Source organism: Heterocephalus glaber, unplaced genomic scaffold (genome assembly GCF_053883595.1).
Source record: "Heterocephalus glaber isolate CG9 unplaced genomic scaffold, H.glaber_assembly_v1.0 deba00001472, whole genome shotgun sequence".
Taxonomy (NCBI): Eukaryota; Metazoa; Chordata; class Mammalia; order Rodentia; family Bathyergidae; genus Heterocephalus; species Heterocephalus glaber.
Window position 1 is genome coordinate 49,433,682 of NW_028258315.1, and position 288,358 is coordinate 49,722,039.

General features: G+C 35.6%; 1 protein-coding gene across 1 annotated transcript; it reads right to left on the minus strand.

Annotated features, from left to right (window-relative positions):
- Positions 1-7,581: 7,581 nt before the first annotated feature.
- Positions 7,582-142,278, minus strand: Mdfic2 (MyoD family inhibitor domain containing 2). Its single transcript, XM_004854270.2, has 4 exons — positions 142,165-142,278; positions 141,504-141,591; positions 19,172-19,393; positions 7,582-10,135 (listed from the first exon to the last, which is right to left on the minus strand). Exons 2-4 carry the CDS (start codon positions 141,589-141,591, stop codon positions 9,876-9,878), a joined length of 570 nt encoding a protein of 189 aa, XP_004854327.2. The 5' UTR covers positions 142,165-142,278; the 3' UTR covers positions 7,582-9,875.
- Positions 142,279-288,358: the final 146,080 nt, after the last annotated feature.

Genomic DNA, 288,358 nt, shown 5'->3' on the forward strand with positions numbered 1-288,358 from the left:
GAGAGCAGGAGGCAGCTCTAGGACCATCTCTCACCCAGGCACCTCACTGCATGCAGTCTATCAGAAGCACCCCACAACAGTTCCTTCCTGCATCCACTCTGAACTATGGTAAGTGTCTGAGCAAAGACAACCCTTTCTCTTTCATTCAAATAACTTAACCCCCTGCTTTCCTGGGTAAAAGTGATTACAGTCCACTTCATTCCCATAAAATGAAGTCTCTCTTACCTACTCTCTAATGTTCCTGAGGACATCCAGGGAAACCTGCTTCACAAGCTCATTTCTATGTGTTTCTCATTGCCTCCTTTAAAAAAAATCCTGAAATGCCAAATTGACCAAATTGGACTTCAACTTTGGTTGTCCTACAACTTTCTTTATTTACTTTAGTACAGTGGTTAAGAATATGGACTTTGGACTCTCACAAACTAACTCCAACATACAAATATCTGCCCAGCCATTGTCTTACCTTGCTGTTTAGGTTACTTAAATTCCCCAAGGCCTTGTCAGTAAAATGGGGTTCACAATACCTTTGCCAGAAGTTGTTGAGGTTATTCAATGAGGTTATGCATTTATAGACATCCGTGCCATGCTTAGGATGTAGTAAGAATTCAGAAAACTTAACTATTAAGGCTTGTATCTAGATGTTCCCCCAAAGCCTCATGCAGTCATAGGTGGAGCTTTTAGGAGGTGGCTGGATCTAGAGTGTGTGATGCTGGGATTATTCATGGTGTGATGATAGGATTAAGGGGCCCCACCCTGGGTGCGAGTGCTATCCACTCTAGGGCAGGTAGCCTAAATAGAATATAAGGGACAGAAAGAGCTGCTGTGGTCACTGCTCCTTGCTTGCTGCTTGCTGCTTGTCCTGTCCTCTGTCTGCCATGAACTGTTTCTCCTCTGTGATGCCCCTCTTCCATGCCACCTGGCCTTGAAGCCAGCTGACTATGGACTGAAACCTCAAAAAGCTGTGAGCTAAAAGTAAACCTTTCCTCTTTTAACTTTGAGTGTTGGGTATTTTGTATTAGCAAGGAGAAAAGTAACTTACCTACTTTAGTAAATATTATTCTTATCTTGGGAAAAAAGTATACATTACCAGGAAAAATAGAGATATGGGAATTAGAAGTGCTAATTTCATGGAGGAGTAACTAAAAGTAATGAAAAGGGTAATGCACGAAAGAAGTCTCAAAGGTTTATATGAGAGAAGATATTGCTGAAATAAAGCATAGATACCTCTCGTATATTAAGGAAACCAATGAACTAGGTTGTAAGTAACACCACTTACAGCCAAAATTTAGTGAGTGCAGTGTATGTACTAAGGCTACAGTAAGGGATTTGCTGATTTATTTCTCTTACTTCTCATAGTGTTCCCATGGAGTAGAATCAAATTAACTACATTTTATCAATGAGGAACCTCATGAAGGGTTAATTACTAACCCAATACATTTAGTCAGTAAATGGTGGTGCCAGAATTTGAATCCCTGTCTTTATGTAGACTTAAGGCTTTCTATTTACTGTTACATGGCTGACACAAAACCTTTTTATGGAACATATTTACATTATAAAGGACATTTTAGAGTAACTCAGACACCCCCAAAGACCAGAAGAGAGGGCACTTGAGCTGTGAACCTGTGTGATTTTCTTCTGATTCAGGGTGTCTAGGTAGTATTCTGCTCCAACCTGTAGGGAAGTGTAGCCTCTTCTAAAATGGCTTTAATCTGAATTATTCCTCCTGCTTCCTCCAGACTTCTAGGAGAAATTTTGAATTACTAATAATTGTCATGTTTACAGTGGATAAAACCAGAAGAATTGACAATGCTTTTCTATATAAGTAGTATCAGCTATAAGGTTTCTACTCATTCTGGAGCTTCACAGAGTACCCTGGTCATGGCATAGCTGACTCCCTAATTCAGAAAGCCAAGCAAGGGTAGAATGGTGTAAATTTCAGGCCTGACCAATAATATATACCTTGGGTTACAAGCTGATATAAATGTACTGAAAGTTCATCAGATGAATTTCCTCTGATTATTATGGCAGAACCAATCCACCTATTGAGAAGTCCATTTCCATTATTTTTCTCCTTGTGGCAGAACTTGCCAGGGCCCTGGAATACAATTTAGAGTATAGTCAGATGGGATTTGCACTTCTTCTAGCCCAGAAAAGTCACTCCTTGACTATTATTTTTCACTCTATTGAAAATAGCAAGAGGCAGATGAAAAGGTAAAAAATATGTTTGTTGGAAGGTACTTATTCTCTCCTACCTAGGGTAATCACAGAGAGACATCAGCTCCAGATTTGGTAAGCGATAACTCACATTTGACTTTAATACACCAAGATAAACTTTGAGGAATATATCTTTTAAAGCATAAAATGCTTTACCTCTGATTTAAAGTTTGGAGGATTAGTCTTGCACCATAGGCAGGTTAGATTTAACATCTCTGGAAATTCCAGAGCAATTTTAAAATACACTTTTTGATCACTTGCTGCAGCTCTAGCTTTCAAAGAGAATGAGATGTTTTGGGAATGAATTGTGATGGACTTATATGAAAATTTATATGACCAAGAATTGGATTTGTTCCCCTGGAATATTATAGATTATGTTTTATGTTGGAATTACATCAGTGTGCTGAGCAGCAGAAGGCTGGCTTAATGTAGCTAAAAGTATACCTTGACTTTCCACTTGGAATAGAACTCTCCCCTCCCCAACCCGTTTCTTCCCTAATGAAATTAATGGCTTCATGACTCATATATGTGATAGACAGTAGGGAATATTTGAGTCTTAAAATAAAAAGAGTTTGAAAGAGGACTAATGGTCCTTTTCTGATTTCTTTCCCATCCATCTCTTTCCGCCTGTTTTCCCTGTCACCATCTTATTTCAAGCCTTCAGCACCTCATGGCTTATTGCAATTGCTCCTTTCTCAGACTTTAGATCCCCTTGCTTTAATTTGTCCCCTACACAGCTGCTCAGCCAATCTTCCTGCTCCACCACTTTATTCACAGAATCCTTTGCCATCCTGTATTGGCTTTTCATCTGCTGCTAAACAAGTTGCAAACTCACTTCACAACCAATATCTTATTCCAGACCTCTACTAGGTCTTACCTGGAGTTGGGCAGTAGCCTCCCATCTGATCATCTGACTTCTCACACTCTTGCTTTGATTTAACCTAATGTTTCCCAAAATATTAGGCAAGTGCTATTGTTAGAGTACAAAATCATTTTTGGTGCTGCATGGACATTTTATATTCAAAATTATTTCTAATATATTTCTAAGACATTATAAAATTATAATTAATACATCAAAAGTTTGAGTTTATACATGTTACTATTTAGAATGAAAGTTACAAAAATGAGTTGAGATAACTTCATGAAATATATGGATCGCAGTTGGGGCCTCTCTGTAACATTAGAACCATATTTTGACCTAGTTGTACAATCTGGGGATTGTTCCACAAACTCAGTTTTTGAGCCTAGTGAGTTATTACTGTAGCCACATCAGCAATTATGTAATCATAATGATGGCAGAGTGGTGACCCAGGTACCGGGCTGGCTTTTTGCCTTCCTGCCCATTGCAGGAACCTGTGACTTGTATTGCACAGCTGTACAGCCATTTGAAATCTTAATGTTGCTTTCTGAAGAGACTAAATGACAAATGATGAGTCGCTTAGGTACTGAATGTGGCTCTGTATTATTAATTTATTTTGATTTTTAAAAAAAATTTATGGGAAGTTGCTATTAAGTGAGGAACTGCAGGCAGAAAGTGCTGAAAGAGGGAACAAAGAGGATGTTAGGGAGTGCTGAACCTAATGAAGTCTCTGTATCCACTAAATAAGTTGTGGCTTTGTAAATTCACTCTAAGTACATTTGAGGAACAATAAACCATAAATATGTTACCATGACCTTAGATTCTACACAGCTTTTGAGATAAAAGGTCTAAGTATCTGAATACATTTAGTTGACCATAGTGTTGTTGACTGATTAAAAACCATTCATGCTCCTAGTATCTGCTGGTGGAATGCTGATGAGGAGCTGGCCTGTGTGCTGGGCATATGCAATGGATTCTCTTCAAGCAGAGATCAAAGTTGCCTTGTTAAAATGGAACACTAAAAGGTAAGTCTTTGTAGCCATAGATGAGTGAGGCAAAGCTACTAACATAAGGATTAAATTGCAATACATTGATTTTGCATTTATTACTTATTGGGTACATATCTTAAAAGCATTTTGAGGATGTTTCAAATTCTAATCATTGCATAAGATCACAACTTGTACAACATTTACTATCAGTGAATGAATTTTCTTTGAATACATAATCATAATTTTATGATTGCTTTGGAAGTGAATAGTTGAACTTTATATAGATTTGATCCTTTTTCACAGATATAACTTTTAGGCTAAGTAATTACAAGCATGGACTTTGGAATTAACAGTCCTGGCTGTGTGCTATGTGATCATGCACAAGTTGCTAATCACTTTAAGATTCTGTTTAACCAAGAAAAATGGAGATAATAATAGAACCTATTTTACAAAGGTAGAGTATAAAATAATATCTATAAGTATCTTAAGTATTTCCTACATGATATTTTTTCACAACTAAAGAATAAGTAAAATAATGGGAAAGTGTAAGCCCTTCTGGTCCACCTCTAACTATATACTAGGAGGGAATGGTAATGTTTGGGTGTTAGTAGATGGTATTCCAATCCATGACCAAGAAATGCCTGGAACTCACCTTCCCACTCATACCTCTTGACAGAAAGAGATATATGGAAAGGCAAATAGCTACAGAGGAGAAAATATTCTCATAGAATGCAAAAACCTTTTAACATGGATCTTTCTGAACAATGATTTAATCAGAAAGCAGGACTGAGAACTTAATGCTTAAGTGAAGATTTCTTCTGTGCTAGTCAGATCTCATCACTGTAATAAATACCTGGAATAATCAAATTATAAAAAGTTTTATTTTGGCTCACAATTTTCTAGGTTCCAGTAATTATTGGTTGGCCCATTGCTTTGGGCCTAGGGGAGTACATTGCAGAATAAAACTGCGCAGCTCATGGCTGGTAAGTAAATGGGAGAGGAGCAGACCAAGGTCCCGCTATCCCTTTTGAGGACACACCCCTAATGACCCAAGGAGCTCTCAGTAGGCTCCACTCCTCAAATTCCACCACCTCCTCAGAGTGCAAGATTGGAACAAGTCTTTAATACATGAGCCTTTAGAAGATACTTATGATCCAAACTCTTCCAAGTTCTTACCTCTTGACTAGAGATAGTCTTTGACAGAGGACCTAAGGTGCTAATGGAGATGTGAAGCAGAAGACAGAAATTTGGCTGGCCTAGTTCAAGACAATAGCCCAGTGTGAGCTGGGACAGGAAGGAAAATGCTCCAGAGCTTATCTTTAGACCAAAATTCACTGCTGTGCAGTGTCATCTAGCAAAAAGCCAGCCACATAAAAACATTACTGTGTCCTCATTGACTTTATCCACTGGATCTGGTACCTACAGCTCCTGGCTCTTCCACAAAGTCACAATGATGACAAACAATAGACATTTTGAATCAATTCAAGACATGGAGGCAGCCATGACAATGCAACTAAAGACAGGAAAGAGATCTTCCAGAAAGTCTCAAGAATGATGGGATGAGTGCGTTTAAAGCACAAGTGGGTATTTTGTGGGGTATTAATGATAATGTCTTTTATTGTAATGAATTAAAAAAATTTAAACATCTCTCTCTCTCTCTCTCTCTCTCTCTATATATATATATATATATATATATATATTTTTTGGTACTGGGGATCAAACACGGGACCTTGAGCTTGCAAGGCAGGTGGCGGAAACACTGAGCTAAATCCCTGGCCCCATCCACATATTTTTCAATCATACCTCATACTTACACTAAGATATTATTTGTTGTTTTCCTAAATTCAAGGTTGACTGGGCATCCTATATTTTAATCTGACCACTTTGTTTTCAATAGTTTTAAAGGCAAATTTGGTGATGAAAAGGCTTCTGAGTTGGGTCTTTTCAATTTTACATGATTGATATTTGGATATTTCTCTATTGTGGTATGTTGTTCTGTTCATGGTAGGATATTGAGAAACATCTGTGGCTTCTATTTAATTATAACCATCTCCTCTTCATTGTGATAACCAATTGTGTTTCCAGGTTTTGCAGAATGGGGAAAGGGACCAACATCAGTTGAGAACCACTGATATAGAAGTAGTGGCAAAGGCAAAGCTGTACAACATATTAAGATAGTAGATGAGAAGGGATCACTTTCATCCAAATAATGACGCAAGTTCTGCTCCGCACCCCCCACCCCCAGCCTCCATCCTAGCTCCTTCCCTGTACTGTGAGAAGCTCTCTAGTACTCTCTTCAAGGAGCCCGATAATACCATTCTAGGCCCCTGCTCTTTTTATTTCCTAGAAAATCATCTAATTCCCTATTCCCTGGCCTTTCCACACAGTAAACATGAAACTACATATGGCTAATATATGGCTTTTACTCAGATCTCTTCAGAGAAAATCCAACAGTTAAACCAAATGTTTACATTTCATCTGAAGCCATTAATTCCTATGGCCTGAATAAATTTAGCATTTGATGGGCAAAACACTCGTAGTCAAAATACCTTATTTAACTGTGAGTTGCATTTCTTTGGATTTTGAATGTCCTTCAAGGGCCATGTGTTAAAGGCTTGGTCTCCAGCGTGGTGCTATTGAGAGGTGTTTGTACCTTTAAAAGGTGGAGCCATAGGGGAGGTCTCCTCACTGAGGGTGTTCCCTTGAAAGGGACTGTGAGACCCGGGTTCCATCTTCATTCCTTACTTTAGTTCTCATCTGTGAAGTGACTTTATTCCACCCTGTGCTCTCTGCCATGATGCACTGCCTTTCCATAGGTCCAAAAAGCAACGGGGCAAACAGATGATGAACTACAAACCTCCAAAACTTGAGCCAAGATAATTGTTTTCCTCTTATAAGTTGACTATCTCAGGTATTTGCTATACTGTAGTGACAGGAAGCTGACCATCACAGTACATATTATTCTTTTCCTCCATTTTATAGGGCAAGAAACGCATTGGGCAATGAAATCTGCCCTTCAGCCGTTTTCCACCTACATATTTATCCTTGAAGAAAAATGATGAAACGCGCTCATATAATGTTTCCTGTTTGTAAAGTTTCCTTGCGTGAATATATGTTCTTACTCCCTTGGGGGAGGGGGACTGTGGTGATTTCCCAAGCGCTATTAACTTTGATTGTCCACCATTGGTAATTAATTTGGTAATCCTTTCAGCTCATGTAGTGGGAAGATTTCATTGGCAAGTTAAATGTAACTTTGTTTCTACATCACTTTACCTATTTTGTTGGCTTTGAGAGATAAAATGGTTTTGTAAAAATCCATTGAGCAAAGACAGTGTAACTATATGGGTATATTGCTCTGAGGAAAAAATGTCTGCCCTCCATTCTTTATAAAGCTTGTATGTTCTCAACTTTCTTTTATTCTAGCAGGTTTTTTAAATCAGAGTGCTCCATTCACCAAGCAGCCCCACCTTAAAGTACAACATTATCTTTATTTGTAATCACAGGCCTTCATCACTGCATAAAACACCCGAGCCTTCTCAGATCATGATATTTGTATTTAATCAATAACCACATCCTTTTTTGATCTGTCTTTCCCATGTGATTGTATGTTCCCAGCTGTGTATGTTTTATTGTGTAAGAATTCAATTGAAACGGCCATTCAGTTTGCAAAAAGGATGATGTTTTATTATTGGTTATAAAGAAAAGAAATTTCACACTTTATATAACCGACCCTTTCTGCTATAGCATGGTGAATTCTGAAAGTGAGGAGCAAGTTAACAAACCATGGAAAGCAAGGCCACAGAAAGATCTTGGAGTATTCTGACCACAGTATGAAATGAGACCTGGTGATTTTTATGTCTGTAATTGACGAGCATTCAATTCAAATTTGAAATGCACAGTTTTTGCTCAATTTGATAGCATATGTAAATTAGAAGGAATAGGGGGCTGATCATCAAAATATTCACTACATATATGGCCTGGTCTGATCAATGACAGCAGGTATCATATTTTTGGGATAGGGTCTTGGGCAGGTCACTGACTGGGGCCTCCTTTTCCTCTTGTGAAGTAAGAGGACACTGGATAAGAATGGCCTTAGCTTCCTTTCCTGTTCAACAGATTTTTTTTTTTTTTTTTTTTAGTCTGTAAGTTCTTTGCGCAGAATATAGAGCTTGAGCATCCAAAAGGCAGAGAGGATACAGTGTTTCAGGAGAGGTGGGAGGCACAACATGATAGTCAAAAGGAACGAAGCTGGCATTAACCATGGTTGCACTAGGCTGTCAGTAACAAGTCAAGAGCAGCTAAATACCTGCTAGAGGCAGCATTAAAACTTTCAAGATTTATAGTTTTCAATGTTAGGGGAATTTCTTGCAGATTAGAAAAATGTCCCAGTTTACTACAGAAATAAAACACATGTTTTGGCCTGAAATTACCCAAGGTAGGATAAAACTGGTATTTTGGAGTTTGTTGTTATTGTTTTTACTAAATCACAAAAATCTGTCTCAACTCTCCCTTTTCTTTTCTGTTCTAGGTTTGGTTAATGATACATGCTGCTGTTTATATTTAGTTAATATACAAGTTATCTCTGTGGGAAGACATAAACACAAATTAATGAGCATATTTCCCTTGTAGCTATAGAATCATGCCTATAGAAAATAAAATTCCAAAGTAGCTTCAGCCTAGATATGTTTTCTATGTGAGCTGTTGTTTTAATTTGTTCAAATTGAAAATCATTTTACAGCTCATATCACATCTTTTTAAAAAAGATATCATAAGTACAGAGAAGTGCTTAATGTTAATTATTAATTACTTTTTATTAGAAAAAAATTAAGAATGTGATTTCCGAAGAACATTCTGTATTAGAAAATTTGGAACTGAATAAGAACCTGTGTATGTATTTATTTTAGATGTCTACACAAATAATAGTTTAGTAAAATGAACTGATTCCTGTTTTAATATCCTGTTGCTTAATGTACCTGACAAATAGAAATGAGGAAAATGAAGAATTGTCAGAGATCATTTTCTTGAAACTTGCACATTATTCCCGTTTATGCTTATTAGAATAAAGAGCCTTTCTGTAAGAGATTAAGAATATGTATAACCTGTTATGACATAGTCATAGACATATAATAATACAGTTGAGAATTATAGTAATCTTTTAAAGTATACCAGTATTCACTGGAGATGTTTTCGAGACATCTGTTGTATACCAGTACTCGACATCTGTTGTAATTACAGGAACATGGTTTCTAATTCATCCTATTCCCTTTCCTACCCAAACTGTACATTTAAGTGAATTTTAAGAGACTGTCTAAATAAAATTTTAATTACAAAATGATGTTATACAATACATTATTAATAGTAATCAACAATGCATAATGTTTATTCATGAGTCCATTAGAAAGATGAGCTAATATATGTCAATTCTAAAACAAAGCATTAATTTGGCCTGAATTTGTGAATGAGGTTGAATCCTTGATGCAAGCTGATGAATTCAAGAATACAGAGTGGTTTAGCATGCTGTTTTATAGTCAAGAAACATCTTGTACCTATGGCATTTAAGAGGTATTTAAGATTTGTTCATCATGTGTGATCAAGAATCTTATTTTTCAGTGAGCCATGCGGTTGTGAGATTTGGAGTGAAATCACTGAGTTGACAATGCTAACTTTCCCAGACAGGTGCAGAATACAATGGCCTAGAGCATCCAAGAAGTATGTACAGTCCTTGCATTTTGGCACATGGAAATCTCGGTCTTGTTGTAGTGGAATTTCCCACTGTGGCTAAAAGGACTGTGAGGAGTGGTTCCTTCATCATGCTAGTGGTAACAGATTTCTGAAATCTCCATGGCCAGCTCCAGGCACTCACTGGTCTCATGGCATGATTCAAAAAGACTGCAGTCCATGTCACAGTTGCAGCTGCAGTCATTGCGCGAGTGGCTCTCATCCGAGGTGTGGTGGTACCTGTGAGAGGGGCAGCACAGGTTGACACACATGGCTTCACATGTGTCAGGGAGCATCAGGAGACAGTCCCAAAACTGGCAGAACAGACAAGTGAGGATCAAGGATGCACATTCCTCTGCATAAAGAAGAAGAAGCAATTATGATGTGTTAACCAGTTAAAAAAAATGTTTAAAGAAGTGGAATTGTTAACTGCCCTGATCTGACCATTATACATTTCATACGTGTATGGAATTATCACATATTGCCCCATGAAATGCATACAATTAAAAATAATTATTCATGAGCAAAAATATAGTAAAATGAAGAAGAAAGAATATTAATAGTAACATATGAGGGGCCATCCATGGGAGCATGCAGGTGTGGAGCTGTACTGATGACTTTATAGCCAGTTCTTAATTATTTATCCACATTAGGGGTAATGTACTCTGTTAGTCTTTCAAGCTTCCCTACCCCATGCCACCACTATCTCCCCTTAAGTAATTGCTTTATTAACTTCCTTAGTATTTCCTATCGATTCCATGTAATCTAGTTACTTAAAGTGCTGACACTTTTCTAAACCCTTTTATTTACTTTGCTCATAGAGGTGCAGGGAAGACACACAATTATCTGCCTATCTGAAAACCTAGCAACTGTCTGAAAAATAGCAAGGCCTCCCCAAGTGCAGGGTCTGCAGGAGCAATTAGAGTTGGGGACAAGGAGAGACTACAGATGTCCTTGTTACCAGGCTTTGTTATTTGACTGATTCTCACAAAACTACCACACCCATGTTCAAATGTAAGCGAAAAGTACATTTGAAAACTTAATATAAGTGCTTTTTAAAATAATCACAGCTTTTTGGGTTGTTTTATTTTTAATTCCTGTCTCCATTTTCCTCTAGTTATGCAAAGCCTTGATTTTATATTCAAGTTGTTTAAGTGAAATACGTCATCATATGCCTAAAAGGTTTTAAATCTTATCAGTCCTCTTTAAGAAAATTGGTTTAAAACTTTACTATGCAGACTTATAAAAAGCTGGAAAGTATCTCAAAGGCATTGAAGGTAATTGGTAATTCTAGCCAAACAGCTGTGATGGGTTATAGATTATTATATATTTTTGCTTCTATAAAGGGAATTAGTTAGAAGATGTAGCAGTTCTCCTATTAAAATTATAACTTATTTTCAAGTTTAAAAAGTCTCAAAGCTATATGAGTGTTTTTGTAAAAGTATAGGTAAGTGTTCAACCTTATTGATTATGCCCAGTGATGTGTCATCCAATTAATTAAAATTAGTGATCTGAAAGATTGTTGATGGTTGAAAGTAACATTCTATCATGAATTGGAAGAAAATTTCCCCTCCAGATGGGCTTATCAATTGATCAAAGTTTGCCTTTCATAAGGATCTATTTTTTCCCAATAAGGATGCTAATTATTTTAGTTTTCAGTCTTCAGTCAATGCAGACTGTGCAAGGATACAGAGTTTTCCCCTTTACATCATATGCTACAGTCTGAGTGATCTTCTAGCCCCATTCACTTTCTTCCAACAATATTTTCCAGAAAATATTTTTTCTTTCATTGTTCACATGCTTGATAATCTTTAAAAGAAAGGAAAATCTCAAAATGTACCCAGGGGAAAAAATAGTTTTAAAGAAAACTTTTAATTTATCAAAAAACACTATAAAGTTCTGAAGTGAATCCTGAATTTAGGTAAAGAAAAATCTTCTTTTCTTTTCCCTTCCCCGTGTGTCTCCCTCTCTTTCTTCCCGCTAAGATCATGGTTAAAAAATATATGCCATGACTTTATGACTACATTAATTGCCATATATTGTTGCAGGTGCTGTGGTCATTGCTCAGTATTTATAGTTTAGGCAGCATGCTTCATAATGCCTCTGTGGGGTACATACTCATCTCTTTGCCAGACTGGTTGTATTTTTACTCACTTAACGCCAGCTTCCAGCATATGGCCAACTCACTCATATCTCCTAAGTCACCACAAACCACCCACAAAAATTCAGGAGTAAGTTAGTAATAGTACATAGACTGTATTTTTGCCTAGCCTTTTCTGAAGAGGGCATGTTGGTGGTCAAAAACGTGGGGCATACAACCTCATCGAGTTTTACCAGTGCCAAGACTGCTACTATAGCAGCCCTTGGCAAAGAGAAGTTCTCAGTAGACAATAATTCCAAACCAATACTCTGTGATTCCTTAGGCTAGGGGCTCAAGAAACTGAGGCTTATGACCATATAAAAATGAACCTACTGGGTCCTGTCCTTTATACATGCAAGGCTGAAAGTTTCATTTGGAGATAAGTAGGATAGGGTGCAGGGTGAGTATAGGGATAGGAGCTGGTATTTCTCACTAGAGTGTGAAGAGCCTTTTTGTAAAATGGTCTTATAATTTCCTTAGGGCACATAACCTTTTAATTCAATTGCACTTGCCAGCATCTCAAGTTGGCAGACTCTGGAGGTCTCTGCTTCGGATGTATACTGCAGATTTTATTTACAAGGAAGAAAAAGATTTTGGCCTAATCCTTTGGCCAAATTGGCATTTGCTACCCTGCACCTCTCTATTTTGCACTTAAGAATAGAGGCCCCACCTCTTTTCTGTTTCTAAGTCAGTCCTTTTTATTTGGTTATAAAAGGCAGAGCCTCTTGCCCAAAAGAACATGGTCACATTAATGAATTGAAAACAGATTTTTCCAAACTTTCAAGTGTGTTCCATACTTTTCTTAAAAGGTGTATTAAATAAATCTACGTGAGCAGGCAAAATTGTTTTGTATATGGCTAATTTTTGTTTGCTCAAAAGTAACAGAAGCAGTTCAGAGGAAAATCTGTAACTATTTGAAAAGAGCATTGGACTTCCCCTCCTCCTGACTGAATACGTTTGCCTGAACTGATTCCCAGGGCTATAATGTTTAATAAACATGATGTTCCACGATTAGCATCCCTTCTCTTGACCCATCCCAAAGGGTACTGCGTGCATCCAGTTACCTACTTCATGTCTCTTCTGCACTACCTTCAAAGCATCTCACCAAGGCTAAATTGGACTTGACACCTTCTCCTTTTTCCCACACACTTGTCAGTCCTCTAGTTTTCCCTTATGAGTGGCTCCTGGACACACAAATTCGTTCACTGGACACCTGAGAATCAGTTTTTGTCCCTTTCCTTTTTCTCATCACCCTCCCCATCTAGTTCATCAGTGTGTCCTGTAGATTCTACCTCAAGCTTGGATCCACCTGCAGAGCCACCTTGGTTCTGATTCCCATTGGCTGATGTCAGGACCACAGCAAGAGCCTCCTGTTGAGGACGTTCTGAGACCACATGAGCCTACTTCCATTTCACTGGTTCTTGTGATATTTTTAATCTTAAATTAGAATGATTGATTTTCCCCTCTAGTCTTGATTCCTTGGTCTAGCCTACTGCCCCCTTTATGCCTTGGCTCTTGCCTCTTTTTCTGACTTCTGGACCCACTTTGTTCCTTGTTGTACTACAGTTGCACTGGCTGAATTTCAGTATTTGGAATAACTCTGTCTCACAACCTATGCATATATTGCACCTTCTGCTTGTATTGCACATCTCCCCAGCTTCACCCAACTCCTATTGAAACATTTTGGTCTTTTGTTTAAAACACCTTCCCTCTGAATCATATCATTGCTGAAATTCTCACAGCACCCTGCTTTATTTTTCTTCTTCATAACATGGACCACAGGATGGCATTAACTTACCTAGTTTGCTAGTTTCTCCTCCATTATAATCTAAGTTACAGGAGGTAGAAAGCCATATCTCTTGCTGAATGAATAAATCAGTGATTGCCTCTAAGAGGTGAATATGTATTGTGATCCCCATTTTTAGATGAAATACTAGGGTTCAGAGCCTGTCACCAAGTGTCCCAAGTCCTCCCAACCATAAAGTGGTAGAGCAGTAATTCACATCTAATTCTTTCTGGATCCAAAGCCTGGTTCCAAACACCCTCTGTTCTACTGATCTCTGTGTTCTAACTAACCCAAAGCCATCATGCAGTCCCCTATACCATGTGCCTCTCATACAAGCCTCAAAATGATGCTCAGTGATACTGATCATTCCTATTTATAGATGAGACTGCAGCTCAGAGTTGAAGAGGCATACCCCAAGAAACACAGCAAGTGGTAGAACTGTAACTTGGACCCAGACTGTCTCATCCAGACCTTTGAATAAGGAAGCTGGCCTGCGGCAACACACTTATACTCTCTTCTTGTCAGTTTTGAGTATGGTACAAGACCTTCCCTGCTCTGGCCCTGCACTGCTCTGGATTCTGGAGGATGACAGTCTTCAGATTCCCTTAGTGGTTTTTGGCTGGATTGATCCAGTAGGAGCTAGCAACAGGAACCAGGAGGCTGGGAAGCTCAGGCTGCTTCTCCTAATGTCTTCCTCCTCTTACGCAGTGTCCAGGATCTTCTCCTATTTATATGCCTGGACAGCCCTTTCCCTATGGCTCTGAATAATGACAGTACCTGGTGATCTGTCTAGATCTGTTTACTGGCTAGTGGTTTAAAGCCAGTACCAGTAGCAGCAGTCTATTTGTGCTCTGGAAGAATATGGGGAAGCAGGATAGACTCTTCTTATGGTTGCGAAGTTCTAGGTTGCCTCACTGTTAAGGGTAGTTTGGCTTTTCAGCTCTTCTAGCACCTTTATGACAAATTCCTTACACAGGAAGTGCCCTCTGTTGGGTACCTGGCACCCTGGAATTGGCTCTAATCTCTGATGTCAGAGTGTACATCTGGCTTTTCCACTTATTATACCTGGCATAAAGGTGGTTTAAGATGGATTGGAGATCTGGATCCCACTGAACCCAAAGTGATATTTGCCTATGATCAAGAGGCTAGGACAAAATTCCCTAGGGTTGCTTCATTTTCTTTTTATACTCCTGGGGTACTTTTAGGATACTAAAATGGTAATGTGCTAAGTGATGCTACCCTAATGACACTGAAGAATCAATGCAGCTTCCAGAGGTGCTAAATAACATCTAATTGGCTAATTAACAGGGAGAATCTGTCTAATGAGAAAGAATCATGTTTAATTATGATAGAATAGATTACAATGCAAGAAAATTCCACAAATGTACCTGAGGTTAGCCTCATGGTCACAATTCTGTATTCCTTGAGCATCTCCAATCCTCCAGTTTTTTGGGGTTATTACCATGATGCCTACTCATGATTAGGAGGAAGAGAGACAAGAGGTGTCTATAGCTGCCAAATGTAGCTCCTGAAACATCATTCAACTTTAGAAACATACTCTCTGGTACCTTTGGGATCATTATCTAAAGTAGTACATATGGTTCTTGCAGCAGTAATCCTAGATAGCTAACAATTTCCCCCTGAAACAAAATAAGATAAACATTAAATAAAAAGAAGTCAGAGCTGAATGTGGTGGTATAGGCCTCTGAGAGGCTGAGGCAGGAAGATCACAAGTTTGACCCCCACCTGGGCAACTTATCAACTTTGTGAAACGCTGTCTTAAAATAAAAAGCACTGGGAATGTAGCTCAGTGCAAAGGTCCTGGATTCTTTCTCTAGTACTGCAAACCAAACAAACCAAGGAAACAAAAGTCCAGATGAACCTGGCCCAAACCCAGTCTTCTAAGGCATTCATGTGCTGTCTGGAGAAGTTAACATCATCATGAGCTTCATGACTCAATGACTGACTGATTACTAAAAGTTTTTGGTTCACAAGTATAAAAATTGTTTCCCACTTCCCAAACATTAAATTCTTAAAAATATGTCTGTGATGTAGAATGGGAATAAATAAAGTGTGACTGAATGCCTTTCTCTAGATGAAGTATCATCCCTGATGTTATCAATTTTAATAGCTGTTTAAATATGTCAAAATCTATTTAAGTTCAGACAAGCACAACTAACATCCAAGTCAGTTCTTTAAAACCAGAATGACTAGATTTGGGTGATACTTAGTAAATTTGTGCTTATGTTTTTTTCTGAGCAAATGAACTGAAATAATTATAAAATTGAAACATTTTATAAGGTGACACCACTGCATTTAATTGTATGAAATTTACAGTGTAGAAAATGTAATCATTTTATTCAGTAGTCCATGGTGTAATTAAGACTATTCTTTTGAGGTATCGTGTATTTATGATTTTCCTTTTCCACCTGGATGAGATGTCTCAAATTCAAAATTATACATCAATTAGGCATATTCTCAGGGTTATTTTTAAGGAATTTATTTTGTGATATCATGTGTATCTTGATTTTTTTAAATCCCCAGGAATGCTTTTGCAATCAGAAGAGCATAGAAACAGAAGCAAGTGGAGACGGTTCTTTGGACTTTTTCCATTTTAGTGGGAACGGGATCACACATGATGAACCACAATTTAATAATAATGTTGCAGCACATAGTGTGTGATGTGCAGTAAAGATCCTTTTAAATTCCCATCAGAGCACACACCATGAACTGTGCTAATGGATGCAACACATTTTACAAAATCTGCATGTGTGAGGCTTTTCTATCCTGTTTTAAGTGGGGCAATGTATATAAATAATAGATATTAGCAATTAAGCATCCACTCCTATGCACTCATTTATACATTTGAAGATAAATTAACCACAAACTACATGAAAGTGGATATAGTCTTCTCTTTTCCCTTCTGTTTTCCCTGCTGTTCCTGAAAGATATTTCTGTATTTATCTCAGTATGAACAATGACCCTAGTTCTCAATTTCTGCATCCTTAAATTAATTACTATCAAAAATTCTCTAAAATGGAGCAAGGCTGATTTAACTCTTGATTTCCTCTATCTTTGCTGTTTAGTATAGATAATGAGAATTTTGTATCACTATTTGTGGTTCTTACTTGGGTTTTCTACTCTGTCTTTTTCTCAGGTACCAAAAGCTCTTCCCTCACTGGGGATATTGTCATGAAGGGAGCAAGGAATGTTGGTTTCTTACCTATGCCATCAGTTTAAAACCTGAACTTCCTGAGTTATACTGGCCTCAGTCCCGCCCTTTAGAAAACAACCTAATTTTACTGTTTGCTCCTTTGTGCTTTTTAACTGAGTAATGTGTTATTTTTTTTGGCATGAGTCTCTTGAGTATTTTAATGGAGTAGTCATTTTGACCCTTCCCTGAGAACACAAAGGTTTAGATATCATGCTAGTTGGCCTGCCCTTCTTCTTCTCCGAGAATCCCTGATAGGATAGATTGGAGCAATTCTTGGGCACATTGTGTTTTTCTCTATGGATACATACAACAGAAATTCCCAATTCTGGGGTCATTAACCGATACACAAGATGAGCAACAGCTCTGCATCACTAGCATCGTCTAATGAAATGCTATAGTGTCAGAATACTTTTGCAGAGAACTCTTCTTCATTACTTGTTTTTGGCATTAATCTGTACAAAAGCTAGTAATTTGAGAATCATCCTTCATCAGGGCTGTCGTGTACAGGCCAATGGTAGCCCAAAGATACATTCATTGTTGGGAGTGTCTTGGGCTCGATACAAAAAATAGAATGAGTTATCAACCATGAAAATTTTAGAAATTTCATATTACAATCCTAACCTCTGGCTATTCTTGGAAAACTTCAAGAGGCAACCCTGAGCCTGTATTTCCTCTGGCAACAGTCTGGTGGAGCTAGGTAAAAGCAGTGACCCTAAGAAACACACTCTTCAGTCCTCACCAGTCTCTGTTGTTCATTTCCAGTTTACTTCATTATTCACATTCTCTACCAGAAACTGTAGGCAATCAAGTCTGTAGTTTCTAATCTACAACAACCATGGAAAGATTTGCACATGAAACACTTACAGCATGTTAGAAGACTTCACTCTCCTTCCTTTCTAAGATTTTAGTCACAGAATAACCTAAAATTTAGTTTCTACTATGTGCCAATTGATTTCTGTACTAGGTGCTTTATACTTGTTATTTCATTTGATTCTCAGAATGCCCCATGGTGTGTTATTAGCCCTAGTATATAACTGAGAGATTGAGATTCTAAAATGGCTAAAATGCCACTGACAAAAATGAAACTTGTACAGTTATTGTTATAAAACTTAACTTCAGAGGCAATAGCCAAACTAATATGACCACAAAGGTGCTTTTATATAAAGTTTATTTAATTTTTTCTCTTATTTTCAAAATCAAATGTGAATTGAAATTCAGATCAGGAACAATAATATCCTGTTACATTTTCCTTTCACAAACTCCAGGATTTCTTTAAATGCAAATGTGTATATTGAATGTTACAAAACTCTTGAGTGGCTTATATTTCCCATAAAGGTCATTGCACAGTTACTGAGTTACATTTTATATGGCATAGTGTGTAGTCCACAGTTTTAAGCTTGATTATGATTGTTTAGCACCAAGTCAATTTGAAATTGGCTTTGCAAATGGAGTGTCTCTCTCTCTCTCTTTTTTGTTTAAATTCTTTTATTGGCACATTTTAGGTATACAATACATTTACATTTATCATTGGGTTTTTGTACCTGTACATAACGTATCTTGGTTCCTATTTTTTCCCTATTCCCTGTCCTTCCTTCACCACCTCCACCCTTCCCTATTTACAAAGACTTTGTTACCATTTTTTCCTTTTCCCATAAGTTTTCCTTTCCCTTCTTTCCTTTCCCCTTTCCCTCCCACTTCCCCTATCCCCTTTGGAGTGTCTCTTTATGTCATATACAGCATAGTTTGGTCTTGATTTGCACTCATCAGAATGCCTAGAAAGTGATACTACCTAGAGAAACCAACCCTTTTTCAGAGATTACTGATGAAAGAATCTTGATATTTTAGATAGTCTCTATTCCTGTAGTCCAGTATTTTAATACAGTTCTACTCTTTCTTCTTCTGTCTTCCTAGAGCCACAAGCTGAATAGTTCCATATCTAAGAAGAGTAGGAAGTTTGTCACATTTCTTTATCTGCTTCACAGCTCCATACAAGAATGATTATGCCCTCCCTACTCAAGCTATTTAAAACACATTGCTTCTGATTCCCTGTTTTGAGAGCAAACAATCTGCCAAGCACCTCATAACTGCAAAGTGACCTTGACATGTGTCATTCACCAGGGTTTTCAAATGGAAGTCATCCTGTTTAATATTCATAAAGTCTTTTTTTTCCTAACAGCATATGTGGTGATTTTACAGGGGCTGGGGGTTGGGGAGCTTTATTTAGAGATGGGTTGTATTCTGAGAAACATACCATCAGTGTCTCTCTGATGAACTGAAGTATCAGTTTGGAGGTAGGAAAATTTCATTTGGCATTCTTCAAGGGAGGACAGTGATGTGCTGGATTCTGACAGTTTTTTCTCATTGGGGGTTTCCTTGGCTGGTCCATCTGTGATATTGAATTCAGATACTGAATTTATAATGATAGCATTAATGGGTTTGTCGTCTGCATGCTTTTCATTTGTGAGTTGCATATCTAGATAAAAAAGGAAAACACACATACACAAATACAATATAGTTTATCTAGTGATCTAAGAATGTAAATTCACAGAAAAATTCACATTCTAGATTTGATAAAAAATAAAATCTTATTAAAAAGAATGAAGCGCTATTGAGCAGAATAATTATGAAGAAATATAAGAAGAGTTTAATTTTCATGTTACAAGTTTTGTCTATAATATTAATCTGTAATATACATTTTTACTAGTTTTTTTGATGATGGGTGGGGAGAATCAAGGAATTCATTCACTTGGATCAAAAATATCTCATAGTATGTTGTCCACGTTCTGTCCTAGTGTAGCATGGATCTGAGAAGCAGGAAAGAGGTCTTATTACTGGGCTGTACTGCTGAGTAATTTACATATCAATCAAATCACTTTTTTTTTGTTTCTACAAAAATCATTTTCCTTCACTTTATGAGAAAAAGTAGATATAGATGAATAGTCTATAAACTCATTCCAACTTCTGCCACAATGATACTTAGTTGCTACCTGTTTCTCAGGCTCAGGTAGCTGCCTATTTGGCATTGGGGATGTACTTCTTAGGAACATGCTTTATTCTATGTAATCATGTGGCACAATTGTTAGAGTTGTTCAGAAAACTTCTGGCAAAGTCCCTGGCCATAACTGGTTTGAAGAGGCATAGGGAATGCTGAGGAGAACCACGTAATTCATGTATTTTGAGCTCCTATATTCATTCCTGCATGCCACATAATATTTGGCTGTCTGTTAGTAATAGGCACTGGGCATTGGGGTGCAGTGGTGACTGAAACAGGAATGGTTCCTGACCTTCTTAAGCATCAAACAAGTTAGCAAAGAAGTCACTGCATAAGTTGCAGTACTTAGGAGTGTATGAGAGAAGCATCCCATGAAATCTTGTTAGGGAGAGGACCAGACTAAATGGGGTTGTACTTATTTTATGACTTATCCAATAAGTAGAGTCTTAAAATGAGGAAAAGAGGAAAGTGAAGAAGGTATTCTCAAAAATGTGGGTAGGCTGATTCCCAGGGACATTTTAAGAGGTACATAGGCAACAGTCCTGGTGATTTGGCAGCATTATTGGGTGGAGGTAAAGATGTGTTCTGGGGAATTGTATTCCCATAGCTACCCACTGGTTGGCTGATTCAATAATCCTCATTGAATGAAATAAATAATATGATTGACAACCTGGTTTGGTTTTACCATGTTTATACAGCTCTGTATAAGAAATGTATTTTGCTAAGTCCACTTTCCTTGTCTATTCTAGAGTTGCTTCTGCATTTGGGCCAAGTGAATATCTCTGTTTGATCATAGGGCAATGGTTCTCAGACTTTTCTAGAGAGTAGAATCACCTGAAAAATTAAAAAATTTGGAATTTTAAGGGTTCAGGCACTTTCTTCCCCAGCAGACTAATTAAAAATCACAGTTCTTAGAGGATTTTTGAAGGACCCCAGGTGACTTCAAAATGCAGACAAGTTTAGGAACCCTAGGTGCCTCCTACTCATGAGAGTGGTGGAAAGGCGAGAATGTCCTGCAGACTTGTGAGTCAGTGATTCTCAGAAACTAGTCATGGGAAGGTTGCTCTCTGAAGGTTCTGAACTGGCACCAGACTTAGCAATCTGCTACACATAGACATCTCAGGCCATTTATTATTTCTTTCTAATTTTCCAAACAGCCTTGGTTTTCAGCAGTGTTTAATTTTATCCCTTTCCCGTATGCTTCTGGCTTTAAGTCTCTTGGTTAGGGTTTAATCTACCCTAAAAGAGGTTGGCAAAAATAGCAGTTCAAGAAAACATCCATTGTTGATAGTGATTAATGTACTATTGGATATTGAATAGAATTTGCTCAATAGATTGAGAAAATGCTTTTTTTTTAACCTAAGAGAGATTCACCAAATTAATGATACAGTGATGATAATGAATATAGTAGCTACTTTTCTTTACTTGAATATCAAAGCATCCAGTAATCAGCTAATATCACAAAGAGTGAAAAAAATGCCTTAGACCACTTAGAGCAGTATTTTGGCCAGGTAATTTTTTCTTGTTGTGGTCCTGGGGAAACTGTAGGATGTTTAGCTGTATCCCTGTCCTTTACCCACTGGACACCAAGAGCACCTGTCCCCATACATTGTGACATCTGTAGGCATTGTTATATTTCTCCTGTGGGACATAATCACAAAGTAGACATAAACCACTACTTTACACACACACACACACACACACACACTCACAAAACACACACACTGCATGTACTTTAATCCCAGTTCTACTGCCACTTATATACTTTGTTGAACATAAGCATCCCAAAGACTATAGGATGTACATACCATTCACTTCCTTAAACAGAAAGGAAAAGTTAGAATTGGTATATCTCCAGTTAACAGATGAATGAGACTAATCAAAGCCTAGAGCACTAATCTAGATAAGTTTCCCAAAGATTCTTCTTTGGTCAATGTTAGAACTGATATTCAAACCTAGGGCTAGTGCATCCCATCAGCTTAGTTGTTATCTTTCATAGTATTTAATATATTTCTTGCTTATTCTTAGTTTCCTAACCGCTGAGACTACATCACCAAAACCTTCTGCACCCTAAATCCTGAGATGTGTCCCCAAATCCCATCTTACAAATAACTTAGACAGGCCTATACTTTCCTGAGTGGTATTTGCAAAGTAGAACAGCTTCTTGCACACTCAGAAAATCCTGCCTGTTCAGCTGCAGCTGCTTTGTTCCATGCGTTAAACAGCAGCTCGGAATGAGTTGATAGAAATGAAACCTTGATGAGCATAGAGATTGCAGCAGCTATTTACTTAACAGATTAATTAACAATCAGTTCAAATGATCACACTTAGGCTGCATGTAATTTAAATTGCTTTTGCACAAAGTAATTCAGTAACAAAAAAGTTGGATAGAGGTTACTGGAATGTAAGAACATGCAGAGAATATAGTATACAGCCAAGTGATGTATGATTCTCTTTTTAATTTTGTATCAATTTTAAGTATAGCATTTTGAATGTAAGTGGTGTGCTACATTAAGCAACCATTTGGAGCACACTAGGCTTGTACAGAGAATTTTATGGAGAAGTTGAGCTGCCATTCATAAAGTTATTTTAATTCTGTATCTCTGTTTATATTTTTATTTTTTTTTTCATTCCCCAGTGTCAGCTATCTGTTGCTCATTAAAAAATCATCTGACATACACACATTTCAGAACCAGTCTGTTCAACCCAGAATTCTGACATCTGAAGTGAATCACAATTCTTGGTGAATGTTACTGAAATCTTCCCTTTTTTATAGATCGGGTACTAACAATAATTTCCTTAGATTCTTGCTTGCTATGGTATTGCTTGACATTGTATCCAAAGTATTATAAAGTAGCATAAGCTAAAAAGAGAAGCACATGAAAAGTGGTATCACATCTTCTGCAGAGAAAACTATTTTGGAATTAAGTAAGGAACTTGTGAAACTATATTTGGGTTGTTATACATAGTTCTTGACATTAACTCAGAGAAAATAATTTTTTAACAGAAATTAGGACAAAAATCAGGATCTCATCTGTAGTTCTTAGAAAAGAATTAAAGTATATCTTGAAAATCAGTGAAATAGAAAATTTGTGTTTGGGTTAGAAGTAATTGCAAGAACGAGTGGGCATAAACGAAGTAACAGAAAGATAGTTAATTAATTTTTTATTACTGCTGTGCAAATGTTATTAATTTAATTCAATTAACATTTATTGAGTACCCAGATGCAATAGATGAATCACTGTGACAGGAGCTATTCATTTATTTACTTTAACTTATTAAGGAACCATTTTAATGCTTTTCATTTTTGGTCACTAAATGTGACTTTGTAATTTCTTTATCCATATATTCTCTATTTGAATTTTTACAGATATGACATTAGAATTATGAATAAGTTGCATGGCTCTTCTGAGTCTATTCTTGTTTATGGTTTTCTTTTCTCTTTCCCATTTCTTTTCCCTTTCCCCTCCCCCTTTCTCCACCCCTTCTCTTCCTTTATCTTCCCTTCTTCCCCTCATCTTTTTGCTTTAGTTCTCTTAGTGACTTTACCTGTCTCTTTTATCTGCTTCATTTTTCCTCTTGCTTCTTCAGTATTTTATTCTTTAAGTCTTGGTTTTCATAATTCTTTCTTTTTACCCTACCCTCAAAGATCACATTTGTTTACGTTCCTGGTTGTCTTCTTTGTGAAGTTGTTCCCTAAATCTCAAAGAAACCAGCCAACCAGCTGCCAGCCAGACAACATTTACTAAGCATAAACTCCCTGTCTGGCCCCCCTGCTAACCATTGAGGAACTTAAAGAATAATAATGACTAGTCATGATTAAGAGGCCTCCAGTCCACACAATTTGCAATCTCACACTTTTTCCTGACTATTGGGTATTTTATAGGGGTTGCCAGCCAACTCTTTTTAGTTTACATCTTTTCTACTAAACCCTTTATTCTTCTACCAAACTGGGTAAGTCTGGCTATCCCTGGAAAATCCAAAATTCAATTTCTCTTGATTGTATTGTCATTTTTCCAGTTCCCTAGTCTTTTCTTTTTCTTTTTCCTTTCTTTTGGTGCTGGGGATCGAACTCGGGTCCTTGCACTTGCACAGCAGGCCGCAAAACCACTGAGCTAAATCCCCGGTCCTCCCTAGTCTTAAAAACTATTGTTTGACTTGCCCTATCCCTCCACTGAGGCAATTAAGAGTTCTTTTTTATTTTTCCTTTTAAGTCTCTTTTAAGCCCTTGTCTGTTTTATCATCTCCATCCTCTGCATCCTCAAATCTGGATTCTGTGGGCAGTCATCAGAATCCACGTGGTGACAACTCTCTTTAAGATGTTTTGTACACTACAATCAAGATGATAATTTGAACTATATTCTTCTGATCATATTACTCATAAAACAAAAGCAAAGCAAAACATGTACAAACCATCATGCACACACATCATTTATGTTAATGGCTCACTATTACCTGGATATTTTCTCATGCTCTTGTTCTCAATTAATATACAAATTCTATTCCCCTTCAAAACATGTAGCTTGTTGCTAACATTTTCTTGGGAGTGGTAAACTCCAGGAACATATATGGATATTTTTAGCTAAACCTAAGTCAAAGTGATTTTAATTTTAGTTAAAGATCAAAACTTTTAAAGTGAGTGTGTATTTCAAATATATGGGCCATTTTAAAAACTGTATGGGTGAATTATATTTTCCCATGCATTTAAACTATACTGTGGTGCATAATTTAGTGCTGTAATTATCTTTGGTTCATATCAGATCAAGGCAGACAAGTGACATTTCAAGGTATAAGCCATGAAACCATTAACAAATGATTATGGTTAGTAAAAGTAGTTAATGGAAGTGACACTATACAGAAAAGTTATTTTAAAATATGATAATTTTATAAATTTTAGAAATGATATTTTGTTGTTGTTAGAATATATGACTATATTCTGCACAACTTCATAGATAATACAAGTATAGGAAATTATCTAACAAGATTAAGCATGGTAAAACTTATTAGAAAGGGTCAGATCAACCTTTCTAAATGTGTATATCATTATTGTACTTATATTTGGAAAATTGATTACTGTAGCTGAAGACAGCACAAAATTAGGAAGGTAAGGATTCCTGAGCATTGATAAAAGCAAAATAAAAGGTAACTGATAACTCAGAGAAGCTATATTTTCAAGAAAACCATATTTTCTTTTGTGAAAGCTGTGCTAAAGCTGAGTAGGTAATTTTTATTAGCTGATGTAGGCTTCTTAAAATATTGTCACCTTTTTGAACTGAATGAGAGTAAGTAATCACAATATTCAATTGCTATGGCATGTTAAATTGGGTAAAACAAAACTTTGGGTTCATTAAATGTAACTCTTTTGGAGAATAAATAAATATATCTGACATGTTTTTCTGTAATTTTCAAATGTCAGCTCTGGCTGGAAGATGTCCTTTAAAGACTTTCAAGTTAAAGTAGCAGTTTTAATGTCATTGTTTTGATTTGTCTTCTGTAGCCCTTCGGTTGAGACTTAACTTCAAAAATGTTAGATGAAATGTTTATTGAGGACTATGGCGGGACGACATTTTTAAGCCTTTTCAATCAACCTTAGTAAATCTATTCTAAAAAGTATGACAAAGCAAAGGTTTATTATTTCTCCAGAAATAATAGCAGCGAGTGTTCAAGGTGAAAAGGACTAAAGAGAAAGAACTGAGTGTGAAAGGTTGACAAAGCCCCCTTCCCAGGCTTCTAGACACCCAAAAACAACTTCAATCTTTTGGGGATGAAGTGTTTTGTTGTGATTTTGCTTTGTTTTTGTTTGGGTTTTTTTGCCTAACTCTTCCATGTAATCACCTCAGTTTTTTGTGTGTCATTAGACTTTGTGCCTTCAGACAGATATTAGCTAAGTTATATACTTTTACAGCCAGATCATAAACTGGTAACAAGGAGCATTTAACTCCTGAGAGATGCTTGGATCTTCTTCAGACATGAAAACAGTTTGCAATTATGAGTCTCCACTTCATTTTTGTATAGTTACCTTCAATTTAATGTTTGTACAAAGTGTCTCAGGAAATAAAGATTATGTTACTCAAGGAAAAAAAATTGGTTAGAAGTTTTTATAGTTTGATGCACTTGGATTAGTAAGAGTTTAGGGCTCTGAAATAATGAAGCCAGTCAGGCTATAAACTCATGCAGCATTGATATTACATGTACAGTTGGTTTTTTTTTTTTTTACTGCCAACGTTTAAATGTAAAGTTAAAATTTACCCACTAATTACTTAAAATAGTCTCTGTTATGTTAAAACTCCTACAATTTATTCATTCCAACTATTGGAATGTCACTTAAAGTCTTTTAAGTATTAACACATCTGAAGTTCACAGATGCTTTGCAAAACACTTACAGTGTTACTTGAGTGAGGCAGTGGATGAATGTTACAGTGTTTTCCCAAGATGACCCAACTGGTAAGAGGCAGTGCTTGAACCTTATTGATATCTTCTCATCCCTGTGACCATCAAACTTTGCATCTCAACAGCCTTAGAAACCAGGAGCTTGGCTGTGAGGTTTAGATCACTTTCTGTAGATTAACTGTTGTCCCACTTGACTGTCCTCCTCTTGGTTAACTGATTCTGCTCCATTTGGAGACACTGATAGGTATGTTCATGGCAGAACTCCTATTTGATAAATAATGATTAACTTCCTACGCCATCCCTCAAGTCCAATGCAAGAATCTTCCTACAATAGTCCCCCTCTCTGACCCCAGTAGAAATTAACAGGCCAGTCACCGAGGTCAGTGTTGATATCCTCATTGTAGCCCTTCCTTCTGTTTCTGTACCATGATGAACTGTGGAGGATTTTTCTTCCCTTTTCTGTGGTATATTCCGCCAGGGAATACATGCTCCATTCATCTTCAGTTTCTCAACACCTTGTATGGTGTCTGGCAGAAAGAAAATGTTAAATAGTTTTCAGTCGACTGATGGACTGACAGATTCAAGCTGCTGTGTCTCAGCTGTCAGGTGACAATGGACTCATCCCTAGGAGACGTTTGCTAAGCACCTCTTATTGGCCCTTCTCTTCCACTCCCAGTGTGCCAGTTGATCCTGCTGAGAGTCTACAAATTTCTCTCTCTAAAATACATACTGATTTTCATTTTTATTTGAAAGCCATATTTGCATTTGCATGTAAAACTGTAGAAAAAGATAAAAAGATACAAATTAAAATCTTCTGTAATTCTTAGCATTTTACATACTTTGTGTTCTTTTTACAAAATAGAAACATCTGGAAATATATATATATGCTAATTAGAATTAAAATACATGTATATTCTAATTTACATGAAAATTAGATTCTATAGTATATTCTAATTAGCAAATATTATAATGAGTTAGGGTATAGTAGAATATAATCAGAATATTAAAGTATCAGTATGCTTGAATGCCTAATTAATATTATATATTCTGATTTCAAATAATATATAAATTTAAAATAAAAATATATAATAGTTCTCAGCTGTATCACTCAGTCTTCTAAGAGCTTTTCATATATAAACCATTTAATACTTTTCTCAGCCCTATGTGATGTATGCTGCTAGTGTCATCCTCATTTTTTCTGTGATTGCACAGGAGCACAGGGCTATAAAATATTTAGCCATGGTCACAAAATTAGTGTGTAGTGGAACTGGGATTTTAACTAGGGCAGCCCAAATCCAAGTCCATGCTCCTAACCAATACGCTATACTGTCTGTCTACACAGAATTTTAAAAACCTGATATTGGGATCTTACTCAATATATTATTTATTTTGTCATTATATCATAAACATTTCCCTACATTCTAGAAATTATTAAAAACGTACTCAAGTCTTAAGTAAAATGTTATCTTCTCTGAGAAGACTTCCCTTTCACAACTTAAAGCAATGTTTTTCAGCTGGGGCAGATTCTGACTCTCAAAGGGACATTTTTCATTGTCATAAATGGAGTGGGCGCTATTAGCATCATGTGGGTAAAGGCTGGTGCAGCTGCTAAACATTATACTGTGCACAGGAACTCCCTTCCCTGACTGCCAAAACCTATAAAGAACACAGTTTCAAATATCTGTAGTGCCAAAGTTGAGAGATCCTTAAAAAGTAATTACGCACCCCTCAACATCAACTATTTCTGTCTTGTCACTTAGCTTCATTTTCTTCACAGTGCTTTTCAGTATCCCAAAAATATTTTATTTGCTTACCTGCTTATGGTTTATATGTCTTTCCCTTCCTTGACTAAGATCCCACCTTTATTAGAGTTTTGTCTGTGTTTATTAATTGCTATATCCTAGAAGAGTCCCTAACGTACAGTAGGTACTCAATATAGAGGGATTAAAGAATGTATTACATGTATAGTATGTCATAAATCATTAATTCCCATTCAATAAAAAGTGCAGATTGTTTCTAGTTTTTGCTATCGTAAATACTCTCAAAATAAACATTATTTTTGTGAATCTCTTTTCTATAAGTTGACTCCATAGGCCTATAGAATTAATGGCCAGATCTCTAAAATTCTTAATATAATTTGCTATATTTGACATAATCTGCCTTCCAGAGAGATTGTGTCAAAATTTTTACTAATAGTGACAGTGATTGGAAAGAGTTTACATACTGTTCTGTGGCTAATTCTAGGTTTTACCATTAAAATAATTTATTTTTAATCAATTGGGAAGGAACATGGATACAAGTGTCCAATTTCCTACAGCTGAATAAACAATCTGTCACCCAGAAATGTAGGTTTTTCCATATGCACATTCTTAGCTTTTCTGTGGAATTTTTTTCCACAACTAGATTCTGGGTAATTCTGAGAACTCTTGTGTTATGTAGAATTGGGCACTTAAAATATTCTGTATTTTTAGATCAATAAATTATTGTTGGAAAATGTTTATTGAGTTACCAATGATTTGGTTTATTTAGCTGGTACTTGTCTTTGAGTAATGAAGTTTGGGAGGTGATATTAGTTGATGGACCTAGGAGGCTCCCCATAGGTCCCTAGCCCTTGACTGGTTAGTATCCATCTTGATGTACCTATTAAACTATAGGCTAGAAATAAGATCAATTCAGATTCCTAGAGAGGCCAGAAGTCAAGCCACACTGGAGAAAGGTCAAGAGATAATGGGAGAGAGGGAATGGAAAAGCAAACCACATGCTTGTTCATAATTCTTTTCCCCGCTCTGTGCCCAATTGTATTATGGAATCTGTCAAAGGCCTAATTGAAGGTCCAAGATTTATTTTCTTGGTGGCCCTTCTGGTAGAGTGTTAGCCCAGTGATTTCCAAGGTGGCATATGTGTACCTGAAAGGAGGCATCAGTCTATTCAGAACAGTTCTGTTTTTACTGTTAAATCTTAATGTAATAGATCCTTTTGCTTGTTTTATAATTTGTATATGACAGTTAATATGGTAGGTAGCATATGTGTCCATTATGTGTGTGGGTATGTGTGCATATATATGTATATATTATGTGAGCTTGCTGTTTTCCCTCTTTGTTACTGTGAAGGTTTTCAAAAAACGGCTGGAGGTTGTCGCTCTAAGTAATACACTGAGGTTAGCACTCTGTATCCCTTTTCTACTGAGGAATTCAGTTTTCTGGTGCTCATTTTGGTACCCAGGGTGTGGTTGCTGGAAGGTTTACAGCCACAGCAGCTGCAGTAGTGGCCTGAGTAGACTTTTCCTCTGAGTTTCTATAGTGGTAACAGGATTAACAGACTCTATTCTGGAAGTACTTGGGTGGCATAACACCTCCCAGCAGAACTATTCCTGACAAGGATGTGCAGATGGAAATGCATATTTATGTCACTTAAAGCCTACAAGAGACACAAGGATTTGAGCTATAACAATAAATAGAAAAAAAATTCTTCAGCATTTTTGGTAACCCATACTCAACTGCATTGACTGTGCTTGGCGAAAGACCTACAGTTTGCTCTTTGTCCAAGCATAAAATATTCAGCATTCAAGCATGTCGAGGTGAACTACTCTGAATATATTTTAGAGTGTTAAAATAAGATACCACAAAGTTAGTCTAAGATTTCAGGTCTTAAAAATAACGGGACAATTTTATGAAGCGTTTGGGCCATTACGAGGGAAAAAAAAACTTCACAAAAGAGTGTTCATTTGTTCCCTTTATTAATAATGACAGTTTTGAAAAAAATAATTACTAAAGGCCAAATAATCATTGTAGTGAAGACTTCCAGGTCTAAAATATCATCATATAATGAAGAGTCCTTCATGTAGCCTCTCCCACTTTTCTACTAAAACACCACCAAAAATACAGAAAAAGAAGAGAGTACACATCATAAAATTTGGGATTGATACTCCTGGGGAAGATTTACATAAAATATTAGCCCATTTGAACTGAACAAAAAATGCAGTCAATCTAGCACTGATGCTGGCATAGCTGAAAAGTAAAATGAACCATGTTTGTTTTCCACTTGCTTATGCTGTGGTGACCATATTTGGGACAATAAGAAAGCTGGGCTGCCATCTATTAGGAAGACCTGTTTCTTTGTGATGTGGCCAAGAGTTCTCTAGCCATTTATCATCTTAACCAAATGCAGAAATGATTTGCTACAACAAATAGAAATAGATTTGCAAAAATTATAGAAGATTCTCATTGAGTTGTAGAAGAATTTTGTAAAGAGGGGAGGAATAGTCTTAAGGAGCAAATAGATTGAGTTAAAAAGTCAGGAGAATTGACCCAAGGCATGTGTAGAATATGAAAGAGATGAAGACGTCAAACTATAATTATAGGATTAAAATCTGCTTTAGAAGCAGTAAACTACCCAGCAGAAAATATCATTAGTAATATAAAACGAAAACAGAAAAAATTCTCACAATGTTCAAATGTTAAGGAGAAAGAATTAAAGTTATGCTGGTAAAAATGATGCTAGATACAAAGGTCTAGATCTTGTCTATGGAATAGAGTTTTCTGAAGAAGAAACTAAAACAATTTAAATATAAGCTTTGTGCAAAGATGACCCTGAAGTATGTGTCCTGAAATAATTTTTGAGTGTGTACTCCACTGCTTAAATATTAGTAAAAAGAAACCCACAATTCTAGCAAATATTTTGAATTACAAAAATAAAGATTTTTCAGATAAAAACCATGCGGTCATCTCAATAGATGCAGGAAAAGCATTTGACAAAGTCTAACACCAATTCATGATTAAAAAGTAATCCCTACAGAAAATTGGAATAGAAGGTCTATTTCAATCTGATAAAAGCCATCTATAACAAACCAACAGTCAACATCATAAAATGGTCAAAAACTGAAAGCTTTCACTCTAAAATCAGGAAGAAAACAAGGATTGCCACTATCAACACTCTTGTTCAATATAGTTCTGGAAACATTAGCCAGGGAAATTAGGTAAGAAAAAGAAATAAAAGGAATATGGATAGGAAAGGAAGAAGTTAAATTATTATTATTTTCTGATGTCACAATATTCTACATAGAAGACTCCAAAAACTCAGCCAAAAAAATCCCAGAATTAATAACCAAATTTGGCAGCATAGCAGGTACAAAGTCAACACTCAAAAATCAATAGCATTCCTGTACATGAATCACAAATTTACTGAGAGAAATTAGGGAAACAACATCTTTCACAATAGCATCAAGAAAAATAAAATACTTAGGGATCAGTCTAATGAAGGAAGTGAAAAACCTATACATTGAAAACTGCAACATTCTGAAAAGGAGATTGAGGAAGATATCAGAAAATTGAAAGATATCCCCTCTTCTTGGATAGGTAGACCCAATGTGATCAAAATGGCCATATGCCCAAAACCATTATACAGATTTAATGCAATCCCAATCAAAATATCAATAGTATAACTCACAGAACTAGAGAAAACAACTCTAAACTTCATATAGAATCAGAAGAGACTTGGAATAGCAAAAGCAATTATGGGCAACAAGGGCAAGGCAGGGGGCATCACAATTGTGATTTGAAATTATATGACAAAGCTTCTGTGATAACAGCACCATGGTACTGCCCAAAAACCAAAACAAAATAAAGCAAAAACCAACCTAAGGATCAGTGGAACAGAATAAAAGATCCAGAAACAACAACTCAGACACCTTATCTTTGACAAAGAGGCCAAACACTTTCACTGGAAGAAAAATAGTCTCTTTAATAAATAATGCTGTGAAAACTGGCTTTCCATATGCCAAAAATTGAACCTAGACCCATATCTCTTACCATGGACTAAAATAAAATTGATATGGATCAAAGATCTAAATATAAAAAGAGAAACAATTTGCTGGAGGATAGAATAGGTAAAACTCTAGAAGACATAGGTATAGGCAAAGACTTTATGAACAAAACCCTGACTGCATAGGAAATATTACAAAGAATCAACAACTGGGAAGACATCAAATTAAAAAGGTTTTGCACAGCAAAAGAAACCACCAACAGAATGAAGAGACAACACACAAAATGGGAAAAAATTTTTAGCAGCTACTCCTCAGACAAAGGAATAACATCTAGAATATATTAAAAACTCAAAAAAATCAGAGCCCCCTCAAATTTAAAGACCCAATCCAAAAATGGGCATCTGAAATCAGTAGACATTTCTCATATTAAGAAGTACACAAACAGCAAATAAATATATGAAAAAATCCTCAACATCACTGGTCATTTGAGAAATGCAAATTGTTTTAACTCTGAAATTTTATCTCCAGAAAGAATTGCTACCATCAATAAATCAACCTATAACAAATACTGGCAAGGTTGTAGGGAAAGATGGATCCCCCCCCCCCCCCGCTTTGCTGGTGAGAGTGTAAACTGATACAACCACTATGGAAACCAGTATGGAGATTCCTCAAAAAACTAAAGCTTGAGGTTCCATTTAACCTAGCTATTCCCCTTCTAGGCATCACAGTGATATATGCATACCCATATTTATAGTGGCACAATTTATAATAGTTAAATCCTGGAAACAGCCCATATGCCCATCAAAAGAAAATGTGGTATATATACAATGGAGTACTACTCTGCCATAAAGTAGCATAAACAAATCATTTCTAAGTAAATGGATGCACCCTGAGACCATAATCTTAAGTGAAATAAATCAAATATACAAGTTTAAATATCGAATTGTTTCTCTTGTGTGAGAAACCCAAAGGGTAAATAAGGATCATAATGGAGGATAGATATCAGAAAGTAGAAAGAACATGTTCAGATGGTAAGAGAAACAAGCTAGGGGGCAGGGGTAAGGGAAGAAAGGGAAAAGGAAGAAAAGAGAATGGAAGTAAAAATGGAAACAAAGCTTTTGTAAATGAGGAGGGGAAGAAGTGTTGAAGGGAGGAGAGAGGAATGGGAAAATAAAGAATTAAGATACAGTATCTATAGGTATAAATCCCCTATGATGAATTGATCAATATGTATGACAAATTCGTATTACTAAAAAAGTTTTAAAAAAAGATTTTTTGAGGGCCCAGGCAAGAAAAACTAGATCATGTAAGAAACAGCTATCCCAAATTTGGCCTCAAATTGTTCTTGTACCAAACTGTCAGCAAACAGTTATGTAACAAATAAAAAAATTTGAAAGTATATGATTATATTTTAACAATTTTATCCTCAATCAACTTGTCTTTTCTGCATGAGAGTACATAAAATAGTGTCATATATTATCAGAAGAAAATATACTACTTTAAAATTTTTTCTTGAAATAATTAAAGCCATAGTTTTTGTAATTGAGAGAGCAAAAATTAAGAAATCAAACTTTAAGGAGACATGGCAAGAAAAAAACTATCATTTGACCCAAAACTGAACTTACTGAAGAAGCACTGAAATGAATTTAAACTTACAGTTAACCCTGTTGGACCCTACATAGGAACCAAGAAGTACGTGGGAGTCTTTGGCTTCCTTTTGGATAATATCTGGGTGTAACAAAAATAATTTGATTTTTATTCTTCATTATGACAGTAAGATGGAAATTACACTTAAGAAAAATTTTCTGATGCAATCTCCACCCATGAAATTATTTTGTGCATTTTCTAAATGTTCTTACTTGGCATGTTTCCACATTTTTCTGAATTTTTCAATTTTTCTGAGTTGTTCAAATCTTCTTAATGAGCACTTCAGTGCAAAAGGTTTTACACTAAAAAGCTAGGAAAACGTATTTCCTCACTGAGGAAGTATTCCTTTGCAAAATGATATTCCAGATAGAAATATTTATTTCCTGCTGCTGTGCTTGAAAACTGCCAGGTGGAATCTTTAAGATGAATGCTATAAAGTCCTAGTGTAACGATGCAGATTAGAAACCTAGGCAAACAGTAATCCTAGAGGGTCGAGTGGTCAGTGTGCACACATGGATAGCTTCTTTAGAAAGTTTTATCAGTATTCTCTGTTTAATAAAAACAATGACAAAGACAAGCATTATATATCTTTATTCTTTAATGATTCCTTAAAATACTTTCAAAAACAAAGAAAGAACACAAAATTAAGGCCTTTTGGAGAAGATTTAGGAGCTAGTGAATGATTAGATGGAGAGCCAACTTTAGGACCCTGTGAGATGGCAAAGGAGTGGGAACAAGGGACACTGCATCGCATTTTCATGGGCTTTTGGAGCCACCATCTCATTTCACCCACAGATCTTCCTGACAGTCCCCCCGCACACATTTGTGTCTCTTGTATTGTCAATGTCCTTTACATTCTTCCTGCTTAGACTTGGCTCTTCATGTCTCACTGGCCTCATCTCCTAATCATCACTAAAGACTCAGTGGAAATGATACACTTTTAGCCAACAAATGTTTGTTGGATGTTGCTGTGCTTGGAGACTCTGCCAGGAGTTGGGAATATGGGGATGAACAATCCTCTTCTCCCCCATGGAGATCTTAGCCTCTCTGAGCCTTCTTTGAGTTGTGTAAAAGAAGGTAATTTCCTTTTCTGGGGTTCTTTGACATGGTGATAAATGTTTCTGTCCCACCAGAGGGGGAAAAAAACTATCCCTTGATATTGCTGAGTTTAACGCAGTACTTGGCAAAAAGGCTGATTGATTGTAGATATGTGTTAGCCTGCTCAGTAATGAAATGTTTTAAATTCTAGTTCCTGGGCTTCTAGTCCTGTATTTTCCCTGGTATCATGTTATATTCAAAGTAGGCACAATAATAGCCAGAACAGGTGAAATAATTTCAGATAAGAAGCTTAAACTGGGTGTGGTGACACATTCCAGTAGTCCCACCAGTCTGGGAGGCTGAGATAGAAGGACACTAAATTAAGCCCACCCTGGGGAATTTAGCATCACCTTTTCTCAAAATAGAAAGAAGGATGGAAAGAAGGAAGGAAGGAAGGAAGGAAGGAAGGAAGGAAGGAGGCAAGCAAACTCAGTGAGAAGGCCTTGGGTTCAATCTTTAGTACTGAAAAATAAGAAGTTTTTAGATATGAAACTATTTGGAAATTGAACAGAATTGTAGAATTTTAGATGTGAAATAAACCACAGTTACTTTCATCTCCCACACACCCATCCATTCATACATCCATTCATTCTTTAGTTCTTGCTACAATAATAAAAATAATGATAGCTAACACTCACTTCACACTGTGAGAAGCTTTGGCTAAGTGCTTTAAATGATTTCTCATTTAATCCTCACAATAACCTAATGTGGAAGTTATTATAAGCTCAATTTGCCTAGTGAGGAAAATACATCTTAGAGAGGAAGAGGGCTGTGCCTTGTTCATTGTGGTCTTCCTACACTAGTAGTGATTTGAGTAAGAATTTTAATTTAGGCATTTGGAAGCTATAGTCCTTCCTCTTTTCTATTTTGATATATGTAAGAGATACAAAGATGAATGAAGTGTGATTGTGTCTTTGAGGACCTTATGATCACTTAAAGCCAGCAGACATGTCGACATATTGCTCACCCACATCTCTTCTAAGCCATCTCTAACCTGATTTTTGTGAACCAATACAATTCCCCTTCATGACTAATGACTGGTCAGAATTCCCCAAAGAGGCCCAGGTTTAAATGAAGGGGTAGAAATGACCATGAAATAGATGGGAGTTAAGGCAATTTGGCTGTTGTCCCATTCCTTATGACTCTGATGCATATGATTCTGCCAAGCTATCATTGTTAAGGCAGTTTTGCAGAGTTAGAGGGCATTGCTAAATTAAATGATGAGTGTTGGTCTCCCTCCTATGATTTGGGCAGATTAATCACCCAGTTCCCATTTTACCAACTTCAGTCAATTAGGTCCTCCTAGTCAAGAACAGCTGAACCTCACTGAAACCCCAAGTGCCTTAGTAAATAACAACAATAAAGATAATATGACCACACCCACCCTTTAGGCTTTAGATTTCTCCAGGTGCTTTTATGTTTCACATGCCCCACCCTTGATCTCCCACAGACTTACAGGTTGATTTTTCTGAAAATCTAAGGTAGGGGAGTAAAGTCCTGAGAATTTTGCATAGGTTTAAGGAAACCTCTGGTTTGTTCTTGGCAAACTAGAGATGAAGATGTATCAGGAATTGTTTGTTATGGTATACATTAAACTAGTCATTTTAGTTCATTGTTAAGAGGTTACTGGCATTTTAATTTTTGTGAAATAAGTTATATGGAACTATGCATTTTAAATTAATTTAAGTAATTGATACTTATGGATTTGTTTGTGTTTGTGCACTTAGAATTTAGTACTTGGGATGAATGGCCTTTGAGCAAGGCAATTCCTTACTACCACTCAATCTGCCTTGGACTAATCTCCCTTTAATTAAATGCCAGATACCTTTACAGAGCTGAAAATGTTGAAAACAGTAATAAAATCTCTAATGGTCTAATAGTTTAATAGTATTTAAGATGGAACTGTAGGGCCTCCTTAGGTTACACTAACTTCCTTATCATTTAGCTAATGGAACATATAAATGAGCCAACCATACTTTTGTTGAAGTTGTCCCTTGGTGATACAAGCAACTACAAATATACAGGTGACTTCAATTCAATAATTCAATAATTGTGGTAGATTGGAAAGAGTAGTGATATTCTCTCTCTCTCTCTCTCTCTCTCTCTCTCTCTCTCTCTCTCTCTCTCTCTCCTGTAAGTCATCACAAGACACTGCTGATCTTTTCGAAAAATTACTTTTGTGAGCCAGGGATTTAGCTTAGTGATTCCGCCACCTGCCTCAAAAACACAAGGTCCCAAGTTCGATCTCCAGTACCAAAAAAAAAAAATTACGTTTGCTGTTGTCAAAGTCACTTGGTGAGGTAAGCCTTCATAAGTGATCAAGCTGCTGAATCCATCTGATATGGTATAGGACATGGTTTATATATAGTGTTGGCAAGATCCACTTGGATCTTCTTCTCTCATGCCTAGGACAATATTCCTCCAACTTTAGAACTCACCAGAAGCACCTGGAATGCTTGCTGAATCATAGCTTACTGTTGTGTACCTTCACAAATTTTCATTCTGTGAGTCTGAGTTAGGGGCAGTCTTGAAAGTTCTAATATGGAGAACGAAGGAAAATGGAGCAACTCTTACAACCAACCTTCTGCCACCTGCTTCAGGTGACTCACTCAATCTTACTTTTTTAGTCTGTTTGCAACAAAACATTAATATTTGAAAATTACACCCACCCTCAAAAAAGTTTTCATTCGTTGTGTATTTGGAGCTATGAGGCAACTGAAACTCAGAGATATGAAACAACTTGCTCAGAGCTATACATCCAAGACTTAAATGCAGTTTAACGTTGTATCTCTTACCACCACTTGGCTTTGCCCAAACCCCTTAAAATCAAGGGAGTTAAGTGCAGAGCACTGAGATAAGCACTTGTACAGTACTTTGGGCCACATATATTTCAGATGATTGAGTTAAAATTATGGTTCCATCTTTTCCTTTCCGAAAACAAGTTACTCTTATAGAATTCAAGGAAACATAGAGTAGAGCCTCAATTTGGAAAGGGTGACATTCTCTTTCCCTTGAAAATGAGAAATCTGTTGATAAGTTATTGTATTTGGGCTCTCAGGATCTTGCAGGCTGGTTCCTGGTTCCCTGTTCTAGGCTTATCTCCAAAATTTAAGGCTGAGAATTTTTTTTTTTTTCTAGCATGCCACCTAATTTTTACTGTAGCCCAGAATAGTACCATATGAACTCCAATGGTGCTTAGAGTCAGTTCAGTTCACACATCAATGGAGGCTAGGCTGCTTTGGGGCTCTTTTAATGGTTTTTCCAGGAACAAATTTTTTTCTAGTCATTCTTTTAGGCTTAGTCTTTACTCCTCCCTTACTGTTTTCTTTCTCTGATCCTGACTTCCATACCCTTCCTTCCTCCTACCCTTGTGGTTTCCATATGCTATCTCTAGGTAAGTGTGCTCTATCTGTAGTCGTTATATATTTCCCTGTGTCTTAATCTTTGTTCTTTATCACACCAGACACTGTAGAAAACACCAGATCAATGTAAAAACTAATACCCTGTGTGTATCTTTATCACTGACAAGCAGGGGGAAAATAATTGGATGTAGGAGAAACTTGGTTAGTAAACTTCAGTAGTCAAAATATATTTTCTCCTATGTAGTCTGATTCAAAGTCCCAGCTAAGGTCTCTACAGGAAATGGACACGTCACATTCTTTCCTGATCTTTTAGACACATGATCATAGTGTATAAATAACCCCAGTGTGTTTGTAAAGATGATTCTTGGCTGCAGCTGATGTTTCTATACACATGGCTGAGCTGTTTTACTTCACTATCCTGCCTATTCTAGAAACCATTTGGATGGACTCCAATTGTTCCATAAAAGGGGAAGAAAAGAAAAAAACAACGAAGACCCTTTATCCTCTTGTTGGCACCTAATGAGTGTGTTCTCTGAACATAGGAAAGCTCCCCACAGTGGGTCCATTTAACACAACACTATAATTTTCACAGGACTCTCTCAGTGTCTCCTTTACAACTGCCCCTTAGCCTTCTCAAATGCCAGGGGCGGTAATGGGGTCAGTGAGAGAGCTTCTTTCAACACTTGGGAGTCCACCTTCTGAGGCTGGTGAAGTTAAACATGAGGAGAGGATGCTCCTGTGTTTTCTCATTCATTTAGACATTCACCTGGCAAAATGATATTTCCAATTTTGTTCTTATTAAAACACTGCAGTTGGTAACATCACTGAAATTTTTGCAGTTTTTCCCCCCTTAACCATCCAACAAAGAGAGGAGATAGCTGAAAATGTATGTGAAATGAAAACATAATATTATATCTTCTTTTACTTTTCCAAAGGGAGGGAAAACAGATTCATTAGTTTTGACTAAATACAAGGTTTCCACAAGGATTTTCAGTAGGTGACATGACAGTGTTGATTGGTACTCTCAAGACAATTGAGGTTAAAGCTGTTTGGAAAATACATTTCATTAATATAGCTTGGATGTTGGAAAAGTTACAGAATAAATACAAGGTAGATATTTTTCTATGTAAGAAAAGAATTTTCAAAGCAGCGATGTCTTTTTCATGATACACCTTTTGTACTGTGATGAGCTAGCCCACAAAAGAAAGTTTTTATCTTTGGTTTAATGGGAGAAAGTAATTTATAATACTGATATGTCAATATGTTTTTCAATAAACTTTTCCCTAGATTTTCTTGAATTCTCGTCAGTGTAAGAATTATAATTATATGTCTTCCTCCCACTTTGAAAGTGGCACAAGGTGCTCATTTGCGGAGTTCTGCCGTTCAAGTCGTCACGAGAATAGAAATGTCATGACTCAGTTAACAATGCTTTATTATTCACATTGATCTTTTTTTATAGTGTTCTTTATCTCAAAAACATTGTAAATCAGATGTCTACCTCCCACTCTTTTGTTCATTTGCAAATTTTTATTATTCTAGTTTAAGAAAGCAATGGTGTGTCAAGAGTCAGTGTATACTGTTTGTGTTCTCCCTCCCTGCTGCAAAATCCTTTTTTCTGTAGATGGAAAGATGCAAGAAGCACACCTAATTCTTAAGTTTTCTATACAATATTTTTTTCTCTATAGAATATTTTAAAAAATCTTTTCTCTTCTGCATCAAAAGAGGCTTAAAGTTTCTTGAACCCCCAAAGATGAAACAATGATGTGAAAATATATTTCAATGATAAGTTCACAAGCACTTTAGATTTATCTTATTTAGAAATACTGTTCTTAAATTTAAGATGTAAGATAGTGGCATTATTTAAATAAATTTTAATGCACTGCATTTAGACAAATTTGCTAGTGGAAAGAGTGCTGGCCTCCTAAGACTTAAAAATCATGGTATCAAATCTGTTCCATCATCTTCTACCAATTTGTTTTTGGATATGATATTTACATGATTAAAAACAATGTAGAGGAGGTGAAACATGTTGCCTGATTAATTTATTTCCATATTGGAGAGTAAGCTGGGTATGTTTTGGGATGGATTAATTAACATGCATTTTAAAAAGGATAATTACAATTAATTACATCCCTCAGGAAACATCTCCCCTCAAAATCCTCCCCGATGAATTTGAAGCAAGAGAGCACTCATTCTGGAAACATTTATGGACTCAAACTGTATGTACACTCATTCTTTAACTACTATTTAAGAGCCTGAAACAGGTTTTAAGAGGAATATAACAAGATCATAGTTTTGTCTTAGAAATGCCATTGTGAAAGAGGAAGAGAGAGCAAAGAAGACTGGGCACTGGCCATTTTTATTTGACTTCTCCAAATTAACCTGTAAACCAATCACAGCTCTCTCCTTACACTATTCTTTCTGAGCTGTAATGACACCAATCTCTCTATTACTTTGTTTTTTCCATGCCTCTTTTCCTTACCAAAAGACCCGAGACTATTTCAAGAAAAGGAATATGACTAAAAGGACCAAATGCTGCAAAAAAGGCAAGGGTACTTAGGATAGAAGACAAACCTTTGACTGGTGATGTGGAGGTCAGCAGTGACCTTTACTGGAATGATTCCAATAGGGTACAGGCTAAAACACAGTTGTAGTGGACTGAATGATCGAAACATATAAGGAAGTGGAAATGTTGAAGACCATTATTCTTTCAATAGGTAATGTTAGCTAAGAGGCTTTTGATATGCCACATAGTGTTGTAAGGCTTTTAATGTGCAAGCTTCTATAATCCTCACAAAATTCCATGGGCTAAGCACTGTTATGGTCCCATTTTACAAATGAAAAAGCTGAAACACAGAAAGAAAATATAAGTTGTAATATAAGTTGATAATATTAGAGTAGTTAGTAGTGATATAAGTAATATAAACACTATACAACAGAGTAATTTTAATGTTTTCAGATTTGAACAGGTCACACTAATAGTAAAATAATATATTCTAACTATTTCAATTTTGAGATCTGAATCAGGGGAGAAGAGTCATCTTTATTACCTTTATTTTAGATAGTTTAAAATCAAGAAAAGTATTTTCAAGTTGAATATCTATAATAAGATCTGAGAGATTATAATAATGCCACAATACTGAAGAAAGCATAACACTATACTTTTTCTTTCATTGTGAGTGGAAAATCTTGGAAAGACAAAATGAAAGTAACTTTTTTCTAATCAAAGTTTAATTTGAAGTGGAACTCATCTTCAGTATCACTATTCTTTCCCAACTTTCAGAAGTAATTGTTTATCTTGTAATTGACATTAAGCTACCAAAAAAATAATGCTTCACTGATAGAGATTCATAAACAGATTTTCTTTTTAAATGTAGCACAAAAGTTTTGGGAGAAGGATACTTGATATGATCATTCTAAGTAATTTTTCCCTTATCTGCTTTCTCAATTATGTAGATGAAAGGAAAATGTCCCCAGATCTATTTACTGAAACCTGATGAAATACTTAAGATGGTTGAATTTTACATTTTTAGTATGGTGCTTAATATTGACAATTGAAAACAAATCGAAGTTGTATATAAAGGAAAACATACATCTATCTGTTCATCAATTTTTTAATGAATTTTTTATTTTTTTGACTGACAGCAGTCTAGGTTTATTTATGTTTCTGTTTTTCTAACTACTAAAATGTAGAAGCTGGACTGTACCTCGAAAAATCTTAATTCCTTCAGTAAATGGAGTACTGAGTCTCTACTACTTGGCAGACACTGAATCATGTAAGGAGAAACAGATAAAAAATATGTCAACTTTCAATGAGCTTTTAATCCAGCAGCAGGACCAGTGAAGAGACACTGAGAAGACCATGTAATAAATGCAATGACAAGGTTACAGGGCACTTGTGTAGAGCACCCAGCTAAACCTGCATAAGCAAAGCGTCTTTTCACAGAAGGTGAACCAAAAGCTGACTCTTAGATCAGTAGAAAGTATACACTTTTTGTTTTGTAAAAAGTATAAAACCTTCTGTGAATGTAATTTTAAAAAATTATCAACATCCTGGTACACATGAAAGAGAAGGAAATAGATCTGAGGTAGAATGGTCAGAAAATAGAAGAAAAACCCAGAGTCATCCTATGAAGTTAAGTATGTAAAATAATTTAGTGGTCAATAGTGTCAGTACATATATTAGGAACATTACATGTAGAAATATCCTTATTGCATATATTTGTATATTTAGATATAGCTAAATAAGAACTCGTAATAATACTGTCTTTTATTCCTAAAGATGGAAGTAACAGAGGCTGGCCAGATGTGTATCTAGCTGAACCTTCTTACTCCTCCTGGGCACACAGTTAACTACATTTTTTGGCCTTGTTGCATGTAGGTAAAAATATAAATAGTCTGGCCAAAATATTGTGAGCAAAAATGATGTGCCTTGTTTCCACATTTGACCATATGCCACAGGATTCTCCACATTTTATTGTGTACTTATTGGCCAGCAGAAGGCAGAGAATATGGTAGAAATATGGGGATGCCAGAGCCACAAAATGGAAAAAGCTTGGATCTCTGAGTTACCACATGGTGGAGAGCAGCCCAGGAGTATCTAAATGCATCAAGATTTCTGTGGCCAAGAAGTAGCTCTTATTAAATTGGGGGTTATTATTTATTGCAGCTACAATCACTCAATCTAGCTAATTAGATGTTTATTTGGAAGACAAATCATACATGAATCAATGAAGAAAGATCTCTCAATATTTGCTATAGAATTATAATGAAAGAAATATTTAATGTTCTTAAATTCTAGAACTTATAGATGGTACAGCATATTTATCTGAAATTACCCCCTAAGAAATGCTATGTGGTGGATTCTGTTGCTGCCATCCATATTATAATGGTTAAGAAATTGGAGCTCTGAGAGTAGGAGACATTGACTTAAGATTATAGAATTAAATCTTGTGAGGTCAAGATTTGAATTCATGCTGTTAGACACAAAAGCTATTTCCTTAACTGTACATTATCTCTCATTGGTAGGTACCATAGGATGTGTTGGACAACTAATATATTATTCTTTTCAAGAAAGTAAACCTAGTTTGACAACACTTCTTATACACTTCCCTTCATTCCGTAGACTAATAGTGGAGATCCATTTCATTCTTAGCATAGCAAGGAAAATACTTTGAACTTGTATGTCTTTTCATAAAAATCTATTTATTTGTAGACTGGCATCACATCTTTTCCTTCCTTTTGATCACAAGAACTATTATTTGCTTCCTCAAACTTCTACCAACTTATGGTTACTATTTGGCAAATAATAGATTACACACAGTTTTAAAATCCTAGTCAAAGAGATGTTGGAATGAAAGAAATCTCTCTTGAAACTGGCTATTTTTTATCTTATGAAAAAATAAAACAAAATTTCATAAATAAGAGAATAATAAGTTATTATACTGTGTATCATTATCTTCAAAGTAGTTACTCAGAGCACAAGACATAAAACAAAAAAGAAACAACTTATTGTTTATTATTTAATATCTAGCTTCATTTAACAACAAAAATGTTTGAGCTGTGATGAGAGCAAGATGTAATTTATTAGTTCAGAATTCTAGTTTTGTGGGGTGGAGACTTTTTTTACATGGTGCTTTGTCTGTAGAACACTTTATCCCATTGCTTTATTCTCCCTGAGTTTTGAAGGCAGTGCTACATGGAGAGACCAAGAGCCAAATATATATTGGGTAGAAAGATTTTGCAAACCTTGCCCCTCTGCTAGTTCCATCTTCTCCTGGGTCAGGGAAGAGGGCTGAAAAAAAAATACACTTCTTTATTGAAGAAGAGAACTTCAACCTTCATTAAAAGACCACCACTTGAGCTGGGCAGGGTGTGCACATCTGTAATCCCAGCACTCTGGGAGGCTAAGGCAAGAGGACCACAAGTTTGAGAGTCTTGCCTGGGCAAGTTAGCGACCTAATGAGAGCCTGTCTCAAAATAAAAAATAAAACAAGAGCTGGAGATACAGCTCAAGTCTATGTTCATGCCATAGTATCTCACACACACACACACAAACACACACACACACACCATGAGACCATAACCTGATTATATTTTGCTCTGTTTCCTTGCTTCAGGGGGTAGACTGATCCTCCTGTGGGCTTTGCAGCCACAGGGCACATTAGCCTAGAGCATTGTGTCTTGCCGTTGCTCTACATTTGTATGAAATACTTTTCTACCTTTCCAGACAAAAGAGACCTATTGTTATCTACTGTAAATGTATTAAAAACACACCAGGGCATTTTAGTATGTGTATCATGCGTGAAAAATATTACTTCCTGACAGGCTCCAATTGGCAAGTGAAAAGTGGTTTCATTGAAGGAAGCAGCATTGGCAGACAGGGAGCAGAGCACAAGGAAGGTGACTGTTCCTTTAACAAGGGTGGGTGGCCCATGTTTGCCTAAGACAGTACTCTGCCCTGGCTGCATCCCCACCCAGAGGACCAGCAAGACAAGCAGCCAGCCATCTCTCTCTGGGATCAAGCTGTCAATGGCAACTTGCACTCTTTCCTTTTCTCTGAGCTAGGTCTACCCCCAGAGCTACTGCTTGCCTGAAGGAAAGCTCTGAAAGAGCTCCCTTCTAAATTGTATTGCACATGCTGCTGCGCTTTTCAGGCTGACAGAACAAAAGAACCAAATGCCACAAGTCTGGTCTGAGTGACTTGTTAGCTGCCCTGCATGATTACCTCCTCGTGGGCTCCGGGAGCTGGCTGCGCTAGTGTTGATGCTGCTGAACTAAACCATATAAACTTCTTGCCTGGTTAGTTACTAATTAAGGTTGTTTTGCTTAGTGAAATACACACTCACATGAGAGCAAGAAGGAAGATAGTGGAGTAGAGCGAGGGAGGAGAAAAGGGATAAAAGGAAGTCCAACTACTTTCCCCTACTCTTTCCAATTAATGGCCATGAAATTACTTAGACCAGAAGTCACAAAAAATATTCATATCTACAAAGCCTAAACAGGCCTAGTGTGTGTGTGTGTGTGTGTGTGTGTGTGTGTGTGTGTGTATTTGTTTGTCCCTTTCCCTTCCAGGACTGATGTCACACCAAGTAACAGTCATGTTTTCTTGATGGCTATTTAGTATTATCATCCCCCAAAGCATTATTGTCTGCTACTTCTGCCTTTCTCCCACCAACCACTAGTGAATATGTTTAACTGGCAAGGGTCACTTTATTATTATGGCATAATGAACTGTGAGATGTGATTGCCCAGTTCTGAGACTGACATGGTGACACTGGTGGAGTGATATCTTCACTTTGAGGTGCCCTAACTGTATACTCAACACTCTTGGAAGAATAAATATTGATCTCTTCTGGGAGGTTGTGTGACATGTGAAATGTTAATGCTTGTAAACGGCTTGGGACATACAAAGTAGCTATTATTGTAACTGTGATTATAAAGTATAAAATTGCAGAGATTGTCTCATCTTTACCTTGTCCTCATGATTAGTGCATATGTTGAGTACCACTGTAGTCACACAACAGTCAAGTGATAATATACTATGCAGGAGTTCTAAGCTGAAAACATTGATTCTGATATAACTGACATCATGATTGGCTTTAGGATCTGCCTGGGTGATTGGTGGAGCACAGTTCTGGGTATGTCTAACTGGGGTGTGGAGGCATGACTTTGGGTGATATATATGGTGCCTGTACCCATTCCTGGCTGGCACTGTCCCAGCAGTTGTGAACTAAGCAGCTTGCTCCACTATGCCCTTCCACCATGGAGTTTCTGCCTGGGAACCAGCTGACCATAGACTGGATCCCCTGAAACTATGAGCCAAATTAAACTTTAGAAGGATCCTTCGTGATCTCTCCATAGGTCAGCATTTCTATTTTCTCTCTCCATGGGCCAGGGATTTAGCTCAGTGGTTTCGATGCCTGCTGTGCAAACACAAGAACCTGAGTTCGATTCCCGGTACCAAAAAAAAAAAAAAAAGACAGGGTCTATTTTCTCTCTCCATTTCTCCTTGCTTCTTTTGCTTTGGCAAGTTAATTTATTGGCTAGTAGTGTTTCAGATTTTGCTTAAGTTGTGACATTGTGGAATGTCTACCCTTCTCACCATTTCCTTATATCTCACCAGCTCATTTTTATAGGCATCTTGGATATCCTCAGCCTGAAAAAACCTCAAGGTTAATGATTTATTGGGCCTGGAGTGTAGTGTGGACTTTACAATTTGTAGCAACTGCAAAGATGATTCTAATGTACATCCAGGGCTGAAAATCACTGCCCCAAAGGGATTTTATTGGCAGTTTCCTATGATGGTACTTCACTACCCAATTTCTCTCTTCCTTTACATTTTCCTTCATGCCCCATGACAGGAGAAGCAGCCTCCTTCTTTAAAGGTGTTCTTTTGCATCAAGATTACTTCTTGTCATCTTTTTCACCCTCTGTAAGATGTGTTCTTATTATCAGCTATCATCCTCTTTCCTAATGCTTTCAGTCACTCTGTTGACTTTTTTCTCCCTCTGGTGCAGACCTATGTGTGCCAGAGTTTAAAAATTCTTCTTGCACTAATTTTCACTATCACTTCAGAGAAGTCCTTAACATGTACTATTGCATCATCTACTTTTTTAGTCATCATTTATTTATTCTTATTTAATTGGTATATATTAATGATTCAGAATAATGACATTCATTTTGGTATAATGGTGCTGGCACATAACATATTTGGAATAAATTTATCCCTGTTATTTCTCTCTCCCTTTCCTCTCCCTCCCCCTGACCTCTTCCCTCATCCAAAAGTCTACCTTTTAATTTCCTGCCATTGTTTATTTACTTATTTATTCATAAATTGTTTATACAAGAGACAATGTGCAATATTTAAATTTTCAGGACTGGCTTACTTTGCTTAACATGATGGTCTCCAGTTCCATCCATTTTCCTAAAAATGACATGATTTCTTTCTTCTTTATGGCTGAATAATACTTCATTGTCTATATATGTCTATTTTTTATCTGATCATCTATTTTTGGGCATCTAGGCCATTTTCACAGCTTAACAGTATTGTTTTAACAGTATTAGTTCTGCCCATTCATAAATAAGAGGTCTTTCCATTTTCTAATGTCTTCTTCAGTTTAGTTTTTCAGTCTTCCATAATTTTCATTGTAGAGATCTTTCATCTTTTTGATTAGGTTGACTCCTGAGTATTTTTTGAAGCTATTTTGAATGTAATTTTTTCTGATTTCTTTCTCAGTGGGTTCACTATTATTGTATAAGAATGCTATTGATTTTTGAGTCTTGATTTTATATCTTTATCCACTTACTTTTTAATCCCTTACAATTGGCTTTCATTCCCACACGAGTGAAACATCTTTCAAAGCTAAAGCAGTAATACATTCTAGATACATATTTAACAAATATGTGGTGAATGAATATATCAATACATGTCTCTAATCACCAAATCAGTAATCTTTCATCAGTTTCCATCCTCCTTGATACATAATCAGACCCATGACTCTGCCCTCATCTGTAAAGTAGAATCTTAGTTTTCTCCTGTTCTGGATGCTTCTCTGTGACCTCCTTTTCTGGCCACTTTTCAGAGGTTGCATTGTGCATTGTTTAAGAATTGTGGTAGCAGATAAATTTGGTATTCAAATAAAGTCCTTGACACTTCATAGTTGACTTGGAACAAATGGGCCTACTCCACTAAGCCTCATTTCTTTATCTGTAAAAAAGAAAGTTGTTTTAAAGCTTCATGGAATACTTATATGTCATTGCAAGAACAATTAATGCTGAGTAAGTGTTAGTGGGTATAGCATTTTAGTGGTTGTATATATGCTCCCTATAGGTAGTTTCCTGCACTTTTCATTTAAACATTTCTGATTCTGTCCTCAAACCTAGTGTATTTGGCACAAGATGCTCGAAAAATATTAGCAGTGAATGAATGAGCAAATGGATCATTACCTTTCTCTTAATGGACAATATTTTTCCAAGGCTTTGGCTTCAGCTCTCTTTGCTCTTTTCCTTGCTGACCTCATTTATTCCCTGATGATCACTTGACTTGATTCTCTCTTCAACTGTTTCCTCCATGGCAGTGACTGCCAAATCTATACTAGAATAAGACACAACTCTTGTGATCACTAGGTTTAGATTTGTTGTCTTTTAGAGATTTCGCAAAAGAATACCCTTAAAATCATTGCTTAGATAACTTAAACTTACTATACTTAAAAAAACTATATTCTCCTTAATCCTTAGTCTTTTATACATATTCATTGGCTATATATTTTTGTTTATTATGCACATATATTTGGATAACTTCCAAGCAATTTTATGTGCCTATTTGTTTATTTAGTCTAAGATAATCACATTTGCAAAATGTTTTTCTGCCTAATATGTATCTTAATGTATTAACTGTCACCACATTGATAACCAAAAATAGTAATGATTTTGATATTGAAAAATATATCCCTTATCTTACGAGTAATTTAATGCTTATTGTAATAGAAAAATCTTACATAAAAATATTTATTAAATAGCCAGCATGTAGATACATTTTTACTATGAAAAATAATCTCTTGGGCAATACAGGAGTGGGAAAGTAAAGGCAAAATCTCGACTTGACTACCGCTGCATGACTCTATTTGAGAAATTTGATTCCTGTTATCATTTTAGAATAACATTTTTCTAGACCTTATACATGTGTTCATGAACATACACATCTTTGATTTTTACTTAATGTATGTAGGGTCATGTTGTATTTAAAGGATTTTCCTTGTCTTAATTATATCTTGGAGGTAGGCTTATTTAGATCTGCCTGATCTTTTAGCAGTACTACTCATAGTATTCTGTAGTGCAGAAACATCATAATATATAAGCTAGACCTTTATTGATGAATACTAAAAATTAACTGTGCTTTGTTTATTCACTTTCTTTCTATTATGAGGAATGCTTTCTCCAAATTAGAAAGCACATTTCAAGCTTTTCTACCATGGCCTCTTTGTGCATGGCATTCTTTTTCTGTTTTTTACTGTGAAACTTCCACATATCATCCCAAACCTAGCTCAAATGTTAGCTTATATGTGGAGTCCTCTGCTATGCTAAAGGTGATTTCTTACTCTTTCTCCTTTCCCCATCCTTAGAGAAGAGATTAAAAAAAAAAAATCCCTACAGAACTAACTTACTCTCCTATACATAATAGACTCTGAATCAATATATTGCTCAAATTAGTAAGCAATTTTACCCTTTTGTTTTAAAAATGTATTTTTAATAACATGAATGGTGATCAATTATATGTTGGTGCTACTGTAGACATTTTGTGGACAGGGGCAGAAGCAGAGTTCTTACCATGTTGCACCAAAATTTTTTAAAAATCCCTCTCAGCTAATATAGAAAGGAAGATGAACTTACTAGGATCTCCAAGAGCATTTAGAATGCAGCTAGATAATCCTAAAAGACAGGAAAATAAAGGAATTAAGTGGACGTCTGTTGTTTTATTGTGTTTTTTGCTTTTCCAGCATTCCTTTTCCCCTTGTTTCAGAAAAGAAACTCTTCTGGTGGAGAACTTTTCCAACTGCCTTGACTTGGAATGGTTGTCCACCCTGGCTTTTCATGCAGGCATATGGTAACCAGAGTCCTCTACCTTCTACCCACAATAGTTTATTCAGAGATAGTTATGAAACTTCCTTGGTACCAATGAGGTGTTTCCTGAGACTTGACATAGGCATACACACCTGGGAGTGAGAGTTCTAACCTCTTAAGAGAAGTGTAGTATGTTTGGGATTGGAAAAGGCAGGAGTCAACCCTGACAGATATAAAAAGTCTGAAAATAAAGGGAAAAATAAAAGTCAAACTGCCAAGAAAAGAAGATAAAGGCAGGACCCTGAATCCATTGTTTGGGTCTCTAGATTTAGTTGTTCCTGGCCTAAAATGGAAGGTTGCCTATTAGTGAATGTCCTAGATTGATCTAAACTGATTAAGTTTCTATGACCAATAATGGAAAAAGACCCAAAGAATTGTACAGAAGATTTAATTAATTGTAACTATTTCTTCTGAGTCTATTTTCCTCCGATTTCCTTTCAAAGGATGTATGCTGATTAAAGTCTATAAATCTAATAGTTTAGTCTTTGGTTTCTAACTCTCAAAGCACTCAGTGTTTAATTTTGTGAAGATATGCTAAAAAGTAATTTACAAAAATGGCTTAAGATTGGAGGCTAAATTCTATGCTAAAATTAACAGAAAGAAAGGAATGTGGAAACTAAGATTTCTTTTTTTTTTTTTTTTTTTGGCTGACCTGATCTTTTTTTTTTAAAATCAATTCTATTCAGTTTACAGAAGTAAGCAGGCACGGGAATTTATGTATGTTGAGTACCTACTTGATTGAACTATGTCATGAAATTTATCCATATTATACAGCTATCGTTATTATAATTTGAAAAATTCTTTTAAAAACCAAGTAATTTTCACAGTTCCATTCTTGCACCTGGTCATATAGGTATTAGGTAGAGTAGATGCAAGATTAGAATCCCTAGCAAACCTCCTCTCTACCATCCAGCATACCATGTCATGAAGTTTATTTAAGTAGCAGAGATGGGTTTAGAACCAAGGCTTTCCTCATTCCAATAGCCTTGTGCTTTATACTTCCATTCTAAACTTCATGGCAACATTTATTTAGGGCTTTAGAATTTAATATTGATAATGCAAATTAGGTTAAAAATGGACTCTGTTCCCTGTTCTCAAAGTATATTCCCAGCTTCAGTCAAGTGTTTTGAAGTTAATGGTTGATCATTATTGTTTAGGGGAAAAGAAAACTGATCATTTTCTACAGAGAATATGGAGAGAACAAGATCTGCATATAGAGACATGAATTCTAGTCGTGTTATTTTCCATTAATGAGCACTATAAACTTAACTTTTCAAGACGTTTCCTTCTTGGTCAAACAAAAGACAAGAAAGATAATCATCTCTGAAACCTAGATGAGACTTGAGATTCAAGTCTCAAATAGAAGAACCTTCTTCAACTGGCAAGTGCTTCTTTAGCTTTATGTACTTCCCTTATTAAAGATCATGTCACCTTGTAGTGTGATTATATTCGATACACTAGTATCTTGTTCAACTTAGTGGCCCCCAACAACAAGGTCCGTGTCAGTAAACAGTATATCATCAACAAGTATTTGTTGGATAAATAAATGAAGCAGTGAAGTCAGTTTACTCTTGTATACATAACAGTACTTATGTTGTTTGTGCTTTTTCCTTTTTCTTTAACTGAGCAAAGGCGCAGTCTTTGAAGTGGTAGAAAATACCTCTAATTTTGCAATTAAATTATAAAAATAAGTGAATGATAGATTTGAGTACTTCAGTGTCCTAGAGATCAGTATGGATTTTAAAGAGAACTTTTCTTTAATTAGAAGCTCAAGATAAGCAAAGGGTTAATGCAAAATTTTAAAATAAGAAATGTAGGGCCGGGGATTTAGCTCAATGGTTTCACCACCTGCTGTGTAAGCGGAAGGACCCAAGTTCGATCCCTGGTACCAAAAAAACAAACAAATAAAAAAATGTATTTTAAACTGTACAATAGTCATTATAGATAGCCATTTAATTCAACTTTTAAGGCTTGGTGACTGAACCATCCTGTTGAATCTTCTGTGTGAATGAAGCCTTCTTTAATCCACTTTTCCTATATTATTTCATCCTGGGAAAGAAAAGCAGTAGCTAAGCCGGAAGCAAATAGGATAACAACAACAACAAAAAAGTCTGTGGCCAAAGCAACAGAATTACTTTTTAAGAAATTCACTTGTGCTTGTGAAGAAGTAAGCAACGTGGTTTTTATCTTTGTTTAGACATTGGACAATAAAAATCATAAGAGAACATATACTATTTTTTGGTGTTCTTTGGAATTTGGACCCTAATTAAAAATATGTGTTTCCTAGCCCTTCTTACTGTGAAAATCCTTGGCAATATAAACAGATGCACTGGTTGGCTTTTAATTCTGACACCAGACTGTCTGAAATAATAGCTCAAAGAAAGTGTGAATTCTTTCATTCCTCAAGCTTCAATTATAAGTACTTAATTTGTTTCTCTTTCTACTGCTGACTACAGTACCAATCTGGTTTATTTTTCATCTGGCTAAACATGGTACACTTTAGAAGCCCCTCATTTTGAAGTTTGTTCTGCATAGAAAGACAGAAATAAGCGACAAGTTTGAATTATTTTCATACACCAGAAAATATCATTGTAATTTGACAATTAGGATATTAAGTGGTGTTCTGAAATTTTCAGTAATATACGCCTGTAAGCTGGCAGAATTAGGATTCTTGATAAGCCATTTTCACTGAATATTTTTCATAAAAGTTGATTCATTGTCGGATAAATGAGCCAATTTAATAGCTTACTAACTCATCTTGACCTTTCACAGTCAAAGATATTCTTCTTCTTTGTGTCCACTGTGTTTTATACCTTATAACCCATTGGCTGTCATGATGTTTTTAGCCTGTGATATGTTTCTGGTGATAGTGACTTCTGTACTTGGATGAAGTACCACAATGATACATGAGCCAAAAATGTCATCAGTTCCTGGGACTATGGATATTTTGGAAGAACTTTTAGGTGTGATCTTCATAAATATTGTCATATTTCTATTTTTAAAACTTTACTGTGTAGAAATTTGTATTTTCTAGTGGCGAAAATGAATGAAAAGCAAATTATTACTAGCACTTACAATAATTATAATGAATACTCTATCGTGCTTCTCCAATTATTTTCTAAGCACATCTCTATATATGCATTTAAATTGAGATGTTTTCTCCTGTTACTTTGGTACCTATTAGTAAAGAAGGTTGTGTTTCATGTCTATGAATGATGGAAAGAAAAATGAGGGCTAGAATGTAATGGTAGCAAATGTTAGGCTCTTAAATTTTATTCTCTCACTTTAATCCTCATAATAATCCTAAACATATTGTTGTTAGTATTATCCCCATTTTAGAGATGAAGAAACTGAAATTTAGTCATGCTAAATCAAGTTTACATAATCAAAAAGTGATAGATGCATGTGATGCTTTTTTAGTTAATCTTTCCAAAAATCCATTAATGTTGGGAATAGTATGGCCCTTTTACTGATGGAAAAAGTAAAACTGTGACAAAATAATTTTTCTCCAGCTCACCACCTTCATGAGTAGTGGCAAAAGGCTTAGAACCAAGGCTTTTCTCATTCCAATAGCCTGGTGCTTTATACTTTTATTCTAAACTGCATGGCAACATTTATTTAGGGCTTTAGAATTTAATATCGAAACCAAGCAGATAGTAACAACACAGTTCTTTGTTGTGCAGTGGCTGAATATTCTCTTTGATTCTGGAAAGACTTTAGATAATTTCTTGGTAAGGATAAGGGCCAATGATACATGTTGCTATTGTTTGTCATATGTATAACAATAATGAAAAGGATTCTTGGAGGATATATGTTTCCAGTAGTAAAACAGAGGCAGGAATTGGGTTCTTGGAGCATCTTTCTCACCTCTTTTTATATGACATATTATTCAATTTATTTGCTTCCAATTAATCTCCTTTAAAATCAACTTCAGAAACAGTGGAGAAATACACAGTGATACTATTAATCATTTTGCAAAAATGCATCTATGAGTTTGTACATCTTTCAACCTTTTTTCCCATTTGCAGAAAATTTGTTTTTGTGGAATGAGAATTTGGGAAATATGAGATCTCAGTGACTCTGGGGTTCACTGGCCAGACTCTGGGGCAATAGCTTGGACAAGAATGCCAGCTTCTCAGTTGTTTCCTGTTTTTCTTGGCCTCGTTGCAATCCTTGCCAAAACTTCCCTCCTTCTCTGCTGCATTAGTAATGCAAAATGAAATTCATTGTGCCCATTATATCTGTTAAATGGTTTCCATTTTAACTTGAGAAAAATGTATTGACGTTCATGTGTTTGGCATGGAATATGTGTATATCTATCGAAGATAGCAACTTGTCTGTTGGAATTACAGTGCATTATGTATAATGCTGCTTTTAGCTGTGCATGTACATTTCCTGGAATCTTATTGTGTCAGAGCTTGGAAAGTTTACACAAGCATTGGTAATCTAATTTTTGTCTGGTGGGTGGCTGTGGAAATATGGAGTATTTGACAAAGCAAATGTCTTGGCCATCTGTGCCAGGGAAAGGTTTGGTGGCAGGGTGGCTAGTCAGGTGGGTAAAAAGCATCTGTAAAAGCAGGTTTTAAAAACATTGCCCCAGGCCTCACCTAAATATTAATTTCCTGAAAGCAGAAAGATAAAATAGTTATTGTGACATGGTTTTTTAGCACATTTCTGGTTATTCTTTTCAGGAGTTCTAATTTTAAGGTTGAAGAATCTGTTTTATCTTTATCTTACCTCTCAGTGATAATCCTTCTGTAGACTATATTGATTCCTGTGTCTTTTGTCTTCTGCAGACATGAGTCTTTGGCTCATGAACATCTTGTTCAGGTATGTTGAGGATTAGGGACTGTAACAGTTTTCTTGTTGAGTCATTTTACTGGGAATATTTCAGCTGGTTTATCTTGGAGATCTTTGAAATGTCTTCTATCAAGCAATGGTTTTCATTTTTCTTTTCTCTCTTCAAAATTGGGACTGAATTTGGCTCAACTATTCCTGTGGTCTAGGTAATGAATTGTGTTACCTATTGGGCAAGTGTAGGATTGTGTGTGCAGTAACCCTGCTTCTATCTGTCTCTCAGAGTTGATTAAATTCTATTCACCATGTGGCTGCTGAACTGTGATGTAGGTTTTGGATTTAAGCTCTAAGTATATTCCAGCCATCTATCTAAAGCAGGATTTCTTAATGTAGCCATTATAGTCTTTTGAGGTTAGAATGTTCTTTGTTGTAGGGGGCTATGCTTTGGATGGAGGGTTGAGTAGCAATGTCCCTGGTCTCTACCAGTGAGATGCCAGCAGCATCTCCCCCAATGTCCCTAATTATTTCTGATGTCCACCCCCAGTAGGAAATCACTGACCTAAAGCCAGGTTGAAAGACAAGGCTATACAAGAATTTCCATAAAAGGCACTGAACTCAAGTAATACAGTGACAATGTGGAGAGAGCTTTGTGTCTTGGAGGATACATGGAGGCACTGTATCACACATCCCTGGAGAAAACACTGTAATAATTGTCTATAGTTTCTTAGACTGAGTAACAGAGGAGGTAAGGGTCACCTTTTAAGTGCTTTGCTTTTGATCTGCTAATTATCTCTTCACCCTCTGATTCCTTTTATCTCCGCTCTACACAACTTGACTCACATAGGGAAGATTCTAATTCTTCTCAGACTTTTTACCTTAACTACTTTCCAACCCTAACCTTCCTGCTCTTCTTTTCCCTCCGCTGGTTTTCTCAGGCTCAAATGGGAAAAGGGTGCCCATTTATTTCTTCAATCTGCTTCACCACCTAATAATAATGCATTCTGTTCTACAACCAATTTTAACAAGATGCTTTCTTACTCTGTAATGTAAAGAACTAAAGTTTACTGTGATGAGTATTTTTTGTTTCTCCTGAAATACCCAGATGCTGCCAACCACTGCAGTGTAGATTCTTTCATGTTTAACTGTTTCAATGCTTCTTTGAGTGAGTTACATTTATTATATTTAATGGCAGTCTTATGGGCCTGTCAAAGGGCATTGTATTTGCTACTGAAATAGCAATTAAAATAACATGCAAATGAATGAAATAATCAAATGCATTTGATAATATCAAGAATATTATTTTTAATGCTATGAAAGCTTGGAGGTATGCTAACAAATCTATCTGATCAATATATGGGATGTAAAAAGAAGAGAAGACAAGATTGACTGATGAATAAAATGAAACTGACACAAACAGGCTGACAGCCAGCTGTAAGTCTCTTTAGGGCAAATGCAATTAACTTAGAATAATAGACTAAAATTTGATGGTTAGAAATGCATTTTTATTAACAATCACAGCCTGAGTCATTATGCTCTTATGAATAAAATGGTACTTATATTTTGTGCATGTGTGTGCATGCATATATAAATACATACACTTATGTCTCTGTACGTATATATCCATGGTCTCACATTCCTATGTGCTCTGCTTACAATTTGGGTGGAAAAGTTCATTTTTAGAATAATACACATTAAAAAGGAAATTCATTCATAAATTATTTCCAGTACTATAAATTCTGAATATTCTCCTAAATTACATATATAAAAATCATGCTACTTATCTGGTGCTATTAGACATAAAGCCCGTGAGCCCTGGTCCCAGAACTGCTGGTCCTTTGGGGATTTGGAATTGCAATCAGGGATTTACAGATTTCATTTTGAAGAGGAGAAGTCATTACCAGAAACCTAAGCTCATTTCCTATCCTTTAATAGCTATTTTAAATCATTCATTTAGAAAATACATTAACTATTTAGGGTACGTGCGATGAGTTTCTCTTGGCATTAAGTGTACATTTTTAAGAGTTTTTTTCCTAAATGATTTCAAAAGAAATGAAAATTAGGGGGAAAAATCAAATGAAATATTGGTGATATAAAATTACTTTTGGATGACATTTTTCTCTCTCATTGCTTAAGAGAAAATAGCTTAAACATTAAATAATAAAATATTTGTATACTAGCAAATTCTTTTAGTGCTATGTAGATGAAAAAATGTATGACACTTGGAAAACTATAAATTGGACTTTGACTATGATTAAGAAATATATAATCAGTGACTTCTTTAATTTATTAATAATTTAAATAGAAATAGTTTTAATTCTGTACTACTCAACATTAATGCCAGTCTTAAGTAGTAAATGGGTAATGAAAGGAGAAAAGATGCCAGTTAAAAATAAGTAACTAATTTCTAAAAAGAATTCAGAATATGGAGTCTTGCATAATACTTCGCAAATTGCTTTATATATTTTTTTCAAATGTGAAATAAAACTCCCTGAGTTATGTAATTGCTGTTGTTCAAAAGGACATCATAAAGGTTGATAGACTAAAATGTACACTTCCTGTCACCATCCTATGTTTTTGAATGTCTACTGATGGTGTTAAAAACAATCCCTGTAAAAGAGGTTGCCATTGACAGTTTAGGACACTGGCTTTGTTATTAGTATAGGCATATTAGATCATCTTCTTGCTCTTCCTGCCTACTTTGTTCTTTTGATATGCTGGGGAACTGAAATTGACAACAGCCTACATTTATATAACAATAACTTGCATTGTTAAATATATATGTGTAGATAGACAGCCAAGAGAGTTCTTTTATTCCCCAGAGATCAAAGTTCACTACTCACCCTGAAAAAAAACCCCATGTATATATGCAGATGCTTCTGGGATGAAACCTAGCAACTATTTAAAAGCATAAAATATTGACAGCTTCAGGATTCTTGCAACAGTTCATCATTTTAAATTTTTGGTATTTTTATCCCTTTAGAAAATTCTGTTTTCTTCATGAGGTGGAAAGGATAAAGGTCACAGCTTTGTTACTTGTTCAGTAAACCAGAAGCAGTGTAGTAAAATGAGCCAGGAAGAAAGTATCTACATAGTTGAAAACCATTGCTGTTATACACAGAAGGAAAGTAGTCGACGTGGTGTCTTAGTCACTGGTCAATTTGCTGCATACAGGTGAGGACTCTGATGATTGGTTGGGTGCCACAATAAAGAGAAGGATCAGTTTATGGCAAATAAGAATATGGCATACTTAGTTGAATTTGAATTTCCACCAAATGAGACATAAGTTTTTAGTGTAAGGATGTACCATGTAGTATGTAGGTCATAAAATTGAAGTTCATAACAATCTATATTTATGTAATAATATATAGGACATACTTAATACTAAGAAAGTATGGATCATTTATCTGAAATTTCACTCAACATTCTCTGTTTAATCTGACAATAGTAACTATAAAAGTAAAGTTTTGTATATGCTAGAAAAATAGATTATATTGAGGTAAAGAAAATTTTTAGGGAAAAACAATAGAATGCTTTTTGGTTATCTTTAAAATAAACTTATGATCTTAAAATTTTGAGTGTCTATTTTTCTTCTCACAGAAGAGAAAATGACAATATTATATTTAGACAGGACTATTTTTTCACAATAACTCATAATTATATGTCCTAGAAGGAATATCATATTCTTGGACAACACAAAGATCAGATCAGAGTGCAATAATCAGTGAGTCCATCTCAAAGGAGTGAGATTTTTATTTTTTATTTTCCTGGGTTCTAGACATGGAACCAAGCACGTGGTGCCAGATGAATCCATATTGCTTGAATGAATGCATTCTCTGGTCATTGAATTTGCTTTCCTTCCTTTTAATTCTCATCATTCTTTCCTCTTGCAGACATAATAATAATGTTCCATCTATGATTTCATTTCTATTTTTGACATATTCTTCAGCATACACAGGGTGAAATTTGAATCCATCTCATCAGTATTGTATAGGTACTATGATGGGAACAGAAGTGTTCTGGAGAGTTGAAGATGAATTTCCACAAGAGATTTTCCTGGGGAGAATTAGTAAAGTATTTTTGAAGCCCAGCAAGAGAGTTATACCTTGAAATTTAACTGTACTCTTGAACACTTTATATATGTTCTTTGTTATATTATATATATTACTTGCTATATGTTTAAATTGTACATTTTCTAGACTTTTATATACAGCATTTAAATCTTGGTATTGTGCCAACTTTAGAATTACAAACCAAAACTACAACTTATTGCATTAGGGGTTTAATATATATCTCTAAATCTCTTTAAAGTTAAGAATTTATGACTCCATCATAAATGCACAAATACAATTGTAGTGGGGGACCTCAATACCCCACTGTCACAAATAGATAGATGAACAAGACAAAAAATAAGTAGTGAAATACTAGAACTCAATTGAACTCTTAAACAAATGAACTTAAGAGATGTTTACAGAGTGTTCCACCCAACAAAATCAGAATACATATTCTTTTCAGCTGAACATGGGTCATTCTCCAAAATAGACCACATACTCACACATAGAACATGTTTAAGTAAATGCAAAGGAATTGAAGTTATGCCCTATATATTATCAGACCATAGTGTGAAGAAATTGAAGATCAATAGCAAAAGAAACTGCAAAAATTTCATAAACACGTGGAAATTGAACAACACACTTCTGAATAACCAATGGGTCACAGAGGAAATTAAAGAAGAAATCAGACAGTTCCTTCAATTCAATGACAATGACAATACAACATATCGGAATCTATGGGACACAATGAAAGCAGTCTTATGAGGGAAATTCATAGCAGTGAATGCCCATATTAGTAAAACAGAGTGAGCCCAATTAAACAACCTGATGCTGAACCTCAAGCTTCTAGAAAAAGAACATCAGAGCAAACCCAAAGCTCATACAAGGGAGGAAATTATAAAGATCAGAGCAGAAATCAATGCAATGAAGACTAAGAGAATAATACAAAAAATTAATGAAGCTAAGAGTTGGTTCTTCGAGAGTATAAAAAAAAAATTGACAAACCCTTAGCAAAACCTATCAGAAAAAGGAAAGAAAAGGCCCAAATCCATGCAATTAGGAATGGAAGGAGTGAAATTACAACAGACCCATCAGAAGTCCAGAAGATCATCAATACCTACTTTCAGGACCTATACACCAATAAGATGGAAAACACAGAAGAAATGGACAGATTCCTAGATACGTATGAATAACCAAAGTTGAATGAAAAAGACCTAAAAATTCTAAACAACCCAATATAAATCAATGAAATTGAAAACATAATCAAAAACTTAGCAACTAAGAAAAGCCCAGGTCCTGATGGCTTCACTGCTGAATTCTACAAGACATTTAGAGAGGAACTACTGTCACTACTGTTTAAACTCTTCAATGAAATTGAAAGGGGAGCAATACTCCCAAATTCATTCCTAGAAGCAAAAGGCACCTTGATCCCCAAAACAGAGAAAGACCCAACCTAATAAGAGAACTATAGGATAATCTCACTAATGAAAATAGATGCAAAAATCCTTAATAAGATACTGGCAAATAAAATGCAGAAGATTATCAAGAAGATCATATACCCTGATCAAGTGGGATGAATCCCAGGGATGCAGGGATGGTTCAGCTTTTTCAAATCAATCAATGTAATACACTATATCAATAGAGCCAAGGACAAAAACCATATGATCATCTCAAAAGATACAGAAAAAGCATTCAACAAAATCCAACATGCATTTATGATAAAAACCCAACAAAAAATTGGAATAGATGGTTTCTACCTCAATCTGATAAAAGCCATCTATGAAAAAGAACAGCCAATACCATACTAAATGGTCAAAAACTGAACCCTTTCACACTAAAATCAGGAACAAGACAAGGATGTCCACTATCACCACTCCTGTTCAATATAGTTTTGGAAAAATTAGCCACAGCAATTAAACAACAGAAGAAAATAAAAGGAATAAAGATAAGAAATGAAGAAGTTAAATTGTCATTATTTGCAGATGATGTGATACTTTATATGGAAGACCCCAAGAACTCCACCAAAAGTCTTCTAGACTTAATAACCAAATTCAGTCAAGTAGCTGGGAACAAGGTCAACACACAAGAATCAATAGCTTTCCTCTGCACAAACAGCAGACTCACGGAGTCAGAAATAGGGCAAATAATTCCTTTCACAATAGCATCTAAAAAACTGAAATACCTAGGAATCAACCTAACAAAAGAAATCAAAGAACTCTTCTCTGAAAACTATAGCACTCTGAAAAGAGAGATTGAATAGGATATCAGAAAATGGAAAGGCATCCCTTGCTCCTGGGTAGGAAGGATCTATGTAGTGAAAATGGCCATACTTCCAAAACTGCTATATAAATTCAATGCAATCCCAATTGAAATTCCAGTAGCATACTTCACAGACCTTGAGAAAACAATCCAAAAATTCATTTGGAACAAGAAGAGACCCAGAATTGCAAAAGCAATTCTAGGTAACAGAGACACGGCAGTGGGTAGCACAATCCCCAACTTGAAATTATACTACAAAGCTACTGTGATAAAAACAGTATGGTACAGGCAAAGAAACAGACCTGACAGTGGAACAGATTAGAAGATGCAGAAACAACTCCAGACACACTCAGCCACCTCATCTTCCACAAAGGAGCCAAACACCCTCACTGGAGGAAAGATAGCCTCTTTCATAAATGGTGCTGGAGAAATTGGGTTTCAATTTGCTAAAGATTAAAACTAGACCTATATCTTTCACAATGCACTAAACTAATTTCAAAATGGATTAAAGATCCAAATCTTTAAAAAGAAATGCTGAACCGGCTGGAACAGAGGTTAGGTAGAACTCTTGAAGATAGCAGTGTAGGAAAAGATTTTATGAACAAAACCTCAGTTGCCCATGAAGTACCACAAACAATCAACAAGTGGGATCTCTTCTTATTAAAAAGCTTCTGCACAGCAAGAGAAACCACCAACAGTGTGAAGAGACAACCCACAATGTGGGAAAAAATCTTCACCTGCTCTTCCTCAGACAAAGGTCTACTATCTTGAATCTATAAAGAACTTAAAAAGGTCAGACTTCCCCAATTTAAAGACCCAATCTGAAAATGGGCTACTGAACTGAACAGACATTTCTCAGACAAAGAAGTAGAAATAGCAAATAAACATATGAAAAAATGTTCAACATCACTGGTCATTCGAGAGATGCAAATGAAAACAATGCTGAGATTCCACCTCACTCCAGAAAAAATGGCTGCTATCATAAAATCAACCAATAATGAATACTGGCAGGGCTGTGGGAAGAGAGGAACCTTGCTCCACTGCTGGATGGAGCATAAACTGGTGCAACCACTGTGGAAATCAGTATGGAGATATCTCAAAGAACTAGGACTAGGAGTCCCATTTGACCCAGCTATTCCTCTGCTGGGCATGTTCCCAAAAGAATTAAAAGAATCATACCACAGTGATAGATGTGCACCCATGTTCATAGCAGCACTATTTGTAATAGCTAAAACTTGGAAACAGCCCAAAGGCCCATCAACTGGAGAGTGGATAAAGAAAATGTGGTTTTTTTTATGAGATGGAGTACTACTCAGCCATAAAAAATGAGAAATTAGAGACATTTATTGCTAAATGGATGCACATTGAGGCAGTACTCTTAAGTGAAATAAATAAGACACACATGTATAAATACCAAATAGTTTCTCTGGTGTGAGAAACTGAAAGTGTAAATAAGGGCTAAAAGTTATAATAGATAATGTGAAATAGGAAGAAAAGGGGCAAAGGGGAAGGGGAAATGGGAGGGGTGGGGGAAAGGAAAGGATGGAGTGGAATTAATACGAGAAAATGAAAAAATGGAAACAAAGTCTTTGTAAATAGGGAGGGATGGAGAGGTTGAAGGGAGAGCATTGGAAGTAGGAAAGATAAGAACCAAGAGAGATTATGTAAAGGTGCAAATTTCCAATGATGAATGTCATTATATTGTATACCTAAAATGTACCAATGATTAAAATGAATACTTGATAATGTGAAATATTAAGAAAAGGTGCAAATGGGTAGGGGAAGTGGGAGGGGTAGGGGAAAGGAAAGAAGGGAAAGGAAAAATTATGATAAATGGAAAAAATGGAAACAAACACTTTGTAAATATTGAAAGGTGGAGAGGTGAAGGGAGTGCAGGGAATGGGGAAAAAAATAAGAACCAAGATACATCATGTAAAGGTACAATTTCCCAACGAGAAATGTAAATGTATTGTGTACCTAAAATGTACCAATAAAACAATTTAAAAAAATAAGATTTTATGGCTCCTTAATAGCACATGGTAAGTCTTTTTATCCCAGTTATCATTATAATGAGTTTTGTTCTAACTTTTACATCCTATGGGCACTTACCTATGCTGTGTAATGTAAAGCAAGAGGAGTGTAGGCTGAAGATTGAGGTCTTAGAATGAGAGGGCCTAAAGGAGAGTTCAGAGTCACAAACACACAAAATGAAATTATGATCATCAGAGCATAAAAACTAAAAGTAGTCACCAAGAACAAAATAATACCATAAGTTATTTTTTCTTCTAAGTTTCTGTTTTGAGTAATAAAGAGGCATATTCTTTTAGATTAGATTAGACATTAACAAGGTAGAAGTTTCAGTAAAGATGATAAAAATAAAGTCTAAACAAGTCAACTTGATATATGTTTTTATTATTTGAAGGGTAGCAAGGTGAGAGGTAGAAGAGAGCATTTATTGAGCACCTAATAAACTCAGGCACTAGGCAAAGAGAATAATAAGCTATAGTTTCTTGTTTAAAGTCTCCAACTCCCTGACTTATGTGGGGGGCCTTGCCCCCCCGCTAGAACTCTTGAGTGCCTTTTACGGACATATCCGGGCCTGCTGCAAATCTACCCGGCAACAAGGAAGTAGCCCCAGTACGCTCCTCTTGCTCCTCCCCTCTAGCCCTACGGTATATATGTTGTAGCAGCTTCCGCAATAAACGAGACTTGATCAGAAACCTGTCTTGTCTCCATCTCTCGTGTCCCCTGTCCTTTGTCATTCTCACCCCCCCTCTAGGGTCTCCGTTGACTTACCCGCGGGCCGGGACAGACTTATAGTCTAACAGGTCAGTTACACAAGCAAGTTGGAAATGATTGCACTGCATTGTGATAAAGACGTAGTATAATGCTATAGTATAAAGACATAGCATAATGTATTATATAATCTATATAGGATGTTACTGACATGAATCTGAAGAGATTGCAAGAATGCTTTCACTAGAGAAATAATGTTTGAATTAAGTTACTAAGGAGTTTATCAGACAGACCAAAAGGTACAACAGTTGCCAAAGTGCTGAATCATAAAGCAGCATCTGAAATAGGCTGATTTGACTGGTGTATGATTTAAGGTAGAAAAAATTTTCAGGAAATAGAACTTGAGATTTAGGTAGACTTTAGATTTGGGGGCCCTATATATCATTGAAAGAATATAAAGCAGGAAAATACATAGTTAAGAAAATAACAGCAGTAGATTGGGAAGGACAAGTTTAATTAGAAAAATAATGTTTGGGCTCTTGCAATAAAAACTTCAGGCAAGAGGTAGTGAGGGCTTTAATTTGCAGTTGGAAATATGATGTAACATATTCAAGACTTAATGAACCAAACAACTCAACATATTGGTCTGTGGTGATAAACTGGGTTTATCTTGAACTGAGTGAGCTGCCCTATGCGGTGTATTTGCCTAGAATGGCCTGTTTGGCTCACTGAAAAGAAGTCAAGAGAACAGAAGTAGGTTGACTTACTAGGCAGTGATCTAGGCAGCTTTACAGGTATTACTCCATTCCACAACTTCACCATCACCTTTTTTTCCCAAGAGAGTTTTCTCACACTTGCCTGAAGAAGAACTGGGAGCTTAGAGATGGTAAATGTAGAATTGAAATTGTACAGAGCTAGAAAATGACAGAGTGGAGGTATCTATCAAGTTCCTCTCACCACAGAGTCCTCAATCTTTCCTTTAAATTGCAGTACGTGACTTTGACTTTCTACAATGTAAATGTTTTTAAAAGATTTAATTCTACACTAGGGATGCTTCAAGTGATCTATTCACCAACATCATATGGTTCAAGAGGTTTGAGTCATTAATATTTTCTAATGAATTTGTGGAGACAGAACTGTATTGATTTATTCAGTCAGTCAAAAGTTATTCAGTGCCTTCTTTCTTACTGTAGTCATCATTTAGAACTACTTCAGCCTTCAGTATCTTAGGGATGGAATTTATCATACCGTACAAGTATAAGCAACAGTTTGGATGCAATTTAGAAGACAACTAGCAGATATCACAATTGTAACTTCTGCATTGCAGGAGAAAAGAGAGCAGAAAAGGATTTAATTTCAATTTTTCCAAATGTCTTCCTTGTTTGATCAGTCATTCTTCTCTTTCTCTCCATTATGCTTGCCCCTTTTCACGTAAGTGAATTTTTTTTCTTGGAATATATCATTGCAGGTGCCCCTGCTGTGAAAATGGAAAGAAATGTAATGTTTTGGGTCACAGGAAAGCTGCCAACTCCACAGTACCAGCACGATGAGAATTATCCTCCATTTATTTCCCCCTTTCCCTTATTTGGATGTTGATGAGACATTAGTATGGTGTGAAGCCTGTTTGCTCCTTGTTGTATTTATTTTATTAAGATTAGAGTTGCTAAGATACTGTGGTTATTTCAAATCGTAACCACTGATGCCAGGGGTCATAAAATAAAGTACTAAAATTCCTTTATTTGCTAACTCTAATAAAAAAATTCTTGAGGGGATGAGAGAGTTTTCTGGCAAAAAAGTGAACCATACTCCAAGTGGCCTATGTTATAGCAAGCAAGTAGATCTACCAGTAAAGCTGATGTCAAACTATTTTGGTTTAAAATCTACGGAGAAGTTCTGACTTTGGAATGTTTATTAAATTATTATTTTTAAACAAAGGGAGTGGTCAAGCTGTGTAAATTTTATGTCTCCGATTACTAATTTAAGTCAGAAATTTTTTTATTATTCTCTGTTCAAGAAACATCTTGAGCAATTTGAACTTTTTAACACTTTTGCACAATTTCTTGAACTGGGCCTCTTAATTCTTCTCATCTTGTGTAGCTAAAGTGCTAAATCTCTCTACATCTACTTATTAATCCTGCCCCCTTATTACATAATTTGTAAATTAATTATAACTTTGTTGTCCTCAATGACATTATTTAGGTAATTGAAAAGAAGCCACACCTTAAATTCTAGCCTATATTGATACTGACAACAGCATTTTTAAATTTTATTTTTCTTTGTAATGAATCTTCTGAAAAAAAAAACTCAAGTCTGTTTTTCAACCAAATTTTTAATAAACTCCAGAATATTCCTTTGAGGTTCTAGGTAAATATTTTCAACTAATGCTTAAAAAGAAAAACCATTAAACTATTTGGGCAGGAAAATAGCCCTTGAGCAGCCAGTTTGGCAGAGGTTTGTTCAGTGAATGTGTGTAATTTCAAATTACTGTATGTTTTTATTTCACAAAAATTTCCAGCTTCCCCAGAACACTTCAAATAGTAATATCCAGAGTTTCCACTGGCAATTCCTTTGTTTATGCTGGAATCATCTTGCAATTTGGGACCAAGAAAATATTGTGTTTCCTTTGGATTTATAGACATAAACATATGTATTTCTTCTTCAGCACATAGTTCTTTTCAGGGGAAGCCAGGTTTAATGGGCAGATTGTCAAACACTAAGAAGGCTTCATCAAAACTAGATAGTACATTTGACTGAAAAAAGTGATCTTCAATAAAACTTAATTTATGTAGAGAAAGACAAACTATTAAATAACGACATCCTGATGTGAGTTGACTAAAAGTAATATTTTGTGAACTCACCATTTTAAATGCCTTTCCAGAGAGACTTAGAGAATGTGATGTACATCACTGAATTGTATTCATTAAGCCAAACTTGCAATACCCAGTGGAACCTTATTCCACAACAAGCCTGTGGTAAATTGTAATTCCATTAGAAAAATTGCATAAAGGTGGTTTCTGCCCATATCTTTGGAGACAAAGTGACTCCTCAAGTTATGTTATTATTACTGCCTCAAAATTTTGAGATGTCAGTGCTTTGTGGAGTTTCTAATATCAGACTTCTCAGAACTCAATGTCCAGAGGGTAAAGTGATTGGCTATAGTGTTCAGCATTCATAGTCTATGTTCAGTGTTCATCTATGACATAATAAGGGCATTATTTCAATTTTATTTTATCTGAGGTTATATATCGAGGTCTAAAGTTATACCAGATCTCTACATGCATAATAATGTATATTGCATTGATTTATTGGCCTAAAATTTCCAATCTCCTATATAATATTTTACATACATGCCCTTGCTTTGGCCTAGTAATGAAAAAGCTGGCTTTCCTGCTCCTTTTTGGATGTTTTAGTGGCTTGATTTGGCCAAGATAGAGAATATGATGAGAGTGGCATATTTGCAAATTTGTTCTTCTGCCTCTTGCAATGAGAATAATCTAAGTAGTTGCTGGTCCAGTGAAGGTGAGGAACACTTAGAAGCAACTGAGACACACCTGTAACATTAAGCCAAACCCTACTGCACCCTGCCCAGATCAGCCAAACTGTAGCTAACTTACAGAATTTTTTGCAAGCAAAAAATATATGCATACTGTATTTACCATTTGCCTGTGAAATCTGGGATGTTTTGTTACACAGTGTTACTGTGGAAATATAGAACTGATACAGAGAGCCTAATTTTAGTTTTTTCACCAGTGTCTTCAGACAACATTGTGTTTAGGTGAGAAGGTAAAGGGAGTTGTTGCCTCTCTTACTCTTTTAACAGCTCATATAGATTGGTAAGCTTCAATATAGTGAGACATCATGTATAATTGTCAGTGCTCCAAAACTATTACTGGGGGAAACCAAACAAAATGGAAGGCTTTCGCAAACCTTTAGTTTCAGGAAAATCTTATACAAAGATGGCTGTAAGTTTTCCATTGGGTATGATGTGCCATAACAGTGCAACCTTTCCATATTACCTCATTTGCAGCAGTGTATGACCTTTTTTGATGGTTGAGGGTTGTAGAGGGAATCTCAATTGAGGATATAAGCTACAAATATTTTATTAACTGTTGATGAACTATTGAGCTAAGTACTTCAAACAAGATAAGTTTGAGAGAATAAACAGTAGGTTGAAACATGCAGGGATTACACTCTCAAAACCTAAGTAAGTCCAGGGCAAAAATATAAATCAATAAAGTAGGGCAGGTAATAGGATCGGGAATCCATGGTAAATTGGAGAATATGTACCCCAGTTATAGATACAGCATTTTGGTTCGAACTGGTTCTGTCATGCAGAATTGTACTGGCTTACACACAGTTGCTAAAAAATGTGAACCCTCTATTATGTGCTAGGATCGGTTCTAGGTGCTGTGGATCCAATAGTAAACAAAGTAAACTAAACTATAAACCAAACAGAAACTAAATATGTTAAACAAAAAGTATTTTAGATTGTACTAAATGCAAAGAAGGACAAAATTAGAATATTAAGTGAGACATGACATGGTAGAAAGATTGGCAAGGTCAATCCTCACTGAGAGGATGCATTTTCAGTGAAGTCCTGAATGCAGTCACAGGAGTAAGCCATATGGATAAGGGAAGACCATTTCATTCATAAGGAATGACAAATGCAGACATTCACAGCACGGAGCATGTGTGGTGTCCAGTGAGGGTCAATGTGGAAGAGACTGGTACAATAAGAGGAGAGGCATGAAGAATTTAGAATGCCCAGATCCTTCGCTACTTTGTTTCCACGTAGAAAATATTTACTTTTGACCTTGAACTCTGAGCATAAAGCAAGCCGGCAGCCAGACTATGCCTTAACCAATTTAGAAACATTTGAAAATCTTTTGTCAAATAAACATAAGTTTAAAAAATCAGTTTCAGATGATAAAAATATTTAAATATTTAAAATATGCAATCTTCTGAAAACAAAATCCAGAAGGTTTTCTGTTATGGTAAATGGCATAATATAGCTGGGTCAGCAGAATTAAAAAAGGGTTACCAAATGCAGAGATAAGATTAATTATTAGTCTGTATAGTTTGGTTCAAATAATAGTTATTTAGTATACATATTTATATTTTCAATATTTTTCCAGCACATTAAAACTTTGGGATGATTGTACATAAAAAAACTCAGTTCCAGTTACAGTACAAAAAAATATTGTGTGCTAACTAGTAATGATAAACCATTAGTGTCAATTGTATGATTTTAACAGCTATAAATCTATATTTTGATTCTGTTGAATTTAATGGATAAATTAAAGTCATATTTTAAGACTACTTAAAAGAATCTTTTTTGAAAAAAGCTCAACCCCAAACTTTCCAAAATTGCTTATTTTTATTCAATCTGCACAATTATTGTCAATTATTATTTTGTTTTGTGCAGGTTTTACATTATTATAAGCAAATGTGAGGGTGAACTGAAATAATATAATCTATTTTAAATATAAAGGATATGAAAGCAAAACTACACATTCTTTGGGACGTTCCTTTTCTTGACTTTGGAGAAAATTAATTTTTACTTAAAAAGCTTTTGCAACAATGAATATGAAACTATTTTCCCTAATGATGAAGTGGCAAGAGGTAATCACACTTCAGAAACACAAAATAAAAAACAATTTCCCTCTTTGAAATCAAGGATTATTGAAAAATATATTACTTAAGTTTATCAGAGTGATATGAAAAGATAATCTTTTCTTCAAGATTATAAAATGAAAAGGAGTCCTACAATGACACAATTATACCTCATTAGTTCATTACCTCCCGGTGGTGGTTCAACTATTGGCAGTCTCTTGTATATTCTTCTGTGCAAGAGATATACATGTATAGCCTACTTCATTTCTATTTAAAAAGGGGGCTCATTATATGTAATAATTCTTATTTGTCATGTTTTCACCTTTATTTTTCTTTTTAATGGTGTCATAATATTCTTGCTACGAATACAGAGCAATGTATTTAACCTGTAATTGATTGATATCTAGATTGTCTCCTATAATTTTGTAATAACATTTTTTAAAATGAGTGGGAAACCAGCTTAAATAAGAGAGATATGCAATCATAGGGATGATGAAAATATATGGTGAATGTTGAATTTTTTAGAAAATGTATTACAGTAAAAGATATCTTGCCATTAACCTCCCTCAATCTACTCACTTCACATGAACACACTTATCCCAACATTCTCGCCACTTTTTGAAGCAAAGTTCTCTTTTGTGAGTGTCTTTCTGAGGTGTGATTTAAAAAAATACAGTGAATGCCTCTGCTAAGTGTCATCCAAGGGAAAGGCAGACTTGTATAAACATTACAGTGTTGAGGCCTGCCATTCCATCGGTAAGTGCACACAGATCCTGGGGAGCAGCTGTGAGGCCCAAACTGGCGCGGCTGCAGGCAGATCCCAGCCAGGGCTCTGCCTGACCCCAGTAGCTCCTGCACATGTGCCCAAGACAAAAGCCCACCCAGAAAAGAGCTGCACAGGTGCACAAGCTTCAGCCAGAGGCTCACCATACCATTGGCCACAGCCAAGGACCCTCCTGGAAAAGAGCAAAAAGGCAAACAAAAAAAAACAGAGGCTCACCCCAATACCACTGATAAGTGTGTGAAGACCCTAGCCAAAGCCTGTACAGAACAGGAAGTGTGGTGCACAGCCCCCAGACAAAGGCCCTCCCAGACAACAGCAACATAGGGGCCCGAGCAAGAGGCACACCTAGATAGCAAACCAAATGTGCCCAGGCCCCAGCCAGAAGCCCGCCCAGATAACAGGTCAGCACAGGGATCCAGAAGGCCACCAATCTGAACCCAGGAATTGATGTACTGGTAAGCAGCACAGTAAAGGCTGCTCGGGGGCTTCCTAAGAATTCTAGACCACTGGGTGAGCAAAAAGTTGCCTCAACAAAGGCAGAGCAGGCTTCATCTGTTGAAATGATAAGGCATGTAAATAAGTCTCAAAACCACATTCCCAGAGCACCTAAGGAAACCCCAAAGAGCAATGAGATGGAACAACCTGATACTCCTAAAGCAACTCTAAATGGAAACAAGATGGAAAAATCTGATACTGAACCACTTGGACTCCCTGAAATGGCAATGAAGGAGAACCTGGAAAAATGAAATTAAAAATAATTTCTCAGATAACAGCAGAGATTGTGCCCATAATACAAAACATGGTTGATAAATCTAGAGCAGACACAAATAAAAAAATACAGGAGCTGAGGAACATGGTGGAAGCCCAACATAGAAAACAAATGGAATCTGTAGAACAGTTAAAAGCATATTTCCAGGAGATTAAAAACTCCACTGAAAGTTTACACAGGAGAATGAGCCAATGTGAGGAAAGACTTTCAGATATACAAGATAGGATGGCAATCAGTGAACAGGAAAAGAAGACTTTCTTAAAAATAGTAAGGAACCACAAGAAATCAATCCAGGAGCTGCTAAATGATGCAAAGAAGAATGACATCAGACTGATTGGAGTCAATGAATAAACAGGAGAGAGTGCAGATGACATAAAAAAAAACTGTTCATGGAGGTAATGGCAGAAAACTTCCCAAATAGGGGGAAAGAACTTGGCATAGAGATAAATGAGGCATATAGGACTCCAACTAGCAGTGATCAAAAAAAATCTATACATACGCATATAATAGTTAAGATTTCAAAAACCCAACAGAAGAACAAAATTCTACAAGCAGTTAGAGAAAAGAGACAAATCACATACAAGGGAAAGCCAATCAGAATCACAGCAGACTTCTCAACACAAACCCACAAGGCAAGAAGAGCATGGATTGATGTATTTCAAGCCCCAAAGGAAAACAACCTCCAATACAGATTGATGTATCCTGCAAAACTATCTTTCAAAATTGATAGAGAAATAAGATACTTCATGACAAAGAGCACATTAGGAACTTCATGAATATGAAACCAGCACTCCAAAAAATTTTAAACAATATCTTAGGAAAAGACAATGAGGATTCCAAACCCAGGAAGCCCTGCAGAATGAATCCACCAGGCACAACAAGAAATTAAAGACAAAGGGGGAGAATGCAACAAAAAGCAAAAGTCATGACAAGGATAAGTTGATAAATCAATACATATCAGTTATAACCATCAATGTTAATGGTCTCAATTCACCAATTAAAAGAAACAGAATGGTAGAATGGGTCAAGAAGCAAGATCCAACAATATGCTGCATACAAGAAACACACTTAATTCAAAAAGGAACTCAGAGCCTGAAAGTTAAAGGGTAGAAAACAATACTCCAAGTAACAGGAACCAAAAAAAGCAGGAGTAGCTATGCTCTTTGCAGATCAAATGGATTTCAAACCAACATTGATTAAGAGAGACAAAAGACACTGCATCCTTGTAAAGGGAACAATCCAAGAGGAAGAGATGACAATCATTAATATATATGCACCAAACACTAGTGCACCCAACTATATAAAACAAATACTAACAGACATGAAAAATTGTATAAACACTAATACAATAGTAGTGGGGGACCACAATAACCACTGTCACAAACAGATCAACCACACAAAAAACTGAACAAGAAAATACTAGAACTCAAACTCTTGAACAAATGAACACAAAATCAGAATACACATTCTTTTCAGTTGCATGGGTAATTCTCTAAAATGGACGATATAATCACTCATAGAACATTTTTAAGTAAGTGCAAAGGAATTGAAGTTATCCCATGTATATTATCAGACCACAGTGTAATGAAATTGGAGATCAACAGCAAAAGAAACCACAGAAATTTCATAAGCACATGGAAATTGAACAACACACTTCTGAAAAACCAATGGCTCACGGAGCAAATTAAAGAAGAAATCAGACAGTTCCTACAATTAAATGACAATGTTAATACAACATATCGGGATCTATGGGGCACAGTGAAAGCAGTCTTAGGAGGGAAATTCATAGCAGTGAATGCTAACATCAGGAAAACAGAGCTAGCTCAGTTATTCAGCCTGATGTTAAACCTCCAGCTTCTAGAAAAAGAAGAGCAGGACAACCCAAAGCTCATACAAGGGAGGAAATTATAAAGATCAGAGCAGAAATCAATGCAATGAAAACTAAGAGAACAACACAAAAAATCAACGAAGCCAAGAGTTGGTTCTTTGAAAGAATAAACAAAATTGACAAACCGTTAGCCAATCTTGTCAGAAAAAGGAAATAAAAGGCCCAAATCCATGCAATTAGGAATGAAAAGGATGAAATGACAATGGACCCAGCAGAAATCCAGAGGATCCTCAATACCTACTTCCAGAACCTACACACCAACAAGATGGAAAACAGAAGAAATGGACATACTCCTAGATACATGTGAATTACCAAAGTTGAATGAAGATGACTTAAAAATTCTAAATGCCCCAATATTAATCAATGAAATTAAAAACATAATTAAAAACTTACCAACTAAGAAAAGCCCGGGTCCTGATGGCTTCATTGCTGAATTCTGCAACACATTCAGAGAGGAACTACTGCCACTACTGTTTAAACTCATCAATGAAATTGAAAGGGAAGCAATACTCCCAAATTCATTCCTGGAAGCAAAAGTCACCTTGATCCTCAAAGCAGAGAAAGACCCAAATGAAAAAGACAACTATAGGCCAATCTCACTAATGAACATAGATGCAAAAATCCTTAATAAGATACTGGCAAATAGAATGCAGAAGATCATCAAGAAGATCATACACCCTGACCAAGTGGGATTCAGCCCAGAGATGGTTCAACATATGCAAATCAATAAATGTTATACACTATATCAATGGAGCCAAGGACAAAAACCATATGATCATCTCAAGAGATGCACAAAAAGCATTTGACAAATCCAACATGCATTTATGATTAAAAAAAGTCTCCAACAAATTGGAATAGACAGTCTCTACCTCAATCTGATAAAATCTATCTATGGAAAACCAACAGCCAATATCACACTAAATGATCAAAACTGAAATCCTTCACACCAAAATCAGAAACAAGACAAGGGTGTCCACTATCACTCCTCCTGTTCAATATAGTCTTGGAAACATTAGCCACAGCAATTAAACAACAGAAGGAAATAAAATGAATAAAGATAGGAAACGAAGAAGTCAAATTGTCATTATTTGTGGATGACATGATACTCTATATAGAAGACCCTAAGAACTCCAACAAAAGTCTTCTAGACTTAACCAAATTCAGTAAAGTAGCTGGATACAAGGTCAACACAAAAAAATCAATAGCTTTCCTGTACATGAACAACAGACTCACTGAGAGAGAAATGGGGCAATCAGTTTCTGTTATAATAGCATCCAAAAAATTTAAATACCTAGGAACCAACCTAAGAAAAGAAAGCAAAGACCTCTACTCTGGAAACTATAGCACTCTCAAAAAAGATTAAAGAAGATATCAGAAAATGGAAAGACATCCTTGCTCCTGGGTAGGAAGAATCAACATGGTGAAAATGGCCATACTTCCAAAACTGCTATATAGATTCAATGCAATCCCAATTGAAATCCCAGCAGCACTCTTCACAGACCTGGAGAAAACAATCCAAAAATTCATTTGGAACAAGAAGAGACCCAGAATTGCAAAAGCAATTCTAGGTAACAGAGACATGGCAGGGCGTATTACAACCTACAATAGCAAAAGGAATAGTGGGCAATAAAGACATGGTAGGGGGTATCACAATCCCCAACTTGAAACTACACTACAAAGCTACTGTGATACAAACAGCATATTACTGGCAAAGAAACAGACCTGAGGAACAGTGGAACAGATTAGAAGATGCAGAAACAACTCCAGACATACTTAGCCACCTCATCTTAGACAAAGGAGCCAAACACCCTCACTGAAGGAAAGATAGCCTCTTTAATAAATGGTGCAGGAAAAATTGGGTTTCAACTTGCCAGAGATTAAAACTAGATCTATATCTCTCACCATGCAGTAAAATAAAATCAAAATGGATCAAAAATCTAAATATTAAAACAGAAATGCTGAACCAGCTGGAACAGAGGTTAGGTAGAATTCTTGAAGACACTGGTGTAGGAAAAGATTTTATGAACAAAACCTCAGTTGCCCATGAACTAGCACAATCAATAAGTGGAATCTCTTCTTTCTAAAAAGCTTCTGCACAGCATGAGAAACCACCAATAGTGTGAAGAGACAACCCACAGTGTGGGAAACAATTTCACCAGCTATTCCCCACACAAAGTTCTGCTATCTAGAATCTATAAAGAACTTAAAAAAAAGTCAGACCTCCCAAATTTAAAGACCCAACCCAAAAATGGGTATCTGAATTAAGCAGACATTTCTCAGAAAAAGAAGTAGGAAGAGCAAATAAACATATTAAAAATGTTAAACATCCCTGGTATTTGAGAGAGGCAAATGAAAACAACACTGAGATTCCATTTCACCCCAGGAAAAATGGCTGCTATCAAGAAATCAACCAATAACAAATCCTGGAGTGGCTGTTGGGAAAGAGAGACCCTATTTCCCTGCTGGTGGGAGTGTAAACTGGTGCAACCACTGTGGAAATCAGTATGGACATACCTCAAAGAACTAGGACTGAAAGTCCCATTTGACCCTGCTATTCCACTGCTGGGTATCTTCCCCAAAAGATCAAAAGAATCATACCAAAGTGATATATGTGCAACCATGTTCATAGTAGCCCAATTCCTGATAGCTAAAACTTGGAAGCAATCCAATTGCCCATCAAGTGGAGGCTGGAGAAAGAAAATGTGGTTTTTTAATAAAACGGAGTATTACTCAGACATAAAGAATGAGAAACTAGAGACATTTATACCTAAATGGATGGACATAGAGGCCATAGTCTTACATGAAATAAATAGGACACATATGTGTAAATACTGAATAGTTTCTGTAGTGTGAGAAACTAAAAGTGTAAATAAGGACTAAAAGGTATAATAGATAATGTGAAATAGGAAGTAAGGGGAAAAGGGGAAGGGGAAGTGGGAGGAGTAGGGGAAAAGAAAGAAGGGAATGAAATTAATATGAGAAAAAGAAAAAATGAAAGCTAAGTCTTTGTAGATAGGGAGGGGTGAAGGGGTTGAAGGGAGAACAGGTGAATGGGAAAAAAATTAAAACCAAGATGGATTATATAAAGGTGCAAATTTCCAATGATGAATGTTTTTATATTATATACTCTAAATGTACCAATAAAATTAATTTTTAAAATATTACAGTGTTTCTGCGTACACCTTATTTACTGGATCTGGTATAGTGCAACTTCTGTCTCTTCCTCAAAGTCAAAGTGACTGTGAAATGTAAATGTTTTGAATCAATTCAGGACACTGAGTCAGGAACGACAGTGCAAGCAAAGATACTCATAGTCTTCAAAACTTTAGCTAGAGCAATTAGACAAGAGAAAGAAATAAAAGGGATATGTATAGGAAAGGATGAAGTCAAAGTATCATTCATTGCAGATGGCATGATCTTCTACATAAAAGAGGCAAAAAGTTTCAGCAAAGAACTCCTAGAATTAATAGCCAAATTCAGCAATGTATCATGATACAAAATAAAAACATAAAAATCAACAGCGTTCCTTTACACAAATAATGAACTCACTGAAAAAGAAATAAGGAAAACAATAGCATTCCTTATAGCATCAAGTAAAATTAAATACTTAAGAGTTAGCCTAACTGAGGAAGTGAAAACTCTCTAAAAATTATATCACTCTGCAAAAGGATACAGAGAAAGACATCAGAAAATGGAAAGATATTGCTTGTTCCTGGACAGACAGACCCAATGTAATCAAAATGGCCATAGTTCCAGAACTGATACATTGATTTAACACAATCCAGTCAAACTACCAACAGCATTTCTCACAGATCGAGAGAAAGCAATTCTAAAATTCATATGGAACCAGAAGAGAGCCAGAATAGTAAAAGCAATCCTGGGTAACAAAAGCACAACAGGAGGCATCACAATTCCAGATTTGAAGTTATAATACAAAGCTATTGTAAGTAAAACAGCATGGTACTGGCACAAAAACAGGCCTGTGGCTCAATGGAACAGAATTGAGAAAGAAGTAAGAAACCCAGATACATTCAGCTACTTGATCTTTGACAAAAGGGCCAAAAACATATGCTAGAGGAAAGATAGGCTCTTTAATAAATGGTCCTAAGGGACTTGGATATCCATATGCAGGAGATTGAGTCTAGACTCATTTATCTCACCACATACTAAAGTAAAAATATATGAAAGATCTAAATGTGAAAACAGAAATAAGTAATCTACTGTAAGATGAAATGGATAAAATTATTTGATAAAATAGATTAAACTTTTAGGCATAATCAAGGACCTTCTGCACAGAACACCAGTGGCACAAGGAATAATATCTAGAATGAACAAATGGGATCACATGAAATTGAAAATCTTCTGCACTGCAAAGGAAATAACCAACAGAACGAAGAGACAACCTACAGAACGGGAAAAAAAAATTTTTAACCAGGTATTCCTCATACAGAGGACTAACATCTTGAATATAAAGAACTCAAGAAATGGAGCACTCCCTCTATTTTTCTATTATACCTTGTAAAAGCTATAGTTCAATCAACTGATAAAATTGCTGAACAAGTGAAGTTCTAAAATTCCAGTGATCCTTTGATATCAAGGAACTTATTTTGAAATATGTTGTTTAAAAAGTAAAAGTAACTTAACATGTCAGTGAACCATAAAATAAAAAATACATTGGAGTAATGACAGATAATTTTTTTGTAAAACAAAACTGCTATGAAAAAATGTTTTGGAATTTTATAGGCATTACAAACATACAAGTCAAAGGATCAAAAATAAGTGTGGGTTGTATTTGACATTTGGCTCATAATAAGCACGTATAGAATGAGCATGTTTGAGCATATTGGCTCTTTGATTCAGAGGTATCTAAGAAGGCTTATTTCTCAGCTGTGGCTGTGTCCTCTCTGAACACTGAGAATTGGTGAGTGTCAATGCACACAAACTGATGGCGCCGTTGGTACATGCAACAGTTTTTGAACACCTTGATAATGTGCAAGTTCAGGATCCTAAGCATTTTATGAAAAAAAATTACATGGAGAATTTGTAAAAATTTTACAACATGTAATTTAAGATCAAAATCTTCCCCTTCCTCTCCTCCTTTTCATATCATCCAATTTATAGGTGTAATGCCACTACCTGAAATATTTTTAGGACAATTAGTACCAATACGTACAGTAGCAAGTTCAAAGTTCTAGGTAATAGAGCAAAAACCAAGAAGGTAAAATTGTTTTATGTTAATATCCTCATGGTTAGGAATGCCTTTTTAATTCAGGTGGGAATGCTAAAAACTTAACTATATTTAAAATGTTTGTTGCCAGTAAAATTAAAACCACTTTCTGGGAATCATGAAAGCACATATCTACACTGTATGTGTGTTGTTTTTTTTCAGTACTGGAGATCGAACTCGGGACCTTGTGCTTGCGAGGCAGGCACCAGAACCACTGAGCTAAATAAATCCCCAGCCCTCTACACTGTAGATTTTCTAAGTTGTATACAGAAAAGTTTAGTCATTATTTGAGAGATACAGTCTGGCCTTTTAACCTAGTCTTCCCTAAGAAGATCCATTACAAAAACTAATCTCAGTCTTTTTTAAAAAAGGAATACTGACTATAAACTGCAATTAATAAAACCTTATGCACTTAATTCCAGTCTAAGGAGGTATATTAACTCTTTGAAAATCTGAGGACTCAATTATTCAATTAGTTCTTCTGAGATTGCTTAAGAGTTCATTAAGGAACCCTGGAGACTTTAAAGATATAATTGTAATATGGAAAACCTATACAACTTTCTGCTTTATCAGTAAAATAAATAATGCAGGAAAGCCTAAAGCTATTTGCCTCTTTCCTAGTAGCATGGAAAAACAATGAAAAGGGTCAAACACCAGTACTCATCTTCTAATTTATTCTGTGATGAATTCCTCCATTAATCATTTACAAGTTAGGAGCCTTCTAAACATGTTTAACATACAAATATTTAATTCAAAGTAGATGAGCTATTTCTCTGTCTGCTACTAGAAAACTTAAACTTCTTTAGATTATAAACTTGCAATTTCAGCATATGCTTTCTTTTCCCTAGGAAATGGAATATACAGAAATTCCACCTCCCCCCTTATGCCTAAGGAAAAGCCAGATTTTGAGCTAAGTGAATGAAAGAAGGGCGAGGCCAAAGGTGGAGGGACTATCTGAGAGGTATTATAAAGAATCAGAAATTTGATGGTGAAAATCTGTATTAGATCATAGACTATAAAAAAGGAAAGAGAATATTTACACACTGTTCTTGGATGGGTAAACCAGTGCAAGTTTTCTAGAAAGTAATTTGATAATATGCTGCGTGATGTTTCAGGAAACTTGGTTAACTATGCTTTTGGTCTTCCCAAAGCGTATCAGTACTGGAAAGGAATTGCTTTGGTAAATTCTTTCTAGTTCTTCAAAACCTATTACACTGGGCCACTCAGGGAAGCTCAAAACTAGACTCCTTTGGGTATTTTTTTTTTCATGGAGCTAACAGGGAAAAATGTATCCTTTGGATTATGAACTTTTAGTTCTGAAGTTTAGGAAGGTCAGTGGCCATTACTCCTCTTGGAGAGAACCTGTTTGTGGCAGGAAAGAAGGTAGCTAAGAGGCAAAAAAGAATCATAGATGAAAAGAGAAGAGAAAGAGACAGAGGGAAAGAAGGAGGGAAGGAGGGAGAGAGAGGAAGGAGGAGGAGAAGGAAAGGAGGAAGATGGAGTGAATATTAGAAAATAAATTAGGAGAAAAATGAAAACCTAATGCATCAAACACCATGAATTACTTAGATTTAAGGAAATATGTTTGAGACCTATGCACTGCAGTCTACAAAATAATACTAGGAGAAATTCATGACTGTCTAAATGAATGAAGATATATACCTGTGTTCATTGATTGGTAGGTTCAATATTGTCAGGATGATAATTCTCTGCAAATTGAAGTGTAGATTCAATGAGATCCAGATCCCAGTCCAAGGAGGAGACACTTGTAATCATCCAATGGACCTAGACAGCCCAAACCTTTTTTCTAAATTAATTAAGTTTATTGGTACATTTTAGGTATAAAATATATTGACATTTATTATTGGGAATTTGTACTTTTACATAATATATCTTGGTTTTTATTTTTTTCCCCATTCCCCTCCCATCCTGTCAACCCCTCCATCCCTCCCTATTTATAAAGACTTTGTTTCCATATTTTCATTTTCTCCTATTTATTTCTTACCCTTCTTTCCTTTACCCTACACCTACTACTTCCCCTTCCCCTTTGCCCCTTTTCTTTCTATTTCACATTATCAATTATACATTTTGATCCTTATTTACACTTTCAGCTTCTCACACCAGAGAAATTATTTGGTATTTACACATGTGTGTCCTATTAATTTCACTTAAGAATATTGCCCCAGTGTGCATCCATTTAGCTATAAATGTCTCTAGTTTCTCATTGTTTATGGCTGAGTAGCACTCCATTTTATTTTTTAAAAAATACATTTTCTTTATCCAGTCTCCAGTTGATGAGCAATTGTGTTGTTTCCAAGTTTTAGCTATTACAAACTGTGCCACTATTTACGTGGGTGCACATATATTGCTGTGATATGATTCTTTTAATTCTTTTGGGAAGATACCAAGCAGGGGAATAGCTGGGTCAAATGGGAACTCTAATCCTAGTTTTTTGAGGTATCTCCATACTGATTTCCACAGTGGTTGCACCAGTCTACACTCCCACCAAAAGTGGAGAAAGGATTCCTTTTTCTCCACAGACCTACCAGCATTTGCTATTGGTTGATTTCTGGATAGCAGCCATTCTTTCTGGGGAAAGGTGGAATCTCAGTGTTGTTTTCATTTGCCTCTCTTGAATAACCAGTGATGCTGAACATTTTTTCATGTGTTTATTTGCACTTTCTACTTCTTTGAGAAATGTCTGTTCATTTCAGATGCTGATTTTTGGATTGGGTCTTTAAATTTGGGAGGTATTTTTTTTAAGTTCTTTATAGATTGGAGATAGTAGACCATTGTCTGAGCAAGTGCTGGTAAACCTTTTTTCCCACATTGTAGGTTGTCTCTTCACACTGTTGGTGGTTTCTCCTGCTATGCAGAAGTCTTTTAATAAGATGAGATCCCACTTTTTGATACTTTGTAGTAGTTCACATGGACCTGAGGTTTATTTCATGAAGTCTTTTCCTATGCCAATGTCTTTAAGAGTTCTACTTAACCTCTATTACAGCAGTTCAGCATTTCTGTTTTAATATTTAAATCTTTGATCCATTTGATTTTAGTTGAGTGAATGATGAGAGATATAGTTCTAGTTTTAGTCTTTGGCAAGTTGAAACCCAATTTTTCCAGCACCATTTATTAAAGTGGCTATCTTTCCTTCAGTGAGGGTGTTTGGCTCCTTTGACTAAAATGAGGTGGCTAAGTGTGTCTGGAGTTGTTTCTGCATCTTCTAATCTGTTCCATCAATCTTCAGATCTATTTCTTGCCAGTACCATGCTGTTTTTATCATAGTAGTTTTGTAGTATAGTTTCAAATTGGGGATTGTGCCATATTTCTGTTGCCTAGAATTGCTTTTGCTGTTCTATGTCTCTTCTTGTTCCAAATGAATTTTTGGATTGTTTTTTCTCAAGTTCTGTGAGATATGCTGCTGGAAACTCATTTGGGATTGTATTGAATCTATAAAGCAGTTTTGGAAGTATGGCCATGTTCACTATCTTGGTTTTACCTACCAGTTAGCAAGGGATGTCTTTCCATTTTCTGATACCCTCTTTAAACTTTTTTTGAGAGTGCTATAATTTTCAGAGTAGAGCTCTTGATTTCTTTTGTTAGGTTGATTCCTAGGCATTTCATTATTTTGGATGCTATTGTGCAAGGAGTTGTTTTTCTAGTTTCTCTCTCAGTGAGTCTGTTGTTCGTGTACAGGAAGGCTATGAATTTTTGTGTGTTGACCTTGTATCCAGCTAAACTCTACTGAATTTGGTTATTAAGTCTAGAAGACTTTTGGTGGAGTTCTTGAGGTCTTCCATATAAAGTATCACATCATCTGCAAATAATGACAATTTAACTTCTTCATTTCCTATCTGTACTCCTTTTATTTCTTTCTCTTGTCTAAATGCTGTGGCTAATGATTCCAAAACTATATTGAACAGGAATGATGATAGTGGACATCCTTGTTTTGTTCCTGATTTTAGCATGAAGGATTTCAGTTTTTGACCATTTAGTATGATATTGGCTGTTGGTTTTTCATAGATAGATTTTATCAGGTTGAGATAGAGACCATCTATTCTAATTTTCTGTAGGGTTTTTGTCATGAATGGGTGTTGGATTTTGTCAAATGTTTTTTCTGCATCTATTGAGATGATCATATGGTTTTTGTCCTCGGGTCTGTTAATATAGTGTATTATATTTATTGATTTGCATGGGTTGATCCATCCCTGCAACCCTGGGCTGAATCCCACTTGGTCAGGTTGTATGATCTTCTTGATGATCCTTTGCATTCTCTTTGCCTGTATTTTATTAAGGAATTTTGCATCTCTGTTCATCAGGGAGATTGGCTTATAGTTGTCTTTTTCAGTTGGGTCTTTCTCTGCTTTTGGGATCAAGGTGACATTTGCTTCCAGGAAAGAATTCGGGAGTATTGCTTTCCTTTCAATTTCATTGAAGAGCTTAAACTGTAGTGGTTGTAGTTTCTCTCTAAATGTGTTGTAGAATTCTGCAGTGAAGCCATCAGGACCAGGGATCTGTTTAATTGGTAAGCTTTTAATCATATTTTCAATTTCGTTGATTGATATTGGGTTGTTTAGAATTTTTAGGTCTCCCTCATTCAACTTTGGTAATTCAAAATGTATCTAGAAATCTGTCCATTTCTTCTGTGTTCCATCTTATTTGTGTATAGGTTCTCAAAGTAGGTATAGATTTCTGCTGAGTCTGTTGTAATTTCACCCTTTTCAATCCTAATTGCATGGATTTGGGCCTTTTCTTTCCTTTTTTTTTGATAAGGTTGGCTAATGTTTTGTCAATTTTGTTTTTTCTTTCGAAGAACCAACTTTTGGCTTCATTGATTTTTGGTATCATTCTCTTCGTCTCCATTCCATTGATTTCTGCTCTTATCTTTATAATTTCATCTCCTGTGTGATCTTTGGGTTTGTCCTGCTCTTCTTTTTCTAGAAGCTTGAGGTTTATCGTCAGGTTGTATAATTGAGCTAGCTCTGTTTTCCTAATCTGAGCATTCACTGCTATGAATTTCCCTCCTAAGACTGCTTTCATTGTGTCCCATAGATCCTGATATGTTGTATTGGCATTGTCATTTAATTGTAGGAACTGTCCGATTTCTTCTTTAATTTGCTCTGTGAGCCATTGGTTTTTCAGAAGTGTGTTGTTCAATTTCCATGTGTTTACGAAATTTCTGTGGTGTCTTTTGCTATTGATCTCCAATTTCATCTCACTACGGTCTGATAATATACATGGGATAACTTCAATTCCTTTGCACTTACGTAAACATGTTCTATGAGTGAGCATGTGATCCATTTTAGAGAACTACCCATGTCTAGCTGAAAAGAATATGTAATCTTATTTTGTGGGGTGGAACACTCTGTAAACATCTGTTAAGTTCATTTGTTCAAGAGTTTGAGTTCTAGTATTTTCTTCTTTAGTTTTTTGTGTAGTTCATCTATCTATTTGTGACAGTGGGATATTGAGGTCTCCCACTACTATTGTATTAATGCTTATATGATTTTTCATGTCTGTTAGTGTTTGTTTTATATAATTGGGTGCACTACTGTTTGGTGCATATATATTAATGATTGTCATCTCTTCCTCTTGGATTGTTCCCTTTACAAGAATGTAGTGTCCTTCTTTGTCTCTCTTAATTAGTGTTGGTTTGAAATCCATTTTATCTGCAAGGAGCTTAGCTACTCCTTTTTGTGGGGTTCCTGTCACATGGAGTATTGTTTGCACCCTTTCACTTTCAATGTATGAGGTTTTTTTTAATTAAGTGTGTTTCTTGTATGCAGCATATTGTTGGATCTTGCTTCTTGACCCATTCTGCCAGTCCATTTCTTTTGATTGATTTGAGACCATTGACATTGATGGCTATAACTGATATGTATTGACTTATCCTTGTCATGACATTTTGCTGTTGCTGGATTCACCCCCTTTGCATTTAATTTCCTGCCTTGCCTGATTGGATTCATTCTGCTAGTCTTCCTGGGGTTGTGATCCTCATTGTCTTTTCCTAGGATATTATTTAAAATTTGTTAAGAGTGTTGTTTTGGTATTCATGAATTTCCTGAGATGTTCTTTGTCATGAAAGTGTCTTATTTCTTGGTCAATTTCAAAAGATAGTTTTGCAGGGTACATCAATCTGGGTTGGAGGGGTTATTTTTAGGGCTTGAAATACTTCACTCCAGGCTCTTCTGAATTGAGGGTTTGTATTGAGAAATATGCTGTCATTCTGATGGACTTTCCTTTGTATGTGATTTTTTTCTTTTCTCTAACTGCTTGTAGTATTTTTTTTCTGTTGTGTTTCTTGAATATTACCTATTATATTCCTAGGTGTAGATTTTTTGATAACAGCTAGATGGAGTCCTATATGCCTCACTTATCTGTATGTTGAATTCTTTTCTCCTGCTTGGAAAGTTTTCTGCCATTACTTCTGTGAACAGTTTTTTTTTATGTTATTTGCACTATGCCCTGTTTCTTCATTGACTCTAATCAGTCTTATGCTATTCTTCTTTGCATCATCTAGCAGCTGCTGGATTGACTTCTTGTGGTCCCTTCCTATTTATACGAAATTTTTCTTTTCCTTATCTCTAATTGCAGTCCTCTTTTATATCTCATATTCTGTCCTCATGTTGGCTCATTCTGCTGTGTGAACTTTCAGTGGAGTTTTTAATCACCTGGATATCTGTTTGCATCCATTTTATGGATTCTATTTGTTTCCTGTGCTGGGATTCCATCATTTTCCTGTGCTCTACTGTTTTTGGGGTTTTTTTTTTTTCTGTATCTTCTCTAAATTTATCAATCATGTCTTTCCACTATGGTCACTATCTCTGCTGTTAATTGAGCAATTATTTTTTATTTCATTTTTTCCAAATCCTCTTTTATTGTCAGTTCATAGAGTCCAGGTGAATGAGTACCAGATTTTTCCACCTTGTTGCCCCTTGGAGTTACTTTAGGTGATCTGGAAGGCTGATTTTGTGTCTTGTTTATGTGTTTTCTCATTTCAACAGATGCAGCCTACTGTGCCTTTGTTGAGTTGACTCTTTGCTCACCCAGTGGCTTCATTTCTCAGCAAGCCTCAGAGAGTCCTTCTCTCTGTTGCTCACCACGGCACCAATTTCTGGGTTCAGAATGGTGGCCTTCTGGATCCCTGTGCTGTGCTGTTGGCCAGGCAAGGTTCTGCCTGGGGCCTGTGCACACTTAGAAAAGTATCTGGATGTGTGTCTGGCTTGGGCCTGCCCACCTGTGTAGCTATTGTCTGTGAGGGGCTTTGGCTGGGTGCTGTGCACTGGAGTCATTGATGTTTGAGGAGACTTCTTCCTGGGGCAACATGCACTTACTGATGGTATCTTGGCAGGCCTGTGGTTGTGGCTTATGCACCCCATGCAGCTGTTTTCCAGGTGAGCCTTTGGCTGGGGCTTGTGCCCCCAAGCTGCTGGTGTCTGGGCAGGGCTCAGGCTCTGGCCCCAAACCATTTTTAAACAGAGCAAAATTGGAAGACTTTAACTATAGGATTTCAAGATTTATAATAAATCCATAGCAATCATGGTAGTATGATATTGGTGTAAGCAAATACATCTAGGTCAATGGAATACAATTAGGAGTCCAGAAAAAAACCTACATATATAAAGTCAATTGATTTTTGACAAAAGTGCCAAGATAATCAGATCGGGGAAGTGGAGTATTTTTAACAATGCTGCTAAAACATTTGAATGTTTATAATGAAAAATTACATAAATTCCAACTTTCCTTTCATCTCATATGCAAAATTTTAGCTTGAAATGGGTCATAGACCTAATTGTAAATGCAAAACCTTTCATTTTCTAGAATAAAAATAGAAGAACATCTATGTAATCTTGAACCTTTAGGTTTCCAGTGAATTCTTAGTAGGACACCAAAAGCATGAATCATAAGAAAACTAATAAATTGGTCTTCATCAAAGTTAATTCTGTTCACTGAAAAATACCACTAAGAAAAAAAAGTAAACTAAATTTGAGGAAAATATTTATGGTTGTCACACAAAGAATGGGGAACACATATAAAACCACTGAACATGGATTATTAGACAATCTAGTATTACAATACAAGCCAGTAGATTCTTACTGGTACTTTTAACTTAGTGTTATCTGAATGCCTAACAGTTGCAAATGAAGAATACTCATTGGCACAGTCTTTGGAAATATTCTTATATTCTTTTTAAAATTAATTTTATATTCTAACCCAGTTCCACTGGAATTTTTTAAAAAGTAAAAAAAAAGTTACTGTGCTGTCAAATCTTTATGCTTATAAATGTGAACTGAAATATATTTTTACATAGTGAAAACTATATAAGAAACAAAAGGGAAATTGAATAGTACAAAAAAAGTCATTTAGCCAATAAAGTATAAAACTAGAAAGAAGTATACAAAAATGATGACTGCATGTGAAGGTCCTATGATCATTATTATTTTTTTAATTTTAATTTTCTTTAATTTAATTTTGCTGCATAATCCAGCAGTGAAGCTTGTGTTTCTATAATTAAAAGTTAAATATATTTTGAAAATCAACTAACAATGAAAAGAAATATACAAGAGATATAATAGAGAAAAATACTGAAGTTCATGTACACTAACTAGCTCAAGATAATGTGCTTATCAGGACAGTTCTCCACCTAAAATCATGCAGTGACTCTCATTCCTCCTCAGTTCCTATTGTGAATGCTTAGCATGGCAGACAAGACTCTTTATTTTGGTCTTTTTTCCTAGATCTGTAGCCTCAACTCCAGTCATTTCCCAGAATCTATAGTCTATGACAAAAACCCAAACATGAGGCAAGAGGTAAAATTTACCATTCTCTTAAAAACAAAACAAAACAAAAAAAACCTGAAAGACATTTTTCTAAAGATGTAACCATTCAGGGTTATACTCTGGTCTGATTTGTGTTAGACACTTTTTGCAAGCACTTGAATGTTAGGGGTCCTTTCTCCATGACTGTCTCAGAAGTCAGAGCTACACAGGGCTTTCTGGATAGCTTGTCTGCTAGATTTTTTTATTTACTGCTTCAGATTCACTTTCTACTCTCTTTCATCCCTATACCTTGAAAGTTTGGCATTCAGGGAGTACATGAGCAGACACCATTATAATCTTCTTGTGGCTGGCATAATAAAATATCACAAAGTAGTTGGTGCCAACATAACAGACCTTTATTTATTACTATTTAGAATGCCAGAAGTCTGAGATCAAGCTATCTGCTGAGGTGTTCTCCCTCTGAGACCTGCAGGGAAACTACCCTTCCTAACTTCTAGTGGTTTGCCAGCAATCTTCAGCATCCTTGGGTTGTAACTGCAAAACTATAGTCCTTGTCTTTGCATCAGATGACATTTTCCCTCTCGGTCTTCAAACTGTCATCTTCTTATAAGGACATCAGTTATATTGAACTGACTGCATTCCTCTATGTGACCTCACTTTAAATAATTACATGTGCAACAACCCTATTTCCAAATGAAGTCATCATTCTGAGGGACTGGGGATTAGGACCTCAATGTATCTTGCGGAGGAAACACAATTCAACTCATAAAAGCTTTGTTACAATATTTTCTGATAGTGTTGTGTCAAGGCAAAAAGTACCATGTGTCATGGGATCAGAAGGTAAGAGGGGAGAGGATCTGGACATTTTATTTCTTAATCTTTCCCTCTAGGTTCACCATGGCTCCTCTGTCTCTACATGAAGAGCCATAGCTTCTGCCTGATTCTCTTTCCATACAACTGTTCTCTGCAGAATTAGCATCTGGAATGCCTATAACTGATCCCTCCCCTTTATCTTTTAGATGTAGTTGTGATAATGAATCTACATCCCTTCTGCTTGCTCCTAGATTCAATGTACGAACCTTGCTCTCATTGTTGTCCTTGACATCTGTCTACCTATACTTTAAGCATAATATCTTTATGAAATTCTTCAGTTAAAGAATGTGCCATCTGGGCCCGGGGATTTAGCTCAGTGGTTCTGCTGCCTCCCTTGCAAGGGCAAGGTCCTGAGTTTGATCCCTGGTACCAAAAAAAAAAAGAGAGAGAGAGAATGTGCCATCTGTCTCCTGCTGGGATCCAGATTGATATATCTCCAGCTGATAGAGAAACTGAGTCAGGAGAAAAGAAATGATTCTCTCAAGGTTGTTAAGAGTTGCAGAACTTGTGAATCCAGATGCCTTGAAAAATTCCCTTTGGCACTAAACAGACCTTGTGGAAGTTACTCACACAGTAAGAATATAAGCACTTCAAAATTTCATTTAAAGTTCATTTCCATTAATTTTGGATAAAAGCACCAAAGACAGATGTACATTAGCAGAAAACACTGTATTTCAGTTTAGCTCTCACATGTAGAGCTTGAAATTGACTCAGATATAGGGTGGTCAAAGCTTTGAATCATTCACAAGTGTCAGTCTTAAATTCTTAAAATCAAAAACATGACTACTTTTTTTAAAATTAAGAGATCAGTACACTTTAGCTTTCTCCTTACTGCTTTTTTGCATTGTACTTTCTTCATTGTACTTCCACAGCTATGTTTTAGAAAAGTGCTTATGGAGGGGATGAAAAATAAGAATTAAGATGTGTTATGTACAGGTAACAATTCCCCACAAGGAATGTAAACATTATGAACTACAAACATACACTAATAAAAAATAAATAGTTAAAAAGAAATAATAAATGAAAGAAAGGTGCATATAAACGTGCATATGCTGGGTCTGCAAGTTCAGCAGTTTTGCTCACAGTGAGCTTTCAGCTACTCCAATTTCCCAGGCAACTTCCCTCTAAGGTTGTTATATTAGCTGTTTTCCCATTGTGGGGACAAAATACCTGAGTCTTGCGTCTTAAAGAGGAGAAATTTTATTTATCTTTTAAAAGAGTTCAGTGGGTTTGGTCCATTGTGAGCTGGCTCCAAGGCAGAAATGACATGGGAGAACAGCATAGCAGAGGAAAACTGATCAACCAATAGCAGCCAAGAAGCAGAGGGTAGAGAGAAGCTCTCTACCTTTAAGGTTATGAACCCAGTGGTCCACTTCCTCCAACAAGGCCTTAACAGCACATTTAACAATGAACCTATCAATGGATAAGTCCACAGATGATTAGCAATCACCTTATAAAAGCTCCATCTCAACACATGAAACTTGTGAGGGATATTTCAGACCTAAACAATAACGTTATGATTGGATTTTTCTTGCTTCATTCATTATATCTTGATTGATAATCTAGATTTCAGTTCTCTTTCTATTTTATTTTTTATAATGATGCCATCATCAACCCTAATGGTTTTTTTGTTTTGCTTTGCTTTGCTTTTTTGGTGGTGGTGGAGTACCAGGGATCAAACTCGGGACCTTGCGCTTGCGAGGCAGGCAGCAGAACCACTGAGCTAAATCCCCGGCCCTCCCTAATGTTTTTAAATTGTTTAGATTCAGATACTTGGGAATGCAATGAGACTGGACCGAACTGTTATTAAATGTTTTGGAGTCAAACAGACATATATTTGAGCCCCTGTGATGCTAAAATTATTTAACCTCTCTAAGGCTTACTTCACCAAATCTGGCAGCAAAGAACTGCTGCTACATAGAGTGTAGCTGAGAATTAATGAGATACTGCATAAGGGCTGGGAGTATAACATAGGGGTACGAGTGTTTGCCTAACACGAACAAGCCCCAGGGTTTGGTCCTCAGCACTGCAAAATAAATACATAAATAGAAAAGCAATGTTGCATGAAACATTTTTAGCATAATTTTTGGTGCAGCAGAGGAATTCAGTAGATAAAAGTTGTTTGCAGAAGGTGGTCTTGAATGTCAGACAGTGAGCTTTTTCAAAAGAGAGAGTATGAATTCTTTTTGATTGTTTTTAAACCAAAAGTCTATTAAACAGAAGTCTCTTAAATTATGTTAGTAGTTTTATCTTTGCCTTCAGTTTAGTAGCCTTGAAAAATGTCACTTTATTATAAAACATTTCTGTTCCTTTCACTAAAGATGGAATTTTCTTAGCTATACATTTTGTCATTTGAGTCAGTCTGTGATTACTGAAATTATAGTTTTTAAATTATTTTAAATTGAATGCTATATTGATTAAACTAATTATTTAATGTAAATATTTTATGGCAACTGCTTGGCTTCCTATTTACTTGGTGATATGTAATTTTTCTTTTAAAGTGTATTTACTTAATTTTTGAAGAATAAATCAAGTTTGAAGCCACTTGGTAAATATCAGTATAGATGGTACATGGATATGGCAAAAACAACTAAGGTAGACACTTGGGAACACTGATCTGATGTATCCATTGCCAAGAGATGCACTGCCTAGGGGTGGGATAAGATTGTTAGAGCTGTGCTGACTGAAGACCCTACATCTCTGGGCATGTGTGGGTGGACTCTGCCAACATTTGTCTCTCCTGTCTAACCTCTCATGAATAACCAGTAGCTTCTTCCTTCTGACATATCAATGACATAACAATGAATTAAGTTGGAGTATTCCCCAAAATTGCTGGCTGTGGGGTGGAGAGGAGAGCAGGGATTGTCAAGTTCCTTTTTAAAATAAATTTCTCTGATTAATTATACAAGCATTTTTATACTTTATTTTATTTTATACTTTATTCTCCCTTATTTCTTAGCTTCATTTTTACCAAGGGCAAAAGGAAAATCAAGAATTGATGCATAAGTATTAGCATTGTGAGGTTATTTGTCAAATAATGTAGTGTAGGTATAACGTTTTCCATAATGCCTAACTGTATAGGATTGTGGACACTACTCTCTAATACAGATTTTTTAAAAATAGTATTTTCATGGCAGCTGCACAGCATATAATTTAAGATAAAGGCCTTTCACCAAGTGAAAGCTAAGTTGCTTTTAAGAAACAAATTCTGGTGAGTGAAAATGGGAATTTAATGTGAGTAATAATGTATTCAGAGGACTACATTACCCTCCGAAAAGTAAACTTCAGAATTTGAGCTAAAGTTCAAATTTCCTAGCCTTTTCTTCATTTTTTCAAGAAGAGTTTTAGATTCACAGTAAAAATAAGAGAAAGGCATGGCGATTTCCCATTATTCCCCTCTCCTCCCACACATGCATGCCTTTCCCACTATCAGCAACACCACCAGAGTATTGGGTTCATTATAATCGAGGAGCCTCACTGGCATAAGAATACCAGCCTAAGTCCACAGTTTAAATTAGGCTTCATTCTTGGTGTTGGTACAGTCTATGGGTTTGGACAAATGTGTAATGATTTTTCAAACCATTAAATTTTCAATATTGCATGTTTTTGGCAGCTGATTTTAAAAATGCTTTTCTTAAAAACGTATTGATTTTGGCAGCTCCTTCAGAGAAGTACTTCAATGAAGTATCAACTTTATACATAATTTGCCTCAAATATTGTTTATTTACAAAAATTTAAACTATTTTTATAAATTTTTAGTATCAAGATATTTATATAATATCAGTATATGAGAATTATTTTTTCTGCATCACATATATATTCCCACTACTAGTGATTAATAATGAAATCAATTAAAACATAGTACTCCCCTTTGATCCACAAAATGTCTTCAGCTTAGTATATATTCCTAAGGTTGAATATAAACAGAAATTGAGAAAATGTTATTATAGAGGAAGACCTTAATATCCTCTATCAATCTCAAAAGTTTAAAAATTTGTACATAAAAAGGATAATGGTTAGAATAATATAATTTAAAAGATTGAATTATATCAGAATTACATATTATTTAAAAAATTAGTGGAATATTTCTTTGGATTATCTACATTAAGTATACATAAAAATTAATAATTAATCACCTGTTACATACTAGGTAAAAAGAAAATAAATTCCAAAAAGCTGAAGATGTACTGGCCATACCATACGACAGAGGTTTAAACTAAAAATAAATGATAACAATTTTAAAATGCATCTCTCGAATGCCAGTGATGTTGTACATTTTTTCATATGTTCATTTGCCATGTCTACTTCTTTGTGTGAGAAATGTCTGTTCATTTCAGATACCCATTTTTGGATTAGGTCTTTAAATTTGGAAGGTCTGATTTTTTTAAGTTCTTTATAGATTCAAGATAGTAGACTTCTGCCTGAGGGACCACTGATGAAAATTTTTTCCCACATTGTGGGTTGTCTCTTCACACTGCTGGTGGTTTATCTTGCTGTGTTTGTGTTTATCTTGCTTGCTTTTCAGTAAGAAGAGATCCCACTTGTTGATTGTTTGTGCTAGTTCATGGGCAACTGAGGTTTTGTTCATAAAATCTTTTCCTACACCAATGTCTTCAAGAGTTCTACCTAACCTCTGTTACAGCCAGCTCAGCATTTCTGTTTTAATATTTAGATCTTTAATCCATTTCGATTTTAGTTGAGTGAATGGTGAGAGATAGAGGTCTACTTTTAGTCTTTGGCAAGTTGAAACCCAATTTCTCCAGCACCATTTATTAAAGAGGCTATCTTTCCTCCAGTGAGGGTGTTTGGCTCCTTTGTCAAAGATGAGGTGGCTGAGTGTGTCTGGAGTTGTTTCTGCATCTTCTGATCTGTTCCACTGGTCTTCAGGTCTGTTTCTTTGCCAGTACTGTGCTGTTTTTGTCACAGTAGCTTGGTAGTATAATTTCAAGTTGGGGATTGTGCTACCCCCTGCCATGTCTCTGTTACCTAGAATTGCTTTTGCTATTCTGGGTCTCTTCTTGTTCCAAATGAATTTTTGGATTGTTTTCTCAATGTCCATGAAGTATGCTGCTGAGACTTCAACTGGGATTGCATTGAATCTATATAGCAGTTTTCGAAGTATGGCCATTTTCACTATGTTGATCCTTCCTACCCAGGAGCAAGGGTTGTCTTTCCATTTTCTGATATACTCTTCAATCTCTCTTTTCAAAGTGCTATATTTTTCAGAGAAGAGGTTTTTGATTTCTTTTGTTAGGTTGGTTCCTAGGTATTTCAGTTTTTTGAATGCTATTGTGAAAGGAATTTTTTGCCCTATTTCTCTCTCAGTGAGTCAGCTGGGGATCTTCCCCAAAGAATTACAAGAATCATACCACAGTGATTTATGTGCACCCATGTTCATAGCAGCACAGTTTGTAATAGCTAAAACTTGGAAACAGCCCAAAGGCCCATCAACTGGAGACTGGATAAAGGAAGTGTGGTGTTTTTTTTTATAAAATGGAGCACTACTCAGCCATAAAAAATGAGAAATTAGAGACGTTTATTGCTAAATGGATGCACATTGAGGCAATTCTCTTAAGTGAAATAAACAGGACACACATGTGTAAATACCAAATAGTTTCTCTAGTGTGAGAAACTGAAAGTGTAAATAACGACTAAAAGGTATAACAGATAATGTGAAATAGGAAGAAAAGGGGCAAAGGGGAAGGGGAAGTGTGAGGGGAAGGGGAAAGGAAAGAAGGGAATGGAATTAATATGAGAAAATGATAACAAGGAAACAAAGTCTTTGTAAATAGGGAGGGATGGAGGTGTTGAAGGGAAGGCAGGGGAAGGGGGAAAAAATAAGAACCAAGAGAGTATGTAAGGGTGCAAACTTCCATTGATGAATGTCATTATATTGTATACTTAAAATGTACCAATAAAAGGATATACAGTTAAAAAAAATTTTAAATGACCTAGTCAATGGGGAGTTTAAATGTTAATTTCCCAATTGCTATTACAACACAGAACTCAACACAAAATTATTACTTAGAAAACAAAATCAATGCTAGTACTAAATAAGCTTAAGGCATGAACAAAATGTAAATTTAGAAAAATACCATTCTTAATGACAATAACTGAGAGAAGTGTGTAACATAAGAAAAATGAAAAAGGAAGTGGCCCTAGGAAAAAGGAAAGGAAGGAAATTCATGCTAAAGTAAAAATTTAAAAATTGGATAGAGACACAATGAAAGATAAATTCATAAGTTTGTTTTCTGAGACAGAGTCTCACTGTGTAGCCCAGGCTGGCCTCGAACTCACAGAGTCTCCTGCCTCAGGCTCCCAACCTGCCCCCAGGGCCTGGATTATAGGGATGCACCACCTTGCTGGGCATAGTTTTCTTACAAGGAAGGAATGAAGAACATCAAGAATAAAGAAAAGTTTTGAGAAAACTCATAATGTGAATCACAGAATTAGACAAATAAATTAGAAATTTTAGATTATTTTAAAATTTGGAATATTTGGACAAGTGGATAGACTAGCAACTTTGGAAAAAGTGATCGACATCTCAATGACCAGTTGATTTAACAAGTGAGTTTTTGCAAACTTCTAAAGTACAGCTAACTTGAGCTCATTTGGAAACATTTGATAGCATGGAAAATAAGAACAGTTTCTAGAATAAGTTCCTAAGTTGAAAGGGAAAGAAATGAAACAGACCAAACTTGTATAAAAACAGAATTTGTTTCTAGTTTTGATTTTCATTCACTTGCTAATCAATGGCTGACTGTCATATTGTAAATCCTGTAATACCTTAATGATTGTAACTTTCTCTAGTACATATGTGGCTGTTTCCTTCATTGTAGTCCAGTGTTTGTTGAAGGCAAGCTGGAATTGCACAGCTTAAATGTGCTTTCTCTGTGCATACACGTGAGTGTGTGACTTCAAGGGATTGATTTTTAATACATGAAAAATTTCTTTCTAAACTTACATCATAGATTATTTGTGAAAGCTGAGAAGCTGTTTATATCTTCAGGACCCAGTTATTCATCCTTCATCTAGCTTAGGGTTTGCATGCTCAGAGGTAAGGCAGATAGACAAATGGTGAAAAAATCTGGCAGGAACCAGACAAAGGAGAATATTATGCATGGATAAACCGAGCTGTGGCTGCTCACTTTTAGCTTAGTGGCCTAATTTGGGATGCAGATACAGTATCATAAGATATTTGTTTCTCAAAGGAAGCAGAAGTTTGGAATGTGCAAAAATTTCTGATTTGTAAAATAATAATTGGTTCAAATATTTAACAAACATTGCACTAACCTTGCAAATGTTGACCAAATGTGACCCAGGGGCTTCCAGTTTGTAAATTCTGGCCTGCTCTATGACCACTTTCTTATAGCTGAGAATACTGAGATTCAGGTAATCTATTGACCCATCCAAGATCTCAGATTTAGGGACAGATGTGTCAGCATTTTGACTGAGTTGCCAAGACTATGCTAGGCTGAAAATCCTTTGAAAAGGTACAGAAAAGTGACAAGGCAGCCCTGTGTCACAGTGCCAGAATTGTGATGATTCTAAAACTTTTAAAAAGGAATAATGACAATCTCCATTTCAAGCCAGAAGCTACTCTGTACATGTATTTTGTCTCACTTCACTTAAGTATAATTTACATAAGATAAAATGTATGCATTGTTAGTATACATTGAGGTCTTGGCGAATGTCAACACCACCACAGTCATGGTACAGAACATTCTCACCTTCCCATAAAGTTCCTTCATGCTTCCTTGCAATCACTGTGTCCCCATGAGGCAGCCTCAGGCAGCTTTTTTTGTTTCTGTAGAATAACTGTTGTTCTTTAGGATTTTATACAGCATGTACACATGTGCCTGGCTTCATTTGCTCAGCATTGTGTTTTTGCGATTCATCCATGTTGTTGAGTTTATTCACTTATAATGCTGGGGCATAGTGCATTGTATGATAAACCACACATTGTTTATCCATTCTCCTCAGATAGATGTTTCCCATTTGTAGATAACATGAGTAAAGCTGCTATAAACATTCCCGTACAGCTCTTTATGTGGACATACATCTTCATTTCTCTTGGGTAAATACCCAAGAATGGAATTGTCAGGTTGAATGGTAAATATATGTTTGACTTTATAAAAGACTGCCTGGAAAATTTTGAGTTTTCAATGTAGGAAGAATACATAGCATTGCTAGAATGGACAAACTCTGTTATCCTTCCTCTAAATTTTCCCATGCTTTCCTCCAGCTCCCCACTGAAAAGCATACATAAATATTTCCTGTGTCACTCAGTTAGATTTTTCTTCCAGTAATATTTTGAGAAAGGAAGTGGAGAAGAGAGCAGAAGAAATTATTGAAAGAAAAAAATAAGGGGAAAACTACTCATTAACATTCTGCAAAAACTCCCCTGAGAGTCCTCTTGGCCCTGCGCTTTGTAATTAGCACCATTATGGCATCAGTTCAGGTCACATAGTATTTTCCTCTCAGCTTCACCTCAAGATGCTCTTCTCATACCCCTGCCTACCTGTTGCAAAGAAAGACCCACCAGAGACCCAAGTTTTGTCTGAGAAAGGTTGTCTGTACAGGAATATGAATACAATCTGGAGAGGGCTGCCAAATGTCAGATTTACCCTAGTGATCAGAGAGGCTTGAAAGATATGCATGAGATTTCACGAAGAGGTGAATGTTTGTCCCGAGAGGTGGAATAACAAGTGCACTAAGCCCAGTTAGTTCATTAACACTTACTTGACTCAACAAATTCTCTGCAGATTACTCTAAAGAAAATATGTGTTTATATGGTACTTATCACCTCTTTCTTCTTCTTAAAAATGAGATGCTAAGACCTTTAATCCAAAGAAAAGTCTTAAAAGCGTCAGGATGAGATCACAGATTTGCTTCTCTCCAGGAGTATTTTGGGATCACTGCCATCACCCAAGAGATGGTCCAGAAAAATCCTCCTTCAAACAGTAAACTCCAGATAATGCAGTAATATCACCTAATTGGGAAAAGGTCAATCCTGGTGAAAGTCTGAGTTATGAGGACATTTAAGAAAAAAGAAATGCAGGACTTGTTTTTGGCTGATAAGAGTATTTTGAAAGTGTTAGACGAGAAAAAGGCAAGGTGCAGACATGCTTGGCACACAGATGCTGCCAGTCCTTAGGTGCTATGCTAGGGGCAGGCATCACTAACCAATCACAGTTTTTGCCTGGTAGCTCTTTCAGATTTGTTTAGTAGTTAAAGGCACAATGAGGTTAAAAATTTGCTTTTTGATATCAAACTTTGTTGTCCTTCAAAAAAAAAAGGTGGTGTTATAAACGTTAATGAAAAAGTGTTCTCAGTGTGTGTGTGTATGTTTGTGTACATATACACATGCACATATGTGATAAACCACTTGAAGAGAGAATATGGAGTTCTATCATGTCTGTGTTTATGTGTACACATGCACATATATGTGTCAGAGATAGAGAGAGAGAGCGCTGGTATTTTTAACAATCTCAAGCAGTTCAACTAGGAAACTCACAATATAATATTTTGGTGCTTTTGAATGCAGATAAGTGATCACTTATGAAAATGAAACAAGGTTTGGAGTTATCATATTCAATGAAATAAACTCCTTTGAAACATGAAGTAAGTAACTGACAGAAAGGAGCACTGATATGTAATTTTTAATGACATTGTTCATCAACTCAGTATTGCAAGGTATTTTTGAAAAGTACTTTTCTCTAAATAATTAATGTTACACTGACTGAAGAACTTAGTAAGGAGCCTCCAAATTGAATATGCATTAAGGAATGTTACAAAAAGTATTAGATACCGTTAGCAATGTATGTTTAAAACTCAGATGTTCTACTACCCTTTCTGTTAACTCTGTGTTACTTCAATTAAAGATTTTTACCAGTTCTGTCAAATAAGTTCTATAAAATGGGATAATGAAATCTATTGATCAAATTTATCTGCAAGAATTAAGATTCTCAGTATTGTGCCTCTCCCAATAAATGACAGCAATAATCCCTTTATTTGAGGTGATGAAAATCTGCGGCTATGATCTGTGACTTCCAGACAGAAATCCCTGTGGTTGTCAGAAATGCCTCATTGTTCTTCTAACCCACTCCATGCCTCAGCTTCCCCTTCTGTTATTTGGGGATAGTAATACTTGCCTTATAAGATCATTGCACAAATTAAGTAAACTGATACTTGCAAAGTAACATAGAGTAGCATCTAGCATACAATAAGTGCTATTTGAGGAGCTGATAAATTTCATTTGAAATAAGGATTTTTTTTTTGCAAAAAATTCTGAAATTTACATTTTACCTGGTGAGTATTTAATTAGGTGATTATTGCTTAAAATCAGACTGTTCATTATTGATGAAATCATGATAACTAATCAGCTTTGATTAATATTCTTAATCAAAATGAAGATATAATTATCCATGATTTTATTCCCCTACAATGAACTTTAAAAAATATTTGGATGAAGAATATTTAAAACTTAAAAATGAATATATTTATACACATACACACACCCTCTCTCTTACAAAAATACACTCATACTTAATTAAGATCCTATAATAATGTAAGCTTTATATGAACAGGATTTTTTGCAAATTTTGTTCTGCTTTATTCCAGTGTCTAGAATAGTTCTTGGTATATGGTAGATATTCAATAAACATTTGTTCCATGAAAACTACTTGCTTCCAATGAATTTTTTCACTTAATATAATTGAAAATATTTTAAAGACATTGGATATTATTTTTCAAATATTATATGTTATTATTTTAAATGATTGACTAACACTCCATTGAACTTCATCCATTCTCCAATTGCTAGATGTTTATGTTACTCCTGTTGTCTTACTACGTATTAAAACAAAGTACTGTGAGAAGTACCCATTCCAAATTCTTTGCACACACTTTGGATTACTTTCTTAGGATAATGTCTAGAAGAACCTGGCCAATTAATTATATGGAATTTTAAGGATTATAATTCATTCAATATTTATTTGGTGAATAACTAAACAAATACTGTATTTCTGTGCTAGACACCTACCTGAGAATATAGGTATGAATAAAACAGATACAAATCTGTCCTTGTGGATCTTGTAATAGTAAGTACAGAGACTGGTAAAGTATGGGTCATTAGCCATGTGTAGCCTATTGCTTAGTTTTTATAAAGTCGGTTTTATTGAAGCACAGTCATGCTCATTATTTTATGATTATCTGTGTTCTCATAGTATGGTGGTAGAATTGAACGGCTGTAACAGAGACTATGGCCTACAAAGCCAAAAATATTTACTACCTAGCCCATTCCAGAAAAAGAAATTGCCAATCTCTTGGTCTGATAGTTTATAATTTTCCAAATTTTACTCCAGAAAGTTTATCTTCTCAACTGTCATCAATGAAAAATCTCCACATTAACATGGAATACTTGTCTTCATTTTCAATGGATTTTATGTACCTATTTTTAAGAAATGCTTATCAACAAGTCATTTTAGCATGATATGTGTGAAAAGTCACCAAATTTAAAAGTGGCGAGATCAGAATTATTGAGATTTACTTCCAACGAGACATTAGAATTATTGGCTAAGCCTGTGTAGATGACTGAGCCCTCATCAATTTCATCAAGCTTTCCTTTTATGCTCCAAAGAACTGAGGAAGCTGGAACAACTAAAGTAGCCTATATCTTCAGCTGTGTGGAAATGAAATAGCAAAACTGCTGGAATTATTGAAAGTGATAGTATATCATTTTACATATGAAATCCACCTTTTTTATTCTGAAACTATCCAACATTACCTTAATGACTTATGTAAACGGAAATATCTGTTATTTGACTTTTTCTCCCCACCAGTGGCCTCACACAGGCATGCTAATGATTATTTGTCAAAGTCACACTGTTTGCTTACAAGGTATGAAGGCTTTTTAGACACTATAATGACGGCTCTTGATTCACTTGATAATATTTAGAATAAGCCATAAAAGCTGATCTCTGAACGAACAGACCGCTTTTATTGGCTTTTAGTGCTATTACTGCTGTCATAAGTGGAAAATTGGCCTAATGCAAGCAATACTGCTGTGTCATACCACAAATCTGCTGCTTGGTTTTATGGCTTATTTCTTCTGATGAAAGTATGGCCAGGTGTGGGAAGGGTCCCAGCATCTCCTAAGGTGCAGGGCATGATGCCACCATAGCCTAAAGTTCACCTAAAAGGTTGGGAAGTATGTGCTTGAAAATGTAAAAGAACTTGTTTAAAGTCATAGGCAAGGTATGCACTTATTACATAAATGCTTGTGGAGACCTACTGTGTGCCAGGTGCAGGAGATGAAAGGGCAAGACAGATGAGATTAAGCTGGAATTCAGTATTAATCAGATGTTTATGATTGAGAGCCTACTAAAAAGATTTCAGTAGCTCCCTCAATGTTTTCAATGAAATTTTTATTTATTGAGATGTAACCAACTTGATTAATTCCTTTGCCCTTCTTACCCCATCTTCCCCCATTCTGGGGCCTGAACACAAAGAGTGCTAAGCTACATCCCCAACCATTTTATTTCATTTTATTTTATTTTGACAGAGTCTCTCTCTCTCTGTTTTCTAGGCCTTGAATTGAATGCTTGATCCTTGATCCTCCTGTCTCAGACTCCTATGTAGCTGGGATTATATGCCAGAGCCACTATCCCTGGCAACTTGATATGTATAATCACTATATATATATGATATCACCAAATCTATATCACTATATATATAATCACCACCCATAAGATGCCAAACCTTTTCAGTATTTTTACACAGTTCTTTCATGCCCCTCCCAGTCAGCACCTTTGACCCAAGAATAACTTGTAACTTCTATCACTGGATTACTTTTCCCTACTGTTTCTATAAATAGAATCATACTGTGTATATTCTTTTATATTAAATTTTTTTGTGTATGAATGTGGTACTAGAGATTGAACCCATGGCATTTTCATTGAGCTACACAACCCCAGCCTTTTTATGTTTTTTATTTTGACCTAAAGGTCTCTCTCAGTTGCTAAATTGTCCAGGCTAGGCCTAAACTTGAGATCCTCCTGCCTCAGCCTTCCAGAGTACTAGGATTACATGTGTGTACCAGCACACCTGGCTTCTTATATCAATTTTATTAGCTCAACATCATGTCTGAATATAAGATTAACTTTTATTTGAGCATGTGCTAGCATTTCATTCTTTGAATTGCTTTGCAGTCTTCCATTGCAGGACCACACCACAATTTATTACCCATTGCACTGTTGGAGGACATGTAGGCAGTCCGCAGCAATTGGCTATTATAAATCAAGTTGATTTGAACATTCCTGTATGTGTTTTGGTGGATATAAACACCCATTTTGGTTGAGTGCAAACCCAAGAGTAGAATTGATGTACTGTAAATGACAGGTTTTTAGCTTTAGGTAGATCATTTCTAGGAGTTTTCCAAAATAGTACTAATTTATATATCCACTCACAGTGTGTGAGAATTCCAATTACACTTTGTTGTTATTAGCACTTAGTATTGCCAATTGCAATATAATTCTGATAGACTTGAATGCTTTTACATACTGTATGCACAGAAAATCCAAGAAAATATACTTGGCCTTAGAATATGTTTTCTATGCATAATAAAATCTGTGTGTTGAATTTGTTGGACCATTAGGAAGTGGTACGAACCTTGGCTTTGAAATCAGAGAGATCTAAATTGGTGTCTTTAGCTCTACCAATTAATAATTGGGTGGCTATAGAAAAATCACTGTGTTCCCCATGCCTGTAATTCTTTTTCTGTAAAGCATAGCATAACACCTCAAATCAAAGGATTTTTGTGAAGACAAATTTTTAAAAATGTAAAATAGAGAGCTAGTGTTTAATACAGGGCCAGGGCTCAAAAAATTATTTCTTTTCTTCATAATGCCTTGAGTGGTCAAATAAGAGCAATGGAGCCTTCTCTGAGATCATCTCTATCTAGCTGCCTGTAAGCACCTGTTTCACCTTCATCAAACTTTCTTCTTTCTCTAATATCCTCAGTCGCCTATTCCAGACTCCTGGATGCCATTCTAGATTCTTTCCTCTGCTTCATTCACTGTGTGGAATAATGCCATGTATCATTTTATTTATTTATTTTTAAAATTATTTTTCCCCATTAACTTTATTGGTACATTTTAGGTATAAAATACAGTTACATTCATCATTGGGATCTTGTACCATTACATGAGTATCTTGGTTCTTTTTTTTCCCCTTCCCTTGCCCTCCCTTCACCCCCTCCACCCTTCCCTATTTGCAAAGACCTTGTTTCCATTTTTTTCCTCTTCTCATATTTTTTCCTTTCCCTTTTTTCCCTTCCCCTACCCCTCCCAATTCCCCTGCTCTTTTAGACCTTTCCTTCCTGTTACACCATATCAGTTATACATTTTTTAAATTACAATATTAAGATCTAGGAGACATTACCACAGATTTTACAGAATTTAAAAGGATATAGAAAGCATATTACAAAAATCTTTTTTGAAATAAATTTGACAACTTCTAAGAAGTAACTTGGAAGACAAATTAATGAAACTAACTCTGGAGGAAATATAAAATTTGAATAGCACCTATTAAAGAAAGTATATTCCTAGCTTAAAAACCTACCTATATGACAACAGAAGGCTCATAAACATTTTAACTGATAATTTATATGAAATAATTAAAGCAGAAAAAAGAAGGAAAACTTCTCCCCTCATTTTAGGAACTCAACATTGTGCTAATCCTAAAACTGGATAAAGATAATAGAAGAAAAAAGTATGAACATAGATAGAAATTTGTTTAACAAAACAAACTATTAGAAGTCAGATCTGGCAGGCAGGATGTAGAAAGTGGTTTTGTTATAGGGATGGCAGTGTTGGTTCAGCACTGGAAGATCCACCCCCAAAAGTCATTATTTTAACAGAGGAAAGGAAAAAGCCATATGATCCTGTCACTAGTTGGAGAAAAAGTATTGGACCAAATTCTACAGCTGTTCATGGTAAAAGCTATCAGGAGACTAGTAGAACAGAAACTTCTCAACAAATTAAAGACATGTACTCCATACTTCCAGCAAGAACGCCTTGTACGAATGGAGAAGATACAATGCTTTCTCCTTAAGGTGGGGAACAAGGGCAGATATGCTTACTCTTTATCTGCCCATTAAACTTTGAAACCTAGGCCCCACCAAAATAGTCTGGCCATAAAAATACACAACTAGGATAGGATTGACATGGCAGAAGCAAAATCTTTATAGGTAGATGAAATGATCATCTACAGAGAAAATACTAAGAAATCTCTAGGAGCTCCTAGAACTTGTACTTGAATTTAGCAGGATTAGAAAGCACAAGGCATATATAAATATTCAGGTCTGTGTATATTTGCTATAAATGAAGAACTGGATATTGAAATTTAAAAGTTATGTAGGAGTAAAAAGGACCTAGAAAAGCCAAAAAGAAAAACAAAAACAAAAACAGTGTTGGAAGACATTTAGTACCTAATTTTAAGACTTCTTCTAAAGCTACAGTAATCAAGGCAGTGTTGGTGTAAGGAAAGACATATAGATCACTGGAATAAAACAGAGAATCTAGAAATAGAACCACACATATATGGTCCACTGAGTTTTGAAAGATTGTTTAACATTAGCATTTTATAGAATATAAACTCAATTCAAGAGCCAAGGAAGAGAGAGTGTCTTCAGCAAACAGCACTAGAACACCTGGTATCCATATATAAAAAATTAACCTCAACCCTTTTTTTCCATACATGAAAATAACTTGAAGGGATCTATGAACCTAAATAAGAAAGCCTAAAAGTATAAAACTTTAAGAAGAAATTATAAGGGAAAATATTTATGAATTCAGGGTAGGCAAGAACTACCTAGGATACAAAAAACATGATGTATAAAAGAAAAAAATTGATAAATGAGATTCCATCAAAATTTAGAACTTTAAATGACATCATTAAAATGAAAAGTAGTCCTTAAACAGACCATATTTACAATGCATATAACCTATGACCAGAATATATAAAGAATTCTTAGAGCTCATTAGTAGACAACCCAATTAAAATGTAGACATAAGAAGATGATAAAGACCCAGTATAGCACAAGGAAAAGTGTGCAACTCTAGAATCAGAAAGATACTAATCAGTACAATAATAAGATTGAATTATACACTCCTTAGGGAGATGAAGTCAAAAGTTTTAAAAGCCTTGTCATGACTTTTTCTTATTGTTGGATTCTACCCCTTTGCATTTAATTTGTCACACCCAATGGATTCATTCTGCTGGGTTTTCTGGGGTTGTGATCCTCATTGTCTTTTCCTACCTAGGGTATTGTCTAAAATTTTTTGGAGTGCAAGTTTGATATTCATGAAGTTCCTGAGGTGCTCTTTATCATGAAAGTATCTTATTTCTCCATCAATTTTGAAAGATAGTTTTGCAGGGTACATCAATCTGGGTTGGAGGCTGTTTTCTTTTAGGGCTTGAAATACATCACTCCCAGCTCTTCTTGCCTTGAGGGTTTGTATTGAGAAGTCTGCTGTGATTCTGATGGGCTTTCCTTTGCATGTGATTTGTTTCTTTTCTCTCACTGCTTGGAGAATTTTGTTCTTCTATTGGATTTCTGGAATCCTAACTGTTATATGCCTATGTGTAGATTTTGTTTTTTTGATTAAGTCTAGCTGGAGTCCTATATGCCTCACTTATCTGTATGTCAAGTTATTTTCCCCTCCTTGGGAAGTTTTCTGCCATCACTTCTGTGAACAGTTTTTTTATGTCATCTGCACTCTCTCCTGTTTCTTCATTGACTCCAATCCGTCTTATGTTATTCTTCTTTGCATCGTCTAGCAGCTGCTGGATTGATTTCTCATGGTTCCTTAAAATTTTAAAGCAATTTTTCTTTTCCTCCTCACTAATTGCAATCTTATCTTCTATATCTGAAATTCTATCCTCACATTGGTTCATTCTGCTGCACAGACTTTCGATGGAGGTTTTAATCTCTTGGAAATCTGTTTGCATCTGTTTTATGGATTCCATTTGTTTCCTATGTTGGGATTCCATCATGTTCCTCAGATCCTTTAATTTTTTATCTGTGCCCTTTCTAGATTTATTAATCATGTCTTGCACCATGAGCACAATCTTTGCTCTTATCTGAGTAATTATTTCTGATTTCATTTTTCCCAGATCCTCTTTTGTTGCCAGTTCAGAGAGTCCAGGTGATTGAGCATCAGAGTGTTCCATCTCATTTCCCTTTGGAGTTTCTGTAGGTGATCTAGAAGTCTATTTTTGAGGCTTGTTTATGTGTCTTCTCATTTCCACGGGGGGCGGGGGTGCTTCTTGTGCCCATGCAGCTCAACTTCTCTACCCTAGGAGCTTGAAATGGCAGCGGGGGAGCTTCCTTTTGGGTGCTGGGACCGGCTCACCCTCTCTGCCCTAGGAGCCTGGGATGGCTGCAGGGGAGCTTCCTTCTGGGTGCTAGAACCAGCTGAGCCTCTCTGCCCTAGGAGACATGGTGTGGCTGGAGGGTCTCTCAGGGTCCTTCCAGTGCAGCCTGCAGCCAGGAGAAATCCTAAAGCAAGGCGGTATAGCCAGCTGCAGTGGCTCTTTCTTATCAATGTGCTCTATCATTTTATTTTTTAATTTGGTAAGTGCTGTGTATCAAACACTGTGATATATGCTTTATGTATAATTGTATGTGAAATCTGTAAGGGTCATATTTTTGCCTTACAGATGGGAAGAAACCAAGACTCTGATAAATCAAATAAATTATTTTTGATCACATATAGACTAGGCAGCAGAACTAAGATTTAAAATAAAATTTGTCCTACTCTAATGCTTATTTTGATTAACTAAAATTTTGTACATCAAACTAGTCAATAAGTCCTCTGGACATTATCTCCTACATATCCCAGAGTCATTTCATGTTCATCCTCTGTATCACACACCAACCTTCTGTACTTTTTCAGTTTCTGTGTTCCTCTTGACAAATATGTCTCCTACCATCACCTTTGCTGGCACCTTTGGCAAGCTCCCAACACAGAAGGAATCTGAATTGAATGTTCAGATTTGTATGGACCTGTTGCTGCATCTTTTTTACACTAAGTAGTTCCTCCATTTCTATATTTATATGAAATGAATACCATGAGGTGTAGAGCCTGCTTCTTGTATACTTTCAAAGGGCTAGTGAGGTAATCCTTCACAGAAACTCCACCCTATTCCTTTCCAGGACTACTCTGTGGTCCTATTTCTCCTTGTATTTCTTCTCAAGAAGTCCCTTGGGCCATGCAGTAACATCTGCCAACCTGCTTGGAGTGTTACACCCTGTTTCATTGTAAAGTGGTGGCCAGCACGGTAAGACATCCTTCCTTTCCCTCCCTTACCATATTTGTTTCTTAGGCTTGCTGTAATAAAATACAACTTTGGTCATTAATTTAGCTTCGGCCATCACTATTTTTTTGCTTATATTCAAGATATGAGAAAGATTATACTAAAACCTACATCAGATCATGTCACGCTTACATAAATTTCTTCAGAGCATCCCCTCGTGGGTTTGTGTCAACATTCTAAGTCCTTGGCTTATAGGAAAGCATTCAAAAACCTTCTAGTCTAATTCATCTATTCTTTTTATACTTCATTACTTGAATCTTCTCATCCAAATGGTTACAGCCATAAGCTTTAGATTGGCATTGGCTCAAATTCTGCTTTTACCATTTACTAGCCTAGAATCCTTGGACAGACCACTTAGGTCTTTGATTCCCTGGACCACATTTCCTTTAAAATCTTTTTCCTGGTAATTGAGATGATAGATTGAGATCACATATACATGCCTGGCACAAGATCAGAGCTCAAAAGAAACAAACAAAAAAACTTTGCTCCAATATATCAGATCACACACAAGTGTGTTTTATATTTCTGGTATTTATCTAAGAGGGATTTCTGTCTAGAAAGATCAAAGCTATTGTTGCTCTCAGCCTTTACCCTACAAATTAAGTCTTTCTCATTTTTGGAACTCTGTTCAGAATTTCTTTCTCTGCAAAGCTTTCTCTGATTCTAGTTTTTCTTCAAAATTCGTGCATACATAAGTGACAAGGCCAACTTGTTTAAAATACAGATTTTTTAAAAAACCTCAACCACAGAAATTCTAATTCATCATATTTTGAGTGAGGTCCAGGAAATCTTCTGTTTAATAGGCATAGGCATCTTGGGTGAGTCTAATGTGGTGACCTTTTGACTATGCTTTAATACCCCATGTCACTGGACATGACCAGTCCTGGGAATGAAGCTTTCCTGTATAGACCCACTACTCGTGATGTGTTCACCCACATGGAAGCTGATATGTTCTCCTTTCACGTTCCCAAATTCTCCTATGTCTTATCCCTACAACCTAAGTTGTGTAAATTAGATAATGTTATTTACATATACTAATGACTTCCTATTCCTCTTGAATTAAAATTAAAGTTATAGCATGACCTGCAAGGTTTTCTGTGATCAGGTCTTGGACTTCTCTGGCCTTAGCATTCAGCCTAGATCACGCTATTTCATTGGCCTTAAACATACAAAGCGTTCTCCTAATTCAGGGACTTTGCATTTTCTATGCTGGAAATGCTTTCCTGCCAGTTATTTACATTATTCTTCTTCTTAATTCATTCTGCCCTTATGGTTTGGATCTAAAATGTTCCCCAAAAGTCTTATGTGCTCACAGGTGGGGCTTTTGGAAGCTGATTAGATCATGGGGGTGCTATACTTATTAGTAGATTAATCCATTGATGAGTTCATGGTTTAATGTGCTAGTAGGAGGTGGAAGTTGGTTGGAGAAACCAGGTTACTGGGACTGTGACCTGAGAGGTGTATTCTTTTGTCCAGCTCCTCCTTTCTTGCTCTACTTCCTGGCTGCCATAAGGTGAGTAGATTTCCTCTGCCATGCCCTTTTACCATGATGTTTCTGCATTGGAGTTAGCTGACCGTGGAGTGAATTCCTTGAGAACATGAGCCAAGTTAAACTTCTCCTTTAAGTTGTGCGTGTCAAGTAGTTTGTCCAGCAAGAGGTTCAACTGACTACATGGCCCCTGCCCAGATGTTTCCCAGAATTCTTGTTTGACTCCCCTATTTCTATCTTTTCTGTTTCTATTCCTTAGTAATTATTGTCCCTGGACATACTAAATACTTATTTGATAACTTAATGCCTATTGTTCTCCACTAAAATATAAATATTATGACTATTTTGTTTATTCTTTGCAGAGTATGCCTAGAACAGTGTCTGGTAAAGGGAAGAACTAAGTAGTTGTAAAATAAATGAATTGGCCAACATTCTTTCACCAATATGAAATAGAAAAAGAGGAATAAAAGGTGATTTTTTTTTTTGGACTGGGGATTGAACCTTGTGCTTGTGAGGTAGGCGGCAGAACCACTGAGCTAAATCCCCAGCCCCTAAAAGATGAATTTTAAAACCACTGGGTGTTCACACGGAACAGTCATCTAGTCTAACTCTGGTAATAAAAGAGAATGGAACAGGCAACTGAAGGCACATTTGAATGTGCCTCTACCATCAAGGCTTGAGGCTGGTAGCTTCAGAATTTTGGTCTGACTCTCTCTCTCTCAATTGGTCTTCAAGGTGGTTAATAATCAAATAGAATGCATTTATCTAGGAACCACCAGCACCACTAGGTGGTTGGGTACCTAAGCAGTATTGAGGCAGGAGATACCTGTAAATCCCTTCTTTATTAGACAGGAAGACATAGAATTGATTTGCAGGAGCCTTGTAAAATCATCTGATGTTCTGATTGATTGCTTTTCGTTGTTCTGGGTTTTGAATGCACTGTGCCTAGAAGATGGAAGATAATAATAGCTGAATAAATGGAGACTGAATTGCCAGAAGCCAAAACTAGATGGTCGTTGTTTAGACTCATGGATATTGTCATTCTTCTGGATAGTACAGACTGATACAAAGAACAAAGACCTAGAAGATAGGATTTGAATGTTTCATGCAGCATTTGCTATACAATCAGTCTCAGACCCAGGCAGATTTAGATTCAAATCCCATCTGTCCCAGCATCTCCCAGTTTCTCATCTCTATAGTGGGCTTCCTGATGCTTGGGCACATACTTGGGTCAGATTCTTTGTAGCTATTATCATAATAAGAGTTACGTTTGGATGTCTGTATTTCAAGAGGTTTCATGTTAGACTCTTGTTTGACTTTCTACTGAATAAGAGAGATAAAGTTTATGCAATTTTTATTTCAAAAAAAAAAAAGGAAGGCAAATATGGCCAAATGTTAACATCTGTTAAATCTGGATGGTGAGTACATAATATATTTTTAACTGTGTAAAATGTCAAAAGTTAAAATAATTAATATATATCTTACAAGATTATTAACTCCACTTCTGATCCTCAATGTCTAATTTTCCTCACATCATTATCATACAAAAGAGTTTTCCAGACTCTGTGGCAGAGATATTGGCTATTGGCTTTTTAAAACCCTAGAAAGAATGTGTTTTTGAAGCCTCATTAAACTGTTTTTTATAAATGCAGATTGTAACAACTGTTACCTTATTCTCAATTCTCATGAAAGCAAGGGTCATGTTACATTTTATTGATAGGTCTTATCTCATAAAAGACAATTAATAGGCATTAACTAACAGAAAAAGTGTTAATTGCAATTTTGAGAAGGCCAGGATATTTGTATTCCTAAGGTTTATTTCTGTAATTCTGCCCTGCAATTCTATAAAGTTAGTCCCATTCCAAATTCTTAACTAGGAAAATTTGCATTTGAGACTTCATATATTTGCAGTGAAACTCTATTAACCTTTATGAAAACAAAAGGAAAAATAAAAATAGAACAACCTCTGTCTTTGAAGAATGACAAACGTCAAGAGTAAATGGGATTTGTATAGCTAATACATATCTTTGTGATGTTTCATTGCTAATGTTATATGGGTTAAACTGAAATCAATATAGCTTCAAATCACTTGCTTCTTACTAAGGAAAAAAATATTCTTGAAGCAATTTTATCATTAAAAACATTTATCACATTTTTTAAAGATTAATACCAAAGGCTCTGGAACCAGAACATCTAGGATTTAAAACCAGCTCCTCCACCTACCAGGTATTGATCTTGGGCAAGTTACATTATTCAGAGGTCAGTTTTCTGATCTGTAAAATGGGGATAATAATAGCACCCATCACATATGACTTTTCAGACAATGCACATAAATGCTTATTAATACGCATAAATACTTAGACAGGTTTTGACCATTTAGTATGACATTGGCTGTTGGTTTTTCATAGATGGCTTTTATCAGATTGAAGTAGAGTTCATCTAGTCCATTTTTTGTAGGGTTTTTATCATAAATGCATTTTGGATTTTCTCAAATGCTTTTTCTGCATCTATTGAAATGATCATATGGTTTTTGTCCTTGGTTCTATTAATATAGTGTATTACATTTATTGATTTGTGGATGTTGAACCATCCCTGCATCCCTGGGATGAATCCCACTTGATCAGGGTGTATGATATTCTTGATGATCTTCTGCATTCTATCTGACTGTATCTTATTAAGGGTTTTTGCATCTATGTTCATTAGTGAGATTGGCCTAGAGCTCTCTTTTTCGATTGGGTCTTTCTCTGCTTTGGGGATCAAGGTGATGCTTGCTTCCAGGAATGAATTTGGGAGTATTGCTTCCCTTTCAATTTTATTGAAGAGTTTAAACAGTAGTGGCAGTAGTTCCCCTCTAAATGTCTTGTAGAATTCAGCAGTGAAACCCATCAGGACCCAGGCTTTTCTTAGTTGGTAAGCTTTTAATTATATTTTCAATTTCATTGATTGATATTGGGTCATTTAGAATTTTTAGGTCATCTTTGTTCAACTTTGGTAATTCACACGTATCTAGGAATCTGTCCATTTCTTCTGTGTTTTCCATCTTATTGGCATATAGGTTCTGGAAGTAGGTATTGATGATCCTCTGGATTTCCGCTGGGTCCGTTGTAATTTCATCATATTTATTCCTAATTGCATGGATTTTTGGCCTTCTCTTTCCTTTTTCTGAGAAGGTTGGCTAAGCGTTTCTCAATTTTATTTATTCATTTGAAGAACCAACTCTTGGCTTATTGATTTTTTGTATTGTTCTCTATAGTCGAAAACTGAAATCCTTCACACTAAAATCAGGAACAAGACAAGGATGTCCACTATCACCACTCTTGTTCAATATGGTTTTGGAAACATTAGCCAAGTCAATTAGACAAGAGAAAGAAATTAAAGGAATAAAGATAGGAAACGAAGAAGTCAAATTGTCATTATTGTCAAATGACATGATACTGTATATAGAAGACCCCAAGAACTCCACCAAAAGTCTTCTAGACTTAATAACCAAATTCAGTAAATTAGCTGGATACAAGGTCAACACACAAAACTAAATAGCTTTCCTCTACACAAACAACACACTCACTGAGAGAGAAATGGGGCAATCAATTCCTGTCACAATAGCATCCAAAAAATTGAAATACCTAGAAATCAACCTAACAAAAGAAATCAAAGACCTCTACTATGAAAACTATAGTACTCTCAAAAAAGATTAAAGAGGATATCAGAAAATAGAAAGACATCCCTTGCTCCTGGGTAGGAAGAATCAGCATAGCGAATATGGCCATACTTCCAAAACTGCTATATAGATTCAATGCAGTCCCAATTGAAATCCCAGCAGCATACTTCACAGACCTGGAGAAAAAATATCCAAAAATTCATTTGGAACAAGAAGAGACCCAGAATAGCTAAAGCAATTCTAGGCAATAAAGACAAGGTAAGGGGTATCACAATCCCCAACTTGAAACTATATTACAAAGCTACTGTGATAAAAACAGCATATTACTAGCAAAGAAAGAGACCTGAGGACCAGTGGAACAGATTAGAAGATGCAGAAACAACTCTAGACATACTTAGCCACCTCATCTTAGACAAAGGAGCCAAACACCCTCACTGAAGGAAAGATAGCCTCTTTAATAAATGGTGCAGGAAAAATTGGGTTTCAACTTGCCAAAGATTAAAACTAGACCTATATCTCTCACCATGCACTAAACTAAAATCAAAATGGATGAAATATCTAAATATTAAAACAGAAATGCTGAACCAGCTGGAACAGAGGTTAGGTAGAACTCTTGAAGACACTGGTGTTGGAAAAGATTTTATGAACAAAACCTCAATTGCCCATGAATTACCACAAACAATCAACAAGTGAGATCTCTTCTTATTAAAAAGCTTCTGCACAGCAAGAGAAACCACCAACAGTGTGAAGAGACAACCCACAATGTAGGAAATATTTTCACCAGCTGTCCTTCAGAAAGGTCTACTCTCTAGAATATATAAAAAAGTTTAGAAATTCAGACCTCCCAAATTTAAAGACCCAATCCAAAAAATGGTTATCTGAAAAGAACAGACGTTTCTCAGACAAAAAAGTAGAAATAGCAAATAAGCATATGAAAAATGTTCAACATCACTGGTCATTCAAGAGACACAAAGGAAAACAACACTGAGATTCCACCTCACCCCAGAAAAAATGGCTGCTGTCATGAAATCCACCAATAACAAATGCTGGAGGGGCTGTAGGGAAAGAGGAACCCTACTCCACTGCTGGTGGGAGTGCAGACTGGTGCAACCACTGTGGAAATCAGTATGGAGATACCTCAAAGAACTAGGACTGTAAGTCCTATTTGACCCAGCTAGTTCCCTGTTGGGCATCTTCCCCAAAGAATTAAAAGAATCATACCACAGTGATATATGTGCACCCATGTTCATAACAGTACAATTCATGATAGCTAAAACTTGGAAACAACCCAATTCCCCATCAATTGGATAAAGACTGGATAAAGAAAATGTTGTTTTCTCTTATAAATGGAGCATTACTCAGCCATAAACAATGAGAAACTAGAAACATTTATAGATAACTGCATGCACATTGAGACCATACTCTTAACTGAAATAAATAGGTCACACGTGTAAATACCAAATAGTTTCTCTAGTGTGAGAAACGGAAAGTGTAAATAAGGACTAAAAGCTATAATAGATAATGTGAAATAGGAAGAAAAGGTGCAAAGGGGAAGGGGAAATGGGAGGGGTAGGGGAAAAGAAAGAAGGGAATGGAATTAATATGAGAAAAAGAAAAATGGAAACAAAGTCTTTGTAGATAGGGAGGGGTGGAGAGGTTGAAGGGAGGGCAGGGGAATGGGGAAAAGGTAAGAACCAAGATGGGCTGTGTAAAGGTGCAAATTTCCAATGATGAATGTCCTTATATTGTATACCTTAAATGTACCAATATAATTAATTTTTTAAAATCCTTAGGTTAGTGATGGCCAAATTGTAGGTACTCAAAATATGTACAGTGATACTGTAATAACTAATAAAATTACTAAATTCTCTTAGTAGAATTACTTGCTTCTTTTTCTGGACTGACCTAGTGTCTTGCACGTAGCTTTGCTCTTGTACTTTTCACAGTGCTATACTTTTTCTGTGTCTTTGAACTTAATCCCAGATATTCCCCTAGGTTATCCTGCGAAAGGGACACTCTTTTTAACAAAATGCTATTATGAACATCAGTGACTAGGAATAGCAAATCCTTTGCAAGTGTGCTGTAACTTTCCCCTCTAGTAATTGGTACAGATATGCTGCCTTCAATACTTTTCAGAATCTCCTTCAACACAGAGCTTCTGAGAGTCACTGACAACAGATTAGAACCAGTTTAAGATGAAATGCATTTGCTACTTATGTAGTAGATGCTCACTAAATATTGAGTAATACAGTATCTTTATAATACAGGTGTATGGTCTGCAGAACTTGTCTTTGGCTTCCTGGAGGAATGTAGGAGTCTAATACTTTCTGGTGTCTCATCCTTCAGCTCTTGCTTAAGTTCTGTCTAATCATTTGCAATGGCCTTGCTTTCTTTCTAAGATTTCATTCATTCATTAAGCTTTACCTGTCATGTATAAGGCACAACTTTTTCACAGCTAAATAGTCTCTTCTTTCCATAAGGTTAATATTACCATGGTGTATTATTTTATTATTAGTTTTATGTATTTTTCAGCTCTGCTTTTCCGGTTTCTAATAATGAGACACCCAGGCAAGTTACTCCCTGTCTCTTCATTCAGCCTTTCCTTTAGGAATTGGAAATGAATTTTTGTAAAGATTAAATGAGATAATATACTATTACAATTAAGTTTGTCAGCTTGATTGGCTTGGGAGCCACCTAAGGTATTAGTAAATCACACTTCTCGGTGTATCTGTGTGGATGATAGAGGTATTACCTTTGAGTCTATATCTGGCCCTCTCTGCTACTGTCCCCCTGCTCTGCTTCCCCAGCCACCATGAGCCAAGAAGCTTTGCTGTACCATACCCTTCCACCTTGATGTTGCTGCCTTAGAGCCAGCCAGCCCTGCACTGAAACCTCTGAAATCCTGAACCAAATTAATACATGCCTCCTTAGAGTTTGGGACATTGAGTAGTTTGTCTTAGCAAGAACAAAACTGATCAATACATACATATCAGTTGTGATTTTCATTCATAATACTGACAGCATGCATTTGTATTTAACTGATTATGTAATAACTTCCTATTAGACTGGAATCTCTTAGAGCTGTCATTGTACAAGTCTTCTTGGCTTTTAAAGTTCTGGCTTCAACCACTATGTCTGAGATATGGAAAATCTAATCACTGTTACTTAGTATTATTAAGTGTGATGATTAGGCAGCAGGAAGCTTCTGGGTAGGCGTGTCACAGCTCCAAGCCCAGAGGAGACCTCCATATTGGTGTACCACGGCTTCCAGGCAGCAGGAGGCTTCTGGGTAGGCGTGCCATGGCACCAAGCCCAGAGGAGACCTCCATATTGGTGCACCAAAGCTCCCAGGCAGCAGGAGGCTTCTGGGTAGGTGTGTCACAGCTCCAAGCCCAGAGGAGATGAGCCGCGTGAGAGCCAAGAACACAACCCCCACTCCCACCCCTACCCCCGCCATGTCACAATGAGAAGACAGGTAAACAAACCACAGAACCAGACTTCCAGATCACCTACAGCAACCCCAAAGGGAAATGAGATGGAACACTCTGATACTCAATGACCTGGACTCTCTGAACTGGCAACAAAGGAAGATCTGGGAAAAATGAAATCAGAAATAATTTCTCACATAACAGCAAAGATTGTGCCCATAGTGCAAGACATGATTAACAAATTTAGAGAGGACACAGATAAAAAAATAGAGGAGCTGAGGAACATGATGGAATGCCAACATAGGAAACAAATTGAATCCATAAAACAGATGCAAACAGATTTCCAGGAAATTAAAAACTCCATTGAAAGTCTATGCAGCAGAATGAGCCAATGTGAAGACAGAATTTCAGATATAGAAGATAAGATTGCAATTAGTGACCAGGAAAAGAAAAAAATCTTTAAAATTTTAAGGGACCACGAGAAATCAATCCAGGAGCTGCTAGACGATGCAAAGAAGAATAACATAAGACGGATTGGAGTCAATGAAGAAACAGGAGAGAGTGCAGATGACATAAAAAAACTGTTTACAGAAGTGATGGCAGAAAACTTCCCAAACAGGGGAAAAGAATTTGACATACAGATAAGAGAAGCATATAGGACTCCAACTAGCCTTGATCAAAAAAAATCTACACATAGGCATATGATTGTTCCAGAAACCCAACAGAAGAACAAAATTCTACAAGTAGTTAGAGAAAAGAAAAAAATCACATACAAAGGAAAGCTCATCAGAATAACAGTAAACTTCTCAGTGCAAACCCTCAAAGCAAGAAGAGCTTGGAGTGATGTGTCTCAAGCCCTACAGGAAAACAACCTCCAACCCAGATTGATGTACCCTGCAAAACTATCTTTCAAAATTGATGGTGAAATAAGATACTTTCATGACAAAGAGCACCTTAGGAACTTCGTGAATACTAAACCAGCACTCCAAAAAATTTTAGACAAAATCCTAGGAAAAGACAACAAGGATCTCAACCCCAGGAAGCCCAGCAGAATGAATCCACCAGGCAGGACAAGAAATTAAAAGCAAATGGGGAGGATCAAACAAAAAGAAAAAGTCATGACAATGATAACTCAATACATTTCAGTTATAACCATGAACGTTAATGGTCTCAACTCACCAATCAAAAGAAATAGACTGGCAGAATGGGTCAAGAAGCAAGATCCAACAGTATGTTGCATACAAGAAACACACTTAATGAAAAAAGAAACTCATAGACTGAAAGTTAAAGGGTGGAAAACAATACTCCATGTGACAGGAACCAAAAAAAAAAAAGCAAGAGTAGCTATCCTCTTTGCAGACCAAGTGGATTTCAAACAAACACTGATTAAGAGAGACAAAGAAGGACACTATACTCTTGTAAAGGGAAAAATCCAAGAGGAAGAGATGATAATCATAAATATCTATGCACCAAACACTAGTGCACCCAACTATATAAAACAAATACTAATAGACATGAAAAACCATATAAGCACTAATACAGTAGTAGTGGGGGACATCAATACCCCATTGTCACAAGCAGAAAGATCAACTAGACAAAAAAAAGCAATGAAATACTAGAACTAAATCAAACTATTGAACATATGAACCTAACAGATATTTACAGAGTGTTCCACCCCAAAAATCAGAATACACATTCTTTTCAGCTGTACATGGATCATTCTCCAAAATAGACCACATACTCACTCATAGAACATATTTAGGTAAGTGCAAAGGAATTGAGGTTATCCCCTGTATATTATCAGACCATAGTGTGATGAAATTGGAGATCAACAGCAAAAGACTTCATAAACACATGGAAATTGAACAACACACTTCTGAATAACCAATGGGTCACAGAAGAAATTAAAGAAGAAATCAGACAATTCCTTCAAATAAATGACAGTGACACTACAACATATTGGAATCTATGGGTCACAATGAAAGTGGTCTTATGAGGGAAATTCATAGCAGTGAATAATAATATTAGGAAAACAGAGCATGCCTAATTAAACAACCTGATGCTGAACCTCAAGCTTCTAGAAAGAGAAGAGCAGGACAAACCCAAAGCTCATACAAGGGAGGAAATTATAAAGATCAGGGAAGAAATCAATGCAACGGAGACTAAGAAAACAAGACAAAACATCAATGAAGCCAAGAGTTGGTTCTTCAAAAGAATCAATAAAATTGACAAACCCTTAGCCAACCTTATCAGAAAAAGGAAAGAAAATGCCCAAATCCATTCAATTAGGAATGAAAAGGATTAAATTACCACAGACCCAGCAGAAATCCAGAGAATCATCAATACCTACTTCCAGAACCTATCCGCCAATAATATGGAAAACACAGAAGAAATGGACAGATTCCTAGACACATATGAATCACCAAAGTTGAATGAAGAAAGCCTAAAAATTCTAAACAACCCAATATCAATTAAGGAAATTGAAAATGCAATTAAAAACTTACCAACCAAGAAAAGCCCAGGTCCTGATGGCTTCACTGCTGAATTCTATAAGACATTTAGAGAGGAACTGTTGCCACTGGTGTTTAAACTCTTCAATGAAATTGAAAGGGAAGAAATACTACCAAAATCATTCCTAGAACCAAGCATCACCTTGATCCCCAAAGCAGAGAAAGACCCAACTGAAAAAGAGAACTATAGGCCAATCTCACTAATGAACATAGATGCAAAAATTGTCAATAAGATACTGGCAAACAGAACACAGAAGATCATCAAGAAGATCATATACCCTGACTAAGTGGGATTCATCCCAGGGATGGAGGGATGGTTCAACATATGCAAATCAATCAATGTACTAGACTATATCAGTAGAGTCAGGGACAAAAACCATATGATCATCTCAATAGATGAAGAAAAAGCATTTGACAAAATCCAAAATGCATTTATGATAAAAACCCTACAAAAAATCAGAATAGATGGTCTCTAATTCAATCTGATAAAAGCTATCTATGAAAAACCAACAGCCAATATCATACTAAATGGTCAAAAGCTGAAATCCTTCACACTCAAATCAGGAACAAGACAAGGGTGACAACTATCACCACTCCTGTTCAATACAGTTTTGGAAACATTAGCCACAGCAATTACCCAAGAGAAAGAAATTAAAGGAATAAAGATAGGAATGAAGAAGTCAAATTGTCATTATTTGCAGATGGCATGATACTCTATATAGAAGACCCCAGGAACTCCACCAGAAGTCTTCTAGACTTAATAACCAAATTCAGTAAATTAGCTGGATACAAAGTCAACACACAAAAATCAATAGCTTTCCTCTACAGAAATAACAGACTCATTGAGAGAGAAATAGAGCAAATAATTCCTTTCACAATAGCATCCAAAAAACTGAAATACCTAGGAATCAACCTAACAAAACAAATCAAAGACCTCTTCTCTGAAAAATACAGCACTTTGAAAAAAATATTGAAGAGGATATCAGAAAATGGAAAGACATCCCTTGCTCCTGGGTAGGAAGGATCAACACAGTGTAAATGGCTATACTTGCAAAATTGCTATATCGATTCAATGCAATCCCAATTGAAATCCCAGCAGCATACTTCATAGACCTTGAGAAAACAATCCAAAAATTTGTTTGGAACAAGAAGAGACCGAGAATTGCAAAAGCAATTCTAGGTAACAGAGACATGGCAGGGCGTATTACAACCCCCCAACTTGAAACTATACTACAAAGCTATTGTGATAAAAACAGCATAGTACTGGCAAAGAAAGAGATCTGAAGACCAGTGGAACAGATTAGAAGATGCAGAAACAACTCCAGACACACTCAGCCACCTCATCTTTGACAAAGGAGCCAAACACCCTCGCTGGAGGAAAGATAGTCTCTTTAATAAATGGTGCTGGAGAAATTAGGTTTCAACTTGCCAAAGACTGAAACTAGACCTATATCTCTCACCATGCACTAATCTAAAATTGAAATGGATTAAAGATCTAAATATAAAAAGAGAAACACTGAACCGGCTGGAACAGAGGTTAGGTAGAACTCTTCAAGACATTGGGGTAGGAAAAGACTTTATGAACAAAGCCTCAGTTGCCCATGAAGTAGCACAAACAATCAACAAGTGGGATCTCTTTTTACTGAAAAGCTTCTGCACAACAAGAGAAACCACCAGCAGTGTGAAGAGGCAACCCACAATGTGGGAAAAAATTTTCATCAGCGGTCCCTCCAAACAAAGGTCTACTATCTCGAATCTATAAAGAACTTAAAAAAAAATCAGACCTTCCAAATTTAAAGACCCAATTCAAAAATGGGCATCTGAAATGAACAGTCGTTTCTCACACAAAGAAGTAGACATGGCAAATAAACATATGAAAAAAGGTTCAACATCACTGGTCATTCGAGAGATGCAAATGAAAACAATGTTGAGATTTTTCACTCCAGAAAGAATGCCTCCTATCATGAAATCAACCAACAACAAATGCTGGTGGGACTGTGGGGAAAGAGGGACACTGCTCCACTGCTGGTGGGAGTGTAGATTGGTGCAAGCACTGTGGAAATCAGTATGGAGATACCTCAAAGAACTAGGACTGGAAGTCCCATTTTACCCAGCTATTCCCCTGCTGGGGATCTTCCCCAAAGAATTAAAAGAATCATACCACAGTGATATATGTGCACCCATGTTCATAGCAGCACAGTTTGTAATAGCTAAAACTTGGAAACAGCCCAAATGCCCATCAACTGGAGACTGGAGAAAGAGAATGTGGGTTTTTTTAAAAAAATAAAATGGAGTACTACTCAGCCATCAAAAATGAGAAATTAGAGACATTTATTGCTAAATGGATGCACATTGAGGCGATACTCTTAAGTGAAGTAAACAGGGCACACATGTGTAAATATCAAATAGTTTCTCTAGTGTGAGAAACTGAAAGTGTAAATAGGACTAAAAAGTATAATAGATGATATGAAATAGGAAGAAAAGGGGCAAAGGGGAAGGAGAAGTGGAAGGGGTAGGGGAAAGGAAAGAGGAGAATGGAATTAATATGATAGAATGAAAAAATGGAAACAAAGTCTTTGTAGTTAGGGAGGGATGGAGTAATTGAAGGGAGGGGAGGGGAAGGGGGAAAAATAAGAACCAAGAGAGTATGTAAAGGTGCACATTTCCAATGATGAATGTCATTATGTTGTACACCTAAAATGTATCAATAAAAGTATATACAAAAAAAATTGTGATGATTAAGTGTCCTCTTCACCTTAACAGAGTGAATCTGCAAGGAACTGTATAGAAAGACCCACAGGTAGAGCCGTGTGTCTCCCTCCTTTGATTTGAGATCTGTTCATGGGGAATGATAATTTTTTGTTGACTTGGGATCCATTTTGGATACAAGTGCAACTTCCTCATAACAGAAGCAGGAATCTGTCACTCTGCACCCCATTTCCAATTCTATACCAAGCCTACATGGCTCAAGCTCTAGCCAGAGGTAGGAATTTAGAGATATCTCTTTATGTAGCATATTGAACTCCCCAGGTTTCTGTCACTTCCTTATAATGGACAATTCAGTCATTGCCTATACATTTACAGAGAGCTTCACTCTGTTCTGCTATATACAGTGCTAACTGCATTCTTCTGCCTGTATCTGAGGATTTCTCTCATGATTTATTAGGCCACTTTGCTAAGGTAAAATCTGTAAACTTGTTCTGCTGTTGTACATTTAATTTGCACCTTTCCTGTGAAGAACACCAAGCTGCCCCAGGCTAAGAGGAGTACAGGGTTGTACTACTGAACCACAGCCATGGTCAGGCAGCAGAAAATGGGCTTATGTCACATGAGAGGTGCAAGGGTGTCTGCTAGTGTGCACAAGTTTCCCATGGAGGGACTCTGGTCATCCCTGGACACCTAGATAAAAGATGAGTTCTGTAAAAGGCACATGATAACACCATGGCCAGCTCCCTTCACCTCTCTACAGCAGGCTAACTCATCTCTCTGGTACTGGAGCCCAATTTAGTGGGGACTCTGAAAATAAGCACTAATAAAAAAAAGTTTTTAAACTTGTGATTATTTTTAATTTCAGAATGTTTTGTATTCATTTTGCATTGAGATCAATTTTCCTTCTTAAGAAATAGCCCATTAACTGATGGTTTGATAAAGAGCAACTCCTTTTCAAATGATTTCTGTTATGATATACAAATATTGAAAACTCTCTTTGATTGCTCACAGAAACACACATACACACACATGTACACACACACACAAACACACACACACACACACGGTTTCCAAATAAAGAAAGAAGTATTTTCTTTCCATTTGATACACAAGGAATTGGTAATAAAAACATAGTCTTGGTTGAATGTCTCACTTTCAAAGTAGAGCCACTTTGATAGAAATCATACATAATCAATTTTTTAAACATTAAACTTAGAATATTTATAACACAAAATTATCTAACAAGAGAAATACACATATAACCAAATACTTAAAATTTAAAGCTTTTCATTGTTTTGAAAGAAGTAAAGATTATTTCTAGGTAGTACAGTGACAGAACTTTGAATTTTGTCGTTGGAAACCAAAAACATAAGAAATGTAGGAAGGTGTTAGTTATGCCCCACCCCCACCAGTTTTTTAGATTTCTTCTACTGTTCAGCTCACTTTTGTTCCTTTAGTTCAAGGGTTTCTCAATATTGTTTGAAACATGGAAATTTAAAGAAGTTATGGGGCCCTTTCAGAAGAATGCTCTTAAAAGTATATAGTAAAAGACATAGTATTACAAAGGAAAATAATTGCAAACAGTTATCAAAACATTTTAAAAATGATAATATAGTAATGTGTGTGCATACTTATCAATACATTAAATAATAAGACCTAAAATGTGAATGATTAATGTTGGGCTAGAATGAATGATATTTTATGATATCAACAAGAAATTATATGAAATTGATACGGAAATATCTTTGATTTTTGTTGGTGACAAACTTACATATATTGCTCTTCTTATGTTGTGATGTTGACTATAAGTCTGAGTGAAATTCTAAATTTTAGTTACACACTGTAAAAAATATTTCATGTATCTATATCTCTATCTATCTATCTCTCTATCTTTCTATCTATCTATCTGTGCTTTAGTTGGCTCCTGTAGAGATAAATGATGTTTGTTTTTTGCTAGAAAGGCAGACCTTTTTTTTGCAGACATCTCCCTTTCTTTCCCTTTTTATCTTTCTAATACAACATTGTATTTCACTAAAGTAATAGGATTTGTAAAAATTACATTAATGTTTATTCGGACAGTCTTAAGGAAAAAATAATGAGTGCCTGAAACTTACTGGAAAGAAAAAAATCAGAGAGAGAACTTCTTTTGTGTCAGTCATATTTACTAATTGGTAAAATTAACTGCACCATTTTCTATTTTATCACTTTGTTTTTGTGATACACCTTGAGACTCAAAGAGACTCTTGGAACAAGAAAAATGAACAGCTATTTGATAAAAGAAGAATCATACTAATATAAGTACAAGCAATCACTTAAGAATGTGCATATAAGATCAAAGATGTACTTTGAGAAACAGTGGATTGAATTTTTAATATTTACCAATTTTCATTAACAATACAGCTTGGTTTTACAAAAACATTGTCAAGTATTCAGTTTTCCCATCTTACTTTCTTTTTTCCAGTGCTTTAGAAATGTTAGGTGTTCAAAATCATACTGCTCTAGCATTTAAAAATTAGTTTATAGAAATTTATATTTTTCTTTAGAATGAAGATTACATTCATTAAATTAATTTTCTACCATCATACTCTATAAAATATTATCTGTTTTTGATAATGAAATTTGTGCACTATAGCTCATGAACAGACCTTGTAGTACAAGGTGTGAATGTACTTAGGTTCTGTTCACTTTCATTTGACAATATTCATAAGCATTGACTGTTGGCAGATGCTGATTGTGACAGTTAAACTTGATCACGTCAACTTGATTGGCTTTGAAGCCACCTGTGGGATTCATAGAGCATACTTTTGAGTATATTTGGGTGGGTAAGAGAAGCATGAACTTAGATAGTATATATGGTCACGTACTCCTCAGATTGGTCCCCTGCTCTGCTTTTTGGCTACAATAAACTTACTAGCTTTGCTCCACCACACCTTTCTGTCATGATGTTCCTGCTTTGGACCATGAATTGAATCACCTGAAATCATGAGCTAAATTAAATCTCTCCTCTTTTTGTTTTTTTTGTTTTTGGTACTGAAGATCGAACTTCTGACCTTGCACTTATGAGGCAGGCGGCAGCACCACTGAGCTAAATCCCTGGCACCTCTCCTCTTTTTTTAAAGTAAATTGTAGGTTTCAGGGATTGTGGCCCAGCAGCAGGAAAACAGACTAATACAGAAAATTTGATACTGAAGAAGTGGGGTCATTCGTGTAAATTGTGCCTGACCATGTGGACCAGAAAGCCTTTGGAACTGATTTGTTGGAGTTGTTTGGAAATGTTTGAAGAGGTAGGCTGGAGAATGTTGTAAACAGAGCTTGATAGGTGATTCTAGTCAGACCTCAGAGGATCAGTGCACTGATAGGAATTTGAAGAGTAAGGACCAGGCTTGGGAAGTTTCAGATTCTACTGGCAGTTGGGCTATAGGTCATATGTGTTCCACTCTGTAGGAAAGTTTGACTAAATTTTGTCCATATCCTGAGACTTTTTGCAAGACAGAGATTAAGGACAGTAGACTAATTAATCTGGTGGACGAAATATCAAGAAAGCCCAACATTCAGGCTCTGACATGGTATTTCTGGCTCCTTTTAGCCAAATTTATAGTGAGAATCAGGGACAAAGGCAGAGCAGAAAAAAATTAAAAACCTACAATTTTGACTCAAAAGGAACCATTTATAAAGTTGGTATGGCTGCTGAAGAGATTAGCATCATTACAAAGAAACCAAGTATTTTTTACAGGATCAAGTTGAAAGATACATTAAGGGAATCTCAGAAATAAACAAGGCCACACTCATCAAGAATGAAAAAGTGTAAACCTTTCATTTGTGAAGAGAATCCCTGGTCCACTTCTCAAGAACAGCCTTTTGGGGAATTGGTTCCCTAGAATTCATTTCATTGTGCTCAGCCTTCCAGATATGCAAAGGCCACTGCAGCTACGGCCCAAGGTGATCTGGCTGCTGCTTCTGCTGAGAACAGACCTTGACATCATTCATGAGATGCTGGTTTTACCAGCAGGCAGAATGCAAGTGTTGTGGGGTCAGGAAACCTTCCACCCAGATTTAAAAGGAAGGCCTGGCATGCCGGAAAAAGAGCCCCCAGTAGAGTAGTGTATGAAGCTATGGGAATGAAGTCAAAAATGCAGTGGAAACTCCAGGAAGTTGAAGATACCAGGAGCATGGAACCTCTGCCAGGGAAAGCTGCAGGCTGTGAGCAGAACCAACCCAAGCAAGAAGCGATATGGGTTGCAACCAGCAAGGCCATAAGCCTTGGGGCTGCCCAAGCCTCTGGAACTCATATCACCACCATGTACCCCAGATTCTGGACATGAAGCTATAGGATTTAATGTTTGCTCTGCTGGGCTTTACTTTGCTTCTTTTTTGGTTCTGGGGATCGAACTTGGGTCCTTCCGCTTTCGAGGCAGGTGGTGGAACCACTGAGATAAATCCCCGGCCCTGGGCTTTACTTCTGTTTTGTTCTTATTTTTTATATTTTCCTATCCCTCCGTTTTGTAATGAGAATGTTTACCCTGTGCCATTGTACCTTGGAATTATATAACTTGTTGTTTTTTTTTATTTTTATAGATAGTCACAGCTGAGAGTTTACTCTTGAGTCTCATAAGAGTCTTTGACTTTAAAAAAATGCTGGAGCTATTGAGATTTTGAGGAAGAGATTTTGTTTCCAGTTGTACACAAGATAGTTATATTATGTTAGATGGAATCATAACCATCCATTTATTTGGAGATTAAATATGGCTTAAAGAATTGTGTTTGGGTGTCAAGTTGACAAAGGGTGGGATATGACAACTACGCTTGATTATGTCAACTTGTTTGTCTTTGAGCCACTCAGGTTTGATGAAACACACTTCTGGGTGTGTCTGAATGGGTCATGGAGCTGTGACCTTGGGCAGTATATGTGGTACCTTGCCCTCTTTGCTTGGGTACTATTCCCTGGCTGTGCCTCTGGACCACTATGAACTAAGCAGCTTTGTTTTACCCTGACTTTCTGCCATGATGTTTGTGCCTTGGAGCCACCCAAGCCTTAATTGAATCCCCTGAAACTGAGAGTTAAATTAAACCTCTCCTCTTTTAAATTGTGAGTTTTTAGATATTGTGTCCCAGCAATGGGAAAGCTACAATGTTGTAGGTTTGTAGGTGAATATAGAAAGAACTAAGAAACTACACATTTCTTTATGGCAAGAGGAGAAATAGACTGAAATTAACTGTGATAAAAAAGGTAAAACAATTTTGGTTATTACTGGGTGCTAAGTGCTCTTCATCATTGCTCCTTTTGTAAGGTAGCTGGTCACTATACATTAGAAATAACAGATGATTTTAACTCAAAGTAACTTAAAAATAAGGAAATTTGTTACTTGCTTATCAATTTTAGCAGTAGGGTGGCTCAAGGGTTGATGAAATCAATGGCTCAACAACACTTTTAAGAATTCACATACTTTTCCTTTTTTAAAATGGCATTATAGGTTAGGTGTGTGACTGTGTTCAGTCTGACTTTTCTTATAAGATGACTTTCCTGCTCTTAATCACTGTCTAAAGACTTGAAAGCATCCATAACAAGAGACTCATTTCTTTTGAACTTTCTTAAGAGTCAAAAAAATAAGAACAAACAAAAACAAACACAAAGCAAAATAAAAGAACCAACCAGCCTCCTTTCCCCCAACAAAATAGAACAAAATCCATTTACATGAAGCCTCCAAAAGGCTGTACTTCATGTCACATTGTCCCAAGTTATTTCATACACTATTGCTTCATACCATCATTGACAGAAGCAGTGGCAGCACCATAATTGGGCTGCACTGATCAGAATCCACCTTGTTTCTGAGATTGTCAATGGGGCTTGCTTCCTGGGCACTAAGATCAGTAGACTCCTGAACACAAATGAAATTTCTTTAAAAGAATGGGAGAATAGATATTTGGGAAGGCAGCTGTGTCTGCTGTAGTAGCTATTATTATTTTTGATTTATAGCTTTTGAAATTGAGGTTCAGTGGTGTAAAGTGATTTGACCAAAATCAACATCCAACTAGTAGTAGAACGAGGTTTCAAATACAGGTATGAGTAATTCTGAAGTCTCAGCTAATGGACTGTGTAATTCCCAATGACATAAATATTACAATGGATATATATTAAAGTGCTATATCTTTTGACCTATGATATTTTTGGATTCATGTTGAATATATAAGGCAAAGATGTTATATTTTGGTGTCAATGTATATATGGTTTTGTTTATTTTCTGCTTGTTACCCATGCCTAATCATTATATGTGTAATCTTTATGTAAACATGAAAACAATTCTGACTTACAGATATCAGTGCATCTTTATATATATGATAAAGGCTGTGCCTAATGTGCATATCAACTTATCGAGGACATTAACAGAATTCTTTTTTTTTGGTACCAGGGATCAAGCTCAGGTCCTTGCGCTTGCGCAGCAGGTGGTGAAACCACTGAGCTAAATCCCCAGCGCCTATTAAGAGAATTCTTAATGTTTTATTTTATATAATTAATTCCAGTTAGCAGCATTTTTACTGGTAAGGAAAGCGTTAAACCTGTGTTTATCAGAATATTTTTTCCTTTCTCATAAGAGAAAAGTAAAAGGAATGTCTTTTACACCTATAAGCAGCCATATATATATTTCCTTTTCATTTATGCCCTCAAATAAATTATAGCTTAAAACATGAAAGGTTGTGAAATTTAATTTAAACTCATTTCCAGATCTTTAGCTAATTGTCTCTGCATTAAGTGACTGAAACAGATTCCAAACATATTTCCTTATTATTAACTTCTGATGCCAAAGCCAGCCAGAAAGATGATACACTTAAATTTAGGTAACTTGAATTTAAGAATACTGAACCCCAAATTTTAGAACTCATCATTTCTAACATTTTAATATTGGGTAAAATACTTTTGCAAATATGGTAACTTAAAAAATTAATCATACTTTGATTCATATCAGGTAGAATGTACTCTACATCTCTTCCTACACTTTTACTGTATGATAAGCATGGTCATTTACCTAGCAACTTGGACACTGTAATTTCTTTTTCTGCCTAATCATTATAACCAATTTCCCAGGAAGCTCTTACATTTTTAATTTTCAGTTCTCAGGGTTTATCTTGCCCTAATTCACATTGTCATTGTTTTAACCCCTCTTGGGCTATTACAAGCCCTCTCCCTCACTTTCCACCAATCCACTATTTCTCTTCTGCAATCCACAGTCCAGGCAGAGTGGTCATTTTAAAAGGCAAATGTAATAATGTAATGGTCTCTCTGTGCTTAATGCCCTTTAATGTTTTCCCATTGCCCTTAGAGTAAACTTCTTTTACATGGGTAATAAATCCCCTGAGATCTGCCTCCCTCATCTCCTCTCTTGCCAGTATATGATCCAATACCCCCAGTGTATAGAGGTTTAACCAATGTGCGTTGATAGATGAATTAGGAAATACATTATTCCCTCCACTGTTTCTTCTACAGTGATAGGAGCCTATATCTCTCTGAACCCTGCCTACTGCAAGACCAAACTAAATTTATATTTAAGCACAGTACTTGGCTTGTCAAATTTGATGCTGGGCAGTTTTAATAATTGTACAAATTATTTTCCCTTGTTCTTTGTAACTAATAAAATGAGTTCTTACAAAAATAAATGAAAAAGTCAAAGAGCCTACCTGTTTACCTATATGTACTAGGGAAAGTTGGGAAAGATATTGAAAGATGCTTGCCTAGGACCACAAAAAGACAGAATATCTTGTTGGAAATTAAGAGTAGATATTTGGGTCATCCAAGAACTACAATTAGATTTCTGTTTGCCCCCACCTTCAGCAAGTTGTTAATCTAGTTTCTCTTGTTATTAATGACAAAATCATACAATCTCAGTGATACTTTTTATTGCATTTGTCCAGGTGCCTTGTGAAGCAATACCTGTATTTGTGTAATCAGAATTCTTTGAGTTACATTAAATTCCATCTTAAAAGATGTAAAAATATTTGACTTCATTTTTCCCTTATGTAAAATGAGGAGTTACAAATACCTCCTTCCTTTGTATTTTGTTACTTTTTTGTGGGGAATACACTGAGAAATCAAGTATTTTTAGAGTCTATTTGACTACCTTAAATACAGTTTTGACTAAAAAGAATTACTATTCACTCACAGGTTTTTGGCCACCAAAGTATATTTGAATTTAACTCAGAATTGAAAAGTACTGTGGAAGCAGTGGACACCATGATAGTTAACCTTGACTTTCAACTTGATTGGCTTGAGAGACTATTAGGAGATTAGTAAAGCACACTTCTGGGAGTTTCTAGGTATGTCATGCGAAGCACCCCACCTTGGGGCTGATATCGGTTCCTGGCTCCATTTTCTTGGACTTTTGTCCTGCTTTCTGCTTCCTGAATTCCATGAGTTGAGCAGATTTCCTCTGCTATGTCCTTGTGCCACAATGTTTCTGCCAGAGCCAGCTGACCATGTACTGAAACCTCTGAAATCATGAGCTAAATTAACCTCTCCTCCTCTAAGATGTGCATGTCAAGGGTTTTTGTCCCAGCAATGGAAAATGTGGTTGATACAGACCCCTGATGACTATGTTATGTTTGACTCTGGTTTCAAGCTTTTACAGAGTAGTGTCTCTTATTTTTTTTTTTTTTTTTTACGAATCCCTAGTGTTTAAGATTGTAAAGGAACAAATTTTTTTAATTTTCAAAAATACAAAGGAAAATCATGGTCATGTCTAAGGTTGATGATGGGTACTACTTGCTGAATGTTAGGAACTAGGAGTGTATGTAATATAAGTTTTATTGCTGGAGCAATGGTGTTACCAGATAAGAATCTTTGAAAAATAAAGTTATATTTGGCATCCAAATATCCTTAGGTTTGCAGGGCTTTGATCTGTTTATTAGCCATGCAAAAGTATATTTCTCGTTCTTATTCTTATCATAGTTGATTCTGCCACTGGAGTTATTTTTCCCCACAATTTGATGTGATATGTTTTATTTTCAAGTACGTATATTACAAAGATAAGCAAACAAAATAAGATTTCCACTTTCCTCTTCCCTCAGCCATGTTTTTGTTTAGTTAGCCAACATCAAGGAGAAGATATTAAAATGATTAATCTATATAATTCATTTGTCTTAAATGACTGGATATTATGGCAGCTGAACTCCAACTTTTATCTCAGATATGAATGCAGCAATATTATGTGGTTATAATTCATTCTGCAATATTTAATCACTATAATCTACAGATAAGTCAGCTACTGAATCTTTTCCTAATTTCATAAGTTCTCTTACCATGACTATGTTCAAAATAGATGTTTGGAGAATCCAACTACATGAATAATAAGTTTAAAGATGTATCATCTTTAGTGACTTCCTCAAAATTTTCCAGTCTACTTTTAGCTGTTGAAGTGAATATAAATAAGGGGCTATTTGTTATGTATCTTAGGATATATTTCACAGCAGATTCTAGGATGGAAAACAGTAGATTTGGGACTAGAATACATGACTTGTGACCTGGTCCTGTTATTTCTTGCTTATGTGACTTCAAACTAAATTATTTAAAATGTTCTTCCCTTTACTTTTCTCACTTGTAGAAAAAAGTATGACAAGACTGTCTCTGTATGGCTTTTATGCAACTAAATTGAGATCTCGATGTGCAACAGATTATAAATAGCCATTGGAAATCCAAAGGTAAGATGATAATTAATTTGGTAAAGACTTATAAAATAAATAAATGAATCTGATGTTGACAAAAATATGGGCATAGAAAGGAAGGGAAAAAAAGAATTGAGATGTAGCATATACATGTACCAATTCCCCACAATGACTATAATCATTGTCCTACAAAATGTACTAATGAAAGTAAAAAAAAAATTTAAAAATATGTGAGGAGTTCACAAAGTTTTTTTGTTTTTTTTTTGATACTGTGGATCAAACTCAGGACCTGGCTCTTGTGAGCCAGGTGCAGCACCACTGAGCTAAATCCCCAGCCCACAAGTGCTTTCGTTTAGCCAGTTTATAAGGAAATTTCAAAACTCACTGTAAAGTTTAAGATTTACAAGAAAAAATATTGAAACAACTTGAATTTCTAAAAATGAGTGGTTGGTTATATATATTTTGTTATCTCATGGAATATTACATGTACAACCATTGAAATCATGCTGTAAATTTGTGTTCACAGAACTGGAAAGTATTCATATTAATTTAAGACTCAGAACAGCATGTTGTTAAATATTTTGCATATCATATTTTTATTAAAATTACAAATTCATGTGTAGATCTGTACCACTTGTCATTTGCATTTTCTAATTTTTCTAAAATAAACAGATAATTTACTTGAAGTCACGCACACAAACCTATGCTGTAAATTTCATTTATATACAGAGGGTTCTATAATCTCTGAAAACTCCTGGCTGTCTTATTCCTTATCACATAGTCCATGACGAAGATATTTTGGTCAGTACTCTTTTACGGTCTAGCCTCTGTTTCCATTGCCCTGAAAACCAATATCCCATTCAGAAGTCATTCCTTCTTGTATGTGGATGTATCTTGCTTCTGAGTAGAAACATTTTCCAGTCTCTTACAATCCATATTCATAAAGATCATCAAATCACAAATCTTTTCACATCAGCACAAAGCTAATCCTGTTTTCCTTAGGTTCTCTGCCTGCCTGACCTTAACCTCAGGCATATATGCTGGCTTCACTTTGTATTTTAGTATTAGTTTATATGCTTCAGCCTGGTATTGGAAACCCTTCATGATATAGCAAGGTCTATTTCATACTCTTCTTCACAGTCCCTTTATCCAGTCACACATAACTACTGAACAGAACACAACACAGAATTTGACATGTTCACAGTTTAAGCCATTGTATTCCACCAGCTGGTAGCATTACTGCCTATTTAAACTCTACTCATGACTTATATCCCAGCTAAATTCCCAGTGTTTCTGATTTTGAAAGGTAGTTTATCCAAATTTGAATCCTATATCTTCTTTTAATTTTCTTGATTTATCCTTTCATGTATTCATATTTGTGAGCATCTACTATGCTCAGGGGCTATTTAATGTCTCCAATAGAGAGTGAAGATCTCTGGTAATTAACAATATTTTGCGTTACATTTCTCTTACTTAAATCTATTGACTTAGGTGAACTTTCCTTACCCACTGTCTCCCCCTGAAACACCACACCTACACTGATTGTTGGCACTTTGCATGTTAGTTATATTTGAGTTTTTCATAGAAGCTGACATGTTTTCTTACAGATAGAAGATATTCAATAATTTCAATAATTTCGTTGGAAGGCGAAAGTGAGAGATGGAATAAATTATTTGGTTCCAGCAACATAATCATATACATTTTATTCTTTAATCGTGTAACTTTTCCCTGTTGATTATTTTTTAAAAATTAAATTTGATCCCTAATTAGCATTATCATCTGCTTTCTAAAATCATGAGAATTAGTTATTTCTCCTTGTTTATCTAGGAAAGTTGAAGACTAGATTGATTTCCTTAAGTAAATTGGAGGTAAAATAAGATTCTTCCATCACAGAATAAGTTATGTCACAAAACTCATATTTTTTCTTCATTTTTTTGTTTGTTTTTTGGCTGGTCTGGGTCTTGAACTCAGAACCTTGTGCATGCTAGGCAAGTGTCTGCTTCTGAGCTATGTATTCAAAGTTTGTTGTTTTGATTTTTTTTTGAGACAAGGCTGCACCAATTTGCCTAGGCTGGCTTCAAACTTGCTAAGGACCTGCCTCAATTTCCTAGGTAGTTGGAATTACAGACATGAACTATCACATCCAGCACATACTTAGTTATTTGGCCTTGAATTCAGATAGTTGCTTTTTAATATATGACTGTTGGCCTATATAATTTAGAAGCTTAACAATATGCTGAATTTGAACACTCTGATGTATTCATTCTATAGGACTAAAAGTTGTATTATTCTTTTAAAGTACCATTCCTAGTGCAACTTCCTGTATTTTCTCATTACTAAATAAATGTTTCACTTAGGAATTTCCCTTGGAAAAGTGGGCTCCTTTTAGTACTAAATATCTCTATCTTTATATTTTATCTCTAATTTTTCTCATTCAAAAAAAGGATGTTAGTTGTTTGAGTGGTGATATATATATATATATATATATATATATTATATATATTAGCAGACATATGTAAGAAATCTAACTTAGGATTTTACACTTAATTTTACTGTTTATAAGTGACTTTAGCATAGTTGCTCTAGCCCAATTCTGCTAAGTCCATTAAAAGAAAACAAACACACACATTCTATTTCAATTTAAGAGAAATATGCATCTATCAAAGGAATTGAATTTGGTGTTTGTGAGAATTGCTACTGAAAAATTCTATCCAAATTGTTTTTGCATATCCTACTGTATTTCAAATACAGCAGTAAAGCTAGTACTTGTCTGAATCCTATGGCAAACAGGATGTGTTGCTGGCCTTTTGCTTCCCAACTGAATCGTAAGTTCCTTGAACATAAGAATCATTTTATATTACTTGTGTAAGTCTCTGTATTGCAGGAAATGAAAATATTTCTTGATTTAGTTTACTTCATTTTATAAAACAAATGCTTCTTTTAGTATGAATGGTTTGTCTCATCAATCTGGATTTGCACATATTGGCCTAAGATATTAGTTTGGAGATACATGTGAAGAGCAGTACATTTTCTTTTTTAGTAATATGAGTTCTGAATATAGAATTTGCTATACTCTTCATTCTCCAAAAGAGTTTACTTATACAGACTTTTCACATTTTTATGAAATTTACACTCCAGATGTTTTACATAATCTTTTAGTACTGCTAGAAGAAATTTGGTTTCCTCTCTGTAATGCTGAATTTAAAAAAACAATTTGGTAAGTGAAACAGGAGTTGACATGTAGATTTTCTTCTTCTGTTGCCTGGTTTTGGCAATTAGAAGTCTGACCCTCTGCAACATAGCTGCTTTGGTTGAGAATCCTACAAAGGCAGCTCAAGAGGACGAATAGCCTGATGTCTTAATATCATGCCCTTGTGAGTTGTCCTCTATACTATTTCATGAAGTTATACACTGGTAAAACTACTGTCATTGCCCTTGCTTTCTGTCTTTGCTTGCACATTTGCTTTTCGACAGGCTTAAATAATGACTAAAACGGTTGAAATGATTTATGCCTGTAGAGTGATGTCTTCATTTGCTCTATTCACATTTCTTTCTTTTCTTTTCTTTTCTTTTCTTTTCTTTTCTTTTCTTTTTTTTTTTTACTAATGGTCTGGTAAAGACCTCATGTAGGTACATTTTATAAGAGAGTATATTCCCTCTAAATGTGGTTCCTAAGTTGAAAGAAATGGGCCATAATCATATAAAGTATCTCTTGGTAGAATTTATAAGAAATAGAATGTCCTTATTCCTGAGGCATAGAATGTAAGTGACTTTTTCCTCTCACTATAAGATTATGCTTTATATTAATGTTGATTAAATGCATCACATCAATGGCTGTTGTGACATAGAAGAAAATGAATGATCCTACTGAAAATCTTTGTTGAAAGGTATAAATCTCTCCAAGTTTCTAGTTAGCTGAAATTTTCTTCTTTCTGTTGAGATAAGAGGAATTGGTTTCCAGTCTGTATGGATTGTTTCACTCCTAGTTCATAAAATTGCAATTAATAATGGTGAGCTAAGATCATTCTGGATTTGATGTACTACCCTATCATCATTGAAAGAGAGTCTTTAAATCTGCTGTTTAACAACTTATAGGGACTTTGCACTGATTAATTCATCTGGTCATAGACTCAAGGCTGACATGGCATCTTCTAGCCCTTCCATTCCATGGGGATCAACATCATCATTTTATGCAAAGTGAACTTACTACTTTATAGGCTTGATTGGAAAGAAATTTCAACCGTCAGCTGGAGGATGTGCCACTGGAATTTAATTTGTTGACCTATGAGAACACAGAAGATCTCATCTTTTCCTGAACTTTCTAAACATAAAATAAGGTTATCAAGGAATCAAAATGATTCTGACATTTGCACTTTAGTAGAAGACCAATACATTTAAAGTAAGTACTCTCCTTCTTGAAATGTTTAGCGCTTCATCAGCAGCATGTCAGGTTCTTAAGAAAATATTATCCCTCATGGAGAAAAGCACTGGAAGTCAGGTCATTACTAAGCTGGCTTTTAGAGTAGATACTATTTTGGGTAACACAGCATCCGTTCGCCTTTATGCTTGTACTAGAACACATATCTTCTGAAGAAGCATCTACCTCTCACTGTGTACAGCCTTGTAGGATTCAAGGTCCCCTGCTTTGCTTAGCCAGGAGGTGGACCCATGGCCAAAGCTATTACCTTTTCTTCCTGACACTTGGAGTCTTGAGGAAGGGGATAAAAGAACATAAAATTATATGCAATTCATACACTCCAGGAGTGGTGACATAAATATATTGTCTTCTTCCAGAGCCACCAGAGCTGGATTTGTTATCTCACATCTTTCAGTAAATTCCCTTTGCATTAACTTAGCCAGAATCAGTGTCTGTAATTTTCCCTTCAAGAGCTAATGAAATTATAATTTAATTTTGCTAAATCTTAAAAGTAATATTTTATCCATTGATAGGTCTTTACCTTCCATTCTTTTTTTTTTTTAACCAGGAATCAAACTCAGGACCTCGAACTTGCGAGGCAGATGGCAGAAACACTGAGCTAAATCCCCAGCCCCTTTACCTTCCATTCTTTAAAAAGAAAATACAGAGAGAGAGATTTTACTACAATACAAATACAATAATATCTTTCATAGGCATTTCCAGTGTAAAGAGTTTAATGGAATCTAAAATGCTGACCAGGTACTGGGAAAAGGCACCAGGCTTGTTCCAGTGTGAACTCTCTCTCTACACTCTTGGAGCACTGATTTTTCTCTTGGGTCAATATGTTTGGGTCACCTTTGTTGTCTCTCCATTTTTTGGAGCACGACACATTTTTTTCCTGTCCCAATTCATTTAAACTTGCCTTCTAAAATGGAAATTTTATTTCATTTCCATTACTTCCCCTATAAATAGACACTTCCTTATCCTTTAAGTCTAACAAAAATCTCAAGAAGACTTTCCTTGTCTACGTTACTCAACATGCATCAACTGATCTCATATATCCTGTTTTTCAAGTCATAATTTTCATGGAGAATTTACTGAGCCATTTCATACCTAATTTGCTCTACCCATATTTTCTGGTTCTAATCAGTTTCTTTCTCATTCTTCTCTACCAAGTGTGGCCATCATACAGGATCTTAAGATGAGAGTCAGCCTGGGACTCCTTTGTTTTGTTGCCGCACACCAAGGCACCAGTCAGCTCTGTGAGCTCTAATTCCAAATTGTCTCTCTTCAACTTCATAGTTACTTCTAGCCCTGTTATCATCTTTTGCTCTATCAGCGTCAATCATCTGTATTGTTTCTACTTCTCTTTACCTTATCCTACCATTCCTTATCTTCCCCTGCTTAGACTATCCAGAGGCTGCTAATTCCAATTAGGAAAAAAATATCCAAATAATCTTGCATTATTTCCAAATTAAGCACTTTTCTTTCCCTTCTTTTCTCCTTCCCTTATACTTTTTTGCAACTTTCCTTCCCCTCCAGTCATTCTGAGCCATAAGGTATTAGCAGGCACCCTTCTCCCTATTGGAGTGTTCTTTAGACGTTTGGCACAGCTCCCTTAGAGTCAAAATCCTTAATTGCTGAGTCTAAGAGATAGTCCCCACACCCATATCTATCACATCTTGTCTCAAAGCTTCAAATCAATTTGCTTTGTGAAATTGTTTTCTTAATTCCTGCTGAGTTTGAACATATCCTCAAAAATCCTGTGTTGAAATGGGGTGACAAAACAGGGGCCTCACCAGATGTGGCCCTTCTTCCCTGCCTCCAAAACTATAAGGTAAGGGCTAGGGATGTAGCTCAGGGGCACAGTGCCTGCCTGGCAATTGTGAAGTCCTGAGTTCAATCCCTAGTACCAACAAAATTTAAAAATTTAAAAATAAACCAAACTACAAGGTATACATAATCATTTCTTTATAAATTACCTAATCTTTTGCATTGTGTTATAGCATCACAAATAAGGCAACATCCTTGTCTTATTTATACAACTTCTAAAGGAAGGTTTTACTATCTAATTTCTCCTATTAGCTATGCTTAAAAACAAAACAACTATTTGGCTGTTACCTTTTCCTCACCCTTATTTTGATTATTGTGTGACACATTTTCATAAGTCAATGAAAAGTAAAGAAATCAGAGAGAATGATTCCATTTCTTGCGTTTATATAGTAAAAGGAATCTCAAGATATGTTATTCATGGAAATTACCAATTTAAAATAGGCATTAGTGTGGCTTAATTTTTAAGCTAGACCCCCCAAAAATAGCCCTCTTAGAAATGTGAATTATCTGTGTGACAGAATTAGCATGGATTAATATTTAGGCATTATAATAGAGCACTTAGATATATGAGTTCCTTGAGAGCAGGAACTGTGATATTTTCAATTTTTGGCATCTTTGTTTCTTCGCCTAGCACGTTGTCTGTGAGTTCAGGAGGAGCCTCATCAAATGGTTACTAAATTGAATTAAATGAATATTTTGGAAGCATTTTAATGTTCATGATCTGAAATTAATTTCTGAGCAAGTGAATAAATTGCCTTTATTTAGAATTAAAGGGAAGTCCAATGAATTTATGAATGCCAATAAGTGGAAGACTCACTTCCTCTACCTCATCTGCAAACAAACATGGAGGTCAGGAATAAGATAGGATTATATAAAAAAGAGAAATTTGGGTACATGTATTTTTGGACCTCCAGGGTATTTTTCAGTGTTTTGGATTATTAGTCTCTAATGTTTAATAATTTTGATTAAATAATAGCCAGTATAGTCAAGATGCCAAATTATTGCTTTAGACACTTGTCATTTGAAATGATTTTCTTCCCCTGCTTGTTACAGCCCGAAAGAGATTACCCCATTAAAATAGTAACAGATAGGTAATCTTTTGAAAGAAAAGTCTTATTTTGATACTTTTAATTTCACATTGTGTTGTTGTTGTTTTTGTTTTGTTTTGTTTTGGGTACCAGGGATCAAACTCGGGATCCTGTGCTTGTGAGACCGGCACCGGAACCACTGAGCTAAATTCCTGGCCCTTAATTTCACGTTTTTAGGTTAAATGATTATTATCTTCATTTTGCTTATACATATAATTATGTAGATGTATGTACATATATATATAAATAGATGGATAAAGGGATGTATATCTGTGCTGGCAATGATGTTTATGAAGGACCAGGTTTCAGATAACTATGTGAGATTATGTTTAGAGATACAAAGTCCTGGAACATGACTTACAGATTGGCAACCTATGGACTGAAACAGAACAATGAACCCTCATTTCCTTTGTCTTGTATTGTATTGTATTGTTTTGTTATTATTTGTATTATTATTACTTTAGCAATCAAGAGATTTCACATAGAAATCCACACTTCCAGTTTTCCCTGAAAAGTCAGGAGACTGTTTAAGAAATTGTATACAGTTCAAACACTGGTGATGCTGTGATTTTAAACTGCAAATGGTAACAATTTAAGAGCTTCTATTCCTTCATCTTGATGTTTCTCCTCTGTGTCAAATGTTGTAAGGTACAAGAACTGAAATGTTTTCCCAGAATGCTACCTGGCTTAATGGACTATTACATCCCATCCTATTCCACTTGTAATCCCCCTCCCAAATTTCTGTGTTATATCAACTTTTTCGCCATATAGTTTTTCACATTGCAGCCTATTTTCTTGAGTTCTATCCAAGTCCTATGTTTCTCATATTGGGGCTGAGGAAAGTATTGGCATCTTAGCCATCATTCTCCTTCTTCCCTCTCCTCTGCCTGCCTTGCCCTGTTCTGTACACCAGTTAACAGATGTAGATGCACAAGTCACATTTCAATACTGTATGAGTCCCTGCTCTCAGACCTGCAGTGACAACATAGAACCACTGTCTAACTTCTTAATATAGAGTTGGAACTCAGTCTTTCCCCCATCATTTTGTGTTTATTCACACACAAATAAGTACCCAACAAGCTTATTTCCCTAGCACCAAAATAGGCATCATCCAGACTTTCTGATGGCTTTGTTCCCAGGATTACCCCCACTTCTCCACTTGCAAAAATAGATGGTTCCAACCTTTTTGGACTACCTTGGTCCATAGTAGCACGATGCAGTTCATCTTTCCTTGTATTGTTTCAAAATCATATCTCATTTGTCTGATTATCTTAAAATACAGTTTGTAAGGTCCCTGGATGTCTTATTTCAGAATCAGCTGTCTTACTTGTTAGTACCTATTTCCATGGCTCCACCTATATCCTTCTGAATTCCTCCCATTAGAATCCAGTAATCTCAACAATCTAAGCTTGAAGAAGTCTAGAAGTTCAAGGTAACATGACTTATTGCCGGATGGTTTGAGAGAGAGAGAAATAGGATCCAATTCATTTTAAAATTAGTGCATTTTCAGATCTGCTGGTTGTGTTTTTCAAACACTGTTTGCCATAATTGTTGGTGATAGCTTCTAAAACAAAATTTATCCTAATTATTAATCATAGCTCTGGGTGTGGCTTTCACCAGTTCTAGATATCACCCTGGAGGCTGTTTGGCCCATGATCCTTGTGACAGCAAATAGAAGGCAAATAAGAATTTTTTGTCTTTTAGGCAAAAGCAAGATGATTAACCAATAAGTTCCTTGAATGTAAATGTGATTCTTTTTGTATATTCTTCTCCACCATGTTCATTCCTTATCTGTAGTGAAACCACAATTAATAAACACTGAATTGGATTGCATAAATTGCATGAATATTTAAAGATATGACATTAGAAATACTATCAGCACTCAAAATGGTGGTGATGGTAATAACTCTCAGCGGGCTACTTGCTCACCCAGACTTCACAGGCTGTGCTTGGTGCTTTGTGTACTCTTGTAAGTAGATCCTGCAGCCCTAATTAGGCTTTGCTCTGATTTCTTCCACTTTAACAATGGGGAGTGTTCAGCTGGAGGCCCAGAGGGAGGCAAGGAAGGCAATGCCATGAGAAGATGCAACTACTATTTTTGAACTTTTAAAAAAACAACTTTTCTGAATAACTTAAAGCATCTGTTCCAATTTTTTTGAGCAAGGTAGCAGGGATGAGGAGGATGAACCTAATTTTTTTTTTTTTTTTTTTTGGTACCAGGGATGGAACTCCGGTCCTTGCGCTTGCACAGCAGGTGGCGAAACCACTGAGCTAAATCCCTGGCCCAGAACCTAAAATTTTGATTGATAACTCTTAGGGGATGTAACCATAATAAAGTGATTTAATGAAAAGAGCAGAATTTAAAACTGGGAGACTTGAATTTGAGATTCAGTTTGCCATTTACCAGTTCTGCAAGTTTGGCAAGATCAAACACCTCTTCTAACATCAGTCCCCCAACTGCCGAAATGGAGACAGTTCTACTACACACCAGGTTGTTGTGGGATCAAATAAAGCAATGGATAAAAATATTGTGAAACTATACCGTGGTGTTGCTAGTACAGCTTGTTCAAGGTGTAAGTCAAGGTCTCACACACATACAACTTTCTATTTTTATTCATAATTTAAAGAGGGAAACACAGATTTAATGGACTCTCATTCCCATAATCAAACAAAGCAAATAGTCTATTTCTTGGGCAAGAAAACTTGGGCCTAGGGAGGTGAAGTAACATGTTACAGTCTCAAAGCTAGTGAGTAGCTGAGCTGAGATTTAAAACCAGGCCCAATTTCAAATCCACCACTCTTTCCATTATACCGTTTTGTCTTTTTTTAAAAAATAAGCCAACCCATATACTTTTTCTTAACAGGAAAAGACATTTATGTTTGAAAACTAACTCATTCTGATAATTCCCAATTAAGATGTTGTCATCTAGCATCTGGCTTAATTTCCTTTTATGAAATACTGTAAACATAATTTGAGTATAGCTTAAATGAAGAGACCAAATGGGATAAAAACAGGTCAGCTAGGAAATCAGATTTTATAGATTACAAGAATTCAGTGCCTAAATTGTGCTTAATGGATATAATTTTTTAAAAAGAAAATTCTTCAGGAAACAATTGGTGAAAAATCAATTTCATCATTATTTCTGAGATATCTATAGTATGGATCCATTCAAGAAAATAAATAACATATACTTCAACATAAGTAATAGTGAAGACTACCTTTCTTTATGAATTTGGGAATCACAAGAAGAACATGGGACATATTTGATCCAAATTAATTTTTTCTCTATTTTTTTTTTTTTGGTACCAGGGATCAAACTCAGGACCTTGAGCTTGCAAGGCAAGAACTGGAACCACTGAGCTAAATCCTCTGTCCCTCTTCCTAATTTCTTTTAAAGGACTCTATTTAAAAGGTCTTTTGCTACAAAGAAGTTAGAGAATTTTATAGCCCTGTGGCTTCTGAAAGAAGTCATTCTGAGAATATTTCTGTACCTCTTTTACCATGAAATAAAGTCTTTCTGGTCTGTTGGACTGGGTTGCTGGGTACTTGAGAAGAAGAAAATTTTTTTTCTTAAGTGATTAATTTTTAAAAGTAAGGATAGAGGTAGGGTGTGATTAAGGATAAGAATGAACATGATGATGTGATGAAGTTGGAGATGCTGATTTTATGCTGTAGGGAAGCAATTTTTTTGTTTGTTTGTTTGTTTAGTATAGATCATAGCTAACAAGTAACCATCTTTCTCTGAGGAACACTGTAAGGAGTTGGTTAAATTTATATACTATAGAGTTATATAATCTGGGATTCAAACCGAGCTCTGACACTTCCTAATTTTGAAATTTTATTCAAGTTACTTGAACTCTTTTAGGCTTCATTTTCTCATTGGCAAATTAAGGACAGTAACAGCATCATGGTGTTGTCATGATGATTCAGCAAAACCATAAATACGTTCCAATAAACATTGTAGATTTTGGTGTTGTTATTCATGTTTGAGAATTATATAACTTTCTTGACATGTATTAGATTCTCTTATAAACTTATACAACAATTCTGTAAGGATTTCTACTACATAAAACCTGTCCTTTTACAATTTAATAGATTAAGAAAGTGGTGGAAAAGACGCTGCATTCCTTTTAAATAAAATATCAAATCCAGTGCAAGAGACATTTAAAGGTGTTCCTATAACCAAAAGATAATAAAAACCAAGCCTTCTAGTAAATATTCACGAGTTTAGAAATATTTTCAAAAGTGCACATTGTAGGAGAACATATTGATTTGTGTGTATATTTCAAGCAACTGTTTTATGCATGCTGTGCTGGTGGCCGACAGCCTTTTACCTAGGGGAAGATGGCTTCTCTAATTGCAGTGAATAGTGATTCTATTTATAGGTATTATTTCCTATAACATGCATTCCTTTCTGTGATTATTATTTAAAAACTCCTCAAATTGCTTAGTCTTCTTGGCTATAAGAAAGAAAAATCTACACAACTGGAACACCCTGAAAGAGAACATACATCTGAGATGGAAATGCGTAATAAATCTTACCAACAAAGTAGTAACCTACTTCTTGCAACACAGAATCTGCAAGAGGGATTTCAAAAAAGATCCTCAGACCAGTACTTAGGCCACATGTGTATAAAAAAGAAAATCAGAAGTATTAATATCATTTGAACACCTCATGCAAAATTCCTCCTTCTCTCTATACTACCTCTTGCTTTTCAATTAAAAAATGCAATTTTTACACCAGTAGAAAATCCAGAGCAAAAAGACTTACCTTCCTTCAACCAAGAAACTTTATTTTTATCATTTTCAAAATGCTCGACTGTTCTTACTTTTATCTTTTCCAGCTCAGTTCCTGACATCTAAATGGAAACAGAATTTGGGGTATAAAAAATCATTAAGAACCCAAATTTATAACATTTAGGTTTTATATTTAGAGACTACTGCTATGTTATGGGTAAATTTTATCTCTAAAGCATTTTGGTTTATTGTCTTGTGTTAAGTTTTACACTTTATCCATTTGTGTTATTTTTCAACATTGACACTGAGGAGTAAATTTTGTATAATATAGTACTCCATTGTTCAGCAACAAGGACTGCTATAAAATCAAACAGTTTCTGAACATGAAAGAATAACAGGTTAATAATAGCCATGGATTTGTAGTAAAAAGCAAGTAAACATCCAGATGCTGTTTTAGTGTTTTTCATACCCGATAGGAAAGCAAGCTACAAAGTAATATACATACAGACAAATATCAGTAATACACAAAAGGACCTCTTCAGAAATTTATTGGGTGAAGAACCTTGGGACCTAAGCCAGCCCACCTGAGCTCCCGGAAGGTGTGGAGAAGACAGGCACCTTCAGTGCAGTGCACTTGACTTTGCAGGCCTGCTCACAATGAACATGCCACTAGCATCAGCACCTGACATGCTTACCTGTGTGTTCCAGAGCAAAAACGCCCAAGGTGTGGGTCTGGTGAGCACCGTGCTGCAGCCTCCCTTGTCTCTCAGTGTCCAGCATTCCTCTACCCTGACAGAAGTGAGCAAGGAAGCAAACACACTCCCTCCCTGGGTGGTGCTAGATTTGTCTTGCTGCCAGAAGCATCCAACTTGTGGCTGAGAGGTGGTTTTTTTTTTCCTAAGGTAATATAAAGCCTGCGGTTCAAAACAGTTAAAACCTTCTTCAGGCTACCACTTACTTCAAATGACATGCTACGAAATTAGGTAAAAATGATGAACTTGGTTTAAATGGACAAAGTTTCTTCCATCCCCTTGCTTGCACATCCTCCATTCATTACTCAGGTTTAATATTTTAAAAAAATTGAAAAGTATATAGATATTATTAATGGAGATCTTTAAAGCTACACCTTCTGGAAGTTCAACCTGAAGCTCATATTTTGGAAAGCATTTTTTTTCCTAACATAAGCAACGAGAAAACATTTCAGTTTCTTTTGATCATTTGAGGATATTCCAAAAGGGATTTGGAATAATATTCCAAAGAGGATTTATCAGTAGATACTTAGGGAAGGATAGTACTGTTTTTCATGGAAGATTAAAAATAAAAAGAATACCAATTGGCTAAGCATGATAGTTTCCCATTCCTGAAAGTTGTCATTTTTATTACAAAAAATGATTTATTTTTGTCCCCAGGTGGCTTGCCTCTTTCAGTGTCTTTGCCCAGACAGTGATGTTATCTGATTGCCTTGTATCCATTTTCTCTCCTTTCTTGACTTCATTTCTTCTTATACTTAGCTCCCAGTATCATCATCTTTAAAACCTACCTCGATCCCCAATTTTTATAGAAAAACAACTGTCACTTCTTCCCATTATCATTAAGTTCCAGATTCCTTAGACAGCTAGGAAAACCATGAATGATTAGGTTTCCAGACATAATTTTCCACATAAAGTTCCACAAAGTTAAGATTTCAGGGAGGTTCCTACACTTTCACTGTAACCTAATTGCATGGCTGTTGTTCTAATATTAACATACTTAGAAATGTTTCCTCAAAATTCCATCTCACCCCTACCTTCAAGGCCATTGGATCTCTCTCATCTGGAAGTGACCTTTCCTTTCCCTCATCTCAGCTGGGACTGTTGATGTGATTGTGATCAGTCTCAGTTTTAGTATTTCAGTCAGTCTGTCCTAGTCTCCTCATGAGACTATATCCATAAGGGCTCAGCTTCTAGCTCAGTGTTTTGTGCAGGTTGCTTAGTGTGTGACCTGATTGCTACTAATTAATAATTGCTAGATAAATAAAAAGCAGTGCATAAAATTGATGATAATATTTTCTCTTTTTCTAAAGTCATGAAATATATGTGATTACCAAGTTTTTTTTTAATTTGTCCCTTTTCTGTAGTTGCAGTGTTTTATGTGGCCACCTTATACATTTAGAGACATAATCTAATTCCCTTAATGGTTTAATTTTTGTCATTTGGAAAAGCAAGTTATTTAAATTTTACATATGTGTGATGCCAGAAAGACATTTGATAAATACTAATTTCAGTTATTTTAAAGTGATAAGCAGAGACAGCATAGATACTCACAGAGGTACCTGGGGAGAATGAATGAACCATGAACATAGCTGAACATAATATTCTTCTTATTTATGTTCAATTTGATTTTAATATTAGATCATTTTGTTATTAATATCATTTCTCAATAAAAATGATATCTGTATGTTTCAATTTCAAAATGGAATTGGATCTCTGAGACAAGTAATCTCATTTCTACGGCAGACAATCCATTCTAACCCAGGAGCATGTGATGCCTCCAGATCCATCCACAAAGACTTTGTAAGATGCTAGGATCATTCTTACTTACATTCAACCAAACATTTCTATTTTTGTCTCAGTCCATTCTCCAAATCTTTGTCCACATTTTTCCACCTGGGAGTTTATGGATTACATTCAATATAATTGATTATTCTTGACCTACACATATTTTCCACTTGTTTTGGTTTTGTAATTACTAGAATATAATTATCTGAGACTGTTAAGTAAATTTCAGGCCTTGAGATTTTTATGCAAGATTTTGTCTAAGAACAATTTTTCATGAGAGAAATTTTATGAATAATTTGGAAATAAAGACTCATTTTGGCTGATGTATTTTAAACGTGTGGTCGCTTCTAAAACTTGGGAGTTTTTCTGTTATTTTATTAGTTCTTTTCTCTGCTTGACTTCTCATTGTCCTTTGAGTTTGCTTTTGCCCTTTGAATTACCTTTTATTCTTGAGAGTATATGATGTTACTTGAATTTTCTATGTGGACTTTCTTTTGATTCAGAAAAGCACTATTTTTCAAAGTTAGACAATTACTTTGAATTCTATTGCTGTCTGTGACTATTTGCAGACATTTATTATGAACACTATAGATTTAATAACCATAGAATTCATTTTTTCTCCCCCTCTTTAGTAAATATAAGACTAGGTATGGGATACTTTTTCCTGAATCATTTGTGTATCACTAGTGTCCTTGTTGGACACTATGCTTTGGTGGAGTATTCCATACTGACACCAACTTCTAAACCATGTACTCATCACCTAGTGACATCTATGGACCATAGAATTCACAATCTGGGCACCAGGGTATGATTTGGATGGGAATTTTAGTCTCTTGAGCTGAGCAGAGCCTTGGAATAAATTAGGTGAGCCCAGACCTAATGGCTGGGAGTGAAAAGGAACCCAAGTCTGATGAAGCCCAGGCAGCATAAACTAGAAAAAAATAGGTCAAGACAGAGTCCAAAGGTGACAGGCCAGCCTCAGAAGTCAGGCCCCTCTGATCAGATGCCAAGACGAGTAAATATATTTTTTAAAAACCCTCTGTCCAATAACGTTCATTTTGCCCATTTTAGATAATTAGCTGCAGAATTCATACCAAGGGATGTAAATCAAGTCTCAAATTCTCTTGTTAAACTCAGTATTCTTTTACTTTTAAAAATTATTATTTTAGTTTATTAATACATGGGTATAGTACATGATGTTTACATTCTTTGTGGGATCTTGGTACATGTACATAACACATCTTAATTCCTATTTTCATCCCCTTTGCCCCTTCCGCCCCATTCCATCCCATCACTTCATCTCCTTCCTTTCTTTCTTTTGAAAATGAAGATAGTGTGAATGTACCTTTTATAATTCTATTCTTTTTATTTTGACTCGTACCTCAGTATTGCTACTTTCTGATCAAAATCTGATCCAAAAAACTGCTTAACTTGTTGAAATTATTTTTAAACATTATAGTTATTTTTATCAACTAGACCTTTGTTGACAATGGAAATGATGTAAAAATAAACAAATAAATGACCCTTGCCATTGAGTTTATTATGAAAGTTCTTCTGAGAATTACAATATGCATCCTGAATATAATCCATTTAGGTTAAGTGTTTTCCTACTTTAAGTCATTTATACTAACATTATAACTGCATAATTTTATTTGGGCATTCTCTCTTTTATACTGTTTTCATATTTACAAATATCCTAATTTCATAAGCAATGTATGTGTATACATATATATTTTTGTCTTATAAAGAAATTCAGAGAAGAAAAAATGTTATTTTATTTGTTTATATTTACATTTACAGATACCATTTCTGATTCTCTTTATTCCTTCTGATAGAACTGAATTTTCAACTGATATCATTCCTCTTCTGCTTACAGAACTTTCTTCAGCATCTCTTAAAGTTCAAGTCTGCTGGTGACAAACTCTCTGTTTTTGTGTATCTAAAAATGTCTTCAGTTCACTCTCATTTGTTAAAGATGTTTACCCTGGATATTTAATTCTTAATTGCTAGACATTTAACAAATTTTTCTCTTTCTTCCTTTTTTCATGTTTTCTTCTTTTGTTCTGGACATCATTCCAATCATTTTTCCTATATACCTAACATGTCATTTTCCTTCTCTACTCATTTTACATTTTTTTCTTTTTTCTCTGACTTTTTTAACAGCTCACCTATGTTGTAGTTAATGGTAGTGTTTTGGAATTTTTATTCTGCTTACGTTTTGCTTAGATTTTGTACTTTGTATATTCTATTGATGCTTTTCACCAAATGTAGGTCATTTGGCTCATTATTTCTTCAAATATTGCTTTTCTATTGCAGTGTATGTCTCCTCTCCCTCTAGGATTACCAATTATACATACGTTAAACCACTTGATTTTCACACAGGTCAGAGAGGCTCTGCTCATTTTTTTTTAACCTCTTCTCTCTGTCCTTCACAAATAAATAAAAATTTCTGTAAATCTGCCTCTAGTGTCATTAACCCTTTATTCACTAGACCCCAGTATAATGTTACAATTATCTGGCATTTTATTTTTCATTTTCGATATACTTTTAGCTCTAGAATTTCCACATGGGTTTTTTGTGTGTGTAGTTCCTACTTTATTGCTGATATTTTCTAAGCTCATTTATTACCACCATCTTTTCTTTTAATATCTTCCTCATGTATTAGAGCTAGTTTAACATCATTATCTGACATTTCCAACATCTAGGTCTTCTATTGGCTGTTTTTATTGTTGTTGTTATAGGTTATAATTTTTGATTTTTGAAATGTCTATTTTTAAAAATTGTATACTGAATATTGTGATTGACACATTGTAGAGTCTAGACTATGCTGTCTTCTTTTAAAGAGTGTTGAGTTTAGTACTAGCAAATAGTTAAATTACTTCTATAAATTTCTGATTCTAATGGGCTTGGTTGTATTTTCTCTTGTGATGGGTCAAGTTCAGTTCTTTGTCTTCAGTATAGTTTAGGAGATGTTTGTACTCTAGGTGATGCAGAATATTTTCTAGCCCTGGATTAAATGTAGTATCTCTATTCAGTGTTAATTTTCACAAACATGTTTTGCATAATTTTCTTTTCAGTTCTCATCTTTGCACAGACAGCCCACTGCTGGGCCAAACATATATATCTATGATGAAATTTGCCTCTTCCTTGTCTTCTCCATAAATCTCTCTTCTCCATAATCCTGCACTGAAAATTCTAATCAAATCAGCAGATTCCACTACAGTCTCTGTGCCCTTAGCGCATCAATTCTCCCCCACTATTTGTGCTCCACCTCTTACACTAAAGTGGGGAAGGGCTGCCAAGTCAAGACTTGGAACAGACAACAGACATGTAGCACTTTTATTTCTATAGTCTCAAAACTACAGTTCTCTTTTGCCTGTTATCTAGTGCTTGAAAACAGTTTCTTCGCGTATTCTCTCTGGTCTTATAAGTATGTATGAATAGAAGCAAATCCAGTACCATCATAACCAATAGCAGGAGAACTTTTTTAATTAAATGGAATCTCGAACAAAGAGATTCAAGTTTTTCTTTAAATTCTTAGAAGAGTCAATAGTTTTGACAGCAAGTTCTTCTAATGATAAGTACTGAAAAGTTGAAATCCCATTTAAACCACAAATTATATATTAGATAAGAATACTGACTTGGTTGAAAGTAGTATTTAAGCTAACTATCCCACCAAATTAAATTATGACAAAGAAGTAGAAATGGAATTTGAAAATCAGTATAACTGGTTTTGAAACTGGAAGCTCATTAGAAAGGGAGTTGGTATATTACTGTCTTACATAATCCTGGAAAAACTGGGGCAATGGGATCACTATTTGCCCAGTTCTCTAGAAAGTCTTTTGTGAATTTCAAGACTTACATTGCGTCCCTACCTCCCTCGCTTTCTCCCTCCTTGTCTCCTTCCCTCCCTTCCTTCTTTTCTTTTTCCTTCCTTCCTGCCCTCCTTTCGTTTTTTCTTTCTTTCTTTCTTTCTTTCTTTCTTTCTTTCTTTCTTTCTTTCTCTTTCTTTCTTTCTTTCTTTCTTTCTTTCTTTCTTTCTTTCTTTCTTTCTCATGAAGATCAAACCTAGAACCTCATACATGATAAGCTCTACCACTGGCCTACACACCCACTGGATAAAACAGAAAATCTCTGCATCCCACCTGGTATCAGAGTCTCAATGACAGGTAGAAGCATGAGGTCAATGCATTATAAGGATATGTGGGGAGAATTACAGAACTTTCTAAGTTTAAGAGAGGTACTCAGAGTCACAAACAGGAACAAGGCTTTTGATCACAATAAGAAGTGTCATTAATGGATGCATAGAGGGTACAAGTACAGGCAATTAGACATTAGGAGAAGCAATGGTGGGGAAATAGATCACCCTCAAAACAGGAAATGCTCCACCTAAGTGAAGACCAGAAATGACTGGAGATTGTTACATACTAGATGCATGACCCAGGGGCAAAGCCAGGGGCAATTATATTGACATTGAAAGACTCTCTTTAAGGTGAAAAAGATTGACTTAACTTAAATTTGAAAATTTGTTTTCTACCATAAGGAGAAATGTGGGCTCAGATGCTAGGTGAATAACGGTTTCGAGAAATTAAAGATACATATATTTTGTTGAGGCAAACACATACCCTTGTTCTGCACAATCTCTTTACTCCTTCACTATGTTTATGGATATTTGAATGTTTTCTAATTATGGCTGTGACAAATAATACTTTATGAACATTTGCATACAAGTCTGGTTTTACTTTTTATGGTTTATACACTTTTCAAATTAAAAATTTTAGAGTCAGAAATGAGAAAAGCTAAAATAAATAAAACTGCCAATAGAAAATGAAACTTTAAAAATAGTTTCCATTAGCCTAAAAATTTAATTTTATCTTAGTGTTTACAACTCTGCCTTCAAAAGGTTAATTGATAGGTAAGCAGACAGGGTTTCTTAGTATTTGGCTACTATGAGTGAGGTCTTTGCTTAACTAAAATATTCTGGAAAACTCACTAAGGGGTAAATGGATAGCATATAAAATTTAAGACAATAAAATCAGAAATACTATTCCTTAACCTCTCAAAACTGTATCATAAATATGACAAGATATATTGTCTTCTTGTAAAAGTAGAATTCAAAGTTATTGAATTTTAGTACATTTACAAGCTTAATTCATTTTATTTTTTAAATAAATTATGGACATAGTAGCACTGTTTTCTCACTCAAAATCTAGATATTTTGAAATATTTGGGTGTTTATGATTTTAGCAATACAAAATGTTATCTACCCCTTAAAATGTGGTTGAGTTTGATATTATAAATCACTTTTAAATTTTTTATTGATATAAAGGTATTGATTTATAAGATTCTTACAGTACAGAGTCTTTTGCTAAATTCTCAGTAATTAAGATCATTATAAAATAATAGATACTAGCGACTGAGGTATGATGATATTTAAATCAAAGTCCTACTTAATACGACATGTCAGTAAAATTCACTCTCAATTTGAATATTTGGAAATGTCTCTCTTTGGAGGACAAGAATCTCTTATATACATGTAGTTGTTTACCGTACATTTTAGTCTTCTGTCTTTTCCTGACTGTTGTTGCTTTTTTTGTTCTAAGATCTCCTCTACCTGCAAAACCGACAAGTACCTTTTTTTTTAAAAACCAGGAAGTGAAAAAACAAAACAAAAAAAAACATATTATCTTGATCGGTCTTTCTTTAACCACATCTCATGGGTTGCTCATAGCACAGGACATTTAAATAAACTGAAGTTCAAATACAATCTCAGTTTAACAGGACTCTTGGATCTAAAAGGAAATTCTAACATTTGATCAGCTATTCACAAATGATGTCTTTGTGTCTTTTAAAGAACTATAAAGCAAATAAAAATTGTAAGCAGTTTTATTTGATGTTATCTAAGATAAAATAATTCTTTGAAGAGCCATAGAGACTAATTGGAAAAAATATCAGTATGTCTCTAAATTATGAATTTAACAAAGCTAACCACATAGGGCCTATATGGGTAATGTTGCAGTGTTCTAAGAATACACAACTGTTAATATTATACTAATTCTAAGAGAAAAATATGACTTCATTAGGTGAGAAAATTTTAGTGGGAAAATATAAAAAACAACCACAATGGTTGAATATGGGGAATTGAATAAAATAAAGATCATAAAAGAGGAACACGTCTCTTCCACAAATTAGATTAAAAATGGCATTTTTGCCTTCTCTGATAAATAAAAAGTACAAGGTTCTTTTGTTAAATTGTGAATTCCCTCTAAGATTCATAGGACAGAAGAAGAAAAAGAAAAGCTGTCCTTTTTCTCATATATTTTGTTTGACGTTAAGAAAAATGTAAGATCTAATGTCATTGTGAAGATGAAATTAAATGTTTCAATTTTCTACTAATAAATGGTAAGATTGAGATTCCCAGGCAGGATTTAAGTGTACTAAGTTAATACCTTAAAAGAATAAATTCCTACCTTTACAGCTTGTTTCTCTCAAATGCCAACTGCTCTGAATAAACTTGGCACCACTAGGATAGTCTCTTACTTTGCCATGCACCTCCTCTCCATGGCTCCTATCTAAATGGAAATGTTGCAGTGATTGCTTGATTAATGTCTTCAGGCTGATGATGCAGGGTGTACAGTACAGGACTCCAGGATGCACACGGTGTCTTTATAATGTGGGAATTTGGCTGGGCAGAACCATGTTTGCCCAATTTCCTTCTTTGTATGTTTTTGGTTGGGGGAGGCAGAGAAGATATTTTTGTGGGAGATGTGAAAGACATAAGCATAGCACAAGAAGGGTAAGGTATAGCCACTTTTGAAGCTCCTCAGTGTGCCTTCTTGTCTTGTCTGTTGGCTCACCTCATTAGTGCAGCCCTCTCCTGGTGCTTCTCCATCTCCTGGGCTGTCCTCAGGTTAGTTCGATGACAAAGAGCACCCACCTCTCCTGCAGGACAATGAGGTCATCAGATTCAAAGGTGAGGAGAAGGGAAGGCCCAGAGCAAGCTCATGGGTTCCAGCTCATGCCCCAGGGTGATAGCTTTCCCAGACCATCTCCTCTTTACATCCATCTTCTCTTCCTCACTACCTGCTCTGCCAACCCAAAACTCAGTGTCAGAAAGAAAGAGAAAAGTTTTATGGAGATTGATTAACCATTTCCCCCAATTGTGTAAAGTTGAATCTGTGTAATAGATCCCTTAATATATTTACCTGCTGGTGGTTCCACTTCTCTCAAGGTGTCTTCACCTTGGCCAACAGCACAAACCATCCACATTGCAATTTGTAAAATGGTACCTTTCCCTTGAAAGTATATATTTGTATAGCTTAAGTAGCATGAATACAAATCTTTATATCTTATTTATAGTTCTAGTAATAGATTAGAAGTTTGAATCCATGATAAGAAATATTTGAGAAGCATTGGAATCATCCCCCACCCTGTGGTGAGACACCTGTCCACACAGTAAAAGCCTTGTAAAGCTAGGCACTAAAATGGTTTCCTTAGTCTTGCCTTCTCTAAACTTACTTGACTATGGAATCATCTATTAGGCAGTGCTTATTAACAGGATAGTGCCCTGGAACTAATGACCTACAAAACACACTTTGAGAAACCCTAAATACATTCTGATAAACTCAGTCATTTAACATTTTTTTTTAATTGAAGAAGCAACAGAATTTATCAAAAAGAACATTGTGATATCCAGTGGATTTGTCGGAGGGTTTCTGCCCGGCCTTCATCTTTTTTTTTTGCATTAAATTCTTTCATTGGTACGTTGTAGGTATACAACACAATTACATTTCTCACTGGGAATTGTACCTTTATATATATATATTGTATATTGTATATATATTGTATATGGTATATTGTATATTGTATATATATTGTATATTGTATATATATATTGTATATTGTACCTTTATATATATATATATATTTATATATATGCACCTTTATATATGCATCTTGGTTCTTATTTTTTCCCCATTCCTAGCCCTCCCTTCACCCCCTCCACCCTTCCCTATTTACAAAGACTTTATTTCCAGTTTTTCCATTTCTCATCATTTTTTCCTTTCCCTTCTTTCCTTTCCCCTGCCGCTCCCACTACACCTACCCCTTTGGACCTTTTCTTCCTATTTTACATTATCGATTATTCATTCTAATCATTGGTACATTTTAGGTATACAATAGAATGACATTCATCATTGGAAATTTGCACCTTTACATAGTCTCTCTTGGTTCTTATTTTTCATCTTTGCCCAGCCCTCCCTTCAACCCCTCCATTCCTCCCTATTTACAAAGATTTTGTTCCTATTTTTCCATTTTCTCATATTAATCCCATTCTCTTCTATCCTTTCCCCTAGCCCTCCCACTTCCTTCCCCTTGGCCCCTTTTCTTCCTATTTCACATGACCTATTATACATTTAGTCCTTATTTACGCTTTCAGTTTCTCACACCAGAGAAACTATTCTGTATTTACACATGTGTGTCCTATTTATTTCACTTAAGAGTATTGCCTCAATGTGCATCCACTTAGCTATAAATGTCTCTAGTTTTTCATTTTTTATGGCTGAGTAGTACTCCATTTTATAAAAAAAACACATTTTCTTTATCCAGTCTCCAGTTGATGGGCCTTTGGGCTGTTTCCAAGTTTTAGCTATTACAAACTGTGCTGCTATGAACATGGGTGCACATATATCACTGTGGTATGATTCTTTTAATTCTTTGGGGAAGATCCCCAGCAGTGGAATAGTGGGGTCAAATGGGACTTCCAGTCCTAGTTCTTTGAGGTATCTCCATACTGATTTCCACAGTGGTTGCACCAGTCTACACTCCCACCAGCAGTGGAGCAGGGTTCCTCTTTTCCCACAGCCCCCCCAGCATTTGTTATTGGTTGATTTCATGATAGCAGCCATTCTTTCTGGAGTGAAGTAGAATCTCAGTGTTGTTTTCATTTGCATCTCTCGAATGACCAGTGATGTTGAACATTTTTTCATGTATTTATTTGCTATTTCTACTTCTTTGTCTGAGAAATGTCTGTTCATTTCAGATGCCCATTTTTGGATTGAGTCTTTAAATTTGGGAGGTCTGATCTTTTTAAGTTCTTTATAGATTTGAGATAGTAGACCTTTGTCTGAGGAAGAGCAGGTGAAGACTTTTTCCCACATTGTGGGTTGTCTCTTCACACTGCTGGTGGTTTCTCTTGCTGTGCAGAAGCTTTTTAATAAGAAGAGATCCCACTTGTTGATTGTTTGTGCTAGTTCATGGGCAACTGAGGTTTTGTTCATAAAATCTTTTCCTACACCGATGTCTTCAAGGGTTCTACCTAACCACTGTTCCAACTGGTTCAGAGTTTCTATTTTAATATTTAGATCTTTAATCCATTTTGATTTTAGTTTAGTGCATGGTGAGAGATATAGGTCTAGTTTTAATCTTTGGCAAGTTGAAACCCAGTTTTTCCATCACCATTTATTAAAGAGGCTATCTTTCCTCCAGTGAGGGTGTTTGGCTCCTTTGTTGAAGATGAGATGGCTGAGTGTGTCTGGCATTGTTTCTGCATCTTCTAATCTGTTCCACTGTTCCTCAAGTCTGTTTCTTTGCCAGTACCATCCTGTTTTTATCACAGTAGCTTTGTAGTAGAGTTGCAGGTTGGGGATTGTGATACCCCCTGCCATGTCTCTGTTACCTAGAATTGCTTTTGCTATTCTGGGTCTCTTCTTATTCCAAATGAATTTTTGGATTGTTTTCTCTAGGTCTATGAAGTGTGCTGCTGGGATCTCAATTGGAATTGCATTAAATCTATATAGCAGTTTTGGAAGTATGGCCATTTTCACTATATTAATCCTTCCTACTCCGGAGCAGGGGATATCTGTCCATTTTCTGATATCATCTTCAATCTCTCTTTTCAGAGTGCCATAGTTTTCAGAGAAGAGGTCTTTGATTTCTTTCCTTAGGATGATTCCTAGGTATTTCAGTTTTTTGGATGCTATTGTGAAAGGAATTATTTGCCCTATTTCTCTTTCAGTGAGTCTGTCATTCGTGTAGAGGAAAGCTATTGATTTTTGTGTGTTGACCTTGTAACCAGCTACTTGCCTGACTTTGGTTATTAAGTCTAGAAGACTTTTGGTGGAGTTCTTGGGGTTTTCTATATAGAGTATCATGTCATCTGCAAATAATGACAATTTGACTTCTTCATTACCTATCTTTATTCCTTTTATTTCTTTCTCTTGTCTAATTGCCGTGGCTAATGTTTCCAGAACTATATTGAACAAGAGTGGTGATAGTGGACATCCTTGTCTTGTTCCTGATTTTAGTGTGAAGGATTTCAGTTTTGGACCATTTAGTATGATATTGGCTGTTGGATTTTCATAGATGGCTTCTATGAGTTTGAGGTAGAGACCATCTATTCCAATTTTTTGTAGGGTTTTTATCATAAATGCATGTTGGATTTTGTCAAATGCTTTTTCTGTGTCTATGGAGATAATCATATGGTTTTTGTCCTTGGCTCTATTGATATAGTGTATTACATTAATTGATTTTCATATATTGAACCCTTCCTGCATCCCTGGGATGAATCCCACTTGATCAGGGTGTATGATCTTCTTGATGATCTTCTGCATTCTGTTTGCCATTATCTTATTAAGGATTTTTGCAACTATGTTCATTAGTGAGATTGGCCTATAGTTCTCTTTTTCAGTTGGGTCTTTCTCTGCTTTGGGGATCAAGGTGATGCTTGCGTCCAGGAATGAATTTGAGAGTATTGCTTCCCTTTCAATTTCATTGTTTAAACAGTAGTGGCAGCAGTTCCCTCTAAATGTCTTGTAGAATTCAGCAGTGAAGCCATCAGGGCCCGGGCTTTTCTTAGTTGATAAGTTTTTAATTCCATTTTCAATTTCATTGGTTGATATATGGGTTGTTCAGAATTTTTAGGTCTTCTTCGTTCAACTTTGGTAATTGATACGTATCTAGGAATCTGTCCATTTCTTCTGTGTTGTCCATCTTATTGGCATTTAGGTTCTGGAAGTAGGTATTAATGATCCTCTGGATTTCTGCTGGGTCTGTTGTAATTTCACCCTTTTCATTCCTAATTGCATGAGTTTGGGCCTTTTCTTTCCTTTTTCTGACAAAATTGGCTAAAGGTTTGTCAATTTTGTTGATTCTTTCGAAGAACCAACTCTTGGCTTCATTGATTTTTTGTATCGTTCTCTTTGTCTCCATTGCATTGATTTCTCCTCTGATCTTTATAATTTCCTCCCTTGTATGAGCTTTGGGGTTGTCCTGCTCTTCTTTTTCTAGAAGCTTGAGGTTCAGCATCAGGTTGTTTAATTGGGCTCATTCTGTTTTCCTAATATGCATATTCACTGCTATGAATTTCCCTCATAGGACTGCTTTCACTGTGTCCCATAGATTCCGATATTTTGTATTGTCATTGTCATTTAATTGAAGGAACTGTCTGATTTCTTCTTTAATTTCCTCTGTGACCCATTGGTTATTCAGAAGTGTGTTGTTCAATTTCCATGTGTTTATGAAATTTTTTGAGTTCCTTTTGCTATAGATCTCCAATTTCATTGCACTATGGTCTGATAATATACAGGGGATAACTTCAATTCCTTTGCACTTCCTTAAACATGTTCTATGTGTGAGTATGTGGTCTATTTTGGAGAATGACCCACGTGCAGCTGAGAAGAATGTGTATTCCGATTTTGTGGGGTAGAACACTCTGTAAACATCTGTTAAGTTCATTTGTTCAAGAGTTCGATTGAGTTCTAGTATTTCATTACTTATTTTTAGTCTAGTTGATCTATCTATTTGTGACAGTGGGGTGTTGAGGTCCCCCACTACATTTGTATTAGTGCATATATTACTTTTCCTGTCTGTTAGTATTTGTTTTATATAGTTGGGTGCACTAGTGTTTGGTGCATAGATATTTATGATTGTCATCTCTTCTTCTTGGATTCTTCCCTTTATAAGGATGCAGTGTCCTTCTTCATCCCTCTTAATCAGTGTTGGTTTGAAATCCACTTGATCTGCAAAGAGGATAGCTACTCTTGCTTTTTTTCTGGCTCCTGTCACATGGAGTATTGTTTTCTACCCTTTAATTTTCAGTCCATGAGCTTCTTTTTGAATTAAGTATTTCTTGTATGCAGCATATTATTTGGTCTTGCTTCTTGACCCATTCTTCCAGTCTATTTCTTTTGATTGGTGAATTGAGACCATTAACGTTGATGGTTATAACTGAAATGTATTGACTTGTCATTGCCATGACTTTTTCTTTTTGTTGGGTTCTCCCCCTTTACATTTAATTTCTTGTCATGCCAGACGGGTTCATTCTGCTTTGCTTCCTGGGGTTGTGATCCTCAATGTCTGTTCCTAGGATATTGTGTAAAATTCTTTGGAGTGCTGCTTTGGTATTCACAAAGTTCCTAAGGTGCTCTTTGTCATGAACATATCTTATTTCTCCATCCATTTTGAAAGATAGTTTTGTAGGGTCCATCAATCTGGGTTGGAGGCTGTTTTCTTTTAGGGCTTGGAATATGTCACTCCAAGTTCTTCTTGCCTTGATGGTTTGTGTTGAGAAGTCTGCTGTGATTCTGATGGGCTTTCCTTTGTATGTGATTTGTTTCTTTTCTCTGACTGCTTGGAGAACTTTGTTCTTCTGTTGTGTTTCTGGAATCTTAATAATTATAAGCCTATGTGTAGATTTTTTTTTGATCAAGGCTATTTGGAGTCCTATATGCCTCACTTATCTGTATGTCAAGCTCTTTTCCGCTGCTTGGGAAGTTTTCTGCCATTATTTCTGTGAAGAGATTTTTTATGTCATCTGCACTCTCTCCTGTTTCTTCATTGAGCCCAATCAGTCTTATGTTATTCTTTTTTCCATCATCTAGCAGTTGCTGGATTGATTTCTCATGTTCCCTTATAATTTTGAAGCAATTTTTCTTTTCCTGGTCACTAATTGCAATCTTATCTTCTATATCTGAAATTTGGTCCTCACATTGGCTCATTCTGCTGTGTAGACTTTCAATGGAGTTTTTCATGTCCTGGAAATCTCTTTGCATCTGTTTTATGGATTCCATTTGTTTCCTATGTTGGGATTCCATCATGTTCCTCAGCTCCTCTCTAGATTTATTAATCATGTCTTGCACTAGGGGCACAATTTCTCCTGTTATCTGAGAAATTATTTCTGATTTCATTTTTTCCAGATCCCCTTTTGTTGCCAGTTCAATGGGTCCAGGTGGTTAAGCATCAGAGTGTTCCATCTCATTTCCCTTTGGGGTTGCTGTAGCTGATCTGGAAGTCTGGTTTTGAGACTTATTTACGTGTTTTCTCATTTCGACTGGGGCGGGGGGCTATTAGCGCCTGCCCGGATTACCTCCTCTGGGCTGGGTGAAGTGGGACAGCGGTGGAGAGCAGCAGTAGGGATGGTGACCCAAAAGCCCTTTCCTGTGGGCTGGGAGCAGCCGGAGGGATGGTGGCCAGGAAACCCCTTCCTCTGAGCCAGGAGCAGCTGAACAGAAGGTGGCCCAAAAGCCCTTTCCTCTGGGCTGGGAGCAGCGGGAGGGATGTTGACCCCGAAGCCCCGTCCTCTGGACCAGGAGCAATAGTATGATGGCTCAGAAGCTCCTATCTCTGGGCTAGGAACAGTGGGACTCAGTACCTTGGTCTGCTGGTCTGGTGTCCTCTGCGTCTTTGTAGTGTGGAATCAGGTGGCTGCCTGTCTGCAGCGGGGTGATTCAGTGTCTTCCATGTGACTCAGGACCTCGGTAGGGCGTGCACAGACCTGCCTGTCTGCAGCGGGCTGATTTGGCGTGTGTTTAGCGCAACTGGGGACCTCGGTAGGGTGAGGGCAGACCTGCCTGTCTGCAGCGGGGTGATTCGGCATCTTCCGCACGACTCAGGACCTCAGTAGCATTTAACATTTGACTGTCATCATTTCTGATTTCCATTTAAATACAGACAATGTAACTTAAATCTCATTTAGCCAGGCAACATTAAATGCAACCGGAGCATGTGTCAATAAGAATGCAGTGAGGAACAATGCTTGTTGATATGTGGTATCATTTATTCAAACACTTTTTAGAAGATCGTGAACCACCCAAGAAAGGCTAGTGGCCCAAGATGGATCCTGATGTAGAGAAGGCACAGTACATTGCCCAATAATGATTTGAGGAAGTGATAGAGGTGATATTTCTCTTCCTCTACCCATTCCTTTTCCTTCTTGGTGAGAAATTGAAAGATGAATATGTGAATGGCAAGAAAAAAAGCCAGTGAGATCAGGAAGAATAGGCATTGTATATTAAAAGCTGGAGCTCTGCTAACATTAAATGAAACGGGGAAAATCTAGGTTTAGAGCAGTGTCCACACTACACTATTACCTTAACTTTGGCACTTACAAGAAATTAGATATTTCTGGGACACATTAGTTATTGCAAAGCTAACTCAGGCAAATATTTAAACTAGACAAGGGTAAGTTTTGATGCATTTTGGTAAAGTGGACTGTGGTTCTCAGTATTTTGTATGCCATAATGACTGGGAAACATTTCTGTATTCCCTTCCCCCATTTGCAATTTTACTTTCTATGTTTACTTTCCCATGGCTTCAATTACCCACAGTCTGAAAATATTAAACAGAAAATTTCAGAAATAATTCATATGTTTTGGATTGTGTACTATTCTGGGTAGTGTGATAAAACCTGACACCATCTTGGATCCTTTCATCCAGAACATTAATCGTTCCTTTGTCCACAACTGTCATGAGGTGGCAGTGCTTGTGTTCAAGTGACCCTTCCATAATAGCCTTATGTTCTATCACAGTAACTATGCTGTTAACCCCACTTCATCTCACCATGCAGGTGTTGTATTGTCTCACAGTACTGTAAGAATAGTGAGTGAGGACAGTACAGCAACATATGTGGAGGAAGAGACCGTATTCATATAATTCAGAATTGTTCTAGTTTATTGTTAGTTGTTGTTAATGTCTTAAGTGTGTCTAACTGATAAGTTAATAGGTATGTATGTATGTATGTATTTATAGTATATATGGAGTTTGGTAGTACTAAAAGCTTCTGCAACCTACTAGGGATCTTGAAATATATTCCCTGTGATTAAGGGGTCACTACTTACTGATATATTGAAGACAGGAGCCTGGGATATTAAACATCCTGTTATGCAAGGAAGATACTGCAGAATAAAGAACAGACCTGCCCAAAACTAGTCGATTCTCTATTGAGACACACTGAAAGTACTCTGTCAGGTTCCATGTATTTGCTCTTTCCTTTGAATCACCTCGTTTCTCTGTCTGTGTGTGTGTGTGAGTGTGTGTGTGTGTGTGTCTCAACTAGGTATGGATTTGATTAGTTCATAAAAGTTATTGCTGAAAGATTGAATAAGGCTCAACGTTCAAGTATTCATTTACATTTCAAAAGGTAGAATGATCAACTCAAAAGAGTCTAACTAATTGATGCTATGAAAGGGGAAATATATTAAAATATTACATTGGAATAATAATGTAGTCTCCTTTTATGGAGAGAATTTTTGAGACATTTCCTTCATTTGAAATTTGTTCCTTTCAAATTCTACCATCTCCTTATCTGTCCTTCTACTCACAGTGCCAGAAAGAAAGAAAGAAAGAAAGAAAGAAAGAAAGACTAATGTTGCACTTGCCCTTCATCAGACTTTACCTTTTATAAACAGATGTTTGTAAAAACAAAGGGCCAGTGCTTGAGGAGAACTTGTAGGTACACCAAATTGTAAATCACATCTCTCAAATTAGAGGAACTCCTGTAGGAACTATCAAACCGACATTGCCACCTTGGCCCTACTTGGATGGGCCCAGAATTCTGATAATTTTTTTCTCATTCTTCTAGACCTATATAGATACTTTTCTTGGTGTTTGATTGTTTTCATGTTCATGTTCAGACTGGCTTATTGTTAAAATTTTTTAATGTCATTTTTCACTCTTCCTTTCCTGGTATCATCTTCCAAATCCTAGCAAAACTGATTCGATTTCCCTGATATTACTGGAATCAGCACAGTGCAGAACATTTCTGAATTCTGAGAGTTTCTAATCTCATTTTTCATTATGCTCTCTCTCCTTCCTCCTTCCCTACCTTCCTCTCTCCCAAGCCTGCCTGCTTGCCTTCCTCCATACCTCCCTTACTCACTTCTTCCCTTGGTCCCTCCCTCCCTCCTACCTTCCCTCATTTACTCTCAAGAGTATAACAGTTGAAAACTGCTGTGTATTCTTCACGTAATCTCCAAATGAAAAATATGACATCCTAACTATACTACTTTGTAGTTATCTGATGGGGCACTTTAAATCAACTGCTATCTGTAGTGCTTTCTTCCTCTGTTAAATGAAAATGAGCAGTAGTATGCATTTCAGAGTGTTGTTGTTGAATTAAATGATTACTAAATGTTAAATGCTTAGAAAAATTCCCAGAACATAGTAAAACACACAATAAAGTTTGGTGGCTCTTGATGTTATGTAAACTTCTTTGCCTTTCTGTGAGACCACATACTTGTTCTCTGACTTGACGTTAGAGACCTGAGTGGCACCTAGGCTTGGTTACTGTGTAGTGGCTGCTTCTTATATTCTGATCAGACACTTGGGAGTTCTACAGTGTATACCTAGAGTTTTATCTTTTGGGGTCTTCCTCTTCCTCTTTTACAAAATGTAAACATTTTTCTGTCTCATATATTACAGTGGACCCTTTGACTTATGAACTCAATTTGTTTGCAAGGGCCAGTTGCAATTTAAGTTGGTCAATTGAAGGCCCAGGCTCCTCTACACAGCCTTCAAAGTCTCTCCTGCATGCAGGCAGATCTCAGTGTTCTTAGAGAGACATTGCCCCAGGATTTCTCAGGAAAGGACGTTGTAATATTCCTTCCAGAACTCTTTAAGGGTTCAAACTATATCTGAGACCATCTGGAAGCACAAGTGGCCAGCATAACTCAAGACTTTGGCCATAAGTAAAACTAAAATTCCACTTGTAACCCAAGTTGTTCATATGTCAGTCCTCAGTTATAACTCAAGGGTCCACTGTATTACCTTTCCTTCATTCTTGGTGTTCAGTTGCCTCGTAAGTTACACAGGTGCTCCTCTATTTATGATGGGGTCACATCCCAGTAAATACATCTTAAGTGGAAAATATCAGAGGTAGAAAATGCATCTAATACACCTAAACTACTGAACATCATAGCTGAGACTAGCTTAAACATGCTCAAAACACTTGTATTACCCTACATGTGGGAAAAATCATCCAGTGCAAAGCCTCTTTTAGAGTACAATGTTGAATATTTGCTACAATTGATAAATACTGTATTGAAATTGAAAAACAAGAGTGTGCATATGTATGCTCACCATTAATGTCCTCACCTGAAGGAGCACAGAAGCACTGGATTAAAATTCCTAGACATTGAGAATGCAAAGATGACAAAGTCATCAATTTTGTTTCTCTTTTGCAAAGGCTCAAGAAAGGCTGGCAGAAGGGAATGGTTTAGCAGGTGTTAGGTCTTTTAGGAAGACATCAAGTTTTGATTGTACACCATGTTTCCTCTTTTCATTGTATGTTTCTCCCTAGCAAACAAGAGCATTTTGTATCTACCCGACAGGTCTTGCCAATCTCTCATCATTGACATCCATTCCTTCTAAAATATTCCTAAGCCACTGATGCTAGTAGCAAAAGCCTCCACCAGTTTCTTAATGCCCCAGGTGTAACTTCTTCCTCTGCCTCAAATTCTTTTTTGTTTTAATCTCTTCCTCAAATTTGACCAGCTCCTCTTTGGAAAGCTCCTGGCCTTGATACCAGCAGGCTCATAAATATCCTCTTCATTGGTGTCCAGTGCTAGCTAGCTCTTTCTTGAGAACAAATATCTTGTTACTATTTCAACAAGAATCTTCAGTAGAGCCTATGATTATGATCACATATGTCTTAAAAACTTTCTTACAAATGACTTTCACATATTGCTATGTGACTTCTTTTTATTTTTCAGTGATGTTTTGCATAGCATTTAGAATGTTAAAACATTTCCCAAACTCACAGAGCCTTTGACCAGTCACTTCAAAAACCTGTGCAAATGAGTGGCCTGAATAGTACACTTTGAACTTAGTTATTGCACCTTGACCTATTGGTGGAATGAATGTGGTTGTGTTTAACAGCAAATATCCAATCTTTATATCACGATGCATGTCACAGATATGCTGTGGATACCCTGGAACATTATCAGAGGTCAGAAGAATCTTGAGTAGGATGTTGTTTTGCCTAAAATATTCCATTGTCTGTAATAAAACAGTTAAAAACCAGTCTTCAAGACAAGCTGATGTCATCCAGGTTCTCTGATTAATAGTGACAACAAACGGGAGGCAAATGCTGTCTCACATCCTCCTCGGATGCTTAGTCCTCCAAGCTGTAGATTAGGGAAGGCTTTAATTTGAAAGCCAAAAGCTTTCTACCCAAAAGCAACATTACAGTCTTTGAATGCTTTGAATCCTAGTATTGTTTCAGACTTACAAATTATGTGTATTCTGCACTACACTTCCAGAAAAAGATCATTTCACTGATAATAACTATTTGTTCTGACAAATGTTCTCATCCAATTATCTTATGCTGCTCTTCCTTCAATATTTCATCACTGTTGGTATTGTTACTCACTGTCTTACCAAGGGCCATTATATTATAGCAATTATGATGCCCTTTTATGCCTTGGAATCACCTATAATTTGCCTATGGCTTGTATCTACTGTCCTCCAAAATCCTCATGGCAGTCATAGGTGGGGCTTTTTGGAGGTGGTTAGATCTAGGCTGTGTGATGCTGGGATTAATGGTGCATTGCTAGGATTAAGGGTGCCCCACCTTGGGTGTGAGTGCTATCTGTCCCAAGGGTGGGTAGCCTGGATGGAATATAAAGGTCAGAAACACAACTGCTGTTCTCGCTAGCTGCTGCTGCTTAGCTACTTTGCTGTTTTGCTGCCTTCTGCCTGCTCTGACATGCTGTAGACTGTTTCTTGTCTGCTTTGCTTCTCTGCCTTGCCACCCTGCCTTGGAGCCAGCCAACTTTGGACTGAAACCTCTACAAACTGTGGGCCAAAATAAACCTTTCCTCCTTTAACTTTGGATCTTGGGTATTTTGTCTCAGCAACAGAAAAAGACAAATTGCTGTAAACATTTGCATGTAACATAGGATCATTTGTTTGTTCTGTTAGAATGTTGAAAAGACTTCAACCTCAGCCTGGATCATAAGCAATATGTGTTTCTGTATCTAGTCTTCTACCCATGTAACAACTAATTTTTTCATGTAATCAGTAGTCCTACCTTTTTCCTTTGTGATGACAATGGATTTAACTGATGCGGACATTTTCATAGTGTCAGTGGTTTGCTTCTCATTCTTTACCATGGTTGAGATCATCAATTGGAAAAGTACTAACTCATGTGTAATAGTCATTCATGGCTTCTGCCCTCATGCTGGGCAATTGTCTTAGTTTCATCTCAAGAGTAATTGCCTTGTTCTTCTCACAAGAATCAGGAGAAACCAACATTTTTAAGATATAGTAGGATGCAGAATCAGAAAACGTTATCCAAATATTGCTAGCAACACAGTACATCTGAAACATTGGTTGTTTCCCCTCCAGGTCATGTGACTGATTGAGAGCTGCACCTCACTGCCAGTGCCTGGCATCTCAGGAGAACTTCATACCACATATTGGTAACACCAAGGAAACATCAAAATTCAAAGTACAGTTTCTATTGAATATGCATTGATTTGATACCACTGTAAAGTAAAAAAATCAAGGCAAAACACTGTAAATAAGGGACTGTTTAAATTCCATGATCATTAAGTTACTTAATGATGGAAGACAGTCATGGATAAAGTTGTTTTACCCTTGTCAAACACCATTGTGCAATTGGCTCTCAATATCCACTTGCTTTGTATTCATGGATTCAACCAATCAGGGATCAAAAATATTTTTTAAAAAATTAACCTACATTGAACATGTAAAGACTTTTTTCTTGTTATCATTTCCTAAACAATATACCATAACAACTATTTACATAGTATGTAAATTATATTGGTATTTTAAGTAATACAGAAAAGATTTAAAGTATAGCAGAGCGTGTGGATAGGCTATAAGCAAAAATACTATAACATTTTATGTAAGGAATTTGGGCATCCACCAATATTGGACTATATATATATATATATTTAACAGTAATCAGACAGTGGAAAACTGCCAGTGGAGGTCAGTGATCAGAAGGAAGACAAGGCAAGACCTGTCACTACCCCAGCTTGCTGCCTGGAGAAGTTTCAGAGTCTGACAGATTTGCAGAGTTGAGGAAGCAGTTCAGAATTCAGGAAAGTCAAGACAGGTAGAATTCACATGTTAGAGACTGAAGAGGAGAAAGATGCATGGAAAACAAGTATTCAATTAATAGGGATCAGGGCATACATGTGAAGAAACTGCAGATTCCATGGAAGACTGGTTCAAAATGGAAGAACAACAATGATAGCTCACACAGGATCAATAACAGTCAAAAGCCCTAACACACTGGGCACAGAGAACGTCTTCAGAGCACATTATCTAGCAATGGGGGAAAATTAATTTTGGATTAGCTTAATAAAATTTAGGAGCAAGCCACAGAAAGACCAAATATTTTTAAAATAACTTTGTCTTGGAACAAGGTGAAAATATTTAAAGGAGTAAATAAATCTCCAGAATGCAACAGTATAAAATGATGATGTCTAAAGGAAAAGTCCAAAGGGGTAGCGGAAGTGGGAGGGGAAGGGGAAAGGAAAGAAGGGAAAGGAAAAATTATGAGAAAAGAAAAAATGAAAACAAAGTCTTTGTAAATAGGGAAGGGAGCACAGGGAATGGGGAAAAAATAAGAACCAAGATACATCATATAAAGGTACAAGATCCCAATGATAAATGTAAATGTATTGTATACCTAAAATGTACCAATAAAAGAATTTAAGCAAAAAAAAAAATTACCAGGCACACAATAAAGAAAATGAAAACAATAATAAGTAGAAATAAAATCAACAATAAGAATAGACACAAAAATGACCAAAATGGTAGAATTAGTAGATGAGAGACCAAAATCATCTATTAAAACTGTACTCTATGTAGTCCAAAAGTTAGAACAAAGCATGAGGGTAAAAAGAGACATGGAAGAGAGAAAAAGAAAGGGACCAATTTGAACTGTGGAAATGACAAATACATGTTCTGAAATGAAAAATCACAATGAAATGGATTAAAAGCCATCTAAATACTATAATATAAAAGATTAATGATCTGGAAGAACTAAGAATAGAAAAACTACAATAAAGCACAAATTAAAACAAAGAAGAATGAGTATTATTGAGCCATGTTACAACCTCAAGCAGCCTAATACATAAGTAAATCCCAAAAACAGAATGTGGAGACAAAACAAAATTGAAGAAATAAAGGTTGAAAATGTTCTAAATTTGCTGAAAATTATAAACCCACAGATTATAGAAGCTCAATGAACTTCAGGCATAGGAAACAGAAAAAAAATATCAAAGCTTATCAAGTTGTTCAAAGTATGTATTAAAGAGAAAATCTTAAAAATGCCTTGAGAGAAAAATGACATATTATAGATATTATAAGGAACAGAAAGTGACAGTAGACAGCAGCTACATTATGCAAGTAGGAAGAAGATGGTAGTGCAACTTTTTTAAATGTTGAAAGCAAAATAATCAGCCTCAAATACCATATCTAGCAATGCCATACGAAATTTTGTATGATCATTGCTTCATATATCCAATCATAGGCATTCATCTTATTACAATTTAGGAGCAACAATAAACTTTCTGATGTATTTAGAATTAAAGTTATTTTTAAAATATAGATCTCCTTCAGTTTAACCTTATATTGTTATTAGATTTTAAAAGCTCTACTAAATTTTTTTCTTTATTATTTTTTCTCATTCAGAAAACTCAAATGTTACCCACAAGACAGCTTATAGTTGGTCTGTTTTAATGTCATTTCACTCAATTTTTCTAAATACTTTTGACTCAGTGAGTATTGTAAAAGTGATTTGTAATTTAATTTCTGTCTGTTCCAATCAATCAATTGGTTACAGTTTTCTCCTGTATTCCAAATATAAGTAAGAAATTGGCAAGTATTATGAAACTATTACATCACAGAAGACTTCAGTGATTTATAACTTTGAAAGTGTAATTTACACACACAAAATAATTTCTGGTTTAATTGTTATTTTAAAAGCAATTTTAGTGTGCTGAAAAAACTATAAAACATCAGATAATAGCATATCTAATAAAATTTATTCTCAGGGACATTATCTGGAGTTAAAACAGAATCACATGATAGAATTTTGAAGTTTTTAGTTTAAAACAATTTGGAAGACTGTATTAAGGTCATTATTTTTCTGGTTTGCTTATTTAAAGTTTCTCAAAACTTTAGCAAAATAAAAAGTTTCTGATACCACAGCCCACAGTGCCAGGAGCAGAGCCACTCCCAGCACTGAGGAGGAGCCTTCTGGGTTGCTGTAACACTGCCTGCAGCACCCAGGAGCAGAGATGTCCCCAGGACTGAAGAGGACCCTTCCAGGCTGCCATACCACTGCACCCAGAACTGAGGAGGTGAGTCGCATATGCACCAGCAGCACACACACCACCTCCACCACCCCACTGAAATGAGAAGACACTTAAACAAGTCTCAAAAACAGACTTCCAAATCACCTAAAGTAACCCTAAATGGAAACAAGATGGAACAATCTGATACTCCACCACCTGGACTATCTGAACTGGCAAAAAAAGAGCAACAGGAAAAAATGAAATAAGAAATAATTTCTCAGATAACAGCAGAGATTGTGCCCATAGTGCAAGAAATGATCAATAAATCTAAAGAGGACAACAGATAAAAAAATAGAGGAGCTGAGGAACATGATTAAATTCCAACATAGGAAATGAATAGAATCCATAAAACTGATGCAAACAGATTTCCAGGAGAACAAAAACTCCACTGAAAGTTTACCCAGCAGAATAAACCAATGTGAGGATAGAATTTCACATATAGAAGATAAGATTGCAATTAGTGACCAGGAAAAGAAAAATTGCTTTAAAATACTAAGGGACCATGAAAAATCAATCCACCAGGTGCTAGACAATGCAAAGAAGAATAATATCAGACATATCAGAGTCAATGAAGAAACAGGAGAGAGTGCAGATGACATAAAAAAAAAACTCTTCACAGAAGTAATGGCAGAAAACTTCCCAAGCAGGGGAAAAGAGCTTGACATACAGATAAGTGAGGCATATAGGACTCCAAATAGCCTTGATCAAAAAAAACTACACATAGGCATATCATTGTTAAGATTCCAAAAACTCAACAGAAGAACAAAGTTCTATAAGCAGCTAGAGAAAATAAACAAATCACACACAAAGGAAACCCCAGGAGAATCACAGCTGACTTCTCAACACAAACCCTCAAGGCAAGAAGAGCTTAGAGTGACGTAATTCAAGCCCTAAAGGAAAACAGCCTCCAACTCAGAATGATATACCCTGAAAAACTACCTTTCAAAATCGATGGAGAAATAATACACTTTCATGACAAAGAGCACCATAGGAACTTCACGAATACCAAACCAGCACTCCAAAAACTTTTAGACAATATCCTAGGAAAAAGGAACAAGGATCACAGCCCCAGGAAGCCCAGCAGAATGAATCCATCAGACATGACAAAAAAATAAATAGAGAGGGGGAGAATCCAACAAAAAGAAAAAGTCATGAAAATGATAAGTCAATACAGATCAGTTTTAACCATTAATGTTAATGGTCTCAATTCACCAATAAAAAGAAATAGACTGGCAGAATGGGTCAAGAAGCAAGATCAAATAATATGCTGCATACAAGAAACACACTTAATTCAAAAAGAAGCTCATAGACTGAAAATTAAAGGGTAGAAAACAATACTCCATGTGACAGGAGCCAGAAAAAAAGCAAGAGTAGCTATCCTCTTTGCAGATCAAGTGGATTTCAAGCCCACATTGATTAAGAGACACAAAGAAGGACACTACATTCTTGTAGAGGGAACAATCCAAGAGGAAGTGATGACAATCATAAATATATATGCAACAAACGCTACTGCTCCCAACTATATAAAACAAATACTAATGGACATGAAAAATCAAATAAACACGAACACAATAGTAGTGGGGGACCTCAATACCCCACTGTCACAAATAGATAGATCAACTACACAAAAAATAAGCAAAGAAATACTAGAACTCAATTAAACTCTTGAACAAATGATCTTAACAGATGTTTGCAGAGTGCTCCACCCCACAAAATCAGAATACACTTTCTTTTCAGCTGCACACAGATTGTTCTCCAAAATAGACCACACACTCATTCAGATAACATTTTTAAGTAAGGGTAAATGAATTGAAGATAACCCCTGTAAATTATCAGACCATAGTGCAATGAAATTGGAGATCAATAGCAAAAGAAACCACTAGAATTTCATAAAACATGGAAATTGAACAACACACTTCTGAATAATCAATGGTTCACAGAGGAAATAAAACAAGAAATCAGACAGTTCCTACAAAGAAATAACAATGCCAATACAACATATCATGATCTATGGGACACACTGAAAGCAGTCTTATGAGGGAAATTCATAACAGTGAATACTCATATTAGGAAAACAGAGCAAGCGTAATTAAACAATATGATGCTGAACCTCAAGCTTCTAGAAAAAGAAGAGCAGGACAAACAAAAAGCTCATACAAGGGAGGAAATTATAAAGATCAGGGCAGAAATCAATGCAATGGAGACTAAGAGAACAGTACAAAAGAATCAATGAAGCCAAGAGTTGGTTCTTCACAAGAATAAACAAAATTAAAAAACCCTCAGCCAACCTTATCAGAAAAATTAAAGAAAAGGCCCAAAATCCATGCAATTAGGAATGAAGAGGATGAAATTACAATGGACCCAGCAGAAATCCAGAGGATCATCAACACCTACTTCAAGAACCTATATACCAATAAGATGGAAAACACGTTAGAAATGGACAGATTCCTAGATAAGTATGAATTAACAAAGTTGAACGACAAAGGTCTATAAATTCTAAACAACCCAAAATCAATATATGAAATTGAAAACATAATTAAAAACTTATCAACTAAGAAAAGCCTGATGGCTTCACTGCTGAATTCTACAAGACATTTAGAGAGGAAATACTGTTTAAACTCTTCAATGAAATTGAAAGGGAAGCAATACTCCCAAATTCATTCCTGGAATCAAACATCACCTTGATCCCCAAAACAGAGAAAGACCCAACCGAAAAAGAGAACTATAGGCCTATCTTAGTGATTAACATAGATGCAAAAATCCTTAATAAAATACTGGCAAATAGAATGCAGAAGATCATCAAGAAGATCATATACCCTGACCAAGTAGGATTCATCCCAGGGATGCATGGATGGTTCAACATACTCAAATCAATCAATGTAATACACTATATCAATAGAGCCAAGGACAAAAATCATATGATCATCTCAATAGATACAGAAAAAGCATTCAACAAAATTCAACATGCATTTATGATAAAAACCCTACAAAAAATTGGAATAGATGGTTTCTACCTCAATCTGATAAAGGCCATCTATGAAAAACCAACAGCCAATATCATACTAAATGGTCAAAAACTGAAATCCTTCACACTAAAATCAGGAACAAGACAAGGATGTCCACTATCACCATTCCTGTTCAATATAGTTTTGGAAAAATTAGCCATGGCAATTAAACAACAGAAGGAAATAAAAGGAATAAAGATAAGAAATGAAGAAGTTAAATTGTCATTATTTGCAGATGATGTGATATTTTATATGGAAGACCCCAAGAACTCCACCAAAGTCTTCTAGACTTAATAACCAAATTCACTAAAGTAGCTGGGAACAAGGTCAACACACAAGAATCAATAGCTTTCCTCTGCACAAACAACAGACTCACTGAGTCAGAAATAGGGCAAATAATTCCTTTCACAATAACATCCAAAAAACTGAAGTACCTAGGAATCAGCCTAACAAAAGAAATCAAAGACTCTTCTCTGAATATAGCACTCTGAAAAGAGAGATTGAAGATGACATCAGAAAATGGAGGGCTGGGGATTTAGCTCAATGGTTCCACCACCTGCCTCACAAGAGCAAGGACCCGAGTTTGATCCCTAGTACCAAGAAAAGAAAGAAAGAAAGAAAGAAAGAAACAGAAAATGGAAAGACATCCCCTGCTCCTGGGTAGGAAGGATCAATATAGTGAAAATGGCCATACTTCCAAAACTGCTACAAGATCCAGTGCAATCCTAATTGAAATTCCACCAGCATACTTCATGGACTTTGAAAAATCATTCCAAAAATTAATTTGGAGCAAAAAGAGACTTAGGATAGTAAAAGAAATTCTAGGCAATAGAGATATGGCAGGGGTATAACAACCCCCAATTTGAAACTATACTACAATGCTATTGTGATAAAAACAGCATGGTACTGGCAAAGAAACAGACCTGAGGACCAGTGGAACAGATTAGAAGATACAGAAACAACTCCAGACACACTCAGCCACCTCATCTTCGACAAAATACCCAAACACCTTCACTGGAGGAAAGATTGGGATTCAACTTGCCAAAGATTAAAACTAGACCCATATCTCTCACCATGCACTAAACTAAAATCTAAATATATTAAAGATCTAAATACTAAAAGAGAAAAACTAAACTGGCTGGAAGAGAGTTTAGGTAAAACTCTTGAAGACATTAGTGTAGGAAAAGATTTTATGAACAAAACCTCAGGTGCCCATGAACTGGCTCAAACAATCAATAAGTGGGGTCTCTTCTTATTTTTTTTATTTATTTATTTTTCCCATTAAGTTTATTGGTACATTTCCAGTATAAAATACAGTTACATTCACCATTGGGATCTTGTACCATTACATGAGTATCTTGGTTCTTTTTTTTCCCCTTCCCTTGCCCTCCCTTCACCCCCTCCACCCTTCCCTATTTGCAACGACCTTGTTTCCATTTTTTTCCTTTCCTCATGTTTTTTATTTTCCCTTTTTTCCTTTCCCCTACTCCTCCCACTTCCCTTGCACCTTTAGACCTTTTCTTCCTGTTACACAATATCAATTATACATATTTAAATTACAATATCAAGATTTAGGAGACATTACCACAGATTTTACAGAATTTAAAAGGATATAGAAAGCATATTACAAAAATCTTTTTTGAAATAAATTTGACAACTTCTAAGAAGTACCTTGGAAGACAAATTAATGAAACTAACTCTGGAGGAAATATAAAAATTTGAATAGCACCTATTAAAGAAAGTATATTCCTAGCTTGAAAACCTACCTATATGATAACAGCAGGCTCATAAACATTTTAACTGATAAATCATATCAAACAATTAAAGCAGAAAAAAGAAGGAGCCCTTCTCCCCTCATTTTAGGAACTCAACATTGTGCTAATCCTAAAACTGGATAAATATAATAGAAGAAAAAAATATGAACATAGATAGAAATTTGTTTAACAAAACAATTAAAAGTTAGATATGGCAGGATGTAGAAAGTGGTTTTGTTATAAGGATGGCAGTGTTTCAGTATTGGAAGATCCATCCCCAAAAGTCATCATTTTAACAGAGGAAAGGAAAAAGCCATATGATCCTGTCACTAGTTGGAGAAAAAGTATTGGACTAAATTCTACAGCTGTTCATGGTAAAAGCTATCAGAATACTAGAAGTAGAACAGGAGCTTCTCAACAGATTAAAGACATGTGCTCCAAACTTCCAGCATGAATGCCTTATGTGAATGGAGAAGATACAATGCTTTCTCCTTAAGGTGGAGAACAAGGGCAGATATGCTTACTCTTTATCTGTCCATTAAACTTTGAAACCTAGGCCCAACCAAAATAGTCTGGCAATAAAATGACACAATTAGGATAGGATTGGCAAGGTAGAAGCAAAATCTATATGTAGATGAAATAATCATCTACAGAGAAAATACTAAGAAATCTCTAGGAGCCCCTAGAACTTGTATTTGAATTTGGCAGGATTAGAAAACAGAAGGTATATATAAAAATTCAGGTCTGTATATAATTGCTATAAATGAAGAATTGGATATTGAAATTTAAAAGTTATGTAGGAGTACAAAGGACCTAGAAAAGCTAAAAAGAAAAAAAACAGTGTAGGAAGATGTTTAGTACCTAATTTTAAGACTTCTTCTAAAGCTACAGTAATCAAGGCAGTGTTGGTGTAAGGAAAGACATATAGATCATTGGAATAAAACAGGGAATCTAGAAATAGAACCACACATATATGGTCCACTGAGTTTTGAAAGATTATTTAACATTAGCATTTTATAGAATATAAACCCAATTCAAGAGCTGAGGAAGAGACAGTGTTTTCAGCAATCAGCACTAGAACACTTGGTATCCATATATAAAAAATTAACCTCAACCCTTTTTTCCATACATGAAAATAACTTGAAGGGATCTATGAACCTAAATATGAAAGCTTAAAAGTATAAAACTTTAAGAAGAAATTATGAGGGAAAATGTTTATGAATTCAGGGTAGGCAAGAACTACCTAGGATACAAAAGACATGATGTATAAAAGAAAAAAATTGATAAATGAGATTCCATCAAAATTTAGAACTTTAAATGACATCATTAAAATGAAAAGTAGTCCTTAAACAGACCATATTTACAATGCATATAACCTATGACCAGAATATATAAAGAATTCTTAGAGCTCATTAATAGACAACCCAATTAAAAAGTAGACATAAGAAAGTGATAAACTGCCAGTACAGCACAAGAAAAGGTGTGCAACTCTAGAATCAGAAAAATACTCATCAGTACAATAACAAGATTGAATTATACACTCATTAGGGAGATGAAGTTCAAAGTTTTAAAAGCCTTGTCATGACGTTTTCTTATTGTTGGATTCTCCCCCTTTGCGTTTAATTTGTCACACCCAATGGATTCATTCTGCTGGGTGTCCTGGGGTTGTGATCCTCATTGTCTTTTCCTAGGGTATTGTCTAAAATTTTTTGGAGTGCCAGTTTGGTATTCATGAAGTTCCTGAGGTGCTCTTTATCATGAAAGTATCTTATTTCTCCATCAATTTTGAAAGATAGTTTTGCAGGGTACATCAATCTGGGTTGGAGACTGTTTTCCTTTAGGGCTTGAAATACATCACTCCCAGCTCTTCTTGCCTTGAGGGTTTGCATTGAGAAGTCTGCTGTGATTCTGATGGGCTTTCCTTTGTATGTGATTTGTTTCTTTTCTCTCATTGCTTATAGAATTTTGTTCTTCTGTTGAATTTCTGGAATCCTAACTATTATAGACCTATGTGTAGATTTTTTTTGATCAAGGTTATTTGGAGTCCTATATGTCTCACTTATCTGTATGTCAAGTTCTTTTCCCTTACCTTGGGAAGTTTTCTGCCATCACTTCTGTGAACAGTTTTTTATGTCATCTGCACTCTCTCCTCTTTCTTCATTGACTCCGACCAGTCTTATGTTATTCTTCTTTGCATCATCTAGCAGCTCCTGGATTGATTTCTCATGGTCCCTTAAAATTTTAAAACAATTTTTCTTTTCCTCCTCACTAATTGCAATCTTATCTTCTATATCTGAAATTCTATCCTCACATTGGTTCATTCTGCTGCACAGACTTTCGATGGAGTTTTTAATCTCCTGGAAATCTGTTTGCATCTGTTTTATGGATTCCATTTGTTTCCTATGTTGGGTTTCCATCATGTTCCTCAGATCCTTTAATTTTTTATCTGTGCCCTCTCTAGATTTATTAATCATGTCTTGCACCATGAGCAAAATCTTTGCTGTTATCTGAGTAATTATTTCTGATTTCATTTTTCCCAGATCCTCTTTTGTTGCCAGTTCAGAGAGTCCAGGTGGTTGAGTATCAGATTGTCCCATCTTGTTTCCCTTTGGGATTGCTGTAGGTTATCCAGAAGTCTGTTTTTGAGGCTTGTTTATGTGTCTTCTCATTTCCACGATGCGGGGGCGGGGGCTGCTTCTGGTGCCTGCGCAGTTCACTTTCTCTGCCCTAGGAGCTTGGAATGGCAGTGGGGGAGCTTCATTCTGGGTGCTGGGACCGGCTCACCTTCTCTGCCCTCGGAGCTTGGGATGGCAGCAGGGGAGCTTCCTTCTGGGTTCTGGAGGGATCTCTTCTTATTAAAACGCTTCTTCACAGCAAGAGAAACCACCACCAGTGTGAAGAGACAACTCACAATGTGGGAAAAAATTTTCAACAGCTGTCTCTCACACAAAGGTCTGCTATCTAGAATCTATAAAGAATTTTTAAAAATCAGACCACCCAAATTTAAATACCCTATCCAAAAATGGGCATCTGCAATGAACAGACATTTCTCAGACAAAGAAGTAGAAATAGCAAATAAACAAATGAAAAAATGTTCAACATAACTGATTATTCGAGGGATGCAAATGAAAACAACACTGAGATTCCACCTCACCCCAGAAAGAATGGCTGCTCCCATGAAATCAACCAATAACAAATGCTGGCAGGGCTGTAGGGAAAGAGGAACACTGCTCCACTGCTGGTAGGAGTGTAGACTTGTGCAATCACTGTGGAAATCAGTTGGAGATACCTCAAAGAACTAGGAATGAAAGTCCCATTTGAAGCAGCTGTTCCCCTGCTGGGTATCTTCCCCAAAGAATTAAAAGAATCATACCACAGTGATATATGTGCACCTATGTTCATAGCAGCACAATTTGTAGTAGTTAACACTTGAAAGCAGTCCAATTGTCCATCAACTGGAGAGTGGATAAAGAAAATGGAGTACTACTCAGCCATATAAAATGAGAAATTAGAGACATTTATAGCTAAATGGATGCACATTGAGGCAATTCTCTTAAGTGAAGTAAATAGGACACACATGTAAATAGCAAATAGTTTCTCTTGTGTGAGAAAGTGAAAGTATAAATAAGGACTGAAAGTTATAATAGATAATGTGAAATAGAAAGAAAAGGGGCACAGGGGAAGGGGAAGTGGGAGGGGTAGGGGAAAGGAAAGAAGGGAATGGAGTATGAGAAAATGAAAAACTGGAAAGAAAGTCTTTGTAAATAGGTAGGGATGGAGGTGTTGAAGGGAGGGCAGGGGATTGGGGAAAAAATAAGAACTAAGAGAGATTATGTAAAGGTGCAAATTTCCAATGATGAATGTCATTATATTTTATACCTATAATGTATGAATAAAATTCATTTTTAAAAGTTTCTAATTGGAAGTCAGAATTATTTTAAGTCAATAAAGGCTTTCATTGTTGTATTTTGTAAATGAGTAGAAAAATGCTTAGATACACATGAAATAAACACCCAGGTCTGATAAAACCTGAAATAATTTTACGTGCAATAGCAGGTTACTAGGTAATTAAAATTTAAAATTCTGAGTAATACATAGTCTAAATCTATGTAAAAATTTTTTAAAAGACAGCTGCAAGACTTGATTCCAATAAGACTATTAACTCTGTCTCAAAAAATAGAAAAAATATATCCTAAATAAACATATAAATTTTCTAATTTACATTAACTGATCATAAATGTAATTTAGAAAGAATTTCTAAACTTTAAGGGAAACTTCAAAAGTATAAAAGAAATATCCAATAATACAATATATTAATATATAAATGTATTTTCTCCATTTTAAAATCATATTTTAAAATCTTGATGAACTGATAGTTGATCTAAATCTTTCAAAACCCACATATCTCTTCCTATAATTAGTTATGAAACTTTGAGAACATATCAGTAATCTGATGTACATGAAAAGTGAAATTAACCGCTAACATTAAATGGCATATTCAGAAAGCTATCTTTATCGTATATCTATATTTGTCTTTATATAACTCCATTTAATATAGCATGTAGGTTTCCTAAGGTCTTTTACAGGAAAGTGAGAGTATAAAAAAAGATGAGAAACAACATCATATTTGTTGTTTTGCTGTATTATAACATTTGCTTACTTATTAATTCAATGACTCCTTTATGTGCAGTGTTTCTATACCAACTTAAAATTTTTGTTTATTTACTGCACTTGATAATTATATATTACAATATGCTATTTGAGTTAGTGACGTTGGTTTGAAAGTAAGCAGATCAATCACAGGGAGAAAGTTTTTTAGAGTTTTCAACTATAAACTTAGTAATAAATTATACTGAGTTGTTAATTTGAAGCTCTAATTTCCTCCTACCTTAATAAAACATTCCCAAAACAATCTAAACAAATCATTTAAATTTTTATACAAAACTTATAAAAAGTCATTTGTTGTGTAGCATATGAATGATTAAATGGAATGAAAATGAAGTATGGGCAATTCATTATATGTAATTTTGTGCACTTATAAGTGAAAACAGAACATAATAACTTTTAAATTAGGATGAGTTAAAATTTTTTGTATTTCCATTGATTTTATTTTATTGATAACATTATGCAGAACTATTTTATGGTGATATGAAACGAGAAAATTAAGGTCTCTAAATTAAAACTTTTCTCCTCTTTGACAATACATGAACACCTAAAGCATGACTTCTGAATGTTATTTAAATGTGCCCAGAGAATCTCATCTTACATCTCAGAGATACCTTCTATAATATTTGGTTATTTCCATCACTCTTCTATATTTTTTCCTCTCCAGTACATGCTTTTCTGCTGCTGTCAACCCTCTTCCTTGGCCCAATCAAAACTTAGTCCCGTGAAGTGATTGGCACTGGTGGACAATCTGACACTGGTGGACAGCCAGCGATTACGTGCAGCTTATCACTTTGTGGGGCACCAGGGAGGGAGACGTGTTCTTTCTTATTGGGACAAGACTTGGGGCTGACTGATACCAGACCCTAGATTTTACTCCCTCCCAAATCCAATTTATTCAATCTATTTAGACTTAAGCATTCCACATAGCTCTCAACACTTCACTGAACTTTATGATAAGGTAGAGAATTCAAGAGACTGTGGATGAAAATAAAACAACATCTGCACACACAAATCTTGCCGGAAAAGTGCATAAAACCATGCTGAATTGTACAGTTCACTTACTTAAACTTTTCTAAACAGCTTGTTTATATAAATGATAGAATAAAATGCAGTTGTTTTTGTTAGATACAAATTGTTAGCTAATTTGTATCTCTGTCCTTTATCTATACATTTTTGAAATATTAGAGAAATAAAGTTCCATTTGCTTCTATTCATTAAAGACTGTCATATTCAGATAATGGCACAATTCAGAATTTATCAAGTGCCAAGAGATTATAAAAGTTAATGGAACAAAATGGCATTAGTTGGGATTTGGGAGAATCTCATGAGATTTGGTACAGTAACTTTACAATTAAATTACTATGTCACTAGTGTATGTACAGACAAAGGGAAGTGTGGTATTTATGAATTCAGTGCTAAGAGATCTTATGAATGATCTAGAAATGGAAACCTCCATTGTTTAGATAAATGTGAATTTTTTTGAGCATTGCTTTCCTTTTCATTGTGCAAATATTAAAAGTGAAAGACACAGCAATAAAACTAATTCAGCAGACATTTTAGAATGACTTTCTTTAACTTAAAGCATACAAATGTGTTGAAAAGAAAGAGGTATTTGAGGCTACAAGTGCTATTGCCAGAAGCTTACTTCAGATGTATGTTTTGTTTTCTCTTTCATGTAAGGAACAGGGAAAGGGGACGTTACTAGAGCCTCTGCAGTAAGTCCTAGTCTCCTGTGAGCCATGGCAGCACAAGGCAAATTACAGGAAAGGTCAAACATGAGATTGAGAAGAAGCTGAGCTTTGGGCCTCATCAGTGCTGCTCTGGGTGGCAAAGACGAAAGCCCCCAGTTTACCACACCTTTTATTCAGTACTCAGTACATTGGGAGAAACAATTGTAACAAATGACTTGCAGAGAGTTCAGTACATCCTGCATAAATAAGATGTAAGGATCCAAGAACAACGAGGAACTGAGTAGATGTTTGTTCCTCCCAGGATATTTTCAGCTCCCAGGAGGTTTCTTGTCCTGGAGAATCACAACATCACAGGATCATTGAGGTCTCAGTTGTGACCAGAGGCCAAAATGGAATTATGTCTCGGAATTCCATAGCTGGGCTGTAGGCAGGAGAACTAAGCTAACCAAATGATTTTTCCCTAAAATTATGTAGCAGTGCTCCCAACACTTTCACTAAAGCTTTCACATAACAGTCTGCGTCCTGCAGAATTTATTTACTGTGTTGAGTTCAATGTATGTCCCTCCTGGCTTCCCCTAGCCAAGTGGCTATTCTCAGTGAGCCCCTTTCTGAATTCCTCACTGGTGCTTCCCTTCAGGCCTCAGGCTGATTGCAAACCCCAGTGTTGTCTACTCTTTCTGGGGTGTCATCTCATACCCAGTGATCCCCAAATGAGCTCAATACCTTCTCTTAGAAGAAGTTGCTTAAAATAGGTCATCATTAGGATTAGTGTGAGACTTGAGTGAGATAGTGAAGCAGTTGGCCCAGTGTCTGGCCCATTCTGAGATGTTATTTTGAATAATAATATTCTTAGTTAGAGTAGGGTTTCCTGTGCTTTCAGTTTGTTAGCATATTTATTATTCTTTGACCACTCAGCATCAAACACTTGAAGACATTATCACTCAGCTGGTCCTACTTGGTCGCAAAACTCTCTACATTCTGTCCCCTTATCTTTCTTTTGCTCTTGATTCTGTGGTTACCATCACCATCCTTTAAACTCTTGTTTTAAATATTTCCTGACTAATAGCCATTCTCCACCCCTTTTTCCTTATTGACAGAGACAGTTTTCCACTTTGGAGGCTGAATGCCATATATTATTCTCTTTCTACCTTCCTCTGTACTGGAAGCAGAGGCATGTGATACAATCTTATGATTGAGACTTAAGGGACTTCTCTTTAAAAGTTAATTAAGGCCAGGGCCAGGGATTTAGCTCAGTGGTTTCGCTGCCTGCTGCGCAAGCACAAGGACCCGAGCTCGAGCCCTGGTACCAAAAAAAAAGTTAATTAAGGCCAGGGATTTAACTCAGTGGCACTGCACCTGCCTCACATGTGCCAGATCCTGAGTTTGAGCTCTGGTACCAAAAAAAGTTAATTAAAAAATAATAAACACATAATAAAGTAAACAAGTAAATACCTGAATCATAAGAAAAACACAGTTATGGTCTGCATAATGACATTTTCATCAAAGGGCACTTGTTAAATCAGTTTTCCTATTGCTGGACACAATACCTGAAACTTACAAGTCAAAGAAGGAGAGGCTTAATTTGACTTAGTTTCAGAGTTTTTCAGTCCAGGATTGGTTGGATCCAAGGCAGGAACATGTTGGAGTCAAGGCATGGTGGAACAGAGATGGTTAGTTCATGGTGGCTTGGAAGCAGAGCAGGGAAGAGTGCCAGAATAGAGGCCAGGCACTATACATAATACCCGAAGTTATACCTCCATGTTATACATAGAAACACCCAGAGGTATCCTTCGCTGGGCAGATCCCAAGCCAATTACATTGACATTCCACCCTAACCTTCACAGACCATATTTATGATGTTAGTCCCATAAGATTATATTGCCCAGTGATAGTATCCTACTTTGTACAAGTACACAACTACACTCTATGCTGTTTGTCCAGCAACGAAATCAACTAACAATGCATTTCTCATACTCTGTTCCTACTATTAAGTGATGCATGACTGAATATAGTTTCTAAAGGGTTTGTAAATGAAAATTTCTAGTATTTTCTTTACGTGGTATTGTCATGACCACATGTTATCTCTAAAACAGCCAAGGTCATCCTGACATTATGCAAGAAAATGTTACCTTTGTACAGAATGCCGGGGAAGATAGTTTAAAACCATCTAGGTCTTGATTTTATTTTATTCTTTTCAAACTTTTATATAGAGCCTAGAGTAAGCTCAAAACTAGTCCTTTAGTGAGTCTTCTTACTTTTTTGTTTACACTCTTCCAAAGTACCTTACATGTTGCTACTAGTAAGAATCTCTGAAACTCCCTTTTATCATGTCTCAACCCCATCTGAATGCCTTTGACCTTATCCGGTTTCTGTGGTATTGACTTTGAAATGGAGTGGGTGGACAGATGGAGCATGTGAAGAAACTCTTAGAAACTGTACATACATGAAAGATATTGAAGTATACTAATATTTTATGTATTGGTAGGCAATGACTCTATCATTGGATTCATTTATATGATGGCCACATAGCATATAAGGCAGACATTCTTCCCTAGGGATCAGTGGGCAAGGTCTCCTCATCTGTTTACTTGATTGCAGAATATTTTGACATACTGAAGTTTACTTAGCATTGTTTAAGAGGATTTATAGGTTATATAACTTGGAGTTTTGTTTTTCTAAACTGCTTTTAAAGTGTGGTGTAAAGAGGTTCCTGTTAAGGAAACATAGTTGAAGATTATGCTGTTATGCAATCATTCTCCTGTTCAAAGAATGAGTTCTTTGTACATAGCACTATAAGGCACATAAAATAAAAACCTAATCATATTTGCATGGATCAGCTAAAATAATCAGAAGTATCAAGGAGACAATTTAAAATATGAATATATATCCACTATTATTAATGAAGACACTACTCCTTGAGAATAGAATCCTTGAGCTATTAGCCCTTGATGGAAATATGTGCAAACACACACACACACATATATATATATATATATATATATATATATATATATATATATATGCGTGTGTGTGTGTTTGTGTGTGTATATGTGTATGTGTCACAAGGTCAAGAGTGTGTGTTTCACTATTGGAGATCTTTCAAACATGAAAATTTTGACAACCATGACCTATAGGACAATATCTTTATTTTTGCCACATTGCTAAATTCTGCTCCTTATTCAATATAATAGTAATGATAATAATAATAATTTTCCCATGTATTCAGTGGTTAATACTATGTCTGGCATTGGCTAAACCCTATGCATGGTAACATTTATTTTGTTCAATACCCACAATGATTTTGTGAGTTAAATATCATTTTCTCCTTTTTATAGATGAAGAAATTGGGACTTCAAAAATTTTCCCAGCAAAGAGAATGCAGCAAATCTTAAAAATCATTATATGTCATGACCAAGTAAGATGCAGGGATGGTTCAACATATGCAAATCAATAAGTGCAGTACACCATATCAGCAGAGCCAGAGACAAAAATCACATGATCATCTCAGCAGACACAGAAAAAGCATTTGACAAAGTCCAACACTCATTCATGATAAAAACCCTACAGAAAATTGGAATAGATGGCCTTTATCTCAACCTGATAAAAGCCATCTATGACAAACCAACAGCCAATATCATACTAAATGGTCAAAAACTGAAAGCTTTCACTCTAAAATCAGAAACAAGACAAGGACGTCTGCTATCACCACTCCTGTTCAATATAGTTCTTGAAACATTAGCCACAGCAATTAAACAAGAGAAAGAAATAAAAGGAATAAAGATAGGAAAGGAAGAATTTCAATGATCATTATTTGCAGATGGCATGATACTTCACATAGAAGACTCCAAAAAGTCCACCAAAAAGACTTCTAGATTTAATAACCAAATTCAGTATTGTAGCTGGATACAAAGTGAACACTCAAAAATCAATAGCATTCCTATACACAAATAAAAAACTCACTGAAAGAGAAAATAGTGAAACAATACCTTTCACAATAGCATCAAAAAAACCCGAAATGCTTGGGAATCATCTCACAAAGGAAGTAAAGGTCTTTACATTGAAAATTACAATACTCTGAAAAAGGAGATCAAAGAGGATACCAGAAAATGGAAAGATAGCCCTTGCTCATGCATAGGAAGAATTAACATAGTGAAAATTGCCATTCTCCCAAAATTGCTAAACAAATTTAATGCAATCCCAATCAAAATACCATTAGCCTATCTCATAGAACTAGAGAAATCATTCCTAAAATTCATTTGGAATCAGAAGAGACCTAGAATAGCAAAACCAATTCTGGGCAACAAAGGCAAGGCAGGAGGCATAACAATCCCTGACTTGAAATTTTACTACAAAGCCACTGTGATTAAAAAAAAAAAAAGCATGGTACTGGGAAAAAAAACAGACCTGAGAATCAGTGGAATAGATTAGAAGATCCAGAAAGAACCCCAAACACACTTAGCCACTTTATCCTTGACAAATTCACTGGAAAAAATATAGCCTCTTTAATAAATGGTGCTAGACTCTGGCTGGTTTTCTACATGATGAAGACTAAAACTAGACCCATGTCTCCCACCATGCACTAAAATAAAATTGAAATACATCAACGATCTAAATATTGAAACAGAAACAATAAATCTGCTGGAAGAAAGAATAGGTAGAATGGTTGAGGACATAAGGAGTAAGCAAAGACTTCATGAACAAAACCCAGAATGGGGGCCAGGGATTTAGCTCAGTGGTTTTGCCACCTGCCTCAAAAGCAGAAGGTCCAGAGTTCCATCCCCGGTACCAAAAAAAAAGCCCCCAAAAACAAAACAACTCCCTCCCCCCGCGAATTCATGGGAAATACTACAAAGAATCGCCAAATGGGACCTCATCTTATTAAAAAAAAAAAAAAAAAGGCTTTTGCAGGGCAAAAGGAATCACCAACAGAGTGGGAAAAAAATTTAGCCAGTGGTTCCTCAAAGGACTAAAATCTAGAACATACAAAGAATTGAAAAAACCCATCCACCCCAATTTAAAGACCCAACCCAAAAATGGGCATCTGAGATGAATATACATTTTTCAGATGAAAAAGTAAAAATGGCAAATAAATACATGAAAAAATGTTCAACATCACTGGTCATTTGAGAAATGCAAATTAAAAAAAAAACAATGCTGAGATTCCATCTCACTCCAGAAAGAATGACTGTTACCAAGAAATCAAGGTACAACAAATGCTGGCTGGGCTGTGGAGAAAAAGGAGCCCTTCTCCGCTGTTGGTCTGAGTGCAGACTGGTGCAACTGTTGTGAAAATCAATGTGGAGATGACTCAAAAAATTAGGATTAGAGGTCCCACTTGACCTAGCTATTCCCCTTCTGGGTATCTTCCCAAAAGAATTAAAAGCATCATACCACACCAATTTATGTGCACTCATGATTATAGTCACACAGTTTGTAATAGCTATATCTTGGCAACAAGCCAAATGCCCATCAACCAATGAATGGATAAAAACATGTTTTTTAAAATAAATAATGGAGTACTATTCAGCCATTAAGAAGGACAAACTTGAGACATTTGTGGGTAAATGGATGCACCTTGAAACCATACCCTTAAGTGAAATAAATTGAACACGTGTAAATATCTCATTGTCTCTCTGGTGTGAGAAACCGAAAGTGTAAATAAGGACCAAAAAGTATAATAGATATTTTGAGATATGAAAAAAGTGTTCAGAATTATACCTAGCATGAGAAACTTTGCTAATAATTAAAATGTTTTATGAAAAAAATCCTTGCCCAGATCTACTCTGCTACAAGTTAAACAGCTGGGATTCAGGTTATATCTAAACCTTAAACACTACTCTTGTCTAACTCTTATCTCAACTCTTATGTTCTGTTGAGAGTAGCAACAAGTAACTTCTAAAAAACAATAGAAAGTAAGCATAAACTATGGATTACAGTGCATGCTAGATATTTTTAAATTTTCTAATTTAATATCTTTGTTAACTCAGCCAACCAGCTGACATTCTCCCCCACTTATTTCATAAAAAGAAACTGTAATTCTTCCTATACCACTGTAATCTTTCTCCCTCCTGAAATTTTGGTCACACATGATGTTTATCATTTCTCTAGCACTTAATTGTATCCTTCTGTTTTAGTCTCTTTCTCATAGCTGGGACACCATACCGGAAATCTGAAACTTAAGGTGGAGAGGTTTATTTTGGTTCAGGTTTTCAGTCCATAGTCAGCTGGCTGCAAGTCAGGACAGCACGGCAGAGAGACATAAAGAAAGGGGACTGTTCATGACATGTTGGACAGGCAGCAGAGAGAGAAAGGAAGCTCTGGAAGGGGAGTGGGAAAAACCCTTCCTGGCCAAGGCCTCAGTGGCTCATCTCTTCTGACAAGACCCCACCTCCAACAGCAAGTTAGCAATAAGCCCTATAATACAATCACCTTCCAAAAGCCCAGCCTCTGAGTGCATGAGGCCCTCGGCAGTGGACATATAGATATAAACCATAACACCTTCCTTGTGACATTGTTTTTAGTACTTGATTTTATTAATCACAGCTAGTGTAATGGAATGGAGAAAAAATTGATTTGGCTCTAATCTGTCTTAGTCATTTTCCATGTCACTGAGACATATCAGATACCCACAACTTAGGGAGGAGATGTTCATTTTAGCTCACACTTTCAAAAGTTTATATCTCTGGCAAGCTCAAGCAGAGAAATGGCATAGCAGAAAGGCCTGCTGAAGGAAACCTGCTTATTTTATACCTTGGTGGTCAGGGAGCAGAGACAGAAAAGAGAGGAACCTGAGAGGGAGATATACTCTTCCAGGTCATGCCCCCAGTGACCTACATTTTCCCACCAGGACCTACCTCCCAACAGCACACTCAACTCACAAGTAGATGAATCCACAGATGAACACAGTGACCCCAAGATCCAGCCACCATCCAAAATCTCGCCTCTGAACACATGAGAGTTTTGGGGTCATTCTTGATCTAAATGATAACATAGGCTGACTTAAAATCTAATCTTGGTGACTCACCCATGAATTAGCCACTTTGGGTAGAAACTTGGGTGGAGTTCCTTTGTATGTAGAGTGGGACATGCTCCAAATAAGGAAATGTCTTGTGCAGTGCTGAACACACAGGAGACACAGGTGAATGTTACACTTTCTTTCCTGGTAGGCATGTCTCATCTCCAAGTGGACTGTGCTGGTCTTGAGAGTGAAGTGTGGATGTTTTAATATTTTATTTTCCTTAGTGTCATATGCATAGTACATGTGCTATATTGTTGCAACAACTATAGCTATCAGCTGTCTTCCTCAAATATCCATGATTTGTTGGAGTTAACTGTGGTAAGCAGAAGATATATATGCTAATCAACCAACACAATCATCATTTTTAAAGTTTTTATAAAAAATTCTATCTAATTTTTTTCTTAACATCATAGATAAGATTTCTAAAAGAGAATGAGCTCATCTAGAGTTGACCATTCTGAGGCATCATAGCCAAAGTTATTACTTTGAAATAAAGATATCCCTTTTACTTAGCTACTTTGGGACTGTATTGTTTGATAATTGTGAATGACCCCAATATATTGGGTATCTTGAATTTGTGGCCACTTTTGTCTGAGTAACTTTTTGACAATATCCTGGGTATGTTCTGTGCTCATGAAGTACAGAAATTAAATTCATTTTGCCAACAAGAAAACAGTTTTATTATGGTTTTAGCAAAGAGTGAAGGTACTTATTTTGATTTCTTAAAAGTAGGAATCTCATCTTTTCAAACTCTTCAAAGGATAGATTTAAAAGATGCTTTTAGCCTCAAATTGATCTTTGCTGTTGGGCTGCTACGACTGTGTCAAATCAAGTGCTCCATCTTGGAAAACAGAACAGAATCAAGTGGCTAGAGTATGTCACAGTGTACTCTCATATAATAAACAGCTTCAGGCTGAAGTTAAGAATTGGTATCACCAGCAAGCCTGAAAGTTACTCCTAAAATGGAACCTCAAATTTTAAATGAGTAGACTTCTATTTATGATCAAACTTATATTTCAAAAAATATCACTGTATAAAATAGCACCCAGAAAAACTTTTGAGCTTGGATAGTTCCCAGTTTTGCAACTTGATTCAATAATTAGTATTGTGACTTTAGCTTCAAAATTGAAAGCAATTTCTGTGAATAACAAAGAACTGTATGTTCCATTATATGAAAACAAAAAGTACATTCTGAGTTTTTAAAGGCAAGGACTAATTTGATGGCATTTTACAATTTTGATATAGTTTCTTTGGAAACTGAGTGCTTCACAAGGTCTTTCTTATACCAGCAATAGTCATCAATGTAATAGTGGTTATCTGCAGTTATACAAGAGTTTAGTTTCCTTCCTGAGTTTTCCTTGTTATACCAAGTTCCCCTTTCCCACTCAAAGACTAACTGTCAATCTAGGAGGTTTGTGGGAGAAACTTGTGGGAGTCAGAAAAAGGCAAGCATCAGAAAACTAACATCTTCTTTTGATTGGTAAAGACCTTTCCTACTAATGAGCAACTTTTGTCATTCATTGATCTCCTAAAATATAAGTCATGGCAGTCTGGTGCCTGAGATGAGCCTTGCTAGAGGAATGCAGTTAGTTGAGTTTATTAGCAATGTTTTATGTTCTTTACAGTCTGTACCTAATGAATCCTTCCTTTAGAGTCAACATCTTTCCTTTGGGATGTTTTGTTACAAGAGTTAAACATAATGCGGAGGAGTTATTCATGTAAATGTGTGTGTGTGTTTGTCAGAGAGAAAGATTGCTGAAGAATAGTCAGTCATAGGAGTTCATCTATTGCTATTCCAAGATTATCACCAATGCATTGAATATCCTTTCTCATGTTGCAGAAAATTAGAGTGCTAGAGTAGTGTTTAAAGTTAGAAAGGAGTTTTATATCTCCTGCTTTTAGATATTTAGTTTAACAATTGTTCTGGTGTTCCAGGATTTAGAACCATAAGCAGAGCACCAATTCCTCTTCTCAAAGCTCCCTGAATGCAGAGCAGGGTGGGAAGTAGCTACTGTTAAGTGCTTGTTTTCTCTATTGTATATGCTGCATGATGACTACATTTCAGTTGTTTGTTTTCCCTCGGGAAAAAGCAGCAATAAAAGAATATAAATAAATAAGTGTTCAGCATCTTGCCTGCCCAAACATCTTCATTTGTTACAGTGAGAATGATGAACATTTTGAAAACTTTATTTGGAGAGATTTTTGCATCACTTGACAACTGCTATGCCATAACTGGTATTTAAAGGTGCCTCTGTTTTTCTAAGGGTATGAACTTATATGGTGGCTTAAATAATATAGTTCTCTAAATAGAATTCATTGGGCAGTTGCTCAAAGAAAATTTACATAAGTGAAATTGAAAGTAGTAAAGTTTATTACATTATCTTTCATTTAAGAATTTCTTTAATATTTTGTTTATCCACAAATCACATTGGATACTATAGGTTAAAATTAATCTTTAATGCTTTCTTTTGTTAAATTGAATTTTATTTCATTTCTTGAAATATATTAATTTGTAGATAACAAATTAATGGCTAAATGGCCATTAATTAGTGGCTAAAGTATTAAACACTTTTGATTGTATCCTTCCCAATATGTAAAAATATAGTCATATATTTTATTACTTATTGATAAAAATTATAATTTATTTTAACTGTATTTATATATAATCACTTTTATAAAACAGGGTATTTTAATGGAGAAAAATTTGACTTTATCATTTGGACAAGCTTATGTAAGATTATATTTCTGTAGCTCCCTCACTCAGTTTACTTGTGATTTTGAGCAAGATGTATAAAGTATCTGACCCCCATTTTCTCATAACCATATTTAGATACACCCATCTCTATAGACTTACTCTCCTTTTAATGTTATAAGTTCATTTATTATATTAAGAAGCAAAAGGGGGATGATGGAATATAGAATCAGAAGATACAGGTTTAATTGCAAGTTTTAGGCTACTCTAAAGAAGTGAGTGTACAGAAGAGAGTTCATAGCAGGCTTAAAAGAGTTATCCAGAGAAAAACCTGCTGGAAATGTTGTCCTTTGACTGCTGCATGTGAACTTGGATGTGGGGAGGACTCCTACTACCTTAATTGATGAAAGTGGCTCCCTGTGCTTCAGTTGTTTGGATGAACAACGTGACTCATGCTGAACCCCTGCCCTCCTTCAGGTCACTCACCTGGGCATCAAATCACTCAGGAGGTTCCCTGGAAGACAACATTTTGCAAGTGCTGTCACAATTCATTGCTGGGGGAATTAAACATCAAATCTGTGGCCGCACTGGGAGGGGACTCTTGGAAACTTGTTCCCTTCTCCTCTGTATCTGCCCCATGCAACTTTTCTTTCACTGATACTGCTTTGTGCTTTTTTTTTAAAAAAAATAACTTTATTATCAAACACACACACATACAAAAATTAAAACCATACAAAGAAGAACAATGCAAAGGGAAAAAACTACAATAATATTTAAATAGAACTCAACCAAAACAAAACTGAAAAGCACTTAAACATTATTCCATATAACTTAAAAAAGCATCTCAAGCACCAATAAGACACCAGAGGATGTGATTTGTTCCAGAAAGATCCCCAAAACCAACATTGAACAAATAGTGGTCTGGAAAAAAACTCCAGTTAGCTAGCAGACTCCACATAAGCCAAGCTTCTCCCTAATTTAAATTTCGATACAGTCATATGACACGCGATGGAAACACAGTCTGAGAAATATGTTATTAGGCCATTTCATCCATGTGTATCCCTAATTACACTTTCAGTTTCTCACACTAGAGAAACTATTCGTATTTACACATGTGTGTCCTATTTATTTCACTTAAGAGGATGGCCTCAGCATGCATCCATTTAGCTATAAATGTCTCTAGTTTCTCGTTCTTTATGGCTGAGTAGTACTCCGTTTTATTAAAAAAACCCACATTTTCTTTATCCAGTTTCCAGTTGATGGGCAACTGGGCTGTTTCCAAGTTTTAGCTATTACAAACTGAGCCACTATAAACATGGGTGCACATATATCACTGTGGTATGATTCTTTTAATTCTTTGGGGAAGATAAGCAGAGGAATAGCTGGGTCAAATAACACTTCTAATCCTAGTTTTTTAGGTATCTCCATATTGATTTCCACAATGGTTGCAGCAGTCTGCACTCCTACCAACAATGGAGAAGGGTTCCTTTCTCCCCACAAACCCACCATCATTTGTTATTTGTTGATTTCTTGATAGCAGCCATTTTTTCTGGGGTGAGGTGGAATCTCAGTGTTGTTTTCACCTGTATCTCTCCAATGACCAGTGATGTTGAATATTTTTTCATATGTTTATTTGCTATTTCTACTTCTTTGTCTGAGAAATGTTTGTTCATTTCAGATGCCCATTTTTAGATTGGGTCTTTAAATTTGGGAAGTCTGATTTTTTTTTTAAGTTCTTTATAGATCCTAGATAGTAGATCTTTGTGTGATGAACAGCTGGTGAAAATTTTTTCCCACATTGTGGATTGTCACTTCACACTGTTGGTGGTTCCTCTTGCTGTGCAAAAGCTTTTTAGTAAGAAAAGATCCCACTTGTTGGTTGTTTGTCCTAGTTTATAGGCAACTGAGGTTTTGTTCATAAAATCTTTTCCTACACCAATGTCTTCAAGAGTTCTACCTTGCCTCTGTTCCAGACAGTTCAGCATTTCTGTTTTAATATTTAGATCTTTAATCCATTTTGATTTTAGTTCAGTGCATGGTGAGAGATATAGGTCTAGTTTTAATCTTTGGCAAGTTGAAACCCAATTTTTCCTGCACCATTTATTAAAGAGGCTATCTTTCCTCCAATGAGGATAGTTGGCTCCTTTGTCAAAGATGAGGTAGCTGAGTATGTCTGGAGTTGTTTCTACATCTTCTAGTCTGTTTCACTGGTCCTCAGGTCTGTTTCTTTGCCAGTACCATGCTGTTTTAATCACAATAGCTTTGTAGTATAGTTTCAAGTTGGGGATTGTGATACCTCCTGCCATGTCTGTTGTCTAGAATTGCTTTTGCTCTTTTGCTCTTCTAGGTCTCTTCTGGTTCCAAATGAATTTTTGGATTGTTTTCTCTAATTCTGTGAAATATACTGTTAGGATTTCAATCAGCATTGCATTGAACCTGTATAGCAGTTTTGGAAATATGGCCATTTTCACTATCTTGGTTCTTCCTACCCAGGAACAAAGGATGTCTTTCCATTTTCTTATATCCTCTTTGATCTCTTTTTTCAGAGTGTTGTCATTCTCAATGTAGATGCCTTTTGCTTCTTTCTTTAGATTGATTCCTAGATATTTCTTTTCTTTTAGATCCTATTGTGTAATGGATTGTTTCCCTAATTTCTCTCTCAGTGAGTCTGTTATTTGTGTACAAGAAGGCTATTGATTTTTAAATGTTAACCTTGTATGCAGCTACTCTACTGAATTGTCAATTAAGTCTAGAAGTCTTTTGATGGAGTTTTTGGGTCTTCTATGTAGAGTATCATATAATCAGCAAATAATGACAGTTCAACTTGTTCCTTTCCTATCTTTACTGCTTCTATTTCTTTTTCTTGTCTAATTGCTGTGGCTAATGTTTCCAAATCTATATTGAACAGAAGTGGTGATAGTGGACATCCTTGCCTTGTTCCTGATTTTAGCATGAAGGCTTTCAATTTTTGACCATGTAGTATGATGTTGGCTGTTGGTTTTTCATAGCCTTTATCAAGTTGAGATAAAGACCATCTATTCCAATTTTCTGCAGGATTTTTATCATGAATGGGTGTTGAATTTTGTCAAATTCTTGTGGGTTTTTTTCATCTCTTTTTTGTAACTTTGTTTTGCTTTGTTTTTGCCTGAAGCCTGTGGTTGTGAGTTTTTGGGAGAAAGACCACAGAGATAATATAATTCTCCTCACACAATGCCAAGGCTATATCCTCCTAATATGTCCTTACAGTGGATTTTCAGCATACACAGCTGCATGAGGTAATGTGTGTTGAGTTTTTGCTGTGGGGATTGTTTGAAGCTGAACAGGCAGCCAATAATACTCTCACAACCAACCATGATTCTTTTCCACCAGCGAGTTAGAGTATTGAATCTCAGTAAGGATAGTTTCTTTCCCTATAACGAGAGGAATGATTTTGGTTAGTCAAAAGGAATCATGATAAAAATGGTCTTATTTCCCTTGATGACCCCTGATTGGTTTAAGAGTGAGCAGGTAAGGGTGTTCTGAATTATGAGATAGGATAGTGGTATTTCCCTTCCTATACATGAAATTTCATTAGGCAAAAGCCTTTTTTTCATTTGGCTATCTCTTCTTTCTTGTCACAAAACTGAATGTGATGCCTGGAGTTACATTGCCTTTTATGTCCATGAAGAGGTAGCCCAACAAACTAAGGATGGCAGAGCAGAAGAGAAGAAAGAATTTTGTCCTTAACTGTGTCATGGAGCAGCATAATATTTCCTTATTGAAGCAGTGTTTGGCATATGGTGGGAACTCCAATAAATATAAACTTTCAATAGACTGCCTTATTAATATTCACTATATGCAAGAATTTTTACAATATAGCAGTGGTACATAAAACTTATTGATAGATATCCCTGAGAATCAAAGACATTATTAAATCAGAGTAAATACAATTCACTCAAGATCTACAGAAGACTGATGCCAGGACACCTGCAGATAACCAAGTCCACCAACACTGCTCAAGTCTCTTACACAAAATGGTGTAATTTTCACATATAACCACAGATCCTCTCCTATACTTTAAATCATCTTTCCATTACTAATAATAATAATACCTCCTGCAACTGTAAGCTATGTAAATAGTTTACTATATTGTTTGGGTAATAATTGCAAGAAAAAGTCCATACATGTTCAGTACAGATACCATTTTTTTTCAAAATGTTTTTGATTGGCATTTGGTTGAATCCACATATGTGGAACCTGCAGATGGGGGGGGCGCTTCTGTATTTTCATATATGGTCATTTGAGCCTTGCTGTAAAACAAATACTCTCAGTCTTCTAATAGACTTATTGGATTATTGCAAGGAAACTGAGCACTTTTACAGCAAGGGTAACAAAGTGTGATCTGAAATATAGCCTTTAATAGAAATGCTTTATTTTGCTTATACCATTTCTGAATGTAAGACGCTACTACCGTTAAGTGCTTGGGTCAGTTTGTTTAAGGGAGAAATGAAATAGTGATGACAGAATGCACTCTTTTCCTTTTCAAAAACAGAGATCATATGGTGTCTATAATAAGAAACTTCAGGTGAGTCGCTTCGAACTTGGATCTTTAGTAGCTACAGTAAACACCTGCTGCCATCTTTATATTGCTTGTTAATAAGTGGAAAACTTTGAAAGTAGCTATATCTTAGCATAATCCCTAGCTGGCTTAGAATGTGTGAATAATTGATAACAATTTTGATTTGAGATATATTGATGGAGTACACTATCATAATTGGCTGTATCCCATTCTCTTTCCAAAGTATCTTTCTTGCTGTCTGATTAACTTCTGAGGAACTAAATGCCACTTCTCTTTCACCAAATTGATTGATTAATGGATAAATAAAAGCTATATTTTCCAAAGGAATCTCAAGTGTCCTTTATGTACTGTGCTGAAGCCTTTAACAGACGGTTTATGAGCCCATCATCTTCTTTTGGAGGAAGTGTCTAACAGTGGCTGAGGGCCAGGTACAGAGCAGAAGTCATTATTGGTGCTGCAGTCATTTCCAGTATAAATGTACTTTCTTCTTCTTTTCTGTGTCTCTTTCATCTTCAAATTTCTCCCCCTTTCCTTTTTCTTTGTTCAGTGTTTGTATTTTATAGCAGATAAGAGTGAAAGGAGTCTGGTTCCTTTATTAGTTGGAGCCATTCAGCATTTGGCAAATAGGTGTTATAGGTAGTGAAAGTTAATAGTGGGTAAAAAACGCTCTGAAGAATTTGAAGTGCCAAAGAAGATAGAACTGGAGATGTTATTCTTTTAAGGGAGACAGTTTTGTATTTGAAGCCAAATCTTCATTTCTTTTTTAAAAATAACCTTTTTATTTTAGAATTGTGTTAGATTTACAGAAAAAAAATTTGAGAAGACAATAAGAATTCCTAAATAGCTCACACAGTTTCTACCACTGTTAACATCTTTTATTAGAAAGGTATATTTGTCACAATTAAGGAATATTGGTACTTTATTAGTAACTATCATTTTTGCACTGTAATCAGATTGTTTATGCATGGACCTTTTTTATTCTGGAAGCCATTTAGGACACCACATTGTCTTTAATGGTCATGTCCACTTATGCTCCTCCTGACTGTGAGTGTTCATTAGGTTTTCCTTGCTTTTAATGACTTTGACAATTTTAAGGAGCTCTGGTTTAGCACTTTGCAGAATTGCCATCAGTTGGACAGGTATGATGTTGTTTTTGTAAGTAGATTGGGGTTATGGGTTTGGGGGAGGAAGACTGCAGAGATAAAGTGTTATTCTTATCACATGATATCAAAGCCTTATAACTCTTAATATGGTGTATCACTGTTGAGGCTAACCTTCATCATCTGAAAGAGACAACATTTGTCAACGTTCCCCTGCAAAGCATTCTTTTTTCCATCATCTCCTCACTATACTCTTTGAAAGGGAATCACTATGTCTAACCCATGCTTAAGGAGTGGAGAGTTGTACTACATCTCTTTGAGGAGGAAGTAGCTAAATAAGTCCCTTGAAGTTTTTCTTCACATAGGATGTGTTTCTTCTCATACAACTATTCAAGGTGTTCATTTATTTACATGGATCCATAAGTATTTGCTTCATAGTTGAAATTATAGTACAGTATAAAGTTAAATATGTTTTCGCTCAGCCTGTTCTATCTTTGGCCATTGGAAACTTTTCAGTTGACTTCTGTGTCTCTTTGACATACCTCCATTATTGCTGGGTATTTTGAGTGCTTCCTTATATTGTGGCCCTATAGTATGCTTTAGGGAAGTGACGGCGAGGCTTTTAGAGCTTTTATTGATAACAAACAGCCCACTGGGTGCATTAGGTTAGCCACTATTGCCTTAGGGTCATCTACAATAATTGCTTTCCAAGCCCTAAAACAAGCCATTTTCCCAAGGGTCACTTGTTCCCTTTATTAAAGAATGGTGTTAGAAACCTTAGTCTCATTGCTAAGCATACTCATTATCAAGAGGATGTCATTGGTTCTAGACCATCTCAGCTGACAGACCAAAGAAATATATGAATATCAACTATAGCTCCTTGCACAAATGTATCAATAAATATTTCTGCATGTAACAACCTATACATTAAATCAAACATGCGTTTATACTGATACCTGAATCTCTAATCTGTTACCATGTAAATCTCACTTTCTTACATTGCTTATTTAGAAATTCCCAATCCAGCACAGAAATCTGTTTTCCAACACTGGTTATCCGTTTACTTAATTGTTCATTTTCAGTGTATGTGTACAGTGGTTTCAGAACTGATGGCCCATATTACCATAAGAAATATCTTGTTCAAGTGTACTTCATTGCTTATGTACAATTCCTTTTGCTTTTAGTCTTACACGTTCCAGTTATTTCCTACATTAATTAGTCGGCCCCTTTGTCCCTCTACCCATTCAGTGAAATTGTTTCACACATTTCTCATATAGTCAGATACTTTGGTTACAGTTTAGATTTCATTGTTTGATTCTCCAGCTTCTTAAATTATTTTTTTTAATTTGGATATTGTGTCAGTGAGCTTTCTGTCACTATAACAAATACTTGAAATAACCAACTTACAAAGAGAAAAGGTTTATTTTGGGTCACAGTTTATGAGGTTTCCATCCATTATCAGTTGGTCCTGTTGCTTTGGGCATACAGTAAGAGCACATTGTGGTAGAAATGTGCGACTCCATTCTCCTCATGGATGAGAAGTGAAAGACAAAGAGGGAAAGGTCAGGGACCCAAAATCCTCTTCATGGTCATACCATAAAAGACCTAAAAGCCTCTCAGTAGGCCCAGTTATCCAACAGGCTCCACTATCTCTCAGTAGCACCAAAGTAGGACACAAGCCTTCAATGCATGGGCTTAGGGGGACATTCCAGAACCAAACTATAGCCCATACATTACAGTTCATGTTACAGTATCATACAGAATTTTTCACTGCACTAAAATTTCCCCTATGTCTTACCTACTAATCTCACACCCCTATCCTCTCTCAGATCCCCGGAAACCATTGACTAATTCATCATCTCTGTTGTTTTAAAATTCCAGAATGTCATATATTTGAAATCATCTAGAATATGGACTTTTCAGGCTGTCATCTTTCACTTAGCAATAGAATTTAAAATTGATTCACATCTTTGCATGACTTTATAGTTCATTCCTTTTTAATCATTGAATAGTATTCTATTACATGATAGATATATCACAGTTTGATTAGCCATTCACCTAGTGAAAAGCAATTTTGTTGATTATGAATAAAGCAAAAATAATTTGTACATAAGTTTTTATGTGGACATGTGTTTTCAAATCAGTTTGATAAATAACAGAGAGCAAAATTGTTCGATCTTAATACACTACCCAACTGTCATTGAAATGTCTGTGCCTCTTTGCATTCATATCATCAGTAAAGCTCCCATTGCTCCACATCCTCACTAACTGATGTTTCATTTATTTTTTAAATTTTAGCGCTTCTAATAAGTGTGGCATTTTAATTTGCATTTCCCTAGTGACAAATGCTGTTGTGCATATTTTTATATGCTTACTTGACAACTGTGTATCTTCTGTGGTGAAGTATCTGTTCAGATATTTTGAGCAGATAATTTTTGCTTTTTTTTATTATTGTTGTTTGCTTCTGGTGTTGTACAGAAAATTTTATCACCAAACCCAGGGTATACACAGATTCTTTTCATCTAAGTTCTCTTCCAGAAGTTTTATAGTAATCGCTGAGCCTTTGGGCTAAGATCAAGTGCAGAAGTTTTATAGTTTTGCATTTTACATTTAGATGTAAGATTTTACATTTAGATGTCAAGTTAGTTTAGTTAAGGTCTATGTCTCAAGTTAGCTTTGATACATGTCTGTATTTAGGTTTATTTATTTGCACATGAATATCCAGTCTTTCCAGCACATCTTCAGCTTTCCTCCATAAAATATACATTGAAGGAAGAGGAAAAAGTTGTCTTATATACTTACTTAAGGGAGAAAAATTCTCAAACAGAAACTTCTAAGGACGAAACGAATGTTTAGGGAAGGTGCTATAAACTCTCAGAACTGGTTCAGGCTCCTCCAAATTCTAACTTCTGATGGAATAAGCAATAATTATTTTTCATAATATAATCTTTAATGCTAAAATTCTTAGAAGAGATTTGTTAGTCTATGTTGTCTCAGACAAATTTGGACATTATAAATGTACTGTTACTATTTTATAAACTTGTAATCCAGTCAGAGAACACCCTTCTTCAACAATGAAGTTCCATTTTGTGTTATGTTTTAGCATTGGGTTGTTGACTCTTTTTCAGGAATGTGCAAGCCAATTCTGCAATGAAATTAAGACATAACTATTACCCAAAGAGATGAGATGATTCCACAGTGATGATGGATTGATTACTGATCTCAGCAGAAGAGAAATAGAGATCATCACCCAATGTATAAATTGGGCATTTAGGTAGATTACAACATGCTAAAATAAGATGCACAGAAATTGACCTGCAATATACAGGATTTAATTTCACAAGAAAGCAAAAATAAGATAACATAGGCAAGTAAATGCATCATCAATACCATTTTATAACTGGGAGCAACAGCAGTGCAATAATTCCTTAGAGCAGAGAAGATACCTTAGTAAGTTAGATTTTGTTTAAGCAAAGTTGCATTCATTCAAGATAAATATGTGCATTATATACACAGCATAGGAACAAATCAGCAGACCATGGTTAAAAGATAGAAATGAACAAACCTGCCCATTGCCTTCTTAAATGTATTTACTCTCATCTTAGTCCAAGCTGTAGTAATGTTTCTGGAACTAGCTTAAGTGGAGGAAGTTTATTTTAAAAACACAGCAACATTTTACACAAAATGGATAGGGTAGGTAAGGCCCTCAGGAGGCTGTGAAGTCCTACATTGGGATGTATTAACTTCTCTTCCGCTACCTGTCTTCTCTGACTTTCTTCTGCATCATTCTTCAGTTTTCAAAGGAGGTTGGATCCAGGTTTGTCCCTGGATATCAAAATCTGCAAATGCTCAAATCCCTTCATAAAATGACTTACTATTTTCATATAACTTATACACATTCCTAGATACTTTAAGTCATCTCTAGACTATTATGATACCTAATACATTGTAAATGCTATATAAATAGTTATTATACTTTATTGTTTAGTGAGTAATAACTATTAAAAATCTACCTAGATTAGAACAGGTGCAATTTTTCCTTCAAATATTTCCTATGCCTGGCTGAATACATAGATGCAGAATTCACAAATATGGAAAGCTCAATGTATATAGATTATGTTCATCTTTAGCTTCAGACCTACACTTCTGTCCTTTGTCCACATACTGGTAAATGGCTATCTACATACTCTTTCATTTATTCAGTGTTATAGTTTCAACCATTGCTCTGGGTACTTCAATATAGATAAGAGTGTAGACAACCTCTGCCCTACTTGTGCTTACGCCCTAGTGTATGAAAACACAATAAACAGCAGACATATAAGTCAGGTATTAGAAAGTGGTCAGTGATAAAGGTAAATATAATTGTGACAGACTGCAAGGGATGAGTGTGCTAGGAACAGGGGAGAGAGGCTACCACCTTAAATAGAGTGCCACATTAAGCCTAACTGAGAGGGCAGCACTTCTGCAAAGACTCCAAGAAAAGAGAGACTCAGGTCACAAGCAAGAAGAACTCTGAGGGCAAAGGTTCCATCTTAGGCAACTGGGGTTGCTATAGCAAACTACCATGGACAGAGTGGCTTAAACAGACAGTTATTTTTCAATGTTGTGCAGGTTGGAAGTCCAAGATCCAGGTGTCAGCAAATGGCTGGGTTCACACTACAACCTTACAGGGGGAGGGAGGGAGGGAGGGGGAAGAGAGAGAGAGAGAGAGAGAGAGAGAGAGAGAGAGAGAGAGAGAGAGAGAACTATGGGTTTCTCATCCCTTTACATCATAGGGGCCACACCCTCAGGGCCTAGTTACTCTCCCCAAAGGCCTAACCTCCAAATACCATCACATTGGGGATCAGGTTTCAACATATGAATTTTGAGGGGGCATAAGCATTCAATTCATAGTAGGTCCCAAGATAAAGCATACGGGAGGTATTATGGAAATGGCACAGAAGCCAACATTTCTGGAGCATAGAGTGCAAGAATTAAGAGGGAGATGAGAGCAGTAAAGGACACAGGTCATGTAGGACTTTCCTGTCTGTTATTTCATATGTGTTTCCTCCTCCTGAGAAGGGTGGGAGCCATGCGGGAGCTGTGAGCAGGTGAGTGATATGCTGGGTCCTACTGTTTGAGCCATATGGAGATGAATTGCTGACACTGATGTAGCCATCCTCCTCACCTTTCATGTCCTGTTATCCAAGGTATTCAGTGGTCCCCTAGATGGGAGGCTGGGGCTTGGTAGATGATCTTGGGTGCTGGAGCATATTTGCTACTTTATGAATACTGCATGTGAGGGATAAAGAATGTAATGGGAGAACAGTTCTCAGAAAGTGGGGAACAATTGGCAGGAAGAATGTAAAGAGACCAGTTATCTATTCATTTTTCACACTGTGGCAGTTATAACCTCATAAAATAAAGTGTGTTTATAAGTTTGTTTTCATCTGTCTAATGAGGGGGATCAATAAGGTGTAAGAGGTTGTTGAGAGAAAAAAAAATCTCTTTCTATGTGGGTTATTAAGACACTTGAGCCTGAAAGACAGTTGGATTTGGCTATGTGGAGATGAGAGTGGAGGTAGAGGTGAGAGAAAAAGGCATTTAATGTAGAAGACAAAAGACAAGCAAGAAGCCCCAAATATTTCCTCACATAGCCAGGGGTAGGGTAGTTACAGTACTGCTGAACATGTATTATGCACAAACAAATTATGTATGAGTAGACTCAAGGGACTACCAGGCTGCTCGACAATGATGGGTAATTGTCTAGGCAAACGCATCCTTCTATTGCTTATGCACCCCAACAAACACTAAAAGGAAAAATACTAAGAACAATGTCAATGGGAAATACATTATTTTTATGAACATGATTGCTGTGCTGAGCTCTTGCATGGCACTCTTGTTATTAGAACGTTCATAGATATGTTGATTAAAGAAGTAGGAAATTTTCTCCTTAAACTTTTTCCTTTTGGATAAATAAACTTGAGTGTTAAGTATTGGTGATAAAATGGTCCAAATTCCAAGAGATATAAAAAATGATGGTTTTTAAGGCAGAAAAGAAAGTATTTGGTAATTAAAATCTCCAGAATGATAAAATTTCTCCTCAAAGTTGTTATGAAAAAATAATTCTGTTCACTTACTATAACTTTTTTGATGTCCCAAATATTCTTTACCAAAGGTATATTTTTAAGCTAGTCAAAACTGTTGAACTTGGTAGGTACATTGAAATTCTGAAGAACATTGATCTTTCTGGCCCTTCTATTTTGAACACAATATATAAAAAGCTCTACCTTATGATTTGGTGTCCAACTTGTTTAGGAATTTCTCTAGTTTTCCTTTTTTTTGGTACTGGGGATAGAACTCAGGACCTTGTGCTTGCGAGGCAGGAGGTGAAACCACTGAGTTAAATCCCCGGCCCCAATTTTTCCTTTTTAATGCACAGTATTGGTGTCTAAGGTCCAAATTTGTTTTTGAATGTGTATTGAAATAGATTATTATATTGGAAATATCATTAACCCATTAGATATACAATGAGCTAAGAAATGTCTAGAAATGATATTCACATGTACTTTTTAATTATTTTCACACCCAAATTCAAAATTTCTAAACTAATTATAAATATGACTGTTTTATAACATGTATCATCCTAGTCATTCATTCATCCCAATTCAGTTCCTTTCTTATCAAACTTATGTTCCAGGGGAGAGTATAGAAAACAAATATAAAGTATGCAAATAAGTTAAGATAATTTCAAATGTTGAGACATACTATGAAGAAAATAATGTAGGCTAATGGAATCAGGAATACTATGTAGTGGGTAGGCTAATTTAGATAGGAAGGTAAGGAAGAACATTCTAAAAAGGTGTTATTAAGTTGAGACTTGAATTATTTATTAAGGAGCTTTTCAAGTATAGAGGTACCTCAGTTCACAAACTTAATTTGTTCTATGATTCTAGTCACTAGCCAAATTGGTCGTGCCCTGAATCAAATTTTCCCATAAGGTTCAATATAAATAAGGTTCATATGTTCTGAACCACATGTACTTTTTTTAACCTCAAAAATTTGAAACAAAGTACAGTACAATATGAAGAGAGAAAACATTAACCTTGCTTGCAGCAACTTCTGGCATGAGGAACAAGAAGGTGGGTGGTGAAGACGATATTTTGGGGAGGGAAAGTCCTGCCGCATAAGGACATCAGGGAGATCTCCGTTAGGGGTTTCTCTCTTCTTTGTCTCTTAGCTGCAGGGTCAATTTTGATGAAAAATATGTCCAGTATTATTTGGGGTTTTTTTCCTGCCCTATATAACCCTCTAGAAATGAGAGACCATGTTTTTGTTCATCTGGTTCAACACTCTGTTTCTTACAGTTATGTTGAGTTGATGCTTCTCAACAAAATCCTGGGACTCTTCCATTTTTCCATAATGGATTTTTATCACATCACTGCTAACTTCCTCTCTGTCTTCCTCTTCCTTGGTGGAATGCTCCACAACAAGTACCTTCTGGTGCTCAGTCTAGAGTTCAGCAAGTTTTTCCATTGTCAACTCCTCTTTATGGTCCTCAGCAAGCTCCTCTATATCCGCGTCATTCACATTCAAACCCATAGTCTTGCCCATGGACACAATCTCCTCCACTACCTGTGTACCAGACCTTTGAAGTCACGTTCAGTGACACATTCTGGCCACAATTTTCTCCAGAATAAGTTTAAAGTCCAATACATGACATCTTCCCAGGCTTTGTCAATGAGGTTAGGGGTGTAGAGGACATTGAAATGCTTCTTTCACAGTCAAGGACACCTCTCCAGTGACATTAAAACACCTGGTGAAGAGCACCTTTGTATACAGCGTTGAAAAGCTGCAGATCACTTGTTGGTCTATGAGCTATAGAAGAGGTGTCGTGGGGGTGGGGGTTGACCTTTATGAAGTCATACTCAGCATTCATATCGTCCACCAAGGCTGGAGTGTGTCCCTGGGTATTGTCCATCAGAAGAAAGCGCCTTTTGGGCAGAAAGATATTTAATGGTGGGTGTGAATACCTCATGCACTCATTCCATGAACAACTGCCTTGTGACCCAAGCTTTTGCACTGGCTCTCCACAAGACAGGCAGTCTGGACTTGCTTTTATTCTGTTCCTTGAATGCATGTGGGGTCTCAGAATGGTGCACCAGTAGTGGCTTAATCTTCAGATTGGTCTTTGCATTGATGCACAGCAAAAGGGTCAATCTATCCTTCATGGGTTTGTGCCCCAGCAGTGCCTTTTTCTCCTGTGTGATATAGATTCTGTTAGCCATCTTTTCCAGAAGAGTCCTGTTTCATTGCAGGTTTACACTTGCTGAGCTATATAGCCTTCTGCCTTCATGAATTCTGCAAATTCTTTCTTGTGGGCTTCTACAGGGGCCTTGTCAGAACTGGAAGCCTCACCATGTCTTATCACATTGTGGAAGCTGCTTCTCTGGTGGAATTTATCAAAACACACTCTGCCAAATTTAAATTCATCACTTGTTGCACTTGTAGAGGGTTTTTCTTGCACTAAATCATTGTGTAACTTCCCAGCTTTTTCGCAGATCATAGCTTCACTAATGCCATCACCTGTCAGCTGTTTCCCATTCGAACATGGAGAAAAGTTTTTCCCCCTCTGCCAGCACTTGTGTTCTCTGCCTGGTTGACATCTCTTTTGATGACATCTTTATTCTTCAAAATAGTCGAGATTCTCGATTTCACCATCTTGAACTCTGAGGCCTGCTCAGTCACACGAATACCACACTCACACTTTTCTACAATTTCCTTCTTCAATTCAATGGTTATTTTCTTCAAAACTTTCTTACCATTCTTGGTCTGCACTTTCTTGCTATCTTTCATTATTGCTCTGCACATTATTGTCACCTTTATTACCACTCTGCACATTCTTTTTACCATGATGCTTGATGCTTGTTCTGCACATTCTTTGAAGTCATGCCAGATGGAGTAATACTGTACCTCACTGATTATACTAAATAGCACACAAAAATGCTTCACAGAAAGTGTGTATAGGACTGTCAACAACCATGATCTCAACTAGAGGAAGCCACGACTTCATGTCGGAGCAGGGAAGATAGCTGCGTTGGTGTTCAGGCAGGGAAGATAGCCACAGTCATGTTCATCACCCAGTGCAAAATTCACAACTGGAAACAAATTTTTTCATTAAGTTTATTGGTACATTTTAGGTATACAATGTGATGATATTCATCATTGAGAATCTGTACCTTTAATGATATATTGTAGTTATTTTTTCCCCATTCCCCTGCCCTCCCTTCAACCCCTCCACCCTTCCCTATTTACAAAGACTTTGTTTCTGTTTCTTTTCCTTTTCTCATATTTATTCCTTTCCCTCCTTTCCTTCCCCCTACCCCTCCCACTTCCCCTTCCCCTTTTCTTTCTATTTCAAATTATCTATTGTACAATTTGATCCTCATTTATACTTTCAGTTTCTCACACCAGAAAAACTATTCAGTATTTACATATGTGTATCCTATTTATTTCACTTAAGAATATGGCCTTGTTTAAGCCACATTTAGCTGTAAATGTGTCTAATTTATCATTCTTTATGGCTGAGTAGTACTCCATTTTATAAAAAAGATACCCACATTTTCTTTATCCAGTCAACAGTTGATGGGAAATTGGGCTGTTTCCAAGTTTAACTATTGCAAACTGTGTCACTATAAACATGGGTGTGCATATATCACTGTGGTATGATACTTTTAATTCTTTTGGGAAAATACCCAGCAGGTGAACAGCTGGGTCAAATGGGACCTCTAATCCTTGTTCTTAGAGGTATCTCCATACTGATTTCCAGAGTGGTTGCACCAGTCTACACGTCCACTAACAATGGAGAAGGGTTTCTTTTTCCCCACAGCCCTGCCAGCATTTGCTATTGGTTGATTCCTCGATAGCAACCATTCTTTGTGGGGTGAGGTGAAATTGTTTTCATTTGCATCTCTCAAATGACCAGTGAGGTTGAATATTTTTTCATATGTTTATTCCTTGTTTCTAATTCTTTTGTTGAAAAGTTCGTTTCAGGCGCCCATTTTTGGATTGGGTCTTTAAAGTCAGGAGGTCTGGTTTTTTTAAGTTCTTTATGTATTCTAGATAGTAGACCTTTGTCTGAGGAGGAGCTGGTAAAAATTTTTTCCCACACTGTGGTTGTCTCTTCATGATGTTGGTGTTTTCTCTTGCTGTGCAGAAATTTTTTAATAAGATGAGATCCCATTTGTTGATTATATGTTCTAGCTCACGTGCTACTGAGGTTTTGTTCATGAAGTCTTTTTCTATGGCAATGTCTTCACGAGTTCTACCTAACCTCTCTTCCCGCCAGTTTAGTGTCTCTGTTTTAATATTTAAATCTTTGATCCATTTTGATTTTAGTTTAGTGCATGATGAGAGATATCGATCTAGTTTTAATCTTTAGCAAGTTGAAACTCAATTTTTCCAGCACCATTTATTAAAGAGGCTATCTTTCCTCCATGTGGGTGTTTGGCTCCTTTGTAGAAGATGAGGTGGCTGAGTGTGTCTGAAGTTGTTTCTACATCATCTAATCTGTTTCACTGATTGCTGGGTCTGTTTCTTTGCCAGTATTATGCTATTTTTATCATAGTAGTTTGTGGTATAGTTTAAAATTGGGGATTATGATACCCCCTATCTTGTTTTTGTTGCCTAGAATTGCTTTTGCTATTCTAGGTCTTTTCTTGTTTCAAATGAATTTTTGGATTGTTTCCTCCAGTTCTGTGGAATATAATGTTGGAATTTCAATTGGGATTGCATTGAATCTATATAGGAGTTTTGAACGTATGACAATTTTCACTATATTCGTTCTTTCTACCCAGGAGCAAGGGATGTCTTTCAATTTTCTGATATTCTCTTTGATCTCATTTTTCAGAGTGCCATAGTTTTCAGAGAAGAGGTCTTTGATTTCTTTCGTTAGGTTGATTCCTAGGTACTTCAGTTTTTTGGAAGCTATTGTGAAAGGAATTATTTGCCCCATTTCTTTCTCAGTGAGTCTGTCATTTGTGTAGAGGAAAGCTATTGATTTTTGTGTGTTGACCTTGTAACCAGCTACTTGACTGAATTTGGTTATTAAGTCTAGAAGACTTTTGGTGGAGTTCTTGGGGTCTTCTATATAGAGTATCATGTCATCTGCAAATAATGACAGTTTCACTTCTTCCTTTCCTATCTTTATCCCTTTTATTTCTTTCTCTTGTCTAATTGCCGTGGCTAATGTTTCCAGAACTATGTTGACCAAGAGTGGTGATAGTGGACATCCTTGTCTTGTTCCTGATTTTAGCGTGAAGGATTTTAGTTTTTGACCATTTGGTATGATGTTTGCTGTTGGTTTTTCATAGACATCTTTTTTCAGATTGCGATAAAGACCATCTATTCCAATTTTCTGTGGAGTTTTTATTGTGAATAGGTATTGGATTTTTTTTTTTTTTGTACCAGGGATAGAACTCGGGACATTGCACTTGTGAGGCAGGCAGTGGAACCACTGAGCTAAATCCCTGGCCCCTGGGTGTTGGATTGTGTCAATTGCTTCTTCTTCATCTATTGAGATGATCATATGGTTTTTATCCTTTGCTCTCCTAATATAGTGTATTGATTTGCTGATGTTGTACCACTTCTTCATCCCTGGGATGAATCCCTCTTGGTCAGACTGTACGATGTTCTGGATGATCTTCTGCATTCTGTTTGCCAGTATTTTATTGAGGATTTTTGCATCTATGTTCATTAGGGAGAATAGCCTACAGTTCTTCCTTGATTGGGTCCTTCCCTGCTTTTGGGATCAAGGTGACGCTCGCTTCCAGGAATGAATTTGGAAGTATTGCTTCCCTTTCAATTTCATTGAAGAGTTGAAACAATAGTGACAATAGTTCTTCCCTAAATATTTCATAGAATTCAGCAGTGAAGCCATCAGGAGCTGGGCTTTTATTCTTTGGTAAGTTTTTAATTATACTTTCAATTTCATTGGTTGATATTGGGTTGTTAAGAATTTTTAAGTCTCTTTGTTCAACTTTGGTAATTCATATGTATCTAGAAATCTGTCCATTTCTTCTGTGTTTTCCATCTTATTGGTGTATAGGTTCTCAAAGTAGGTATTGATGATCCTCTGAATTTCTGCTGAGTCTGTTGTAATTTCACCTTTTTCATTCCTAATTGCATCAATTTGGGGCTTTTCTTTCCTTTTTTGGGGGGGGAGGGTAAGTTTGGTTAAAGATTTGTCAATTTTGTTCATTCTTTTGAAGAGCCAACTCTGTGCTTCATTGCATTTTTTATTGCTCTCTTTGTCTCCATTGCATTGATTTCTCCTCTGATCTTTATAATTTCCTCCCTTGTATGAGCTTTGGGTTTATCTTGCTCTTCTTTTTCTAGAAACAGCTTTAGTTTGTTTATTTCAGCTTGCTCTGTTTTCCTAATGTGACTATTCACTGCTATGAATTTCCTTGATAAGACTGCTTTCATTGTGTCCCATAGATCCAATATGTTGTATTATCATTTTCATTTAATTTTTTTTGTTAAATTCTTTTATTGGTACATTGTACGTATACAACACAATTACATTTCTCATTGGGAAACGTACCTTTACATAATGCATCTTGGTTCTTATTTTTTCCCCATTCCTAGCCCTCCCTTCACCCCCTCCACCCTTCCCTATTTACAAAGACTTTATTTCCATTTTTTCCATTTCTCATCATTTTTCCTTTCCCTTCTTTCCATTCCCCTGCCCCTCCCACTACCCCTACCCCTTTGGACCTTTTCTTCCTATTTTGCATTATCAATTATTCATTTTAATCATTGGTACATTTTAGGTATACAATATAATGACATTCATCATTGGAAATTTGCACCTTTACGTAGTCTCTCTTGGTTCTCATTTTTCACCCTTGCCCAGCCCTCCCTTCAACCCTTCCATTCCTCCCTATTTACAAAGATTTTGTTCCTATTTTTCCATTTTCTCATATTAATCCCATTCCCTTCTATCCTTTCCCCTAGCCCTCCCACTTCCTTCCTATTTCACATTGCCTATTATACATTTAGTCCTTATTTACACTTTCAGTTTCTCACACCAGAGAAACTACTCAGTATTTATACATGTGTGTCCTATTTATTTCACTTAAGAGTATTGCCTCAATGTGCATCCACTTAGCTATAAATGTCTTTAATTTCTCATTTTTTATGGCTGAGTAGTACTCCATTTTATAAAAAAAAACCACATTTTCTTTATCCAGTCTCCAGTTGATGGGCATTTGGGCTGTTTCCAAGTTTTAGCTATTACAATCTGTGCTGCTATGAACATGGGCACACACATATCACTGTGGTATGATTCTTTTAATTCTTTGGGGAAGATCCCCAGCAGGGGAATAGCAGGGTCAAATGGAACTTCCAGTCCTAGTTCTTTGAGGTATCTCCATACTGATTTCCACAGTGGTTGCACCAGTCTATACTCCCACCAGCAGTGGAGCAGGGTTCCTCTTTTCCCACAGCCCCCCCAGCATTTGTTATTCTTTCTGGAGTGAAGTGGAATCTCAGTGATGTTTTCATTTGCATCTCTCGAATGACCAGTGATGTTGAACATTTTTTCATGTATTTATTTGCTATTTGTACTTCTTTGTCTGAGAAATGTCTGTTCATTTCAGATGCCCATTTTTGGATTGGGTCTTTAAGTTTGGGAGGTCTGATCTTTTTAAGTTCTTTATAGATTCGAGATAGTAGACCTTTGTCTGAGGAAGAGCAGGTGAAGATTTTTTCCCACATTGTGGGTTGTCTCTTCACACTGCTGGTGGTTTCTCTTGCTGTGCAGAAGCCTTTTAATAAGAAGAAATCCCACTTGTTGATTGTTTGTGCTAGTTCATGGGCAACTGAGGTTTTGTTCATAAAATCTTTTCCTACACCAATGTCTTCAAGGGTTCTACCTAACCTCTGTTCCAACTGGTTCAGAGTTTCTATTTTAATATTTAGATCTTTAATCCATTTTGATTTTAGTTTAGTGCATGGCGAGAGATATAGGTCTAGTTTTAATCTTTGGCAAGTTGAAGCCCAATTTTTCCAGCACCATTTCTTAAAGAGGCTATCTTTCCTCCAGTGAGGGTGTTTGGCTCCTTTGTCAAAGATGAGGTGGCTAAGTGTGTCTGGCATTGTTTCTGTATCTTCTAATCTGTTCCACTGGTCCTCAAGTCTGTTTCTTTGCCAGTACCGTGCTGTTTTTATCACAGTAGCTTTGTAGTATAGTTGCAGGCTGGGGATTGTGATACCCCCTGCCATGTCTCTGTTACCTAGAATTGCTTTTGCTATTCTGGGTCTCTTCTTGCTCCAAATGAATTTTTGGATTGTTTTCTCAAGGTCCATGAATTATGCTGCTGGGACCTCAATTGGAATTGCATTAAATCTATATAGCAGTTTTGGAAGTATGACCTTTTTCACTATATTGATCCTTCCTACCCAGGAGCAGGGGATGTCTGTCCATTTTCTGATATCATCTTTTATCTCTCTTTTCAGAGTACCATAGTTTTCAGAGAAGAGGTCTTTGGTTTCTTTCGTTAGGTTGATTCCTAGGTATTTCAGTTTTTTGGATGCTATTGTGAAAGGAATTATTTGCCCTATTTCTCTCTCAGTGAGTCTGTCATTTGTGTAGAGGAAAGCTATTGATTTTTGTGTGTTGGCCTTGTAACCAGCTACTTGACTGAATTTGGTTATTAAGTCTGGAAGACTTTTGGTGGAGTTCTTGGGGTCTTCTATATAGAGTATCATGTCATCTGCAAATAATGACAATTTGACTTCTTCATTTCCTATCTTTATTCCTTTTATTTCTTTCTCTTGTCTAATTGCTGTAGCTAATGTTTCCAGAACTATGTTGAACAAGAGTGGTGATAGTGGACATCCTTGTCTTGTTCCTGATTTGAGTGTGAAGGATTTCAGTTTTGTACCATTTAGTATGATATTGGCTGCTGGTTTTTCATAGATGGCTTCTGTCAGTTTGAGATAGAGACCATCTATTCCAATTTTTTATAGGGTTTTTATCATAAATGCATGTTGGATTTTGTCAAATGCTTTTTCTGTGTCTATGGAGATAATCATATGGTTTTTGTCCTTGGCTCTACTGATATAGTGTATTACATTGATTGATTTGCATATATTAAACCATCCCTGCATCCGTGGGATGAATCCCACTTGATCAGGGTGTATGATCTTCTTGATGATCTTCTGTATTCTGTTTGCCATTATCTTATTAAGGATTTTTGCATCTATGTTCATTAGTGAGATTGGCCTATAGTTCTCTTTTTCAGTTGGGTCTTTCTCTGCTTTGGGGATCAAGGTGATGCTTGCTTCCAGGAATGAATTTGGGAGTATTGCTTCCCTTTCAATTTCATTGTTTAAACAGTAGTGGCAGCAGTTCCTCTCTAAATGTCTTGTAGAATTCAGCAGTGAAGCCATCAGGGCCCGGGCTTTTCTTAGTTAATAAGTTTTTAATTCCATTTTCAATTTCATTGGTTGATATATGGGTTGTTCAGAATTTTTAGGTCTTCTTCGTTCAACTTTGGTAATTGATATGTATCTAGGAATCTGTCCATTTCTTCTGTGTTGTCCATCTTATTGGCATATAGGTTCTGGAAGTAGGTATTGATGATCCTCTGGATTTCTGCTGAGTCTGTTGTCATTTCACCCTTTTCATTCCTAATTGCATGGATTTGGGCCTTTTCTTTCCTTTTTCTGACAAGGTTGGCTAAAGTTTGTCAATTTTGTTGATTCTTTCCAAGAACCAACTCTTGGCTTCAATGATTTTTTGTATCGTTCTCTTAGTCTCCATTGCAGTGATTTCTCCTCTGATCTTTATAATTTCCTCCCTTATATGAGCTCTGGGGTTGTCCTGTTCTTCTTTTTCTAGAAGCTTGAGGTTCAGCATCAGGTTGTTTAATTGGGCTCATTCTGTTTTCCTAATATGCATATTCTCTGCTATGAATTTTGGATAGGGATATTAATAGACAATAGAATGAACCATAATTAGAGAGGAAATATGAATACTTATATATATGTATATAATTACTAAACCTAGAAAAAAATACCATTAAAGCCTCTCTGTTCATCAGTTCGAACAGTCTGAAATGATTTATTCCTTATGTGTATATGAATTTGAATTATACTCTTTAAAGATCTAACAGTCACAATTCAATCATTGACATTCATGGAAGTAGTTATAATTATTATTATTATTATTATTGCTGTTGTTGCTGTTACTGTATTTGGTGCTGAGGATCTGATCAAGGCTTTCCACATGGCTTGCATGTGTTTACCACTGAGCCACATTTCCAGCCCAGAGCCACATATTACCAAAATTTCCGAAGAAGTGAAGTTGTTCTCTTTAATTACAAATTATTTTTTCAATACAGTTAAGTTTTATGGACTCAAAATAGTACATATTTTTTAAGAACACTTGAAAATTGCCACACAATAGTACATACAAATTATATAATCACAAATACAACCATAACAACCATTAAGATTTTGATATATTGTTTCCAATCTTCTATGACTATGAAACAAAATAATCAAATTATATGAGGTATGATCTAAATATACAGTGAATGTTTAAATTTTTAGAGAATTTGCTACAATAAAAGACACACTGCCATTAAAGCCCTTCAAAATACTCCTCCCTTACTTGCACACATTCATCTTATCATTCTTGCTACTTTCTGAAGCCGTTCTGTAAGTCCTCTTTTTCGAGTATTTTTATGAGGTGTGATAAAATCTAATTCTGCTGCCAAATGCCATCCAAAAGAAAGGTAGGCTTGTAAAAACATTACAGTGTGCCCTCATCCACTTATTCATGGAGTATGTGTCTTTTCCAAAGTCAAAATGACCGTTAAAGATAAATATTTTGAATTGACTCAAGATGTTGAGGTAGCTACAACAGCTCAACTAAAGACACTCATGAAAGAGGACTTTCAGAACTGTTCAGAATATGACAAACATGATGGGATGACTGTGTTCAGAGAGAAGAGTCTTTTGAGAGATTTTAATGGCAATGAGTTGCTATAATAAATTTTAAAAATTTAAATATTCACTATATTTTTCGATCACACATCAGATATATTTAGCCAAATTTAATAAATTTAAGCATGTTATTATAAAGATATATGAAATGTGCTACATATGACCCTTCTTAAATGAACAGATGATGATTGAAAATACGTTAAAATTTCCATGATAACCCTGAGTCTGTACTATAAATCGCATCTGATATTCAATGGAATTCACAAGATCAGCTGAGAGAGGTCAGATGTCCTTACTCTCCACCCAGGATTCCCTCTCACTCTTACTTATAAAAAAAAAATCTGTCTGTGATTCTGTTGTTTTCTCATGAATGAGCAGAAATTAACTGATTTTTTTTTCTGCCATAAGAATATTCATCCCAGGTAGTCTCTGTTTGTTTTCAATTTAGTGCTTCTAATTTGCTGTGGGCTGGGAAACCACATAGCTAAGTTTATTAATAATTATAACTCCAACCAGAGCAGTAATAACACCTAGCATTTGTGAACACTTTCTTCATTTTAGTCAATTTCTTCATTTTAGTCAATTATTTTATTCTTCCTAATAACTGAATGGGAAATTTTGGATTTTCAGAGATTATATAATTTGCTCAAATTCATAGAGTAAAACACCTGTCTTTGAAGTAGAACTGATAAGGCCTGCAATCTTAAGAAAAAAAAGTTCTATTTTGAGATTTTAAAACTAAATGCCTGGTAAAGTGGTTGTCCTATTAAGAACTAGGAATATGTACCTCCAGTGTAAAGTGAGATGATCTTAGAGCGTACTCTACAGAATATCATGTACAGAGACAGGGACATGGAAACAAGCAATATTGAATCACATAGTGAGAAATTCCATTTATTGATTCCTCTGCTGGTGCTGAGGATTGAATCCAGGGCCTTATGCATGCTAGCAAGTACTCTCCTACTGACTATACCTTCAACCCCAGAAAGTCTCTTTTTAATAGCTTCAGTTCCTCTGATTATATGAAGGAGAAATCCTCAATAGGTGGTAATATACTTTTTGGGGGGTACATTTTAAATATATATATTTATTGGTACATTTTAGGTATAAAATACATTTACATTTATCATTGAGTGCTTGTACCAGAACATGATGCATCTTAGTTTTTATTTTTTCTCCCATTACCTGTGCACCCTTCACCCTCCCCACCCTTCCCTATCTACACAGAGTTTGATTCCATTTTTTTCTCATAATTTTTTTCTTTCCCTTCTTCCCTTTCCCCTTTCCCTTCCACCATCCCCAAACCCTTGGACCTTTTCTTATTTCAAATTATCAATTATTCATTTTAAACATTTTCATCCTTTTTTACACTTTCAATTTCTCAAACTAGAGAAACTATTTGGTATTTACACATGTGTCCTATTTATTTTACTTAAGAGTATGGCCTCAATATGCATCCATTTAGCTATAAATGTCTCTAGTTTCTCATTCTTTATGGCTGAGTAGTACTCCATTTTATAAAAAAAAAAACCCCACATCTTCTTTATCCAGTTTCCAGTCGATGGGCATTTGGGCTGTTTCCAAGCTTTAGCAATTACAAATTGTGCTGCTATAAACATAGGTGCACATATATTGCTGTGGTATGATTCTTTTAATTCTTTGGGGAAGATTCCCAGTAGGGGAATAGCTGGGTCAAATGGGACCTGTAGTCCTAGTTCTTTGAGGTATCGCCATACTGATTTCCACAGTGGTTGGACCAATCTACATTCCCACCAATGATGGAGAAGGGTTCCTTTCTCTCCACACCCCCACCAGCATTTGTTATTGGTTGATTTCTTGATAGCAGCCATTCTTTGTGGGGTGAGGTGGAATCTCAGCGTTGTTTTCATCTGCATCTCTCGAATGACCAGTAATGTTGAATGGTTTTTCATATATTTACTTGCTGTTTTAACTTCTTTGTCTGAGAAATGTCTGTTCATTTTGGATGCCCATTTTTGAATTGGGTCTTTGAATTTGGGAGGTCTGGTTTTTTTCAGTTCTTTATATATTCTTGATAGTAGACCTTTGTCTGAGCTACAGCTGCTAAATATTTCTTCCCACATTGTAGGTTGTCTCTTAGCTCTGTTGGTAGTTTCTCTTGCAGTGCAGAAGCTTTTCAATATGATGTGATCCCAGTTGTTGATTCTTTGTGCTAGCTCCCGTGCTACTGAAGATTTGTTCATAGTCTTTTCCTATGCCAATGTGTGCAAGAGTTCTACCTAACTTATCTTCCAGCAAGTTTAGTGTTTCTGACTTAATATTTAGATCTTTAATCCACTTGGATCTTAGTTTAGTGCATGGTGATAGGTATGGGTCTAGTTTTAATTTCTGACAGGTTGAAATCCAGTTTTTCCAACACCATTTATTAAATAGGCTGTCTTTCCTCCAATGAGGGCAGTTGGCTCCTTTGTCAAAGATGAGGTGACTGAGTATGTCTGGAGTTGTTTCTGCATCTTCTAATCTATTCCACTGATCTTCGGGTCTGTTTCTTTGCCAGTACCATGCTGTTTTTATCACAGTAGCTTTGTAGTATAGTTTCAAGTTGGGGATTGTGATGCCCCCAGCCATGTCTCTGTTGCCTAGAATTGCTTTTGCTATTCTAGGTTTCTTCTGTTTCCAAATGAATTTTTGGATTTTTTTTCTCTAGTTCTGTGAAGTATATTGTTGGAATTTCAATTGGCACTGCATTGAATCTATATAGTAGTTTTGGAAGTATGGCCATTTTCCCTATATTAGTTCTTCCTACCCAGGAACAAGGGATATCTTTCCATTTTCTTTTTTGTTTTTTTTGGTACCAGGCATCGAACTCGGGACCTTGCACTTGCAAGGCAGGCAGCAGCACCACTGGGCTAAATCCCTGGCCCATCTTTCCATTTTCTTTCTTTTTTTTTTTTTTTTTTTTTTTTTTTTTGGTCCCGGGGATCGAACTCAGGTCCTTGCGCTTGCATAGGAGGCCTTGAAACCACTGAGCTAAATCCCTGGCCCTCTTTCCCTTTTCTTATATCCTCTTCAGTCTCCTTCTTCAGAGTGCTGTAGTTTCTGTGTAGAGGTCTTTTGCTTCCTTTGTTAGGTTGATTCCTAGATATTTCATTTTTTTAGATAGTATTGTAAAAGGAATTATTTCCCAAATTTCTCTCTCAATGGGTCTGCTATTTGCATATAAAAAGGCTATTGTTTTTTGAGTGTTAACCTTGTATCCAGCTACTCTACTGAATCTGTGAATTAGGTCTAGAAGACTTTTGACTGAGTTTTTTGTGTCTTCTATGTAAAGTATTATATCATCAGCAAATAATGACAGTTTCACTTCTTCCTTTCCTATCTTTATTCCTTTTATTTCTTTCTCTTGTCTAATTGCTATGGCTAATGTTTCCAGAACAATATTGAACAGGAGTGGTGATAGTGGGCATCCTTGTCTTGTTCCTGATTTTAGTGTGAAAGTTTTCAGTTTTTGACCATTTAGTATGATGTTGGCTGTTGGTTTTTCATAGATAGCCTTAATCAGGTTGAGATAAAGATCTCCTATTCCAATTTTCTGTGGGGTTTTTATCATGAATGGGTGTTGGATTTTGTCAGTTGCTTTTTCTGCATCTATTGAGATGATCCTGTGGTTTTTGTCCTTAACTCTGTTAATGTAGTGTATTACATTTATTGATTTACGGATGTTGAACCATCCTTGCATCCCTGGGAGAAATCCAACTTGGTCAGGGTGTATGATCTTCTTGATGACCCTGTATTCTGTTTGCCAGTTTCTTGTTGAGGATTTTTTCATCTATGTTCATTAGGGAGATTGGTCTGTAGTTCTCTTTTTGGGTTGGGTCTTTCCCTGGTTTTGGAATCAAAGTAACACTTGCTTCCAGGAATGAATTGGGAAGCCTTGCTTCCCTTTCAAGTTCCTTGGTGAGTTTACATAGTAATGACGATAGTTCTTCTTTAAATGTCTTGTATAATTCAGCAGTGAAGCCATCAGGACCTGGGCTTTTTTTTGTTGGTAAGTTTTTATTACATTTTCAATTTCACTCATTGTAATTGGGGTGTTTAGAATTTCTATATCTTCTTCATTTAATTTTGGCAATTCATATGTATCTAGGAATCTGTCCATTTCTTCTGTATTTTCCATTTTATTATTGTACAGGTTCTCAAAGTAGGTATTGATGATTCTCCGGATTTCTGCTGGATTTGTTATGGCTTTGCCTTTTTCCTTCTTAATTACATGTATTTGAGCCTTTTCTTTCCTTTTTTTGATAAGGTTGGTTAAAGGTTTATCAATTTTATTTATTCTTTCAAAAAAACAACTCTTTGATTCATTGATTTTTTTTTTGTATCATTCTCTTAGTCTCCATTGCATTGATTTCTGCTCTGATCTTTATCATTTCCTTTCTTGTACGAGCTTTGGTTTGTTACGCTCTTCTTTTTCTAGGAGCTTGAGGTTCTGCATTAAGTTATTTAACTGAGTTCTCTCTGTTGTCCTAATATGGGCATTCACTGCTATGAATTTCCTGCATAGAATTGCTTTCATTGTGTCCCACAGATTCCTGTGTGTTGTACTGGCATTTTCATTTACTTGTAGAAACTGTCTAATTTCTTCTTTAATTTCCTCTGTGACCCATTGGTTGTTCAGGAGGGTGTTGTTCTATTTCCATGTGTTTGTTGGGGTTTTGCGGTTTCTTATGTTATTGATCTCCAATTGTATTGCACTATGGTCTGATAATATATGGGGGATAACTTTGATTCTTTTACATTTACTTAGATATGTACTATGAGCTAGCATGTGATCTATTTTGGAGAATGACCCGTGTGCAGCTGAAAAGAATGTGTATTCTGATTTTGTGGGGTGGAACACTCTGTAAACATCTATTAAGTCCATTTGTTCAATAGCTTCGTTTAGTTCTAGAATTTCATGGTTAATTTTTTTCCTAGTTAATCTGTCTATTTGTGATAGATGATTGTTGAGGTCCCCCACTACAATTTTATTAGTGCTTATTTGGTTTTTCATGTCCATTAATATTTGTTTTGTATAGTTGGGGGCATTTGTATTTGGTGCATATATATTTAGAATTGTCATCTCTTCCTCTGGTAATATACTTTTAACACCTTCTCATAACTTACTATAGAATCTTTTGCTCACAAAAAGAGCAGGCCTAATATATACAGGTTTTATAAGCCATGGTGTCTAGCTAGAATTTACTAACATTTTGTATTTATCATTTATATTTATGAAAGATAATGCTTTTTCTTCTATGAATGTCGTTTTATTTTTAAATACTTTTATGTAAGTTTAAAAAGTTGAAGTGATTTTTACAAAGTTAAATAATAGCAGATGTTCACAGATATGGCAGAACAAACCATGAGAGTGACATATAAATTATCATTAAATATAAAAACATGCCTAATGGGAAAAAATATGAATGTTAAGAATACAGTTCATTAATGCAGTACTGTTTTCTGAGCTGGGAAAACTTTGAGCATCAAGGATAAAATGCCCTAAATGAAAACAACATTGATTCTCACTCGTGACTGCCAGAGGTTTTGTAGTCTTGCTTCTTTTATACATAAGCTCCAGAAAGTTTGATGTGTTCAGTGTGTGGTAGAATCAGTTCTTTTCAGTTACCATGAAATCACTGTTAAACTTTCAGTAATTTTTAAGTCATTTGTTAAACATAGCTACTATTAAAATTTCAACTAACTTACAAAGTATGTACAAACAAAAAGTTGTAAATATTCAAAATACTTCCTGGTTTGCTCGTATCTTTGCCCATGAAGTTATTTATGTGTACTGCAGCTCTAGGCTGGAAACATGATCTGAAGATATGTTACCATGTGCATTTTCCCCACTCTGCATTCAGTGACTTCAGGCTGGTAAGTAATTTGAAATCAACTGTGGTGTGAGCATTTACACTATGGAAATTGGCACAAGCTAAGAATTAGGGCTCTTTTTTCCTGGAGAGCTGGTTGTTAAACATTTACCAGAATAGTACTACATGTAAGAGACAGAGGAACAGAACTTCCAAATCCCTGACCAGATGATCCCTAGTACAAAGCTTCTGGTTGTTGGTAGTGAAAGAACTCTATGAAAAGGAACATGACAAGTAACTTAGAGTTCATTGGCCAGAAATGGCAGGGAGGAGTTGTAAATCACGTTACAACTGCACATTTTGAGGGTGAGAAACTCCATCTCCATTCTCCTTAATAGGGATAGAGAAAATATCTTCCAAATTTTTTTCTTATGAAAATTGAAGCCAACTTATTTTTGTTGATATTATTACTTTTTAATTAAAATGTGTTTAACAACTTCTTGGCAAGAAGTAGTGTTCTTCAAAAGTTTGATTTCTTTCCCCAGTGATATGAACTTATTCTTAAAAATCCATGAAACATAAAAGAAGCCAAAGTGGGATGTGATAAAAATGTCAGTTGTTATAACAGAATTTATGGCTTTGGTTTTAATACTGGGAGTGTTTTGAAAATATCTTGTCTCTTATCATGTGCACACAGCGGCTCTTATTCAGCTGAGAGAGAGGTTAAGTGAGAAATGAGTTGGCTCGGCGAGGATAGATTTGCTCCACCCACCCCCAGCCCCAAACGTACATATACACTCACACACACATACTCTGATGTTAATTTGATTTGAAAAAAAAAAAATATCAGGAAACATCATCATCAATTTCTCTTACAAAAATGATTATTCTTGCTTGACTGCCCTCTGCTGGAATTCCTGAAATACACACTTTGCCTCTACGTGACAAGACAAGTGGTTATAGGAAGTATGTAACCTAACAATGTGAGGGATCCTTCCAAGATGTATTATGTGCAGAAGCCCAGGTAGGCAACATTAGAAATAAAACTGAGTTAAGCATTAAATGCAGTGGTCAAGTGTTGATTTAATTAGCCATGAAAAATAGCCAGGTTTTGAATGGATCAAAGAAAACAATTATACATAATGGGTGAACTGAAAACAATTGACTGCTACAGAAAGAGAGGAATGCTTTAATTAAACTAAATGATATACCTAATGTTAAATGAGGTGGTTACAAAAGCTCCACAAAAAAACTCTCCTTAACTGCTGAGTATAATATGAAAGATCAAAAAGAATTAAAATACACCTAATAAAAAATGCAAGCTTATTTAAATTATATTACTATTATTTTAAAATATAGTAAGACTTTTCCCTGTTTCAATAACAAAGCCACCATGTTAAATATTTGCTTACTTGTTGAAAATATTTGAAATGCTCATTTATTGCTAATTCCAATAACATAGATATTGCTGTTTTCTGCTTAAAAGAGTTATATTTCTTGAGTTTAAAGAAAATTATATTAATGAGGACAATGATTGTAGTATACAAGGCCTTATAAAGGTTTAGATTAGCATATACTTATCTCCATGTTTCTAAGCCTGTCTAGAATTAGAGGAATAGAGGTTAATTGCAAGTTACTGAGATAGTGTTGAGCGAGAGCTATAAGACTCACACTTGAACAGATCATTGTGGAATCACTGTATCATAAAAATGAGAGCCTTCATCCAAGGAATTTGAGCTGGTAAACAGAACAGCCGTCTGTGGACACATTTGCTGTTCAAAGCTTGGATCTTTATTTTACTCACCATCTTCCTTTTATGTCATAGTTTAAGAACTGAACAAAAGGATTAGAGAGGAAGGGAAGAAGGAGGGAGGATGAAGAAAAGTCAAAGATTTAATAGAAAGAAAAAGGCAAAACAGTCTCCCTGTACCATTTTGTTTTATTTTTATCCCATGTGGATTAAACTCTGTGAAGTTGTGCTTGTAAAGAATCAGTTTTCCAAATTCAAGACATGGATTCTGTGTCATTGCACATTATGATGTAAGTATAATGACAGGATCTTCTTGAAAACACTGTTAATTAAGTGGTTATGAATGTTAATTCTTTTACAATGAAAGCTGATAACTATGCAAGTAAATCATTTTTCAATTGTGGAAATGAACTATATATTTTAAACTGCGGCACCAAAGGGAAGTAACAAGGTTATAGAAACTTTTTCACTACACCAGACTGAATACACTCTCTTCTGACACCTCTACCAATGAACACTCATGTAGCACTTTTATGATACAAACTTGAAAAGATAAGCCTGTTGGTAGAGTTGTAAGGTAGACATAGAACTTTATTTAGTTTTTTAAGTGTTATAAGACGAACCCTTAATCATTGAAGTTTTGAAAGAGATATAACAATCTAACACATTTTTAGATTAAGGTTTGATAAAACTTCATAACATAAATGAAAAAAATCCAGATTTTTTTGAAAGTTTGTGTGTGCTAAGATATTTTGAGAATATTAAAATGTTATTTATCTAATGTAATTATAAATATGTAAGTCAGCCCTATTTTGCTCAAAGGACAAAAAGTAGTAGAAGACATAAATATAATGTATAGCCATCCTGTATTGCATTTAAGATGTCTTATCCGTGTGCTAATCATGTTATTAACAGTCCACCATTCATTTGTTTAAACTCAAATATAAGATAAATAATTAATCATTCCCATATAACATATAAGAACTCGGGCTCAGAGACCTGAATTTACAGAGCCACTAAGTGCTAAAACTGAGACACTGATCCTGGTTTTTAAGACTCTGTGGGCAAAACTCTTAAACACACGTGGCATCAGGGATGTTCACATTCTTTCTCTTTGAAAACCCCTGCGGCCTCTTCAAGAGTCAGTAGGAACCTGGGAATGGGGATGCTTGTTTGTCTTTTAACCCTAAAACAAATAGCCACATATGACATTTCCAGATTACCAATTTTCCAAAAATTATAGGAAATTATGCAACATTATGGAAAGGAATTTTCCTCCTCTCAAGATAAAATTTCATTGTCTCTGGGACGTCATCTTTGTTCTTGTTTCCAGAAACCTATTCTGGGGAAATGATCTGACAGACAGCCTGCTCCCAGAGCAGCAAGCCCCTTTCCCCACTTGCATCTCTGCAGCATCTGCACTGGGCCTGAGCCCGGATCCATATTTACGAGACATATGTAGACACTTTTCCCTTTCTTGGCAAATGCAGAAATAGAATCCTAATGTCTACATGTAGGTACTATATAAATACAAAGTTGTGCATACTTTGTAGATGTCATGCATCATTTATCCATGTATTTTTAGTGTCACCAACACATTTACATATGCTGTCACGTTTTGAACTGCACCTCAATATAGTGCCTTTTTCAACATGAACTCAGCAGCAGGCAACATCATTCTTTTAACATTTTCACCAAAAAATGAAAATCAAAATGCAAGAAAATCAATCTCAAAATAGAAGACAAATTTAAAACCAGTAACACTTTACTAAGATGCTCTGAAGATACTATAGAATTAGAGCAAAAGACTAAATCTTTTGCTCTGTAATTAGATTCATGGAATCATTTGAATGTATTTATTATGCTTGGGTTTCCCAAGATGAATGTTTACACTTTGGTCATTGTCTAAAGATGATATTGATATGAAAATAATTGTGTACAATTCTGTGTGAGATGCCTCTAAGGCATGGTAACAAAAAGGGTAGAAGTCTTTAAATATGATTGACAAAGTCAGAGAATCTTCACTTCAGGAGATAACTTTTGGATTGACTCTTAGAGGATGAGTAGAAGTTTAGAATTTCTTTTATATCAAGCCATAGAAACATTAGATCTAATGGATCAAGTCCAAAATCAAACATTAGAAATTAATTGTTGCAATTGATAAAATCCAAGATGTTTTGATTTCTCAACAGGGATCAATTTTAAATAAGAGAAAAATTGAAGTGGCCAATGATTTGTCCTTCTTTCCCTTGTTGAGTCATTAACATGTCTTCCTTTCATTTATGTGTATATGATTATGGCAAACCATTTTAAGAGAACAACATACCCATAGCTTTCTGAACATTTTCCCTCAAGAACAACAACACTTTATGAAACAAAATATTGCATGGAATATTAAATGTGGAACAGATAAAAGCAGGGAGCTATTTTGCTTGAAAAGAGGGATAGAGAAAAGGGAAAAAGATAACCTCCATGGAATATGTAGTTTTAAAATCTCTGGACTTGGTAAAAGTATGTACATACATGCATACACACACACTTGTACCATTTCTTTAAGGCCCTGAATTGCCTTTCTTGCATAGGCTGTATTTAAAGAACTCTGGCTCTAACCTGATATGCTTACCTTAATCCATGGAATTTGGGGAACTCTGGAAAGATCTGTTTCATCTACCCTCCATGGAGGAGTAGATGTTCCCCCCCATGGCTACTGCAGTAGTGTGTTCTATGTTAGATTCAAGGTTGTTCTCTGAGAGTACTATGAGCAGTAATCACCAGGAACCTGCTAGACACCAGGAACCTGTCCAGCCCTCCTCCACGAATACTGATGTTGCTGAGTCTGGGATTGAGCCCTGGCATCTCTGTGGTTTGTATTACACTCCACTGTAATTCTGATGCAGTGGTCTGTAAAAAGCATGGACTAAATGATGGGCCACACTGGAGACAAAGGGAATTGAAAGAATAAAATAATGGGTTGAATGGCAAGGAAGATCAAAAAAGAGAAAGGAGAGCATATGGTAATTGCAGAATGACAATAAAAACTACCTAGCTGGCCATGTGGTAAAACTGTTACCAGGTTGCTACCTCTGCTTTAGAACAGTAATTAAAAGAAATCTATAAACACATCAGGTGTATTTTTCCAAATTGTAAGCATATAGTCAACCCACATTCACCTCTTTCCTTTTCCTCATTATTTATCTATGTTTCAAGAGACACTGAGTTTTATCGAGAAAATTCTGCAGAACTTTTAGTGAACACGTTTCACAGTTCAGGTCATTTGTTATATGTATTTATGTAGCAGCAATTACAGTATATCTATTTGATATATTCCTGCTTTGTTGCCTACATTATTTTCCATATCATGTATGTTTTTATACCATTTACATCATAGAAGTATGGAAATTAAAATATTGAGCATTTGTCAAACACTTGCTAGAATGAATGGCGCACAGTTAGTATTAAATAAAGAATAGCATTATTGATGTCCATTACCAAATGTGGAATTACCTTCCTATAAAGGCCCATAAGAAGAGTTACTGGGACCACATGTATGAACATTTCTTTTTGTAAGAACATTTTAAGGTCTTAATACAAGTTTCTTTGATATTTGATACATTGTTTTTACATAGGTATTTTAATTCACAGCACACCTAGCACTGTTCAAAAGTGTTTAATTTTATTTCTATGACCCTCATTCACATATATAATTTCTCATTGTTTAAAGCTGGTGTTTTTAAACTGTATTATTGCAATGTGTATGTATATGACTGAGAGACATATGTCTGTGTATGACTTGTTTCCATATATTTGTTGACATTTTCTCATTGTACATGAACCATTTAGTGTAAGCTCAAAATATATTTCTAAGCTTTTTCACTATTTGGTTTGGCAATGGCCTTTTAAAAAGTGAACACGTTTCTAATTTTCTTGAGGTCTTATATGTTGATATTCTCGTTTTCCCTAATACTAATTTCTATTATTCTTATATTGCACAGCACAGAACTTTTATGTTTTGCTGTAAGTACATAATTCCTGCATTATTTTTCAGTTTTATATCTACAGTCGCACATTTTCAGTGCTTCATAGTTGTCTTTCTGTTGTAGCTTCCTCAGTTGTCTCTATTAGGGGAAGTTGTCCTCTGGTGATTTTATCAATAAAGACATGCGAAAAACAATCTTTGAGTTCTTGATCATTATAAACTTTCTCTTTAAGTGTACTGTAGTGTAATATAGTGTAGTTTTGTGTAGTGTGTGCATTTTAATAGCCTTATTCTTGAATGGAAGTTTGGCTTGATATAAAAATGTTTGCATCACATTTTACTTCCTTGAGTATTTGTAGATGTTGTTCTGTGTTCTGATGTTAAAAATGTCAGTGTAAAGAAATTTGAGGTCATCTTTATTTCTTCCCGCTTTAATAGGTGGCTTGATCATTTGTCTTACCGCTACAGTTTCCTTTTAAAACATTAGCACCACCACATCTGGTTTAGAGAAGTCATTTTTCTTGCATTGAATTTTTAAGTTAATTTTCCATTGTTACAACTTTCTTTTGGGGAACCCTGTGACAGTTAAGCTTAATTATCAATTTAATTGGATTAAGAGACTTGTGGAAAGGTGATTGGATGATAGGGGTGATATACTCATCCCTTTTCTTATCTCAAAACTCCTCCTACAGAAACCGGCCTTCTCCCACTTATGCTGCCTATTCACTTAATTGTTAATTCCAGAAAACATTTGTAGGATATCAGAATCATTAGTTTTTAGGAAACAAATTTATCAACTAGAGCATGGTGCCAATGTATTGTTTCTCTTGCCTTTTGTCTTATGAAGACAAAGTTAGGTAGGGCAGCACTTTCCACCTTCTTCTTCATTGGGGTTGTTTTATACATGTGTAATATATTCAGACTGGTTTGCCATATTCCTCTTTATTCTGATATGCTCTGACATATGAAGGGGGGGGGGTATTTTTTTTTTTGGTACCGGGGATTGAATTCAGGACCTTGCACTTGCGAGTCAGGCAACAGAACCACTAAGCTAAATCCCCGGCCCCCTAAATGATATTTTAAATTTTCATATATTAAGGTTAATTATTTGTGTTGTAAAGTTCCATCCAATTTGCTAAATACAGTGTTTTGTATCCAATACTAACATATAGAGAAGAACTTCGCCAGACTAAAAGTCCCTTCTACTTCACCTTCTCTATCCTCCCTGCCTTCCGCCAGGAAACCTGGAAAACTCTGATTGTTTTAATAATTTTACCTTTTTCTAAAGTATAATGTAATTGGAATCATGTATTATGCAGACTTTTTATATTGGCTTCATTTATTTAACAACATGGGTCTAAGTTTCCTTTCATCACTGAATAATATTCCATAGTACGGATGCACTAGTTTATTTATTCATTCACCAATTGAAGGGCATGTTTGTTATTTCCACTCTTCATCAGTTTTGAATAAATCTACCATAAAATTAATATGCAGGCTTTCGTTTGTATATAACTTTTAAAATCAGTTGTGTAAACACGTAGGAATACAATTGCTGGATCATATGTTAAGGCTGATGTTTGATTTGTAAGAAATTGCCAAATTATTTTTCAAGATGGCTTTACCATTTTGCATTCCCATGAGGAATGAAGTAGAGTTTCTATTATTCCACATCCACATTAATAACTGATTCTCTCAGTTTTTTGTTTTCTAGATTTTGGGTTTTTTAGTTTTCTTGGTTTTAGATTTTCTAGGTTTTGGGTTTTTTAGTTTTCTTGGTTTTAGATTTTCTAATGTACATGTAATAGTTTTTGTTGTTTGAATTTTCATTTCTTTCAAGTAAATAATGTTAATTATCTTTCCATATTTTTATTTGCCATCAATGTATTAGTTGCATACTTTTGTCTATTCTTAAATTGGATTTCTTTCTCATTGTTTAGTATTAAAACTTCTTTAGTTTTCTGCAGATATTTCTTCTTGTTCATAATTTATCTTTTCATTTTCTTACCAATGTCTTTTGCTTTGCAGACTTTTTGCTTTTAATAATGTGAATTTTTTAAAAAATTCATGAATTGTGCTTTTGATATTCTACCAAACCCAAGATCACATAGATTTAATCTAATGGTTTCTTCTAAAAGGTTTATACTTTTGCATTTTCCACCCATTTCATACATTGTTAATTAATATCTGTATAAAGTTCAGGTCTGAGTATAGCTTTATTTATTTGCATATGGGCATATATTTTCTAGTAGAATTTGCTAAAACATTACCCTCTCTCCACTTAATTCCTTTTCTGCCTTGATCAAATACCAGATTATTATACTTGTATATGTTTATGTGGGCTGTTCTGTCCTGTTGATATATGTGTGTGTATTCTTTCATGATACCAAACTATTTTGACCCCTATAGCATTGTGCTAAGCCATAAAACTTTTTCTTCTTCCGTATTGCATTGACTACCATGGATGTTTTTGCTTTATGTATAATTTTGGAATTAGTGTCAGTGTTTACAAAATATTTTACTATAGTTTTGACTGGAATTATGTTGAACTGGTAAATCAGTTCTTCAGGTAACATGACATCAAGATTTCTAATTCATCAACAAAGAACATCTTTCCATGTGTTTAGGTGTTATATGATTTTTTCTGTAGTTTCTACATCCAGAGAGCTTGCAGAAATTTTGTTAGATTTAAACCTCAATATTTTATTTTTGATACTATTATAAATAGTATAAATTTAAATTACATTGTTTTTATATTTTATGAATCCAGCTATTTGAAATTCATTACTTTTATGAAAGAAAGCAACTGATTTTTATACTTTGTTTTCTACAGCCTTGCTATATTCACTTATTAATTCCAGAAGTATTTAGAGAGAATCTTTGGAAATTTCTAGACAATCATATTATATTTCAGTAGCTTTCTTCCTTTTGTTAATTTATTATATCAGAAAATCAGTAAGTTTCAGAATGTTAAAGAAAAAAAATTATACACTTTTAGTTTTCTCAAAAATGTTATTGTTGTTAGTTTGGGAGTTTTTTTATATGATCAATCATATCTTCTAACTAAAGTGGTTTTACTTCTTCCTTCCCAATCTATATACCTTTTATGGCCTTTTCTCATCATGTTGCATTATCTATGATTTCAAATATGTCATTGAATGAGTGGTGTGAGAGATAACATCCATGCTCAGTTCTTAGGGAAAAGATACCAATTTCTCAGTGGTATTATATTAACTATAGATTTTTGTAGATGTTCTTTATCAAGTTTAAGAAGCTGTCTCTATTCCTAGTTAGATTTTATTATGAATGAGTTTAATTTTTAAAAATAATTTTTCTGTATCAATTTATATGACTATATAATTTTTATTCTCTAATCTGTTGGTGGGTAAAGTTTTGGGGTTTTTTTGGTGTTGAATTTTTGACAGTCCTTTAAATATTATAGACACCAGTACTTTATTGAGTTTGTGGTTTGCAAATATTCTCTCATTCTGTATCTTTTATTTTATCTCTTTTGCAGGATCTCTTGTAAAGCAAGTTTTTAATTTTAAGGAAGTTAAAATTTATCTACTTTGATGTATCTACTAGCATTTCTTTGTATATTTTTAGTGGTTGCTCTAGTTGTTATATTGTATGTACATGACATAACAGTCTACTTTTGTCATTTTTCCATGTCAATAAAAATGTAGAAATCTTTTCTCCCTTCAATTTTTATTATCTTCCATTTATAACTCTCTTAAAACCTTTCCATTCATTTAGAACCATACTAAATTGTTGTAATTTTTTCAAGTGACAAACATAATTTAGAAATTGAAAAGGAGAAAATGTGTTGTTTCCTTATTTTTACTCTGTTGTTCTTTCTTTCTGATAGTCCAAGATTTTTTCTTTATCATCTCCCTTTTGTTTAGAAAACTTTTATTAGTCATTCTTTTAGAGCAAATGTCCTGGTGAAAGCTGTTCTTACTTTACCTTCATGTAGTAATGCATTCATTTCTTCTTCAGTTCTATCTTAAAGGATATTTTCATTACATGTAGAAATTCTGAGTCAGCAGTTCTTATAGTTATTTAAAATGTTGTATTAACTCATTCTGATTTCTAGCATTTCTGATGGTAAACCTATGGCCTGTTAGATTGTTTTTCTCCTAGAAGGAAGATTCTTTCTTATTCCTGTTTCCAAGTTTTAATTTGTTTTGATTTTTTGAAATTTAACTATAACTTATCTTGGTGTGTACCAGTTACTTATTTGAATTTATCATTTGGAAGTTTACTAAGCTTCTTAAATCTTTATGACCACATATTTGGCCAAATTGGAAAGTTAAATTATAATTTCTCTGGATACTTTTCCATCCTCATTCTCTTTTTCTTCCTATGGAATTCTTTTGACAGTTTAGTGCTTTGGTTTTGGTCCATCTGTCCTGTTTTCAGTCTATTTTCAGACTGATAAACTTCTATTGTTTCATTTTCAAGTTTCCTAATTCTCTCCCCTAATCCCTCCTTTCTGCATTTCACAGAGTATTTTTAAGCTCAGTTATTATACTTTTTAGCTCAAAAATCTCCATTTGGTTCTTTTTTAGATCTTATATTCCTCTGCCAATATTTTCTATTTTAAAATTTTATTTTAGTTGTGTACATAATTGCTTATTGAAGCATTTTATGAAAATGGCTTAAAAACCTATCAGGTGATTATAATATGAGTTGCCATTGAGTTTATGACTGTTGATTTTTTTTATTCATGAGATTTTTCTTGTGCTTGGTATAATGAGTGTTTTATGGAAACATAGACATTTGGGATAAAACATTGGATCCTGTTTAAACCTCTCTTGTAGCTACTTTCTTCTGAGGCCATTCCATCAGGATGTTAAAGAAAGCTTCCTCCATGCTAAGTAGGTAGAAGTCCAAGTTTCTTTCTTTGTGTCTGCTGACCATCAAAGTAGGAGGAACTTCTTGCTGCTGGATGGGAGTGGAGTTTTCAGTTCTCCATTGGATCTCTACTGATACCCTATTTGGGAAGGTATCTTTCTTGTTACCACTCTTCATGTGGGAAGAATAGTGAAACCTATATATTGGCAAAAATGGAATATACTCAAATTTTGTTGTTGCATTTTACCTCTGTTTTTTTTTTTTCAATCCATACACTCAATATTTTGTTTCCCCTTTCTATCTTTCAGTGTCTGTCCTAAATGTTTTATATAATATTCTTACACTTAGGCAAGAATTAAAGCACTTTCTTTTTTGGTCTTTTTTTGTTGGGAGCAATGCTACATAATTCTAGGGAAAAAGGGAAAAATCATTTGAGTAGGCCTAGTTCTCAGGCCTACAGGCCAGCTATGGCATTCCAGACATAATTGCATTTTGGCCTCGGATCACTCCGGTCATGCTGTAATCTCCAGGACAAGACCACACCTGCAGGAGATGCCAGGGAGGAACCAAATCTTCATCTACATAGTTCCTCGTTGTTCTTAGATTTCCACTGTGCCCCATTCTTTTGTTACGCCTTGTTTATCTCAATGTGAAGTACTGAAATCTACATATTCATTTTTTACATTTGTTTCCCCATGTACTGAATAAAAGGTGCTTCAAGCTAGGGCGGTTTTTGTCTTTGTTGCCCAGAGCAGCACTGATCAGACCCAAAGCTCAGCTTCTTCTCATTTGTCTACCTTTCCTGTAATTCGCTGTGTGCTACCGTGGCTCACAGGAGACTAGGACTTACTACAAAGGTTCTGGTAACGTCCCCTTCCCCGTTCCCTACACTTTTTAAAAAATTAATTTTATTGGTATAATTTAAATATACATAGTGATCACATTCATCAAGGGAATTTGTATCTGTACATGTTATATCTTGATTCCTCTTTTTCTCCCAATCCCCTCCCTTCAATCCACCCTTACTTACAAAAAAATTGTTTCCATTTTTTCGGTTTTTTCTCATTTTTTTCCTTTCCCCTTTCTTTTTCCCTCTTCCCCACTTCATAGTTACCTTTTCCTTTTGAACAGTTTCTTCCTATTTCATATTATCTATTATATATTTTGATTCTTATTTACTCTTTCAGTTTCTCACACCAGAGAGACAATGTGATATTTACACATATGTGTCCAATTAATTTCACTTAAGAGTATAGTCTCAAGTTGCATCCATTTAGCTATAAATGTCTCAACTATATCTTTATGGCTAAATAGTACCCCATTGTATAAAAAAAAATTTTTTATCCATTCATCCGTTGATGGGCATTTGGATTGTTTCCAAGATTTAGCTATTATAAACTGTGTCACTAAAAATATGGGTGTACATATATCACTGTGGTATGATGCTTTTCATTCTTTTGGGAAGAAGGGGAATAGTTGGGTCAAGTGGGACCTCTAATCCTAATTGAGGAATCTCCACACTGATTTCCACAGCAGTTGCACTAGCCTACACTCCCACCAACAATGGAGAAGGCTTCCTTTTTCCTCACAGCTCAACTAGCATTTGTTTAGGTTGATTTTTTTATGATAACCATTCTTTCTGGAGTGAGATGAAATCTCAGTGTTGTTTTAATTTGCAATGACCAGTGATGTTGAACATTTTTTCATATATTTATTTGCCATTTCTACTTCATCTGAGAAGTGTGTTCATTTCAGAAGCCCACTTTTGGACTGGGTCTTTAAATTTGGGGGGGTCTGATTTTTTTCAATCCTTCATATGTTCTAGATGTTAGTCCTTTGTCTAAGGGACTACTGGCTAAAATTTTTTCCCACTCTGTGGGTTGTCTCTTCACTATGTTGGTGATTTCTTTTGCAGTACACAAACTTTTTAACAGGGTGAGGTCCCAGTTGTTGATTCTTTGCACTATTTCCCACGCAGTTTTGTTCATGAAGTCGTTGCTTATCCCTATGTCTTCAAGAATTCTACCTATTCTCTCTTCCAGCAGATTCAGTGTTTCTGTTTTAATATTTAGATCTTTGATCCATTTTGATTTTAGTTTAGTATGTGGTGAGAGTCATGGGTCTAGTTTTAGTTTTCAGTATGTAGAAAGCCAGTTTTTCCAGTCTTGGCCCCTTTGTCAAAGATAAGGGGGCTGAATGTGTTTGTTGTTGTTTTCGAGTCTTCTAAGTCTGTTCCATTTATCCACCGGTCTGGTTTTTTGGCCAGTACCCTTGTTGTTTTCTTAAAAGTAATTGCTTCATCACAATTTCTAAGCAGTCAATAGTAGTTTTGGTTGTAATTTTTTTCAGCTTCAGGACATTTTAATATATGGGATTTTTATCTTATGAAAAGCTTTGTTGCTCTTTGTCATGTACTGTCAAGCCCTATTGTTCTGCTGATGCTGTGCAATCCATCTTTTTTATGATTCAATGTTGAGCGAGTTGGCCATGTATGGGTGATTTGTTAGGGTGTGGAAGCTCACAGTGGGGAAAGGACAATACAGTCTTTCATGTCCACAGCCTGCTCCTCTGCTAGTACAGTGATGAATATACCAATAAATCATTCCTAAAAATATGGTGCATCAATGTGATTATTTGTATGGGCCAATTTCATCTGGTATGTTGAAAAAAATAAGGCTTAAGAGTGTTTCTATTGCCAGTCCCATCTACCTCATTTTCTGCACATTTATTGCTAATACAGGAGATGATTTTCTCACAACTGAATGAAGCTCTCACTTGACCGAGGGTATTATTACTGTCTATTTTTACTCTTCCTGGCCCTCTCCACAGTCTTATTGAACTCTCATTTCTTCCCATTATGAACTATTTTGAGTAACTTGTACATATGTCACTGAGTTTTACCTGTAGTTTAGCTTCATAGTAAATGAAGTTTACTGATTCTTTTTTTCTTCATTTCTGTCTTCTAGTTGTTATATGATTTCCAGGAGAAGGCGAAAAACATGGTGACTTAGTATGACATTTTCATAGTGCAATACTTTAACCTGCATTTATTGAGTACCTAATGTTTTAATCTTTCATTTGATACTTCAAAAGAATCAAAAGAAGATATATATTGGAAGACAAGGCAACAAAGAACATGTTGATAGGGTTTGTTCAGGGGTAACAATTTTCAATCAAACACTTTCTACAGAATTCACAGAAATTTTCTTTGAGTTAACTAAGCATTGTCTCCAGTTCATTCTTTGACTAGTTGGTGATTTCAGGTAAAGTGCTTTCAAAATTTCTGCATGAAGCATTTATTATATGTTGGAATGAAGTTATAAATGTCCTGTATACTAATTGCTATTACTTCCCATGAACTCCAACGTAATGCTTATGTTGAAAGACTGAACTAGTATGCTTATTTTAGGGTTTCTGTTTTGTAAGGAAAAATCATTCTTACACATATAACAGTGCTATGTAATTTGACTGAATCCATCAGACACCTTGTCATAGAAGGTTTTTTATAGGTCCTTCTGTGACAAAATGGGACTTTGGCACACAAAAATAGGTGCCACTTATATTTTACTATTGATTCTAGGATTCCTACTTCACTGCTTCTTTGAGGAACCAAAATAGGAGAGTTTATATACTTCTTCCACCCAGAATCATGATCCGAGTCCACCTCAATGTTAAAAACTTGAAAGCTGTAGGAAATTATAGGTGATAAATAAAAATCATCTATAAATTTTCCAGCTAGACATATCACATTAAGAATGGAATATTTCCTGGCAATCTGAGTATTTAAATTTAATTAGTATCATGCTGTTCATTTAATTTTATTTCCTTGCTTTTATTTGACTTAACATTAAAAATTTTTCAATGTCTTTAAAAATATTCACAAATATTGTAATCACTGCATAACATTTTTATTGAATCATGTACATAAAAATAGACCACAGGAAAACAAAGTCATACCATGCTTCAATCGCAAAGTGTATCACTAGTAAAACTTAACATATGAGTAAAATACAATTTGAATTCAAAGTTCAGAAGTACTTTACAAGTTTCTATTAATAAAGAGTATAAAGAAAAAGGTGAGGGCTTGGGATTTAGCTCAGTGCTTTCGCCGCCTGCTGCACAAGCTCAAGGACCCAAGTTCGATCCCTGGTACCAAAAAAAAAAAAAAGATGAAATGATCTTGGTGCTTGTATGGAAAAATAAATATTCAAAATATCTAAAAATTGTATTAAAAATAAAAATTATGTGAAGTGATTAATTTTTAGAAGTTAAAGTCTTCTATAATTTAGCATGATGATCAAAATAATAAAGCATTGGTATAGGAAGAGACAATTATAGCCATTAAAAAAATACATGTGTGTATACTTGCAAAATTAAAATATAATGAAGATGGTACTTTAAAGTCAAGGAAAAATGGTGTATTTATCATATGTGCTTTCACAACTGTCTGTCCATCTGGATAAATAGCAATCTTGGACTATCTACATCATATAATACACAGAAATAAATTCTAGATAGTTAAAAGTTAAATGATTTTTATGAATATCACAAAACCGGATGAAAGCTTTAAGAAAAAATTATTGTACTGTTCAAATAAATAAAAGCAATTTAACCAACAGAGAAAACTCAGAGCCATAAAGAAAAATTTAAAACAAAGATATTTTTCTATGGTAAATTATTTTAAAACCAAGTCAAATGACAACTAATAAGCTGGAAGAAAATGTTGCAATGGATATGACAGGAAAAGAATAATAGTCATTATATTTTAAAATACCTACAATTAGGTGAGCAAAAGGTGAATTGTTATGAATAGAGAGTTGATAGAAGAAGTATTCAGAAGGCCAATAAACATAGGAAGCAAAGTTTCATTTCATTGATAAACTGAGGTAGTCCTTCACCAATCTGAATGAAAAACATTTACCGAAGTGCTACTGAATACATGAGGAAGGGCCCACTCATCCATTGGTAGTAGGAATGACCATCGGTTTAGACCCAAAAATAGGAATATACATTTAAAATTTAAAAATACATTCCCTTTGACCTAGAAGTTCTACTTCTTGGAATCTTCTATCAAAATAAAAGCACTAATATGTGCTAATACATCCAAGTATGTTTATATGAGCAGAGAATGGCCAAACAAAAACAAAAATAAACAAAATACTTTGATCATATTGAATGCCAGTAGGTAGAATGGCCAAATAATGAGTTATGAGTGTACTACTCTGTAAATATGCATCTAATGAAAAGAATGATTAGAACTGTATCAAATGACCCACACAAATGTGCACCATGTATAATGTTGAATGAGAAAAGCCAATAACAGAGAAAGCCCTATAGAATAATCACATTTATTTAAAAATAGGCAATTGCAAAAATGTCCTTTACATGTGAATTTACACTTGAAACTTAAAAGACCATGGAGAACTATAAGGAAAGATATAAACCTATAGGTAAATTGACTTATGCAAATGGTGTGAACCTGAGGCAGTAAATATCATGACAGTCGCAAAATGGAAAATTTTTGATATTTTATAAAATATAGATTCTCAAATTCTATTTTGTTGTAATTTTGCACAGGTTACATATACATGCAGAGGAATTGCGGGGTTCTCAGTGTAATAAAAAGCACAAACTGGTTCAATCCTCAGAATCACAAAAATAAAACAAAACAAAAATATGAATTGGGTGATGCAGTTTAAGAGAACTTCTGTATGTCATTATTTTGACCGTGAGTTTGAATTATATTATTAAAAATTTACATTTATTGTTACAATCTCAAATATTTTTAAGTGTCTAAAATTTGAGCTGTGCAACCTTGTACAAAAAACATTCACATTTCAGACTATTTCTTAGATAACATTTCAAAAGCATACATATAAGACTAAAATATAGAAATAATTTGAAATTTCCTGATATATATTGCCAATGTTTTGTTTTGAAATTATTTTTACCACACTATTTAGGTTTTAAGAGAATAATACTTCAAATCTCTATTCTTCTGTTGGTTTCTGGATTGGTCATGCTAGTTTGTCCATTTTTTGGAGAGTCTCTTATTTTTAGAATTCAATCTATAGCCAAGGGTGGTAGTGCAGGCCTGTAATCCCAGCACTTGAGAGGCTGAGACAGGAAGATTGCCATGAGTTCAAGGCCACCCTAGGCTACATAGTGAGTTGAAGGCCAATCTGAACTATACAGTGAGACCCTGTCTCAAAAATAAATTAATTAAATAAAATTCAAACTATAATATATACATACATAAAACAACTTATAGCTTTAAAATATTTAATGCATTCATAAACAAGTTGTAGTAACATTAACCCATAATTCCTATTTAGGAAAAGAAGCACTGTTAATATTTTTATGCCTAGCTTTCCATCATATAATGGTGGTACGATCCTTATAAAGGGGAATTGGAAAGATCTAACAAATTTACACATACATTTATCTTCAATCTTACAATCTCATTTCTAAGAATCTATATATACCAAAGTACATTGGTAAAAGTATGAAATGACACATGTGTAAGATTTTTCCTTGTGACATTTAATGTAATGGCAAATATTGTAAATAACCATTATAAAAATGAAAATCTACCAGTAGATTCTTTCAATAAGCAGTAAAAAGAAATAGAGAAAAGATATCAGTTACCTACAGGGGATTTGTTTCAGGACCGCTATCAATACAAAAATCCACAGATCCTCAAGTCTCTTATATAAAATGGCTTATACACATCCTCCTATATACTAAACTATCTCTAGATTACATATGCTACCCAATACTATGAAAATAATTCTTATGCTACATTGCTTAGGAAATAATTATAAGCAAAATATCTGAACTTGTTCAGTACACAAGCAATTCTTTCCTAAAATATTTTTGATCAGCACTTGGTTGTCTCCATAGATGTAGAACCTGAGGACAGGGAGGGGTGACTTTATATACAAATACAATGATCTGTAGAATATTTTGTTAAGTGGCTATTATATTCTTTAGGATAAGCATAAGTATGATACCCACTGTGGTAGGGGCTATAATTCTACTAAAAAATCACTCCATCTGAAATCAAATTTAACTAGGCATCCTGTATTTTTATTTGTTAAATCTAACAACTTTGTTTGAGAAAAAGACTCTGAGGTACAGTTTAGTGCACAGGCTGTTTATACAGCAATGCACCTGGAATCAACACCTACAAGTGCAGGATAGGAAAGCAGGGTGGATCAGAGGGAGAAATACACTAGCAGAAAGTCCAATTGAGACCCTCAGGTGATGCCATGAGGAACACGTGGTGCTACCTTAGCCTCATCAGGGCTTATCCACTGAGCCTCATTAACCGCATTTTTGCACTTTCCTCCTCTCTACTCTGTTAGTCGCTGGATACGGTCATACAGTTCTCGGTGGCCAAATCACCTCTGAAGGGGCTGACAGCAGGGGACCATCTGCTTAGAACATTCTCAGCAGCTATGGAAAACATCCTTTCCCTGAAGGGGACTCTGGGTGACTAATTTCCTTTTCTTTCACAGTAAAGGAAGCAAAATAGAAATGTGTATAAGGTATATTGTTACCTTTGCTTTTCAAGGTACAATTCAATATATGGTATACTTGCTTATATTTGTTTTTAAAAACCCACTAAGAATACATTAAAGTTAATAGAAATGGTTAATAAGAGTGAAAAAGGAATAGGGCAAAAGAAGTGAGATGCTTCTCTATATAATTTATTAAATAATTTTGACTTTTGATATAAAATTTTTATATTATAAAAAATGAAATTTTAAGAGAAAAAAATCTCGTAAAATTAGTCTGAAACAAATAAATCTATATCAAGTATGACCTGACAAATCAGAAAATAACATATTTAGCAATTCTAGAATAAAGTGTTTTGAGCATGTAAACTTAGTTGAATATATTCCAGAAGCAAAAATTTAAGAACCCTAAAATATCTTAAACTTCATTCCTATTGATATCATTGTTTTGAGACTGTAATATCTATATGTGGAATAAAACAAATAGTTTTTCTAGTATTATTTAAAACATTTTATTTTTTAATTAATTTAAAAATTTTTATTAGTACATATTTGCAGTTCATGCAATATACAATCATCTTGGGAAGTGGGTGCATGTACATGATACATCTTGGTTTTTTATCTTAGCTCATGTTTATAGCACATAATGTTTGTATTCATTGAGGTTATTAGGTTCCTGTACATGGCATATTCTTATTTTACTTATTTCACCTTCCTCTGGAAATCTGAATTTTTAGTATAGAAGAAAAATATACAAGTACAAAATTCAAGAGTTTAAGTAAAAATCTTATGGAATTATATTTAAATTGGAAATAAATATTAATTTTTTAAAAAGAAATTTATTTTCTAGTTTGGGGCACTGAAAAGCCCTCAAACAATGACAACTTGGTTCTCACAAGCACTACATGCTTACATTGTGGTCTCTAAATACCATTCTTCTGAAAGAGGAACTTGGGGCTTGAGGAGAATTTGTTGAATGACAGAGCAAGACAGTTTTCAAATACTTATGTAGTTACAAAGGAGACAGTTCCTTACTCTGAATATGGGAAGTAACGCGTTTATCCTTCCTTTCTTTACATACTGACTGATAAAGGAATGTTCTTAAAGAAGAATTTCAAACACTTGGCATAATGGTACATGCGTCTAATATCAACTACTCAGGATGCTGAAAGAAGGATGATTGATTATTCCCAGGAGTTCTAAACCAGGTTGCCTGGGCAACATAGTGATGCCCCATCTCAAAAAAAGGAGGAGGAGGAACAAGGGACCGGGAGGAGCAGGAAAAGGAGGAGAAAGGAGAGGAGAAAGACAAAGAGGAGGTAGAAGAAGAAAACAAGTAATCTACAAAGAACTTAAAAAGATCAGACCTCCCAAATTTAAAGACCCAATCCATAAATGGGCATCTGAAATGAACAGACATTTCTCAGACAAAGAAGTACAAATAGCAAATAAATACATGAAAAAATGTTCAACATCACTGGTCATTTGAGAGATGTAAATGAAAACAATGCTGAGATTCCACTTCACTCCAGAAATAATGGCTGCTATCATGAAATCAACCAATAACAAATGCTGGCGGGGCTGTGGGGAAAGAAGAACCCTGCTCCACTGCTGATGGGAGTGTAGACTGGTGCAAGCACTGTGGAAATCAGTATGGAGATACCTCAAAGAACTAGGACTGGAAGTCCCATTTGACCCCACTATTCCACTGCTGGGGATCTTCCCCAAAGAATTAAAAGAATCATGCCACAGTGATATATGTGCGCCCATGTTCATAGCAGCACAGTTTGTAATAGCTAAAACTTGGAAACAGCCCAAATGCCCATCAGCTGGAGACTGGATAAAGAAAATGTGGTTTTTTAATAAAATGGAGTACTACTCAGCCAGAAAAAATGAGAAATTAGAGACATTTATAGCTAAGTGGATGCACATTGAGGCCATACTCTTAAATGAAATAAATAGGATACACATGTATAAATACCGAATAGTTTCTCTGGTGTGAGAAACTGAAAGTGTAAATAAGGGCTAAATGTATAATAGGCAATGTGAAATAGGAAGAAAAGGGGCAAAGGGGAAGGAAGTGGGAGAGCTAGGGGAAAGGATAGAAGGGAATGAGATTAATATGAGAAAATGGAAAAACAGGAACAAAATCTTTGTAAATAGGGAGGACTGGAGGGGTTGAAGGGAGGGCTGGGCAAGGGTGAAAAATAAGAACCAAGAGAGACTATGTAAAGGTGCAAATTTCCAATGAGGAATGTCATTATAGTGTATACCTAAAATGTACCAATGATTAGAATGAATAATCGATAATGCAAAATAGGAAGAAAAGGTCCAAAGGGGTAGGGGTAGTGGGAGGGGCAGGGGAAAGGAAAGAAGGGAAAGGAAAAATGATGAGAAATGGAAAAAATGGAAATAAGTCTTTGTAAATAGGGAAGGGTGGAGGGGGTGAAGGGAGGGCTAGGAATGGGGAAAAAATAAGAACCAAGATGCATTATGTAAAGGTACAATTCCCAATGAGAAATGTAATTGTGTTGTATACCTACAATGTACCAATAAAAGAATTTAATAAAGAAAAAAAAAAAAGGAAGAGGAGGGGAAGAGGAGTGAAGTGATAAAATTAGAAAAATCATCACTTTGGAGTCCATTATGAAGTAATAAAGTAATTTAGGCAACAGACTCCTAAACTGTGAAGTAAAGGATTGATGGATAGCTACATATTTTTAGGTTGCCAGAGACCTTCCCACCTTTACACACACACACATACACACACACACACACACACACACGGAAAGAATTCTAAGTGGCACACTTAAACTTTACAGTGGAGGTATTAGGTTGTTTCCACATGAATACATAGGTACCTGTTGATGAGTCTTAGAATTGTATAACTGTTGGGGACAACCAAATTTTCTGGAGTATATTTTGTGTATGGACTGAGTTGAACTTGAATCAAATCAAGTATGTGGATGTAATGAACAAATTGAAGGCATAAGGGGACAGGGAAACAAGTCAAGTGGCATCACAGGAATGGATGGGGCCATTCTAAAAGAAATTGGAGGGGACAGATCCAGTTTATATAAGTTAGTAGCACTGGGGGAGACTAGGAAAGGGAGAAAAGATTTAAAAAGAATCAATGTGTAAGGCTAGGAATTTAGCTCAGTGGTGCCGTCCCCTGCCTCGCAAGCACAAGGTCCTGAGTTTGATCCCTGGTAGAAAAAAAAAAAAGAATCAATTTATTGGTGTTGCCTGGGTTCTGAATCACATGAACAAACTGTGAAAGGACATTTTAGAAAAAGTTGGGGAAGTATGAATATGGACTATATTAAATGATGTGAAGGAACTATTATTATCGTTAAGTTCTTAGATGTAATATTGATACTGTGATTATTTGGGAATATGTCCACTTTTTTTAGGAATACATAATGAATATTCATGGATAAAATATCACGATGCTTAAGATTTATCTTTTAATAAGTGATTCATGGAATACATATGGAAGATATAAGTGGTCTTGAGTCTTGAGTAAAGGTGTGTTTTCTTAGATTTACTTTTGTATGTGTCTGAGAACTTAAGTAATAAAAAGCAAATTAGAAAATATTTGCACTTTAACACAGATATTTCTCCTTTCTTTCCTTTCATGTTACCATATTATTCTTTAATTCTTAATATTCATTTTTGAATATTAAGAGTATTAAGAATACCTACATCTTCTTCCTAACTCAGAGAAAATGATCTCTGAGGCATTCTTGAACTACATGTATGGTTCTCAACTGGGAGTGATTTTGCTTCTTGAAGAATATTTTTCAATATCTAAAAATACGGTTGTGACTACTGAAGGGCGCTATTGACATTTAGTGAATGTTTAATTAATTAATATACAAAAATCAGAATAATTTGGTACAGCAAATCAGGAAAACTTTAATAGATTATGGCTCGCCTTTGATTACTTCTGAATAATTTTTATCAGGGTATTTTTTCAAGTGGGATAACAATTCTGTGTATTAGTAAGTTGATGCTTGTACAGTAATTTATTTTAAAATGAGAGTTTGAGAGGTGGAGGGTTTTATATTGCAAAGATTATATAATGGGTCAAAGGTAAATGAAAATTCTGGGATTCATAGCTGAAAAGTTTTATTTTGTTTTAATTTTTATTTGTGGTTTAAGAAATCTTAAAATTTTCCATAATAGATGGATTCACAATTCAACTATTAACTGTAACTATTGTTCACATGGACAGCTCTTGGTCTATACTACACAGATTCTTGTACCCTTTTCTTTGCAGGCGCTGAGAAGGATTAATAGGAGAGAAAAGAATATTCTCATTATTCATTAATATAAAAGATAAATATTGTTTTACATTTTGATTTGTTTTTACTTCTAGTAAATGAGAATTGTTCCTTCCTGTCTTTCCATATACTACGTACAATTTCCTTACTCTTTTCTGTGCTTTTTCCATGCTTCTGCTTGCATTGTACCTCCCTTTCCTAAATCCCTTCTCTGGGACATTGAGCCTGGGGAATCCCAAAGCATAAACTGCTATCACGTTCTTGTTTTTCATTTATTTTTTTAAATTTAATTTTTTTACCTCCCTGAAAAACTATAAACTTTACAAAATAATTACTTCATGTACGAAGACATAAGCACTTGGTAAACCTGAATATACATTTGTTTCATTTGTTGACAATTTGCATGGTTAAAAGTATAGGTATACTTTTATAAATACATTCTCTTTCGGGGAAAATCCCCTAAACTTATCATCCTTTTAAACAGAACAGGTAAAAGCAAGAAGTCATATTGGGAAATAGCTTTCATTTTCATAAATGCTATAATTAATCATTTGAGGACTAAAACTATGGCCGTGACCCCTCCTGTTCTTTGAAGCTTCCACGCCCACTTTCTATATGAATTGGGGTGTTAAGTCCTAGTGTCAGTGCCAGTTCTAACTTAGAAATTACATTCTTCCCACTCAGAAATTCCTCCTGGAGTTTCAACAGGAGAAATTATTCTTCACTTTCCCTCCTGAAAACTGTTGTATAATATTGCTGGCAGAGAGAGGATGATTGGTTCCACCCCAGAGCTCGCTGGATTTCTGTGAAAGTTGAAGCAGTGTCTATATATAGTATGTAAAAAGCCTTAGGCTAACTGTAGATGAAAAGCACTCTAGATATGTAAGGTATTATTACTACTAACGTGTTATTATTTAAAGTTTTCTGCAAGTTACAACGAGCCTATAAAATGTGCCCAAGAGTATTTCAGCCAGGCATGCTTTGTGCTCTGAGTCCTTCACCTCTCACAATTTGTTTCCCTTGTATCAGTGCTACCTGTCAATTTTTATTAAGCAAAGTAATTTGAGGCATTTTTTGGATGTTTTTCACTGTACATGTCTTTAGTAACCATAGGTTAAAGCTTCACCAAGTACCACTAACTAAAGGAGCAGAAAGGCAGCTTTGCCCAGGAATAAAAAAAAAAGTAAAAATTAGGAAAAAATAATCTACTCTCGTCACACTGAGACTTAAACATGATTCAGTTGCTACCTGCTGACTTAATCAATCCTTTTCAGTTAAAAAACAGAAATTGGAGTGTAATATGCATGATGAAAATTTTAATAAAGTACATTGGGATTTCTTTTTCTTAACGGGAAATTAAAATGATCCGAAGGTGGCCAGCGCACCTTTTTAAACTTTCTGACAAAGGAAAAGCAAATGATATGGAATCATCAAAGCCTGATTGCAGTTCTGTGTGTTTATTGCAATGTAGAAGCCAACCCGCTAGTACCCATCTCCTTGGAAGCAGAGAGATAAATGTGGGTCAGTATGATGACCTGAGGCCTGCTCTCTAGTTAAGGTATTTTGATTTTGATCTCAGAGAGGATCAAATAGTCATGTTCTCCTCTGGATATGAAACTAGTCAGTTCACCCTCACAGTGTGTCTTTGAAAATAAAGGGCAAAGAAAAGGGCCTGAGTCACAAATTATTATATATTCATTTCCACTGTCATTGTCAAGTAGAAGCCCTTGTTCCTCTAACTAGCAAGGGCTGCAACAACTATAAACAAAGACAAGATTATAATCAATAGGTCAAAGAGAAGCCTGCCATTCCTGCCATAAGGAATAAGCTAGCTGTAAATTTTCTTCCTTCTGTCATGTGAAGGTGTTAGAATTCAAATTTTTTCTAATAAGAGTCCCAGAAAATAAGAATACTTTTTCTTCTGGGCAAGGGCCATCCAATAGAGCTTTCCATGATGATAAAAATGTCCTATGTCTGTGTACTCCAGTAAGGTCACTAGCCATGTTTGGCTGTTGAACACCTCTGAAATATGGTTAATGCAAGTGAGAAACTGACTTCTTAATTTTATTTAACATCATTTTCGTTTTAGTCACGTTCTCATTGTTGGGACATAAGCCAGACACCCACAATTTAAAGGAGGAAAGGTTTATTTTGGCTCATGGTTTAGTCCATACTCAGCTGGCTCCAATGCAGAAACAGCATGACAGAAGGGTATAGTAGAGAAAGCTGCTCACATCATGGAGGCCAGGAAGCAGAAAGAGAAGAGAGGAGCTGGGGACAAGAATATACCCTTCCAGGTCATGGCTCCAGTGACCTGCCTCCAATCAGACCCAACTCCAAACAGCAAGTTAGCTACAAACTCATTAGTGGACTAATCCACCAATGAGCGTAGTGCCTCCATGACCCACTCACCTTCCAAAGACATGAGGCTTTTGGGGAACACCTCGGATCTAACGTATAAAGTGTTTGTTTTAATAGCTATACATAGCTAGTGGCTAACATAAGAAAAGATGCAATCTGGGCCTCAGGGAAAGTAGGCATCTCCAACCCAGAATGTGTCCAGTCTTCCCAAGAAAAGCCTCAGGCCATTCACTTTGATAGGTAAGTTGTATAGGCCAAAGAACAGGGGTCTGGAGTTGGAATATTCCAGTCCTCAAATACATGCCTTTAGACAAGTTACTTCTTTAAAGCATGGAAATAATACATACCTTGTGAATTTGTTGTGAAGATTAACAGAGAAAATGTTCTTATGACACCTAGCAAAAGGTTTGCTGTGTACTCATCAAATGTTAATACTTCCTCACAATCATTATAAACAGGGTAATGACTGAGGATCAGGCCTATGTTAGGCACAGCCATTACCCCAAGAGTATTTAATTGTTGTAGACGTGGGTGGAGTTCTGGGAAATTAGCCAAAATATGTGAACTGTTTCAAAGGTTGAATTTATTCCATCCATTCATTCAGTATATGTGTAAAAACCAGATTACATACAGCACTCTGCTAGACACAGTGGGAGATGACAGAAGGAGACACCAAGAATACTACATACCCTTGACTTCTTATGGCTTGTAGCCCAGGACAATCTGTGATTACATGAGTTAGGAAGTTGCAGCAATGGTTGATCAATACTGAAAATCTTGATTAATGGCATTATAGATATAAAAAGGAGTCCCTCATAATATTCTGATTAATGGCAGTAACTCAATATACCTCCTATTTCTTCACTCTTACCCATTATTGATTTTAAGCTCTTATAGGGCAGATATGTTACCTTAGCTTTGTTTACATAGTGTTAGAATTAGTGCTCTATAGTTCAAAGAATTCTATGAATGAGGGTAAATATTAATAAGTATCAAAATAATGCTTGAATAACACGATTTATGATCTATTTGCCACAGTGTTTTCAATCTTGAGCTTTGAATTAAAAGAGTAAATGTCCAGGACAAATGAGTTAAGCTTTGGAATAAACATCCTGACCTGGGGTCACCAATCTGCAAAAGCTAGGAAGTCAGTCACTGTGGGCAGTCACATTGGCTGCTTGCCTTGGTGCTCAGGAAGCAAGACCAGTGCAACACTGTTGGCCAGAGGGTTTTAAAGTGGCCTGGAAAATGTGAGTGAAAATGACAGCCTTCTGCCATCAGGTCAATGATGGCATAAAATGGCAGAAGCTCCACTAATTGTCATTGTCCCTGGCACATCCTAGTGTCCATCTCAAAGTCAACAGTGATGCCTGGCTCTCAGATTTCAAGAGGTGAGTTGGGTTAGTGGCCACTATTACTTCCCAGGGGATTTACATAAGACAATTGGTGACAAATAAGTGGTCTCAAGATTATATTCCAGTTTGACAAGATTTAACTCAGCTTTTCAGCATATAAAGTGAAGAAAAGAAGAAAATTGCCTGAACTTTAATATTTAGAATATTCGGTGGAGAACAAACCACTGAATTAGAGTTTTATATTACCTTCTGATATCAGCTCTTAAATCTGGAGATACTGCAGGGATTAGACCATGATTCATCTTATGGTAAGTTTTTGGCAGATGGAGGATTAGGAGGTGTCAGTTTTGCCCAATGTAACTAAAAAATAATTTCTGAAATTTTGAGTAGCAGAGGCTATTGAGTCAGATGCATAATTTTGCCAGTTTCTGTGTAGGTCCATGAAGGAAATTTTAGGAACTAGACCCTTTTCTCTGTAACAGATATAACAAGATAAAGGGAAGTAGTTTGGGAAAAAAAGTCCAAAAGAGTTTTATATTAAATTTTTAAAAATTGACACACTAGAAAATCCAGGCATGCGGCAGTTGATTTCTCAGTTGGGATGTATTCAGGAAAAGATGGCAGTGTGCCTTCCCCATCAGGACTTGGTAATCATTCCACTATTCATGAACAGATGCCTTGGTCAGATCCCCAAGTGTAAGTGAATTCATTAAAAGATCTGGGGAATTGGGATATTAATTCTAAATTATTACATATTATAGATTTGCTGGAAACAAGTAGGGGGACATGGCAAGGAGAAGAAATAGTAGAGATTATGTCTAACTCTTGGCCAGAAGTTAGTTTCATGAGATCACCAAAAGAGCTCTTTTTGCATAAGTTTTAAACTCTTTGAAAAAGCAAAGGTAATACAAGACAAAATAGAATGATGAAAGCCAGGTGCCATATATGGAAAAAGTAGAAATTCTCTATTGAAGTAATCTATTGGAAAGTGCACAGATGATTTTGTTCTCCATATACTTTTTAAAAGAATGTTTGATTTTTTTGTGAAGGAGATTTGTCCTATAGAATGCTTGAAATGATGCTGTTTATGATAGTAAATAGTGCTCTAAATATATTGTGACACTTTTATTTTAAAAAAAAATTGGGCTTAGATGCTCTCTTTCCAGATTTTTATTTTTTTACTCAGACAATTTGGCACTGGTTGATGTGTGGGTGGATATATTTTCTCACCTGCACAATTAACTTGAAGTTATTTTTGGAATCATTTTCAGCCATTATAATGATACCATACTTGGGAAAAATGCCGTTGAGTTTGAGTTAAGAGATTCTGCATATCTAAGGGCAAAATGTAACAATCAGATCACACGAAGAACTTCAAAATAGCATTGAAATTGTTATACCAAGAATAAAGCTTTTGAATACACAGTTCTAATAGAGATATGTTTCTTTTTATGTTCTGGCTGTTTTTATAAATTCTAGCATAACTGTTCTACTGGACTATATACTAAATGCTTCTATCTACTTTCAGATGAATTAACATCATCCATAAATAGGAGTTGCTTGGTCTATGTAAAATTTTATTGTAGGACATGACTGAAATAGATTATAAAAATGTATTTTATTTTTTTGCAATGAAATCCTGCATTTGATCCTATTTTGGGTAGTTGGTTTTGGTTTTGCTTGTCATTTCTACCCACCCTCCTTCTGATTTCCACCAAAGCAATGAAGTGGCAAATGCTTTTTTGACACATTGGTCAACAAATAGGAAATGTGATTCTTGGTGACAGTGCACAGCATTTGAGTAGGACTCTGAGGAAAAACACGAATTCGACATCTGTTTATTTAAATATCATTTAAATATACCTGGGGTATATTTAGGAGTGAGAAAACTGATACCTGTACATCAAATTTGGTCCACCATTTGTGTTTGTTAATTTGTGTTTGTTAAGTTTTATTAGAACATAGCTGCAATAGTTTACATGTCATCTATCTCTGCTTTTGCACCACAATGGCTGAGTCAAATAATTTCCACATAGATCAAGTGGGTTTCAAAATCTAAAATATGTACCATTTGGTCATTTACAGAAAGTTTCCCAACTCATGTCTAAAACCTGGTTTTAAACTTTGTATTTTTTTTTTTTAAATGTGGTAACTATTCACTAATTCAAAAGATACATCAATCCTCCTCCCAGGGTTTTTCTAAGTCAAAGTCTGAAAAAATTCTACAAGTTCACTTTCCAATATCCTCTTTTGTAAAGGAGGCCATATGATTCAGTCCTGGTCTTAATAAAGGAATGAAGGAGGGCTGTAGGATTGTAGGAAACAGCCATGGTTGCACCCTTCCCTACCCCATGCCAAACACTCTTGCCTTGGATATAAACTTGCTCCCTCTCAAGGCTACCTTGAGTCATGGGAGAAAGCCCAAGGAGACAGCAAAAACACAGTCATGGTACAAGAGATAATCAAAAAGTACAGTGAATGTTAAAATTAAAAATTTTAAATTAAAATTACAGTGAAACACATTCCCAAGAACTATGGGGAAAGTGTGTTTGAAAAGAGAACCATTTTGCATATAGGGAGATTAATAACTATATATCTTTTACTGTAATAAACGAAATATTTGATCATCCCTTGCTGATCAACACCTTATGACAGTTTCTATCAGATAAAAACATAACAGTGTGTCCTCATCCACATTATTCACTAGATGTGGCACCCTGTGGTTTCTGGATTTTCCTTAAAGTCAAAATAACTAGGAAAGATAAACCTGTTCAGTGGATTCAGGACATCTGGGCAACTACAACAGCTCAACTAAAGATATAAGAGACTTTCAGAACTTCTTCAGAATATGGCAATAATGATGAAGTAAATGTATTTGAAGCAAGGGAGGGTACCTTGAGGGCAATTAATGACAATACAGGTTTTACTGTTTTTTACACAATTTCAATGTTTTTCAATCATACTGAATTATCTTTCATTTTTGTTCATCACAGCCCTAAGCAAGCTTACATTGTATAAAATGGTAATTTGAACTCATAAATCTCAGACTTTTCTTGGCAAGGAAGAAGATGGGAAGGGGGAGCTGTCACAAAGTCTAAAATAAAAATAGGTCATTTGAATATTCTACCTTAACAATTTATGCTAAGTTATTAATATTCTAAGTAAAACACAGTTTTTTGCTTGGTTTGGTTTGGTTTGGTATCAGGGATCAAACTCGGGACCTTGCGCTTGCGAAGCAGTCGCGGAACCACTGAACTAAACCCCTGGCCCTAAACGCAGTTTTTTTGACCTCCTACCTTTTCTTCATCCACCTGTTTAACTGCAATTTACTTCTTTTAGGTCTATGTTAGTCTTCAAAGATGGCTGCCCACAATTCCTTCCCTTCTTGTTTACCACATAGTGCCATCTCTGGTCGCCCTTGAATCCAGACTGTTATTTGTGACTTGACTTACTTTAACCAATTAAACATAGCTAATATGATATTGTGGGATAGTTGAGGCCCAGACTTTGAGAGAAGAAAGTAAGTGATTCAAATAGGAATCATCAGCTGTGTTCAATGCCATTAACAGTTAAGTAGGATGGAGACCAGGAGCAGATCATTGGAACGTGGATGTAATGTAACGTGGATGCTGTTCCTAATTTGGATTATGGGAATCTCCATGGAGTGTTGAAGCAAAATCCTAACTGAAGTGGATGTAAGAAAAAATGGAAGAAAGAAGCTGGAGAAAAATAAGTATGATAACTCTTTCCTATCTTGCTGAAAAATCCAAGAGCAACAGAGCAATAATTGACATAGATGATAATATATGGCAAGAGCAATTTTTTTAAGATGGCAGAAATAGCATCAACTTATCTAAATCCTGCAATACAATTCTTAGGTTTAACCTACAATTTAAAGACAGTGTCGACTCATTGTAAAAACAATATTCCTGAGAGCAAGGTTAATGCTTGGCATGTAATTTCTTGGAAAATTATCTTCCTTGTGTTTTAATTTCCATAATTTGTAACAGAAATTAAAATTATCATTTTAGAGAGTAATTACCCTAATAAATTTTTTTTAAATTTGTGGCTTGTAAGTTTGATAGTTCTAATTGTTCCAGATTCTTCTATTTGAACTAGGTAGAAAACATAAAATTGATTTCAAGAAATATGATTTTAATAAATGAGATTTTTTTCCTCTATATAAAGGAATTTGGAGAATTTGGAAAGCTATAGAAGTTAAAAGGGAAAAGATGCATATGTAAGAAAGTAAAAACATTGTAAACCAAATTATGAAATTGTTATTGCTCATTATATTTCTGCCACGTATTCTGTTGTAAATTAACTAGCGGTAATTTAGACTGGACAGTGTAAGAACCATTACAGAAAAATTCTCTCAACTCTGCAAGTAAGACTGTATATCCTAGGAATTACATAGGCTTATACTGACTTTCTATTTTATTTGAGATCACATCTGAAATCTGCAGCTTAGAAAAATATATCTCTATCACATCTTATGGCAAACACATAAATGTAAAACGTAAGAGTGAATAAATGAGTAGAATATTTTGAATTTAAAAGTCTCACATTATCCAAGTAAACACATATAATCATTGTGGAACATACAGTCTTTAGAATTGTGCCCTTTATGGCACAATATTTTGTAATATTTTGTGTATAATTCTAAGTTTGTTTCATGCTGGGACCTGTTTTCTGGATTCTCAAGGGTCCAACATTTGTTTTTTTGGCCAGTGTCAGTAATGTTATTATATGATTTCTTTCATGGTATTTGTAAGAAAATTCTCTTGTAACTGGAAGGCAGAAGTTGTCGATAGTTCATTTATGTGTATAATTATCTCTGTTCACTATGAGTACAGTTTGATTGTCAGCACTATTGAGAGTAGTATTGTGGTTCCTTTCTATTTTAATAATTAATTACATTTCCTCCTAATAAAGGAAATTTGGATGGAGTTTTATGTTTTTGTCAAACTCAGTTGTCTCCATTTCCTGGTGTTAAACAAAAATGTATCCCTTTTAAAAGAATGAGCCTTTAGTTCTATCAATAAAAATTGCTCTTTATTTTTTCTACAAAGGCAACCTTACCATGGCCAATATCTATAGCAAGAATGTGATAAATTTTACATTAAATGAGGATGTCTTTTAGTTTTTTTGTTGTTGTTTGTGTTGCACTGGGATTTGAATCTTGAGCCTTTGCATTGAGCTACATCACCATCCCTTTTTTCATTCTGTATTTTAAGACAAGGTCTTGCTAAGTCACTAATTTGCCCTGGCTGGGCTTGAATTTGGTATCGTCCTTCCTCAGCTTCCAGAGTGCTGGAATTATAGGTATACACTACCAGATCCAACTTTCTTTCACTTCCTACTAGATTCATTTTGACATAATTTACTGGTTAGCCTTTATTACATGCCAGATATTCTACTGTTAAGTCAGGAGAACCCTACTGTTAATTTTCTATTGACGAATGAAAAGCCCACTTGCTCACAATGTCCACTTTCTTCTGACAAGTGATAGCAAGGGATGGCTGCACTTCTACCCCAGCTGGCCATAGACCAACTGGAAGTTGATCTGATTTTGCCATTGGAACCATCTGTGTTCTTATTGAAAACTAAGTGGAGAATGAAAACATATTTAAAAATAATAATAAATAAATAAATGTATTCAAGATCCTAGTTATAAGACTAACTTTGATTTTTGGTACTGATTCTATGACAAGCATTGTATCAACTGTTTCCTATGCTTTATCCCATTCAAGATCCCTCCAGGAAGTAGGTACTATTGTACCTTCATGGATTTGAGGCCCAGGCAAGTTATGTAACTTGGCCAGGGTCATATAGATAGGAAGTTGTGGAAGGCACAAGTCTAGATTTACCTGGGTCTTCAGCTTTCTGAAAGTGAGTAATGTGCTTCTGGTCTTTCTCAAGGAAGGCTTTACTGATGGCAGACATCTGAGTCTGTGCAGCCTTCTGGGATGACCAGGCTCCTTATTTGTAAGGCTTATCTGAGCCCACACCTGCTTTGGGAGAACAGGATTCTGAGATGAGGCAAGGATTAAAAGCAGGAATTCTGGCGCTAAACCTGTGTGCAAATTCTGCCTGTATCACCAGTTTCATGACCCTACCTAGAAGACTTAATTCCTATTATCCCCATTTACAAAGTAGAAATATTGATCACATTTTCCTCCTGTGGTGTTTTTAGAATAAAATAAGACAAAACAAACTTGTGAAAATTTGGACTTAGCCTTTGGAACTACTGTTAATTTGGGCCAGGTGATGACATAGTCACACCAAGCAAATATATTTCAAATGGCAGAAGCCATGAACAGCACAGTATAGCAGGAACAAAGAGGCTTTGGAGCCAGGCAGAGTTTAATTCTCATTGCAAAGCTATTTTGGCATAGTTTGGGACCTTTACCAAATACTTTGTTTAGAAAAGGCAATTCATGGGCATCTGGTACACACCTGTAATCTCAGTTTTCTGTACAATCCCAGCCAGGACAATTTAGCAACTTAGCAAAACCCTGTCTCAAAATTTAAAATTAAAAAAAAAAAAACAGGGCTGAGGATGTGAAGTCCCTGGGTTCAGTCCCCAGTACTGCAAAAATAAATAAATTAATGAGCAAATGAATAATGGACAGGCAGGCCTCTCAGATCTCTTTCCAAAGAAATGTGATTAAAGCAGAAATGGAGTATATATTAATTGAAATATTTTTGATAAAAGTCTAGGGCATCTGAACATCACTGTGGTACATTTCAGCAGCATGCCACTTGGTGGCCTATACTGTAAATTTTTTGTTTTGTTTCTTTGTTCTTTTATGACAGAGTCTTGCTATGTAGTTCAGACTAGCCTTGAACTCATTATGTAGCCCAGATTGGCCTAGAACTCATGGAGGTCCTCCAGTCTCAGCCTTAGAGTGCTGAGATTATAAGGACCCACCACCACACCAGCTTGTACTGTGAAATACTTTGTGTAAATGTTTATGTTCACTTATCATTGGTACATGTTTTCTGGGTTCTAAGAACTGGTACACTGAATTTTAATTCACATCACAAAGCTCATCTTACAATGCTTCTGCCTTTGGGCTAGTCCATAAAACTCTATGAGCGTCAGTCTCACATAAAATTGTGATATTATTATGAGATCATGTACATAAAGTGCTTTGCACAATGTTTACACTCAGTTCATTGCAACAAATGGGGGCTGTTTTACTACTTCTCATAAAAGGACCATCACTTTTTTACATATTTATTCAATAATAGATAGGTTGAGTACTTACTATATACTGAAAGCATATAGGGCAGATCATTGTAGTAGTGCCACTTACTTTCTATAGTTGAGACAAATAAATAAACCAGTAAATACAAGAAAAGAATTACAGAAAGTTTGCAATGAAAGTTTCTGTAAATATAAGCTGTAAAGGAATAAGTGAATGAGTGTTATTAAAACACTGAAGTGATGAGACCCGAGCTGCAGTTGGAAGGATGAGGAGAGAGAAAGGGATACTGCTGAGGAAAGAGCAAGGGCAAAAGGCTGGAGGGAGGAATGAGCTTCACTCTTCAAACAAACACATCAGACAGGTAAGTGCTGACCTCAGAGAGGTGGCTGTGTGAGGAAGCCCAGAGTTTGCAAAGGGGCGGGCTTCATTCTGCATCTACAGAGGACTCACTTAAGGGTGTTAAGCTGGAACATGGCATGCTGTGATTTTTGTTTAAATGACTCTGGTAGTCATGTGGAGAACGGCTCCCAGGAAGCCATGTGCAGGGGCCACTGCCAGGTGGCAGATGAGGATGGCAGTGGCATGGGTTCCACAGTAGGCTTGGCGAACTGAAACACTTGACAGCTCTTTGGAGGGTAAACTGTGGTGAAGGAGCAACAACTAGTGAGTTAGTGATCTCATTTCTGATCACAAGTTTTGCTAACTAGGGAGGATATGGATGTTTATTATCATCTGAGGGAAATACCAGACTAAAAGTGTGTTGGCTCTGTTTGAATGTGGGAAGAGCTGCAGTGGTTATCCTGTTTAGATGAATCCTAGCATGTTTCTAATATTGTCAGTTAATAGCCCTTAGCAGGGCTTTCACGAGCCATATTGGAGCCAAAGGAAACATATTTTCCCCAATATACCTTCATAAAATGTCCTCCCATATTTTGAACCAAGTGGACAAACTTAATAAAATCTGTACTACAGAAGACTATACTACTGATAAAAACTTAAAGCTAATAAAACTGACTACATGACAATTGCAAGGGGCTAAGGCAAGAATGATTATTGTTTAAAACCAACACAGGTACAGAAGTTGAGTTTGGGAATATGCAAACATCCTGGAGGTGGATGAGAGGATGGGTATGCAAGGGTGTGCTTGTGCCTCATGCCACTGTACTGGACATCCCCAAATGGTAAGCATTGCAAATTTTATATGTTTTACCACAATAAAACTTTGCAACAATAACCAAAACAGCCTATGAGATATGACTTAAAAATACAGTGAATGTGTAAATTTAAAAAAAATTTTACAGGAAAAAATATTGTCATTAATTCCCTCAAAATACTCCCCTTTACTTTGAATACAGTTATCTCATCACTCTTGCCACTTCCTGAAGCAGTTCCGGAAGACCTATTTCCTGAGTATCTTTAGCTGCGCTGTTGTGACTGCCTCAATGTTCTGAATCAATTCAAAATGTTTACTCATTTACTCCTCGTGGTCATTTTGACTTTTGGAAAGAGCCAGAAGTTACACAGTGCCAGATCCGGTGAATAAGGTGGATGAAGACACACTGTGATGTTTTTACACACCTGCCTTTCCATTGCATGGCACTCAGCAGCAGCATTCACTTTGTTTTTGGCTACAACTCATTAAGATACTCATGAACGAAGACTTCCAAAACTGCTTCAGAAAGTGACAAGGATGATGGGATAAGTGTGTTTGAAGCAAAGGGCAGTGTTTGGAGGGAGATTAATGGCAATGTATTTTTTACTGTAATAAACTTTTTTAAAAGTTTAAATGTTCATCATGTATTTTGATCAGTCCTGTATATATACAGACTCTTACTGTCCAATCATTTCAAAGTCCAGTCTCAGTCCTTATAAACCGTCCCATCAGATGCTACAAGCTGCCAAGGCCCAGAAACCAGATGCTGATTGGAAATAACAATTTCCCTTGCACAATAACACAGAGTGGTAAAACAGCAGCTAATAACTATTGGCTTTAACATTTTAAATATTTCATCCATCATTGCCCTTTTTTAACATCAATTTTTATTTTTTTAATTCATGCACTAAGGTATTGTTTGAGTGCTTCAACTTTGTGCCCAAGGCCAGAACCTCAGTCACCTATGCCTTTGACTGTGATCTGAGAATCATCCCCAGCTGTTTAGAGTCTTGCTCTGGGTAGAGCCTCTCTCAGAAACAAACCTTTTATCAGACCCACCCTGGGGAGCAAGACACAGTGGTTCCCTGTTGTTCCTGATCTGAATCAGAGGTGTCTGTTGTCACTCCTCCATTTTGCACATCTGTTCTTAAGCAGGCAGGGGGGTACAAGGAGGAAGGAACACTCTACCTACTACCTACGTCACATTTCTCCTTCTTCCTCCCTCTCCTTTGCTCCTGTCCACTCCTGTCTCTCTAACCTGCCCATGAAGGACTTTTATGTCTACTCAGTTAGAAAAGAAAGTGACATTACATAGTCATTAGCTTTCACACTATGGCTTGGATTTTATGTTCTGGAAACTCCAAAGTTGTGACAGTAAAACCAAAGTTTAGGAATGCCAGCAAAATCCTTTTATTTTCCCCTTAAAATGTCTAGTTTTGTATATTAAAAGCTTTTATGGCTTTTATGTTACTATGCCTGCTGTGGCTTTACAAAATTGATTGAGAAATGAGTGTGTAGATTCATTGTAGTCTTTATTGACTTCCCCTTGAAGAAGCTGAGTGGTCAGGGAAGATTCAAGGAACATGAGACCAAGGACAATCATGTAACGTCCCAAACACTGCCATCTACTGTGTAAGGATGAATATGCTGATGAGGAAGTATGAAGAACCCCGGGCCAGAAGTCAGCAGTCTGGCTTCCAACTCTGAGCCCCCAGCAAGGGCCAGGTTCTTTAGCAGGAGGCTGCATAGGATGGTACTTAAAGGTCTGATCTGGGAGTCAGATGACCTGATTTTAAACCTTAGTTCATTCAATCCTCCTTTTAGATCCGGGAGTATCATTTCATCTCTTGAAGGCTATTCTCTTTACTTCCCTAATAATTATTGCTATTCCTAGCTTAAAGGCACTTAACTCAGTAGGATACTAAATTCATCCAAACCCCTTTCCTCACCTTTAAAATGCAGACTCTAGCACTGAGAGTTGAGTAGGATTTTGCATGCAAAGCATGGACACAGTGCCTGGCATCTAGTAGGTGTTCAATAAATAATGGCTCCTTTTACTTCCTCCACTACAAGGGGAGAAATTATGTTCAATTGCTTTGTCATAGTTTTTTTTAAAAGAATGAAGTCATGTTATAAATATGAGATAGTATTGTGTATTATAAAGGGCTAGGTTAGTATAAAGAATTCTTTTGCTAATTTCCCAATATCATTCCATGACTAATAATCATAATTGCAGGGTACTCCAGAAATGAAGTCCTTTAATACACTCAGGCACAGTGCATTGTTTCTATTGCAGAATCCCACAGGCTCTTTGGGCAGTAATTCCCATTCAACAGATATTTAATGAGCACCTACTCTGCACCAGATATGGCTCTGACATTGTTTTATGGATGCAGCAGTGGTTAAACTGAAGCCAGAATGATTGAACATTGGATGTAGTAAACCTGAAACATCTACAGATATCCACATGGAGCTACCAAGAGTGTTGATTAATATATGATTCTAAGTTTTCTTTGGCTTTGATGGGAAAGGTAAATTTAATAAATTTAGCAAATGTTTCATGTGTCCTTTGTTTAGTCCATTCCATAAAAGTATAAAAAAATAGAGAGGCATTTCAGCTTGATAGGAGATAATTTGATAAAGAAGAAAGCAGCAACCACCCAAAATCCTAAATCTTGTTACTAAAAAGTAATCATTGCAATGTGAGGATATTTTCTCAACCTTTCTTCTTCCTAAGTAATATCTATGCTTTTGAATCATGATACGAATATTGTCATATATTCAGTTTTGTACTCCATTTTGAATTTACTATTTATCTGAAGATTCTTCAGATGTTCTGTAATATTCTTTAGAAGCATGATTGTGTTTGGTGAATGTTTGATGAATGTAGTTATAGTGATCAATTAGCCTTTTCTCAATTGCCTAAAACTAAAGCTGTAGACACTTTTGATAAACAATTTGTGTTTTTGTGTATGCATGTAACTGCGTATGTGATTTCACTTTCACTTTATCTAATTTTCTTAGAAAAGAATCCTAAAAGTGAAATTACAGGATTAAAGGTACAAATATCTTAGTATGTATGCTGTTATTACCTTTGGGAATCAAGGTTCCAATATCCATGCTCAGTATCAGGGAAAAGAGAGTTTAATCTCACCATATCTACCTCAGAATATTTGGATATTACTCGCTGGTACACTAGACAAAATGTAATATTGTACTTAAACATTTTTATTGTGAATAGTGCTCAATGTGTTTATTTTGTCTTATTATCTTAGGTTTCTAACGTCTTAACAAATATTTATGATTTTATCTTCTTCCTTTTTTGAATAATCTAGAATTTCCAAAAGCAATAATAAGGAACAATGATGAGAGTGGCCAGCGTCTAGAAGCAAAGTTTCTGAAGCCAATCAGTGCTGCACAGCCAGTATACCAGTGCCACTTCAGTAAACATAACCTGACTTACAGAGCAGATATTAACAGAGGATGTAAAGCTACCCAGTCTATGAGCTGTTGGAATACGCTTTTCATTTAAAGAGAAAGAGCAATATTTATTCATATTGGCTTCAGCCTAGACGCATTTTTACTGATCTCATTTGAGAATGAATAAGATTTCTTATATTTTTAGACCAGAGCAAATTAAAGACTTTTCATCCAAAATGGATCAAAATAATTTTGTAGATCATATCTTAACATGTATTTCTAGCTGTTTTCTAATTTAGAAAACCTGGTTTCTTTAACAAATCAACATGGAAAATTAGAAATGTCTTCTTTTTTAACAAATCAATAAACATACCACCTTCTTATTGGTAACTTCTTTCTTAATGGCATATATCTTTGTGATCCTTAGTTAAATTACTTGTTTGACCAGTTTAAGTAGCTGCAAGAAGTTTCTAAGGCATTTTTTTTCATGTTGAAAGGATACTTTAAAAAGTAACTTTATATGACCTGAAGTTGTTCTTCATTATTTTTGGAATCCTAAAGATGTCCTGTAAATTTTATGCTCATCCTTTCAAATTTGAGTTTTTGCTTCATCTACCAGATAGGGAATGTGTCATAGAAAATGTAAATGCTCGATGTTCTGCTCAGACACACATAAATATAGATTTGTTGGAATTACTACAGCTATCTGTCAGGCTCATGGCTTTTGGAGCCAAAATTCCCTAATTCCAAAATTATGAGCATGTGACAAAATGTGGGTTATATTGCTTTGTGAAACCAGGACTTGCACACACACAAGTTAATACACTGAAGAAATGAACTTGTGCTAATGAGTTGTATTTCTTAGTTCATCCTTTAGCAGTCATTTGAAAATGTAACTCTTAGATTCATTCTGTTTTAGAGAGAGAAACATCTGAAAGAAAATATATGAACCTTGCGTTTTTTAGTCTTAGAGGAAAATTTACAATGGAAATAGAGACTGACATGTTTTTCTTTGGAGTTAGCAACCACCCCACATTCCTTCCTGTTCTCTTTCTCCTTTGCTGCTTGACGAGCCCACCCACTAGTCTTCCCCAACATCCTTGCTATTTATTTTAGTTTTTAGAGAGAGCTTTCCTGATAGGACACATTAGGAATTCCAGCTGTATACTCCCAAGCAAAATTTTAACTTCTTTGAACGCATTTCTTTGGGTAAAATGAGGTAGAAGTAAGGGGTAGGTAGTAAAAATTTCAAAGTCACTGAGTTCTCATGTGAGTAAATTTTATTTAAGTCAAGGGCCTGATACAGTGCCAGTAGGTGTGACAATATTTAATAAAGATATTTGATTAATCTTTACTGCTAAATTTCCTGCAGGCTATAGAACACTTAGGTTAAAAAAAATAGTATCTAAGTCCAGGGATTTAGCTCAGTGGTGCCATGCTTGCCTGGCAGGTGCAAGGTCCTGAGTTCAATTCCTGGTAATGGGAAAAAAAGAAAAGAAAAAACAGTATCTATTAATATATATCTAATGATATTATTATTTTTTATTTTTATTTCTTTTTCTTTTTTCAGTACTGGGGATTGAACCCAGGGCTTTCAAGCTGAATTACATCCTCAAATCTTGTTGCTTTTTTGTTTTGAGATAGGTTCTGACTAATTAGCTCAGTTGTCTGGGCTGGGCTTGAATTTGCAGTCCTCCTGCCACAGCCTCCCATAGTGCTGGGATTACGGGTGTGTACTACCATGCTTAACTCCTGTTGATATTTAGTAAAATGATGACATAAAAATGGTTTTATGAATATGAGTTTTTCTCATTAATGGAAGGCATACATCTTTAATACAGGGCTGTGTTCCTTAACTAAGATAAGCAGAATGTATGATAATTTTGTGTGCTAATTGTCACAAACATTTTCCCCATCTAATAATTTTGCTTTTAAAATTGTAAAATATTTCAAAATATAACTGCAGTGCTAAGCCACTGATTTCATAGTGATGTTTTCTTTAAAAATTTATTTAATAAAGAAAAAATAAATTGATTAAAAACACAACATAATAGTATATATGCTCACAAATATGGAAAGAATTATTAATTTGGTACATAATTGCTGTGATTTAGAAAGTGTGAACCTGAGAGAATGCTCAAGGAATAGGGATGGTTATTCAGAATCTAACAAGAGAATTCGATCATGTTATAATACTGTAAATACTGATAGCATTGATTCAAAATATGGGCCACCAGTGTTCTATTAGGGTTTATTCTTGGGCCAGGGATTTAGTCCAGTGGAACCACACCTGCCTCACAATTGCAAGGTCCTGAGTTTGATGCCCAGTACCAAAAAAAAAAAAAAAAAAAAAAAGGAGTCTTTATTCTTTTTCCTTTCTTTCTCTCATTCTTAATGCAAACTTCATTTCTTGTTCACATTGGTAACTGGTAAACATTTGCTCTCTTCTTATGGGTAATGGTGTACTGCCCATTACAAATTAGAGTCTACATTAACAAAAGTTTGTCTGGATAGGCTGTTATATCATTACATGATCCAAGATAGACCAGCAGAGTAAAGATGTACAACTCATCATCTATATTAGCCAATACCTTGGGTACACACTGAACTCAGCAATGCTAAATGAATTCTACACAATTCCACAATGCGAGCTTCAGTTTGGCCTTTGCCTTCCTTTTGCATAAGGGAATCTCTAGCACTTTGGTTTAAAAAAGGCTCATCAATGTTCTTTGGATAAAATGCAACCCTCAGTAATTTGGGTAACATAATTTTGTCAGTTTATTGTCTCTTATTTTCTCAAAATGATATGAAAATGAAATATAAGTACTAGTTTATCTTTTAAGAAAATAATTCTTCATTGCTAATTCCCAATTCTGGTCTTTGCGTAAGTTTCTTTTCAATTTTTTTCTGAAAACATTTTTTCTATTTATTTTCATTTGTTATAATTCAAAAACATCAAAAATGTGGTTGCACTTTAGTCTAAAGATCTTTTTCTTCCTAAAAGAATTATGCCTTTTAGCCTAGGTTTCTTTTTTGGAAAAGCCCAAACCAAGTTTATTGGCAAAAATCTCTTTTTTGCTGAAGGCAAAAACTAGTAAAATTATACCATATGAAAGAGATTATTAAATATTTAATATTTTTAAATATTTTATTTTTTGAAAAAAGTCATGAGCAAACATTTACAAGGTTCTTCTTTATACTGGTTTATTTTTATAAACCTTTACCCAAGAACTTCTTGTCCCCTTCTTCCTTAGTCTTCAGTACTTACTAAAATGTAATAGATAATTAAGCAACCCTATTTTTGAGGTTATGCAAAACTATAACCCTGTACACCCTGCTAAAATCCTGCTTAATTTGCCCTATCATTCACCATTATCCATTCTCTCGAAACTTTTCTTCAGAGTTAATGTAGATGTTTACAAAGAATACTTTATAAGGTGAATGTGTGTCTACTGCCAGAATCGTGGCTTTTTAGAAATAATTTCAGTTGTTATTTATTCTGAAGCAATAAAATTAGGTTTGAGAAATAATAAAACACTTATTTCTTACTGAAACACCACCTGAAAATATACACTTCTTCCCATAAATTAAATGGTCCAGTTGGCATCTTTCCCTATGTTTGATACATGAGAGTAAGGAATTAATTTTTGAGTGCCTACAATATGCCATGTGCTGTTTTAGACACTTGATATATGTTCTGTTAATTAAAATCCTACAACAGCTCAATGTAGATGCTGCATTGTTTTATGAAGTTTATCAGACTTGGATTACATTGTCATATTTTTTCTGAAAGGTTTTTTAAAAGTACTTGAACAACTATAGTATAGTATAGTATAATATATAGTTTCTTAGCAAAATATATTTCAAAATTATGAACCCTTTGTTTTGTTTTTGTTTTGTTTATTTGGTACCGGGGATTGAACTCGGGTCCTTGCACTTGCAAGGCAGGAGGTGGAACCACTGAGCTAAACCCCCAGCCCTGAACCATTTGTAAGATGGAAACTTTGTCCTTAACCAATTTGGTACCAGTCAATTTTTTTTTTTTACTTCATAGTCACAGATTCCCAATTCATAAATCATTTCAGGATGGAACCAAACACAGAAATGGATTTGAATGGGAACAGATAGAAGAGAATCTGGCTTGAATTCTAGCCTTTGATTTTTACCAGCAGCGTTATTGGCAGGTGAACCAGGATGGGTACACAAATTGATACTGAGGTGGTTCAAGGCTAACCCTATAAAATGCTTGTTTTCAGGCAGCTTTAGGATTCTGGAGATCACAGATTGGCAAAGTGATTCACAAACCAAATGTTGCCCACAATCTTTTGTGTAAAGAAAGTTTAACAAGAACACAGCCACACTCATTCATTTACTTATTTTCTATGGCCCTTTTCACACTACAGAGCACAACACTTATGAAAAAAAGTTTGTAGGCCAAAAGTCTAAGATATTCTCTACAGAGTCCTTTTCAGAAAATGTATGCTGACTTGTGCTGTACAGAAATCTGGTATAGAAATGTCCTCATTTTGAACTTTCGATCATACCTATACATACAAGGGGTGTTCAAAATATATTGTGAATGTTTAAATTTTTAAAAAGCATATTAGAATGAAAGACGCATTTCCATTAATCCACCTCAGAATATTCACTCTCATTTTGAACACACATATCCCATCATTCTTAACACTTTCTGAAGCAGTTCTGGAAGTTCTCTTTCATCAATGTCATTACTAGGTAGGATAAAAAAAATACAGTGAATGCTACTGCTGAGTGCCATCCAATGGAAAGGCAGACTCATACAAATATTACAGCCCATCCTCATCTACCTTATTCACTGTATCTGGCACTGTGCAACTTTTGGATCTTCCCAAAGTCAAAATAATCATTTTGAATTGATTTGCACCATGAAGGCAGCCACAACAGCACCTCTGAAGACATGAAAGAAGACTGCTAGAACTGCTTCAGAGAGCAGCAAGAATGAGGGGCTGTGTTGAGCATGAGGGGGAATAATTTGAAAGAGATAAATGGTAAAGTGTCTTTTACTATAATGAATAGTTTTTACTTAAACATTCACTCTTTCAGTCACATCTTGTTCTATTGATGGATGTAATTAAATGTGTATACGTAATGTATGTAGGTATGTGTGTATATATGTATATTAATGTATATTTAAGTAGAAATTTAATTATAGTTGATAAAGGATTCTTCTTTTTTATAGTAATGGGGATTGAACCCAGGGCCTTTGCATTAAGCTACAACTTCAGCCCTTTTTTAATTGTTATTTTGTTACAAGGTCTTGTTAAATCCTATTTCCCCAGGCTGGCTTGAATTTGAAATCCTCCTACCTCAGCCTCCCACAGTGCTGAAACAGCAGGTAGGCACCACCACACCCAGTTTAAAGGATCCTTCTTGATTCAGAATAGGTATTATAACTCCTATCAAATTTCACTTTTAGAACCTATATGAAATTTCCACAAATAACTTATAATTTTTGAAATACACATCGCACATTTCAAAGTAGTTTCAAATATTTTTCTTCTCAAGTTTCAAAATACTGATTATATGGAATCATTAAAATGATCTATGAATGAATTTTTAGTTCTATCTTAAATATCTGGGTGACTACATCTTTCTACAATTATTAAATTTAAGCTAATTTACCAATGACATTCATGGATATTCTATAGGTTCTTATATTCCTGATGTAATAATCATTACTATAATGTTTGTTTTTATTCTTTTTGGAAGACTGTTTGATATTTAGGCTAATGCAATTGCAAAATAACTCAGTATTCATGACTTTGCTAGTGAAAAATATTGTGCATCAAATTTAAGCCTTATAAAACATTATTAGACCTTATTTTGACCACAATCTATGTAGATAGCCTTCCTTATGGCAGTTTTGATCTGGTCAAACACAGAGACACCCCATAGATGCAGAAGACCATGTGGGAAGGAGATAGAATGATTTGAATCCCAATCTTCTTGGGATTCAGCATAAGAAAGAATCATAGTAAGGATTATACATAGTTTGAGGTTAGCAGTTTTCTTATTAAATAAATATGAACTTTTTTCTATTTCTAAGCATGGTGAAGTGATGGTACCAGATCTTCCCTTCTGTCACAATCAAGCAGAAGCTGAGGAACAAAAGACAAATGTTATCAGATAAAATGCAGCCCAAGATTGTAATCCTTGAGAGAAGGCAAAAAAGAAGCAAACCCTACGGTAACTTCAGGAATCTATCTTAAACACTTACCAAAGCACAGAAGAAAGGGAATTTAAGCAAAGCATAATAGTCTTTAAGTTAGAGCTCAGAGTTTGGCAAGCCTGAAGCTGCTGGAGTGTGATAGGCAGAGTCATGGAGGAGAGAAAGAAACTATTTGAAGAAAGAACTCTAGAGGTCTACAAGAGGTCACTTTGAGTCTTTGGCCTAGTGCTAGATGTTCATATATAAGGTGAGAAGCCATGACACAAACAAAGAACAGCATTGATGAAAGAATAATTACCAGGTGACTGACAATAAAAGTGAACAATTGTAAAGTAAACCATTCCCAGAGCTCATATAGGCTGGGAAACATTTGCATTCCCACCAGAGTGAGTGGACTTTATTAACCAAGGGGGCTTTTGATAGATTTCAAAAGAAGGCCAGTGCATTGTAGAAAGTAGACTGAAAAAGCTCTAAATAAAAGTTATTCTAGACCTTCTCTAGCAAAGCTTTAAAACAAAATCCATGGCATAAAATTTAACTGATGGTTAAGAAAAAATTTTTAAATTTTCAACATATTAAAGAAACACAAATCTAGACATTCAACAATATTTAAAAATTTCAGAATCCAATTGCAAAGTGCTATTTATGCATATTCTAAATAGGAAATACTAGGAAATGTGACCAATGGCCAGAAAAAAATTATTCAGTAAATAGACTAAGAAATGACTGAGATAATAGGTTTTGGAATAGCTATTGTGAACATGTTAAATGATTTAAAAGAAAATATAAATATAATAAAGAAATAAGTTCTACAAAATATAACCACTCAAAATTTCTAGAAATGGAAACATAATAGCAGAATTAACAAATGCACCAGGTGGACTCAATAGCAGACTTGTTACTACAGACAAAAATCAATAAACTTGAAGAAACAGCAACAGGATAGAATTTACTGAAACTTAAGCACATAGTTAAAAAATCTTACTATAAGGAGACAACTTGTGGGACAATACCAAGTGTGATAGTTAAGTGATTGTGTCAATTTGAGTGAGAAATGCCCAACTAAATGGAATCAGCAGAGTTCTGGGTGTGGAAAACCAACCCTAGGGAAGATTGTTGCCAGAATGATATAAAAGGGAAATGAAGAAGGAAGACTTGCTTCTGTTTCTTCTACGAGCTCCAGTCTTCACCTTCACCTCAGACATTGTCTCCTGGCTTCCAGTCCAGACTCTTCAGCCTTCTGGCATAGACCCTTCAGCCTCTCATTACAGATCCTGATTTGAATTCACAGAGGACACTGTAGTGAGCTCTGGGCCTTTGACTGGATCCTTCTGATCTCCAGAGCATAGACAGACCTTTTGCACTTTTCCACACCTGACACAATGGGCAGTCATTGTAAGCAAATCTTGTAAATTCTTATATATATTTGTATATCATGAATTACAGCTGTTTCTCTAGTAAGCACCGACTGATACACCAAGCATTCTAACATGCACATAATTGGGGTCCAGAAAGAAAGGAAGGAACAAGAAGCAGAAAAAATTTTTTAAGTGTAATGGTCAAAATTTGCTCATTTTTCATGAGAACTATAAGCCTACAGAACCAAGAAGTTCAATGAACTATAAGGTGAACAAACACAAAGAAAAATGTACCAAAGTACATTGCAACCAAATCATTTTTAAAAAGTGATAAAAGAAAAATCTTAAAAACTGGTAAAGAAAACAAATTATTAAAATAGATTATCTATTGTATAAAATCATAAGAACAACTAATAATAATGCATTCTTGAAAATTGCTAAGAGAGCAAAAAAGTGTACTCATCAAAAAATGATAGATTTTTGAGGGAATGTATATATTGATTTGATGTAGCTGTTCCATAATGTATTCATATTTCAAAACATCATGGGTTAAAAAAAAAATCATGGATATATGATAAATGTATACAATTTTTATTGGTCAGTTAAAATACATACATATGTATATATACATACATATGCATACATAAGGAAAACAAAGATAAGAATCACTGCTAATTTTTTATAAGAAACAATTTTAACCAAAAGACAATGGAATAATATCAATTAATGGGCTATTAAAAAGAAACAAGAGTTAACCTGAATTCCATATACAATGAAAATATTCTTTATAATATTAAAATACTATACTTCTTAGACAAACCCCAAAAGAAACTTTTGCCAATAGTCCTACAAGGTGTGATCTAAAAATCTGATGACTCTTTAATTTTAAAAAATTATTACTTAAAAGACACATTGCCATTAATCTCACTCAAAATACTTCTCTTCACTTCCGATACTCTTACACCATGCTTCTTGCCACTTTCTGAAGCAGTTCTGAAAGCCCTTTTTCCTAAGTGTCTTTAGTTGTGTTGTTATGACTGTCTCTATGTCTTGAGTTGATTCAAAACATTTAACTTTTGTAGTAATTTTGACTTTGCCGAAGAGCCACAAGTTCATGGTGCCAGATCTGATTCAAGTAACTGTTTGACCTTATCCATGTCATTTAACCTGTCTCCTAATTGGTTTCCTCTTCTGTAAAATGAGGGATGTTCTATATCATCAAGATCTTTGGGACCAAAGATCAAGTGAAGGCACAATCAGTGTATTCATAACTATTTAATAGTTTAAATGTATGCCTTCTTTCATTATCCTTGATGGCTTTTGAAAGTAAAAAAAAAAAGCTTATAGGGTGTGAGGTTGATAAAAGTTAACCTGGTAACATGTGCTTCTGAGAAAGAAAGCCTTCAGGCTTTTGAACTCAGGAATCCTTTTTCCTCAATTAGTATGTCTGTATGTCAAATGTCCAGGTATTTCTATGATTGCCTCCTGTTCTTGGCTTCTGTCTTTTACCTCTACGCTAACCCTTCTTGTGAATCCATTTTACAAATTGTTTCCCACCAAGCTAAAAGCACTCCTTGGGTAGCCCAGGTAGTATTTCATTCTTTAGCTGTAGAAATATAGGGGACACTTTGATCCTAATGTTGAGACTATCACTCTTACCTACTTCCTGATCATTCTCCTGTGCCAGTTGCCTCTTCAAATCAAATAAGTAAGAGGTGAATAGTCAACACTCGGAGTAGAAAAAGCTAACATCTGGTTTGTTCTCCAAAGAGTGTGACTTCTAGGCAATCTAAATATAAGTTTAGTTGAGAAGAGAAAAAGTTTCCAGGAGCAAACACGTTAGAGCACAGTAGGTTAAACTAGGATAAACCAATTTCTTCCTTGCAGAACTTCTTTTTTCAATGTGGAATTTTTTTCCATTAAGTTTACTGTATGTATAAATGGGGTAACATGATGTTTACATGAACACACTGTATAAAATTACTTCATGCTATATGTATGTGTAAGGCATATATAAAACATAAAGGAATTCTAGATTTAGATTTCATAGAACTGAAATTTATCTTGGTCTCATCACCAAGATATGTTATTATGTAGATGCAAACATTCCAAAATCTGAAAAAAATCTGTGATCTGAAATACCTACTATCCCAAGAATCTGGGACAAGGGGTGTACAACCTGTGCTTTAAAGCCACAGAGACTGAAATATTGGAGAATTATTTAGGTTAAGGAGGGGGCAGAATTAGGGTTCATTTTCATACAAGCTTTTTACATTGTCTTTGTCAAATACAGCTTGTTTTAGATGGATTAGAGTCAAACCTTTATCAAGGAAGGACTTTAACCAAGTGAACTAGTTCTTGATTTGTTTACAAAAATTTCATTTTATGGAGGAGTGTTCTTGAAACACTTCATTCCAGAACTTTTCTCTACCTATAGTTAGGAAACAATTATGGTTAGATGAGGAACATTCAATATGTCCATTTATACTTGTAGAATCAGCAACTATTTTTTCATTGTTTATTTTTAGACATTTAAAATGTTTTTCTGTTGTGCTAACTGGATATTACAGTGTATGCATGGGAATGACAATGAGTTTTCTTATACTTTTCTATGATGGACATGCATGTGCCTGTGAAATATACAACAAAGATTTCTTTGAATGTTTGGAAGCTAGAAGGACATTTCCCCTGATTTTGAATAATTTTTAATGATCTCACAACTATTCTATTCGCTTTCCCTTTCAATTTCCTTTCACATTAATGAGGGGAAGCTTTTAAAGGACTAATTTGATGCTGATGAAATTAAAAGGAGCAGTTAAACTTCATGAATTGAATATGTAAAAACATACTAACGATTATGGACTTGTCTTACTAAAGTGACAAGACAGATTTCTTTAAATATGATGTAGTGTATTATATTGTCTGTCCAACCTTGTTTAAAATATCAGACCGACAACTTTCCTATAATTATATGTTTAGTGTTTTCTTTAAATATGATACATTTAAAAAATTTAATCATTACAAGTTTTAAAACAGAAGAATGAAATACTTACATGCTTACATTTTATTTAAACTTTGGGAAATGTGTATGTCTGCGAAGTGATTGAGTCACAAAAGCATGTAGAATGAGGGAAGGGTTGTCAGTTTACTAAGTGGTTATTTTGTTTATACAATAATGAATGATGCAGAAGTGCTTGTTAAGAGGCAAGGCACAAGTACTTATGTTTTCTGGATTCTGATTAGGACATCGGTAACACAGATCAACAGGACATTATCAGTATTTTAGCACACTGTTTCCTTTTCCACCTTTGATGGCAGACGGATGCACCTGCGGTGACATAGCAGAAATTAGATGGAATATAGTCAGCAGGTATGAGTCTTCTTAGAAGCCCAAGGGGCCTTGTTTAAAGAGACAGAACGAAGGCAATTGGTGACTGTCTTAGAGGAGAAACAGTTCGTGACTGGCAGTAGGGAGAAAAGCAGTGAAGAAGTGAAGAACCAGCAGCGGCAGCCTGCCTCTCCCTTTTATCCCTTCCAGGCTATCCTCCCTTTGGGTGGTGCCACCTATACCTGGGGTGGGCCTACCCATTATCCATACCCAGAACCATGCCAAACCAATCAGTGGACTAAATTAGTAATGACACACCCTTGAATCCAGCATCACACACTTCATCCCAGCATTACACACCCTATATCCAGTCCTCTGGAAAGCCTTACCTATGGGTGTATGAGGCTTTGGGGGGCATCTAGACACAAGCCATAACAGTAATATCCTGAATTAAGTCAGGGGCTCAAGTTACTATGCTGAATGAAGTTGTTCTTAATGTATCAACAGCATTCCTGTGTCACCTAGTGATTGTCACCTGTGTATCCTAGTGACTGGAAAAATATATATTAGTTTGACCAACTACAAGGTAAGATATTTCATATCAAGACTGAAGCCCAGCAAACTGAGTGGGAATGAGAGCATCTTCAATTTGACATTTAAAAAATACAAAACAAAGAATCTGCAGTTCCTAAGAAAATATTCCAGAAACAAGTCTTTTAAAACCTATTTTTCTAACTTAAAGAAACTAGAAGTAAATGAAAAGATCAAATAAACTGAGGTGACATCAAATATCTGATGTGCTATGAAGCTTCCAACACAGAAACCTCCATAAGCACAATAATTAGGGATATCCACAGATAAGAGTCTTCAATTTCCTATAGTAATCTGTCCCAGAGCCACCCTTTATTCCTCCTGCAAGTCACACTGACCTCTTTATTGCCTCTATATTCGTTTAGGATACATTTCAGTTTTCACAAATATTTCTGTGTGAGTTGTTCTATGAACACAAGCTTTCCAAAATCACTCTTTGTATGTGGAACAGCAAAAGGAGTTTTGTGGAAAGTACCCTGAAAAGACCCAGAAAGAAACCAGCACCCAACTGAAGCCTCTTATTGTAAACTTGTCCTACAGGAGCCAAATTAATCATACAAGCAGAAAATGGACGCGGAGTAATCAAAATACAACATCAGGTATATTAAAATTACATGAAAAGAATCTGAAAGCTGGAATTCCCCCAAGAGAGCACAATCACAAATTTGTCCTCAAGACATTCTTGAGACAAAAGACACCCAAATACCTCTTACAAAACATCTTATGGAGATTCTGCTTGCTGTGCACATTCAGTGTATTTTCAGAAATTGTGTGTATAAATAGCATGTCAAAAAGGGCACTATTTAGGGGAAATAATAGACATTAATTAAAATATGGACAATAGGGAGTGATGATTCTTCAGTTTCTAAAATTAGAGGAAGATGATTCTATAATAACTAGCTCTGCCATTGTTAGTTTGCAGTCGCTTCTATTAATCGTACCTTTTGTTACCTTTACAGTCTGTCTAAACACAGTGTTCTTGAGAGCTCCATATTGTTTCTCAGCTGGTCCTTTATAAAAACTGAAGCTTAACAGCCAAAGAAAAAGTAGGAGAGTCCACGAGCTTAATGAATAGAATACTAGTTAAGTCTTTAGATCTGTTCTACCTTTGTCTCAGGTAATATTCTACTGAGAGATCTCTGAAAATCTCTAGTTTCTGATTATTAGTTTGTAAAGCATTGTGTATGTAGGTACAAATTTTGACAAGTTATAAAGCTGACTCGCTCTGGTCACATGTTAGAAAGCATTATCCTGGGTCATTTCACTCATCCTGGAGCACTGGGGAACGACCTCCAGTCTGCTTCTTACTAGATCCCTACTTTATAAAGGCGGTGAGAAGTTTGACTCTGCCAAAGTGGTTAGCGTGTTAATCTTGGAATTAGAATTATTGAAAAGGAAAGTAACAACACTGATGTAGAATATAAAAATGAGGAATTGTAGTTTTATAAATAACTGACATAGTATAGTATCACAGCAGAGGTTACCTTGTGGAAACGTGGTATCCCAACAGTAAGGCTATCACTTACCGTGTGACCTTGTTGAATTGTCTTCTCTGAGGCTGTGCTTCCACATCTATAAAGTAGTCAAAGCTGATACCTAGTTTTTCCCTAAGCTTTTGAAAGAGTCAAAAGCAGAGTACAAAGTACAACTGAAAACAGTTTGCTAAACGATTTTAGAGATGATACCAACACCAGATACTTAATGTGACCTTAGCTGAACTGCATTACCTCTCTGGATCCAGGTTTATCACTTATAAAATGAGCAGGTTGTGCTTGATGAACCCTGACAACTTAAGATGTTAGGAAATGAAATCACTTATACTAAAGTCTATGAAAATGAGTATTTTTTCTAACAAAGAAATTTTAAAATTAAAGCTGATTTTGGTTAAGAGTATTTTCAAATTAGTTACAAGTGCATTGTCCCAGAGGTAGACTAGACAACTAGACGACAGCAACTTTGTAACAGAAGTGAAGAGGGAAGGGAAAAAAAATCCTAAATATACAGAAAAGATGAAGAGACTTGGAGAGGGGGAGACAAACTGTAACAATTACTGTCAACTGTAAAATGGGGGGGGGGAATCAGAGGGGAGAAATGGAGGAAATTACACCCCTGTTGACTTCTGCTAACACAGCCCCCTTCCATTTTGTAGAACAAAGGTGAGTGAAGCATGGCTGGTAATATTTAAGATATTATGAATTCATTTTGTAGACAAAATTTAGACTGGGAATGAGGACTCATCTGTCATCATCACGTCTTCTGTCAAATGCATGTTGCCCTTGGCAATGGGTCTGCTGTTACTAATTTCGTTTTTGTTTAGAAGCTTGCTTTTCCTCTTTGGTTCTCTGAGTAGCTGTGAATAAAAAAAAAAATTTTTTTTAATCACAAAAGAAAAATGTCTTTGATTGATTTCTGATGGTGGCTCTGACACCATTGTACTTGATGTCGGTGCCAAGCTGATTGTGTGATGTTTATTGCATAGGTGGGTGGGAGGCACTCCCCTCCATTCTGTTGCTGCTATTGTTATAAGACTGGCTCTGGATTTTAGTTAGATCCCCAGCAGAAAAGCAGTAGTGATTAGCTGGTGACAATAGTGAAGACCCAGTTTTGTTTTCAGCTTCTTAGTATATTTTCTAATGATTGTCAGGAGAGGTCAGTGTCCTTATCAAATTCCATATTTTCTTTAGCTCAAAGAACCTATTTAGATACTCTTTCTGAGATGTGGTACAATCTTTTAAAGAAGAAACTTGGAACACCCCAAATCCTGTTTGGAATTCTTCTAACTAATTACCAAATGTTCTGAGCAAGAGTCGTCTAGTTAAATGTTGCACAGAGCCATCCTTTAATTATTTATTCTTACAAGTGACCTTTTAAAACAACCTTCCAGTATACATTTTCTTTTTTATTTTTAACTGTTGAATTTGGATTCTGTGTACAGTAAAATGTCTATCTCACTTATCTATCACTATTTTGCAGTAAAGACAGAGGAAGATCTATTTTAAATTATTCATAAGCTTTGGATAGAAACCTAAGCAAATTAAAATGTAGGCCAATATAGAGGGAAATGATAATGGGCATATAAGTATTTGTAGCTACTGTAGCTTCCAGTGGGACAATCATAAAATTAATTTCATACCTTGCACAGTAATTTCAATGGGAACAATTTCTTAGTTCGTGGTCAAACTTGTTTCCAACATTGATGGAGATGAGCACTAGAGAAAGTATTGAATTTTCTTTCTAATTAGCTTTTTCTTGTGAAATAGCTTCTTAATAATTTCCCTTCATGTCCAGTACACAAAGGTATCTATTCCTTTTAAACTGTATGTGAATTTAATTTATATGCCAATGATGTTTAATGCATTGTCTTGTCTGCATCTCATTACTGTCATTAATAAGCGCTGGAGTACGTCTAGTTACAAGGTTAATTGGGACAAATCTGGACTCCTTTCTACTGTAAATATGCTATATCTTAGCAATGTGTTGCTCATGGATGGGTGGTAAAAGTAACAGTATTTTACATTGAATTCTTCTGTTGTCATCCAAATCAATCTAAATATAATATGAAATGATTTTCTGCATATATTGTGCAGACCTTGGTCAGGTTTTTTTGCTTTTTAAATAGAATTGCTACTCATATATGTACTACTCTCACCCTACCTCACCCTCATTTTATACTGTTAGAAGGAATCTATATCACCAGGGAGAATTCCTTCAGATTTAGTGAAATTCAAAGGAATTTTCCATGAGAAAGTTTCATGCCAAATGTTACATATTTTTAGGTGTTTGTTTTGGGCTGGGTGGGCTGGGGTGCAGGATGAGGTTTCCCTGCCCAGGCTGGTCTCAAACTCATGGGCTTAAATGATCTTCCCATCTTAGCCTCTGAAGTAGGCTGGGACAACAATTATACATCACCATACCTAGTTCTATTTTTAATGTTTGATATTGCCAATGTAAATTTCCATTGGGTGCAAATGCCAACAGCAGCTACTGATTTGTTTCACTGACCCTGGAATTTCATGTTGAGAGAAGCCATTGCTTAAGAGCTCTATATTAAGAATGAGACTATACAGACAGGGCAGGAATAGATAAAGCACCTAACATAAATCCTCTCATTTCTTCCTTCAACTCTTATGACAGGCATCACTAATCAGGTGAGACCACTTCTGTTGTTCCCAGGCCAACCTCAGAATCCATTGCTATATATGAGTCCATGTTCTTACAGAGAACAAAGCCACCAAATAACTTGACATAGGAGAAAAATCCAACATCTTTCCTAATTAGGGAGACCTTACTCCCTGGGGTATTTTACCGCTTTGCCAATGTCAACTGTCATTGGGCTTGGTCAGCCTACTGCCTAGACCCATCATCAGCCAGGTGAAATTGATTTAGGACTCATTTACCCGATATCATTCATTAACTTCATGAGCCCTTGGCTGAACAAAGCACCATTCTATTGAAGTGTACCTTACATAGACTTTCCCTAGGACAATGTCAATTTGATGCTAACCTTATCTTTCTCTTTATAGTAATAACCATGATCTTTCTTTAATTCACTGCTTTAAAAAGATATATTCATCCGAACTTTTCGATTCCAAGTGACAGTTAACAAACTCAAATTGGCTCAATTTAAAATGGGAATTTATTTCCTCATGAAACTTAAAAATCTAAGAATGATACTGACTTCAATCATGGCTGGATTGTGGGGCTCAGCTAAAAGTATCATCTCCTATCTGTGCCTTTCTCTGCTACTGTCTGAATTAGCTTCCTTTTAAGAAAGACCACCTCCCCCGCTCTGCCAGGTGACAAAGACCAATAACTTGAGTTCTTCATTACAGAGATTTTGATCACCAAAAAGGAAGAATCACCTTTCTGTGCACCACCCCCCCAAATTCTGATTGTTTCATTTTGATGACATTTCCCCTCCCAGTTACATACCACTGGGGTTAAAGCCAGTCTGGCTCCTACAAACCCACATTATATTGCAAGAATGGAAGGGGCATATGATGAACACACTCCCTTTTGCCTCTTTTTTTTTTTTTTTTTTTGATACTGGGGATTGAACTCATGACCTTGTGCTTGCAGGGCAGGCTTGGGCTTGTTGCCACTGAGCTAAATCCCCAGCCCTCCCCCCACCCTTGCCTCATCCTGATGGGGTAGGGCCATCATGGAAAAGTACTACATGGTGTTCTGGCAAAAAAAAAAAAAAGGACAATGGGTAACCTTTGTCACATTTTATAAATCAGGTTAGGAAATCCTTCATACTGCTGGCACCAGGACCTTAATAATGGGGTGGCCACATTCTTAGACCAAGGAATTTAGCACTGCCCTTGAATACTTCAGCCTTTGGTAGCACCCAGAAGTGCTAACTTCCAAAGGAGTCTTTATTTTTGTCTTTCAGAGGAAACAAGGAACAAACTAGGGTACCTTTTTCGTGAAAAAGTTCCATGCCAAAGATTAAATATTTTTTTAGGTTTTTTTTTTTTGTTCTTTTGTTTTTGTTTTTGTTTTTTCAGGGGAGAGCAACATGAGGTCTCCCTGCTCAAGCTGGTCTCAAACTCATGGGCTCAAATGATCTTCCCATTTCAGCCTCTGAAGTAACTGGGACAACAGGTATGTCCACTACACTTAGCTCTAAATATTTTTAATGTTTGATATTTCCCATGTAAATTTCCTCCATAGCTAACTTAATGTCTGTTCAAGTCTTATACACCCAATATTAAATAGCTTGATCTAGGAAACTGCAGGTTTTTCCTATCACCTTTGTGTATTTGCCACTTCAGGTTTATCAATTTTGAATTTCTTCTCTGCTTTCTTCTACCCTAGAAAGTGGTAGTGGTTGGTAGGTGCTCTCTCTGTGTAGGGCAGATTGTTATGGCTTGTATCTAGATATCCTCCTAAAGCCTCATATGCTTATAGGTGGGATTTTTCAGAGGTGGCTGAATCTAGGATACGTGAATATGGAATAAGGATGTGTGGTACTAAATTAATCCACTGCTTGGTTAAACATAGTTCCAGATGTGGATGATGACAAGGCCCACCCTGAGTGTAGGTGGCACCAACCAATAGGCTTGTAGCCTGAATGGAATAAACGGGAAAGGGAGGCTCACTGTTGGATGCTTTTTCTGCCTACCCTGCCATGGACTGTTTCTCCTCTGCCATGCCACCCTACCTTGGAGCCAGCTGACTGTGGGGGTGAAACCTCCTCAAACTGAGCCAAAATAAGCCTCTCCTCATTTAACTTATTGTTGTAAGGTGTTTTGTCTCAGCAGTGAGAAAGTAACTAAGATACAGGTGTTGGGAAATCTGCCTTCTGACCAGTTTTCCTATTTGTGCCTCTACGGAGAGCTGGCCCTTTGCCTGAAGTCCTTGTTGTAAATGACCTGCCACCCTGGAACAGGGGCATTTGCATCTGCTAATAGCATGGATGGGGGATACTTTTCCTCCTCCCATCAAACCATGGAACATCAAAAGCCATTGCTCAGCTAGTTTCTCTATCTCCCTCAGAGACCAGGAATATTCAGCTGCATGTCTATCCACCTCCCTGTGGTGACAACTGTGGATGTCACATTGCCTTGGCCTCAATTTGGAATACATGCTGGACTCTTCCACCCCAGGAGCAAGGGACAGCCACTCTGAACAGTGTCCAGTTGTGTAATGTTCTCTCCCCAGCTCCTCCCTGTGGCTGATCTGTACCTGCTATACACAGCTGTCTCCTGGTGACCACCTTCCTATGGGACAGCTAGACTCAGGCTACTTGACTGGCCCCATGTCTCCATGCCCTGCATTGTCAACAGATAGGCCAGACATTGCCTCTTTCTCACAGTGTGACCTCCTGGAACTTGGTCCCACTCTATCAAGCCCACCAATATATTAGGCCACTTGTGGGAAACATGTTTGGATAGTGTCTTGGGGACAACAAAGGACTCAACCCTGGAATCCTCTTCTCCGTCTCCTGCCTGTGCTCCCTGACATCTGGGTATGGCTTCCAGGCATATGATGTACTCCAAGTCTGTAAGTACTAAAGCTTTTTCACTTTCACATTATGGCTGTATTCTTGAAGCTGAATGCCAAATTCAAACCCAAGAAGCAAATCCACCCCAAGGGGCCTATGCAGATGAATCTCCTTCTGGTGCTCTTCTGTTCTGCCTCTGGTGGCTGCAAGAGACAGGAGTCTCCAGCTAAATTGATGGAGAAACTCAAGATTTTTGTTTGAAATGCCCACCCCCCACTCAGGGGGTTTTAGCTCAGAAACATGGTAGAGTGCTAACCCCATGCTTGGAAACTTAGCAGTGTAAAACTCTCCCTCTCCACCTGTCTGGCTCTAAACTAGGTAGGTTTTATCTGGAGAAATGATCTCCTAGGATCTTTCTCTTTTAGTACTTAGAAATCATTGTATCTGTTGTGGATACAATGATGTCCCTCCTTCCCTAGACCTCAATTCAGCCCCAGCTGCTGGGAATATTGGCTGAAGATGGCTCACATCTGTCACCCCTAGAACCATGAACTGCCTCACCTAACATTATATTCCCAGCCTGTAAAGGGATACACAGACAAAGGAGGTGTGGCTCAGAATGGACATCCCCATCTCCAGAGTTCCCATTAGGAAGAACAGGGCTTAGCCACACCCCTACAAGAGGTCCTCTTCTCTTTCAAGCCCATCCTGCTTTCCTCACTGTGATATGGGTGGACACCTCGACAGCGGCTCCAACAAGACTTCTCCTGGCTACTTTCTGAGGGGAAACATGTCTCCAGAAAACCTAGCACAGGGCATGCTTGGCTTCTTCAGAACACGCTTTTGATTCAACTGAGATTTTTGTCATCCTGAGTAGTAGTGGCTGACTTCCTTGGAACAACTAGCAATGGAACTACTCCTTGTTTCACCTGTCTCTGATGTGACTGGTGTTTTAAGTTACTTTCACAGTTGTTTCCACTGAGGATCATGGAGCTCATTAACCTCAAATGAGGAAACTCATATGTTTCCAAAGGTACTCTGAAATCAAAAGAATTCATTGCATGTTCTTAGGAAAATGAATAATTTGTTTGTAAAAATGTGCTCATAGCTTTTGTGTCATGATTGTGATTTTGGTGATTTGGTGATTTGATTATGCTCTAGACTAGAATGGTTGTCTCTTAGTGTATATTTTCCAATCAATATCTGATGAGAACCACTGTTCACTTAAATTATCATTAGTAGTAAATACAATTGAATATAATACATAGCTACTTTCATTGACATGTGATAATGATTTGGAAAAGAATACTAAAAGCTATTTCAACATCTCTGATAAAAGTAATATCGTCAAATTGTGCACTTTTTTAAATTGCAAAAATTTAATAAAAATGTTAACTGAAAAGCAAATTTTTGCTGTAAAGAAATTCTACCTGTATCTCCAAGGAAATTCATGGCATTAGTAACTGCTCTTGATTTTATTTAGGACAGTTTGAGATGGTTATAGTTTCATAGTTAAAATATAAGAGAATGTGAGAACTTGGATAGAGATTCTTGTTTTATTTTCTTGGATGAGGACAGATACTGATATTTCTCCTATATTATTTAAACTAGAAACAGACAGGACTAAAGGTAATTGTAGGGCAGGACAAAGACTCTAGAGCTAGGACTGTAAATTAAAAAACCTTATATGGCTTTGTAGATAATTTAAAAGTGTACACAGAACCAGAAGTGAGATAATAGTTTGATTTTATTCTGTCCTTATCAGTTTATTGCTGACTGAATTATAAAAAATGTTAAAATATTAAGCTAAATAATAATTACAACTCTCATGTCTAAATGACTCTAGATTTGTTTAACTGCATACATTTACCTTTAATTATTTCAATCTCTTCCTCAAAATAAGGAAAGATCTTACAAAGAAATGGGCAGTGTAACTTTCTCAGTTCCAGTTAGTCAAGGCAATTTAGCATAATTTCTTTTTAAGCTAGCAATGTAAACTGACTCTGGGCATAAGGAAAAACAATAAAAATGTTGCATATGCTGAAATTAAAGAGAAAGGTATTCATTTGAGAAACAACTTTAGATCTGGAAATACATCTCATAAGTAAGCTATACAGTTTAAAATTATTGGTAATTAATGGTCTCAAATTAATCCTTTTTCTATAGAAGCTCTAGTGGTTCTTGTGCTCTAGTTGGCATAGAAAAACCAGATCATTGTAGGATTTCCCACTAAAATCAGAATGCTCATTCATGCAAGTTTCCAGAATCTACAAATAAAATCTAATTAGGTCTGAAAGCAATCAGGTCCAGCCAATCAGAAATCGAGCTGTGGGGCAGAAAATCACAATTTAAATAAAAAATTGCAATTAGAAAGCACAGAACTTTCATGACACTCATTTCAGTTCTCAGCATTAAGAGAAGTAAGAAAATTATATCCACAGTAGGAATAAGGGCTGGTGAAGGTTTTTGCCTCCTGATAGAATATTGAAAATTATCTTCATCAGTGGGTTAATTGGCTTAATTTTCCTTCAGATGGTAACTTTCAAATGCTTGGTCTTAATTAGCATGGGTAAATGAGAAATGTAGGTGATTCACATTTTTCAGTTTTCTTATTCTCTAGAGATTTCCATTTCTTTCCCTTAAGATACTTGAAATTGCTGAGGGCTACATTGATTAAAATAAGTTATGCTGGTATTTTACACCAGTAAAAATGTAGATGAAATTGATTCATGCCGGGACCATTTAAAATGCAACTCACAAATATCATAAAGGAGAGAGTCAGTGTGAACTAGACAAACTTTATATTTACTATGCTAAAAATTGTAAACTCTGTAACTTTTTAATGTTGTGTTGACATGAGGTATGATGTTCAACTGAGAAAGATAAAAAATGAGGAATTTTGTGTATTTCATAAAGTGTGTATGAGAGAAAATAAGTATTAAAAAGGAAGACAGTGGCATTAAAGGATAAAAATACTGTTTGTAATTTTTAGATTTTTTTTTCAAATCTGCCTTACTCCAAAACTCCTATCCTTGCTCTTACCTCTCACAGAATTGTAATCAGCACCAAATAATGTTTTTACAGTCTGAAAAGAGGTTTTATTCCTCTCCATTAACTATCACACATTTTTACCTAAATTTTTTTCTCCTTTCAAATTAGTATTTTAAACTAAAGAACATATTACGTATTAACTTCTGATGCAGAACAAACAGATTATGGAATTGGAACTAGCAGAAAACTAAAGTACAATTTGAGTTATGTGGTACAAATTTATCTTGTGATACCTGTCTGAATTCAAAAACATGTACTACCCACATTGTGTTGTGTGCCTTATAAGACAATGTTTGAAAATTATTTAACAAACTTAAACTTTTCTATTTCATTTCTAGTCAATTAACCTCTAAAAATTCTAAAAAGGGTGATGATAAATCCACAGATATAATCACATTGAAAACAAAGATAAATTTTTAATTTAATTAGTACTATGTGTTTCTTCTGGTGACACTTATCTAAATAAAAAATAATTAAAATACAAAATTATCTTGGTTTTCTAGAATCTGACATAAAAGCAAGCAACTACAATGATCTTTGAAAATACTATACATATGGAGTTAAAATATTAGCTCATCTGATCATATTATGATGTCACTAGTACTCAGATTTTAACATAGTCTTTGTTAAACCATATTTGTTACAAAAATTTCAAGTACTTCATGTTTTCTTATAATTTACATATGCTCTTATAGAGTTGTAAAAATATCTAGGACCATAGAAAGCATCTATCATTACATGAAAAAGTAAGTTACTAAAATTTAAGTAAATGTTTACTAAAATGTGTTTATATAATAAATAGGTACATGTAGAAAAGAGCAGTAGAAAAAAGATAAATAATAAATAGGAGAGATGAATTGTATGCGAGCGAGGAAAGAAATTATGCTAATATGTTAACAATGTTTACTTGTGAACCTAGGGATTACAGTTATATTTTGTGTTCTTTATGCTTTTCTGTATTTCATAAACTTTGTAGAACAGAGGAGTTTCTGGTTTTCCTCAGATAAAATGTTATAAATTGGTCTCTTTCTTTGCCTTTCCTTGCAGAAATAGGATCGTGTACATAGTTTTATTTTTTATAAGAACCTTGATTCTAGAAACTCCTTGTGTCTCTCTCGGTAGACACACAGCACACTCAAGCATGGAGATCACATTTTACCCTTCTACCTAATAGCATCTCCGTTTCCAGATTGCTCCCCAAATAAAAACAAGCATTGAACTTCCAATCAGTGATGATAATTTAATTTCCCTCTCAGCTGTAAGTACCAGAAAACAGTCAGGCAATCAGCGAGAAAAACGTGTTCTCCTGGTTTATTTTTACATTAAGTAATTAACATTTTCCTCTCTAACTAACACGAGGTCTAAAGAGTATAGGCTCAGCTGACCTAATTGCATAGGACTTCTGAGAAACTGAACTCAAGGTGTATTTGCAGGTCAGAGGAGGAATGGAGAAATGAAGTCTTTAAAACCTGGTAATGATTCTGAATTCTTGAAAATCTTCTTCATGAGAAAGAATATTATAACTGATGGTGTAAGGAAAAATTGTCGGTGTCTTGAAAAAAGACAAAATAAATTATTAGGTGTGATTTTAGTGAGAGGAATGTGGGACATTGCTCACCAAGACATCCTAGTCTATGATTATCAGATTCTACAGAAGTGTGTACTTTTAATGGTCTGTTGATAACTCCCTAGGAGAGGAAGTTAAGTTGTTGTAATTTTTGTTTGTAATAAAGAAAATGAATTTTGTCATTTCCCTGTCCACTAGGGCTACGGTTGATTTCCATCTTATAAAAAAGATTACCCCCAAAGATGTCAACATCCCTAACTCTGTTTCTATTATTGAAAAATCTGCTTTGAATCAGTTTTGCTGTTTTACTGGTTCCCTGATTAATTGGTTACTTTTGGACATAAGTTCATTTCAGATTTGTATAAAAGTCACATGATTTACTTTGGGGGAAAATGATGTCTTAATATATGAAACATACTAGGGTTATAACTACAGATTAGAACAAAAATGGTCCACAGAACAAATGTTCTGTAAAAGTACTTTAGGATTGAATCTTAAGATGTTTGCATTGACTTTTGCTTTTAAACACATTCTACATCGCTTTTCAAATAATAATGAAAAATAACAAATGGACTAAAATCTGTAAAATAACAAGTTCTTATTTACACAGGATATCATTGACTTATTAATGTGGATTCCATTGAATGACCTTTTAACATGTAAAAATTATAGATTGGAGCTCATAAAATTTTTTTTTTCATTTATTTATTTTTGGTACCGGGGATTGAACTTGGGTCCTTGTGCTTCTGAGGCAAGAGGTGGAACCACTGAGCTAAATCCCCGGCCCTCATAAAATAAATCCAATCAAGCAAAATACTGCTTGCATTTACATAGTAAAATGATGCAAAAATGTCACTAAAAATGTTAAAGATTCTACTTTAAAAAATATTTTATACATTATGCTTATCTTTAATCAGTACAGACTGTAAGTAGAGCAGGGTTTATCTACTGCAGCACTATTGACATTTTAATGTGCATCATTCTTTGTTGTGCAGAGCTGTCCTGGTATTGTATCTAGAGGCATCTCTGTCTTTAAGCCCTCTACTTGGTAGTAGCACCCCTTCTCCAGTTGTGAAAACCAAAATGTCTCTGGACATTACGTGCATTTCAGAGCCACAGCACTAAAAGAAGAGAGGAAGAAAGAAAGGAGAAAAATTTATAGAAGGCAATTTGACATAGAACCGTAGACCATTGGTAAAGAGATGAAGTGTTCTGATTGCTGCCTTTCTTTAAATAATGAGGATGCAGTCACATCATTTAATATTCTAGCTTTTCAGTTTATTTATTTGTCAAATAAGATGGTCTAAATTAATCATCTCTGAAATGCAACACTGTTGTTAAGAGCACAAAAGAAATTGAACCTAGAAACTTTTACTAATATATTTACTTGATGGCTTATTTTAAGTTGTCTATCTTATACTAATGGATGGAAATGCCACATGGCTAATTTAGAAATTATGTTGAACCAATAAAAATTAGTTTTATTTGAGGCCTAAGTGAGGACTCAGGGTAAGTAACACCTAAATTTTAGTTGCATATTATTTGAATGGAAACATTTCTAATAATTCTTTAGTGGTCTAGTACAATAGATATAAATAGTTCTGAAGTTACTTTTATACCATCTGCAGCCAAGGCTCTCTAAGTTAATGATATTGTGGTGATCCTATGTTGGGCTAAATTTATGGTTCCTCTTGAGAACTTACTAGGAGCAATATTGATTGGGAAAAAAGTTCCATAAGAGGTAGCATCTGGGATATGTTCTTATTTTGTAACTACTTGCTTAATCCTTCATAAACCACTCAGTAATCCAGTAGCTTTGTCTTTTTATTGAACATGGAATGACATGACAAATAATTAGAAACCTGGCAAGCCTGTTGTCCTATGTCATCCAGCAGGCTTTTTCTCCAGGCATTCTTTGATCCTGACCATTTGTCTGACAGCGAAGAGGCCAAGTACGACAGCTGAATGAGGTTCTTGTCCCCGCATTCCTTAAATCCAACACAGCAGATCTTTTATTAGAAACAATAGTGTGTTACAAACTACCACTATGATTGCAGAAACAAAGATTTGAATGGGAACTTTAAACAATATGTGATTTTGAGGAGGAAACATACCCTAATCAAGAGTTCTCCCCATGTATTTAACAATCCGCAAGGATTTCTGCTTCAATGATTATGAGGCACTTAAACCTACACACTTAACATGAAAAGGCAGAGGTTTTCTTTTCTTTCCCTCTTTTTCCTCCTTTTCCTCCTCTTATGTTCCTCTAAGTAAGTGTGGCAAGGGAAAGGGTGTAAATTTCTCTCCCTTTGATTGTCTTTTTAATAGTAATTTCTATGTCAGTAGACAGAGCTTTTAGCTATTCCCAGAACAAAGATGTTACAAAATAATGGAGTTATTTGTATCTTCTGAACAACACAGATCCATTGTAGAGGACTCTTGGCATCTTTCCTGTCTTGATGGTTTAAAGGCTGAATGTAAAACTAAAGAAGAGAGTTGATCCTATTTGGACCATACAGAATATTCATGATTAGCTGAACAATTGTTCTCATATCTGGATCATCTTCATAGTTTAGGTTTTCCAATAGATAAGAGATTGTCCAAGGTGGGATGAATGTGGACAGAGTAAAACTTTTAGCTTGAAACAATAAAGATATTATTAGTTTATGAATGATTTAAATTCTCCATAAAGTCGCTCCCTTGGCCACTCAAAGAAAGAGGTTTATCTTGTTCCTTGTGTAGATTAACATAAATAGTCAAATTGAAGAGATGGCTTGGGGAAGCTTTCAAATATGCATGTTTCTATAGCACGTAAAGCCTGCAGAGGCAGACAGGATTTTCCGTGTTTGGGGTCGATCTTCCAAGCACTGCTTGCTGTGGTCATCTGTTCATTCTCTTGCTCCAACCACTTGTGATTTGTTAGTATTTAATACCAGCTGATATTTGTCTGGAGTTTTGAGGTTTATCAAGTGTATTTCTTCCATGTTATCTCACTTAGGCAAAGCCCAGAATGAAATGTTCAAGGGATACAAGAGTAGTGATGCCTAAAAATTAATTCTCATAAGAATGTTATGAAATCTTTATAATCAGTGCAAATTGTAAAGTCCTGGTTTTGAACTCGTTGTGGAATGTCTTGCTTTCAATGTTAACTTTAATGACATCTTTATCAATAAATATAGAATCCTATAGAAGCTTGAAGGATAAAATATCAACATTTAAAATCTGTTATATTTTCATATGCTAGAGGTAAAGAATAAAAAATTAAAAATCTAAATAGAATTTTTATACTACTCATAATACCATAAAATATGGGGGCAGAGTATCTTACAAGATTGTGAGAAACCATCAGACTAAAAACTATAAAATATTGCTGAGAGAAATTAGAGAAAAACTAAAGGAATGGAGAGACATTTTTATTCATGGCTAAGGAGATTTAATTTTATGAATATATTAGTTCTCAAATTGATCTATAGAGTGGATGCAATTGATTCAAAATATCTGCAGGCTTTTTGTAGAAATTGATAAGGAAATGCAAATCTTAAAATAGCCAAAAATATTCTGAAAAAGAAAAACATATGGGGTTAAATTTACTTGATTTCAAAAATCAATAATCAAAATATTATAGACTGATTTAAAGATCAGCATAAATTAAAGGAAAAGTATAGAAACCACAAATAAACAAATTTTTAGATAAACCATTGATGTTTTGCCAAGGGTGCAAAGACAAATGCACTTAGTATCTAATGAATATCATTTATTGGAGTATTGTAGTCTAAACATGAGATTTCTTCTTTCTTTGATATGTGGTATAGTTTACTAGTGTAGAATTTTGTGAATGGTTTATACAAGTCACCTTGCTTTCTTCGTATTGTCATTCAACAAGTACTTATTCAGTAATTACACAAGGTCAGAGACTGGAGCTAAACTGATGAGTTAGGTAAGCGTGATCTTTGCCTTTATAGACCTTTGGATTGAGTAAGTAATGGAGACAAATTAATCATCACAATTCCAGTTATGGAATTAAAATTATAATAAGTTCAATTAAAAATCACATGTTGCTATGAGATCAATCTAGTACAAAGAGTAGGGAGAGCAGTTGGAAAAGTTTTCTTAGAAAAAGAGTCACTGAATTTGAGGCCTGAATGGGAGTAGCCAAGTGAAGGTTTATAGAAGACCATATATGGAATCCTGAAGTTGACAAAACCAAAGAAGCACTAGAAGTCTCAAGCTGTAGACATTTAACTTTGAAATAACTTCAAAGCCTATTTATGTTGTTGATAGTAGCACCAATGAGCGTCTACTAGGTACAAACTCAGGCAAGATTAGAGATTTTAAAAATGTCATCCCATCGTGTTCATCTAGAATATTGTTGACAAATATTATTTAATATGCAGTTACAATTTCTTTTGGGGGGGGGTACCGGGGATCGAACTTGGGTCCTTGTGCTTGCAAGGCAGGCGGCAGAGCCACTGGGCTAAATCTCCGGCCCTACAATTTCTATTCAATCTTATTTTATCTTTATAATCTTAGTTTCAAGACAGTTCCACTAGGATCTTGTGTACAGAGGATACTTTATTTAATTCAATACCTGAGCTCTCATCCAATTATTTTTTTCCACCTGAGATATTAATATGTTTCAACACTTCAGTAGCTGCATGGATCATCACTGAATTTTCCTTTAAGCTCCTGATTTCTTAGAGAATAGTGAAAAGAGTATACTGAGTTATTATTTGTGGAAAGGAGTTAAAACTCACTGGAGAAAGCTCAAATTAAAATGAAAAATAATTACAAACATACATAAGAGTTTTCAGAAAAATTAATCCTTTAAATTTTACATGTGTCTCTTTCTAGTAAAAATGGAATCCTCAACAAACTGTTGATTCTTTTTATGAGCTTCAGGTTTTTAAATGATGATATTTTTTAAAAATATGGCATCACTAATTATAAAAGTTAATCAACTTGTCTAATTTGGAGTTGAAATAAAATCAGTGAGATACTTCATTAAGTACAACATATGTTTATCTCTGACACTTTGGAGCATTTGAGTATATCCTGTAGAATGAATCTCGGAATAAGAATTCCTAGAACAAATAGGAATATAATAAAATTTGTTAAAATTGATGAGCCATTGTCAGTGCATTATTTTTAACTAAAATCTATAATTTACATTAAGGTTTGCTTTTTGTTTATATTCTATATTTCATAAGTGTGTAAGGGCATGTATCCACCATTCCAGTGTCATATGAAATAGTTTCAGTGCCCTAAAATTACCCTGTGGCCTATTGATCCCTCTTTCCCTTACACAGAATCCCTGGAAATCATGGATCTTTATACTATCTTCATAGTTTTACATTTTTTTGTTTGTCACGTAGTTGAAATTATACAATACATAGCCTTTACACATTGGCCTGTTCTACTTAGTAATATACATTTAAGACACCTCCACATATTTTCAAGGCTTTATAGTGCAATTTCTTTTGTTGGTGAACAATATTCCATTGTATATATGTACCACAATTTGTTTAGTCATTCACCTATCAAAGGGCATCCTATCTGTTTTCAATTATGAATAAAGCTGCTATAAACATCTGTGTGCACGTTTTTGAATGAATGTTTTCAACTCAGCAAATACAAAGTAGTGCAATTATTGGATCATATAGTAGGGGTACATTACTATTGTAGAGAACAGCCAAGCTGTCTTGCATTTTGCATTCTCACAATCAATAAGTAAGAGGTCCTATTTCTTACATCTTCCCAGCATTTCGTGTTGACAATTTTTTTTTAAATTTGCGCCATTCAGATAGGTATGGTGTGGTCATATCTTGTTGTTTTAGTTTGCACTTACCTAATGGCATTTGAGGGTGAATACCTTTTCCTATGTTTACTTACTGTCTATATGTACATCTTTGGTGAAGTATCAGTTTAATTATTTTGCTCATTTTTAAATTGGGTTGTTTGTTTTCATATTGTTAAATTGTTAAACATTTTGTATACCAACTCTTTATCAGATATTTGTTTTGCAAAGATTACTTCAAATCTGTGGCTGCAGAGAAAAGTTTTATATTTTGGTGATTCTAACTTACCAAAATTTTCTCTTATGGGCTGAGGATGTAGCTCTATGGCACCATACCTGCCTCGCAAGTGCAAGGTCCTGATCAGGTTCAATCCCCAGTACTGGAAAAAAAAATTTTCTCTCACGGATCATGGTTTTAATGTTGTATCTAAAAAGTTGTCACCATATCCAGTGTCGCCTAGGTTTTCTCCATGTTATCTAATAGTTGACGGTTTTCTGTTTATGAGATTCATTTTGTTAAAATTTCTGAAAAGTTTAAGATCTAAGTCTAGATCGATCTCATTTTGTGTGGTACTGGTAATCAAACCCAGGACTTTGCATGCTAAATGCATTGTTCCACTGAGATACATATCCAGCCCTGATTTCCATTTTTTAAAGCATGTTGATGTTTTGTTGTTCAGTACTATTTAGTGAAAAGTTTATCCTTCCTCCATTTAATTGCCTTTGTTCCTTTGTCAGAGATCAGTTAAATATAGTTATATGAATCTACTTTTGTGTTCTCTATTCTATTCTGTTAATTTATTAATATATTCTCTCCCTAACATCACACTGTCTTGATTGATGTAGCTTTACTGCAGTTCTTAAATTTGAGTCATTTCAGTCCTCTAACTTTGGTGCTCTTTCAATATTTTGTTGAGTTCTTTTTCAGTTTTTGTCTTTCTGTACATACTTTAGAATCATTTTTAATATGCACAAAATAATGTGCTGTCATTTTGATTGGTATCACATGGAATATATATATCAGAAAGGACTGACATTTAGGTAATATTGAATCTTCTGAACCATGTGTACAGAAAAGTTCTTTATATATTTAGTTTTCCTTGAGTTACATTGAAATTTTAGATTTTCTTATGGATCATAGATATATTTTGTTAGTTTTATACCTAAGTATTTCATTTTTTGGTGATAGTGTAAGTAATATTATGCTTTAAATTTAAAATTCCAATTATTCATAAGAATGCAATTGGTTTTTGTATATTAACCTTATATCCTGCAGCTTTGCTGCGGATGTTTATTAATTCCAAGAATTTTTTGTTTTATTTCATTTTTTGTTTTGGTTCCTCAGAACTTTTAACTAGACAATCATGTCATTTGTGAACAATTTCTTTCCTTCCCAAATTATACACTTTTTATTTCCTTGTCTTGATTTATTGCATCAGCTAAGACTTTCTGTACTCTGTTGAATAAAAATAATGAAAAGGACATTCTTATTCCTTGTGTTAAAATTATCCAGTTTCTCACAAGAATGTTGATGTGAGATACAGAGGTTTTGTAAATGCTTATTAAGTTGAGGATGGTCCGCTCTCATTTGCTCAGATTATCTCCTTTTAAACCATGAACACGTGTTGCATTTTATTTTTAAAAAGTCTTTCTGGGGGCAGGGCTTTAGCTCAGTGGTTCTGCCACCTGCCTCGCAAGTGCAAGGTCCTGAGTTCGATGCCAGGTACCAAAAAAAAAAAGTCTTTCTGTACCTGCTGATATCATAGTATGATTTTTCTGTAGCCTATTGATAAGATGGATTGCATACTAATCAAATTCCTTTTATGGTAGTTATTTTAAGTGTACAAATTTATGGAGTGTGGTGATAATTTGATATATGTACGTATTTTATGATTATCAAATCAGGCTAGTAAATATTTTCATGTCCTCAAACTTTTTATGATAAACAATTAACAAGTGTGCATAGGTATGTGGCACATTATAATGTTTCTCTCTCTCTATATATATATATATATGAAATATATACTGATCAAATCAGGATAATTGATGGTTCCATCTCCTTATTACTTTGTGTTTTGAGCATCCAAGTTCCTCTCTAAGTTATTCATATGCTACAGTTATTCATAGGATACAGTTTAATTTTTTAATTAAAATAAATTTTAAATAAGGTCTTGCTATGACATTCAGGCTTGCCTTGAATTCACTATCTAGTCCAGGGTGGGCTCATTGAACTCATGGAGATCCTGCTGCCTCAGCCTTCCAAGTACTGGGGTTATAGGAATGTACCACCACACCTGGTGGTGAACTACTGTATATAGTTGAATTACATAGTTGTTCTGCTGTGTGATAATAAAAGTTGAGCATTTTTTTCATAGATTAATCAGCCATTTTAAATTTCTTCTCTTGAGAGAAATGTATGCTCATATCATTTGCCCATTTTCATATTGGATTATTTGGTTTTTATTACAGAGTTTAAGTCCCTCAAATATTCTAGATATTAATCCATCATCAGATGAACAGTTTGCTAACTTTTCCCATTCTATAGGTTGTCTCTTGGCTGTGTTGTTTCCTTTGCTGTGTAGAAGTTTATTAGTTTGATATAATCCCATTTGTCTATTTTTGCTTTTTTGTGCTTTTGGGGTCTTATAAAAGACTTTCATATACCCAAGTCTTGAGGTGTTTGCACCTTGTTTTCTTCTAGTAATTTCATAGTGTCAAGTCTTTCATTTAGGCCTTTGATCCATTTTGAGATTATTTTTGTTTAGGGTGAGAGATAGGAGACCTTTCAATTTTCTGCCTGTGAATATCCAGTTTTCCAGTAGCATTTATTAAACAGCCTATTCTTTGTATGATTCTGGCACCTTTGAGATTGGCCAGAAATACTTGGTACTTTTGGCACTGGCTATAAATACATGAGGTTTTCCTGGGCACTCATTCTGTTGCATTGGTCTTTGTGTCTGCTTTTATGCCAGTGTCGTGCTCTTTTGATTACTATATGTTTATAATATATTTTGAAATCAAGTAGTGTGATATGTTTAGCTTTGTGTTTTTTGCTCAAGATTGCTTTGCTAATCAGGTTCTTTTTGCCTTTAAATGTGAATATTAATATTTTTTTCTAGTTCTTCAAAACATGATTGTTATTTTGATAGAGACATGAACCAATTTTCAATAGTCTGTCTTTCATTGAGAAGAAATGTTATCTTGATGAAGTTCCACTGGTCAATTTGTTTTCTTTTATAATATCCATGCCTGTTTCTAGGTGGTGCCTTCCTTTCTTCTTCTCCTCCTTTTCATTTTCTCCTCTTCCTCTCCTCCCTTCCTCAACCATCTCCTTCTTCTTCTTCTCCTTTTATTTCTACTTCTTATTATCCTTTCTTTTTCAACAGCGCTTTGGATTGAACCCAAGGTTTCCCTCATACTGGGCAAGTACTCTGCCACTGGATGATCAAATAGTTGCTCAGAATGTTTTCAACTGGGGCTATTAAAAATTATGCAGCATGGCTGGGTGTGGCATTGCATGCCTGTAGTCCCAGCTACTTAGCAGGCAGAAACAGGAGGATTCCTTAAGCTCAGGAATTCAAAATCACCCTGGGCAATATAACAACACTGCTTCTCAAAAAATGCAAAATAAATTATTTTATGAAAACATGATAAAAAAAAACCTGTATCAATGGAAAACAAACAGTACTTTAACATTAAACTATAGTACCATCAGAAAAGTACTCAGTGAATTTTTAACCTATTAATTTTTCATGGTTCATCTTAGTTTATGACATCTGCCTGGCTGAGAAAGTGAAGAGATCTGAAATCCAGCCAGTGCCCCATTCAGCAGGCAGGACTAAGATATTCTTTTTTTTTTTGGACATTTTGTTGGTACATTTTAAGTATACAATATAATGACATTCATCATTGGAAATTTGCACCTTTACAATAATCCATCTTGGTTCTTATTTTTTCCTCATTCCCCTGCCCTCCCTTCAACCCCTCCATCCCTACCTATTTACAAAGACTTTGTTTCAATTTTTTCATTTTCTCATATTAATTCCATTCCCTTATTTCCTTTCCCCTACCCCTCCCACTTCCCCTTTCCCTTTGCCTCTTTTCTTCCTATTTCACATTATCTATTATACCTTTTAGTCCTTATTTACACTTTCAGTTTCTCACACTTGAGAAACTATTCAGTGTTTACACGTGTGTCCTATTTATTTCACTTAAGAGTATTGCCTCAATGTGCATCCATTTAGCTATGAATGTCTCTAATTTCTCATTCTTTATGGCTGAGTAGTACTCCACTTTATAAAACAAAAACCCCACATTTTCTTTATCCAATCACCAGTTGATGGGCAATTGGGCTACTTCCAAGTTTTAGCTATTACAAACTGTGTTGCTATGAACATGGGTGCACATATATCACTGTGGTATGATTCTTTTAATTCTTTGGGGAAGATCCCCAGCAGGGGAATAGCTGGGTCAAATGATACTTCCAGTCCTACTTCTTTGAGGTATCACCATACTGATTTCCACAGTGCTTGCACTGGTCGACATTCCCACCAGCAGTGGAGCAGGGTTCCTCTTTGCTCTCAACCCCACCAACATTTGTTATTGGTTGATTTCATCATAGCAACCATGCTTTCTGGGATGAGATGGAATCTCAGCTTTGTTTTCATTTGCATTGCTTGAATGACCAGTGATGTTGAACATTTTTTTATATGTGTGTTTGCTATTTCTACTTCTTTGTATGAGAAATGTCTGTTCATTTCAGATGCCCATTTATGGATTGGGTCTTTAAATTTTGGAGGTCTGATTTTTGAAATCCTTTATAGATTCTAGATAGTAGACCTTTGTCTGAGGAACAGCAGGTGAAAATTTTCTCCCACATTGTAAGCTGTGTCTGCACACTGCTGGTGGTTTCTCTTGCGGTGCAGAAGCTTTTTAGTAAGAGATCCCACTTGTTGATTGTTTGTACTAGTTCATGGGCAACTGAGGTTTTGTTTATAAAATCTTTTTCTACACCAATGTCTTCAAGAGTTCTACCTAACCTCTGTTCCAGTGCGTTTAGCTTTTCTGTTTTAATATTTAGAACTTTAATCCATTTTGATTTTAGTTTAGTGCATGGTGAGAAGTATAGGTCAGTTTTAATCTTTGGCAAGTTGAAGCCCAATTTTTCCAGCACCATTTATTAAAGAGGCTATCTTTCCTCTTGTGAGGGTGTTTGGCTCCTTTGTCGAAGATGAGGTGGCTGAGTGTGTCTGGAGTTGTTTCTGCATCTTCTAATCTGTTCCACTGGTCCTCAGGTCTGTTTCTTTGCCAGTCCCATGCTGTTTTTATCACAGTAGCTTTGTAGTATAGTTTCAAGTTGGGGATTGTGGTACCCCCTACCTTGTCTTTATTGCCTAGAATTGCTTTTGCTATTCTAGTTCTCTTCTTGTTCCAAATGAAGTTTTGAATTGTTTTCACCAGGTCTGTGAAGTATCCTGCTGGGATTTCAATTGGAATTGCATTGAATCTATATAGCAGTTTTGAAAGTATGGCCGTTTTCACTATGTTGATTCTTCCTACACAGGAGCAAGGGATGTCTTTCCATTTTCTGATATCATCTTCAGTCTCTCTTTTCAGAGTGCTATAGTTTTCAGAGAACAGTTCTTTGATTTCTTTTGTTAGGTTGATGCCTAGGTATTTCAGTTTTTGGATGCTA

Bases quoted from the DNA above. Each gene is read 5' to 3' on its own strand.
- Mdfic2 (XM_004854270.2), bottom strand. From the start codon at position 141,591: ATGTCAGGAACTGAGCTGGAAAAGATAAAAGTAAGAACAGTCGAGCAT. The intron at 19,394-141,503 runs GTAAGTCTTTTT...TTTTTTATCTAG, and splicing joins AGTTTCTTGGTTGAAGGAAG to ATATGCAACTCACAAATGAA. The intron at 10,136-19,171 runs GTATGTTTCTCA...TTCTTTATGCAG, and splicing joins TCATCAGAGAGACACTGATG to AGGAATGTGCATCCTTGATC.